Genomic DNA, 288,358 nt, shown 5'->3' on the forward strand with positions numbered 1-288,358 from the left:
TTGTTCCCGTTCACCACAATTTTGAGAATGGCAAATTTGGGAATAGTTTTTCAACCCAGAACAAAAACTGTGCTTTTACGGTCACTACAAATAACTTGACCAGCTAAAACAGTACTGATTTGGTTGAATAGAAATGTGAGGCCTATTATTTTTGCGCTGTGTGACAGGTATACGTTTAATCACAGAATTAGACTTGTATCTGCACGGTAGCGTGTGTGTTAAGTTTTTCTGAATGACACTATCAGCACCTTGAATCTAAGATATCCTTTTTGGGATAGATTTCAAGTTTGGAATAGTTTTTCAACCCAGAACAAAAACTGTGCTTTTACGGTCACTACAAATAATTTGACCAGCTAAAACAGTACAGATTTGGTTGAATAGAAATGTGAGGCCTATTTTTTTTGCGCTGTGTGACAGGTATACGTTTAATCACAGAATTAGACTTGTATCTGCACGGTAGCGTGTGTGTTAAGTTTTTTCTGAATCAATTGTTACATAGGTGTATACCCAGCGTACGTAGAGGCACTTATTATTATATTTTACATTTAGTCGTGAGACTATTGGTTGCCTGCTCTTGACGTACACTTTTTGATTTTTTGGTATTGTTTGTAGTAAACAATGGTGACTGTAGCTAAATTCAGCTGAATTTAGCTACAGTCACCATTGTTAAACGGCTGCCAGTTGATTAACTGATTAATATATTTAGAAAAGCACTGCTCAGATCCACCAGTGAAAGTTTTAAACTTATAATTTAAGTAGGCTAGTAATAAGTTTTTTCACAAATTATTAAATTTAATAAATAAAAGTTAATTTTTACTACAAACAATACCAAAAAATCAAAAAGTGTACGTCAAGAGCAGGCAACCAATAGTCTCACGACTAAATGTAAAATATAAGTTTTTCTGAATGACACTATCAGCACCTTGAATCTAAGATATCCTTTTTGGGATAGATTTCAAGTAGGCCTGATATATATAGCATAAACTACTTATTTTGAGAATTGCAAATTTTGGAATAGTTTTTCAACCCAGAACAAAAACTGTGCTTTTTCGGTCACTACAAATAATTTGACCAGCTAAAACAGTACAGATTTGGTTGAATAGAAATGTGAGGCCTATTTTTTTTGCGCTGTGTGACAGGTATACGTTTAATCACAGAATTAGACTTGTATCTGCACGGTAGCGTGTGTGTTAATTTTTTCTGAATGACACTATCAGCACCTTGAATGTAAGATATCCTTTTTGGGATAGATTTAAAGTAGGCCTGATATAGCATAAACTACTTATTTTGAGAATTGCAAATTTTGGAATAGTTTTTCAACCCAGAACAAAAACTGTGCTTTTACGGTCACTACAAATAACTTGACCAGCTAAAACAGTACAGATTTGGTTGAATAGAAATGTGAGGCCTATTTTTTTTGCGCTGTGTGACAGGTATACGTTTAATCACAGAATTAGACTTGTATCTGCATGGTAGCGTGTGTGTTAAGTTTTTCTGAATGACACTATCAGCACCTTGAATCTAAGATATCCTTTTTGGGATAGATTTCAAGTAGGCCTGATATAGCATAAACTACTTATTTTGAGAATGGCAAATTTGGGAATAGTTTTTCAACCCAGAACAAAAACTGTGCTTTTACAGTCACTACAAATAACTTGACCAGCTAAAACAGTACAGATTTGGTTGAATAGAAATGTCAGGTCTATTTTTTAGGCGCTGGGTGACAGGCTCAACTTGCCCCTGATGTAGTATATGGCCAAAAAATAACCACACTATTGATGGTTAAATGCACTTGGGTGACACAGGCTCAGCCTGCACCTGATGTAGTATATGGCCAAAAATTAACCACACTGTTGATGGTTAAATGGACTTGGGTGACACAGGCTCAGCCTGCACCTGATGTAGTATATTGGCAAAAATTAACCACACTGTTGATGGTTAAATGCACTTTGGTGACACAGGCTCAGCCTGCACCTGATGTAGTATATGGCCAAAAAATAACCACACTGTTGATGGTTAAATGCACTTGGGTGACACAGGCTCAGCCTGCACCTGATGTAGTACATGGCCAAAAAATAACCACACTGTTGATGGTTAAATGCACTTCGGTGACACAGGCTCAGCCTGCAGCTGATGTAGGATATAGCAAAAAATAACCACACTATTGATGGTTAAAAGCACTTGGTGGTAGCTTGTGCTGGCGCACCACAAGCCACAAAATGGCCGCCGATCACCCCAGAAAAAAGTGATATAAAAACGCTCTGGGCAGCCTAAAAAAAGTGAGCAAGTCGATATTAGCACTTCAATGATCCACAGCTGGAGATCGATCACAGAATGAAGTCTTTTGGAGGAGTTAATCTGCCTAATCTCGCCCTAACGTCGCTGCAGCAACCTCTCCCTATGCTTGAATCAGCAGAGTGACGTGCAGCGCTACGTGACCCAAGCTTATATAGAGGCTGGGTCACATGCTGCACTGGCCAATCACAGCCATGCCAATAGTAGGCAAGGCTGTGATGGCCTCTTGGGGCAAGTAGTATGACGCTTGTTGATTGGCTGCTTTGCAGCCTTTCAAAAAGCGCCAAGAAAGCGCCGAACACCGAACCCGAACCCAGACTTTTACGAAAATGTTCGGGTTCAGGTCCGTGTCACGGACACCCCAAAATTCGGTACGAACCCGAACTATACAGTTCGGGTTCGCTCATCCCTAGTAGCGAGCAATAAGAGACTGGAGCAGAAATTTACAGCACTGGACTGGAGTCTGAACTGGTGATGATGATGACACAGGTCAGGTCTGGAAAGGACCTTTCCAGACCTGACCTGTGTCATCATCATCACCAGTTCAGACTCCAGTCCAGTGCTGTAAATTTCTGCTCCAGTCTCTTATTGCTCGCTACTAGGGATGAGCGAACCCGAACTGTATAGTTCGGGTTCGTACCGAATTTTGGGGTGTCCGTGACACGGACCTGAACCCGAACATTTTCGTAAAAGTCTGACTGACCAAGTGCAATTTGTGCTGACAGGGGAACAGGGCCAGGATTTTGGTGCCCCAGGCAGATTAGGTAAATAGCACCTCCTTTGGTGATATTAGGAAAAACTAAATTACTTGCTACAGTATCTCACAGAAGTGAGTACACCCCTCACATTTTTATAAATATTTTATTATATCTTTTCATGGGACAACACTGAGGATATGACACTTTGATACATTGTAAAGTAGTCAGTGTACAGCTTGTATAACTGTGTAAATTTGGTTTGTCCTCAAAACAACACACAGCAATTAATGTCTAAACCGCTGGCAACAAAAGTGAGTACATGTAAAAGGAGAAAATGACAACTCCCAGGATGTCCAGACTTATTATGGGAAACCAGTGGACATTACAGCGAAGAGGTATAAGATGAGAGAACTAAAACTCCCAGCATGTCCAGACAGTTATTTTAGGGCATCAGTGGACATTACTGGGATAGAGGTATAAGAACAGGGAACTACAACTTTCAGCAAGACCAAACGGTTGTTATGGGACCTGCATGGACATTACAGTGATGGGGTATAAGAGGAGAGAACTACAAGTCTCAGCATGACCAAACTTTTATTATAGTGCATCAGTGGACATTACATGGAGAGGGCTACATTTCTAGAATGTTATTATGGGCTTTCACAAGACATTACAACTTATAGAAGTAGAGAAACCACTAATCTCTGTCGGGGATACAAAGCAAATGCTTTATATAAAAGAAAGGATCAAAGGAAAAATTTCAAAGGGAATTGATCCTGGAGGTTGACATATAAAACACCTCAAAAAGAGATCGTCGTTAATTTAATTATATTGTGCAATCAGTAAAACATGGTACAAGAGTCTATGCAAAAATATTAAGAATTTATTATACGATAACTTAAAATACAATCAAAGCTTAATCAATAGAAAAAACTTAATAATATGCAATAAGACAGTTATATACAGTACCCTAAATTCGCCACTAGATGGCTCTAGCACGACTACCAGCGCTCCATAACACCTCTCAAACATAAAAATGTAATACAAGCGTCCCGACGACAGTTATTAGATATACACAATAAACTTAATAAGTTAGATACGAACCCTTGCTCTGCTCAAAGTATGACTCCTGATCTCGGGTATTGGGTAGTATTGCTATACAACTTATAAATTATCAGGCCAGATATTGGCTATGGAATATAATATTCCAATCAGAGAGTTTCTCCGATATCAATATTAGATCTAATAATATTGATGTAGCAGTTAACAGTATACATCCGCACTAAAGCGAGGATTTTCCTAAATATCAAGCCAAATAATTCAATCAATACTACACATAATAAAGTTATACGCTACCCGAGAGTGTAGTTGATATGCAGAGTCTAAGGGAAGTCAGCTCTGAAGTACGTTCTGATCATTGGGATTTTTCACCTGGGGTCTCTCCTTTCTTTCTTTGTTTCTCTGTCTTCTGTTGCTCCCTGTTTTTCCCCTTCACGTGTGTGTGGTTTATGATCACAAACTTATCAGTTAGACACACCTTCTTAACTTGGAGTTTTCCAATCACTGTCAGTTCGGCGTGTGCATATGATAATGACTGTGATGTCACTGTATCACCCAGAATGCATTTCAGCTGTTGGCGCAATGTTACCTATTCATACCTAGGTGGCACTATTGCATAAGCTACTAGCATCATCACTATTAAGGGTTAACTATCTAGGTCTGATTTCTCTTACATTCTATACCAGTGGCGTTGCTAGGGCTGGTGTCACCCGGTGCGGTAGAAAATGGTGTCACCCCCCTCTCCGAAGCAATTTTTTTTTTTGCCATATATGGGGGCTATGGTGGTGCTACTGCCATAGGGGGCATCCGTTAGCTCAGCAGACCCCCCCTAGCAGTCAGAGCCTGGTCTCGGGAGGGGCACTTCCAGATTATTTTCTGTCCGCCACCACAAAACAATGGTGCTTATAGAACAGACTACACAGTGTAGCGGTATACTGTATATTGTGTGGCACAGTGTAGCGGTATACTGTATATTGTGTGGCACAGTGTATGCTATATGTGTATAACAAACATATTTCACATAAAAAGTTACAGTTACTTGGCTTGGCCCTTGGGGATCTCGGACGCCACTTCAACACTTTGGCCGGGGGCTCGGCGGAGCTGATGTGTTTTATCCTAATGGGAAAGATTTCATAATAAGGATTTGGAGAAGGGGCAGAGGAATAGCAGAGCAGGGAGAGGCTGGTGCTGCTACTAGGGGGTCATACCACGGGGGAGTAATAAAGCCCACCATAATGCCCCCCAGTAGTAATTCTTATAATGTGACAGTGCAAAAAATACCCCCTTGTAATGCCCCCAGTTGAGCTAATGTCCCCATAGTGCCCCCATAATGTCCCAGTATAAAATACCCCAGTAAATTCCCCCATAGTGCTCCTCTCCCCCCTTCCTGCTAGTGCCCCCCATAATGTACCAGTATAAAATGCCCCATATATAGTGCCCCAGTAGATGCCCTCAGTGTCTGGCCTCTGATAGGCTGCCGGTCTAGTGTCCCCCATAATTCCCCCCAATAATGTGCCAGTAAGTGTCCCCATAGATGCCCCCCATCATGTGCCAGTATCAAGTGCCTCTCTCCTCCCCCCCACATGTCACAGTATCATAGTGCCATCTACCCCCCCAATGTGCCAGTATCAAGTACCTCTCTCCTTCCCACCAGTATCAAGTGCCTCTCTCTCCCCCCCCCATGTCCCAGTATCATAGTGCCACCCCCCCCCCCAAAAAAAAGTGCCAGTATCAAGTGCCTCCCCCCCCCATGTGCCAGTATCGTAGTGCCAAACCCACCCATGTGCCAGTATCAAGTGCTAACCCCCCACATGCCAGTATCAAGTGCCTCCCCCCCATGTCCCAGTATCATAGTGCCATCTCCCCCCCCCCAAAAAGTGCCAGTATCAAGTGCCTCTCTCCTCCCCCCAAAAGTGCCAGTATCAAGTGCCTCTCTCCTCCCCCCCATGCCCAGTATCCTAGTGCCATGCCATCTCCCCCCCAAAAGTGCCAGTATCAAGTGCCTCTCCCCCCCATGTCCCAGTATCATAGTGCCATGCCATCTCCCCCCCCCAAAAGTGCCAGTATCAAGTGCCTCTCTCCTCCCCCACCCCCAAAAGTGCCAGTATCAAGTGCCTCTCCCCCCCATGTCCCAGTATCATAGTGCCATGCCATCTCCGCCCCCCATGTGCCAGTATCAGGTGCCAACCCCCCCCATGTGCCAGTATCAGGTGCCAACCCCCCTCCCCCATGTGTCAGTATCAAGTGCCTCCCGCTCCCCCCATGGCAGTAACAGTCGGGTATTAAAAAAAAAAAACACTTATACTTACCTCCATGTCAGCCTCTTCCTGTGTCCCGCCCTGTATGTCCATATATGGAGTCAGTGCTTGTGTATTCTAATTTAGCCTGTATTTCAGAAAAGTTTCTGTGGGGTTCGAACCCACGACCTTCTGTATCAGAGGCACTTAACCACACAGCCATAAGAGCTGCATTGCTACTGACTGAAAAAATATGAGACTTCTACTGTTATAGCTGGCTAAGTGTACATCTATACACATGACAGCTGCCCTAACACACCCAGCTCTGCTACATCTATACACATGACAGCTGACCCAGCACACTCAGCTCTGCTATATCTCTATATATGACAGCTGCCCCAGAAAACCCAGCTCTGCTACATCTATACACATGACAGCTGCTCCTGCACACTCAGCTCTGCTACATCTATACACATGACAGCTGCCCAAACACACCCAGCTCTGCTACATCTATATATCTCTAAGTATTGCTATACAGTAGATAGATATATAGAGATATAGCAGAGCTGAGTGTGCTGGGGCAGCTGTCATGTGTATAGATGTAGCAGAGCTGGGTGTGTTTGGGCAGCTGTCATGTGTATAGATGTAGCAGAGTTGGGTTTGCTGGGGCAGCTATCATATATAGAGATATAGTAGAGCTGAGTGTGCTGGTGCAGCTGTCTTGTATAGATGTAGCAGAGCTGAGTTTGCTGGGGCAGCTGTCATATATAGAGATATAGTATAGCTGAGTGTGCTGGTGCAGCTGTCATGTGTATTAGATGTAGCAGAGCTGTGTGTGCTGGGGCAGCTATCATATATAGAGATATAGCAGAGCTGAGTGTGCTGGGACAGCTGTCATATAGAGATTTTTTCAGTCAGTAGCAATTGCAAAGCCACTGTTCTATACACATAATATAAAGAATCCTAAATCAGAGCTAAGGGATTATTTTTGACACACAAACCAACTAAAACACAGACATTTGGGTACTACTGAGACATTTCCCAAGCTACTAAATTTATTGTACTGATATGAGTATAATGGACCTTGTATTATCACAGAAAGGTTTGTCGTCTCTGTTACTCCAATGTTGATTGATTGTTAATTAAAATAACACTATCTTACTAACAAAGTTTACACTTAAAATTATTTTCATCATATTTTAGGAGTGTATGCGTTCCTAGTGAGAAATATATAAGATAATAGATGCATTGACGTCCTTCATAATATTCAACATAGTACAATACATATGTCCTATTGATTATCTTATACTAAAACTTAATGTTCATTATACATATACATCACAGATTTTCTCCTTCATCAATAGACATTAAACCATGGGGATAATTAGTACCAGATTTGTCTAGAAAATATCCTTATCGCAGTCATAAATCTATAAGGAGACAAGAATAACTCTTCTCAGACTGGTACATCTACATAGAAGAAATTATATGAACTGTGTCCTCTCCATGAACCTCTTTCGGCCTACTTTAAAATACATACACAATGGTGAATATAACACAATATGGTCTATTCCAGTGATGGCTAACCTTGGCACTCCAGCTGTGGTGAAACTACGACTCCCAGCATGCTCCATTTATTTCTATAGAGTTTTGAGAGCAGCCAAGCAAGGGGGGCATCTTGGGAGTTGTAGTTTTACCACAGCTGGAGTGCCAAGGTTAGCCATCACTGGTCTATTCTATATAATCAATCACTATAATTATGCTATTTAGATATAAATGTTGTACACCTATGAAAAAGCCTCCAAACACAGCACAGAAGCGTCACCCCCTCACATCGTGACATCACACAGGTCCTTCACCAGTTCTACTGTGCACTGCTGAGTTCTGTCTCTTCCTGCACTGGTCACATGATGATGACATCACTCAGGTCCTTCTCCACCTGGTATCTTCTCCTGTTCACAACCAGCTTGCCAAGGGTAATTAGGGCGCAGGCCTTTCGTCCACAGTTGAGCCCTGTCCACCCATGGGCATCATAGCAGCTCGGACTGCCACCATTGGAGGTACACCACTGGTGGTGGAGCATGGGCATGGTCATTCCATTCAAAGTCTATGGAGCTGAGTGTGTGCGCTATTACTACTAGGATTTTAAATTTACTCATGTAAAAATGCTGTTTTATAGTATTTTAGTTGCATTGTTTTAAATAAATTGTTTACATCCTTTTTTGAGGCATTTTTAAGGTATGTCTACAAGGGTATTCAAACACTGTGGATTTGTGTGTGGCATATCTGCAATGCTTTAAAGTTACAAGAATGTGTATAAGATTTTAGGAAATTTCATTCATACACTCAGGGGTGGACTGGCCATAGACCCTACAGGGAAATTTCCCGGTGGGCCGATGCCCTAGGTACTGCCCAAGCCCTCTGCACATCTGCCGGCTGTTACATAATGATCTGATGCTCTAAGCATTAATTCATGCTGGGTGCATCAGATACTTATGCCCCTGGCCAACGGCCGCAGGTGCCCTCCTGAACTCAACTGTAGCACTGTCCTCAGGAGTGATTACAGTTGAATACTGCAGCGGTGGTGGCAGTATTTTGTGATGTACGTGGTGTTTGCTTCTGCTGAGACAGTATATTGTGCTGTACTACATTATTGCAGACCCCACCTATTTCTGTTGTCTCTGCCTGCTTGTGTTGGCGCTGAATAATTGTACCATATTCTGTCAATTTGGACCTGCCAACACCATGGGGCCAATTTTAGTTTTTTTCAAAGTCTGCACACACTGTAAAAGAAATTGACCTGGGTGCCTATTTTAAATCCACAGCATGTCAATTTATGATAAGGATCTCCCCATGGATTTCACTTTTTGCAATACACAGGATGAAGTCTGCGGCAAAATCCACAAATTACATCCCATGTAAACATACCCCTAGAGCTAAAGTGAGAGCCCATTGCTGAAAAAATTGCTGAAAACACCATAAAAATAGGCAAACCAAATAGTATTTAGTTCTTTTTGTAATTTTAGGCACTTTTACACGAGTGTTACGAATTGCCTCAGGATGTGTTCAGTGAAACTCACGTGATTTTGGGACCAAATTATTTCAGTGTTGTCTGCGACTGCGTTCAGTGGCTCCAATTTTTTTTTTTAACAAGGATGCTATCAGTTTTTTCAGCGTGAGTGCTATAAGCACTCCTAGCAACCCTCAGTAAAAAATGCTTTGCATCCGGATTGCATTTTTTATGGAAGCCCTATTAACGTATATGAGTCATGAAAAACAACGGTCATGTGCACAGACCCATACAAATGAATGGGTCAGGATTCTGTATGGGTGCAATGCGTTCAATTCACGCATTGCACCCGTACGGAAAACTCGCTTGTGTAAAAGGGGCCTTATATAGACTCCTAGCAAACAGCACTTTAGCTAAAAGAAAGGAGAAAAATAATTTGCCTTAAAGGCGCCTAAACATTGCCTGTGAACAGTGTTGACCTGGGGTGACTAGGGTGACCAGTGTGACATTCATTCTGGAGCCCGGTGTAGACTGTTTCTGTTCTGGGGGCCCTGTCTGGGGCCTGCTGACTGGCTCCTCCATTAAAGTATGGCCCTCTTAGCTGGTAGCAGTAGGTATGCTCCCCCAAACCGCCAGCATTACCTTAAAGTAGCCAGCAGTATGTTCCTAAAGATCCTTTTCTTCCTCCGGACAGATGCACCAAAATCTTGAAAAACGAACTTTAATCCCCTGCATCACGGATGCGGACCCATTCACTTCAATGGGTCCGCAAATCCGGAGATGCGGAATGGTGCGGAACGGAACCCTACGGAAGCACTACGGAGTGCTTCCGTGGGGTTTCGTCCAGTACTTCCATTCCGCAAAAAGATAGAGCATGTCCTGTCTTTTTGTGGAACGGCCGAATTGCGGACCCATTGAAGTGAATGGGTCCACGATCCACTGCGGCTGCCCCGCGGACTGTGCTCGTGCATTGTGGCCCACATTTTTCGGGCCACAGCACGACCACGGGGCGCACACGCCCGTTTGAAAGGGGCCTAAAGGGAACCTGTCACCTAAAAAACGCCTCCCAAACCGCGAGCATTACCTTAAAGTAGCCAGCAGTATGTTCCTAAAGATCCTTTCTTCCTTCAGCCAGATGCACCAAAATCTTGAAAAACAAACTTTAATCCCCTGCACGCGCTATGTAACAGCAGAGTTTGAAGTCAAGGGGGCAGCGGCCTCCTCGCTTCAAGTCAAGATAACCACGCCCCCTTTCCATGCCCCTTCGCTTTTGATTGACAGTCGATAGCTTTCAGCTGTTCAGCAAAGCCGGCCGAGAGTGAGTGCGCGTCAGACGTTCACGTGCGCGGCTGTCAATCAGAGGTGATGAGGCAGAGAAAGGGGGCGTGGTTATCTTGACTTGAAGCGAGGAGGCCGCTGCCCCCTTGTCTTCAAACTCTGCTGTTACATAGCGCGTTCAGAGGATTAAAGTTCATTTTTCAAGATTTTGGTGCATCTGGCCGGAGGAAGAAAAGGATCTTTAGGAACATACTGCTGGCTACTTTAAGGTAATGCTAGCAGTTTGGGAGGCGTTTTTTAGGTGACCGGTTCCCTTTAGGCCTCTTTCAAACGGGCGTGTGCGCCCCGTGGTCGTGCTGTGGCCCGAAAAATGCGGGCCGCAATGCACAAGCACAGTCCGTGGGGCAGCCGCAGTGGATCGTGGACCCATTCACTTTAATGGGTCCGCAATCCGGCCTTTCCACAAAGAGATAGGACATGCTCTATCTTTTTGCGGAACGGAAGTACTGGACGAAACCCCACGGAAGCACTCCGTAGGGTTCCGCTCCGTGCTTCCGTTCCGCACCATTCCGGATTTGCGGACCCATTGAAGTGAATGGGTCCGCATCCGTGATGCGGAATGCCCATGGAACCGCACCCGTGTATTGCCGATCCACAAATGCGGTCCGCAATACGGCAACAGGGCGCACACGCCAGTGTGAAAGAGGCCTTAATAGGACATTTTCTATCTTTGAATGGAATGGAAAAACTGAAATACGGAAACGGAATGCATACGGCGTACATTCCGTTTTTTTTTTGCGGACCCATTGAAATGAATGGTTCCGTATACGGAACGCAATAAAACGGGGGGAAAAAAACATTCCTGTGCAAGAGGCCTGTACCTGAATCTGACCTTATGAGGATTTGTTGTGAACATATCTGTGATTAAGTAGCCGGATTACTAACCATATAAACAGCTGAGCTCTTTTCTATGATTGCTTAAAAATACCAAAAATCTGAACATTGGATACTAAAACCCAAGGAGTTCTGAAAAAAGGCAATGGTCGTGAATAATGCTGAACTTTCAGTCGACCCCGTAGTGCAGTGTTCACATTGACCAGTAGGTGTCTCTAGTGGACACGTTCTTGTAATTCATAAAGCCCTGTTTTGGAGAAGTGAGTCAGTGAATCTGCTATGGAAGGAAGAACAAGTCCGCTCCAACCTGTCTGAAGTTTTCCACTTCCAAGCCTGTATGACACGAGGAAGAAGGCAGCCTCTGTGCTGAGGGCTCCGGATAGAGGCGATGACTGCTTTCCCTCACATCTGTCATCTCCATAGCTGAAGTGGACTGCCAGGTACAGAGCAGACAGGTGCCTGGCTCCTCACCTCACTCAGAAGGAAGCTGGTGTTGAGATGGTACCTCCAAGGCAGGAGCATCTTCAGTAGTCCTAGTGGGGTATCTGGGCACACAGCAGGGAGCATGCAGAGGTCACCCTCACCTTCCTCCTGGTCACTCTGGCTCTCCTGCTGCTCCCTCATGCTGCTGCCCCTGGCACAGGGGACATTGGTGGAAAGCAGCAGAAGAGCAAACATGGACAGTGGCTTCTTGTACAGGCGTCTGAAGAACCACGAGAAGAGGGAGATGCAGAAAGAGATCCTCTCCATCCTAGGTCTGCCCCATAGACCTAGACCCCTGCATGGACTCAGCTCTGCACAGCAGCCTGGGAGACTGAACTCTGCCCCCCTCTTCATGCTGGACCTGTATAATGCCATGTCTGGTCAGGAGCAAGCCATGGACATGAAGGGCTGGTCACACAGAAGCCCCCATAGTCATCAGGTGAAGAGTCTGCTGAGCAGCCCCCTGACCAGCCAGCAGGACAGTGCTTTCCTCAATGATGCTGACATGGTCATGAGCTTTGTCAACCTGGGTGAGTGTCCCAAGCCTTCACTTCCATGCGCCAAATGTGTTGCAATCTGCAGAGACCGTTGTGCTCCATGTACCATACGTGATACATATGGTAGAGATTTACTGCCCCTACTTTTCTTCTTCCTACACATGAATCTAATTGAGAAACATGTGGGAAACACATTAAATTGATCGCCTGGAAATCTGTTTAATTTCTGGAAGTTCGTTTTTTTTAATTCAAAGGATTGAATTATCTGTAATAGATTTGCACAGCTCAGTGTTTCCATGGTGGATAGCAGTGTGTGGGGGCGGATTAGTATGTACAGAATGTCCGTAATAAATCCAGGCAGGGTATGGGGATCCTACAAATGGTGACAATGAAAGCCTCATGTGACTGGATATGACAATGCATTTTTGGTGGCTGTGACACCATAAACATCAGATGGGGCGAGGACAAGATTAGTCAGGTTTTATGTGCACCGGAGCGCTAAAGTGCGTGAGCTCAGGTGGGATGGGGTCTCCTCACCCTGTTCACATGGAACAAGATATTTAGGGAATTCCTTTTTGTCTCTTGTTTAGAGGTTTATTATTTCCTTTTGTTCTTTAGATGTAGATGACTTTGCTTCACTTCATAGTATTGATCTGTAGTTTGTTGTGTCCAGTATGTCTCCAATCATGTTATTGGGGTTGGAGGCTGCTCCTGGTGGCTAGTTGACGGGAATGAGGCAAATAAATAATAACAATTAGTAAAAAAAATTTTATTATTATTGATCTTTTATGATGTTGTTATTATTAAGGCTGTTTATAAAACACCACCATAGAGTACTAAGAAATATGAGGGCACTGCCAATAAGAGGTGTAGATAGGGGGCAGATTGCGCTTTTCCTGATGAGGGGTATCTCTGCCAGACTTCAGAGGTCAGATTAGGTTTCTTTTAAAGGGGCGGATGGATTGTCACAGTAGATTCCAGAGAAGAGGAGTCCTTGTGAGGGGATTGGATTATTATGTGCAGAGAAGTAGTCAGCCTTGAGATGAAGGAGGATATGTATGGAGGAATCTGCTCATAGTAAGGATTGTAGGTTGAGATTTTGAGGTGATTGGCAGTCAGTTGAGTGGTAGGTAGAGGTACGCAGCGGAGTTTAGCATGGCTTGAAGTAGTGCCAGCTTGTTTGATGGTAGACCATAGTTATAGGATTGCAGTAGGCTCACCGGGTAGTAGTACATGGAATGAGCGGTAGACAATGGACTCACTTTTCTGAAGTTGTGCGGTGTAGCATGTAGATTGTTGTGCCAGCTTCTGCTCCCCCTCAGCTGATTGGCTGATTCTGGATAGCTCCAGTGGCAGAAGTGGGCACCAGAACTACACAGCTCTATGCATTGTGTAGTGGGAGCTGCACTGCTCTGTTCCCTACACGATGAATGGAGCTGTGTAGTTCCCCCGCCTGCTCCTGGCACTGGAGCTGCAAAGAAGCACCTGATCAGTTGGGGTGCGGAGTGTCGGCCTCCAGCTGATCTGATATTGATTGTCTATCCTGAGGATAGGCCGTTAGTAGAGATGAGCGAATTTCATATTTTGAAATTCGTTCACGCTTGGTTTACTGGTAAAAGGTGAATTACGTTATGGATTCTGTTACCACGGACCATAACACAATTCTATGACGGAATGCATAACGGACTGCCTTTAGAGGCTTTCCGTTATTCATTCCATCATAATAGAAGTCTATGGGCTGCAAAACGGATCCGTCCCGTTTTCGTTATGCAGGGGAGGACTCATGGAAATGGGATGGATCCGTTTTGCAGGCCATTGACTTCTGTTATGACGGAATGAATAACGGAAAGCCTCTAAAGGCATTCCGTTATGCATTCCGTCATAGAATTGTGTTATGGTCCGTGGTAACAGAATCCATAACGTAATTCAGCTTTTACCAGTAAACCAAGCGTGAATGAATTTCATAACCTGAAATTCGCTCATCTCTAGCCATTAGTATCAAGATCCTGATAACCCCATTAAAATCAGTACCTAAATCTGCAATGAAATACACATTTGTTACATTCAGATTTTGATGGAGATATAGCTATAGATTTCCCTCATGCAGTACAGTAAATGAAATATGTTACAACCCATTATCTTAAAAGGGTTTTCTGAGACTTAAATACTGATGGCTTATCCTCAGGATAGGTCATCAGTATCTGATCATGGGGGCCCCATACTCGGGACCCCCACTGATCAGCTGTTTGAGGAGGCATTGTCGCAACTGTAAGCACCATGGCCTTATCCTTGCTCACAAAGCATTGTTCTGCACTGTACATTGTATAGTAGCTGTGCTTGCTATTGCAACTCAGCCCCATTCACTTCTATGGGGCTGAGCTTCATCTAGGCCACGTATCGTCACTCAGCCTAGGAAAAGCTAAGAAAAGTCTGCTGTGCTACTGCGAGTACCGATGCCTTCTCAAACAGCTGATCAGTGGGGGTCCTGGGTGTCGGACCCCCAACGATCAGATACTGATGATCTATCCAGAGGATAGGCTATCAGTATTTATGTCTAGAGAAACCTCTTGAAATTGTATTATACATTAGTGTGGAATTTCGGTGCAGATTCTGCAACCGAGGGTCCACAATAAATATGTGATTGAAGAACCTACAGTAGCCTAAAGCTTGACTTACACCTTAAAAGAGCTGTCATCTACACCCTTCAACTAAGAGTCAGTGGTGTGCCTAGGATGTTTGGCAACCGGGGAGGGTCCTTTCTCTGGCACCTCCCACCCCAATACTTTAAAAAAATTGTACCCCCTCACAGTAGTATTGCCCTCATTGTACAACCTTCACAGTAGTTTTGTACAGATGTGTGCCCCCTCACAGTAGTTATGCCCACATTGTGCCCTCTCACAGTAGTTATGCCCTCTTTGTGCCCCTTTCACAGTTGTAATGACCTTTTTGTGCCCCCTTGGCAGTAATAATCCCCATTGTGCCCCTTCATAGTAATAATCCCCATTGTGTCCTCTTCATAGTAATGATCCCCATTGTGCCCCCTTTATAGTAATAATGCCCACTGTGCCCCTTCATAGTAATAATGCCCATTTTGCCCCCTTCACAGTAATAATGCCCATTGTGCCCCCTTAATAGTAGTAATGCCCACTGTGCTAGTAATGCCCTCTGTGCCCCCTCTATAGTAGAAATCCCTATTGTGCCCCCTTCACAGTAATTATGCCCACTGTGCCCCTTCACAGTAATAATGCTCTCTGTGCCCCTTCACAGTAATAATGCCCTCAGTGCCCCCTTAATTATAGTAATGACCTCAGGCTTTGTGCCCCCTCCATAGTAGAAATGCCCATTGTGCCCCCTTCACATTAGTAATTCCCTCTGTGCCCCCTCCATAGTATTAATGCTTTCTGTGCCCCCTCCATAGTAATAAAGTCCTCTGCGCCCCCTCCATAGTAATAAAGCCCTCTGTGCCCCCTCCATAGTAATAAAATCCTCTGTGCCCCCTCCATAGTAATAAAATCCTCTGTGCCCCCTCAATAGTAATAAACCCTCTGTGCCCCCGCCATAGTAATGAAGCCCTCTGTGCCCCCTCTGTATTAAAAACAAAACACAGTAACTACTCACCTTGTCCTGCTCCTGAAGCTCACATACCTCTCTGCCCTGCAGGCACAGATCGCTCTGCAGGACGGTGTGGGCGGAGCTTATGCAGATTTCCGGGCTGCAGGCTCCACCCACACAGGCCGGCAGCGCGATCCGTGCGTGCAGGCTGAATGGTGGAGTGGGGAGAAGTCTTCCTGCTTCACCATTCTGAGCGCCGCCAGCCTGAAGGAGTGGAGGAGTGTGGGGAGCTGAGCGGTGAGTGACAGGACCGCAGCTCCCAACGCTCCAGCAATGAGCACTTCCATCTGTATTGATGGAAGCGCTCATTGCTTCGGGCACCACCCTGAGAGCAGCACCTGGGGCGGACCGCCCCCCATGCCCCCCTCCCTTAGTACGCCACTGCTAAGAGTTATTCCTCCCAACCCCTATACACATACTGAGTGTACATGCATTCTCAGTCAGTAAAATGGAATAAGCCACTGCCAAACACCACTGGCAGCAGCATATCTTAAATTAAAATAAAGGTTCAGGCATGTTGAACTACAACATGTCCAACCTTTCTTTGCCCTAATATCTACCATCAAGAAGTGAGGCGGGATACCATCATGCAATGTTAAATGCACGGTCAGTCCGGCCGATATTGGCATATTCTGCCAACAGTTATCTAATGTGTTTTGCCAACTATTAGCGATGCCAATAAAATTCTGTGGTTTTCAAGAATTAGAAGATTGGATTGATGATTTATTTTAATCCTGATTCGAAATAAACTGAAAGAAAATTGTATGACGACTAAAAATGATTAAATATTATATATAAGTAATTGATATACAGTAGCTCGTCCTGTGAAATGATGGTTTATTAGACATGGGAGTATATTATGCATGCTGAGGAATCTGCCGATGTGAATGTGAACGTTCTAGCAAGTATCTGATGATGTTTTGCCGGTTTTGGGTGGATTCTTTCCACATTATTCAGGTTACATCTTACATATTCTATTGTTCTGCATAACAATAACAACTCATTCACATAACAGCTATAAATGTTCTGCAGTGTTAAATATACTGCTGTCAGCATTTTTACTCAGCATGTTACTTCCCAGGATGGGTGTTGGGGGAGTCCTAGAATATCATTTGCGGATTTCATATTTAAACAGCATTCCTATTCCATATAATGGCTAAATTGAAAAATAAATAGATGAAATAAAAGAAGGGCTGGTATGTGAGAGACGTTTTGCTCGAATTGTGAACATGGTGCAAGTCATCATTTTTTATTTCCTGTTTAAAATTATGGTTGCAAATGTCTGTACTTCCCAGCAAACAGCCTAAGTAAATCTACAAATCTTATTGTCTTATGGTTGGTGGATATGAGTTCCTATGAGCTGTTATAATTTTTATTATAGCAGTTTACATTTAAGCAGAAACAATCCTTTTGGTTCTTTGAATGTCAAGCCAGTTGGACCCATTACAACTATAGACAACAGTCCATAGACTTTATTTTCAGCAAATATGATATGTGAGGTAAATGTGGATCTTCTTCCCAACCCTGGCTTCCTGATATGTACCAATCACACAATTTTATAGTGTGATGTCAGTAGCAACAGTTGCTGACTGGATATCAGATCATTCCTTCTCTAGCTTTCTTTTTGCAAAACCAGTCTTTCTCCTTACTTCCTCATATGTGCCAATCCATTCCTGTCTTAAAGACTGCTTGATGATGGAGTGCAGAAGACACAGGCAAGAGACTAAGTCAAGGTCAAAGAACATGAACAGACATTTGGGTTAATTATCATGGACAGGCAATCAAGGACTGTTGCAGTCTAATGTCAAGGATTATGAGCAGATTATTAATGAGGCAAGCTGAAGTCCAGAGTTATGAACAGAAGACTGGGCAAGTTGAAGTTATCAGTTATGAGAAAGATTGAGGTCTGGGAAAGGCTTCTATGAAGGGTTACGAGCAGAATAGCAAGGTCTTGGACAAGTGAAATTAAAGTTTATAAGCAAACGATTAAGATCTGGGACAATCTGAAGTTAAGAGTTATGAACAGAAGATTGAGGTCTAGGAAAAAACTCAAACAATGGTTATAAGCAGGAGACGGAGGTCTGAGACAAGCTAAAGAGGTTGAGATAAGCTACAGTCAAGGATTATGATCAGAAGATTTAGGCCTGGGACAAGCTAAAGTCAGTGGTTATAAGCAAAACACTGCGGTAAGAAAAGTGAATTCAAAGGTTATGATGAGCAGAAGATTGAAGTCTGGGACCAGCTGAAGTCAAGGGTATAAACATAAGAAGCAGGTCATAGATAGGGTGCAGTCAAGTATTAGGCAATCAAGGGTTATTAGCAAGAGTTTAAGATCTGTGACACGCTGAAGTTAATGGTCACATACAAGATTAACAAGAAACATTAGTCTTTAGAAATATACATCTAATGGTTTTGAAACAATGTCAGCTCATCTAGAAGATCCAACTATAACCTTCTCACAAGAAGAAGGTTATAGAACTACTACAACAACTAGAAAAGGACAAAATCATTGTATCATCGCCTCTACCCTGGGGAAGCCCCTCCATGTATTTATGGACTTCCTAACATACATAAAGATGGGACCCCTCTCAGGCCAATTGTCAGCAGCATCAACTCTGTGACCTACAATGTGCAAAAAACTTAGCCAGAATCCTAGCGCCCTTGGTTGGAAAAACACAACATCACATACAGAACTCTCAGGATTTCACCACCAAAATCCAGAACTTGGTATTGGGCACAGAAGAAACAATGGTCTCCTATGATGTTACATCCCTCTTCACCTGCATACCCACTACAGAGGCAATTGAAGCAGTCAGGAAACAGTTGCTACTAGACAACACCTTAGGCTGCAGAACAGAACTTAGCCCAGACCAAGTGTGTGCCTTACTGGACCTTTGTCTGAGTACCACTTACTTCAAGTATAAGGACAAGTTCTACAAGCAAAAATATGGCTGTGCTATGGGATCGCCAGTCTCACCTATTGTAGCGAACCTGTATATGGAGGAAGTAGAAAGGAAAGCCCTGACCACTTTCATGGGAATTACACCGAGTCATTGGTTCAGATATGTGGATGACACTTGGGTTAAAATTCATAAACAAGAGTTACAGGTTTTCACCGACCACATCAACTCAGTGGATCATAACATAAATTTCACGCGGGAAGATATGCAGAACAAACTGGCATTTCTGGACTGTCTTATAACAGTGGAAGAGGGAAGGAAGCTGGGAATAGTGGTCTATCGAAAACCAACACACACAGACCAGTACCTGCTATTTGATTCCCACCATCCTCTAGACCACAAACTGGGAGTCATCCAGACTCTACACCACCGGACAGAGAAAATCCCCACAAGCACAGAGGCCAAGGCCAAGGAATTCAAACACCTCAGAGGGGCACTTAAAACTTGTGGGTTTCCAGATTGGGCCTTTGTCAAAACAGAAGGAAGGAGAAGAAAGAGCACCAAGACTACCAGTGAGGGTGAGAAGCATGACAGACGCAAGAATATGGTTATCCCATATGTAGCTGGGGTGTCTGAGAAACTCAAAAGGATTTTTAATAAACATCACATCCCTATCTGCTTTAAACCCAGCAACACACTGAGGCAACAACTGGTTCCCCCAAAAGACCCAACGCCTAAACACAAGATGGACAACATTGTGTACACAGTCCAGTGCAATGAGGAATGCTCAGAACTGTATATCGGCAAAACAAAACAACAACCACATCAGCGTATGGCTCAAAACCAAAACCTCTGGTCAAGATACAGCCGTGTACTTACATCTAAAAGAAACAGGTCACACCTTTGAAGACAGTCAAGTACGTGTTTTGGATAAGGAGGCCAATTGGTACAAACGAGGTGTAAAGGAGGCCATCTACGTAAAAATGGAGAAGCCAAGCTTGAATAGAGGTGTGTGTGTGTGGGGGGGGGGGGGGGGGGGGGGGTTAGACATCTATGGGTGAATGGGTCCACATATGTAATACGGAGTACACATGACCGGTGCCCGTATATTGCAGACCGGGCACAGACCGCCTACGCTTGTGTGCATGAGGCCTTAAACACTTGGAAAACCCCTTTAACGTGCACTTTCATTTTTAGGTCAAACATCTGATCAACAGTTTAAGGAAATTAATTTAATTTAGTACTTAAGTTACTATTTTGGCTTGGAGAATTGTGACCAAGATGTTCTTCACGCCAGTCTAGTCAAAGCCATGCCCATAATTACCTCAGAACCCCCATATTTGACAGGTCCACTTTGATAAGCGTGATGATAATTCAGAACGATCAGGCTATTGGCACTTGCTTGCTCAGATCCAATGCTACTATCTATTTCTTATTTCATTGTTTTAGTGCAGTTATCAGTTTTTTAGGATTGGTGATATTTTAGTGGTAGTGATGTCAAAACATGCAGCAGAAGCTTCACCATGGAAGTGATCTCATCAGGAGAACATGTAATAAGTGCAATGGTCCTAGCTCTATGTAAGTATATCCTGAGTCATTCTACCAATGTGATACAAATTAGGTTCACATTTGAACCTAGTGAACAGACATTTTTTTCAGCTCTCCAAGTCTGATAAGAAAACTGCTGAAAGGAAGACTGATGCTGACCTTCCTTTTCACCGGGCGTTTCTGATGGCGGCTGCCCTCTTGCCTTATATTTTATTATTGTGGTTTCCTGCTTTTCATATTAGATCTGGTTTCAGATTTTATCACTTATTGCTGACACGATAACCATGTTGTTTACATCTTTATGGAATGCTGAACCACGGCCCTCTATATAACAGCAGTTCCTTCTGGAGTATGTGACGGTCAAAGCTACAACTGTCCCAGGATTTAAGGGGTATCTCAATAAAAAAAAAGTATATTTGTTTATCCTTTGATTTTTTTATTATTTTTTTGCTTATTTTGAACTCATTTTATAACGATCAAATGCTCCTAAGGATTTAGGTTTTTTGGTTGCACACTAGATGTCAGTATAACCAGCGTTCCCATAGAATGAAGGACACGGTGCTTTTCAGCTGTGCTGTACAAAGTGAATGATGTCAAACATAGCACTATATAGCAGACAAATGATATCATACCCAAATATATCTACCGTATGTCAGGAGTGTGTGTTTCCTGCTAGTACACAAATAATAGCGCCATGCAACATTAAAGGGCGTCTGTCAGCAGATTTGTACCTATGAAGCTGGCTGACCTGTTACATGTGCGCTTGGCAGGTGAAGGCGTCTGTGTTGGTCCCATGTTCATATGTGCCCGCATTGCTGAGAAAAATCATGTTTTAATATATGCAAATGAGCCTCTAGGAGCAACGGGGGCATTGACATTACTCCTATAGACTCTGCTCTCTCTGTAACTGCACTGCCATCTCCACTTTGATTGACAGGATCAGGCATAATCACATTTACACTGCCTGGCCCTGCCAATCAAAGTGCAGAGGGCGCAGCAGTTGCAGAGATAGCAGAGCCTCTAGGACTAATGGCAACGCCCCCCTTGCTCCTAGAGGCTCATTTGCATATATTAAAACTTTATTTTTCTCAGCAATGCGGCCAGATATAAACATGGAGCCAACACAGATGCCTTCAGCTGCCAAGCGCACATGTAACAGGTCAGCCAGTGTCATAGGTACAAATCTGCTGACAGACGCTCCAGGGAACCTGTCACCGGGATTTTGTGTATAGCGCTGAGGACATGGGCTGCTAGATGGCCGCTAGCACATCCGCAATACCCAGTCCCCATAGCTCTGGGTGCTTTTATTGTGTAAAAAAAACGATTTGATACATATGCAAATTAACCTGAGATGAGTCCTGTCCCTGAGATGAATCCAGCGTGAAGGAGCCCAGCACCGCCCCGCATCCTCAGAATCTCCTCCTTGCTCCCCGACGTCAGAAAGCTAGAGCGCCGTAATCTCGCGATGCGCAGTTCCTTCCCTATTCGATATTTTTTTAAAGAATTTCAGTAACCAACATATATTGGGAGTCTTTCTTACTTATTATTCACTAGGGGCCATTTGAAGGAGATATTGTTGCACCTGACAAGCTGCCTCTCCTTATACCACTGCTGTCCGTGAAATGACAGATTCATTAGTGAATGGTCAGATGTGTGAGGAGGTGAAATATTTGGTGTGTTTCTTCTGCTGATGACGCCGAAGTTTCCTCTGTAATTATAAAAGAAACAGATCTGTCACATTGAATAACAGCAAGGAGATATGTCGTAGATATCCCTGGTGGGTAAGCATTTCCTTGTGATAAGCCAATCATACCACACCAGTGCCAGCTTCATGAGGGTATGCTGGCCGTACACATAAGGCCTCATGCACCGACTGTATGTATTTTGCGGTCCACAAATTGCGATTCTGTAAAATATGTATACCATCTGCATTGCATCCGCATTTTTTGTTGACCTGTTGACTTCAATGGGTCAGTGGTCTGCATTTTGCGGCCAAGTATAGGACATGTTCTATTTGCTGAATGGACATACGGATGTGGAAAGCACATGGTTCAACCCTCCGTATGTCCACGGAATGTGGACCACTGACCCATTGAAGTCAATGGGTCCACAAAAGAACCGCAGACAGTCGTGTGCATGAGCCTTAAAGATAGCTGCCTGTTTGGGTGGATGACAGATATCACTCCCAACCCCCCCCCCCCCCTTCCCCCATATACAGCTGAGCTGAGCTGAGCAGAGCATGCATGTGTTCGCAGTAGATGGAGGGGAGGAAGCCACTGCCAGACGCTTCTGCTGGAGAAGAATTGGGAAGTTGAAATCAAACTGTCTGATCAATATGGGGAAAGCCTGGAGGCCTCCATTCAACCTGCAGTAGATGGTCGGCCAGTCGTTGGCAAATCACCTGACGTCTAATACAGGGATCGGCAACCTTCAGCACTTCCGCTGTGGGGAAACTACGACTCCCAGCATGCACACTTGCTTGGCTGTTCACAGAAGTCCCATAGAACTTAAAGGAGCATGCTGGGAGTTGTAGTTTCACCACACCTGAAGTGCCGGAGGTTGCTGACCCCTCATCTAATATATATGGCCAGCTTTGGGCTGAATGATGGCTGTCCGACAGTTCTATTGAACGAACGCTAGATCACCATAGTACACTCTAGAGATAGTAGTGGTGGTGGCGTCACAGAATGGAATCTGAGTCTGTCCTATTTTGAACTATTCTAAACTAAGGCTACATGCACACGACCGGTCAGTTTTTTTTGCGGTCCACAAACCGCGGATCCGCAAAAAACGGAAGCCGCCCGTGTGCCTTCTGCAATTTGCGGAACGGAATGGGCGGCCCATTGTAGAAATGCCTATTCTTGTCCGCAAAACGTACAAGAATAGGACATGCTATATTTTTTTTGCAGGGCCACAGAACAGGGCAAAGGATGCGGACAGCACACAGAGTGCTGTCCTCATCTTTTGCGGCCCCATTGAAGTGAATGGGTCCGCACCCGAGCCGCCAAAACTGCGGCCCGGATGCGGACCCGAAAAGCGGTCGTGTGCATGAGGCCTAATCCTTAATATTTATATATTTCCAGTCATACTAAAGGAGTTGGTAAACTTGTGTGTTATACATTATTATCCCAAATGTCGATGTTTTTTCCACAGTGAGTAGTATTTCATTCACCCTGTGCCTGTTGTGCCTACTGCATATACAGTATATAGTTCTTTAATCGGATATGTTCCTCAAAAATTACAAGATCACTGTCGCTGCAAAGAATGTGAACACAAGGTGACGGCGGATTGCGGAGTTGTATGGAAAATATCAAAATGTCGCTTTATTTCTCCTAGCAGATACTTCATTATGTTCAGAAAAATAGGCTTAATGGTTACAGTGAATGTGCTGCCCGAGGTGTTTCATTCATCCAGTGCAGACGTTACATAGTTTAGCTTCATTGCTATACCACGAGCTCAGAGAAGCGACATGGAGAGTCCACTTTCTGCAAATGACGAGAATAGATCTGCAAAGTCTATCAAGGAGACTTATGACATCATAAATCCCAGCTCCTCATCTTCCATCCGTAGAATTTTGGCGATCATCTGTCTATTTTATGTCTTTGTGTGGGATTTGGGAAAGGACATTTTTCTGGTCCTACTTCTCAGTATTTTTGTAACCCTTTGGGCTCATGCACACGACAGTTGCAATACACGGGCACCGGCCGTGTGCATCACGGATCGCGGACCTATTCACTTCAATGGGTCCGCAATCCGGGACATGCGGAACGGAGGCGTGGAACCGAAGCCCACGGAAGCACTACGGTGTGCTTTCGTGGGTTTTCTGTCCGTGCCTCCGCACGCATGCGCTACTTTTTTCCGGTGCGGTCGGATCACAGACCCATTCAAGTTGAATGGGTCTGAATCTGCTGCGGTGCATTGGGGATCGCAAATTGCGGTCCCCAACTCGCGGAACGGCCAGCACACGGTCGTGTGCATGAGCCCTTTCGATGTGTAGATTACCATTATTATGAAGGTGAATAGTTATAGGCTTTTTAAATTAGGTTCGGTTTTAAAAAGTCAGCTTTGAAGCCATTCCTTTATAATACTAAGTAACATGTTACAGTGGTGAATCTTGAAGGTAACGTCCAGGTTTGTATGGGGCAGATGCTCAGTTCCATCCAACCTGTGAGAAAGTACGCACCCTCTAAGCCGTCAGCTTGATATAAATCTAGTAGAGCAATGAATGAGGAGATCTCTGGATCCATGTGAGGTACAAGGCTGGTTCTGGCTTTGTGAGAAAGAGGTGGTCATGTACGATTTGATTAATAATGGGATAACCCCTTTAAGAAATTTAAAGGCATAATCGGCTATGGTACTGTTTTTTTATATAATGGAAGTTAATTGGGCAGACAGATCCAAATCCATGCCAAAGGTTTATATCATGGGTGCACAATGCTTTATGGTCTGGGGGCTGCATTGTCAAGTTTCTGTATTTCAAGGAGTCGCAAAAAAAAAAATCAGTCTGTGCCCCTTTGCATTGGCCTATTACACAGGCTGATAAATGTATATCTGTGCTCTGAAGACTTTCCAAATATACTTTTCCAAATATACTATGTATACTGTACTTCTTTATGTACTGTACTTCTTTAACCCCTTAGTGACCACCCATATGCCTTTTTACGGCGGTCACTAAGGGGCCTTAGGCTGGGCTGCTGCTTTTTTACGGCGGCCCAGTCTAAGCTCTGCACGCCTGGACCGGCTGGAGTGCTGACCTGGGCCGTTTAACATTTTACATGCCGCAGGCAATGGCGCCCGCCGCATGTAAAGTGCTGACAGAGGGAGTGGACTCCCTCTTGTCTCCCATCGGCACCCCGTAAATGCAATCGATGTGTGTGAAGGCTGGCAGGGGTCTGATGTAGGCCCCAGACCAGCTTTGAGTAATTTCTAGCAGGCTGCCCCAAAGATGTCAGAATAGCACTTACATTAAAATGCAATGCACTATAGGGATAGTGCATTGCATTTTAAAATCAATCAAAAAGCTGTCTGTTATAGTCTTGTGGTAAAGACTATTAAGTGGTAAAAAAAAAAAGTCCCATGAAAAAAAAATTACAAATTTTTTCCAATGAAAATACGCTTTGCAAAAAAAATCTCCCCAATATGTTTGGTATTGCCGCGTCCGTAACGACCTGGACTACATAAATATCATGTAAATTATCCAGACAGAATTGCTAATTTATTCTTAGTTGCCACCAAAAAAACAAAATAACAAGCGATCAAAAAGCGTCATTTACTCCAAAATGATACCAATGAAAAATACAAGTCGTCCCACAAAAATCAAGCCCTCACACAACTCCATAGAAAGAAAAATTAAAAAAAGTTATGGGTCTTGGGAAAGTTATGGGTTTTATTGCAAAAAAGTAGTAAAACGTAAAAAAAGATATGTATTTGGTATCACTGTAATCGTACTGACCCAGAGAATAAAGATATTATGTTATTTATACCAGAAAATGAGCGCCGTAAAATTATTAACCTAAAAATACTGCAGTGGCAGTATTGCAGTTTTTCCCATCTCCCTCCCAGAAAGAGTTAATAAAAGTTAATCAGAAAGTTGTGTACCCCAAAATGGCACCATTAAAAGCTACAACTTGTCCCGCAAAAAACAAGCCCTGATAAAGCTATATAGACCGAAAAAAATTTAAGTTAAAAAAGTTATAGCTCTTGGAAGGCGGCGATGAAAAAAGGAAGAAAAACGCTTGGTCAGTAAGGCCCAAAACAGGCTGGTCACTAAGGGGTAAAAGATGTGTCGTGAACAGGGCTCTTTCACACGAGCAGATGCTGTGTGGGAAATCTGCTCCCTAAAAGAGAGCCAAGCCCCGTTCTGGACAGCAGAGACACGGAGCATTAACATGATTGATAATGCTCCTTGCCTCTTTGTGATCTTTTTACTACAAAATCACAGTGACAACTTTATCTCACTGTGATTTTGTAGTAAAAAGGTCACAGAGAGGCACGGAGCATTATCAATCATGTTAATGCTCCGTGTCTCTGCTGTCCAGGACGGGGCTTGGCTCTCTTTCACGCAGCGGATTACCCGCACGGCATCCGCTCGTGTGAAAGAGCCCTAAAGCGTTGCTCACACTAGTGCTGTGGCTTTCCTTCATAATGAGCCATGAAACTATGACATATCCATATTCAAAAGGACATGACAAATCCTGACGGACCACTGTATTTTTAATAGAAATACCAATATTGCAGACTGCACTATGCTTGTCATAAAATATGCCGACCTTGCAAAAAGAAAGTAACACTAGTGTAAAAATTGCTTAACTCCTGTGTGGCCTGATAGTGTCGCTAGTCCAGCCCAGCAGTTTTCCTAGGAACAGCTAGAACTTTGACTTTTGCCATGGTAAGAAATGATGTAAGAGGAAATGAGGGTATGTTAAAGCTGCATGGTTGACTGTGACTAATGGGTCTACGCTCCCCAGCATTCGTGTAGCTGTTTACCCCGATTATACTCTGTTTTCTTTTTATTATTTGTGCCGCTGACTAGAAATGATGTGCAATGATGTTTCCTTCTAACCTATTAGGCTACTTTCATACTTTTTGGTTTCCGTTTGTGAGATCCGTTCAGGGCTCGCACAAGAGGTCCAAAATGGATCAGTTTTGCCCTAATGCATTCTGAATGGAAAAGGATCCGCTCAGAATGCATCAGTTTGCCTCCGATCAGTCTCCGTTCCGCTCTGGAGGCAGACACCAAAACGCTGCTTGCAACATTTTGCTGTCCGCCTGACGATGCGGAGGCAAACGGATCCATTCTGACACACCATGTAAGTCAATGGGGACGGATCAGTTTTCTCTGACACAATATGGCACAATAGAAAACTGATCCGTCCACCATTGACTTTCAATGGTGTTCAAGACGGATCCGTTTTGGCTATGTTACAGATAATACAAACGGATCTGTTCTGAAAAGATGCATGCGGTTGTATTATCTGAACGGAAGCGTTTGTGCAGATCCATGACGGATCCGCACCAAACGCGAGTGTGAAAGTAGCCTAATTTGGTTTATATGATTCATGGCTGGGACATCATGGGAAGTAATGGGACATCATATGTGCATGTATTTGCATTTTGCTGTGCTTATATTTATGCACTTGTCTACCCTTGTATTATGCCTCATTCGCACATCAGTGTTTTGGTCAGTGATTTCCATCAGTGATTGTGAGCCAAAACCAGGACTGGAGCCTACACAGAGGTAAAGTGTAAGGGCTCATGCACATGACCGTATGTATTTTGTGCTCCACAAAACACGGATCCGCAAAAAATATGGATGACATCCGTGTGATATCCATATTGCATCCGTTTTACTTGCAGATCCACTGTAACAATGCCTATCCTTGTCCGCAAAATGGACAAGAATAGGACACGTTCTATCTTTTTTGCGGAATGGCCATGCGGACATACGGAATGCACACGGAGTCATTTCCTTTTTGTTTTTTTGCGGACCCATTGAAAAAAAAAAAAACGGACACGGAAAAGAAAACGTTTGTCTGCGTGAGCCCTAAGGGAAAGATCAGCACCTGTTCTTTGTTTAAAGGGTTTCTGTCAGCAGGAAAATGGTTATTAACCTGGTTTTTATTTTTAAAAAAATTGTAATTACACATTTATTTTTACAATTGCTAAAAAAAATATAAAATATATAAATCTAATTTAACCTCTATTTCTGAAAAAGTTTGTGACAGGATTTGAACTCACAGCTTCTTCTGTATAGGTCTCAGTAGAAGTACAGTACAGTACAGTACAGTAGAGGTAATTGGCTATGCAGCTATTATAGCTGATTGGTTAAGTGCCTTGCCTCTAATGCAGAAGATTGTGAGTTCAAATCCTGGCAGAAACTTTTTCTGAAATACAGGCTAAATTAGATTTAAATACACTGGGGTGTCCCCAAGTACTCACTCCATATATGGACATAGCTATATATGGAGTCAGAGCAGGGACTCCTAAGCCGCGGACCCACACTAAGGGATTCCTTCACTGTACAGCGATCTTATACATAGAAATAGAGGCTAAATTAGATTTAAATCCACTGACTCGAGCATCGCGCTCGAGCATATCGATGCTCGAGCCAAACTGGTGTTCGGCCGAGAATGCTTGCTCAACACCAGTTAATACCCATTTTCCTGCTGACAGAAACCCTTTAAAGTTTGGGTCCTTTATTTGCCTGGAAATAGAACCATAAGTACTGTTTTTGGTACTCTGGTGGTCCTGATAATGAAACCTTACTGGACAAAAAACAACAGAGCAGTAATACAGCTTTTTAAGACCCTCTTCTTCCCCCACAAGCTACTTGTAGAACAAGCTTGTGCTTCTTGTACTTCCTTGGTCCACTTGTCCCCTTTGATGCTTTTCATGCAAGCTCTGTACTGTACCTACGGAAATTTCTCTTTTAATATAGTATATTAATTTTTACTTTTTTTATAGCAATCTGTGTTTTTGGTAATGATTAGATCATATGTTACATCATACTTGGCATCAAGCACCAATGAAAATAAAGTTAGTCTACTACAGAAAGGCGCATGCATTTATGCTAGCAATGATCATAACTAGTGCAACTGCGAATTTATAAGGGCATGGTTGAAATAGGCTACTCATTCATGGGCTATGATTAGCTCAAAGTGAATTTTGGGTCGGGTCACACCTTAGTGCTTTACCACATGCGATGTTTGCGTTGTAGTTTGGAGTCAGTCTGTACCACGTTCTGTCCTTTATGTGTTATACTTGAACTCTTTGGGCCTCACCAGATCAAAGCCTGTGCAAAGTGCAAATAAATAACGCCATCAGTTTTTTTCCCACCCCAATTGCTACTTTCGGCCTCATATTAATTATTTGGTTCACTTGGCATGAACTCTTTTCCCTAATGACGTTAGTGAGAATTACTGTGTCTTCTCAAAAGGCTTCTTGATTCATGATGATGGAGTTCTATACGGTGTGGTCGTCTTTTCCTAAGCGACTAACAGCATTCGTAAGTAGATGCTTGTTAACTACATTGCTATGAGTGCAGGTTCTGACATGAGAAATGGTATATTCTAAGATAACTGGTATCCTATCTTCTATAAGTAAGTCCAGGTTTTCATAAAATGCTTGAAATGTACTTGAGTTTGAAAAACCAAGGGAGGGGGGGGGTGTATCTGGGAATTTTATATTGATGGCCTATCCTCGGAATAGGTCATGAATGCCAGATCGGTGGGGGTCTGACTCCTATGACCCATGCCAATCAGCTGTTCAGAGAGCCTGCAGCTCTCTGTGAGCACTTAGGCCTCTTCCTAGGACAGTGACGTCACCATACATTGGTCATGTGACCTAGGTGCAGCTCAGTCTCATTCAAGTGGGACTGTTCTTGATAAGCTGTGAAGAGACAGCAGAGCTCACTGGAGTGCAATGGTCTTTTCTAACAGCTGATTGGCAGGGGTGCTGAGAGTCGGACCTCCACTAATCTGATATTAGGATAGGCCATCAATATCAAATTCCTGGATAACCCCTTTAACCCCTTAAGGACTTAGGACGTACCGGTACGCACTATTTCCTGAGTCCTTAAGGACTCAGGATGTACCGGTACGTCCTAACTTTAAATAGCGATTGCGGCGCGGCGGAGGTTAATCACAACAGGATGAAATCATTCAGCGGGCATCCTGTTACAACATCGGGGGGTCCCGTGACCCCCCCGTGTCAGCAATCGCCGCAAACCGCAGGTCAATTCAGACCTGCCGTTTGCGGCTTTTACCTTATCCGGCGGGCAGCAGGCGGCGGTGCCATCGGGTCCCCATGCGGCTGTAGGGGGGACCCGATGGCATGGAAGGCAGCGCGATGTCTAAGGAAGGCATCGTGCTGCCTTCCAATGACGAACCTATCTCACAGGCCGGAAGCTGTATGAGTAATACACACAGTATTACTTATACAGCCAATGCATTCCAATACAGAAGTATTGGAATGCATTGTAAAAGGGATTAGACCCCCAAAAGTTGAAGTCCCAAAGTGGGACAAAAAATAAAGCAAAAAAAAGTTGAAAAAATAAAGTTTTCCCCCCCAAAAATTAAGTTTCAAGTAAAAATAAATAAAAACGTCATTTTCCCCAAATAAAGTTAATAAAAAAGAAAAGTATACATATTAGGTATCGCCGCGTCCGTATCGACCGGCTCTATAAACATATCACATGACCTAACCCCTCAGATGAACACCGTAAAAAATAAAAAATAAAAACTGTGCTAAATAAAAAAAAAATTGTCACCTTACACCACAAAAAGTACAACAGCAAGCGATCAAAAAGGCGTTTGCCAACCAAAATAGTACCAATCTAACCGTCACCTCATCCCGCAAAAAATGAGCCCCTACCTGAGACAATCGCTCAAAAAATTTAAAAACTATGGCTCAGAATATGGAGACACTAAAACATCATTTGTTTTGTTTCAAAAATGATGATATTGTCTAAAACTTACATAAATAAAAAAAAGTATACATATTAGGTATCGCCGCGTCCATATCGACCGGCTCTATAAAAATATCACATGACCTAACCCCTCAGATGAACACCGTAAAAATATAAAAACTGTGCTAAATAAACCATTTTTTGTCACCTTACATCACAAAAAGTGCTATAGCAAGCAATCAAAAAGTCATACGCACCCCAAAATAGTGCCAATAAAACCGTCATCTCATCCCGGAAAAATCATACCCTACCCAAAGTAATCGCCCAAAAACTGAAAAAATTATGGCTCTCAGACTATGGAAATACTAAAACATGATTTTTTTTTGCTTCAAAAATGAAATCATTGTGTAAAACTTACATAAATAAAAAAAAAAGTATACATATTGGGTATCGCAGCGTCCATAAAAACTTGCTCTATAAAAATATCACATGACCTAACCCTTCAGGTGAACACCGTAAAAAAAATAAAAAATAAAAACGCCATCAGAAATCATTGTGTAAAACTTACATAAATAAAAAAAAGTATACATATTAGGTATCGCCGCATCCGTGACAACCTGGTCTGTAAAAATATCACATGATCTAACCTATCAGATGAATGTTGTAAATAACAAAAAATAATAACGGTGCCAAAACAGCTATTTCTTGTTACCTTGCCTCACAAAATGTGTAATATAGAGCAACCAAAAATCATATGTACCCTAAACTAGTACCAACAAAACTGCCACCCTATCCCGTAGTTTCTAAAATGGGGTCACTTTTTTGGAGTTTCTACTCTAGGGGTGTATCAGGGGGGCTTTAAATGGGACATGGTGTCAAAAAAAACAGTCCAGCAAAATCTGCCTTCCAAAAACCGTATGGTATTCCTTTCCTTCTGTGCCCTGCCGTGTGCCCATACAGCGGTTTACGACCACATATGGGGTGTTTCTGTAAACTACAGAATTAGGGCCATAAATATTGAGTTTTGTTTGGCTGTTAACCCTTGCTTTGTTACTGGGAAAAATGGATTAAAATGGAAAATTTGCCAAAAAATTGAAATTCTGAAATTTCATCTCCATTTGCCAATAACTCTTGTGGAACACCTAAAGGGTTAACGACATTTGTAAAAATCTGTTTTGAATACCTTGAGGGGTGTAGTTTCTTAGATGGGGTCACTTTTATGGAGTTTTTACTCTAGGGGTGCATCAGGGGGGCTTCAAATGGGACATGGCGTAAAAAAAAACAGTCTAGCAAAACCTGCCTTCCAAAAACCGTATGGCATTCCTTTCCTTCTGCGCCCTGCCGTGTGCCCGTACAGCGGTTTACGGCCACATATGGGGTGTTTCTGTAAACTACAGAATCAGGGCCATAAATATTGAGTTTGGTTTGGCTGTTAACCCTTGCTTTGTAACTGGAAAAAAAATATTAAAATGTGAAAGTTTGAAATCTCTATTTTCCATTAATTCTTGTGGAACACCTAAAGGGTTAACAACGTTTGTAAAATCAGTTTTGAAATCCTTGAGGGGTGTAGTTTCTAGAATGGGGTCATTTTTGGGTGGTTTCTATTATGTAAGCCTCGCAAAGTGACTTCAGACCTGAACTGGTCCCTAAAAATTGGGTTTTTGAAAATTTCTGAAAAATTTCAAGATTTGCTTCTGAACTTCTAAGCCTTGTAACATCCCCAAAAAATACAATATCATTCCCAAAATGATCCAAACATGAAGTAGACATATGGGGAATGTAAAGTAATAACTATTTTTGGAGGTATTACTATGTAATATAAAAGTAGAGAAATTGAAACTTGGAAATTTGCAATTTTTTAAAAAATATTTGGTAAATTTGGTATTTTTTTATAAATAAAAATGAATTTTTTTTTACTTCATTTTACCAGTGTCATGAAGTACAATATGTGACGAAAAAACAGTCTCAGAATGGCCTGGATAAGTCAAAGCGTTTTAACGTTATCAGCACTTAAAGTGACACTGGTCAGATTTGCAAAAAAAAAAAAGTCCTTAAGGTGAAATAGGGCTGAGTCCTTAAGGGGTTAAATTGAATCTTTCAGCAGTTTTGACCCCTCAGAACTGTGGCAGTGTTAGACAAGTGAGGTATATAGCAGTGAAAACATACCTGGATGGTTTTATTAGTTGTACGAGCAAGAAAAATAATGTGCAATTAGCCTAGCACTGCAATGCGAAGTGTCTGCTGGGCAACTTTGAAGTGTCTTGGGCCCTCAGCTCTGAACATTTCCCAAACCTCTCCCCTGCTTTACATCTCATCCTTCTAGCCCTTCCAGCAGTATTGAGGAGTCAAAGCTGCTCACACACTCGTTTTAAATATGAAAGTTACCTTTTAATCAAAGTATATTAATAAGTATGTATGTTTTCAAAAGAGCAGCGACCTCCTATTTTCATGATGCTGGTGAAAAGCACGTTCCTAAACTGAGTATGTTAGGCCGGGTTCACATCATGGTTTCATTTTCCGTTCTTCTGATCCGTCAGAAGAGCAGAAAACAAAAAAAAAAATGGATCCTGTATTTTAAGCATTCGTGTTGCTTATTTATGTACATTTTGCATCCGTTTTAGCCAATTCAATCTGAGATCCGTTTAAGACTGAAAAAAATGTACTTTGTGTAGGACTTTTTTCTTTCTAAAATAATGGATCTCAGGCGGAAATGGATATAACGGATGCAAAATGTCCATAATTGAGCATAACGGATGCTTAAATACAGGATCTGATTTTTAAAAAAGTTGTTTTGTGTTCTTTTGACAGATCAGAAGAATGGAAAATGAAACCGTGATGTGAACCTGGCCTAAGCAGTTTGAGTGCTCAAATCTGCTAGCAGCACTCTATGGATGATGGAGAGAGGCTAACAGATATACCTAGAGTGATGGTCATGCAGGTTGAATAACCGAGATTCAATGTTTTCATCCTGTAAGAGCCCAGGAGGTGGTCCCTGAATATTTAGTGCACCTAAACTCAGCACCTTTCTCTGGCCAGCCTGTCCCTCCCTGCTTTTCCATCATCTGGCCACACAACAGAGTGGAGCTTGGGCGCAACAAGAGCAACAGTGACGCCCTCATTGCACCAAATGCCTACTTTGCATAATACTGGGGAACTTTGGAAAAACAGTTACATGGAGCGAGATAAACCGCAGCCGGCACTGCCGCATGTGTCTATACGATCACTGAGAAGCTTTTAACACTGGTATCCAGAACCTTCACGGTGGTGCTCTCTCGGTGATATAGTCGTAATGGTAATATGAATTGCATGAGAAAAAAGAACCGCGGCACTCACCACTGGTCACAAAATTGCTGTTGCAGTTTATTCCTCAGTTCAGTTACATAGTATCAGTGGACTCGGGCGGAACACAGGTGTATGGATCGGCTACAGCTGTTTTGCGCTGTGTTGCGCTTTGTCAAGCCTCCTGTGATGTAGAGGGGGAGGGGGTTATAAATACCTCCACCCCATGTACGTCACTGGTTACATTCAAGTGAAATACAAAACACATGTATTTAAAACCAAATCAAATGAAAACAGCCAAGTCATTCTTGTCATTTAACCCCAAAGGTCCCATGGCTTGCGTTCTAATTATCCATGCTGCTTCTCGCTGCAGGAGGATGCGTTTTCTGTCCCCCCCGCTTGTAGGGGTTTGGACTACTTCAATACCTGCACATTTTAAAACTTCACTTCTCCCTGCATGTTCATCATGTATATGTTCAATTAACCTGGTTGCTCCACTTCTGGTTGTCATTGATCTTTTATGCTCTCTGAAGCGCATATATAAACACCTGTGTGTCTTACCAATGTAAAACCTCCCGCATGGGCAAAAAATCGCATATACTACATATTGGGTCTTACAGTGTATAAATTGCTTCACCTACATGTCCTACGTTGCCCAACTGCAGGTATTTCTGTTTATATACATGTGCACACATTGAGCAATGTCCGCATGCAAAGTTTCCTTTAGGAGTATTTCTACCCAGCCAGTTATCAACTGGACGGGGAAGGTTACTCCTGACAATGGCATCCCCTATAGTTTTGCTTCTGCGAAAGCTGACAATAGGATAATTGTCTACTTTGGCTGCCAGAGAACCATCCCTCTGCAGAATTTGCCAGTTATTTAAAATCACTTTTTTGATGGTAGAAGCCACTGGGGAATAATCGAATGTGAACACCGCTCTATCTCCATCATCTTTGTCATATTGTCTCCTCGTTTTTTTTTTCGTGTTGATGTTTTTACCCAAAACCTGTCTTCTATGTATACTCTTCAGATACGCACTATCAACTATCTTCTCTGGGTAACCCCTTTGTAGAAATCGTCTCTTCATGTCTTTGCACTGCTCTCCAAATTCAACATCATCTTTTACAATTCTGGCGAGGCGCATAAATTGACCGTATGGGATTGCGGTTTTAATATGCGGCGGATGGTAACTTGTATAATGCAGTAGTGCATTTGTGGATGTTGTTTTTCTATAGATGGTAGAATTCAACTGGCCATCTTTAACCATTATTTTGACATCAAGGAAATCCAGTTCCTCCGCACTACAAGTGCTGGTGAACCGCATGTTCATATTATTTACCTCATTCAAATAATCCACAAATGCACTAAACATGTGTTGTTCACCGGTCCAGAGAATGAATATATCATCGATATATCTTAGGAAAACCTTGATATATCGTATGAATGGATTCTGGACAGTGTATATGTACCTCTCTTCGAAAATAGCCAAAAATTAATTTGACGAAGGTGCATGAGACCGGTGTCCCCATTGCTGTACCTGACAATTGTTTGAACCATTCTTGGTTAAAACTGAAAGCATTATGTGTCAGTATGAATGACAGAGACTCCGTGACAAAATCAATATACAAATTGCTTTTGTTTATCTTACGCAAGATATCCCAGATAGTCTCTATCCCCAGTTCTTGTAGAATCCTAGTGTATAGGCTCTCCACATCTACCGCGGCTAAGTAAAAGCCGTCTTGCCATTGTATATCTCCCAAAGCCTCCAAAAAGTCGGTGGTATCTTCCAAATATGAAGGGACCCCTTTCAACACTGGACACAGCATCCAATCCAAATGTTGGGACAGAGGTTCGGTCAACGAACTGTTCCCCGACACTGTGGGGCGTCCAGGTGGGTCTACCAACGACTTGTGGATCTTGGGTACTATGTACCACACTGGTTTGATGGGGAACTGGGGATAGAGTTTCTCGGCCATGCGTTTGGTCAAATAGCCTCTGTCTACATACTTCCACAGTAATGTTCTGAGTTGTAGCTGATACTTCATGGTGGGGTCTGAGGTAAGGGGAACATAGGTGTTAATGTCCCTGAGTTGTCTATTTGCCTCTTGCATATAACATGTCTTATACATCACTACCACATTGCCCCCCTTTTCGGCTGTTTTGATGATGATCTCCTTACAATTTCCAAGCCAATCCAAGGTTGGATTTAATCTGAGGGTATATCAAAGCCTTGGTTTCTTTCAAGACCTGTTTATGAAATAGATCCAAACTACCTCCAGCAGACAAGGGGGGAGTGAACGTGGATTTTATCCCTTGTGTAAAGGGTTTTAATTCCACTATTTTGTAGATCTAACAGCGTGAGAACTACCTGTCTATCCTGCGCCTCCACCTCATGTCCCAAATGAAAATCCAAAGGGCCTATGGATTGTGTTGTTTGAGCATGTTCTATTTTATCATATTCGTATGTCTGGAAATGTTTGTGCAAATTCAGTTTCCTTATAGCTCTAAACATGTCCACTTCAAAATTCACCACATTATATTCTGATACCAGTCCATAATTAAGACCTTTGGATAATAATGAGAGACAGTCACCGTCCAGAACAATGTCTGTTAAATTTACCACATTATGTCCCAATGGGAGATGATTTATCTCACCCACATCTAGTACCGTCTCCACGCCACTTGCTTCCTCTTGTATCCACCCTTGTGCGGTCTTGCGTCTTGTTCTCCCCCTTCGAGTGCCTCTCCTAAAGGGGACTGCTGTGTTGCTGCATCCTATCTTGCTGCTTGTTCTTCGTGCATATTCGCTCTGGCGCTGTTAAATTCCTTTAGAAGTACTCAAATCAGATTCAGAGGTCCAATAATCACGTGATCGCTTATTTCTCCTGCGTCGGCCTCTATCATTGTATCGTTGTCTGGTAGGTTTCCAATCAAAGATGTGGTTGCTATCAAAATAATTTTTGTCTTGCAAGAATTTGTCTTTCTTGCGCTCTTTTATGACTGCTTTTATGGGTATTAGATGTTTTTCCAACTTCTTCATGAATACTTTGTATTGGTTCTCTGTGCGTCTCATTTTCAAGTCGTTTTTAACTTTATTCAACTCCATGACCACTGTGTCATCTTACTTCTCATTACGAGACAACACCAGTCGCATTAAGTTAAAGGAGTATTCGAGGTGTATGGACTTCTATTGTTCCACAAAAACAGGATCGTCATTGAACTGGGACACTTCTTTGTACACCCGGAGCCCTCTGGGGACTCTATTTTGGGCAACATAGGATTGTAGGGAGTGGACAGTCCAAAACAGGCGCATTTCCCTTTCTGCCAAGTTAATGACCTTCGATTCCAGAGCTTTTATGCTCATGACTTGTGTGCTGTTTTCACTATCACACTGTGTAAAAAATATCCCCGCGTCCACTCTTCCTTCATTGATCGCTGCATCGTATGAATCCAGTGATGTTACATTTATGTCCATCGTGATCTCGACACTCATACTGTGTGACGTGCTCTGGCTGCCCGGAAGCAAGGTACTGATATGTTACAGGGAGCGAGATAAACCGCAGCCGGCACTGCCGCATGTGTCTATACGATCATTGAGAAGCTTTTAACACTGGTATCCAGAACCTTCACGGTGGTGCTCTCTCGGTGATATAGTCGTAATGGTAATATGAATTGCATGAGAAGAAGGCACCGCGGCACTCACCACTGGTCACGAGGTGTTTATATATGCGCTTCAGAGAGCATAAAAGATCAATCACAACCATAAGTGGAGCAACCAGGTTAATTGAACATATACATGATGAACATGCAGGGAGAAGTGAAGTTTTAAAATGTGCGGGTATTGAAGTAGTCCAAACTCCTACAAGAGGGGGGGACAGAAAACGTATCCTCCTGCAGCGAGAAGCAGCATGGATAATTAGAACGCAAGCCATGGGACCTTTGGGGTTAAATGACAAGAATGACTTAGCTGTTTTCATTTGATTTGGTTTTAAATACATGTGTTTTGTATTTCACTTGAATGTAACCAGTGACGTACATGGGGTGGAGGTATTTATCTCTACATCACAGGAGGCTTGACAAAGCGCAACACAGCGCGAAACAGCTGTAGCCGATCCATACACCTGTGTTCCGCCCGAGTCCACTGATACTATGTAACTGAGGAATAAACTGCAACAGCAATTTTGTGACCAGTGGTGAGTGCCGCGGTTCTTTTTTCTCATGCAATTTATAAAGAAAAACAGTGTTTTAATCAGGTGAACTACAGCTACAGATGTAGCAGAACTAAAAGGAGGCGAGATAACACGTGTCACAGTGTTATCTCGTTACAAAAGCTATTGAAAACCATTGACAAACTCAATATCTACATTTTCTTGACAGGGGGCTTAAAGGGGCTTTCTGCTGATCACCTGGGGAAAGGCCTCAGTGCTTGTAGTAGCATCGTTGTCTTTTCACAGTTTTGCCTAGCCCAGTGACGTCACATTCATTGGTCACATGGCCTAGGCATGGGGCTGAGCTGCACCTAGGCCATTTGACTGAGAACGTGACATCACATGGCCTAGGAAGAGGCCTAAGCACTCACTGAGGGCTGCAGTCTCTTCCTAGAGCTGATCGGCGGGGGTCCCAGGAGTCAGACCATTGCCGATAGGTCATCAATATGTAAATCCTGGACAATGCTCTTTTGCTTAGGCTGTGTGGCTGCAGAGGGGGGCGCTTCTAAGCAGGGTTGGACTGGCCCACCAGAGTACTAGAGCAGGGATGGCCAACCTGAGGCTCTCCAGATGTTGCAAAACTCCCAGCATGCCCAGACTGCCAACAGCTATCAGCCTACAGCAGGGCATGGTGGGAATTGTAGTTTTACAACAGCTGGAGAGCCACAGGTTGGCCATGCCTGTACTAGAGGATACTCTGGAGCCATATTAGTGGGCCCCAAAGGTACAGGAGGTGAATCACATTTGGAGCCAATCACTTGCCACTAGGGTCTATTTCTTTGAAATTAGACTTTACTGAAGATATAGAGGTTGGGCCCCGAGAATAATTTCTGGTGGGCTCAAGGAACCCCAGTTTGAAGCTGATTCTGAGAGCTCTTTTTCAGCGCTAGACTGCAGCTACAGCCACTATTATAGTTGCAATCTAGCCTGATTTAGAGCAGGTTGAAGTGAGGGCTGCATATATTGTACTTGCAGCTTTCACTTCAGCTTATGTGGAAGAGAGTGAGGGCGGGAGAGGGACAAGCTGGCAACGTACAAGGAGGACCGATCTTTCACCTGTCCCACCCTGCCACCTATCGGAAGTCAAACCCACACCGTTCTGATATTCATGACCTATTATGAGGGGTGAGAAGAAGAGCACCTGCTCATCTAATCACCCCTCTATGTCTAATTAGCTGTTCAACCCTCAGATGCTGCGAATTGCAGTTTTTTTGTTTTTTTCCGTTTTTTCTTTTATCTCTCCTACAAGTCGTCCCACAAAAAAGAGCCCTCACACAGTTACATCAATAGAAAAATAAAATGTTTTGGATCTCGGAGTGCAGTAGTGCAAAAACTAATTATTTAGTTAAGAAAGTGTGTTTTTAGTGTGAATGTAGTTGTACATAATGCAAACTATATAGATTTGGTATCATTTTAATTGTACCGACCCAAAGAATAAAGTTAGCATGTTGTTTATACCATACGGCAGATTTTATGGCAGAAAATTCTGCAACTGAAAATCATTTCCAGGTTAGGGTTATATTATTATTAGTTTTTGCGATATTTTGCAAATTTTGGGCCTAATATTCGCCATAAATTTGCAAATTCTAGAATTCGTGATCTCCAGTCATTATTTTCTTGATTGCGAAAATCGGCAATGTAATATGCGCATATTGTGTGTGCAATACAGGCTTGGGTCACTTTTGCTACATTTTTCAAGCTGCTTCAAGTTTCCTGAGACTGGAGAAAATGGTTGGCACGGCAGAACATTACAATAGCTTTTTATGCAGATAGAGTGCAAAATGAAAATACTTAAATATTACTTTATTATAAATGTATTCCCAAATACCTTTCATTATTTATAGTGGCTCATTTTCTCTGGGGAGCAATCATCAGGGGAAACAAATTGCCGCCATCCTATTAGTACACACAAAACCTGTCCTAAAGAACTGCCTCATCCTCCTCTGTACTCTGCCTGTCAGGAATTATGTTCTTGAATACAGGTGATAAGAGCTTTAGCTGAATATCTGTGGGAATGGAGTTCATGAGGAGACATGAAGTACAGAGAGGATGGACAGGACATACTTTGGTAATATAGCCGACTCCATACATGTGCTGCTGCTCATTAGTCACACCCCCCTCTCCTCTCTGTACTCCTCTCTATCTCCACATGAACTCCATTCCTACATAGATTCAGCTGAAGATCATATTAAACTACACTGCTCAAAAAAATAAAGGGAACACTTAAACAACACAATGTAACTCCAAGTCAATCACACTTCTGTGAAATCAAACTGTCCACTTAGGAAACAACACTGAGTGACAATCAATTTCACATGCTGTTGTGCAAATGGGATAGACAACAGGTGGAAATTATAGGCAATTAGCAAGACACCCCCAATAAAGGAGTGGTTCTGCAGGTGGTGACCTGACCACTTCTCAGTTCCTATGCTTCCTGGCTGATGTTTTGGTCACTTTTGAATGCTGGCGGTGCTTTCACTCTAGTGGTAGCGTGAGATGGAGTCTACAACCCACACAAGTGGCTCAGGTAGTGCAGCTTATCAAGGATGGCACATCAATGCGAGCTGTGGCAAGAAGGTTTGCTGTGTCTGTCAGCTTAGTGTCCAGAGCATGGAGGCGCTACCAGGAGACAGGTCAGTACATCAGGAGACGTGGAGGAGGCCATAGGAGGGCAACAAGCCAGCAGCAGGACCGCTATATCCGCCTTTGTGCAAGGAGGAACAGGAGGAGCACTGCCAGAGCCCTGTAAAATGACCTCCAGCAGGCCACATATGTGCATGTGTCTGCTCAAACGGTCAAAAACAGACTCCATGAGGGTGATATGAGGGCCCGACGTCCACAGGTGGGGGTTGTGCTTACAGTCCAACACCGTGCAGGACGTTTGGCATTTGCCAGAAAACACCAAGATTGGCAAATTTGCCACTGGCACCCTGTGCTCTTCACAGATGAAAGCAGGTTCACACTGAGCACATGTGACAGACGTAACAGAGTCTAAAGACGCCGTGGAGAACGTTCTGCTGCCTGCAACATCCTCCAGCATGACCGGTTTGGCATTGGGTCAGTAATGGTGTGGGGTGGCATTTCTTTGGAGGGCCGCACAGCCCTCCATGTGCTCGCCAGAGGTAGCCTGACTGCCATTAGGTACCGAGATGAGATCCTCAGACCCCTTGTGAGACCATATGCTGGTGCGGTTGGCCCTGGGTTCCTCCTAATGCAAGACAATGCTAGACCTCATGCGGCTGAAGTGTGTCAGCAGTTCCTGCAAGACGAAGGCATTGATGCTATGGACTGGCCCGTCCGTTCGCCAGACCTGAATCCAATTGAGCACATCTGGGACATCATGTCTCGCTCTATCCACCAACGTCACGTTGCACCACAGACTGTCCAGGAGTTGGCAGATGCTTTAGTCCAGGTCTGGGAGGAGATCCCTCAGGAGACCGTCCGCCACCTTATCAGGAGCATGCACAGGCGTTGTAGGGAGGGCATACAGGCACGTGGAGGCCACACACACTACTGAGCCTCATTTTGACTTGTTTTAAGGACATTACATCAAAGTTGGATCAGCCTGTAGTGTGTTTTTCCACTTTAATTTTGAGGGGGACTCCAAATCCAGACCTCCATGGGTTAAAAAATTTGATTTCCATTTTTTTTTTTGGTGTGATTTTGTTGTCAGCACATTCAACTATGTAAAGAACAAAGTATTTCAGAAGAATATTTAATTAATTCAGATCTAGGATGTGTTATTTGTATGTTCCCTTTATTTTTTTGAGCAGTGTATATTCAGGATCATAATCCCCGACAAGCAGAGTAGAGAGGAAGATGAGGCAGCTCTTTACCTCAGTGTTGTGAAGTAATTTGTCCTCCTGTGTTGGTCGGCGTCCTCCACGTGCTGCAGACACACCAGCCGTGCCGCTCACACCGCTGACTCAAACCAGGTGTTACATCAATCAAAATAACCTCTGACTTGATAAAGGGGTCAGAAGTACCCCGAAAAGGCGTTATCTACCAATAAACTGAATATTGCGAAATACCCAGTTATGTAAGTGCGCCTCCTGTTCACACATTAGACTGATAAAGTCAAGCATCCTTTCATTTGTACTTCACACCAAAGTGGTGGGGTGGCTCCCGTCCAAGGTGTTTGGACGAACCCGGGCTGTACCAACTGTGAACTATTTACGTTGAGCCTTCATTGTGGTTGCGCCCAATAGGTGCAACCAAAATAGGTGAGCAAACCAATTCTTCCTGTGGATTATCCACCTATTGAACATACTCACCCTATTATTTCCTGTGTGATTTAGAACAGGTTTTGTGTGTACAAACAGGACGGCAGCCATTTTATTTCTTCTAATGATTGATCCCCAGACAAAACAAGCCATTATAACTATTGAAAGGTATTTGGGAATATTTTTATAATAAAGTAATAATTCAGTATTTTAATTTCCTTAATTCCCAGATAAGCCCTTTAAGCAACTTTCATATAGATGTTCCTGCATTAGGCCACTTTCACATTGTCAGTGTTTGGTCAGTGATTTCCATCAGTGATTGTTAGCCAAACAACGAATAAAGGTATAATGGAAAGATTTGTACCCGTTTTTGGCCCGCAGCTGGTTTTGGCTTACATCACTGATCAAACGCTGACTGTATGAAAGCGGCCTTAGGCTCCATTCACACGTCCGCAAAATGGGTCCGCATCCTTTCCGCAATTTTGCGGAATGGGTGCGGACCCATTCATTCTCTATGGGGACGGAATGGATGCGGACAGCACACAGTGTGCTGTCTGCAGCCGCAATTGCGGAGCGCGGCCCCGATTTTGGGTCCGCAGCTCCGCAAAAAGATAGAGCATGTCCTATTCTTGTCCGCAGCTTGCGGACAAGAATAGGCATTTCTATGGGGGCGCCGGGCTGGTGTGTTGCAGACCCGCAATTTGCGGGTCCGCAACACACCACGGACGTGTGAATGCAGCCTTACTATAGGTTTCCCTCCTCCTGAATAGGAGCTATGGCCCACAAATGTAAGACTAATAGAAAGTAGCTTTCACAAGAAGATGTAAGTTTATTATGTGAGGTATTACAAGCAGAAACGCTTTTGTAATGTCGGTAATGTTTTCTGACCATTTTTATTTCACTTATTTAGATGCAATAGAAGTTGGGATTCATAATTATTGCTCGTCGCTCGTAAAACTAGCTGTATGAGGCCGGGAGGAGCAGCAAATAGGACACATCTTGTCCATGTAAACCCGTTTGAATAATTCTTCCTGCAGGTGCAAAATTGTGTACTTATCTTGTCATCATTTGCATTACGCTTGCCTGGCACAGGTTATTTAGGTGTTAGACATTATGTTTACTTGTGCCAAGGAGGTGACATAATGTCTATTGAAACTCAGTCACTGGTGACTGACAGGGAACATTAAAAACAGAAAACTACATCAAAGTTGTAAGAGGTCTAGATGCACTCAATTACTGTGCGGCAGCAGCAGCAGGGAGGCCGGGGGACCACAGTAAGTTATGTGAGTGAGAAATAAATAAGCCAATTTTAAATCATTTAATGACAAACCTGCTGAATATTACAGCCATGAAACACTTCCTGTCATTAGGTGTTACTATATTTTATAGCTTTTAAACATCAAATAACTCCCATATGAGGTTTACCTAGATATTATGTTATTTTGTGAGCTCAGTAAATAAAAATTCTTAAAGGTGTAATGCACATTATGCAATATATTTTCTATAGAAACCTACATGTCAGACTGGCTCTATGTAAAGTAACAGGGGACACACTGACTCGTAGAATAAATCAGTTTGTGTGCTTATTGTGGTCAGCTTTGTAAGTCGTAAGTGCTCACGCACACGACTGTGGGCCGGCTGGGCCAGTATTACGGCCCGCAAACAGCGGGTCCGCAAAATACGGACCCCGGGCTTTCTGGCAAGGCATTACAGATGCAGATCTATTCACTTGATTCCGGAAGTTTGGTGCGGAACGAAGGCATGCTACGGTTTTATCTCTGGCGAAAAAAACTGATGACTTGCCTGAATGCTGGATTTTTAAGACTGATCAGGACCCTGATCAGTCTTACTAATGCCATCAGTTGGCATACGTTTTGCCGGCGATGGAACTGCTTGCCGCATCTCTCGGCCGCAAGTGTGAAAGTAGCCTTATTTAACTTTTTTTGGGGGGCGGGCCTGCATGCAGGACTTTTTTTCCGTCTAAAATAACAGATCTCAGACGAAAATGGCTTGAACGGATGCCAAATTTGCATAACTGATGCTCAGGATCCGTTTGTTTTTACAGGATCTATTTTTTTCTTTATTTTTCATTCATCTAATGGATCAGAAGAATGGAAAAATAAACGGTGATGTGAACTCAGCCTTAGCAGGAAGCTTACCATGGCAGGCTTGGGAACCTCCAGTTGTCATGGTAACTGATTGGAGACCAGCAATTTCACTGTGGGGGCTCCGATTGGAAGGCAGAGGGATGCGACTAACCTCACAGATCCCACTAACGATTTTACATGCGGCATCTGAGCAGTTAAATGACGGTGTCGTTGCGGCCAGGTGCCTGCTGTAGCATACAGCCAGCATCAGCCACGTATGGAGCCGGCTCAGCGCAGCACCCTGATCCATACAATTTCCTGGGCATAATGCCATAAATGTACAGCATTATATGTTAAGGGGTTAAAAAGTCATTTAACATTCTTTAGTTCAACCTAGGGCTTTTCTAGGGGTTTTACATATAAAATAGTCCATAGGCATAAGGAACAAACAATTTCTCTTCAATTAGTTAAGCCATAGCCAAATCTTTTTGTTTTCTTGGCATTTAAAGGGGTTGTCCAGGAATAGAAAAACGTGACTGCTTTCTTTAAAAAAAAAAGCACTATCCCTGGGGGCGTAACTATAATTCATAGGGCCCCATAGCCAAATAAGATGGAGCCCCCACCACCTAGTTTAAGAAAATTAACAGTAGCATTAGTAGCAGTAATTAAAGGTATGTATACTAGTACTAGAGATGAGCGAATCGAATCAGGCGAAGTGGAATTCGATCCTAATTTCAGGAAAAATTTGATTTGCAACGAATGCGAATTTCCTCGCTCTTCGTGGTAACGAATCATAATTTTTCCTAAAATGGTGGCTACATGTGTGAGGACATGGAGCAAGGAACTCTGGGAAGGCGGGCTGACCCATAATGCCATGCATGCAGCCAATCAGCAGCCAGCGCTTTGATGTCACAGCCCTATAAATACGGCGGCCATCTTAGAGTCAGACATGTTCTGACTGCAGGGACAGATGTGAGAAGGTGCTAGGGATACCAATAGGAAAAACCTCATTGTAAAAAAAAAACTGAAAAAATGATTTATAAGTGCAGGGAAAGGATAGGGAGGAAATCATTTCACAGCATCTTAGTGCAGGGAGAGACGTCTGAAGTCGCTAGGGACAGTGCCAGAAAAACCTCATTGTGAAAAAAAAAAGCGATTTACAAGTGCAGGGAAACATTATTTGGGGATCCAAATAGCCAATTTACAGCTCTGGCATTCCAGCAATTTGTTCTTGTTATTGGGGTGCAAGTGCTATGTTGAAAAGACTTTAGTGGCTTATATCTGTGGAAAAAGAAAAATATATATGCATTTCACTTCTGCAGTTATTTGTGTTGAAAGAGTTCTGTGGCCTATTTCAGTACAAAAAGAAAAAAAATATACGCACTTCACTGTTGCATTTATTTGCGGTGAAAGACTTTAGTGGCCTATTTCAGAACAAAACGAAAAATATATACACATTTCACTTCTGCAGTTATATGTGGTGAAAGCGTTCAGTGTCCTATTTCATTACCAAAAGGAAAAAAATATACTCACTTCACTGTTGCATTTGTGGTGAAAGACTTTAGTGGCCAATTTCAGTACAGAAAGAAAAAAATATATGGACTTCACTGTTGCAGTTATTTGTGGCGAAAGCGTTTAGTGGCCTATTTCAGTACAGAAAGAAAAATATATTCCCAGTTCACTTCTGCGTTTATATGTCTTGAAAGAGTTTAGTGGCCTATTTCATTACAAAAAGAAAAATATATTCTCAGTTCACGTCGGCGGTTATATGTGTTATTTTGTATTTCAGTACATAAAGAAAAATATATTCTCAGTTCACTTCAGCAGTTATTTGTGTTGAAAGCATTTAGTGGCCTATTTCAGTACAAAAAGAAAAATACATTCTCAGTTCACGTCGGCGGTTATATGTGCTGAAAGCGTTTAGTGGCCTATTTCAGTACAAAAAGAAAAATACATTCTCGGTTCACATCGGCGGTTATATGTGTTGAAAGCATTTAGTGGCCTATTTCAGTTAAAAAAATATATATATATATTCTCAGTTCATGTCGGCGGTTATATGTGTTGAAAGCATGGCTGGATGTTAGCAGAGTGACAGCAGTGGGAGGTCGGGAGCCAAAAGTGCCCAGGGTAGACCACCTGCTTTGCAGCAGCCTACCTGCCCGGGAAGTAGTGGTGCAGGGGTTCATGGAAGTCGCAGCGGTAGCAGTCAGTCAGTGCGGCAGTTATATGTGTTATTTTGTATTTCAGTACAAAAAGAAAAATATATTCTCAGTTCACGTTGGCAGTTATATGTGTTGAAAGCATGGCTGGGAGTCAGCAGGATGGCAGCAGTGGGAGATCGGGAGCCAAACGTGCCTTGGGTAGACCACCTGCCCAGGAAGTTGTGGTGCAGGGGTTCACGGAAGCAGTCAGTCAGTGCGGACTGTAGGGGGGAAAATCACCTACTCGGCGGTGTGGCAGTTTTTTCTTAAGACGCCAGAGGCCATGTAGAATATGTGGGCAGAAGGTGAAGCGTGGCCAGCGTGCCAATTTTGGCACCACAGCCCTGTGTCAACATATGCAGCGTCACCATATGTGGTATCCTGATGCTGCTGCTACTGCAATCTCCACACTATGTCACCTTGCCACTCTCTGGTATCCTTATGCTGCTACTGCCATCTCCACACTTGGTCACCTTGCCACTCTGTGGTATTCTCCTTATGCTGCTGCTACTGCCATCTCCACACTATGTCACCTTGCCACTCTGTGGTATCCTCCTGATGCTGCTGCTGCTACGGCCATCTCCACACTATGTCACCTTGCCACTCTGTGATATCCTGATGATGCTGCTGCTGCTATGGCCATCTCCACACTTGGTCACCTTGCCACTCTGTGGTATTCTCCTTATGCTGCTGCTACTGCCATCTCCACACTATGTCACCTTGCCACTCTGTGGTATCCTCCTGATGCTGCTGCTGCTGCTACGGCCATCTCCACACTATGTCAACTTGCCACTCTGTGATATCCTGATGCTGCTGCTGCTATGGCCATCTCCACACTTGGTCACCTTGCCACTCTGTGGTATTCTCCTTATGCTGCTGCTACTGCCATCTCCACACTATGTCACCTTGCCACTCTGTGGTATCCTCCTGATGCTGCTGCTGCTACGGCCATCTCCACACTATGTCAACTTGCCACTCTGTGGTATCCTCCTTTTGCTGCTGCAGTCGCCACCTCCAGACTCGGTCATTGTGCCACTCTGTAGTCTCCTCATGCTGCCGCCAACTCCAGACTGTGTTCTTGTGCCACTCGATGGCCTCTTCATACTGCTGCTGCTGCTGCCGCCGCCTCCACGCTCTGTCATTGGGCCACTCTGTCGTCTCCTCATGCTGCTGCCAACTCCAGACTCTGTCATTGTGCCACTCAATGGCCTCCTCATGCTGCTGCCACCTCCACAATCTTTTGTCGTTGTGCTACTCTGGCCTCCTCATGCTGCTGACATCTCCACACTTTGTCTTCGTGACACTCTGTGGCCTCCTCATGCTGCTGCCACCTCCACAATATCTCATCGTCATGCTACTCTCTGGCCTCCTGATGCTGCCGCCACCTCCAGACTCGGTCATTGTGCCACTTAGTAACCTCCTTATACTGCTGCCAACTCCAGACTTGGTCATTGTACCACTTGGTGGCCTCCTCATACTGCTGGCAACTCTTGGTCATTGTGCCAATCAGTGGCCTCATCATGCTGCTGCCACCTCCACAATCTCTCATTGTCGTGCTACTCTGGCCTCCTCATGCTGCTGACACCTCCACACTTTGTCTTTGTGCCACTCTGTGGCCTTCTCATGCTGCTGCCACCTCCACAATCTTTCGTCGTCATGCCACTCTGTGGCCTCCTGATGCTGCCGCCACCTCCAGACTCTGTCATTAGGCCACTCTATGGTCTCCTCATGCTGCTTTCACCTCACCACTATGTCATAGGTCCACTTTGTGGACTTCTCATTCTGTTCCCACCCTCCCCACTTCATGACTGGGCCGCTATTTTGCCTTTCAGCCTGGCTAACATCATGATTTATTTTACCTTATTTCTTATCTGTCACAACGGATTCTGTCTGTGTAGCATCTGTAAGGCCTGTATGGTCCCATCAGAATTGCCTTATGATTTGGTAGCCAAAAGCAGGAGTGGATACAAAACACAGAAGACATACAAATATTTCATTCACGTGTCATCTCTGTTTTAGATCCACTCCTGTTTTTTTTTTTTGGGCATTAGCAATACTGATGGATTATTGAGCAAATGCTGACCGAGTGAAGGCTTATGGTCCACAGACAGGATCAGTTTTTTGTGGGTTATTGTTCTGACGGATCAGAGTAAGGGCAAATTAATTAGTGACGTCAACACAAATTTACTGCTGACACCCTCTTCACTCTGTCCAGGGGGCTCTCCTTGTATACACAATTATTAGAACAGGTTCTGTAGACATCTATGTGGAATCAGCTGGCAACGGTGTAAAAGGAGTGCGCTTCTTCTTGGCGCTAACATCGACCTGTAAGGCTGAGTTCATACTTGAGTTACAGTTGCAAGAAAAAGTATGTGAACCCTTTGGAATGATATGGATTTCTGCACAAATTGGTCATAAAATGTGATCTGATCTTCATCTATGTCACAATAGACAATCACAGTCTGCTTAAACTAATAAAACACAAAGAATTAAATGTTACCATGTTTTTATTGAACACACCATGTAAACATTCACAGTGCAGGTAGAAAAAGTATGTGAACCCTTGGATTTAATAACTGGTTGAACCTCCTTTGGCAGCAATAACTTCAACCAAACGTTTCCTGTAGTTGCAGATCAGAAGTGCACAACGGTCAGGAATAATTCTTGACCATTCCTCTTTACAGAACTGTTTCAGTTCAGTATCCGTTTAAGCCATTCTGTTGTTGATTTACTTCTATGCTTTGGGTCGTTGTCCTGTTGCAACACCCATCTTCTGTTGAGCTTCAGCTGGTGGACAGATGGCCTTAAGTTCTCCTGTAAAATATCTTGATAAACTTGGGAATTAATTTTTCCTTTGATGATAGCAATCCATCCAGGCCCTGACGGAGCAAAGCAGCCCCAAACCATGATGCCCCCACCACCATACTTCACAGTTGGGATGAGGTTTTGATGTTGGTGTGCTGTGCCTCTTTTTCTACATACATAGTGTTATGTGTTTCTTCCAAGCAACTCAACTTTCTGTTCACAGAATATGTTGCCAGTACTGCTGTGGAACATCCAGGTGCTCTTGTGCAATGAGATGTTAGCATATGCCAGAGACTTTTGTAAGTCTTTAGCTGACACTCTAGGATTCTTCACCTAATTAAGCAGTCTGTGCTGTGCTCTTGCAGTCATCTTTACACAACGGCCACTCCTAGGGAGAGTAGCAGCAGTGCTGAACTTTTCCATTTATAGACAATTTGTCTTACCGTGGACTGATGAACAGCAAGGCTTTTGGAGATACTTTAATAACCCTTTCCAGCTTTATGTAATTCAACAATTCTTAATCGTAGGTCTTCGGAGAGCTCTTTTGTGTGAGGCAACATTCACATCAGGCAATGCTTCTTGTAAAAAGCAAACCCAGAACTAGTGTGTATTTTTTATAGGGCAGGGCAGCTGTAACCAACACCTCCAATCTCATCTCATTGATTGGACTCCAGTTGGCTGACACCTCACTCCAATTAGCTCTTGGAGATGTCATTAGTCTAAGGGTTCACATACTTTTCCCACCTGTACTGTGAATGTTTACATGGTGTATTCAATAAAAACATGGTAACATTTAATTATTTTTGTGTTATTAGTTTAAGCAGACTGTGATTGTCTATTGTTGTGACTTAGATGAAGATCAGATCACATTTTATGACCAATTTGTGCAGAAATCCATATCATTCCAAAGGGTTCACATACTTTTTCTTGCAACTGTATTTGGTCAGTTTTGGACCCGTGACTGCCCTAAAAAGTGAAGTGTGCAGTGATTCTAAGAGCGACCCCTGTCATCTGCATGTCATACGGACTCTCAGTATTATATCCCTACCAAAGCAGACTCCCTATGCAAGGTACAGCAAGGCACATTGTTCTACGCCACTATAAAGCCTCTCAGCCGCCAGGAAATAGCCGTTTTTTAACGTAATTCGCTGCGAATATATTCGGATCGAACCAAAGGTTTCCCGAAAAATTTGGCGAACCGGCAAATCGAATTTTTTCAAAATTCGCTCATCTCTGATTAGTACCATATATCAGAAAACCCAAATTATAGCCCACTCAACCTCTGGGCCCCACAGCAAGCTCTATGGCTATAGTTCCCCCCTTGCCCCTGTCCATAGGTCTTGTGTGATATTGCAGCTCTGCCTCACTGATTCCAGTGGAGCTGAGCTGCAATACCAGGCACAACCCATGGACACTGGTGATGCTGTTTTTTTTACAAAAGTAGCCATGTTTTCTAATCCTGGACAACTCCTTTAACTAAATAGTCCTCATTAGTATGTAGAAAAAAAAGGAACACCAACAAAAACATGGAGATGGAAAATGAAGCAACACAATATACAGTGTGTGTGTGTGTATATATGTATATATATATATATATATATTTGTGGTCGTGGCTACAGATAGTGAATGAGGACGTGAGGTTAACTGCTTGCAACCATTAAGCAACCTGGTAGAACTGGCCTGAGTTGTGCCCGAAGCCATGTCCGTGGGTAGGCCTATAAGGGGGCAAAAGACACAGTTAGGTTGAATTTACATTTATTTCGCATGATTACAACACGAGATTACAGAAGGCGTCAGATCTCCTTATGTGGATTAGGAATATATCTGGTGTAGCAGGATGATTGCCAGTGACCCATCTTGCGGATGATATGGCATGGGACATTGTGTTTGGAGGCAGCCAAGGCAGCACCTATGCGGAAAGAGTGTCCAGATATTGTTCTGGGATCATGGCCCAACCCTTTGGCCAGGATACGAATATGGGAGATGAATTGGCAGTAGTAAGGCATTTTCCTTTGAACGGTAGTAGCGGTTCGTTAGCGGGGGAGTGAGCCAGTAGGGCCAACAGTTTATTAAGAACCTGGACTGGGCACCACTTATTGAAAGTTTGGAAGTATTTAATTTAAACAGGGGGCCCGGCTTGCGATGTTTTTGTAGATGGCAGATTTAATGCGTGATGATCGTGATTAAGGACTAGCTGGCTTCTGGTTAAACCTTTGACTTTGGATGAAACTACAGTGAATTCTCCTGGGCGCATAAAACCATAGAAGCCCAGATATATGGCAGCTTTAATGACCATGGAGGGAAGGAGGCCAAAAGAACTACCATCTAGTGAGTCTGAAAGCTTCCTGAACAGCTCCCCAGAGACGGGTAGCCTGCTGGGCGCACTGCTCTGGCTGTTCTTGAGAATGCCCCTAAGGGTGGCTTTGATTACTGGAGAAGTGAAAACTGACTTACTGCCTGGGTCCCTAAGCATGGAATAATGTTGTACCCCTGCCAGATACAGTTTAATGGAGTTATAGGAGAGCTTGAGATGCTTATGACAATATGCTAAAAAAAGCCATTAAATACGTAGTCTTATCTGTGTTGATTCTTAGATGAAGACAGGAAAATTTTTTGTAGATGTTCCAACCGGTCCTGTAATTCCTGGCCGTGTTGGCGGAAAGTGACCTATACACGAGGGACTTAGCTGTGGAAATGAAATGTCCTAATCCATGCGGAGGGTGTGGTAATCCGGAGGAGATAGACCCATTAATTCTGTTTCTGGCATGATCTGGAAGAAATTACGAAAGTTAAAGCGGGACAACGCGTCGGCTGCGGCATTTCGAATGCCCTGGATATGCCTGCATGAAATATGAAAATTGTGGTGTAAGGACAGCCATACTAACTTACGTACGAAAGACATGATGCGAGGAGATTCGGAGCGCCCTTTACTGAGGATATCCACCACTGTTTGATTATCCGTGATGAACGCAACTGGGGGATCTGCCCATTGATTACCCCAGACCTGAGCCGCTTCCACTATTGGATAGATTTCCAACAGGGGAGATGACCTGAGAGACTCGGGTAATGAAGAAATTTCAGTGGGCCACTGGGCGGCAAACCACTGCCTTTTATATATGGCCGCGAAACCTCTGGATGCCGCGGCATCTGACAAGACCATGGGGAAATCAGGACTCCACTGGGGGATAAACAAAGAAATTCCATTCCAATGAGCTAGGAAGGAATTCCACATAGACAAATCAGCCATTGCCTGGGCATCCAAGAACACTGGGGAGTCCTGCTCGGAGGCTGACGGCAGTAAATCTAGAAGTCTGGACATGAATGCTTTCCCTTGGGGCATGATCCTGGTTGTAAAATTGAGCATGCCTAGAAGTGACTGCAACTCCTGTTTTGTGAGAACCCGGGAACCTGTGAATTTAGCAATGATTTCCTTGATTTTAAGAAGCTTTTCGGCCGGCAGCCTAGCTTCCATCTTCTCTGTATCGAGCACTATGCCGAGGAATGTTACTACCGTGGCAGGTCCTTCGATTTTAGATGGAGCTACAGGAACCTGAAGATCTTTGAGAATGTGCAGGAAATTATCGAGTTTGCAAGGTTTAACACTGGGTTGTTCTATCAGTAGAAAATCATCGAGGTAATGTAGCGCCATTGGACATTTGCAGCGATTGACCAAGATCCAATGAAGGGCTTGGGCGAACCGATCAAATAACCAGGGGCTGCTTTTGGAACCGAATGTTAAACAGGTAGCAAAGTAATAATGATCCTGCCATTTGATCCCGTGGAATTTCCATAGCTGAGGGTCGATGGGCAACAGTTTAAACGCGTCTGCAATATCTGCTTTAGACAACCATGCTCCTTTGCCTGCTAACAAAATTAGAGAAATGGCCTCCTGGAGTGAAGAGTATTTCATGGCGAATTCTTCCGAGGGAATCAAAGAGTTTAGGCTGGGAACATGTGAACCATGAGGCGCTGACAGATCATAAATCAGGCGTTTTTTATTTGAGAATTTTTTGGTTACAATGCCGACGGGGTTGATCCTCCAGGAGTCAAAAGGATCGTATGGAAAGGGGCCGATAAGGAAACCCTTCTCCAATTCCGACTGAATTAGGGAATCCACCGCGTCAGCATCCTGAACCGCAGACAGTAGATTAGGGCCCTCCCAGGTGGACTGGGGAGGGCCACGAGACCCGTGTGAAAGCCTTGACTGAATCCTGCGAGCAGGAACTCAACCAGGTCGGGACTGTGGTGGTCCTGAAGCAGCCTTCCCAATAGCTCCACATTAACCCCGCCTAGTCATTTATGCTTGGCTGTTCTCTGCGGGCAGACTGAGATGGGGTGAGCCCGGAAGCAAGAGGAGCAGACATGTAGTGCCCTGCACTGATTGTAGTTACAGGAGGCTAGATTATAGTTGTTACAGATCTGACTGTTGCCTAAGAAAACTATGGGGCGACCCAATTTGTCAGTGTTGGTGTGCCTTTGCTGAGTGCCAGAGGGGCCAGCCGAAGGCCTGCTAAGAGACACCGGTTGACCAACGGAAGGACACCAATCAGTAGTGTGGAGAATTGACTGGCAGGTGCTGCAAGCTGGAGCTTTCAAACCGGCAAAATGCCGTCAGAAAAGTTCCATATCCAAACACGCCCAGTTGGTAACCCGATGGAACTGAGCTAGCGCTGCGGCTGCTTTGGCCGAGAAGGAGCGGTGATAATCGTAGAAGGCAAACCCCCGTACTTATACCCCAGATCGGTTACTCTGTACATGTATAAATCCAACTCCTCTCTTCTTTCTGGGTGGGCGGAGCAGACTATGTCCCTGAAGAGACTGAAAGTCAGGACGAACTCAGGAACTGTTAGTTTTTTGTTCAACCGAGCATCCCTGGATTTTAGGACGATGGAGACATTTTCACAAGCTATCGTCTTGTTTTCTACGGTGTCGTGGGTAGCTATCAAGATGGCGGCTAAATTTACATCTTTGCCCTCCAGAATGTCTTTCTTAATACTATCTGTGACGAAATGGGCCAGGGCTATCTCGGAGGAGTTGAACACCCTACCTGGGGAGGTTGGCTTGGGTGAGGGAGCTGAAACGGAAGGAAGCGCGGGTACGCCAGCTGCCGAGTGCCTGGATTTCACCGCCGACAACCTATTTTGAATGTCCGACACTGATGAAGACATGCTGTTGATGGTGGCATGCAACTGGGTCAATGACAATTGTATGGTAGACATTGACACATGATCCCTAGCTGGGGAGGAAGAGTCGGACATTAACAGTCTGAATAATTCTGCCTTCCTGGCAGAAGCCGGATAGGGTATCCCTCTTCTATTGAGCTCGGCAATCAGCTTAGGCACAGTCCAACTCCTAAGGGAAGTAGCGCTGGCGAGCTCTGAGGCTGAGATGAGACATGCTAGAATTGGAAGGAGTGACAGTTAATACCGGATTTAAAGATTCTGCCCATGAACCATGCTAGTGCTGCAGAGCTATTAATTGTGGAGAGGAAAACCGCCCGGAAAGAGAAGAAGAAGGTGTGATGGAGCTATATCACCACTTGTGCCCAGAGACTTAAGAGACTAACATACCTGATGGTTTTGATGCGCCTGGGATTTGAGGACCGACTCTGAAATTCCTGTTCTGTAGGAATGGACCGCAACCGAGCTTGAAGAAACCATGACAAGTAAATTGGCTGGACCAAAGGGTGGAGCAAAGTAAATAGGGTGAGAGCACCGTGCCCTGTTCGAGAAGCCTCCCCTAACAGCGTGAACAGGACAAACCTGTATCCTATGGAAATGAAGAAAGGAGGGACGCAGGGCCCGCGTGGCCATGAACAGGGTAGACCTGAACCGTGGCCCGGGTGACAAGGGTGGAGGTGAAAACCTGGACAAGGAGACCTGAGTGACAGAGACAGTGTGGAAAACATTGAAGAAAGAGGGGCCTGAGTAACGTAGACAGGCGTGAAACGAGGAAGACGGAGGGCCTGAATAACAAAAACAGGCGTGGAACATAAAAGACGAAGGGCCTCAGTGACGTACACAGGAGTGGACATGGAAGACGAGAGGCCTAGATAACGTAAACAGGCGTGGTACGTGGAACGGAGAGGCCTAAGTAACGTAAACAGGCGTGAAACTCAGAAAGACGAAGAAGCCTAAATAACGTAAACAGGCGTGGAATGTGGAAGACGAAGGGGCCTGAGTAACGCAAACAGGCGTGAAACATGGAATGAAAGAGGCCTGAATGACTTTAAACAGGCGTGAGATGATGTGAAACAAAGAGGCCTGGGTAATGTAGACAGGCGTGGGATATGGAAAACGAGAGGTCTGAGTGGCATGGACAGACGTGAGACATGAGAGACGTGGAGGCCTGAGTAACGTAAACAGGCGTGAAACGTGGGAGACAAAGAGGCCGACATAACATGGACAGGCGTGAAACATGGGAGATAAAGAGGCGTTACGCAAACAGGTGTGCAACATGGACATTAGACAAATCGACCATGTTGACCAATGACATACAGACCTGGGATGAAATGACAAATTACTGGACTTAAATGAGCTTGACCGAGATTTAGAAAGGATGAGAATTCAGGTAGGCGAATCGCATGACCAGCTACTGAATAACGAGAGGACATGAGAGGAAAATGAAGACAGACCCCGAAAAGTTTTTTTTTTCATTTTTTTTTGTTACTGCTTTATATTGCCATCTGGAGCCTCTGGCCCAGGTGAACCAACTGAAGCGCGGGACCTAGAGAGGATGGAAGAAGGAACCAGAGGGAAGGATGTGCCCCTGGATACTCCGGCAGACGCCGCCAGCAGCACCAGCTGAGACACTGAGGGGCGGGCACAACTGCTGAGCGGCCGCAGACCTTACCTTTTGACCGGAGCGCCGCTTGAAGAAACGCCGCTACCCGGCCAGCAGCAGCGCCATGCTGACACTTCTTCCCTGCTGCTGGCCTCCCGGACATGTATGGAAACCCCTGAAGGTAAGAACAGGCACAGCGGCAGCCACGTTTGCAAAGGGGAGCTCGGTAACTTGCAGCTAGGGCGGGAGAGACGCACGGAATGGAAACTTACCCAGGCAGACCCGGAAGTGACGCGGAGGAACGAACCTACCAGCACGGCAAGCGCCCGCAATGGAGGGGGGAGGCTTGTGAGAATTTAGAAGCCTCCGCCCCTCCCACAATTACAGGCTGTGAACAGCATTAACATACAGTCAGGTCCATAAATATTGGGACATCGAGACAATTCTAACATTTATGGCTCTATACGCCACCACAATGGATTTGAAATGAAACGAACAAGATATGCTATAACTGCAGACTGACAACTTTAATTTGAGGGTATTTACATCCAAATCAGGTGAACGGTGTAGGAATTACAACAGTTTGCATATGTGCCTCCCACTTGTTAAGGAACCAAAAGTAATGGGACAGAATAATAATCATAAATCAAACTTTCACTTTTTAATACTTGGTTGCAAATCCTTTGTAGTCAATTACAGCCTGAAGTTTGGAATGTATAGACATCACCAGACACTGGGTTTCATCCCTGGTGATGCTCTGCCAGGCCTCTACTGCAACTGTCTTCAGTTCCTGCTTGTTCTTGGGGCATTTTCCTTTCAGTTTTGTCTTCAGCAATTGAAATGCATGCTCAATCGGATTCAGGTCAGGTGATTGACTTGGCCATTGCATAACATTTCACTTCTTTCCCTTAAAAAACTCTTTGGTTGCTTTTGCAGTATGCTTTGGGTCATTGCCCATCTGCACTGTGAAGCACCGTCCAATGAGTTCTGAAGCATTTGGCTGAATATGAGCAGATAATATTGCCCGAAACACTTCAGAATTCATCCTGCTGCTTTTGTCAGCAGTCACATCATCAATAAATACAAGAGAACCAGTTCCATTGGCAGCCATACATGCCCACGCCATGACACTACCACCACCATGCTTCACTGATGAGGTGGTATGCTTAAGATCATGAGCAGTTCCTTTCCTTCTCCATACTCTTCTCTTCCCATCACTCTGGTACAAGTTGATCTTGGTCTCATCTGTCCATAGGATGTTGTTCCAGAACTGTGAAGGCTTTTTTAGATGTCGTTTGGCAAACTCTAATCTGTCCGTCCTGTTTTTGAGGCTCACCAATGGTTTACATCTTGTGGTGAACCCTCTGTATTCACTCTGGTGAAGTCTTCTCTTGATTGTTGACTTTGACACACATACACCTACCTCCTGGAGAGTGTTCTTGATCTGGCCAACTGTTGTGAAGGGTGTTTTCTTCACCAGGGAAAGAATTCTTCGGTCATCCACCACAGTTGTTTTCCGTGGTCTTCCGGGTATTTTGGTGTTGCTGAGCTCACCGGTGCGTTTTTCTTCTTTTTTAAGAATGTTCCAAACAGTTGTTTTGGCCACGACTAATGTTTTTGCTATCTCTCTGATGGGTTTGTTTTGTTTTTTCGGCCTAATGATGGCTTGCTTCACTGATAGTGACAGCTCTTTGGATCTCATCTTGAGAGTTGACAGCAACAGATTCCAAATGCAAATAGCACACTTGAAATGAACTCTGGACCTTTTATCTGCTCATTGTAATTGGGATAATGAGGGAATAACACATTCCTGGCCATGAAACAGCTGAGAAGCCAATTGTCCCATTACTTTTGATCCCTTAACAAGTGGGAGGCACATATGCAAACTGTTGTAATTCCTACACCATTCACTTGATTTGGATGTAAATACCCTCAAATTAAAGCTGACAGTCTGCAGTTAAAGCACACCTTGTTCGTTTCATTTCAAATCCATTGTGGTGGTGTATAGAGCCAAAAATGTTAGAATTGTGTTGATGTCCCAATATTTATGGACCTGACTGTGTGTATATGTATGTATGTATGTGTATATATATATACAGTGGGATGCGAAAGTTTGGGCAACCTTGTTAATCGTCATGATTTTCCCTTATAAATCGTTGGTTGTTACGATAAAAAATGTCAGTTAAATATATCATATAGGAGACACACACAGTGATATTTGAGAAGTGAAATGAAGTTTATTGGAATTACAGAAAGTGTGCTATAATTCTTTAAACAAAATTGGGCAGGTGCATAAATTTGGGCACCACAAAATTGAAATGAAATCAATATTTAGTAGATATTGTAGAAATTACAGCCTCTAAATGCTTCCTGTAGGTTCCAATGAGAGTCTGGATTCTGGTTGAAGGTATTTTGGACCATTCCTCTTCACAAAACATCTTTAGTTCATTCAGGTTTGATGGCTTTCGAGCATGGACAGCTCTCTTTAAGTCACACCACAGATTTTCAATTATATTCAGGTCTGGGAACTGAGATGGCCATTCCAGAACGTTGTACTTGTTCCTCTGCATAAATGCCTTAGTGGATTTTGAGCAGTGTTTAGGGTCGTTGTCTTGTTGAAAGACCCAGCCCCGGCACAGCTTCAGCTTTGTCACTGATTCTTGGACATTGGTCTCCAGAATCTGCTGATACTGAGTGGAATCCATGCGTCCCTGAACTTTGACAAGATTACCAGTCCCTGCACTGGCCACACAGCCCCACAGCATGATGGGACCACCACCATATTTTACTGTAGGTAGCAGGTGTTTTTCTTGGAATGCTATGTTCTTTTTCCTCCATGCATAACGCCCCTTGTTATGGCCAAATAATTCAATTTTAGTTTCATCAGTCCACAGCACCTTATTCCAAAATGAAGCTGGCTTGTCCAAATGTGCTTTAGCCCACCTCAAGCGGCACTTTTTGTGCTGTGGGCGGAGAAAAGGCTTCCTCTGCATCACTCTCGCATACAGCATCTCCTTGTGTAAAGTGTGCCGAATGGTTGAACGATGCACAGTGACTCCATCTGCAGCAAGATGATGTTGTAGGTCTTTGGTGCTGGTCTGTGGGTTGACTCTGACTGTTCTCACCATTCGTCGCTTCTGTCTATCCGAGATTTTTCTTGGTCTGCCACTTCGAGCCTTAACTTGAATTGAGCCTGTGGTCTTCCATTTCCTCAATAAGTTCCTAACTGTGGAAACAGACAGCTAAAATCTCTGAGACAGCTTTCTGTATCCTTCCCCTAAACCATGATGGTGAACAATCTTTGTCTTCAGGTCATTTGAGAGTTGTTTTGAGACCCCCATGTTGCTAATCTTCAGAGAAAATTAAAAGAGTAGGGAAACTTACAATTGACCCCCTTAAATACTCTTTCTCATAATTGGATTCACCTGTGTATGTAGGTCAGGGGTCACTGAGCTTACCAAGCCAATTTGAGTTCTAATAATTAGTTCTAAAGGTTTTGGAATCAATAAAATGACAACAGTGCCCAAATTTATGCACTTGCCTAATTTTGTTTAAACAATTATAGCACACTTTCTGCAAATCCAATAAACTTCATTTCACTTCTCAAATATCACTGTGTGTGTCTCCTATATGATATATTTAACTGACATTTTCTATCGTAACAACCAACGATTTATACACGAAAATCATGACGATTAACAAGGTTGCCCAAACTTTCGCATCCCACTGTATATATATATATATATATATATATATATATATATATAAGGAAATGGCAGCACCGTGTAGAAAAAAAGCAATCGTGGGCAACAGCCATAAAGGGGATAAGCAAACCCCAATATAGACAATCCAGAAAAACGGGCAGCACTCCAAAAAAATTAATGAAAAAAACTTTTATTCACCCATATGGAAAATGTGACGTTTCAGCTCAGCAATATCGCTTGAAGAAGGCTCTATTGCTGAGCCGAAACATCGCATTTTCCATATGGGTGAATAAAAGTTTTTTTTCATTAACTTTTTTGGAGTGCTGCCCGTTTTTCTGGATTATTTATACAGTATATATATATATATATATATATATATCAAACGAATGATGAGGCAGCACTTCCAGTATAGAGTGAACGGGTGAGGACCCCAAACTTTATTCAAGCGACGTTTCGGCCTGCTCAATGAGGCCTTTCTCAAGCTACATAACAGTGCATATGACAAGGTATATATACCCACAGTTCAATACAAATCAATTACAATCTGTGGTTAGGCGTGTCTCCAATCTAGTCACATGATCATTAACCATATCATCACATGACATGAGTGTATAGTAAACATTCTCATATTGAGAGCATACAAAAGTTACATAAGTGATCATAATAGTATCAAGGATAATATATAAAAAAAATAATTTCTGTGCCTCCATTACATTTAAATAGAATATATATCTCTCTATTTAATACGTGATTACACATAATAAACACTGTGCAGGAAGTGTTAAGTGCATAGGGGGTTAAAAACATCAGTTATTGGTACAGCTGTACCTTATCACAAGTTAAAAACAGCAGGACGGAGCTCACCACACATAGACACTTGGAACCGGCCAGCATTGGCGTCCCCTCGTCGGCGGTGCGCATGCGCCGAGCCAGACGTCACTGGACACGCCCCCGACACAGCCGCGCTCACACGTGACAGCTCCATGGACCGCAACGTCATCCATTGGAGCGCACCGTAAGAGAAACAGCTGTGAGGGGAGGAAGGCCAGGACATGTGACTCAGCGTCAGACGCACCGCACACGGGGGTGTGTTTAGTAACCTTGGTGATGTAAACAGTATGGAGACATGCGGACGTACGCTCTGACACCAGGGAGCATACATGTGCACACGATCCAAATAGCAGTGCACCTACAGGTGCATAAAACTGGCCCAATGGGAAGGCAATCAAACTATGCTAACACGCACAGAGCGATTGCTTAATCCACAATGGCCATCACTAGTACGCCCTGTTTGTGTGTGGTTACTCCACTCCACCAGCTCCCAAATGTGTGGCAAGTGAAATAACACACATCATCTATACAGATTAAACAACTGTCATACATCCATGAACACAGTGTGCATCATGCTACCAATCCAGGTCATCAGTCGCAGTCCTGCAAGTCTCCACACAATAGTCACTTTCATGCTCATGTATTCAAGGTCATTGGGCGGCTCCATCCAGTACATAGACAAAGGCTCATCAAGTTCATCCAAAGTCATCTAGAATAAATGAAATATACATCAATATACATTGGTTATCTTCTCAAAAACATTAGCTCTGTTATATGTCTCATACACCAGACTGAGTGGTCAAGGACCCCCACGTCGGCGAGCGCTGCACACATCTATCACCCACATAATTCCCATCTACATTCCGCATTGAGGCCATCAGGCTTCAATGTATGTAGCCTATGTATCCACATGATCTCACGTTGTTTAAGTAGTCTTTCCCTGTTTCCTCCCCCGTTTAAGTGGGGGAATGTGATCTATCACCCTAAATTTGAGATCCTTCTCTCCGTGTCCCGCCTCAACAAAGTGCTTAGGCACAGGGAGATCTCTCCTTTTTTGACGAATCGAATACCTGTGATAGTTCATTCTAGTCTTGACCTCACAAATGGTCTCCCCTACATAAAAGAGATTACAGGGGCAAGACAGAAGATAGATCACAAATGAACTATCACAGGTCAGGAAATGTCGTATTTCAAATTGCGTCTTCAATATCGGGTGTGTGAATTTCTCCCCTTTTAGCATGTAACTGCAGTTTACGCAACCTAAACACGGGTAGCATCCGTATTTCTTGCGACCTATATAGGTCTGAACTGGGGCCTTACCCCCAGCCACTTCAGCTTTAACTAGCTTATCCCTCAGACTAGGAGCTCGCCTATAGGACATAAGGGGAGGTACGGCAAATTCTTTGACCTTTTTGAAGTTGCTATGCAGTATTGGCCAGTGTTTTTTAATAGCATCTGCTACTTGATAGCTACCCTCAGTGAATGTAGAGATGAATGGCACCCTAATCTGTTTGTTAGTGTCCTTAGGGATCCTAGATTCCAGCTCATCCAGTTGTCTATGAACTAATCTTCTAGGGTACCCCCTATTGACAAACTTGTCAGCCATCTGCGACAGTCTCATGTCACATAACTTGGGATCTTTGACTATACGTTGCACGCGGAGGAACTGGCTCCGTGGCAAGGTTTTGACCATGGACCGTGGATGACAGCTCTCGAACTTCAAAAGCTTATTACAGTCAGTTGGTTTGGTGAATAAGTCGGTCACCAGTACCGTGCCTTGTTTGATCACCATGGTATCCAAAAATTGGACCTGCTTGGTGGAGCACGTAAGAGTAAACTGTATCTCTGGGTCTATTGCATTCAAAAAAATGTGAAAATTGGCCAACTCACTTTCAGTGCCGTCCCAGATGACAAAAACATCGTCTATGTATCTCCACCACCCCCGCACTAGGCCGAAGTGGTGGGACACATAGACGTGTTCAGCCTCCAGGCCCGACATGAAAATGTTGGCGTAAGTCGGCGCCATATTCGAACCCATTGCGGTTCCCCGCTGTTGTAGATAGTAGCCATCCTGAAAAGCAAAATAGTTGTACCTTAAAACTACACCGAGCAGGTCCAATATGAACTCCCTACATTCATCAGTGTATTGGGTGGAAGCCAGACATTTCCTGACTGCCTCTACACCCCTATATATATATAATTACAGTGGGTACAATATAGATGCATATTAATGTACTCTATGTAAAAAGAGTATTGGGACGCAGCTCTTGGTCATTGAATCTGGCTGGGTGTCTCATTCAGTCCCACCTAGTCATGCAGTCTGCCTTTACATACATTTTTGAAAGAATAGGTTGTTCTAACTGAATTCCAGCGAGGTACTTTAATAGAATGAGGCACATAGAGGTAGATTTATTAAAACTGGTGTATAGGAATACTGGCTTAGTTGCCCATAGCAACCAATCAGATTTCACTTTTCATTTTTCAGAGCTCATTTGGAAAATGAAAGGTGGAATATGATTGGTTGTTATGGACGACAAAGCCAGATTTCCTTTACACCACTTTGATAAATCTCTACCTATAGTACATACAAACTCTGTACTAACTCAACTTCAAAGTTCTAAGGAAGCCTCCCCCGCATTTGAGATCAACACAAAAACTGTGCGCTGGGAACTTTATGGCATTAGTTTCCATGACTGAGCAGCTACATGCAGGCCTTTCATCAACAAGCTCAATGGCAGGTGTCAGAGTGGTGTAAAGCATGCTGCCACTGGACTCTGGAGCAGTGGAAACGTGCTCTGTGGAGTGACTAATCATGCTCCTCTGTCTGACAGTCTGATGGATGAGACTGTGTTTTGGAAAATGCCAGGAGAACAATATCTGCTTGACTGCATTATGTCATCTGTAACATTTGGTGGAAGAGGGATAATGTCACGGCTTGTTTTTTAGTGGTCGCTCTAGCTCCCTTAGTTCCAGTAAAGGGACAATTGTACAAGTGCACAAAGCGAGGTACATAAGGGCACGGTTGAGTGAATTTGGTGTGGAAGAACTTGACTCTCCCACACAGACCCCTGACCTCAACTCCTTAGAACACCTTTCTAGAATGGAAGATTGAGGCATGATGTCGTGTCCAACATCAGTGTCTGACCTCACAAATGCTCTTCTGGATGAATGGGCAAACATTATCATAGACACACACCAAAATCTTATAGAAAGCCTCCATACAAGAGTGGAAACTGTTTAGCTGCAAAGTGGGGAACAACTCCATATTAATGTCTATGGAGAAAGAATGTGATGTTATAAAAGTTCCTGTAGATGCAATGTGGTAGCGTATATACTGCATTGCTTACATGTCCATGTTTATTCTCTTTCTCCTCCTATTTTGCTATATGCTAGTTTCATGAACAAAATACATTCTTCAAGTGGGATGTAGTTAAATTGTGTCATAAATGCAGGTCTTTCCAAAGTTTTGGCATTGTTTCTCAGCATTAAGTCTTTATTGCTAATGTTTTATAGCAAGATGTGTCTTCTCAGCCTTTCCATCACAGTTACAAAACGGGACCTCCCATTGTGAGGAGGTTGGTCCAGCTGGCAGCCCTTCAGCCACATAATGCCCTCAAGAGCATTGTAGCTCCTCAGGATGATGAGTCAAAACAGGCTGACAGAAGTAAGTGAGAATAGCTGTAATGTAATGCTAAGGAAATTTATGTAAACAGCAAAAAAGTCTAAGATTGGGTTTCCACGTTGAGTTTTTTTGGTGGAGTTTTTGAAACCAAAACCAAGAGTGAAGTTAAAGTGGTGAAGTAGCATCTGTCCTTTATACTTACTTTCCCATTATGATCTTCAGCTGGTTTTGCTTTCAAAAAATGCATCCAAAAACCGAAAACCCAGTCTGTTACAGCTGACAGATTTTTTTTCATATTTAAATGATTTAGGCTTTCCTGTTTCTAAAGTATAGTTCTCAGCAAACCATTGAAAGTAATGGACTGTTGAGCAGAAGAAATATGAAGAAAAAAATTCACTTCATTTAGTAAACCTCAAACACAATATCATTATGTGGAATAGAAGAACTACAAGTTTACTCTTTATATTAAAAGTAAAATAATGTATTGAATCACATCTATTATCTACATGGTACAATTTATTGTAGCAGATATTTGGCAAAACAAAAAAGTCCTACAGAACTCCAAAATGTTGCATGATGTAGGATAACCACAGCAATGTTCAGAAGAGATCACTATCAAAGGGAAATTACTTTGCCTCCCTAGCCTATTGGCATTAGGAACATATCCTGTCCCACCAATGAAAGGCAAGGAAACTCAACTCAAAGTGTCAAAAAACAATGGGGGTAATTTACGAACAGATATATGCCACTTTTGTGGCATATATCTGGCGCAGATTCTAAAACGCCGGTCTTAATAAATGTGCCCTAATTTTTCAAAGATGAGAAGCCATCAACTGAAATAATTGTAAACCAATTAAACAATTGAATTAAATCACATAATACTTATGTGTCTGGTATATTCTTGAGACAAGTGCTGTCCTACCTCCTCCAACCGTCCAATTGCATCTTCAGTTCCTGTAAATGACAGAAGTTGCTAACAAAGATCACTCTGGGAGTAGATACCTTACAATTCCTGGTGGGAAACTCTGTACCATCTTGCAGAGATTCTAGGATGAAGAATTCATAATGTTTTAGATTCAAATCTGTAGTAACCTAGTGGTTCTACACTATCTCCACTAAGGTTTGTCATGCCAACTATTTGGCTGCCATTTACTACAGTCTGCAGTTTGTGACTTGTGGTCAGTCCTAATGAGAGGTCATCAATATTACAATCCAAAACAATTCACAAGCAGTGATGGTCAGTTCGCAGTGTTCGCCAGCAAACACATGTGGGCTGCCATCTTTATGAAGGTAGACTCACCCGTCCGGCGATACACAAGTAAGCCCTTACCTGTGTAGGGAGCCGGTCTGAAATCAAATGCAGTCACTGGAAGCAGGCAGTTCCGAGAACAGCCACCGGGGGCTTTCATCGGGCTGTTCTCGGAACTGCCTGCTCCCCTTGACTGCATTTGATTTCAGACCGGCTCCCGGCACAGGCAAAGGCACAGGTAAGGGCTTACCTGTGCATCGCTGGACGGGTGAGTCTACCTTACTAAAGATGGCAGCCCGCATGTGTTCGCTGGTGAACACTGCGAACGGACCATCACTGCTTGTGAATTGTTTTGGATTGTAGTATTGATGACCTCTCATTAGGACTGACCATCAATATCAGATCAGTGGGGGGCTGGCTCCTGGCACCCACATTGATCAGCTGCTTGAATGCCCATGGCACTAGGGCACTAGTACTGTTGCCTCATCATTACCAGGTACGGTGCTGTACTTTAGGGGCTGTGCATGGTACTACACATAACTCTATCACATTCACTTAAATGGAATGGAGGTGCAGTACCAAGCAATGGTCCCTACAAAATATATGCCGCTATGTGAGGCTGCAGCATAGACAAACATAGGGTCTGGCTTAGCTATTGAAATGAGCCAGACAGCAATCCACAGCATAGGCTTCAGCAAATAATTGCGGTTTTTGTTATGCTAGAAAAAAACCATCCAGTGTTAAAGGGAACCTGTCACCTCAAAAATGCATCTACACCTGCCAGCAGTAGCAGGCAGCGTACTGCGCATGCGCTAGAAGAGCGCGAGCCCGGCAGCATGTCCATCTAATTGTAGAGGAGGGGTAAGGGCCGGGCTTAGCTTTACTTGAAGCAAGGAGGCCGCTGCCCCCTTGACTTCAAGCCTGACTCGGAGACAGCGCCAACCGACATTAAAACAACGTTTTTAACAAGAATGAAGTAACACAAAGTGGAAAGAAAAATATGATTAGCAACACATTGGGGGATACTGTAAGGTACTGTGGTCGGTTTAATATGCGTTTTGCAGGTGACAGGTTGCCTTTAAAGTGTGCCTCTGTATGTTACACACAGGTGTCTCCAGCGCTCAGTAGAATGCTGAAGACGGGTGCCCCTTAGCAGTACTCAGTTACATCATTGCTAATGAGACGCTTTGCAGCATTTTCTAATACAAAAAAGTATCTTTCACTAACAAAGTACAATACAAAAATAATTAAGGTCCCTGTCCCTACACAACATTAAAAATAAACTGAAATGACAGCTATATTTTAACTTAATTATTTGGATGCTAGCAGTTGTCCACATTTTACAAGTTCAATAGGAATCTTGCAGCACACTGTGGTAACCCGGTGCTTGGTGTTGGGTTCCCACCCCATCCATACAGGGAGTGCAGAATTATTAGGCAAGTTGTATTTTTGAGGATTAATTTTATTATTGAACAACAACCATGTTCTCAATGAACCCAAAAAACTCATTAATATCAAAGCTGAATATTTTTGGAAGTAGTTTTTAGTTTGTTTTTAGTTTTAGCTATTTTAGGGGGATATCTGTGTGTGCAGGTGACTATTACTGTGCATAATTATTAGGCAACTTAACAAAAAACAAATATATACCCATTTCAATTATTTATTTTTACCAGTGAAACCAATATAACATCTCAACATTCACAAATATACATTTCTGACATTCAAAAACAAAACAAAAACAAATCAGTGACCAATATAGCCACCTTTCTTTGCAAGGACACTCAAAAGCCTGCCATCCATGGATTCTGTCAGTGTTTTGATCTGTTCACCATCAACATTGCGTGCAGCAGCAACCACAGCCTCCCAGACACTGTTCAGAGAGGTGTACTGTTTTCCCTCCTTGTAAATCTCACATTTGATGATGGACCACAGGTTCTCAATGGGGTTCAGATCAGGTGAACAAGGAGGCCATGTCATTAGATTTTCTTCTTTTATACCCTTTCTTGCCAGCCACGCTGTGGAGTACTTGGACACGTGTGATGGAGCATTGTCCTGCATGAAAATCATGTTTTTCTTGAAGGATGCAGACTTCTTCCTGTACCACTGCTTGAAGAAGGTGTCTTCTAGAAACTGGCAGTAGGACTGGGAGTTGAGCTTGACTCCATCCTCAACCCGAAGAGGCCCCACAAGCTCATCTTTGATGATACCAGCCCAAACCAGTACTCCACCTCCACCTTGCTGGCGTCTGAGTCGGACTGGAGCTCTCTGCCCTTTACCAATCCAGCCACGGGCCCATCCATCTGGCCCATCAAGACTCACTCTCATTTCATCAGTCCATAAAACCTTAGAAAAATCAGTCTTGAGATATTTCTTGGCCCAGTCTTGACGTTTCAGCTTGTGTGTCTTGTTCAGTGGTGGTCGTCTTTCAGCCTTTCTTACCTTGGCCATGTCTCTGAGTATTGCACACCTTGTGCTTTTGGGCACTCCAGTGATGTTGCAGCTCGGAAATATGGCCAAACTGGTGGCAAGTGGCATCTTGGCAGCTGCACGCTTGACTTTTCTCAGTTCATGGGCAGTTATTTTGCGCCTTGGTTTTTCCACACGCTTCTTGCGACCCTGTTGACTATTTTGAATGAAACGCTTGATTGTTTGATGATCACGCTTCAGAAGCTTTGCAATTTTAAGAGTGCTGCATCCCTCTGCAAGATATCTCACTATTTTTGACTTTTCTGAGCCTGTCAAGTCCTTCTTTTGACCCATTTTGCCAAAGGAAAGGAAGTTGCCTAATAATTATGCACATCTAATATAGGGTGTTGATGTCATTAGACCACACCCCTTCTCATTACAGAGATGCACATCACCTAATATGCTTAATTGGTAGTAGGCTTTCGAGCCTATACAGCTTGGAGTAAGACAACATGCATAAAGAGGATGATGTGGTCAAAATACTCATTTGCCTAATAATTCTGCACGCAGTGTATAGTATAAGAGAAAACTCCAGGATCTTCAAGATCCAAAGCGTGAGTAAATTTACAGGTGGCTACACACGTGACGGTCAGTCAGTAAAGACCTTTTCAAACCACTGCCGCAAAGAAGAAAGGTTGCAGATAGAGCACTCAGTAAGGGTGTGTCACACAGGGGAGAGTGGTTTCGCATTGGGCACATTCTGTCCTCTACTGTACACCAGCATACTAAAAGCACCATTAAAAACTCAACAGCTGATAATACACATTATATGGGCTAAATTGCTTTAAAGGGCGTCTGTCAGCAGATTTGTACCTATAAAACTGGCTGACCTGTTACAGGTGCTCGTGGCAGCTGAAGACATCTGTGTTGGTCCCACGTTCATATGTGCCCACATTGCTGAGAAATATGATGTTTTTTTTTTTAATCAGATCATGTTTATTAGTTTTCAAAAATACATATTACAAAAAAAACTAAAAACATTGTACATTAAAGTTACATCAAGAAGTAAGTCTCAACATAATCAGTGTTACATGTAAACTTACATACATACAGTGGGGCAAAAAAGTATTTAGTCAGCCACCAATTGTGCAAGTTCTCCCACTTAAAAATATGAGAGAGGCCTGTAATTTTCATCATAGGTATACCTCAACTATGAGAGACATAATGAGAAAAAAAAATCTGATTTTTAAAGAATTTAATTGCAAATTATGGTGGAAAATAAGTATTTGGTCAATAACAAAAGTTCATCTCAATACTTTGTTATATACCCTTTGTTGCCAATGACCGAGGTCAAACGTTTTCTGTAAGTCTTCACAAGGTTTTCGCACACTGTTGCTGGTATTTTGGCCCATTCATCCATGCAGATCTCCTCTAGAGCAGTGATGTTTTGGGGCTGTCGCTTGGCAACACAGACTTTCAACTCCATCCAAAGGTTTTCTATGGGGTTGAGATCTGGAGACTGGCTAGGCCACTCCAGGACCTTGAAATGCTTCTTACGAAGCCACTCCTTCATTGCCCGGGTGGTGTGTTTGGGATCATTGTCATGCTAAAAGACCCAGCCACGTTTCATCTTCAATGCCCTTGCTGATGGAAGGAGGTTTTTACTCAAAATCTCACGATACATGGCCCCATTCATTCTTTCCTTTACACTGATCAGTCTTCCTTGTCCCTTTGCAGAAAAACAGCCCCAAAGCATGATGTTTCCACCCCCATGCTTCACAGTAGGTATGGTTTTCTTTGGATGCAACTCAGCATTCTTTATCCTCCAAACACAACGAGTTGAGATTTTACCAAAACTTTCTACTTTGGTTTCATCTGACCATATGACATTCTCCCAATCCTCTTCTGGATCATCCAAATGCTCTCTAGCAAACTTCAGACGGGCCTGGACATGTACTGGCTTAACCAGGGGGACACGTCTGGCACTGCAGGATTTGAGTCCCTGGTGGCGTAGTGTGTTACTGATGGTAGCCTTTATTACTCAGCTCTCTGCAGGTCATTCACTAGGTCCCCCAGTGTGGTTCTGGGATTTTTGCTCACCGTTCTTGTGATCATTTTGACCCCACGGGGTGAGATCTTGCGTGGAGCCTCAAATCGAGGGAGATTATCAGTGGTCTTGTATGTCTTCCATTTTCTAATAATTGCTCCCACAGTTGATTTCTTCACACCAAGCTGCTTGCCTATTGCAGATTTATTCTTCCCAGCCTGGTGCAGGTCTACAATTTTGTTTCTAAGTGTCCTTCGACAGCTCTTTGGTCTTGGCCATAGTGGAGTTTGGAGTGTGACTGTTTGAGGTCGTGGACAGGTGTCTTTTATACTGATAACAAGTTCAAACAGGTGCCATTAATACAGGTAACAAGTGGAGGACAGAGGAGCCTCTTAAACAAAAAGTTACAGGTCTGTGAGAGCCAGAAATCTTGCTTGTTTGTAGGTGAGAAAATACTTATTTTACCGAGGAATTTACCAATTCTTTAGAAATCCTACAATGTGATTTCCTGTATTCTTTCCCCCCATTCTGTCTCTCCTAGTTGAAGTGTACCTATGATGAAAATTACAGGCCTTTCTCATCTTTTTAAGTGGGAGAACTTGCACAATTGGTGGCTGAGGGTACTTTCACACTAGCGGCAGGACGGATCCGACAGGCTGTTCACCCTGTTGGATCCGTCCTGCCATTATTTTGTCGTGCCTCCGGACTGCCGCTCCGTCCCCATTGACTATAATGCGGACGGGGGCGGAGCTCCGGCGCAGCACGGCAGTGTGCGATGAGAGTCCGCCGGACTAAAAAGTCGGACATGCAGTACTTTTAACCCAGCGGCCTCTCGTCGTTCACTGCCATGCTGCGCTGGAGCTCCGCCCCATTATAGTCAATGGAGACGGAGCGGCAGTCCAGTGGCACGGCGAAATAGCGGCAGGACGGATCCGACAGGGTGAGCAGCCTGTCGGATCCGTCCTGCCGCTAGTGTTAAAGTAGCCTAAATAGACTAAATACTTTTTTGCCCCACTGTATTCTAATTACATGTAATACCCTTCCCTGAACCCATAAAGAAATATGATGTTTTAATATATGCAAATGAGCTTCTAGCAGCTCTGCTCTCTCTGCAACTGCCATGCCCCCTGCACTTTGATTGACAGGGCCAGGCAGTGAAAACATCATCACACCTGGCTCTGTCACTTAAAGTGCAGAAGGTGCGCCAGTTTCATAGATACAAATCTGCTGACAGATGCCCTTTAAAAAATGCTAATCAAGTCAGTCATTTTTTTGCCCTTGTTTTTTCTTGTAAAATCCACTGCAGTTTTCGATGCAGTTTTTTGAGCCAAAGCCTGAAGTGTATCTAGCAGGGAGGAGAAGAATGAGTCCTTTCTTCATATTTACAATTCCTTTTGAATCCACTTATGACTTTGGCTAAAAAGACTGCATGAAAAATTACCACAAAAACTTTAGCTTTTTTTCCCCAGAGAAACATATGTGAAACCTCCCTTAAGGTTATCCATTATTAGAAAAACATGTCTGCCCTCTGGCAAAAACAGCACCATCCCTGTTAACAGGTTGTGGCATGCAACTTAGGGTCCATTCACATGACCATAAGTGTTTTGTGGTCTGCAAATTGCGGATCCCCAAAACACGGGTTCCTGCCATGTGCATTCCGCATTGTGCACATGGCCAGCCCTATGATAGAAATGCCTATTCTTGTCAAGAATAGGACATGCTCTATCTTTTTTGCGGGACCGCAGAAGGGAAGTACGGATGTGAACAGCAACCTTAGGAGCTATTTAATAGTGCAATGTACAAAGGTAAGTAGATTATTAAAATGTGAACTCCAGCACAAGTTTTACATAAAAATTTGTTAGTGTACTTAAAAAAAATGTGGAAGAAAAACTTACTTGGCAAGTTACCAGTGACAAACATTATGGCCACCTACTTCTGCGAGTGTGTCAGTACTTCTAGTTCTTGCGGTTTATTTCCATCATAGGGAGTTTTTATGGATCTTTGCCTCCATCTACACCAGTTTCCACATCATAACTAACCTAAAAACGCACCTAACTTGGACATTAATGTTGATTTGAGATCACCAAACCTTCTGAGCACAAGGTAGGAAGACTCTCTCTCTCTCTCTCTCTTAAATGGCTTTTGCCAATAAAGGTGGGCCCCAGAATAAGGAATTTATTTTTGTCTTTACCTTTTTCTGTAGGACATGTGAGTAAATGTAGATGGTAGATATAGTTTCCTTTAAGATAATATAAACAGGTTGTCTTAAAAGAGCTGATTAGAACATAAGGGAACATAAAAGAAAATGAACAGAACTAGATGCCAGCAAGTGCTCATTAGAGTTTCTTCACATGTTTGCAAGCTGCTTCCCGATGGGCTGTGTCAGTGTAAGTTTCATAGAAAGTGGTGACACACATTGGAGTTATGTCAACCCAGCTGTGTTAATTGGGGAACAAAAGTATTACGCAATATTTCAGGGGAAAACTTGAGAGCATATTCTATAAAATATTGCGTAAATGTTAGCTGTTTATAGCTGCACATCAATTATTAAATCGACGTTGGTCCAAACAATCAGCTTGACTGTAGAAATAAAGAAATTGTTGTAGCACATACAGTATACAGCAGTATATCAGGTTACCAACTTCAGTACTAAAGGAGACTGATATTTGTAAAAACCGTAAAATGGTTGTGAGAGAACCTCTTTCGAAACGTGGCCACCAAAGTAATCAGCTGATCGCCCCAGCTCAGTTGGGGATTTCCTCTGCAGCGGCCACCGCAGGAGAAATGTAGTATTACATGGCAGCAATTCAGACAAATGATTGTACATGTAATACATGGATGGCTTGAAAGGGTTTTCCGAGACTTAAATACTGATGAACTATCCTCTGGATAGGTCATCAGTATCTGATTGGTGGGGGTACAACACCTGGGACCCCCACCGATCAGCTGTTTGACAAGACAGCGGCACTTGCATAGCGCGTCAGCCTTTTCTCAGCTTTCCCTAGGCCAAGTAACAACACGTTCATCGGCCACCAGGCCTAGGCACAGCTCAGCCCTATAGAAGTGAATGGGGCTGAGTTGCGATGCCAAGCACAGCTCCTGTACAATATACGGCGCTGTGCTTGGTGAGCAGGGAGAAGGCAGGAGCACCTGTGCCTTCTTAAACCGCTGATCGGCTAGGGACCTTGTGTCGGACCCCCACCGATCAGATACTGATGGCCTATTCAGAGGATATGTCATCAGTATATCAGTCTTGGAAAAACCTTTTATGTCCTCTCGAATGAGAGCAACTAGTACAGAGTTATAGGACAGGGGTGATCTTCATGGGATAATCCCTTTAAAGGTATTGCCTGTATTAGAAAAGCAAGTTTCAGATATTCTTGCTTGCAGATTTAAAGAGATTGGTTTAGCCAAAGTAGCTGCTAAGGGCCCTCATACACATTAGTGTTTTGTCACCTGAACCCGACAGTCTAATGAGTGTGGGGGGCTCCCAACTTACCCCCAACAGATGATGTTGAGGCAGAGAAGGATTGGGAATATTTTCGCCCAATCTTTTTGTTCTTCTGGGAGATAAGCCACTGCCAGAGGTGTCTGGCAACATCTTTCTCCCTTTTCCCCATTGAATACACATACACGTTTGGCCGAGCAGAATGTGGGGGAGTCAGGAGAGATAGCTGTTCATCCAAAGGCTACTGAATATGTATGGCTCCCTTAAGAGCTTCACTGTCTCTGAAGGGCCAGGCATATCCAATTAATACACAGACCAGTTCATTTTAATGTGAACTCTAATGCTACTTTTCCCCTATGGTGGTGCCGCAGGGACATGTAACATTCCCAGAAAGCGATTGTGTACAACCCCTTTTACATTACATTTTTCTAAAGTTTGTTTTGGGGGATTTTAGAGCTTTCTTCTTTTAATCTTATTATACTATAATTACGGTCTTTTCCCCATTAAAAGTTTCTGCTGTTCTTTTTTATTTTATGTTTGTCTACCTGTAGTAGTGTTAAAGGAGTTCTCCAAAATTTAACACTGGATTACCTATCCCTACTATAGATTAACACAGGTCAGTGGGGGTCCAAAACCCCATAGCTCAATTGTTTAGAAGTAGCTCCAGTGCCAAACAGCTCCATAGCTCCATCTACTATTGCTGCCGATATCTCTCCAAATCCAGGCCCTCCTCAGCAAATCCCCACTATCACGTCTACCTCCCACTACTGATCTCCTTCTACAAATTTCTGCGACCACTTAAACCTGAAAACCATTCCCTTGACCCCTGCTCCCTTGGTCCCTCTTGCAGGAGCATTATGGAACGCTCACTCTTTCTGCAACAAACTCTCCTACATTTATGACCTCTTCATCTCTCGCAAATTTTCCTTCCTGGGTCTAGCAGAAACATGGCTGACACCCTCTGACACTGCCTCCCCCACTGCACTCTCTTATAACAGATTTCATTTCACTCACACCCCCGGCCCGGCAGCAACCATAGTGGAGGAGTTGGTCTTCTCCTATCAGACAACTGCTCCTACAGCCCAACTCCACTGCCACCCTCTATTACATTCCCTTCATTTGAAGTACACTCTGTTCGCATCTATTCACCCTACAACCTCCAAGTAGATGTAATTTACCGCCCTTCTGGCCCAGCCACCATCTTCCTTGACCACTTCGACACCTGGCTCCTACACTTTCTTTCAGCTGACATCCCCACTATCATCATGGGTGACTTCAACATCCCCATTGACACTTGCCACTCAGCTGCCTCTAAACTTCTGGCATGCTCTTCCTCCTTCGGCCTCTCGCAGTGGTCCTCCACTACCACCCACAGAGATGGTCACAATCTGGATCTGATCTTTACCTGCCTCTGCTCCCTATCAAACTTTCTAACTCGCCTCTCCCCTATCCGATCACAACCTACTCACTTTCTCTTTACTGGTCTCTCCAGCTGCTCCCCCAGTCCACACACTAACACACCCCCGCAGGAACCTTAAACATCTTGACTTTCGCTTGCTTTCTGACTCTCTTCTGCCACTTTCTACCATATGTTCCCTCCAGGACACAAATTCTACCACCACTCTGTATAACAACACAACAACGACAGCCCTGGACTCTGTTGCCCCTCTCACATACAACAAATCCCTAAAAATCAACAGACAACTCTGGCACACTAGCCTGGCACCAAAAAACCGAGACAAGCTTTCAGGGCTGCTGAGCGGCGATGGAGGAAATCCCATTCTAAGGAGCACTTCACCGCATACAAACAACCCCTCCTTATTTTCAAATCCTCTTACTGCTGCAAAACTACTTCTCATCCCTCATATCTTCCCTGTCTCACAAACCTTAACAACTTTTTAACACTTTCAACTCTCTTCTCCGTACCTCCAGCACCCCACCCTCACCTCTCATTTCAGCTGAAGACTTTGCCACATACTTTATACAAAAGATCGTCAACATCAGAGAAAGCTTCAGTGCACAGTCCCCATAGCCCCTCTACACAACTACTCAGTCTTTTTCTCCCAAAACCTGCTTCTCCACCATTACAGAAGAAAAACTTTCTACCTTACTTTCCAGATCACATTTCACCACCTGTGTACTTGACCCAATCCCATCCCACTTCATCCCCAACCTCACCACGATGTTTATCCTAGCCCTAACCTATCTCATCAACCTATTAATATCACTGGTGTCTTCCCCTTTGGTTTTAAACATGATAGCATTACACCCATCCTCAAAAAGCCTTCCCTTGACCCATATTCTTTGTCCAGTTATCGCCCCATATCACTTCTCCCATGTGCCTCAAAGCTACTTGAACAACATGTCCACTCTGAACTGTCCTCCCACCTCTCTTCCTGCTCCCTCTTTGACTGGCTACAATCTGGCTTCCGACCCCACCACTCTACTGAAACTGCCCTTACTAAAGTCACCAACGACCTGCTGACAGCCAAAACCAAAAAACATTACTCTGTCCTCCTCCTCCTTGACCTGTCCTCTGCCTTTGACACTGTCGACCACTCTCTTCTATTACAAGCTCTCTCATCTCTTGGCATCATGGACCTGGCCCTCTCTTGGATCACATCATACACTCAGTGACCAGACATTTAGTGTCTCCTACTCTCACATCACCTCCTTGTCTCATTCCCTCTCTGTTGGTGTCCCACAAGGCTCTGTCCTAGGACCCTTTCTCTTCTCAATCTACACCTTTGGCCTGGGACAGCTCATAGAGTCCCATGGCTTTCAGTATCATTTTTATGCTGATGAAACAAAAATTTACCTCTCTGGACTCCAGACATCACCACCTTACTATCCAGAATCCCACAATGCCTATCTTCTATATCCTCCTTCTTCTCCTCTCACTTTCTAAAACTTAACATGAATAAAACAGTATTTTTCTTCTTGCTCAACAAATCTTTCTATTACGATCAATGGCTGCACACTGTCCCCGGTCAAGCAAGTCTTCTGCCTTGGAGTAATCCTGGATTCGGCCCTGTCCTTCAAATTGCACATCCAAGCCCTTTCCACCACCTGCCATCTCCAATTCAAAAATATCACCCACATCCGCACATTCCTTAACCAGGAGTATGCAAAAATGCTTGTACATGCCCTCATCATCTCCTGCATAGACTACTGTAACATCCTCATATGTGGCCTTCCATCTAGCACTCTCACAACCCTCCTATTCTATCCTAAACTCTGCTGTCTGACTAATTCACCTCTCTCCCCCCCCCCCCCCCCCCCCCGCCAATCCCTTCATTGGCTCCCCATTGCCCAGCGAATTCAGTTTAAAATACTAACAAATACATAAAAGGCCATCCGCAACCTGTCCCCTCCATACATCTCTGAGCTACTTTCCTGATACATCCCCACACGTAATCTCCAATCCTCACAAGACCTCCTTCTCTCCTCTCCTCTTATCACCACTTCCCACACTCTGTAATTGTCTACTCCAACATATCAGACTCTCACCTTCAGTGGAATCCTTCAACAGAAACCTGAAAACCCACCTCTTCAGACAAGCCTACAACCACCATGGCCAGCTTTACCCTTACCTACTGTTTCATTCCTCCATATCTTGTAGATTGTAAGCCCTCAAGGGCAGGGTCCTCTCTCCTTCTGTACCAGTTTGTAACTCATCTTGTTCATGCTTATTGCAATTGTCTGTATTATGTTTGTGCGCCCTTATCATATGTGCAGCGCAATGGAATGAATGGCACTTAAATTATAATACTATGCAGTGGACAGAGCTGGTTACTTCGGCGCTGCTGTCATTCACTTTAAACGAAGTAGCGCTGTAGTTACCAGCATAACAAAATAGATGGAGCTGTGTCATTCAAGTACCTGTACTATGGCAAAAATGCTGATCAGCGGGAGTGTGGAATTTCAAACTCCCATTAATCTGATATCGATGACCTATCCTATGGACCAGTGAAAATGGCATTACGCCTGGCATCAATCATTTTTCTTGGCATTTATTGCAGCATTTGTAAGCACCAACAGAGTATGAATGCAGGCTTACAGAAATACTTACTCTTTCACCCATCTTGTAGGTTGCAAAAACCAGCCAAGGAATCTAGGAGCAAATTTACAAACCATCTACTTAACTTCTGGGATTCGTCTACCGATTAAAGGAATACTGATACCTCTTAGTATTCAGTACATTGCCATTGTATTAATTAGTAGTGCTAGATTTTATTTTGTGATTTTGGGGAAGTGGTTGCAGCAACTGTGGGTCACGCTACAACGCCATTCAGTTCAATGGCTGCTGTGTCGCTACGGGTGTTCGGGTGTTACAGCCAAGATCACTGTGTAGCCCCAGCCTAATTAAATTGTGCTGAAGCTTATTATAGACAATAAAATCCAGCTGTTTTCTGGTCATCTTCAATAAATTAGGATTAGTTAATGATTATAACATAGCGCCACCTGCTGGTTATGCCTTGAAAGACACCAAATAGATGCATAAGCAGGACTACAAAGTTAAATTGGAGAAATGTTCCAATAGCCACAATACCTGTACTAACAGATAAAAGATGCTGGCCTCACTGTTTGGAGCTTGTTGGGAGCTTATTTGCATCCCTTTCTTCCCAGAATTCCAGAGAAGCATGTATGGCCTGTAAGTCTCCTCTTGCTGTCTCCCCAAGGAGAGATAGTACCCCCCAAATAATAAATATATAGAGTTGAGCGGACACCTGGACCTGAACCCCATTGAAGTCAATGGGGACCCGAACTTCAGAGCACTAAAATGGCTCTAAAAATGTCATAGAAAGGGCTAGAGGGCTGCAAATGGCAGCAAAATGTGGTTAAGAGCATGGCAAGTGCTCTGCAAACAAATGTGGATAGGGAAATGACTTCAAGTAACATAAAATACGTAAAAATATACATTTATAATCTTGATCTAGGGGGACATAGTCCATATGGAGTAGGAGGTTGAGAAGGCAGTGGATGTGGATGTGGCGGTGTAGGTGGAAGCAGCGGTGGAGGAGGAGGTAGCCTACACTGCTTTTTGGTTTTAATTTTTTATTTATTTTTTTAAATTAGGGTACACCCCAAAACATTGGGAAATATAACCTGTGATAACCCCCTCCAGCCGTGCTAAACAAACATTCAGACAATAGACTGGCTGCAGGGCAGGCCAGCACCTCCAAGGGGTAAAGGGCAAGCTCAGGCCATGTGCCCAATTTGGAGACCCAGAAGTTGAAGGGGGCAGACCCATCAGTCAGTATGTGTAGGCGTGTGCACACTTACTGCCCCACCATCTCGCACGTCCCCGTGATGTTCACAATCCAATTGGATATCTTCTCTATCAACTTTCGATGTTCTTTTCTGCGCCTACCATGTTGATCACGGTTAGCGGCGAATCAGGGTTCCACGCCGGAGAGGGAGCGTGAGAAAGGGATACAACATCCAAAGGAGGTTAATTGTTTGAAATTAAATGTGATCGAGCGGAAAAGTGGGACAAATTATTGAAGCGCAAATGTGGGACAAGTTGTTAAAGTTTAAGCATTGAATGAAAGGAGGGGGCGCGCGTCAATTAGTCACCTATGCAGAGCAGGGGTTTGTATACGGCAAAATTGGTAAAATGTCACCTGACAATGTAACAGACGATTTTTTAATTTATGTTCTTGTCACCTATGCAGAGCAGGGGTTTAATCACGGCAAAAAATGGTCAAATGTCACCCAAGAATGTAACAGACAAATTAGTGAAATGTTTTTACCTGTCTACTAGGTATAGCAGGGGTATATCACAGCCAAAAATTGGTGAATTTCACCCGAAAATGTAACAGACAAATTAGTAATTTTTTTTTTACCTGTCTACTAGGTAGAGCAGGGGTATATCACACCCAAAAATTGGTGAATTCCACCCGAATAGGTAACAGACAAATTTGTGAAATGTTTTTACCTGTCCACTAGGTAAATCAGGGGTATATCACACCCAAAATTTGGTGAATTTCACCCAAATATGTAACAGACAATTTAGTGATTTTTTTTTTACCTGTCTACTAGGTAGAGCAGGGGTATATCACACCCAAAAATTGGTGAATTTCACCCAAATATGTAACAGACAAATTAGTGATTTTTTTTTTACCTGTCTACTAGGTAAATCAGGGGTATATCACACCCAAAAATTGGTCAATATCACCCGAATATATAACAGACAAATTAGTGAAATGTTTTTACCTGTCTACTAGGTACAGCAGGGGTATATCACACCCAAAAATTGGTCAATTTCACCCGAATATGTAACAGACAAATTAGTGAATTTTCTTTACCTGTCTACTAGGTAAATCAGGGGTATATCACACCCAAAAATTGGTCAATTTCACCAGAATATATAACAGACAAATTAGTGATTTTTTTTTAGCTGTCTACTAGGTAGAGCAGGGGTATATCACACCCAAAAAATTGTGAATTTCATTAGAATATATAACCAACAAATTAGTGAAATGTTTTTTTTTTTTTACATGTCTACAAGGTAGAGCAGGGGTATATCACACCTAAAAATTGGTGAATTTCACCCGAATATGTAACAGACAAATTAGTGAATTTTTTTAACCTGTCTACTAGGTACAGCAGTGGTATATCACACCCAAAAATTGGTGAATTTCACCCGAAAATTTAACAGACAAATTAGTGAAATGACATAAAATAAAATACGTACAAATTAAAAAAATTAATCTTGATTTATGAGGTGGTGGTCCATATGGAGTAGGAGTTTGAGGAGGCGGTGGACGTAGCAGTGTAGGTGGAAGCAGCGGTGGAGGAGGACAAGGTAGCCAACACTGGTTTTTGGTTTTCATTTTTATTTTATTTTTTAATTAGGGTACACTGCAAAAGAGTGTGAAGTATCCAAAATACAAGAATGAGCAATTGCGCTATAGTATAACAATGGCTGGGTAAGGCCGGTATACATGTCTATTCTGCACAAGGTACGGACAAGTCCTGTGGGATCCATGCCTTGTTCATTTTAATGAACGTGAGCTTGTCCACATTGGCTGTGGACAGGCGGCTGCGCTTGTCTGTGATAACGCCCCCTGCAGTGCTAAACACATGTTCAGACAATACACTCGCTGCAGGGCAGGCCAGCACCTCCAAGGCGTAAAGGGCAAGCTCAGGCCATGTGCCCAATTTGGAGACCCAGAAGTTGAAGGGGGCAGACCCGTCATTCAGTACGTGTAGGCGTGTGCACACATACTGCTCATATAGCTGAAATGCTGCCTCCTGCTAAGACGTTCCATATCAGCTGGTGGTGCTGGTTGTTGTGGTGTGCTGACAAAGCTTTTCCACATTTCGGCCATGCTAACCCTGACGTTGGCGACCTCTTCCTCCTCCTCTGCCTTTGCCTTGTGCTTCCACTGTGCCCCGGCTGTCAGGTGGGAATGCCACCAGCAGCGCGTCTACCAGTGTGCGCTTATACTCGCGCATCTTACGATCACGATCCAGTGACGGAATTAAGGATGGTACGTTGTCCTTGTAACGGAGATCCAGTAGCATTGCCACCCAGTAATCAGCACAAGTTAGAATGTGGGCAACTCGGCGGTCGTTGCGGAGACACTGCAGCATGAAATCACTCATGTGTGCCAGGCTGCCCAGAGGCAACGACAAGCTGTCCTCTGTGGGAGGTGTATCGTCTGTGTCCTTTGTTTCCCCCCAGCCACGCACTAGTGATGGCCATGAGCTGGTTTGGGGGCCACCCTGCTATGAACACGGTTCCTCCTCCTCAATCTCCTCCTCCTCATCCTCCACCTCATCATCCTCCAGAACTGTGCCCTGGCTGCACAATTGTGTACCTGGCGTTTGTGGGTGCAGGAACCCACCCTCGGAGCTACTTGTGAATGACTGGCCGGAAACCCTATGAAATGATCCCTCTTCCTCCTCCTGTGCCACATCCTCTTCCATCATCGCTACCAGCGTTTTTTCAAGGAGGCATAGAAGTGGGATAGTAACGTTGAGAACGGCGTTATCTGCACTGGCCATGTTGGTGGAGTACTATGAAACAGTGCAACAAGGAACACAGGTCTCGCATGGAGGCCCAGTCATTGGTGGTGAAGTGGTGCTGTTCCACAGAGCGACTCACCCGTGCGTGCTGCAGCTGAAACTCCACTATCGCCTGCTTCTGCTTGCACAGTCTAGCCAGCATGTGTAAGGTGGAGTTCCACCTTGTGGGCACGTCGCATATGAGGCGGTGAGCTAGAAGGCCAAAGGTACGCTGCAGCGCTGACAGGCGATCAGCAGCAGGGTGAGAACGGCGAAAGCGTGCACAGACGGCCCGCACTTTATGCAGCAGCTCTGACATATCGGGGTCATGTGCCAGGCAAGGGATGTGCGTCAAACCGGCTAGTCCCAGAGCTGCTACGAGATTTCGCCCATTATCGCACAGCACCAGGCCGGGCTTGAGGCTGACTGGCACCAGCCACTCATCAGTCTGTTGTTCAAGGCCCGTCCACAGTTCCTGCACGGTGTGGGGTTTGTCCCCCAAACAGATAAGTTTTAAAACTGCCTGCTGTCGTTTACCCCTGGCTGTGCTGAAGTTGGTGGGGAAGGTGTTACGCTGACCGGATGAGGAGACGGTAGAGGATGAGGAAGCGGAGTAGGAGGAGGAAGCAACAGGGGGCAAACTGAAGGACATGCGCCAAACTGCCATCCGCCTCAGGCCCAGCCGCCACTGCATTTACCCAGTGTGCTGTTAAGGAGATATAACGTCCCTGACCGTCCTTACTGGTCCACGTATCCATAGTTAGCTGGACCTTGCCATAAATGGCGTTGCGCAGTGCACACCTGATTTTGTCCCTCACTTGGTTGTGCAGGGAAGGGATGGCACACCCTTTAAATACATAAAGGGAATCAACAAGGTAAAAGAGGAGAGAATATTTAAAAGAAGAAAAACTGCTACAAGAGGACATCGTTTTAAATTAGAGGGACAAAGGTTTAAAAGTATTATCAGGAAGTATTACTTTACTGAGAGAGTAGTGGATGCATGGAATAGCCTTCCTGCAGAAGTGGTAGCTGCAAATACAGTGGAGGAGTTTAAGCATGCATGGGATAGGCATAAGGCCATCCTTCATATAAGATAGGGCCAGGGGCTATCCATAGTATTTAGTATATTGGGCAGACTAGATGGGCCAAATGGTTCTTATCTGCCGACACATTCTATGTTTCTATGTTTCTAAGTAGTGGCGGCTGAAGAGGCCAAGACTGCAGCAGAAGGGGAATCAGATCTGATTGCACAGCGTGCAAACCACTCGTGTCAGCACATTGTCTGAAGAACTGCCAAGCCAGGGAACTCCTTGGAGCTGGCTTTGGTGTGCTCGGTCCCTTGGTGCGGTGGGCAGTAGCAGGCGTACTGTCTAGAGGACGGCCGCTCCGCTTTTGCACCCTGCTCCCTCTTCTGCTGTGCTGGTGGCTCTGTGTGACCACTGCTTCTTCCTCCAAACTACACAGGTCACTCGCATGACCTTGATTCCATGTGGGGTCGAGGACCTCATCATCCTCCACATCATCTTCCACCCAGTCTTCACCCCTGCCCTCCTTGTCAGTCTGCACACTTTCGAAAGCCACAGCAGTTGGCACCTGTGTTTCATCATCATCCGAGACGTGCTGCGGTGATCCTCCCATGTACTCATCCTGAAACATAAGTGGTTGGGTATCAATGCACTCAATCTCTTCTACTTCTGGGGCAGGGTTATGGATGGTCCTGGGAAACCCTGCTAGCAGAGTCATCAAAAACAGAAGAGACTGCTGCATGACTTGGGGCTCAGACTGCTTGGCTGATTTGCAAGGGGGTGAGGTGAAAGACTGATGGACATCGGCTGCAGGTGCTAACTCTGATCTTTCAGCAGGAGACTGGGGGGGAGACAATGTGAGGGAACTGGAGGCACTGTCAGCATCCCAATCTACTATCACCTGTACTTGTTCTGGGCTCACCATTCATAGAGCCGCATTAGGCCCGACCAAATAATGCTGAAGGTTCTGTCGCCTACTTGCACCTGAGGAAGGTGTTTCACTTGTGCGTGTAGCTGGCACAGATCGACCACGTCCTCTCCCTGCAACAGGAGCTCCACCAGCAGCACCACGACGGGGGCCACGTCCCTTATTTGACGCTCTCCTCATATTTCTAAAATTTAGGAACTTGCCCAAAATGAGTGTTTTTTTAATAACCGAATAGAACACCAATATCTAACGCGTGTATTTCACACTGACAGATGCAGCAAAGGCTGCAAATTTAGTTTTTTTGCCCAAAAAGAGTGTTTTTTTAATAACAAAATAGAACACCAGTATCTAATGTGTGTATCTCACATTGACAGGTGAAGCATAGGCCCCTGATGTAGGGTATTGCCAAAAATGGGTGTTTTATTAAACCCAGAATATTATTGCAGTATTTCAAGCTTGTATATCACACTAACAAATACAGCATAGCCCCCAGATGTAGGGGATTGTCAAAAATGGGCGTTTTTTTAAACCCAGAATATTATTGCAGTATTCAAGCTTGTATCTCACACTGACAGATGCAGCATAGGCTGCAAAATTAAGTATTTTGCCCAAAATGTTTTTTTTTTTTTAAATAACAAAATAGAACACCAGTATCTAACACGGGTATCTCACACTGACATATGCAGCAAAGGCTGCAAATTTAGTTTTTTCTCCAAAATGTGTGTTTTTTTAAACCCAGAAAATTATTGAAGTATTTCAAGCTTCTTTTTCACACTGACAAATGCTGCAAAGGCACCAGATGCAGGATATTGCCAAAAATTGGTGTTTTTTTTTTATCCCAGATTATTATTGCAGTATTTCAAGCTTGGATTTCAATGTCACAAATGCACATATGCTGTGCTGGTGCACTGAGCTTGCATAAAATTGCCGCCGCCACCCACCTAACTACTAGTTAAACACTAAGCACAGCAGAGTGACGTGCAGCGCTACGCGACTCCAGCTTATATAGAGGCTGGGTCACATGCTGCACTGGCCAATCACAGCCATGCCAATAGTAGGCATGGCTGTGATGGCTTCTAATGGCACAAGAGTTAAAAGCTTGTTGAATGGCTGCTCTGCAGCCTTTCAAAAAGCGCCAATAAATCACCGAACTTGAACCCAAACTTTTACTGAAAAGTTTGGGTTCGAATCCGGGGTCCAAAAGTTCGGTGCGAACCCTCAACCCTATAAACATACTTAATTTAGATGTTATAGTAATATATGTTCTGGCAATAACAATACCTATACCTTATCATTATAATACATCAAGTCTGAAATTTGCACAGTCAGGGGCACTTAAAGTGGCACTGGAAAAAAAATGTAAGTGGCCCCATGTTGTAGGTGGGACCAAATTGACAGAAGGTGGGGCAAAACAAGTAGGTAGGGCCAACACAAGTGGGTGGGAACAAAATAAGTAGGCAGGACCTGCAATACTGTAGTTCCTCCCTAGCAGAACAAAATGCCACAATGCAGTGCCAAATATTGCCGCCCTCATCACAGTATTCAACTGTATCACCGTCCTGAGGATGGTAGTACAGCGAATTTCAGGAGGGCACTTGCAGTCACTGGCCAGGTGTATAAGTACCTGATGCTCCTAGCAATAATTAATGCTGAAGGCATCAATTTGTCATGCACCTGGCTAGTGGTCGTGAGGAGGGCTCGAGCGGCTACCCGGGAATCGGCTCACTCGGAAATTCCCTGCAGGGTTTATCACAGTGCCATGAACTTGTGCTACTTACGACGATCCATAGACAATCAGGATGGGATAGGTTGACACTGGGTAACACCTTTGCCAGTATCAACTTTTATCTAAAGTGCAAGATCACAGAAACTGCTTATCCTGGAATCTTTATATAATGTACTGCATCCCGATGTAAATAATTTTGTAATTGCATGTAATTAAAAATTTATTAAATCAATAAAATGTATCTGTACATCGCCACCTGCTGTTTGATATTTTCCTTATTTATGTCTCTGTCCACCTTGCTGAGGTGGACGCACATGCTCAGTTCCATCCTTCAACTGCCTCCTGACCTGTGATAAGGAGGGAGCTGCAGCAGATATGACTTGCCTCCTGAGTTGCCAGATTGATATAAATCTAGCAGGGCAATTGGAGCAATGAATGGGTTATTCTCTGGATCCATGTGAGGAACCGGGTTGGTTCTAGATTTGCAAGAAAAAGACTGCCATCTACTATATGATGTCTGATTTTCATTTTTTACATCAGTCATGGGATAACCCCTTTAAAATGGTAAGCGTTGTAAATATATTTTCATGCCATGAACTGCAAATAAAAAATGTAAACAAACATTAAGGCCCTGTGCGACACAGGCCCTGCACTACCAAAGGAGGTATTTAGTTTATGATGAGGTGCAGGCCTCGTTATAAATTAAACCCCTCCTCTGGCAGTCCATGCACCAGACAAAAATCTACACCAGCTGATAGCTGGAGTAGATTTAAGTCATCATTTACGCCAGTTTCTTTAGTAAATGATGATAAATATGCCAGGGATGATGATGATCCAGTCCACACACTACCCTCGTCACGCCCCATGGATCCAGAGATCTGCCCTTTCATTGCTCTACTAGATTTATATCCAGCTGGCAGCTCAATGGGGAGTGTCTTTTCTGCTGCATTTCAGGAGGCGTGTCTCAGGTCTCCCTATCACAACTCAGGAGGCAGTTGAAGGACGAAACTGAGCATGTGCGGCCTTCTCTGTGAGCCGGACAAAAAAATAAGAAAAAAAAAAAAGCAGGTGGCACTATACAGATACATTTTATTGAATAAAATAAGTATAGGTTGATGTCGCACTAGAATGAGGTGGAGATCCAGCAGAGGTGCTCCCACTAACAGACAACACCCAGTCTGATAGAAATAAATATAATAAGAAATAGAAGTGGGGCACTCTCTATAAGTAAAGGGATCTTTTATTGAACATAACACGATTAACAATAAATTTGGCAATAAGTATCACAGTACGATTAATAATAAAATTGGCAATGAGTATCACAGTATTAATATATTAATATAAATCAGCAACAATGTAAAAATCAGCAGAGGATAAATGGTTAAATAGTTGATAGTAATGGTGAGAAATTCAATAGTAGATTAAAACCTAAAACAATAAAGTCAGCATAAATAAGATCCCTATATACGAATAGTTAAAAGAAAATAAGTTAGAATATTCGATAATAATCGAGAGAGGGTAGTCATAAGAATATTATTCACTGGTAGTAGTTCAATGCGTTTTTCCAATGCGAAATATTTAATGATGTAAATGGTCGCTTTCTGACGAATAAAATAATTGACTCGTGGCCAGTCCTTTAACACACATTAATTATATTAGCCGAAGTTCCAAGCGTATGCAGCCTAAATGGTTTATGCAAACAATGTTTCAACTGCTCATACGCACAGCGGCGTCCCGCTGTATTTGTTTAGAAAGCGATCGCTTAATTTCAAGTAGGATATGCGCAATCTTACCAGGAGGTCTTTTTTTCACTGGACTGTAAGCCCTCGACTCGGCGTACTTTCCTTTGGGATTCCGGTCTCAAGGGCTGTTTGTTCAAACTTGAATTTGGCGCCAATGGGATTGTTAGATACACGTGGTCCTGGTGCCTTTCGTGTAATAGTAATTTCTCAGTTTGGCAATTCGCTGTTCATACAGTGGTGTCCAGGCCTCCTCAGTCTGGCAATATCCTTTTTCTTAATGGGGGGATTAGTACCAGACGCATTTCGGGGATTTAAGACAATGACCCCTTCCTCCCCCCATTAAGAAAAAGGATATTGCCAGACTGAGGAGGCCTGAACACCACTGTATGAACAGCGAATTGCCAAAGTGAGAAATTACTATTACACGAAAGGCACCAGGACCACGTGTATCTAACAATCCCATTGGCGCCAAATTCAAGTTTGAACAAACAGCCCTATGGCAACCATCAGGGACCATGGTGATCACAGACTATTTCCATCCTGCCCCCACCAGGGGAACCAAAAGACAAATAAGCTCAGACGAGGACGGCGAGGAGGGAGAACAAGAAGAAACAAGAACACCAACGTCCCCGAAAACAGAGACACACAAGGTAAGCCCAAAGAGGAACAAGAGGACACACTAGTTAGAATCTTTAATCTCTCGTCACACGCACTTACTGAGGCGGAAACTAGCCTATTACAAAAAGGCCTATCATTCTGCCCCACCAGTAAATTCGACGAATTTGAACTGTTCGTTGACCTAAACACCTACATCCGCAAACTGACACTAACCCGACATTTCGAAATCCAAGCCTCAAGACCCAAGATTCCACCACAAATAACATCAGATAATGGAATCTCACAGTCTGATGTGAGCCCGGAAGCCATCAACACTGGGTTAAAACCCAAATCCACGTTCAACCCCACACACCACAGGGGGAGCCAAATAGAAGCATTTTCTGCCCTGGTCACAAAAGATCTCAGGACCATAAATAGAGACCTGAAAATTTACATCATTAAATATTTTGCATTGGAAAAACGCATTGAACTACTACCAGTGAATAATATTCTTATGACTACCCTCTCTCGATTATTATCGAATATTCTAACTTATTTTCTTTTAACTATTCGTATATTGGGATCTTATTTATGCTGACTTTATTGTTTTAGGTTTTAATCTACTATTGAATTTCTCACCATTACTATCAACCATTTAACCATTTATCCTCTGCTGATTTTTACATTGTTGCTGATTTATATTAATATATTAATACTGTGATACTCATTGCCAATTTTATTATTAATCGTACTGTGATACTTATTGCCAATTTTATTGTTAATCGTGTTATGTTCAATAAAAGATCCCTTTACTTATAGAGAGTGCCCCACTTCTATTTCTTATTTTATTGAATAACTCAGTGGCTATGTTAGATTTTTAATAACATGCATTTACAAAACTATTCAGATCCAGGTGCTGGTTTGAAAACTGTAGAATATTTTTGGTGGGACAACCCCTTTAATGTACTATTAGTATGGCTGTCATTTATGCTGAGCAACATTTCTAGAGAGCAGCAGTCACACTGCACAGATGTGCTGAGGGACTTGTTATTCCCTGTATTGGAGCTTATGAGTCAGATTTCTCTTGCGTTTAAGTGAAATCATTTCTGAGTCATATATTTGCATCATATACAACCTGTTTAACAATCAAAACAGTATGCGCTTCAGCCGTAGACTAATGATTAGATGATGTTTTCCATCAAAGTCTTCCAGTGTCACATGACTGCTCATACTCCTAGTTACCAAGAGCGGTATTTCTTCTTATGTTATGCTCATTACTCAGTGTTGTGATATAGAACGCTTTGGTGATGTCAGCTGCTAAACGGTGGAGTGTTACCACCTGTATTAGTGTTACATTTACTAGGAGAATTTTTTTTTTCATTATTAAGAGTACGTCCATACAGAATGTAAATTGCAGTTGAAAAACCCATGACGAGTACCTTAAAAGTTCTATGTTACCTCATGCCATATACTATATAAACATTTTTTTATGGAATTATTTTTAAAAATTCTTCTGTCTAGATATTGCTGATGCCTACTTGATATTGTGCCTTCTGGTGTTGTTTGAGTCCCTCTCAGAATCCTGTGACTAGTACTGGTGAGAAGAAACCACTTCTAGTGCGCTGATTCTTGTGGGCTGGCCTGCACAATAGCGGAATCACTTTGTCGTGAGACTGCACTATTGAGCATGTGCGACCATCTGCAATGGATTCATTATGTGGATTTTGATGAAATCAAATTAACACCAGGGGATTTAAAAAAAGGTTGCAACAGTAATATCAAGATGCAGTGTCACGGCTGAGGATGGGGGAAATCCTTAGCCGTGCGATGCCAGATGCTGTTGGCCTACTCGGCCAGGAGAACAGGATAGGGAGCAGGTCACCTCCTAACAGCGTCCCTACCCTGACCCTAACTCCTAACTGCATGGGCCGACCTTAAAGGTAGGAGGACCCATGCGCAGGAACCTCGGATCCCTAACTCACCCTCCGTCCGGTCCCTGCGCTAGGAGTCAGGGTAAGACGACCTACTCCTCCTAGACGCGGAGGAGCAGGAGTCTCACTGGCCAAGCTGTTGGGAAAAAGGGGAACACAAACAGCTTTACGGGTATGGCAGGCGAACTAGAAGTTCCACCAACCTGCCACAGCCTTGCTGACTGGATCCCTGTGCAACAGGAATCCAGAACCGTAAACTGCACAAAGTAACAAGGAAGGTCCCAACAGAACATCACATACAACATGACATACAAGAAGACATAAACATAACGACAATATTTTTATGACCACAGGGGTGGCTCTCACAGGCAGGAAGAAACACAGGAGGCTGCTCCAGCCAGCATGACTGAAGCAACCTCCTGAGCCATGTAAAAGTGAGAGGCTTTATAGGCCAAGTAGCCACACCCACAGTCAGACACACCCAGTGACACACACACTAGGAAGGAGGTTAACCCATCCAACACCAGGGAAGGGAAACATAAATTAAAAGGGAAAGTGTCCAACTCAGAAACACACTGTGGCTGTTGCCGCAGGCAACGACATGGATGGCAACCATGTCCTGGGAGTCAGCCCGAAGGCCGGGACACTGCCACCACATGTACACCATGCAACCAAACGTTGCCACGGGCAACCACAGTGAGGAGAAGATGTAAGTGTACACCACACAAAACAGAGAGTGCACACCGACATACAAAAGTGCATACATACACACAACTCCTAGGAAACCGCACACATAGCTGTTGTCCGCGGCAACCGCACCTGAGGCCAACTACATTATGCCTCAAGCTGCGGTTGAAACTACAACACAAAACCGCAGGCAACAGTATGCGGCTCCCAAGGAGTCAAGGCCAAAACCGTGGCCGTGACATGCAGGTACATTAATTTAAAAGGAGTCATTAAAAAAAATGATGGGGCACATTTATTAGGACCAGGGTATTAGACGCCAGCCTTAATAAAGCCCTGCACTGGTGGTAGATCCGTTGAAGTTATGAAGAGGCGCAGGCCTCTACAAAATGTGGCGGATCCACCAACGCTTCTAAATGTAAGACAGCTTCCTAGTTGTCTTACATTGAGACCATTTTGTACTCCTAAAACAGGCTGGCCCATCCTTTTCCCCACCCACACCACGCCCACTTTTTTAGACCTGCTGTTAGCGGGGATAAGTCGCAGATTGCGGGGCAAAGTACCTTTGCGCCGCAATATGCGCCAGAAATATGCTTAATTTAGGCGGATTTCTGTTTAATAAATGACCCCCTATGTTTTGTATGTTCGAGAGATATTAAGAGCTTCTAATATTGAATCCTGGGACAAACCCATTATCTTTTTCAGTAAACATAACAATTAGGGGTAGGTAGGGTGGTGCGTTGTGAAAGAGAGGGATAGCTGGCATAGATTTCAGCTTCTGGTACAGTCCTGTTATGCCAGAATTAGTAGGAGGTGTGCAGCTCTTAATAATTTTGATGCATGTTAAGCTGGTAGACTTTATGCTAACATTGGCATGTGACACACTAGTCTTAGTAAATTTTACCCATTGTTGTAACTAGTTATACAGTTGAAGGAACATTTTCCCTTCTTATTCCCTAACAATAAGCACAAACTATATTAACTTGAGTTCCAAACGCACAACAAATCTAGCTGGAAGAAAGCTTAGAGAAGTTCTTGGAGATCCAGAGAAATGTTGCAAACTTCCAGCAGTCCTAGAGTAGTTGCACTCTGACTTTAGGAAATTACCTATTACTTTTTCTGTATTGTAGATTACATTTAATTAAGATTTCCACATCCCTGTTTGTGAAATTTTATGCTGTTGTTTTCATAAAAATATTGATTTTTAAGCATCCCTCCATCCCTACTATACTCATAGACCTTAACTGAAAGGTTTTTTTTAAAGGGTTTCTGTCACCCCACTAAAGTGATTTTTTTTTTTTTTGGGCTAGTTAAATTAGTTATATAGCGATATCTGAAAATATAATAGTGTTCCTTACTTTGATCCAGCAGTTTAGTCAAAAAACGAAGTTTTATCATATGCAAATTCGGTCTCTACCAGCAAGTAGGGCGTCTACTTGCTGGTAGCTGCTGCAGAAATCCGCCCCCTCCTCTTGTTAATTGACAGGGCCAGCCGGGATCTCCTCCTCCGGCCAGCCCTGTCGGCATTTCAAAAATCGCGCGCCCGCGTTGAATCTGCGCAGGCGCTCTGAGATGAGGAGGCTCGTCTCCTCAGAACTCCCTCAGTGCGCCTGCGCCGATGACGTCTTCTATTTCGATGATGTCATCGGCGCAGGCGCACTGAGGGAGCTCTGAGGAGACGAGCCTCCTCATCTCAGAGCGCCTGCGCAGATTTAACACGGGCGCGCGATTTTTGAAATGCCGACAGGGCTGGCCGGAGGAGGAGATCACGGCTGGCCCTGTCAATCAACAAGAGGAGGGGGCGGATTTCTGCAGCAGCTACCAGCAAGTAGACACCCTACTTGCTGGTAGAGACCGAATTTGCATATGATAAAACTTCGTTTTTTGACTAAACTGCTGGATCAAAGTAAGGAACACTATTATATTTTCAGATATCGCTATATAACTAATTTAACTAGCCCAAAAAAAAAAAATCACTTTAGTGGGGTGACAGAAACCCTTTAAGTGATATTTGTCAAATGTTAGGTGTGTCTGCTAGATAATTAGGAGTTAAAGTAATTAGATCTTTATTTTTCCCACCGGTTCATCAAAGGGGTTTTCCGTCCTGTAGATATTGATGACCTATCCTCAGGATAGTCATCAATATCAGATTGGTGGGGTCCAGCACCTTATACCCCCATCAATCATCTGTTTTGGGAAGCTGGAAACAAAACGGTTAATGGAACTGGATGCAGAAAGTTCTGTCCGCTGTGTAGTGGCCTGCAGTTCAGTTCTTATTCAGTGGAAAACCACTTTAAAGCTTTCGACTACTATTATTTCTTCATTTTTTCATTTTGATGCATCTTAACTTGCTTATTACTGAGAAATATTTCACACTCCTTAAATTAAGAGTATTTCAGAATAAGATTTTCTTTCACCCCTTTCACATTACATTCAAAGGGGTTCATTATCATGGACTTCAAAAATAGTTTTGCACCACAAGGGAGGAAAGAAAACTTTCATTCTTTCTCCTAGAAACCTATTTCTAGAATATGCTGCTTATTGAGGATTTTCTATCATTATTCTGACATTATTCAGTATTGCTCAACCGTCATCCACAGTAATGGTGAATGCAACTGGTTTATTTCTCAGCCAGTTTGCTAATTTTTATCATTTGGGCGAGTCACTATTATCCCTGCTTCCCATCCTCTCTCTTTTTGGCTACCTAAATGGCATCATTTTTCTATGGGCAACTCTACTGTAAACAATTTAAAAACTAAAGGGAGGAACTAAACCATCACCCGGATGAAATCAAAGATATTGTAATGCAGATGTGTGCTGCTGCTGACCTACCCTAGGATATTGTCCGCTCTGATACAGCGATGGTGAAGAGGATGCCCTTAGTCTGACGGCCACCCTTCTTGTACCTTGGGTGGGTACTTCCTTGGGTGTTGTCCAATCTTTTAATGCTTTCTGTTGCTTATCTCTCCCTTTGTTTTTTGTCTACTTCTTTATACGTTCTCAATTCCAGTATTTTTTATGCTTAACCCTGTTTGTCTATTAAAGGGGTTATGCCATGATTTATGTAAAAAATGAAAATCAGACATCATATAGTAAATGACAGCCTCTTTCTAACCAAGCTAGAACCAGCTCTGCACCTCACATGGATCCAGAGATCTCCCCATTCATTGCTTCAATAGATCTGCTAGATTCTCTTCATCCTGGAAGCTCAGGAGGCATGTCATTTCTCCTGTAGCTCTTTCCCCGTAACTGCCGCAGCTTCTAACAGTAGATATGGCTAATGATTGAAACTGAGTGCGTGCGACCACGTCAGTGAGGTGGACAAGAAACAAGGAAAAGAACAAACAGAAGGAGAAGCTATACAGACACGTTTTATTGAATAGCTCAGTGGCTATATTAATTGTTTAATTACATGCAATTAAAAAAGTATTCAAATCCAGGTGGTGGTTTGAAACATTTCCCTTTAATATTTAGCCTCACGTACTCTTATTTCTTAAACTTGTAACGTAAGTACTGCGCTATCTAGACTGTGTATATATCCCATAGTAGTATGAGGTTAGCCAATATGTGCATATCAATTCTTGGACACCACAAATGGCAATTTTGTGATTCGGGGGCCATGGCTCTATATTTGAAATCAGGCTTTACTGTGCCAAGAAAGTCTCTGGAATCTCTCCATTAGTTCAGTGTTAATTGCAAAGCCTGTAAACAAACACAGCTGCTGAGTGCTGGAACTGGATTTCTTGTATTAAAAAAGCACAGTTAAAAGACTCTCAGAAGCAGAAGTGACATATGTGTGTGCATCATGGGCCCAAAGAAAATAGCAAAATCATTCCAGGAACAATTTCTAAACCACACGGTTCTTAAAAGGAAAAAGACTAGAAACAAGTGGATTAGATATAAGTGGTAACTAATGAAGTAAGCAGCACAATGGTATTGTAAAGTTATTGCTTGCTTCATTAGAGGCTCAAAATTTACATTAGCAGTTTTCCCAGTCCCCCGAAATTCCCATATAAAAAGAGACATAGAAACATAGAATGTGTCGGCAGATAAGAACCATTTGGCCCATCTAGTCTGCCCAATATACCGAGTACTATGGATAGCCCCTGGCCCTATATTATATGAAGGATGGCCTTATGTCTATCCCATGCATGCTTAAACTCCTTCACTGTATTTGCAGCTACCACTTCTGCAGGAAGGCTATTCCATGCATCCACTACTCTCTCAGTAAAGTAATACTTCCTGATATTACTTTTAAACCTTTGCCCCTCTAATATAAAACTATGTCCTCTTGTGGTAGTTTTTCTTCTATTAAATATTTTCTCCTCTTTTACCTTGTTGATTCCCTTTATGTATTTAAAAGTTTCTATCATATCCCCTCTGTCTCGTCTTTCTTCCAAGCTATACATGTTAAGGTCCTTTAATCTTTCCTGGTAAGTTTTATCCTGCAATCCATGTACCAGTTTAGTAGCTCTTCTCTGAACTCTCTCCAAAGTTTCAATATCCTTCTGGAGATATGGTCTCCAGTACTGCGCACAATACTCCAAATGAGGTCTCACTAGTGCTCTGTAGACCGGCATGAGCGCCTCCCTCTTTCTACTGGTAATGCCTCTCACTATACACCCAAGCATTCTGCTAGCATTTCCTGCTGCTCTATGACATTGTCTGCCTACCTTTAAGTCTTCAGTGTGCAAATTCTACTAATATTTGGAAGTTATACCATGCAGTGCTAAAACTGCTATGCAGTGTCGTTGGTGTCCTTTTCAAAATGTAAAGTAGTATTTAAAAAAAAGACAATGTCATGCACAATGACTATGGAAGTATTCATTTATTTTCTTACAGTATGCGGTTATACCAGAATTTTCCAAACACCTTCAATAGCCGTCTCCCAACTCCCCATACACGCTCAGCTGACACAATGGGGAAAGATGAGGACGCCTCTGCCAGACACTACTGGCAGTGGGCTTATCTGCTTGGAGAACAAAGGAATAGACCATTGAAATACATCATCTGTCTGGGGAGAGTCTGGAGCTGCCCATACAGATTATTGATGGCTGAGAATGGTGGGAGAGTACTGTATGAGGACCTTTAAAGACAACCTGTCACTATAAGGCTACTTGCACACTCGCGTTTTGGTTTTCCGTTTGTGAGATCCGTCATTGGCTCTCACAAGCGGTCCAAAACGGATCAGTTTTGCCCTAATGCATTCTGAATGGAAAAGGATCGGCTCAGAATGCATCAGTTTGCCTCCGTTCAGTCACCATTCTGCTCTGGAGGCAGACACCAAAACGCTGGCTGCTTGACGAAACTGAGCCAAACGGATCCGTCCTGGCACACAATGTAAGTCAATGGGGACGGATCCGTTTTCTCTGACACAATCTGGCACAATAGAAAACGGATCCGTCCCCCATTGACTTTCAATGGAGTTCATGACGGATCCATCTTGGCTATGTTACAGATAATACAAACGGATCCGTTCATGATGGATGCATGCGGTTGTATTAATGTAATGGATCCGTTTTTCAAATCCATGACGGATCCACCCAAAACGCGAGTGGAAAGTAGCCTAACAGAATTGTAATTGCAACCACTGGAAAGCAGTGTATATGGACTTTTATCATTTATTTCTGTTCTGACCATGAATGCTGAACAGAATATCTCTATTTTATTGCAGCAATTTCTGAAACTGAAAATTAGTTCCATTCATCTGAATGGGTTGCTTCTGCAGCATATGTATGTATTTCTGCAAGCTCTATTCAGATGAATAGAGCAATTGCAGACATCTCTGTAACAAATCTACTGCATTGTGTGAATATAACTCAAAGGGGTTCTTTGGGAATTAAGAAAATGAAAATACTTAGTTATAATGTCTCATTTTGTCTAAGGAGCAATCATTAGGAGAAATAAAATGTCCGCTGTCCTGTTAGTACACACCAAACCTGTCCTAATCACACAGCCGGATGAGTTACTTCACAACACTGAGGTAAAGAGCTTCCTCATCCTCCTCTCTGCTCTACTTGTCAGGGATTATGATCCTGAATAAAGCTGATAAGATCTTTAGCTGAATCTCTGTAGGAATGGAGTTCAAGAGGAGACATAAAGTGCAGAGAGGACGGGCAGGACAGACTGTGTAAATGTGGGTCTGTGGTAATGGAGACTGCATACAATTGCTGCAACTCATCACTACACCCCCACCCTCATTTCTGTACTTCATGTCTCCTCATGAACTCCATTCCTACAGAGATTTAGCTGAAGATCATATTAAACTGTATTCAGGATCATAATCCCCGACAAGCAGAGAGGAGGATGAGGCAGCTCTTTAGCTCAGTGCTGTGAAGTATCTTGTCCTCTGTGTGATTAGGACAGGTTTTATGTGTACTAATAGGATGGTGGCCATTTTATTTCTCCTAATGATTGCTCCCTAGACAAAAAGAGCCATTATGACTAATAAAAGGTATCTGGAAATATATTTAAAAATAAAAGAACATTTAAGAATTTTCAGTAATTTTATTTTCTTATTCCTGGAGAACCCCTTTAAGCCATGCACGTACCTTGATTAGGGAGAGTGGAGAAAGCTGCTGGCAAAAACCTCTGAAATCTAACTGCCCAATTCTCATCTCCCCTGACAAGTGGAGAGAGTCAGGAGGCCCCCTTACACATTAGATGGTCAGCCCACCAAAATCAGCATGTTCTGCAGAAATTTATCTAGTGTGTGGCTAGCTTAATGCTCACTGTTGTGTAGTAATCTGGTCTAGCCTAAAAACACATTGGAGACCTGTAGCTATTCATTATTTCTACAGCAGTAAGGTGAGCCATCATTTGAAGGACAGCCCTTAGCACTAGTAAGAAAACATCAATTTCAGTGCTCTTCAGAGTTTTTTGACCTTGACTAGTGACACTAAGGCAAGGCTGCTTATATTGGAGGGAGTGGCACATTAGTCTGTTTTTAAACACATTGTAGAATCTTCCCAAGGCGTATCTCTGAAATGCCCTACTGTTTCAGAAAAGAGAAACTATTATCTCTGGACATAAACCAAAAATGAAATCATTTTACGTAGAGTTGCTAATTTAAAGAGACCCGCACTGGACTTATAGTATTTCAAAATTTCTACTGTTAAAAATGTCCATGTAAGACCATTAATTAATTAATGGTCTTACATGGACATTTTTAACAGTAGAAATTTTGAAATACTATAAGTCCAGTGCGGGTCTCTTTAAATTAGCAACTCTACGTAAAATGATTTCATTGAAATGAATATTAATAGACAGTTATAATGAAAATTATTCAACCTCCCTTGCAAATTAGGTTTGTTAGCCAAATATACCAACTTTAAGCTGTTTGCAATAAAGAACAATTTTATCCCTTCAGTTTATGGACTGGGCAAATCTTATGTCTCACTTTATATGTTAATAACTTTGGAATGCTTACTGATAAAAAAAGGGACTGTTTTCTTGTGACAAATTGTACTTCATGTTAGTGGTAAATATGGGTCAATATGATTTTACCTTTATTTATAAAATAAATTCCTAATTTATAGAAAATGTCCAAAAGTTTACACAATTTGAAATTCTCTACTTTAAAGACAGAAAGTGAAAACTCACTAAATAGTTATATATTAACATTTAACATATGTCTACTTTCTGCTGGCATCTTTTTGCAGATGTCTTTTTTTTTATAGGACATTAGGCTTAGAATTTTAGAAGCAATTTTTAAAAATTTTAAGAAAATTTCAGAAAATCCACTTTTTAAATGACTAATTCAGTTTTAAACTGACTTTTAGGGGCTTAAATATTAGAAACCACCCATAAATTGGAAACTACAAATTATTCAGAACTAATTTTATAAACTTTGTTAATCCTTAGGTGTTCCACAGGAATTAAAGGTCATCTATCAACAGATTTGTAGCTATGAAACTAGCTGACCTGTTGCACATGTGCGTGGCAGCTGTGTTGGTCTCACGTTCATATGTGCCTACATTGCTGAGAAGAATGATATTTTAATATATGCAAATGAGCCTCTAGGAACAATCGGAGTGTTGCTGTTACACCTAGAAGCTCTGTTTTCTCTGCAACTACCACGTCCTCTCCACTTTAAGTGACAGGGCCAGGCAGTGTAAACATCATCACACCTGGTCCTGTCAATCAAAGTCGAGAGAGTACAGCAGTTGCAGAGAGAAGCAGAGCCTCTAAGTGTACTGGCAACAACCCTGTTGCTCCTAGAGGCTCATTTGCCTATATTAAAACATCATCAGTTCAGCCAGTTTCAAAGGGACAAATAAGCTGACATGCCCTTTATAGCAAAATGTAGGTGAAATTTAAAAATGTCATGTGCAGATTTTCCATTTTAAACCATGCTTTCCTGTGACACAACAAGAGTTAACAGTTAAACAAACCTCAATATTTATATCCTGATTTTGTGCATATGGGCACACGGCAGGGCTCAGGAGTGAAGGAGCACTATATGGTTTTTGGAAGTCAGAGTTTGCTGCATAGGTTTTTGGGCATCATGTCACATTTGAACAGACCCTGAAGTACCCCAAAAGTAGAAACAGCCCAAATTCACCCAATTTTGGAAACTGCACGCCCAAGGAATTTTTTATGTGTTGTAGTGAGCACTTTGACCCAACAGACATTTCATACAATTTAGAGACACTTGGCTGTGAAAAAGAAAATTTTCTTCCAATAAAATGTTGCTTTAGCCCAAAATTTTCCATTTTCATAAGGGATACCGCTCACAAAGCACAGAATAATTTAAGGATTTTTTCCTATACGGCAACACCCCATATGTGGTTGTAAACTGTTAGCAGCAACACAGCAGGGCTCAGAAGGCAAGGAGTGCCATTTGGCTTTTGGAGGAGAGATTTTGCTGGAATGTTTTTCGGGTGACATGTCGCATTTGAGGAGACCTTGAAGTATCTCTACAGTGGAAACCCAATTTTGTAAAATACACCCATCAAATAATTTATCATGGGGTGTAGTAAGTGTTTTGACCCCACAGGCATTTGAATTAAATTAAAAACACATGACTGTGAAAACTAAAAATTATATATTTTTTCCAATAAAATGTTGCATTAGCCCCACATTTTATATTTTCACAAGGGGTCACAGGAGAAAAAGCATCTCAAAATTGGTTGTTCATTTTCTCTTGAATACGGCAACACCACAAATGTGGTCATAGACTGCTGCATAAACACACCTCAGGGCCTAGAAAGGAAGGAGTGCCATTTGGCTTTTGGAGGGCAGATTTTAATGGAATGGTTCTTGGGTGACATGTGACATTTTAAGAGACTCTGTGGTACTCTGCCCCTCAAGGTATTATGGGGGAGAGTAAGCATTTTGACGCCACAGGTATTTTACAGAAATTAATGTGCAGCAGCCATGCAAAATGAAAATTGAAATTTTTCCACAGCTTACACCAGGTTCCAGTGGTTACGGAAATGCCATAAATGTAGACTGCTTTATGAAGGGAAGGAGTGCTGTTTGGCTTTTGGAGTACAGATTTTGCTGGGGATTTCCATAGTTATGGCATTTCAGTCCCCAATGTGTGGTGCCCAGCTTGTGCCATCTGAAATATACCACTCTTAAATTATTAGGCGGGCTCTACTGGGTACAGAAATGCCATAAATGTGGATGTACACTGCTGCCTGGGTATTCTGCCGGGTTCAGAAGGGAAAGACCACCTTTTGGCTTTTGCAGCATAGATTTTGATGGATTGGTTTACTGGCACCATGTTGCCTTCAAACAGCCTGTGGGGTCATTTTTTTTTTTTTTTGTCTTGACTGAGCTGTGTGAGGACTTTTCTTCGCAGGATGAGTTGATATTATTATAAGTAGGGATGAGCGAATCGACTTTGGATGAAACATCCAAAGTCGATTTGCATAAAACTTCGTTCTAATACTGTACGGAGCAGGAGCTCTGTACAGTATTAGAATTTATTGGCTCAGATGAGCTGAAGTTATTGCTTGAATTTTTGCAGTACAAATTTATTTCTGAAGTTATTGCACGGTCTCGGAGGACTTCGCAAAGCAATAACTTCGACTCATCGGAGCCAATACATTCTAATATTATACGTAGCTCCTGCTCCGTACAGTATTAGAACAAAGTTTTATGCGAATCGACTTTGGATGTTTCATCTGAAGTCGATTCGCTAATCCCTATTTATAAGTTCTATTTTGACATACATAGGACTTTATGTTTGCATTTTATTTTGGCTTTTGGGAAGCAGGAAAAAAGAAAAGGCAGCAAATCTGCTGTTGCTTTTGCGGTTTGTTATTGCACCGTACACCGTTCAGGACAGGAAAAATGACACATTATCTTTATTCTGCTGGTCAGTTTGATTACAGAGATTCCAATTTTATATGACATTTTTCGCTTTATAAGACGCACTTGATTATAAGATGCATATACGTTTTAGAGGAAGATCATGAGACCTTAGATCAGACCCCCAATCTTCATCAGATCTCAGATCAGACCGCACAATCTTCATAATACCCCCAGATCAGACCCCCAGTCTTCTTCAGACCTCAGTTCAGACTCCCTAAGCTTCATCAGATACCCAATCTTTATCAGACCTTAGATCAGCCCTCTTACTCCCCCCAATTTTTATTAGACCCCCCAATTATACTTCCAAACTTTATCAGGCATAAAATAAATAAATGAACTTACCTCTCTTGCTTCAAACGACGCACTCACTGCTCCTTGGTCTTCTTCCAGGCCCCACACTGCACTGTGACCTTACGATGCACAGCCTCAGGTCATATTGCACGCCTTCGTGAACTATTTCCTGACGCTATGTGCAGTTAGGACACAGTGCAGTGCGGGGCCTGAAAGAAGACCGGGAAACAGTGAGTAAAGTGCTCATTAACTTTTAAAAAAAAATATATAATTTTTTATAATTTTAAATCATTTCATGTTGCCATTTTCGGACAGCCAAGGCTCACCAAATGTTGCAAAACTTGCGACTTTTTAATGACACAAAACTGGCGTAGCAGACTTAATAAATGTCCCTATAAGATATATATATATATATATATATATATATATATATATATATATGAAGAGACTAGGAAAACATTGTCATATCTTTATAGTGCTGTTGAACAAACTAGTATGAGGCATGGGGTCCCAAAACTAAATTAATATCCCTATTTTACATTAGTCTACAATCTAAATTGCCTAATAGAAGAGAATAAAGCCTGCAGAGACTATAAGGTAAATTGTGTCTGACACCAATCTGTCCCACGCCATTGGTGATTTATTTGGACCCTTTCTATGAATAGAGCATGATAGCATTGACCAGTTATTTACACATAGAACAGGTTGGAGATCTTTTGTGTGTTTCCATTGAGTCCATAGATTCTTTTTTTTAGGACTTTCTACAGATAAGCATCCCACAATTTGACAGTGCATCAGTTATGCTTTAGGCTAGTGGGCTGTCAGTTCAGGTCACTGGACCCGTAGTCAGGACAGGATTTGGTTCTGGAAATATGGGCGTACAAATACACTCTATTATGCTCATGAGAAATTGGTCTTACAGTGAAAATGGTGAGTTTTTAGTGGAGTTCAGTCTTTTTTATGCCTTTTGGCAAACTGTAAAGCTATATATGTTTGTCTACAGTAAGCATGAAGGGGATACAGTGTTGTACTTGCTGCAGTTCCCTCAAGTTGGGTTGGCATGGAAAATCTAAACAGGTCCTCTTCAATTTCAGAATGGGGCTCCCTGACGCACACACAGCTTAAGGCCTCCTGCACACGACCGTTTTTTCCCTCCGTTTACTGGCCATTTTTTGCGTTCCGTAAACGGAACCATTAATTTCAATGGTTCCGGAAAAAAAACGGAATGTACTCCGTATGCATTCCGTTTCCGTATTTCCGTTTTTCCATTCCGTTTAAAGATAGAACATGTCCTATTATTGCCTGCAAATCACGTTCCGTGGCTCCATTCAAGTCAATGGATCCGCAAAAAAACGAAACACATACGGAAATGCATCCGTATGTCTTCCGTTTCTGTTCCGTTTTTTGCGGAACCATCTATTGAAAATGTTATGCCCAGCCCAATTTTATCTATGTAATTACTGTATACTGTATATGCCATATGGAAAAACGGAACAGAAACGGAAACACAACGGAAACAAAAAACGGAACAACGGATCCGTGAAAAACGGACCGCAAAACACTGAAAAAGCCATACGGTCGTGTGCAGAAGGCCTAAGTGTTCTATAAAGAAAACTATCCATATTTCTTCCGATTCTTTTTTCCAGTGGAGCAGACATTATTATGACTACACTTATCTTTTCTACAGGTAACTCCTTATGTTTCAGCAATCCCATAGTCTTGGGTATTTAATAGCTCCAGAATTAATCAGACTTCAGAAAGATTTGGGAGGTATAATTACAGGCTTAACAAAGACACATTTGTGTCTAACATTTACAAGATTGACTCAATTCTCTAATTCTTTACCTGTTTAAATGTCTCAGTCTGCTCAGCAGCATTTTGTCGTTGTGCAATGTAATGAGTTGGTCTAGAATATGGTTATTTACCATGTACATTTCCATCTTTCCAGTAAATTCCTTATTCTACCATAATGGGCCTCAAGGCACTTCATTAGGTTTACTATGTGGAGAAATCCCTACTTCCCCTCCACTTTGCCACAGATATCCATTACACTCCTGTGAGCTACTTTGTTGGATCTCAGTCTGTACTTTGTAGCTGTTCAGGTCCCAGTTCCCATATTTTATTCTTGGCCTCAAATCAGTTATCCCTGGCTTCATATCCTGTAGGTTGGATGGAGGAGGTTCATATCTTAATGAAGTCTCTGCACACAAAACTGTTTTAGGTGGCTTACAGTTGGCTTCCTGACTATACACCAATGATGGTAATATTACTTATAGCAAAGGAAAGAGATTTTTTTCATAGCACATCAATCAATTTAACATTTTATTTTGCTTTTTATTTTGTATATAATCTGTGCCCCCAGAGGAAGGTGTGCCAAAACGCATTGTCCTGAGGTGAACACTGACTATGGGTAAGGTTACATATGGTACTTGTCCTCATTCATCTTAACTGCAGTGCATTACTTTACCAGTGTGGGTAACTTTTGTCTATTATCTACCATCGGCCACTGTCTTGTTGGTTTTATTATAAGCCATTTGTATTATACCTTTGGCCATTACTTTTTTCTTAGACAATTTTTATAGCTGATTTATGATTATTTCATGTACAGTTACTCTAATATCCATTTCCCATACACCATATACTGATTGTTACCATCCCTCAAGAAAACCGCACTTTTTCTTTTGTAGTGATTCGTCTTTTTAAAGTTTTTATGTATTGTGTCTCAATAAAGTATTTCATTCATACTGTTTAAGACAAGGTAAGGTAGGCTCAAATAGCACTTTTTGGTAGACATCTGTCTTTTCTGGTTCAGGTAGTCCAAAATACAGCAAAGATAGGCAATATGGGATAGTCAGTGCTGTAACTTTGAAAGTGGAATGGCATAAACCATGAAATACTCAGCTGAAATAGGTTCTTGTGAAGATCAATACAGGATAGGCAGACTACACTTTAATAGAGATCATGTACAATCAGGTCCATAAATATTGGGACATCAACACAATTCTAACATTTTTGGCTCTATAAACCACCACAATGGATTTGAAATAAAACTAACAAGATGTGCTTTAACTGCAGACTGTCAGCTTTAATTTGAGGGTAATTACATCCAAATCAGGTGAATGGTGTAGGAATTACAACAGTTTGCATATGTGCCTCCCACTTGTTGAGGGACCAAAAGTAACGGGACAGAATAATAATCATACATCAAACTTTCACTTTTTAATACTTGGTTGCAAATCCTTTGCAGTCAATTACAGCCTGAAGTCTGGACCACATAGACATCACCAGACACTGGGTTTCATCCCTGGTGATGCTCTGCCAGGCCTCTACTGCAACTTCTTCAGTTCCTGCTTGTTCTTGGGGCATTTTCCCTTCAGTTTTGTCTTCAGCAAATGAAATGCATGCTCAATCGGATTCAGGTCAGGTGATTGACTTGGCCATTGCATAACACAGTGCTCCAGACTAAAAAAAATACCTAGTAGCCATTGGCTCCTGAACTGAAAAATTTAGGAGCCAAATTAAATTTTTAGTCGCCAAATCGAAACCGAATCAAAATTTTTGTATCGTGACAACGCTACGCTGATCAGATCGGCGTAGGGTTGTTTCAATACCAAAATTTTGATTCGCTTTCGTCACCATAAAAAAGTATTGCGATACTCAATACCACGAAAAAAATAAAATAAAAAAGCTGCGTGCATTTCGCATTTTATGAAACGTTCGGCCCATAATAGAACAGTCCTATCCTATTTTTTGGAGTGACAAGGTGACTAAAAGATGGCAAATCGCATGGTTTTTATTTATTTATGTCTGTTACGGCGCTCACCGCATAGGAGATATTTTTTAATAATTTAATAGTTTGGACTTTTCGGACGCAGCGCTATGTAATATGTTTATTTATTTATTGTTTATATATTTTATATGTAAAATTGGGAAAGGGGGGATTTAAACTTAATATTTTAAGGTACTTTCACACTAGCGTTTTTAATTTCCGGCATAGAGTTCCGTCACAGGGGCTCTATACCGGAAAAGAACTGATCAGGCATATCCCCATGCATTCTGAATGGAGAGTAATCAGTTCAGTTTGCATCAGGATGTCTTCAGTTTAGTTATTTTGACTGATCAGGCAAAAGATAAAACCGTAGCATGCTACGGTTTTTTATCTCCGGCGAATAAAAATGAAGACTTGTCTGAATAGGACTGTATTAGTGCCAGATCCGGCATTCAAAATACCGGAATGCCGGATCCGTCCTTCCGGTCTGCGCATGGTAAAAATGTGTAAAAAGATACAAGACGGATCCGTCTGTCCGCATGACAAGCGGAGAGATGGATCCGTCCTTGCAATGCATTTGTGAGATGCACAAATTCTTTCAGTCACATCCAGATCGGCGGATCCGGCAGGCAGTTCCGACAACGGAACTGCCCGCCGGATCACACTGCCGCAAGTGTGAAAGTACCCTTAGTGTTTGTGTTTTTTTACTTACTATTAGCCCCCTTAGGGGCTGGAACCCTTGTCCTATGCACCCTTAGGCCCCTTTCACACGGGCGAGATTTCTGCGCTGATTTCTGCACTGAATCCGGACCCATTCACTTCTATGGGGTTGTGCACATGAGCGGTGATTTTCACGCATCACTTGTGCGTTGCGTGAAAATCGCAGCATGCTCTATGTTGTGCGTTTTTCATGCAACGCAGGCCCCATAGAAGTTAATGGGGCTGCTTGAAAATCGCAAGCATCCGCAAGCAAGTGCGGATGCGGTGCGATTTTCACGGATGGTTACTAGGATGAAAGTCTATTCACTGTGTTATTTTCCATTATAACATGGTTATAAGGGAAAATTATAGCATTCTTTAATACAGAATGCTCAGTAGAAGGTCAATTGAGGGTTAAAAATTTTTAAAAAATTAACTAACCTCCTCCAATTGATCGCGTAGCTGCCGGTCTCCTGTTCTTTCTTCAGGACCTGTGTTCATCACATGGTACATCACATGATCCATCACCATGGTAATGGACCATGTGATGAGCTCAGTGACGTCACCACAGGTCCTTTGACAGGTCCTGAAGAAAGAACAGGAGACCGGCAGCTGCGCGATCAATTGGAGGAGGTGAGTTAATTTATTTTTTATTTTTTAACCCTCATTGGCACTGCTCCACCGATGTTTATTATACTGGGGAGTTAGGGGGGGGGGGCGCACTGCGCCACCAATGTTTATTATACTGGGGTGTTGGGGGGGAGCACTGCGCCACCAATGAAGATAACTGACCTGTTAATACAAATACAGGAGGCGGGTGCCGGAATCAAATAGCCGGCACCCGACCTCTATGACAGGGAGCGGCACCTGAGGGGGTAACTGCCGCTGATCGCAGCTCCCTGTCATAGAGGTCGGGTGCCGGATATTTGATTCCGGCACCCGCCTCCTGTATTTGTATTAACAGGTCAGTTATCTTGGTGGCGCAGTGGCCACAGCCCCTCCTCCTCCTCCTCCTCCTGTCTCTCTTCTTATTGGCGGAGACGGCTGCACAGGGGGGAGGGAGAGACTCCTCCACTGCGCTGCTAAGAAGAACATCGGCGGCGGGGCAGAGAACTATCATCTCCTGTGCCCGCCGCTGTATTCAGAGCTGCGGCGGCGGGTCTAGTCGCAAATGGCGACAAAACTAAAAAGTCTTGTCGCCATTTGTGAATTCTAAGTCGCATTGGCGACCATTTTGGTTGCCATCCGGAGCCCTGTAACATTCCACTTCTTTCCCTTAAAAAACTCTTTGGTTGCTTTTGCAGTATGCTTTGGGTCATTGTCCATCTGTACGGCATACATATTAGGACATCGTCAGACATCATCCACAACTCCATCATCCATCAGGCAAAACTCCCTTCTACCTCAGACTTTAGACAAAACTCCGTCCTCCCTCATCCAAAACTCCATAAGACCTCAGACAAAACTCCGTCCTCCCTCATCCAAAACTCCAAAACTCCGTCCTCCCTAATCCAAAACTCCGTCCTCTCTCAGACATCAGCCAAAACTCTGTCCTCCCTCATCCAAAACTCCATCAGACCTCAGACATCAGCCAAAACTCCATCCTCCCTCATCCAAAACTCCGTCCTCCCTCAGACATCAGACAAAAATCCATCCTCCCTCATCCAAAACTCCATCCTCCCTCAGACATCAGCCAAAACTCCGTCCTCCCTTATCCAAAACTCTGTCCTCCCTCATCCAAAACTCCATCAGACATCAGCCAAAATTCCGTCCTCCCTCATCCAAAACTCCGTCCTCCCTCATCCAAAACTCCGTCCTCCCTAGCTCAAAATACGCCCTACTACACACACTCTTCACCTGACGGAGCTGCTAGCTTCTGGAGAGGCAAAGGACCTGTGATGACGTCATGACCATGTGACGAGTCACGTGTGTGGGAGGGATCAGATGTGCACAGCAGCTGGTAGAGTGTACAGAACTGTAGCCATCAAATAGAGCTGTGTACTAGAGATGTGTGTGTAACCTGCATGTAGCAGTGCTGTGTACTGTGTAGCAGAGCTGTATGTGTAACCTGCATGTAGCAGAGCTGTATGTGTAACCTGCATGTAGCAGAGCTGTGTACTGTGTAGCAGAGCTGTATGTGTAAACTACATGTAGCAGAGCTGTGTACTGTGTAGCAGAGCTGTATGTGTAATCTGCATGTAGCAGTGCTGTGTACTGTGTAGCAGAGCTGTATGTGTAACCTGCATGTAGCAGAGCTGTGTACTGTGTAGTAGAGCTGTATGTGTAACCTGCATGTAGCAGTGCTGTGTACCATGTAGCAGAGCTGTATGTGTAACCTGCATGTAGCAGAGCTGTGTACTGTGTAGCAGCGCTGTATGTATAACCTGCATGTAGCAGTGCTGTGTACTGTGTAGCAGAGCTGTATGTGTAACCTGCATGTAGCAGTGCTGTGTACTGTGTAGCAGAGCTGTATGTGTAACCTGCATGTAGCAGAGCTGTATACTGTGTAGCAGGGCTGTATGCCTCTCCAGCAGCTAGCACCTCCGTCAGGTGAAGAGTGTGTGTAGTAGGGCGTAGGACGGAGTTTTGGATGAGGGAGGACGGAGTTTTGGATGAGGGAGGACGGAGTTTTGGATGAGGAAGGATGAAGTTTTGGCTGATGTCTGAGGGAGGATGGAGTTTTGGATGAGGGAGGACGGAATTTTGGCTGATGTCTGAGGGAGGACAGAGTTTTGGATGAGGGTGGACGGAGTTTTGGCTGATGTCTGAGGTCTGATGGAGTTTTGGATGAGGGAGGACGGAGTTTTGGCTGATGTCTGATGGAGGACGGAGTTTTGGATGAGGGAGGACGGAGTTTTGGCTGATGTCTGAGGGAGGACGGAGTTTTGGATGAGGGAGGACGGAGTTTTGGCTGATGTCTGAGGGAGGACGGAGTTTTGGCTGATGTCTGAGGGAGGACAGAGTTTTGGATAAGGGAGGACGGAGTTTTGGCTGATGTCTGACGGAGTTTTGGATGAGGGAGGACGGAGTTTTGACTGATGTCTGAAGGAGGACGGAGTTTTGGATGAGGGAGGACGGAGTTTTGGCTGATGTCTGAGGGAGGACGGAGTTTTGGATGAGGGAGGACGGAGTTTTGGCTGATGTCTGAGGGAGGACGGAGTTTTGGATGAGGGAGGACGGAGTTTTGGCTGATGTCTGAGGGAGGACGGAGTTTTGGATGAGGGAGGACGGAGTTTTGGCTGATGTCTGAGGGAGGACGGCGTTTTGGATGAGGGAGGACAGAGTTTTGGCTGATGTCTGAGGGAGGACGGAGTTTTGGATGAGGGAGGACGGGGTTTTGTCTGAGGTCTGATGGAGTTTTGGATGAGGGAGGACGGAGTTTTGTCTAAAGTCTGAGGTAGGAGGGAGTTTTGTCTGACGGAGGATGGAGTTGTGGATGATGTCTGACGATGTCCTAATATGTGTGCCGTACATCTGCACTGTGAAGCTCCGTCCAATGAGTTCTGAAGCATTTGGCTGATTATGAGCAGATAATATTGAACGAAACACATCATCAATAAATACAAGAGAACCAGTTCCATTGGCAGCCATACATGCCCACGCCATGACACTACCACCACCATGCTTCACTGATGAGGTGGTATGCTTAGGATCATGAGCAGTTCCTTTCCTTCTCCATACTCTTCTCTTCCCATGACTCTGGTACAAGTTGATCTTGGTCTCATCTGTCCATAGAATGTTTTTCCAGAACTGTGAAGGCTTTTTTAGATGTCGTTTGGCAAACTCTAATCTGGCCTTCCTGTTTTTGAGGCTCACCAATGGTTTACATCTTGTGGTGAACCCTCTGTATTCACTCTGGTGAAGTCTTCTCTTGATTGTTGACTTTGACACACATACACCTACCTCCTGGAGAGTGTTCTTAATCTGGCCAACTGTTGTGAAGGGTGTTTTCTTCACCAGGGAAAGAATTCTTCGGTCATCCACCACAGTTGTTTTCCGTGGTCTTCCGGGTCTTTTGGTGTTGCTGAGCTCACCCGTGCGTTCCTTCTTTTTAAGAATGTTCCAAACAGTTGTTTTGGCCACACCTAATGTTTTTGCTATCTCTCTGATGGGTTTGTTTTGTTTTTTCAACCTAATGATGGCTTGCTTCACTGATAGTGACAGCTCTTTGGATCTCATCTTGAGAGTTGACAGCAACAGATTCCAAATGCAAAAAGCACACTGGAAATGAACTTTGGACCTTTTATCTGCTCATTGTAATTGGGATAATGAGGGAATAACACACACCTGGCCAAGGAACAGCTGAGAAGCCAATTGTCCCATTACTTTTGGTCCCTTAACAAGTGGGAGGCACATATGCAAACTGTTGTAATTCCTACATCGTTCAGCTGATTTGGATGTAAATACCCTCAAATTAAAGCTGACAGTCTGCAGTTAAAGCACACCTTGTTCGTTTCATTTCAAATCCATTGTGGTGGTGAATAGAGCCAAAAATGTTAGAATTGTGTTGATGTCCCAATATTTATGGATCTGATTGTACATGGCAGAGGCCAATGCTGCAAGTCTGTATGGCAGTGCTTACAGATTGTATGGCTCTTTAGTATGATGATTTAAGAGTTGGACTGGAAAGTAAAGAGAAAGTTGCTTGCATATACTTTACATATATGGGAACCCCTTCAAAACAGGAGTTCGTACTCTCTGATGTCTCTGTAGCACACCCTCAGAGGCAGCAGTAGCATGGGAGACATTATACAGCAGTCCAGAACAGGTGTAACTGTGCACCCAGCACTGGGGTGAAATAGAACACTTACTAGAAGCAGCAGCATTTCTGTGTGTGTCACTCCTCTCTCTGCAGCTCCTTCCACTCCTCATCCCTCCATAAACTCCTATAGGCAGCAGCTGTAATCTTATCTCTCAGTGAACCAGCAGTGAATTGGGAGTGAGTGATCAGAGCAAAAGGCAGAGGAAGGATCAAATGGGATTTATAAACAGTGAAAAATACATTTTAATAAATGTATTTCAGTATTTTTTATTTTCCTTTGAATTATGCAACGCTTGTTCAAACAGCAGTGGCGTTTTAAAGGGATTGCCTCATCAGAGACAACCCCTTTCAACATGTGCTCCTGACGTCCCTGCCAAATGGCTGATTTTGCCAAGGGAATCTGTGGCCAGCTAGAGATTTCCCCTGCAGGTGCCTATTCAGATGATTGGCTGTCTACAGTATGTAATACAGGGGCAGCTCAATTTAACCAGAACTGGAGCAACATATATCAACTGCACTCCGTTTTGGCTCGTAGAGGGGGGTCTCGGACAGAGGAATCCCTCTGAGATGTACAGGGAGTGCAGAATTATTAGGCAAATGAGTATTTTGACCACATCATCCTCTTTATGCATGTTGTCTTACTCCAAGCTGTATAGGCTCGAAAGCCTACTACCAATTAAGCATATTAGGTGATGTGCATCTCTGTAATGAGAAGGGGTGTGGTCTAATGACATCAACACCCTATATTAGGTGTGCATAATTATTAGGCAACTTCCTTTCCTTTGGCAAAATGGGTCAAAAGAAGGACTTGACAGGCTCAGAAAAGTCAAAAATAGTGAGATATCTTGCAGAGGGATGCAGCACTCTTAAAATTGCAAAGCTTCTGAAGCGTGATCATCGAACAATCAAGCGTTTCATTCAAAAGAGTCAACAGGGTCGCAAGAAGCGTGTGGAAAAACCAAGGCACAAAATAACTGCCCATGAACTGAGAAAAGTCAAGCGTGCAGCTGCCAAGATGCCACTTGCCACCAGTTTGGCCATATTTCAGAGCTGCAACATCACTGGAGTGCCCAAAAGCACAAGGTGTGCAATACTCAGAGACATGGCCAAGGTAAGAAAGGCTGAAAGACGACCACCACTGAACAAGACACACAAGCTGAAACGTCAAGACTGGGCCAAGAAATATCTCAAGACTGATTTTTCTAAGGTTTTATGGACTGATGAAATGAGAGTGAGTCTTGATGGGCCAGATGGATGGGCCCGTGGCTGGATTGGTAAAGGGCAGGGAGCTCCAGTCCGACTCAGACGCCAGCAAGGTGGAGGTGGAGTACTGGTTTGGGCTGGTATCATCAAAGATGAGCTTGTGGGGCCTTTTCGGGTTGAGGATGGAGTCAAGCTCAACTCCCAGTCCTACTGCCAGTTTCTGGAAGACACCTTCTTCAAGCAGTGGTACAGGAAGAAGTCTGCATCCTTCAAGAAAAACATGATTTTCATGCAGGACAATGCTCCATCACACGCGTCCAAGTACTCCACAGCGTGGCTGGCAAGAAAGGGTATTAAAGAAGAAAATCTAATGACATGGCCTTCTTGTTCACCTGATCTGAACCCCATTGAGAACCTGTGGTCCATCATCAAATGTGAGATTTACAAGGAGGGAAAACAGTACACCTCTCTGAACAGTGTCTGGGAGGCTGTGGTTGCTGCTGCACGCAATGTTGATGGTGAACAGATCAAAACACTGACAGAATCCATGGATGGCAGGCTTTTGAGTGTCCTTGCAAAGAAAGGTGGCTATATTGGTCACTGATTTGTTTTTGTTTTGTTTTTGAATGTCAGAAATGTATATTTGTGAATGTTGAGATGTTATATTGGTTTCACTGGTAAAAATAAATAATTGAAATGGGTATATATTTGTTTTTTAAGTTGCCTAATAGTTATGCACAGTAATAGTCATCTGCACACAAAGATATCCCCCTAAAATAGCTAAAACTAAAAACAAACTAAAAACTACTTCCAAAAATATTCAGCTTTGATATTAATGAGTTTTTTGGGTTCATTGAGAACATGGTTGTTGTTCAATAATAAAATTAATCCTCAAAAATACAACTTGCCTAATAATTCTGCACTCCCTGTACATGTGTCCTAAAGCAGTAGATGTACAGGGGTTGTTGACATGAGACAACCCCTGTAATATCAATTCTACGTGATTTGTTTACCATGCAATTGCATTTACGTTATTGCATAGTTTAGATGGTCTCAGTACTCAGTACTGATCTTTGCAAAAATGGCAAGAATGAAATCTATAAAAGTAATTATATCCCTACATTTGAACAAGTAAACAATTAGCTTGCGCTGAAATATGAATTTTACAACCATATCCCACTGGACCTAAAGAAAATCTCACTTTCAGATTTGTCTAGATTTCAGTTGGTGTAGGTGGATGGTGGTTCATTACAGATGTTATTATGCTTTCCAAGCAGCTGCAGTTTGGATTTCTTATTACAGCGGTCTCGGAGGAACTCTTGAGCAACAGCCTAAGCTTCCTCTGTAATATTCAGTGTCTTACCAATGACACCTGTTGGCCTACAAGGTTATCAATTTAGCAAGTGAATATTTATTCATAGGGGTTATTTTATTATTTACAAGGTTTATACAATATTAAAGGGGTTGTGTCACAAAGCATATTCTACATTTTTTTTCAAACCAGCACCCGGATCTCAATACTTTTGTAATTGCATGTACTTAAACATTTAGAATGGCCAGTGAGCTGTTCAATAAAATGTATTTGTAGATCGCCACCTGCTGTTTGTTCTTTTCCTTATTTTTTTTTATCCATCTCACGGAGGTGGTCGCACATGCTCACTTGCATGCAAGCCTTACATCATGAAACACAATGCCAAGCATCGGATGGAGTGGTGTAAAGCAGGCTGCCACTGAATTCTGGAACAGTGGAAAGTATCCTGTGGAGTGACGAGTCACGTTTCTGTATTTGACTAGTCTGGGTTTGGCGAATCACTGGAGATCATTGCCTGCCTAACTGCATTCCCCAACTTTGGTGAAGGAGGCATAATGCTATGAGGTTATTTTTCAGGTGTTAGAAACACAGAAACATAGAATGTGTCGGCAGATAAGAACCATTTGGCCCATCTAGTCTGCCCAATTTAACCAGGTGTTGGTCTAGACCCCTTAATTCAAGTAGGAAGCCTTAGGGTTTCAGCATACCAATACATTTTGCGCAATTTTAGGCTTCCAACTTTGTGGGCACAGATTGGGGAAGCACTTTTCTGTTCCAGCCATAAAGCAAAAGGTCTGTAAGGGCATGATTGAATGAGTACAGTCCAACACAGTCCAGACACACTCCAAATTATTTTAGAAAGCCTCCTCAGAAAAGTGGAAGCTGTTTTAGCTGGAAAGAGGGCACTAACTCCATAGCAATGCCTATAGATTTAGAATAGAGTGTCATAAAAGTTCCTGTAGGTGTAATTTGTAGGTGTCCCAATACTTTTGTCCATATAGTGTATCTTCAGCATAACATGTAAAAGAACCACAATGACTTTATCTGCCGTGATGAATAGAACCAATCCTTAGGTGTTGTGTCATCCTGCACATAAAACCAACCATCATATATGTAGACATCCCAATCGAATAGTTTTTCCATGCATTGACTAGCCACTGGATGAAACAACACACATGTATCCCTAATGCCAGTTCATTTTGCGCAAGGAGGACCTATAAAGTTGAGCTTTCACATTTCTGGCTAGACGAACAAGTGCTGTTTCTAGCAGAAACTTAACTTTAACCCAAAAGCATCAGGAAAGAATGTACAGCATGAAAGATGTTTTTCTTTGTGGTCATGTGCAGGCGGAAAAAGGACGAAATGTGGTTTGAAAATTAAATGCAGACAACCACTGCTCCCCTTCGAGGTCAGAAAGACAAACATTAACCCCCACGCACAAATCTGCAGGTTCTACTTTACGTATGCATGGGGGTTAACGGTGGACTAGTATCTTTGGACTGTAAATCAGAACCTCTTCCATGTGGACGGAGCACAAAGACACTATCAAGAGCCTTGTCTGCACCTGTACATCGCTTTCACTCGCACTGTGATTAACAATCACGTATCCTGTGCTCTTCTGCACCTGTTCTCAAATATTGTGTAACCATTTTTTCCCATAACTATTTGACCCTAGATATCCCATGCTGCAGTATCAAACTGGATTCACATATATATCATCATATCTGTCTACAGAGGCTGAAGTTTTAACCATTTCCAATGAAAATATCTATCGACCTATCAATCTATTTGTCCATCTGTCCCTGTCTGTATATACAGTATCATAGTGATAAACTGGGAATAAGTTTTCTATGTGATGCTTGTAGGGAAAAGTTGTATGTGAATTTGCAGATACTGAAACTTTTGCCTTTTCATATTTCAATTCTAGAAAAAACAACAACATGTTTTTACAGAATAAATACCATCTGCTCTTCCAGAACTATAAATAAGTGGAGAGACGTCTAAATAATTTTTTTCACATCAGGAATGTCTCTATATTGTAGAGGTAAGGGTTATGCACACAGCCGTAGTATGGATCCGTAATACAGCCCACATTGCCTACTATGGGCCAATAATTCGGTCATGTAAGGACTTTGTATGCCCCAATGTCGTGAACTCTAATGCTAACCATAGGTTCTTCTAGGAATAACTTCTTAGTGACTATAGTAATCTATTGACTTCAAGTTTATTTTACCCAATACATGGCCATATTATAGATCTAGTAATATGCATTGTACCTCCATGTGCCTCTTATTTCACTCTGTGGCATACTGAGGGTTTTCTCACAGATACTTATAAAGTTATACCTAAAGATCTGCCATAGAAATTAAAATCATGTTTCAGTTATTTAGCTGTTACATGACTTTTGGAGTTAGTTATGAATTGTAATGAGAATTAAAGTATTTAATACTGGTGACCTATCCTCAGGATAGGTCATCAGTATATGATCGGTGAGAGTCCAATACACTGAACCCCTGCTGATCAGCTCTTTGAGAAGTTTTCAGCACTCCAGTAAGTGCCACGGCCTCCTCTCATCTTGCCAAGCACAGGGCCGTCCATTGTATGGCGTTTGTGCTTGATATTGCAGCTCAGCCCAATTCACTTGAATGGGACTGAGCTGTACCTAGGCCATAGGGTGCCTTGGTCTCTTCAAACAGCTGATCCACAGTGGTTCTGGGATTCAGACCTCCACCGAACAGATACTGATCCTGAGTATAGGTCATCCGTATTAAACACTTGGACAACCCCTTTAAATATAATAAACATAATGATTTCTATACAGTTTAGTGCTGCAAATCTTCTATAGGTACTTAGATGACCAGTCTGCAGCTTGCAAGTAAGATGTATCATAGTTCGAAAAAATCTAATATATAAAGCTGAGTGTATATGTGTTTGTGTATGTGTGTCCGCTAAAGGAATCCGCACAGTCGCATTTACAATCCCAAAATTTGCCACACAGGTACATCAGGTGTCCGGGGAGGTATTAGACCAGGTCTCAGCTCTCTAGGACGTACCGTTCCTGAGATATTTCCCAAAAAATGCATTAGCCAATAGAAGCCTGGTCACATGACCCTTATCAGCCAGTAAAAGCTCGCAGGCCGTTAGCCTCTACATACACAGTTTTACTCCAGGTTTCCATAACAACCCAGACATTTTTCTTCACTGCTGTAGGAGAGCATTAAAGGAAATCTGTCAGCAGGATAATCGCTATTTAAGTAAAGCCATGGCCTAATAGCACTTAGTACCTTATTTCAAGATGTGCCTTTGTTCCAGCAATAGATGTTTTTATCCTCAGAAAATCCAGTTTATTTGGTATGCAAATGAGCCAGTAAGGTGCCCAGAGGGGTGTCACTCTTGCAGGAAGGAGCCCAGACACGCCCCCTCCCACAATGTGTCTACCCTCAAAAGACGAACTTAAAACCCCGCTCCCAGGTCCCGCTAGGCCACGCCACTGATCTGGTTAGGCCACGCCCAGTCCCACTCCTCAGCCAACGGGGATTGAAAAAACGAAGGTAAAAATCAAATGTCAGCTGCAGGGGTGGGAGGGAGGGTGACTTTTTCCCTGCAACTCACGCTCAGACAGCACAGTGCTGTCAGCTGTAGTCAGCTGTTCAAAAGGACATGCCCCTGATCCGGTTAGGCCACGCCCCCTCCCACTCCTCAGCCGACAACGATTGAAAAAATGAAGTTAAAAATCAACGTCTAGGTCCCGCTAAGCCAGGCCCTATCTGGTTAGGCCACGCCCACTCCCGTCAGCCGACAGGGATTGAAAAAATGAAGTTGAAAATCAACTGTTAAAGGGGAAGACTGCTATAAAGGTCAACGTTAAGGGGGTGGGCTGCTGTGGAGGTCCAATTTTAAGGGATGGGGCACTGTGGGGAGGGGTCAGTGTTAAGGGGTGGGATGCTGTGAAGGTCACTGTTAAGGGGGCGGGGTTCTGTAGAGGTCACTGTTATAGTGGATAGTGTTGATATCTTTTAACGACACACACAAACATTAAATTAAATAGATTAAATATACCCGAGCAAAGCCAGGTCCTTTAGCTAGTCATATATAAAAATCATTTGACTCTTTACTTTCAGATAACAGACCAGTTCATAAGAGAAGATAATTTTAAGAATTATAATATTTCAAGTTACAAAGTTTATTACACTTTTAAAGTTCTTTGTTTAGTGATAAGAAAAAGTACAAGAAAATAGAAACAACAAGTACAGAAATCCAGTTCTGCAGGGAAAGTTTGTTGTATTTCTTAGTGAATTCTGTTTTTACTTTGCCAGATTTTTTTTATTCTTTTTTTCCCCATATTTCCACCTTTAATTTTCCTATTATTGAAGCATTACAATTATGGCTTTGTGTTCATTTAGACGCAACTACTAAATTGGCAAAAAACAAAACAAAACAAGAATGAACCCCCTGACTGACTAATGCGCTATTTTATAAATGATCTGTACACTGAGGTAGTATTGGAAGTAATTATTTTTGTTCGACTTTTTGCCATTTACCATTCATTTGACAGATTTAGAAGGTAGTACTTAGCACCTTTATTTTTACAGCTTTGAGAAGCTACACTATTCGGGACAAAAAATAAGTGTGTAAGTGTGTATACATTCAAATCTGAAGAATGAAAATGCATACGAAGTCTCTTTAAAAAACAAAACAGACCTGTCACAGGTTTTACAGAAAAACTATTGGCGTAATTTATCCAACTGGTGTAAAGTAAAACTGGCTTAGTTGCCCATAGCAACCAAACAGATTCCACCATTCATTTTCCAAAGGAGCTGTCAAAAATTAAAGGTGAAATCTGGTTGCTATGGGAAACTAAGCCAGTTCTGCATTACACCAGTTTGATAAATGACCCTATATATACAGTTGTGTTCAAAATAATAGCAGTCAGACAATCACAGTTTTTGGTATAAATTATATTTCTACATGGCAAATAATTTACTAGCAGGTGTAGTAGAGTAATATAAATCCAACAGACCCAACAGTCATGACATGCATGCTGCTGATTCTCTGTAATTCAATCACTTATTGAAAGGGGCATGTTCAAAATAATATCAGTGTGAGTTCAATGAGTGAGGTCATTCATTCTTTGAAAAACAGGTGGCAATTATTGCCCTTATTTAAGGAAGGAAGGCAGCAAATGTTGTACATGCTGGTTACAGTGCATTTCTCTCTTAAATTCTGAGGAACAGGGGTCGTTCCAGACATTGTTCAGAAGAACAGCGTACCTTGATTAAAAAGTTGATTGGAGAGGGGAAAACATATAAAGAAGGGCAGAAAATGATAGGCTGCTCAGCTAAAATGATTGCAGATGCTTTAAAATGGCAACCAAAACCTGAAAGACGTGGAAGAAAGTGAAAAACTACCATTCGAATGGATAGAAGAATAGCCAAAATGGCAAGGATTAAGCTAACAATCAGCTCCAGGAAGATCAAAGAAGATCTAAAGTTACCTGTGAGTACTGTTACAATTAGAAGACGCCTATGTGAAGCCAAGCTATCTGCAAGAAGCCCCCGCAAAGTCCCACTGTTGAAAAAAAAAGGCATGTGCTGAAGAGGTTACAATTTGCCAAAGAGCACATTGACTGGCCTAAAGAGACATTTTGTGGACTGATGAAAGTAAGATTGTTCTTTTGGGGTCTAGTGGCCGGAGACAGTTTGTCAGACGACCCCCAAACACTGAATTCAAGCCACAGTACACTGTGTAGACAATGAAGCATGGTGGCGCAAGCATCAAGATATGGGGATGTTTCTCATATGAAAACATTAGAATACTTGAAGAGGTCATGCTGCCTTATGCTGAAGAGGAAATGCCCTTGAAATGGGTGTTTCAACAAGACAACAATCCCAAACACACCAGTAAACGTGCAACATCTTGGTTCCAGACCAACAAGATTGACGGTATGGAGTGGTCAGCCCAATCCCCGGATCTTAATCCAATAGAAAACTTGTGGGGGGACATCAAAAATGCAGTTTCTGAGGCAAAACCAAGAAATAGAGAAGAACTGTGGAATGTAGTCCAATCATCCTGGGCTGGAATACCTATTCACAGGTGCCAGAAGTTGGTTGACTCCATGCAACACAGATGTACAGCAGTTCTCAGAAACAGTGGTTATACAACTAAATATTAGTTACGTGATTCAAAGGAAAGCAAAATCTTCAAACATTTTTCAGTTTATATAGTAAATGTTTGAGCTTGTAAAGAAGAATACAAACACTGCTATTTTTTTGAACAGTCTAATATTCACTTTTCTTCAATTTTTTTAGAGGAACAACACAAATATTATTTTAAACACAACTATATTTACTTTCTTTTTTTGTTGTATCTTTTTTTTTCATTTTATTTATATATATATATATATATATATATATATATATATACAGACCAAAAGTTTGGACACACCTTCTCATTCAAAGAGTTTTCTTTATTTTCATGACTATAAGGCATCAAAACTATGAATTAACACACGTGAAATTATATACATAACAAACAAGTGTGAAACAACTGAAAATATGTCATATTCTAGGTCCTTCAAAGTAGCCACCTTTTGCTTTGATTGCTGCTTTGCACACTCTTGGCATTCTCTTGATAAGCTTCAAGAGGTAGTCCCCTGAAATGGTCTTCCAACAGTCTTGAAGGAGTTCCCAGAGATGCTTAGCACTTGTTGGCCCTTTTGCCTTCACTCTGCGGTCCATCTCACCCCAAACCATCTCGATTGGGTTCAGGTCCGGTGACTGTGGAGGCCAGGTCATCTGGCGCAGCACCCCATCACTCTCCTTCATGGTCAAATAGCCCTTACTTTCAAAGTTTTCCCAATTTTTCGGCTGACTGACTAACCTTCATTTCTTAAAGTAATGATGGCCACTCGTTTTTCTTTACTTAGCTGCTTTTTCTTGCCATAATACAAATTCTAACAGTTTATTCAGTAGGACTATCAGCTGTGTATCCACCTGACTTCTCCTCAACGCAACTGATGGTCCCAACCCCATTTATAAGGAAATAAATCCCACTTATTAAACCTGACAGGGCACACCTGTGAAGTGAAAACCATTTCAGGGGACTACCTCTTGAAGCTCATCAAGAGAATGCCAAGAGTGTGCAAAGCAGTAATCAAAGCAAAAGGTGGCTACTTTGAAGAACCTAGAATATGACATATTTTCAGTTGTTTCACACTTGTTTGTTATGTATATAATTCCACATGTGTTAATTCATAGTTTTGATGCCTTCAGTGTGAATCTACAATTTTCATAGTCATTAAAATAAAGAAAACTCTTTGAATGAGAAGGTGTGTCCAAACTTTTGGTCTGCACTGTATATATTTGAATAATACAAATAGATACTTTATGGATTTGATCTTTGATGTCATCCATTTTAATTATCTTATAATTTGATAGAAGCTGCTAACAGAGTTATGATGAGTGTATTCAGTGTTATAAATGTAATATTAATAAAGTCTTGTAGACATACATATTTCTTTCTATAAAGTTGCCAGTACACCTTCAATAGCTTTTGGCTGAACACCGCTGATCTGGAGTCTGGGAAGACTATAGCATACTTTTCTTAGGTTATGTCATAGAAACTCTAATTTCTATTAAAGTTTCTCTAGCATACTTAGTTTTTCATTTCTCCTATTTTGTGCTTATTCATTTAATAATATATATGCCTAAAGCGAACACTAGGAGCAGCTTAGAAAGTTATTGAAGATAGGTTTATTACATATACATTAGGAGTTGTATAAATCCTTCTTCATGCTTTGTAGGCATCCAGTTTTTTTAAACTCTGTTGAAGGATAGCATGAAATAGGTTAAAGGGTTTATCCAATTTCAAGAAAACCCCCCCACATGTGACGGGCCCCTCATCGGTAATATACTTACCCCGCTCCCGGCGCTGCTCCTGGTCCCCGCACCGCCGCTGCTGCTTCTCCCTGTACAGAGATGAAAACATCCGGTGTCGGGGAAGAGCAGCCAATGGCAGGCAGGGACAGGGACGAGCATCCCTAGCATCGCGGGTGACGCTAGGAAGGCTCGTCCCCGTTCCTTGCCTGCCTTTGGCTGCTCCCTCCCTGACACCAGATTTTTTCATCCATGTACAGGGAGAAGCAGTAGCGGCGGGGCAGGGACCAGGAGCGGGGTAAGTATATTACCGTGAGGGGCCCGGCACATGCGGGGGGTTTCTTGAAATTGGATAACCCCTTTAAGACTATGGATGGACTATCTTTGGGATCTTGAGGATATCATCAATGTCAGATCAATGGCATATAACACCGCTAAAGGATCATAAGGGAGGGGATAACTCACAAATACAGTCACTAGTGAGAATATTACATTCACTACAGATTATATCATGTACCTTTCTAACAGGTCAGAGAATAAACATTTTTGTAGGAGTGCTACTTTAAATGAATAGATAAAGCAGAAAATAAAACATTATTTACTGTTGACAATGGAAATGTGTTTCAGAGCCCTATGGCAACTCACAATGTATACCTATCGGTATGTAGTAAACAGAGCTCAGACCACCATTTCAAAATAATTATTTGATAGCCATCATTCATATGAAATTGTGCCGTGGACTTTGGTTATTTCGTAAAAACGAGAGAGAATTTCTTACTTTAAAATATTTTTTTCTTCTTAACTATGTATTTGTATGTTTTGTCCCCTGGAAATATTGTGGTCAAGATTTGGACCTGCCATTAAAACTGTCTTACAGGGTATGTATGTTTCATATTACCCTTAACAAATAAGAAATCTACTGGCCAAAAATAATATGAATAAAGTGTAACTGAACAAGGTATCTCTTTCCTTGTTTTGCAAACCCTTGCAAATTCGTATATTCCAGACTCAATGTGGCAATGCAGTAGGAAGGATTATTGATATGTTTGCTTGGTACAGGAAGTTTACATCTGAATCTAAAGTCAATGATGTACATGAGACTGATAGCAATACAGACTTGGTATTTCTTTTCAAACTGGATGAATAAGCAGACATTGCATGTACTCAAGGTGCACTTGAATATGTTGTCCACTGGTCTACAGTAGACATGTGGCAGAGGCAGGAAATTGACAATCTTGTGGCAGGTGGGCACTTCTTCACCTGCAGGGACAGCCCCTGCATAAGTGAAGAAGTCCTGCTGATGAGACAAATCGATTCATTGCAATTGATTCACCCACAGAATTTGCCAAAAACTTCTAGGACCTATCTCCAGAACTTTTTGTAGGCTGTATTCAGTATTCCCATAGTAGTCAATAGGGAGATAGCATGTGTACCTTTTCATACACATTGATCACATCACCAGAATAAATGGGGATTGGATGACCCCCATACAAGAGATTGGTACAGGTTCCAGAGATGAGACCTACATCTATCAGACAGGCAGCGCAGTGGCTCAGTGGTCAGCACTGGAGTCCTAGTTTGCATCCGACCAAGGACAACATCTGGAGTTTGCCAACCCCCCTCCCCCCATTCTTGCAGAGCCTCTTTAAAACTAAGACTAATGGATATCTCTTTTGTGAATTAGTATTTGGACTTCAGCCAGAGGACTCTGTTGTGTTCTTCTCCCTTCTGGTGATACCATCTTTCTGTCACAGGAACAAGACTGATCTCCTTTCGTAACTGTGCGTTTGCATGCACATCATCCAGTCTCAAAATTCTGATACCTACTTCTGGCTTTCAGCATTCCTTTGCTGAGATTCAGCATATTTCAGTCCCACGCCCCAGTTCCAGCAGTCTCTTTTGCCCTGGAAATGATAGACCCAAATTCTTTCTGTGCAGCCCTTAACAACGGCCAAAGCCCCTGATGAACATGTGAAATGATGTGCAACATTTCGTTGTCAGGCAAAAATCCATACCTATCATAAAAACAAACATTTTTCAATTCGAAAATGTGCCACCTTATCTTGACATACAGCAAAAAGTGAACTATGACAGCAACTATGAATATGTGTGAACTGGTCCAGACTAGTTGTTGGTGTCTCTCATATACTGCACATGGAGACAGCAGGAGATTCTGCTCCCTAACTCACTGTCAGTCACTTGGAATCACTCAAAAGCATCATATAGGACATTTTTTTTAAAGTACTGAACAGTACTGATGCAGATAAAACACCAGAGGTGATGTATAACACGTATCCCTGTCTGTATCTCTCTGTTTCTTTTTCTAACCCTGCAGTTCTCTTCTCCTCTTCCACCCCTCTCAACAGACTGTTATGGTAGCTTGTAATCTGATCCTTCAGTGAGCTGACATCCTGTCTGTGTTTTGCAAGATGGAATTAGCAGAAAATTAAGAGAGAATATAAGTTTAGGAAGCCAGAAGAGGAGCAGGAAAGGAACTGATAAGAGAAGAAAGACTCATTCTTTTCCATTGATATACTGTATATTACAGTTTCTTATGTTCAATGTACTATTAATTTATGCAAAGTTGTTTGAAAAGTGACCATTTAAGGTTCTACCATAAATATTCTTGGTGCCACCAGATCATATTTTTATAGCAGGTTTTCTGATACAGCCATCTGACAGGCAATACAGAGTTTTTGGGTCACAGTGTAATATTTTATTTCACTCTGCAGGGAAGATGATCTTATAATTCAATTTTAAATTGTTTTGATCTTTAAATGTTGTATCGACATACATACGTATACACAATTCTGCCTTGAACTTTGTGATGAATGCTGTTTCAATCTTTACATATTTGCATACATTTTCAGAATATTAATGATCCAAATCATTTCAATAGAATACACAGCACAGCTTGAAATGTCACATCTAAGCAGGACCTTCTGTCATGTTTGGCTCACTCTAAATGTCCTGTGTATTAAAAAAAGATGTAGCAAAGAAAAAAATAAAGAGAGGAAGACAACAGTTTTCCCTATGCTGTATAGATTTATAAATAAGGACTTTTATGGTTTTTACTACAAGTAATCATAATCAGTGGAGGCCTTTGAAGTAATTTTCATGAAATCTAAAACAGGGGAGTAACTAAAGCCATAGTGGCTGCTACAGGGTCCGCACCAGCAGGTGAAGGACAAATCATTTACTTTCAGAGCCCGGCACGTATAAGCTACAGTGGCACTGGTACAATAGACAGACTGTGTCCATGGATGAGCGCATGGGAGCAGGGGGAAGGGGTGTGTGTGTGTGCAATTTTATTGGCAACATAGCTCCACACTGGAGAGATAAGTGATGGTGAAGGACCTGAGTGATATCATCATGTGACCGTGCAAGAAGAGAGACAGAGCTCAGCAGTGCAGAGGAGAAGTGCTGGAGGACCTGTGTGATGTCATTATCATGTGACCACGGCAGAGAAAGACAGAGCTCAGCAATGCAGAGAAGTGGTGATGGACCTGTGGGATGTCATGATGTGGAGAGCCTGTGTTGTGCTTGAAGGAGAAGTTAGTGGTTTCTCTTCCGCTATAAGTTGTTAAATACTAGGATTTGTAGTTCTTTCCTTATACTTTCTCCCTGTAATGTCCTCTGATAGCCCATAATAACAGTCTGGTCATTCTGAGAGTTGTAGTTCTCTGCTCTTATACCCCTCTTCTTAAAATGTCTACTGATGCCCTGTAATAACAGCATGGTCATACTGGGAGCTGTAGTTCTCTCCTGTTATATCCCTCTCCATGTGATGGCAACTGAAGGCCCATAATAACACTCTGGACATGCTGGGAGTTGTAGTGCTCTCATATCCCTATCTCTGTAATGTCCACTGATGCCATATAATAACAGTCTGGACGTTGTAGTTCTCTTCTCATATTCCTCTCCTGTAATGTCCACTGATTCCACATAACAGTCTGGACATGCTGGCAGTTGTGGTTATCTCCCCTTTACTCTTCTCCCAATAATGTCTACTGATGCTCTATGATACAGTCTGGACATGCTGAGAGTTGTAATTCTCTCCTCTTATACCTCTCTCTGTAATGTCCTATGATAGCCTATAATAACATCCTAGAAATGCTGGGAGTCACCTGTGTGGCACGTGACCCATCACTGCTGTTGCCAGTCAATGGCTGTAGAGAACACATTCCCCGAATCAAAATGGATGTCGGGAAACCCAGGATCTGCAGAGCCAGCAGTGGAGCCAGAACCCAGGTGGGGATCAGGTATGTTCACCACAGTGGGTGTAGAGATGAGGTAATCCCTTCACCATACGGCGGGTGCCTGCTGAAATTGCAGGGAAGTTTCTGAGGGGGAAGGAGACCCCCATTCAAAAATTTGCTTTGGGGCCCAGTTATTTCTAGTTACGCCCCTGCTGATGCAAACTGATCTAGTGCAAACGGGATGTTCAGAAATATGTTAAGAGAGGCTGTATAAGAAGTTCTGTAATGAACTGATGTGTGCTCGTGGCAGAGAAGTAACCACTCGTACTCAGGCAAACCCCATTGGTAAATCTTTACACGTAGCAGTTTTCATTTGCAAAAGGCTTCTACGGCAGACCGTTGTATATATGCCAATGGAGTTTGTAAAAATCACAGGCAACATACGTAATTCCATTCTGATGTAGCAGATGATAGGTTATCAATATTAGATTTGAATGGATGTGGTGGGATGCAGTTTTGTGAAGTATACCACCCATCTAAAAACAGCCTAGTCACAGCAATGTTGTTAGCACGCTTGGCTATTTTCAGAAGTGCTATTTTAAATGAATGGAGAGAGCCATACATGCACGGCCACCTCTTCATTCCCAACAGGGCACAATGGGCCCTGTTCTGTGGATATGCCATAAATGTCCCAGATAGAACAACCCCTTTAAGTATTCTAGATGTTAATTAATTTCATTCAAGTTGTTGATTTTTATTTGCTGTTGTACCCAATTCCCGGGTGCCTGTTCTAAATGAAAGGAGTTTAGGTTGAAAAGGGATATTATTTGTCTGCCAAACGATTAAATTAAAAACATATGTATGCGGATTATGGTTACAAAAGGAAATAAATTCACTATTTGAAATGAATAAATATAAAATGCTGAGATTTACTGAAGTACATGAAAAGTTTTATTATACTTAAAAAAGATTTAATGGGTTATAAATGTTTTCCTTTTACCGTTCTTGGACATGGGCTGTTTCTATATATGACCCATGAATATGAAACTATATATACCCACCAAGATTCTACAACAGGGATCAGCAACCTCCGGCACTCCAGCTGTTCAGAAACTACAACGCCCGGAATGCTTCATTCACTTGTATGGGAGTTAGAAGAGCAGCCGAGCATGTTTGCATGATGGGAGTTGTAGTTTCACAGCAGCTGGAGTGCCGAAGTTGTTGATCCCTGTTCTACAAGATATCTACATGACTTCTAAAGGTGTCCTGTGTTGTCTACCACTAAGATGTTGGCAGCAGATGCTTTAAAGGAGTTGTCCAGTGAATTTTATATTTTTGTAAACTGCTTGGGATCTGTCAGAATAACAAGCAAATTAACACGTACCTTTCCAGCCCCCTTCAATGCAGAGCTACCACTCGTTCCTCTCCCTGGGAGCAGTGAAGTGTTTTGGATGCAACGGAAACATCCCGTACACCACCGTTGCATATAACTGATCTCAGCGGTCTTGTGTCCTACACCAGTGATTGGTTGCAGTGCTGTTTGGGAAGTCACCACTACAGCTAACACAATACATCACCACTGGTTTCAGCTCAGGGAAAAAGAAGGATTGGTGGCCAGTCTTCCCTCCACAGCTTCTATAGTGCCACCATTCAGGGCCACTGTAGGCCTGCTCACTGTTGCAGGCCACAGTGCTCATAATGTTCTGATGCAGGCTGGCATCAGGATGTTCTGTGTGGGCTAAAATCTGGTGCCGCCTCTTCCCTTTTGCCACTCTGCTGCCATGTCCTCACCGGAAGGGGGGGAGGTCAAAGTAACAGCATGGCAAGAGAGAGGGAGTGGTGCCAGCTTTGTGCTCCACACATAGAACTGCAGCAGAAAAGTAGCACCTGATATTTCACCTAAGACCTTCTTACTGGCACAACAGTAAGAACACCCATTACTGGACCTGCTGATTTTCTCCACCAAGTAATATAGCAGGCTAGTTTTTTAAAATCTGTAACAAAACAGATGGGCGCACCATAGGGTAATTCTGTGAGTGTATAGTAATATACGGAGAAAGATGGTAAGGCTCACCTTGTGTGGTTGTGCAAATGTAGGCACAACACTATTGCAGGTATTTTCAAACAAGCCTGGACGTCTGGATATGGCGGTCTGCAGCCACGGGACCACAAGAAATCTTCAAAAGGAGAAGCCTGGAGCCCCCAAGAAGATGATGATGCAAAAGAACAAACCACGTCCCACGGCGCAAATTACCGTCAGCCAGTCACCAGGATCAAGAAGGAATCTTTTATTGCAGCGATACAACGCGTTTCGGGGAATCACTCCCCTTCATCAGGTACAAAAAAAGCTGCTTTTTTTGTACCTGATGAAGGGGAGTGATTCCCCGAAACGCGTTGTATCGCTGCAATAAAAGATTCCTTCTTGATCCTGGTGACTGGCTGACGGTAATTTGCGCCGTGGGACGTGGTTTGTTCTTTCTCCACCAAGGACATGGACAAGAAAAGTGAGGGCAGCACACAAGGTAAGTATGCTGCAGACAAGTACACCCTTCATGGGGGCTCAGTACTATGTGTAGCTGTAGGGCTATGGCCATTAGTGTGTGTGATAGACTGGCCCAGGAGGCATCAATTGGCATATACCAGTTCTCGGCTCCACATAGGCAGGCAGCCAGTCAGAGTGAGTGAGTTCACTTCTGCATGTAGAACTACAGTCCACTTATTAATGACACTGTAGTTTCTAGGACTGGTCAATAGATAGGATGTCCTCTTCATGTGCCTTCAGGGCACAATGCTGCACATAGTCATCATGGAAGAGCATAAGGCAATAGATTTGTTCATGATCAGAGAGTTATCACTGTGTTGTCTGAGGAGTTACATATGACTGCAGGTGACATCTACTATATTATCTATACTCAAAGAGTTATCCCTTTTTTTTTTATCTCTGGTGTTATATAGAACTGCAGGTGACATCTACTACATTATCAGTACTCAGAGAGTTATCATTGTGTTATCTGTGGTGTTATGTAGGACTGCAGGCATATCCACAGGAGTCCGATAGATGCAGGTCCCACCATGGGTCCCATTCTCCCATAGAAGAAAATGGAGAGAGCCACACATGTGGAGCCACCTGCATTAGAAAAATGAAGCTCTGTTTTTGAGATAGAGACTATCGGATAGAGTCTATTGGACTTTTACAGTATATCCACAGAAAAGTCAGAGAAGGGAATACCCCTTTAAACAATGGTCATGGTGATGGATTGGAGGAAGCTGGGAAGGTAAGCGTAAGTTTGCTTATTACTTTGACAGACCCCAAGTAGTTTATAAAAACCAAAAATACCTTGGACAACGTCTTTAAGAAGAGAGGTGGTAACTCCATGGATTAAACTTGGATTTGCAGCACCTCCCACAGATGCTCAATCAGATTAAAATCTGGGGAATTTAGAGGCCAAGTCAACACCTTGAACTCTTGGTCATCATGTTACTCAAACCATTTCTGAAACATTCATGCTCTAGACTTCATTATCCTGCTGGGATTGTTCACAGCCTTTAGGGAATATTGTTGGCATGAAGGGGTGTACTTTGTCTGAAACAATATTTAGGTATGTGCTATGTGTTAAAGTAACACCCACATGATTGCCAGGACTCAAGGTTTCCAAACAAAACATTTCCTAGAGCATTACACTGCTTCCATCTGCTTGTCATCTTCCCATATTGCATTCTGGTACAAGCTCTTTGAAGATTAGTGATGCACAAGCAACAGGCTATTTACATGATGTAAAAAAAAAAAAGATTCATCAGACCAGGGTACCGTAGTGTATTGCTTGGTGGTCCAGTTCCTGATCAGTCAGTGATTTGCTTATCCGTCATTTCATGATGAGAAGGACTGGAAAGTGGAGACTGGAGGGGGAGCTTCAACGATTGGAGCAGGAGCGGAAGAGGACTCGTTAGGTGAAAATTACTTTTTTTTTTTTTACAGTGTTCTGATGGTAATGTCTGTAAAGTGCTTCAGAATATAGAAGTGCTATATAAATGCATAAAATAAATAAATAATAAATAAATCTCAACCCATAAGGACATGGGATTAGGAGAGGCCTTACTCACTATGGCATGAATTCCCCCAAACCTATAACATTAGCAACAGGTGCAGAATTAGAAGACACACCTTGGAAGTGCACAGGCTAGTAAAACGTATCTTTTTATTGGGACCACACATGAATGAACATGCGTATGAGACATATACCATTTAATAGTCATTGTTTTGTTATGAGCATCCATTCCCCTCTTTCTAATTAAGATGCTGGAACAGAAAGTTTTGTAAGATAGGTAGAAATTGATTAACTATGTAAGCTATAGGCCCGTGCTATGTAAGATAGTCCTATGTGGTCTCATGTACATATTACCCAGATTTCAGTTGTTGAGTAGGATACATTCTGATCTTCTGTTGGCTAAACACAAATATATGGGTTCAACAACCGTAAATGTACCTAAGAAATAGGCACTAGTGGCATTACAGGGAATGTTTAATCAGAAAATGACCTAAGGTTTAAATCATGTTTTTAGAATTTATGGTTATTTTCTAACATTTTCCATGTCCCTATCTATATTAATTTTTTTTTTTTAAAACTACAATCATACAGTTTTTGCATTGGCCTGAAATATGTCAAGCCTTCCTGTTCTTTGCCTTCAAATATGTCAAGCCCATAGACACAATGGACAGAAGTTGACCTCATTGACCTCTATAGGAGATTTTTTTAGGCATGCATTGTGACCTACTGTATGCAGAGGTCAGAAGGGGGTAGATATGTGAATCCTGTGTTACCTATACAAATGTGATATCTGTTATTGTAATTCTGCCTGAGATGATAATGTGATAAGGCTACTGAAAAGTTACCTGTACAGAAAAGGTCTCAATATATTATTTTGCCAAGTGGCCAGTGCAAAAAGGTGCATCATTTTTATATATTTTTTTTAAATATAGATAGTGGCATGGAAACGGAAAAACAAAAAGTATCAAAAAACAATAGTTTAATAGGTCATCTTCTGATGGCACATTTATTTTAAAGAAATAAGTTAAATGTGTCACCTAGGAAAAAATTCAGACCTGCAATTCAGTACATGATGACTGAACTACAATTTTAATTATGACGAGGACATAACTAATGCAAGAGACAGGGATGAGAATACACATACAATGGCGGCAGCATGAACCATATCTTCAGAAGTCAAAGGTTCATTTCACTTTTCATCTCTGGTTTTGTGCTTCCGTAGGTCAGGTATTTTTACACAGAGACGGGAAATGCTATTTTGATAGAAAGGTAAAAGGAAACCAACATGGAATGACCAGTGATTAGAAACGTGTGCAGTAAATAAGCAGCAAGAGAAATAAGGCTCAATAGGAAAACTAGCCATGTTAATTTTATAGCTTAAACATAAGAAACCAAGATCTCCGGAGATTACATCCATGTACAATAGCATACTTTGCTTGAAGTGTAGCTACATTCCATGGCTGAAAAGCTCCTTCCTGATCATTTACCCAGCGATAAACTGCATTTCCCAGTGATCATGTGTTTCCTGAATGATTTGGCATGTCTGCAAGCAGTTCTATGACATACCTGGGGTAAGTGTAATTGAGTTTAGACTGCCCCAGGCATATGTATGATTATTTTTATGTGCTTATGTACTTCCTGTTTAGCAAATATAATCAAGCTCATGGTTGTAATTATCAGGGTAGCAGGCAAGGGACCGAGCAAAGAATTAGAGCCCCACTGTTACTTGTCATACTATTGAATGTTATTTTACTGTCATTGTATAAAATCTACTGTATAATCATGTCCATCAATTGTAGAAGTTAACTGTATGCAGAATAGGTCTTGACCATCTCCAGTTAAACTTCGCATTGTGATCATATCATAGTGGTAAATTAAAAGTTCCTGCATTTTACAGTAATTTAATTAGGAAGTTGCGTTATCATTTATTGCTGTGATGTTTATCAGAAAAATTAACTAGTGCAAGTGGAAGTGTTGCTTTGGCCAAGAAAATCTGGAAAATCAGCCGGTATTTAACTAGTTGCTGTGGACAACACTTCCATGTGCATTGCTTTCTTTTGTTTCTGCAGCTTCTGTGTTTTACATTACATAGCAAGCTGCAGGATGCTGTTCTGTTGAATTTTCATCTGATCATAAATTAGCTTAGAAGATTGTTAAGGCATAGAGACAGAGGGACTGGTTAACAAGCTGTTAGACAACCAGATTGACGCATTTCAATATGAACAGAATTCTGCAGCTCCTATGTACTATGAGCAACGGGAAATGTTTAATAATACTGTGCTTAAAAGAAACCTAAAATGATTCAAATCACTGGTTTTAACAAATAAAGGCTATTCATTGAAAAATAAATAGTTAAGGGTGAGTTCACATCACCGTTATGGATTCCGTCATTGTTTTCCGTTATAACTTGGTTATAAAGGAAAATAACGGAATCCATAAGATGGAAGTCAAAACGGAAGCCTTTAAGAGGCATTCCGTTTTCATCCGCCATAATACAAGTCTATCGGAAGCATAACGGATCCGTCTGGTTTCCGTTATGCAGGACTGGACTCCTGCATAACAGAAACCAGACGGATCCGTTATGATTGCCCATAGACTTCTATTATTACGGAAAGCAAAACGGAATGCCTCTTAAAGGCTTCCGTTTTGACTTCCGTCTTATGGATTCCGTTATTTTCCGTTGTAACCATGTTATAACGGAAAACAATAACGGAATCCATAACTGTCATTCTCCGGTTTACATTGTGCATCTATTCCTAACAATTTTCAAGATATACGCTTGTTGTCAATCAATAGGAATCTTCATGATTTACTTCCAGTAGGATAAAATCTGTCCTGGTCATGTGATGGACATCCAAGTGCAGTTATGACAGCCATGATTTGTTATGCACCTCTGTGACGATTATAACAGTGAGTTAGATTGAACCAAGAAACTCCAATTTTTCATGAAATAAAACACATAAAAACAATCAACAAAAGTACATAAGTCAACCTACAACACCCCCTCCCCACTTTCTAAAATGCCCCCAATCTCCAGAACGAGTCCTTGAAAAGTCCTAGTTGTGAAACCATCATTCTACAAATATTCCAAGTAAACAGTGAAGGTTCCTATTGGATGACAGCAAGCAGAGATCTTGAAAACTGTGAGGAATTGATTTGGAAACTATAACTGTTCATTATATAAGAGTAATCATTATTTGCAGAGTCCATAAAAGCCCTTCGACCCATATCCTTACATTTGCCATATGCATTGTATGTATTTTAACGCTTGTCTTTCATGTGTCCATCATATGCTTCATACGCTTATTGACATGTTTACCTAATTTTTTTTCAGTTGAGTATGACAAGGAGCTTTCACCTCGCCTAAGACATCATAAGGAATTCAAGTTTAATTTATCTCAGATTCCTGAGGGAGAAGCAGTGACAGCTGCAGAATTCCGAATATACAAGGACTGTGTTCTGGGCAGCTTTGAGAATCAGACTTTTTTAATCAGCATTTATCAAGTATTAACAGAGCACCGAAACAGGTATAGTCCATTTTCTATTTCTGTATACATGTCCATAACCATATTAATGCTCATTAATGCATGGTAGCATTCCATGCCCACTGCCATCCCACTATCTGGGGCGGGCACAGGCACTGCATCACAAATAGCCTGTGCGCCTTGGCCAGGCCCCGCTGGCCCTCCTCTGCCCTCCAGCAGCAGGGTGAGCACCAAAGTCCTGTGTCCCTCGGAGAGCGCAGCCTGCTCCAGGCTGCAAAGCCTCTTCCTCCCTCCCATAGGGGACCCGAGTGTTCCAGCTCTTAAAGGGCAAGTACACAATTACTCCAATCTCCACTAGCCAATGGCTGGACACCTGTGGGTACTTTAGGCATCTTTTTGAGAGGAGTGGTGCCTGAGCTTTAGGTATTTTAGCTTGCTAGTCCTAATGAAGGCATGCTTTTCTGTTTGTCTGTCTGTGTACCGTATTCTGCCTATTTACGGACTTTGACCTCTGTTGCCTGGCTTGGCTTCTGCCTGTTTATGGTATTGACCATCAGCTGCCTGCCTTGACTTTGGACCTGTTTTACGGATATGCATGAACTTTGCCTGCCCTGACCTTGGCCTGTTTCCTGACTACAGGTATTGCCTGTTCCCTCTGTCAGATGCTATTCCAAGAGGTAGCAGCATGGCTGCTCCACTGCAGTGAAGACCAGATCCCAGTATAGTGGTTAAAGGGTGAAAACCAGGGGACCACTAGGATAACTATGTTAGGTCTAGCCAGTTATACCAATTAGTTGGCACAGTGGTTTCACAACCATCTTTAAATTAGAGGGTCTACAGGATGCTGCTAATTACAGTCATGCATATGAGATATTCTCCTGAAGTCCTGATCAATTATGTCCTGCTATTGCCAGCCAGCCATCACCTTCATTTGCAGTGGTGTCATGAACGAGAAACCTGGACTGCTATTGACTAGACAAAGTAATAAATCCAGGTTCTGTTTGGGGTCTGACAATGGTCGATTTCGAGTATGGAGGTCTCGTGGTGAGTGCTTCAATCCTCCCTTTGCAGTGGAGCAACACACTGCCCTCAACTGCAGGTGTGATGATCTGGGGAACCATCGCATATGACAGTCTGTCACTTCTAGTAGTGATACGAGGAACACTCACAGCTCTGCGATATGTGCAGCACATCCTGAAGCCATGTTTTGCCCCTTATGGCACGGCTTCCAGCTGGCTTTTTCAGCAGTATAATGCTTGCCCACATACAGCAAAGGTTTCTCAAGAATGTCTCCACCAGATTGCAACACTCGGCCTGCCCGGTCTCCAGATTTATCACCAATCGAGCATTTATGGGAACAGCTGGCACACCAGCTTAAACAATATATAAGTGCGCAGGATCTACAGGCCTAGCTGCAATATCTGTGGGCAAATGTGCCGCAGGATCCATAGGAGACTTGTATGCCTCTATGCCAACTGTATCTCATTTTGTATCCAGACTAGAGGTGGCCCATCAGGGTACTAGAGCCTCCTTTCAGTTGTACAGTTTTCTCCAAATAAACATATCCTTTCACTCTAATATTGTAATCACTTAGATTTCTTTGGATTCCAACAACTCCTTCTTAGTGTGGTATTTTTTTGTCAATTAGTGTACAGCATTACTTGCTCTAACAATAAGAAACAGAGTAAAAAAAAAACTGGTGTATGTGGGTGACACGGGCATGCACAGGCTGCAGCTTACTGTGCAGTGGCAGAATATATTTACAAATAGCAGGCACAAATAATTATTCTGTAGTTTCTATAAATTTACTTTAAGTGGGAAGGATGTTATTTACTATATGGATGACTTGATTCAGCATTATTCTTTAAAGGGATTTCCAGATCAGGGGCCCCATAGTAAAACTTAGCATGCTTCTACACTGCTTCTGAAAAGCAGAGAAGCTCCTGTATGTCTGTAAGTGTGATTTATCCCTGCTTATCTGGTTTCTGAGCTCCCTAGAAGAAAATAAACATAGTGGGAAGTAAGAAACAAAAAATACAAAAGTCAGTCCTGTGTCCAAACACGGACAATAAATCGCGCTGCTGGTTCCGGTGTAGTGTGGTAGGCAATTCACACTGGATAGTCAGATAATAAGGATTTGGAAACCGCGCTGCTTGAGATTATACCATCCTGTTCACAGGTGAATGAAACTGGGCACCTGCCTCTATCCTCCTCACCCAAAGGATCCGATCCTCCACAGACCACCTCCTCTACAGGGTTAAGAAAAATCGGCAAATAGTGTAGCACCCTCTTAAAAGTTGGTATAAAAGGTTTTATTCTACTTACAAAACGGCAGTAGACAAAAGGCATATAACAAAGGTAAAACCATCACGTTCCTGCCCGACCCGGGTTTCGCTCACTGGCTTCCTCAGGGGCGACAATAGTGGGAAGTAAGGGCAGTGAGGTCACTGCATACAGTACTGGCCGATTCCACCCACTGTTTCTGAGAGAAATGCATCTAGCTGTGCAGCTGAAGAGACTTTAGGGAAGCCCAAACGTAACTGTTCCTTCACAGTTATGACTGTACAAAGAAGCACTGGCAATATACAAACTCATTTTGAAAACTCAAATATGATTTCTTTTTTTCAACTCTTTCTATAAATTTTACTCCATGGACAATGTTTAAAAATGCAGTAATAATTCAAAACCTTGCTGTGTGTTTACTCAGTTTTTTTAAATCTAGTATTACATTTTGTTTCCATTTCAATTACCATTCAGCCTAAGAAATATGCAATATTGGGGCTGCTTAAAAGGGGAGGGGGGGGAGAATATTTTTTCACACTACTATAATGTTGACTTCACACTTGCTGATGCTTTTTATTTGGTTGATTTAGGGAGCTGTTTGGGTTAGCCAACACCTTGTAAAATGCCCCATTAGGACTGTTACTTTTGTGGTTATAGCAAGGGAGACCCTAAACAGGACCCACCTCTGTTATCCAGAAATAACAGCAACATCAATTGACTTTGCCAACACAGTAATTCACGAAAGTCAGTACATGTGACATATTATTCAACATTTCATACAAACAGCAGAGATATTTTATCAAGATACTTGATGTTATAACATCTGCAGAAGCTGATGTGGATGCATATTTTAATTTCTCCCTGTGATTCATTAGGAATGTCATTTCAGGTCTGGTGGGAGCCCCGTGCTCATAATGTTCATAAAAGGAAGTATAGAGATAGAAGCAGCCAGCTTCATATTTGGAAGATTTACGTTATTTTCTAATCCGACACATGTAAGCCAACTAAGAGCAGCTGTTCTGCGCATACAAGGATACATTTCTTGATATGTCAAATTTCGTTAAGTACTTATACCATATTTCACTTTCTTTGATGCTCTTAGGAATTTTTCAGAAATTTAAAGATGTTGTTTGGCAAAATGGTTCTCCAAGAATGTCTGGTTTTAAACTGCAAAGCAGTTATCAAGATAAATGAGTATAAGATGGAAGATTGCTGTTTGGAGATGACCTTACACAATGGATCCACAATCACACAAATTGTCATCCAGGGACTTATTTATCAATGTTATTTTGGCTCAAGAAGACAAAGTTGATGCTAAGAAATTTCATCAGTCTTTTCAAAATGCGACTTCCATGAAAAATATTTCTTAAAGGCGTTTTCATTACTCATTATAAGAGATTCACAATCAGCCATTAGTTCAGGAGAAAGCACATAAATCACTGTGCTAAACGTTGACATATCATTGGAAAATATCACTTTACCTCTAAACTGTCAATTATAGCTTATGATACTGCTGAATAAAAGAAGAAAAAAAGCATCACACTTAAACTAACTGGGTGCAATATATTATGGGAAAACCCCTTTAAGTCTGCTTCTCAGACCCCCACCAATATAATATTAAAGGGATCGTCTCACTTCGGCATATGGCATTTATCATGTAGATTAAGTGAATACAAGGCACTTTCTGATGTATTGTGATTGTCCATATTGCCTGCTTTGCTGGCTGGATTCATTTTTCAATCGCATTGTACACTGCTCTTTTCCAGGGGTTATGACCACCTTGCAATCCAGCAGCAGTGGCCGTGCTTGCACACTAGGAAAAAGCACCAGCCTCTCTGGTGGCGGGTACTGTGAGAGTGCACATAGGCACGCATGCGCAGCAACTCCTGTCCCTGCCACCTTGTATCTCTACTACAGCGGTGGTCATAATCCCTGGATACGAGCAGTGTAAAATGCGATGGAAAAAATTAATGAAGCCAGTAAAGGAGGCAATATGGACAATCACATTACATTAGTAAGTGCCTTGTATTAACTTTGTCTAAGCAATAAATGGCCCAGAAAGCCCCTTTAACCCATTAAGTTCCATGCCTAGTTTAGCATTAGGGCCAACAGTATCTAATTCATTTTTGCATCACCGCCTTCTTAGAGCCATAACTTTATCTTTACTTTTTCATTGGAACTTGTTTTTGGGAGATGAGTTCTATTTTTTGGTGCTATTTTGGGGCATTGTCTTTATTAGGCGCCCAGCTGCCAAGGCAGTGCATTGACACCCTGCAACGACACCCTCATTCACGGGGGATAATAGGGACAGAGGGAGCTATTGACCATGACATCTAGGGCATTAAACAGTCAGAATTGGAGTTATCTACAATCCTCCCATTACAGCGGGAGTCCAGCCGTCAGTTAGTGCTGAACGTCCACTGTGATTATGCAGGCACAGCTCCTGTACCCGCATGATCTCCATGACATAAAGTAATAAACGCTCATCTTTGAGGTGCAGTTACCTCATGGTGGCTTAACAGGTTAATATGCTATTGCCATAATCATCTAAAAGCAATTTGAAAACAATGAAATGATGAGAGGAGCTCATGTCAAGCTAAGGGTCCATTCACACGGATTGATGATTGGTCCAACAATCACACTTTTGGATGCTTATTCCCAATCATTATCCCTTGGTAATGTCCTTTCATGTAGAGTGTTGTGTGTAGACATGTGTTCATACAGAACATTAGTGGCGCTCATTATGGAGGTGAAAGGGAATTACTAGTTGAGGTTTATCACAATAAGACCTCTTGCACACGACCGTGTGTCCCCCTTGGCCGTATTGTGGCCCGCAACTTGTCCTATCTTTTTGCGGAACGGACGGATCGCGGTCCCCATTCAAGTTAATGGGGTCGCGATCTGCATGCGGCTGGCCCACTGTCGGTGCCCGTGCATTGCGGACTGCAATTTAAGGTACGCTGCACGGGCAGCACACTGTTCAAATAAACTAGGCTTTTGTCTGGAACTTCACTGTAAAGTGAAGTTCCAGACAAAAGCCTAGTTTATTTGAACAGCAATAATCAGTGGTGTAAGCAAAATATTACCAGTGGCGTGTCAGTGGTTTGGGGGGGGTCCACCCCAGGTGCCAGCTTATGCAGGGGTGCCGGTCACCAGACCGTGGAGGGGGCAACAGTTCACTGTGCGACACAAGAGCCTATGGCTTCCATGCCCGCAGTTCAGAGTCTCGCGAGATAACGTGATGATGCGCTGCAGGAGAGCACAGTGATGTGTTCGCTACTGCTTTTGCGAGACGAAGGAACTCAGGAGATGCAGTGGAAGAGAGTGGAACCAGGTGAATATATATATATATTTTATATATCCATATATATATCCATGGTATATCCATTCTAATGCTGGCAGTACTGGGGGCACCACAGTAGGACTGTATACGCCTTATACAGTCCTGATTAAAAGTTTAAGACCACTTGAAAAATGGCAAAAAATCTTATTTTACATTGTTGGATCTTAACAAGGTTCCAAGTAGAGCTTCAACATGCAACAAGAAGAAATGAGAGTGAGACAAAATGTTTTTTGAGCATTAAATTCATTGAAAATAACGATTAAACTGAAACAGGCTGTTTTTCAGCTGATCCAAATTTTAGGACCACATGCCTTTAAAAAGCCAAATCTGTGCAAAGATGTGGATTCATTATCATTTTCTGTCAGGTAGTCACACGTTGTGATGGCAAGGGCAAAAAAACTCTCCCTTTTTGAACGTGGTCAGGTTGTTGAACTGCATAAGCAGGGTCTCTCACAGCGCGCCATCGCTGCTGAGGTGGGACGCAGTAAGACAGTCATTTGGAATTTCTTAAATAACCCTGAGGGTTATGGAACAAAAAAGTCAAGCCAGAGGATCCAATTGGCTGTCCGTCAAGACACTGAAATTAAGGCCCTTACTGGTGCTGACTGCACCCCATAACCATCAGACGGCATCTGAGATTGAAGGGCTTCAAAAACAAAAAACGTCTTCAAAGACCTCATCTCCTTGAACGCCACAGAACTGCTCGTTTGGACTTTGCAAGAGAGCACCAAACATGGGATATTCAAAGGTGGAAGAAAGTTTTATTCTCTGATGAGAAAAAATTTAACCTTGATGGTCCTGATGGTTTCCAACGTTACTTTCATGACAAGCAGATCCCACCTGAGATGTTTTCTACGCGCCACAGTGGAGGGGGCGCCATAATGGTCTGGGGTGCTTTTTCCTTCAGTGGAACAATGGAGCTTCAGGAAGTGCAGGGGCGTCAAACGGCCGCTAGCTATGTCCAGATGTTGCAGAGAGCATTCCTCATGACTGAGGGCCCTCGTCTGTGTGGTAACAACTGCGTTTTTCAACAGGACAACGCTACAGTACACAATGCCCGCAGGACAAGGGACTTCTTCCAGGAGAATAACATCACTCTTTTGGCCCATCCTGTGTGTTCCCCTGATCTAAATCCAATTGAGAACCTTTGGGGATGGATGGCAAGGGAAGTTTACAAAAATGGTTAACAGTTCCAGACAGTAGATGGCCTTCGTGCGACCGTCTTCACCACTTGGAGAAATGTTCCCACTCACCTCATGGAAACGCTTCCATTAAGCATGCCGAAACAAATTTTGGAAGTGATAAACAATAACGGCGGAGCTACTCATTACTGAGTTCATGTTTGGAAGTTGGATTTCTGTTTTGGGGGGGGTTTAGTTTTTTTTAGAGGTGTGGTCCTAAACTTTTGATCAGCTGAAAAACAGCCTGTTTCAGTTTATTTGTTGTTTTCATTAAATTGAATGCTCAAAAAATGTTTTGTGTTTGTTTCCTCTTGTTGCATGTTGAAGCTCTACTTGGAACCTTGTTAAGATTCAGCCATGCTAAATATGATTTTTTTGCCATTTTTCAAATGGTCTTAAACTTTTGATAAGGACTGTATATACCACAGAGGAGGAATGATATCTACTAATAACACGGGGAAGGGGGGCATTTTATATTATAATAATACAGAGGGGGCCATTATATATTATACTAATATAGAAGAGGCCATTATATATTATAATAATACAGAGGGGCCATTATATATTATAATAATACAGAGGAGGCCATTATACAGTCAGGTCCATAAATATTGGGACATCAATACAATTTTAACATTTTTGGCTCTATACACCACCACAATGGATTTGAAATGAACGAACAAGATGTGCTTTAACTGCAGACTGTCAGCTTTAATTTGAGGGTATTTACATCCAAATCAGGTGAACGGTGTAGGAATTACAACAGTGTGCATATGTGCCTCCCACTTGTTAAGGAACCAAAAATAAATGGGACAATTGGCTTCTCAGCTGTTCCATGGCCAGGTGTGTGTTATTCCCTCATTATCACAATTTACAATGAGCAGATAAAAGGTCCAGAGTTCATTTGAAGTGTGCCATTTGCATTTGGAATCTGTTGCTGTCAACTCTCAAGATGAGATACAAAGAGCTGTCACTATCAGTGAAGCAAGCCATCATTAGGCTGAAAAAACAAAACAAACCCATCAAATAGATAGCAAAAACATTAGTCGTGGCCAAAACAACTGTTTGGAACATTCTTAAAAAGAAGGAACGCACCGGTGAGCTCAGCAACACCAAAAGACCCGGAAGTCCACGGAAAACAACTGTGGTGGATGACCGAAGAATTCTTTCCCTGGTGAAGAAAACACCCTTCACAACAGTTGGCCAGATCAAGAACACTCACCAGGAGGTAGGTGTATGTGTGTCAAAGTCAACAATCAAGAGAAGACTTCACCAGAGTGAATACAGAGGGTTCACCACAAGATGTAAACCATTGGTGAGCCTCAAAAACAGGAAGGCCAGATTAGAGTTTGCCAAACGACATCTAAAAAAGCCTTCACAGTTCTGGAACAACATCCTATGGACAGATGAGACCAAGATCAACTTGTACCAGAGTGATGGGAAGAGAAGAGTATGGAGAAGGAAAGGAACTGCTCATGATCCTAAGCATACCACCTCATCAGTGAAGCATGGTGGTGGTAGTGTCATGGCGTGGGCATGTATGGCTGCCAATGGAACTGGTTCTCTTGTATTTATTGATGATGTGACTGCTGACAAAAGCAGGAGGATGAATTCTGAAGTGTTTCGGGCAATATTATCTGCTCATATTCAGCCAAATGCTTCAGAACTCATTGGACGGCGCTTCCCAGTGCAGATGGACAATGACCCAAAGCGTACTGCAAAAGCAACGAAAGAGTTTTTTAAGGGAAAGAAGTGGAATGTTATGCAATGGCCAAGTCAATCACCTGACCTGAATCCGATTGAGCATGCATTTCACTTGCTGAAGACAAAACTGAAGGGAAAATGCCCCAAGAACAAGCAGGAACTGAAGACAGTTGCAGTAGAGGCCTGGCAGAGCATCACCAGGGATGAAACCCAGCGTCTGGTGATGTCTATGCGTTCCAGACTTCAGGTTGTAATTGACTGCGAAGGATTTGCAACCAAGTATTAAAAAGTGAAAGTTTGATTTATGATTATTATTCTGTCCCATTACTTTTGGTTCCTTAACAAATGGGAGCCACATATGCGAACGGTGTAATTCCTACACCGTTCACCTGATTTGGATGTAAATACCCTCAAATTAAAGCTGACAGTCTGCAGTTAAAGCACATCTTGTTCGTTTCATTTCAAATCCATTGTGGTGGTGTATAGAGCCAAAAATGTTAGAATTGTGTTGATGTCCCAATATTTATGGACCTGACTGTATATAATACTAATACAGAGGGGCCATTATATATAATACTAATACAGAGGGGCCATTATATATTATAATAATACAGAGGGGACCATTATATATTTTAATAATACAGAAGGGGGCATTATATATTATACTAATACAGAGGAGGCCATTTTATGTATTATAATAATACAGAGGGGGCCATTATATATTATAATAATACAGAGGAGGCCATTTTATATTATAATAATACATAGGAGCCATTATATATTATAATAATACAGAGGGGGCCATTATATATTATAATAATACAGGGGGGCCATTATATATATATTATACTACTACAGAGGGGGCCATTATATATATTATACTACTACAGAGGGGGCCATTATATATATAATACTACTACAGAGGGGGCCATTATATATTATACTAATACAGAGGGGGCCATTATATATTATAATAATACAGAGGAGGCCATTATATATTATAATAATACAGAGGGGGCCATTATATATTATGATAATACAGAGGGGGCCATTATATATTATAATATTACAGGGGGGCCATTATATATTATAATAATGCAGAGGAGGCCATCATATATTATAATAATACAGAGGGGGCCATTATGTATTATAATTAAAGATGAGCGAATTTCTTGAAAATTCGATTCGGCTGATTCGCCGAATTTCACAAAAAGATTTGCTTTGTGACTTATTACTTCACCACGAAGAGCACGAAGATACGGTAATTGGCAGTGTGCCACTTGCAAGGGGGCCCTGTGGGCCCTCCTGGATTAGGGTCCTGGTCGCAATTGCGACCTCTAAGACCCCTATAGCTACGCCACTGGCAGGACCTCTGTGGTACGACTTATTAAGACCACCTCATACACACGATCGTATCCGTTTTGTGGTCTGAAAATCGTGAATCGCGAAACACAGATCTTGGCCGACTGCATGCCACAATTTTGCATGTCCTATCCTTGTCCACATAACAGACAAGAATAGGACATGTTCTATCTTTTTTGCACGGCTGTGGAGCGGACATACGAATGCGGACAACACATGGTGTGCTGTCTGCATCTTTTGCGGCCCCATTGTAATGAATCGGATTGTATGCAGAGGAAAAATACAGTGGCCTTAACAACATGTGGCCAGAAAATTAGTGCAAATTACATCAGAAATCTATTCCAGCTCTTGGCTGGAGTAGATTTCAGTTCTGGTGCGCGGGTGGCCCAACATGCACCACAAGTATTAGGAGGTATGCGCAGCAGTGTACACAACGTTGGTCTTAATAAATCTCCCACATTGTTCTGCTTCTACTCCAGATACTTGCAAGGTATTGACTATCTATGATCAAACAATTGTAAAAGATACTCAATTTTCTTGTCCTATTCAAAATTGTTAATGCAATGCAGTGTGACTAGCACTGATTACTTGTAACTGGTGATACAGTACATATACTTGGGCAACATCAGAACAAGTCTGATTTATTATACTCTTTACTGCAGTCTAAAGGCTTTTTTTTGGATTCAAACAAAATATCTGAATATTAAACAATACCCCAAGGCACCTACCAATGGTTTCTTACTCATTCTAAGAACAAATTAAATGAACTGTAATTAAAATGAGATTATAGAGGACCCGTCTCTGCTGCCTTTGAAGTAGTATAGATGGAAAGTTTTGGTGGATTATAATATTTTATTAACTACTTTGTTTAGCGTTTCACTGTAGTGTTGTTCATGCTCGCCAATTTAACACCTGCTTAATTGAAAGATTTAACATTCAGCCATTATTCAAAAAGATGTAATTGACATGGGGGTTTTATTCCGTTTCTGGTATCCTTCAAGAGTTTGACATTTATAGTCAATACGTAAGCGAGCTTTAAATTAGCATGAAAAAAGAGACGTGACAAGTTTGTTAATGTTATGTAGACTGCCTGTCAAAATAAAAAGTCACCACCCAAAAAAAAGGTCACACACTCTAATATTTCGTTAGACGGCCTTTAGCTTTGATTATGGCATGCATTCACTGTGGCATTGTTTCGATAAGCTTCTGCAATGTCACAAGGTTTATTTTCATCCAGTGTTGCATTAATTTTTCACCAAGATCTTGCTTTGATGATGGTAGAGTCTGACTGCTGCGCAAAGCCTTCTCCAGCACATCCCAAAGATTCTCAATGGGGTTAAGATCTGGACTCTGTGGTGGCCAATCCATGTGTGAAAATGATGTCTCATGCTCCCTGAAACACTCTTTCACAATTTTAGCCCGATGAATCCTGACAGGGGCGTAGGTATAGGGGGTGCAGAGGTAGCAGGTCGCTACCAGTCCCAGGAGCCTGAGGGGGCCCAAAGACCCTTGTGCCACAGAAGAAGACACTGGTATTATAGAAAGTGTATGCAAGTTACACCTCTGGCTGGACAGAAGGGGTTAGGTTAAGAATTTGGTATGGAGGAGGGGGGGTGCAGTTTCAATTTTTACCTCATGCAGCACAAAGATTTGAGGGAAGGGGGGCCCAAGCTGAACTCTTGCCCCAGGGCCCATGAGCCTTTAGCTATGCCCTTGAATCCTGACATTGTCATCTTGGAATATGCCCATGCCATCAGGGAAGAAAAAATCCATTGATGGAATAACCTGGTCATTCAGTATGTTCAGGTAGTCAGCTGACCTCATTCTTGGAGAAAATACTGTTGCTGAACCTAGACCTGACCAACTGCAGTAACCCCAGATCATAGCACTACCCCCACAGGCTTGTACAGTAGGCACTAGGCATGATGGGTGCATCACTTCATCCGCCTCTCTTCTTACCCTGATGCGCCCATCACTCCGGAACAGGGTAAATCTTGACTCATCAGACCACATGACCTTCTTCCATTGCTCCAGAGTCCAATCTTTATGGCAAATTGAAGCCTTTTTATCTGGTTTGCCTCACTAATTTGTGGTTTTCTTACGGCTACACAGCTGTTCAGTCCCAATCCCTTGAGTTGCCTTCACATTGTGCATGTGGAAATGCTCTTACTTTCACTATTAAGCATAGCCCTGAGTTATACTGTTGTTTTTCTTTGATTTGATTTCACCAAACGTTTAAATGATCGCTGATCACGATCATTCAGGATTTTTTTCCTGCCACATTTCTTCCTCGAATACGATGGGTCCCCACTATCCTTCCAGTTTTTAATAATGCGTTGGACAGTTCTTAACCCAATTTTAGTAGTTTCTGCAATCTCCTTAGATGTTTTCTCTGTTTGATGCATGCCAATGATTTGACCTTTCTCAAACAGACTAACATCTTTTCCATGACCACAAGATGTTTTTCAACATGGTTGTTTAAGAAATAAGAAGCAACTCATTGCACCAGTTGGGGTTAAATAACGTATTGCCAGCTGAAAGATAATTGCCCATGCAGTAATTGTCCAATAGGAGGCTCATAACTATTTGCTTAGTTAAATCCAGGTGGCAATTTTTTTTGGGGGACAGGCAGTGTATTTTGCTTGCAGTTTTAAAATTTTATTAAATCATCTATTGTTTGTATGGCAGATACCTCACATGTAAAGAAAATTTAAAGGGGCTATCCAAATATTAATGTAAAAAAATATAGTGTACAATCATATAGGACAACTTCTAACAAAACTTTAACTAGCCCTGTTCTGCACATGGGTCCAGAGCTGCCCCATTCATTGCTCCAATTGCTCTGCGAGATTTATTTAAAACTGGCAGCTCATGAGGGTGTCCTTTCTCGAGGAGGCATGTCCTTTCTACTGCAGCTGCCTTTTTCGCTGTAATTGTCACAGCTTCTAACAGTAGATAGGGCTGATGGCAACTGGAGGATGAAACTGTAAAGGTTGCTTCTACTGCAGCAAAGTGGACAGAGAAATGAAGAAAAGAACAAACAGGTGGTGCTATAGAGATAGATTTTATTGAATAGCTATGTGGCTCTTCTAAATTTTGAATAACATGAAATTACAAAGGTATTGAGATCCAGATGCTGGTTTGAAAAATGTAAAATATTTTGCTTGTGGGACAAAACCTTTAATTTCATGGCCTATTCATTTTGAATTATTTCGAATTTTCAAAAATAAACTGAAAACAGAGCAACTGGACTTTTTTAAAGACATTTTGCTGCTCATCCAACTGGCTTTTTCAATTAAAATGGGTTGTACGAGAAATCTCCAACATTAGATACTGGTGACTCATGCTTCACTAATGAAGGTAAGGCGTAAATTAAATTAGTATAACTGCAGCTATTAGGTGTGATTAAACTGCCTTGGGAGAGGTGTTAGAACAGCATTGTAAGTGCATTCTATTCAAGCTTAGTTTCTCCAATTTAACATAAATAGCTTCTTTCACACCTCTTTTGAACAAGTCTTCCTCTGTGTCTAAGACGCAAACCTTACTGTCAACAGATGTAGGTATACAACTGAGTCCTGACCGCAGGTGTTGACTCTTCTGTACTGGGCAATATGCTGGTATAGCTTCTTTGTTCACCCAATGTACAACTTCTGGCACTCCTCACTGGCACTACATCTATTGTCTGTCACTTACAAAGCTATTCTAACATCTCTCCCAAGGCAGTTTACTCAAACCTAATAGCTTTAGTCATACGAATGCAATTAACATCTCACCTCCATGACTGAAGCACCAGTATTTAATGACGGAGAATTCTCATACAAGCCATTTTAATTGAAATATCCAGTCGGGTGACTAGCGAAACATATCCAAGAAAAAAAAGATATACGTTCACTTGCTCGGACTTATTACTACTGATATACCATGACCTGGATGAATGAGAACCCTCACAATACAACATCATAGTAGAAGAACAGGGTTGCCAACCAGAATTTTTTCTAGACAACTTATCCCAAAATCAGCTAACATTTTTTTCTAGGGGTTAAAGGGTGAATACCAGGGGACTGCCAGAATAAGGTTCTTAGGATTAGCCCAAAGCCAAATCTGTTGGATAACAGAGTGATTCCATACCCACTGTCAGTCAGAGGGCGACTGCTCACATGATCAGCAATAAAAATTCCCACTGAAATATGCAAGCCATAACAGTGCCACAGCAGCTACACAAAAACCTACAAGCTGCATTGCGGCCACCCCTGTATATTTATTCTTAAAGGGGTTGTCCAGACTCCTATATTGATGACCTGTCCTAAGGACATCGAGCACTCCCGCCACCTCTTCAAGGAGCTGAGTCCAACTCTGAGGATAGGTCATCAAAATAGGTCATCAAAATATGAATCCCAGAAAACCCCTTGAATATTTGCAATACTAAACAATAATATTTTTTTTCTTCTTCGGTTGACAGGGAGACTGATGTTTTTCTCCTGGATACCCAGGCAGTGTGGGCTTCTGAAGAAGGATGGCTGGAGTTTGATATTACTGCAACCAGCAACTTATGGGTAATGAATCCTCGACACAATCTTGGACTGCAGCTTAGCGTGGAGACCAGAGATGGTAATTTATGATTAGATTTGTCATACTTTCCCTAGATGGAATATTAGTGTGCATGAACGAGATCAATGACGAAGGTTCTCTTCCTGGAACCTTAACACTTTCTTATAGAGTTTTTGCCAGCACAGAAAGTGATGTCATATCAACAAGATATGCTGTCACTTTTTATTGCCAGGACCCCAACCAATCCTGAGAATGTAGGGGCCACTCTACAATACAGTTTTGGGAACATTATAGTAGTTGGATGTAATTAGAAATGAGAGTCTGATGTTCTTCCAAAATTAGCATCAGTCATGACATTGCGCTATATCTGTTATGTTATGTTATGTTACTAAGTCCTTATATAGCGCTCTAGAGGAACTCAATCCGATCGAAGCGCTTGTGGACGGCTGTATTGGTGGGCCCCTACGTCATCCTACACAAATAGCCAGGTCTTAACCAGCTTCCTGAATTCCAGGTAATCTGGTATAGTTCTAATATGTTCTGGGAGGGAGTTCCAGATCTTGGGGGCTAATACTGAGAAACGTCTGTCCCCCCTTGTCTTGAGGCGGGTTCTTGGCACCGACAAAAGGGAGGCTGAGGTGGATCTCAGTTCTCTAGGAGGATGGTAACGTGTTATCTTTTTTTGCAGATAAATGGGGCCTGTTTTGTAGAGAGCTTTGTGTGTTAAGCAGCACAGCTTGAACTGCACTCTCTCTTTCACTGGGAGCCAGTGGAGTTCCCTGCGTGCTTTTGTAACAGAGTCTGTCCAATCTAGTTTCTTGATGAGCCGGATGGCTCTGTTTTGACAGAGTTGCAGAGCTCTCAGATCTTTCTCTGGTAGCCCCGCATACATTGCATTGCCATAGTCCAGGTGAGAGTTAACTAGCGCTCCCACCACGACCTGTCTGCATGTGTTGGGGAGAAACGGTGGGGCTTTTTTTAGAAGGAATAGGGCGAAGTTTGCTTTCCGTATTACTTCTTTAATCTGGGGACGGAGGCTCATTTCTTGATCCAAAATTATCCCCAGACTCTTTCCTTGTGTGGCTGCAGATACTGCAGAGTGAGGATGAGCCACATTACTAAGCACAGCCTATAGACACGAGGGGAGCAGTTTCTGTAAAAGCAGATCCTGTCTTCTAAATTCTTAGAACTCTTTAAGGCTTCCTTCACGCACAAATTTGCTGTGGTGCTTTTTTTAACCAAATCTTTAAAAATTCCATGGAATTTTGTATTTTTTTTCTTAGTGCCTTTTTTCCAAAACAAATTTGTGGATGGCATTTTTCTATCTGGAAAGATATGCTATAGTTTCTACATCCTTCATAAAAAAAAAAAAAGTGTCAGAGACACAAAAAGTATGGCACCAAATAAAAAAAAATGCTAGTAGCATAAAAACACTTAACTATCCTGCATTTATTATTTTCCATAGACTTTCAGGTAACAGCTTAAGCTGATGTATTTTTTCAGCAAAACACAGTGGGCGCCATAGCAATAACGCAGATCACAGACATTTAACCCTTTAGATCATGAGGTCAAATGTGACCACAGCATCTAAATGCTGAAAACCATGCAGTGATCAGTGGAGCCATTCCTTCGCAAAAACGAAAAATCCTCTGGGACTCAAGGAGTTAAATATCAAAGCAATTTTCCATTTTTGCATTTTAGTTTTTCACTCCCTGCCTTTCCAGAGCCATAACTTTTATATTTTTCAGTTTCCATTTGAGGGCTTATTTTTTGCAGGACAAATTGTACTTTCTAATGGCACCATTTAATTTTGCATATAATGTAGTGGCAAACTGGAAAACAATTTCAAATGGCGTGGAATTGAATAAAAAACCAAGTCTGACATTTTTAGGGGCTTTGTTTTTACGACGTTCCCTATGTAGTAAAACTGATCATTCTCTGGGTCAGTACGATTACGGTGACACCACATTTGATTAGTTTTTCTTGTGTTTTAATACCTAAAAATACATTTTCATCACCATATTCTGACTCCCTGTAACATTTTTTTATATTTACAATTATGGAGCTTTGTGAAGGCTAATTTTTTGCGGGGTGACCTGTAGTTTTCAGTGATGCCATTTTGGGGTGTGTATGACTTTGTGATCACTTTATATTAAAAAAATGTTCATGTCTTTTTCTGTTATGGCGTTCATCGTACAGGATAAATACGTTTATATTTTAATAGTTTGGGAATTTTGGGACATGGCAGTGCAAATGATCTTTATATTTTAATTGTTTATTTGTATTTGTATTATGGGAAAGGAGGTGATTAGAATTTTTATATTTTTTTATTTTGTTTATATTTTTTTAAACTTTTTTACTTCTTTTAAGCCACCCTAGGGGACCTCAACATGTGATCATTAGATCGCTTCTCCCATACACTACTGTGGTTTAATACAGTATTGTATGGGAAATTCATTATATTCCTTTGGAGCATTGCCATCTGCAGGTATTCATAGGAATATACCTGTAATAGGCCTGGTAGACTCACACAGGTTACAGCTTATCATCACCAAGGAATGACTTCCCCACAGCATCTGAGCGGTTAAACGTCTATGATTGGCAATATCACCAATCACAGACATTAGCCCTGTGTGTCTGCTGGGTGAAACACTAGAAACCCACCAGCTATGCACCTGCTCCACTCCAGAGCATGCGCCATCTTTAAAGTTCCAACATCTGCCATGCATAGCGGATGTCATGAAGGGGTCAAGACAGTTTCTGTTTTTTGTTTTGTTTTGTCCTTTGGCATTTTTTTTAAACAGTAGCATGCTCAGGGTGTGGCATTCAGGAAAAATAATGTAGAAGTAAAGCATGCCAAAAAAAAAACAATACCCCCAAAAAAGCTAGTAGAGTTTTAAATTAGTTTTCCTGTTTAAGGCTTTTTTGAAATGCCATTGTGTCGTCTGTGAAATGAAATCCATATAATGGCCTCATTTCATGGGCCGACCACGGCTGAACTCGCTGCATCATAGTCATTTGTAATGCTATAAGTTCTGGCTCAACCAGGGGTCTAATGTCCTGTACTCACAGCATTATTTGGGCATGGGACATTAAACCCGCAGTTGGTCTGGAACTCACGTCATTATAGATCACTATAATGCAGTGAGTTTGGCTCACATGAGCTGTATTTGGTCCGGGAAATGTGGCCATTACGCACCGCATTTCATTAAAGAAATACAGCCATGAGAAAGCAGTCTAATGTGAATCAGTATGTACCAGTGTGCAGGCTTTCAATTTAAATGAGTGTTTTCACTCACTGACAGCAAAGAATTATCTTGAAGACATTGAAATATCAAGTACATTAGAAAGTTGTAAAACTTTACCATCTGTACTGTGATTAGGTTATATTTAAATAAAACCGAAAAAAAAATCTTATTTAAATAAAACCAAAAAAGGCCTGGTTCACACAGCCCAGCTTTCTGACACATTTCAGTTCATTTTTTATTTTTTTGGTCAAAGCCAGCAGGGCATCCAGAGAGGTGACCTTGGGCCCTTTGTTATAGGATTTTATGAGCGGTCTAACAGACCAGTAATTCACCTATATTATGTTGGATCATAGCATACTAGAGTAGAGAAAGCCCTTATGGATATACAAGCCATAATTAAATCATAGATAAGAAGACCCATCACTGCCCAATGTCCCCATGAGATCATAACAGGAGCGCAACAGTAATACACTAGCTAGCTAGGAGTATAGATGCATTACAATGGCGGCTGAGGACCTAACAAAGGCCCCAGGTCTGCCATCAGTATCATCTGTGGGGCCCTAATAGGCTATACTGCTTTAGAATACTATGATTTCCAAAACATTATATATGGGATAAAGGATCACTGCTCTAAGTCCCCTTGTGGGCCTTCCCAAAATAAAGGAAAATTGTGTTCAATAACATTTAATAAAAATAAAAAGCCCCCCCCCCCATAAAAAAAAAATTATTAACCTTAAAAATATACACATTTGATATTGCCATAATGACTCTTAGGGCTCATGCACACAACGTATTTTTTGTCCATGTCCGTTCCATAATTTTTTTTTTGCAGCCCCTATGTGGAACCATTAATTTCAATGGGGCTGCAAATAAACGGAAATGATTCTGTGTGCATTCTGCCTCCGTATGTCCACATGTCCGATCCGCAAAAAAATAGAACATAGAACAGTCCTATTCTTGTTCGGTTTGCAGACAAGGACATCATTGTTACAATTGATCCGCCCAAAAAATGGATGTAACACGGACGTCACATGGATGTCATTGTTTTTTTTGCAGATCCGTATTTGCGGACTGAAAAATACACACAGGTGTGTGCATGAGCCCTTAGAATAGATATCTTATTAATTATGCTGCAGATTTTTTTTCCATTTCCTCAAAAAATTATAAAAAATAGTCTACAAATGATATGTACTCCAAAATGGTACCAATAAAAACTACAACTCGTCCCATGAAAGCCCTTATATGGCTTTCAGAATGTAGCACTCCAAAAATAACTTTTTTCCTTTAAAACTAAAATGTAAAAAATGCTATACATATTTTTACCACATGGTAAACAGCTGAAAAACACTAATAACATTAGGGTGGAGTTATTTTTAGGGTGGAGTTATTTTTTTTTTCTTTTTAATTCCTTCTGAAAGAATTCCGAAAAACATTTATGAAATCTAATCAATAAATTGTATGTATTGCCCAAAAAACACAAAAGGTGTAAAGTAGAACTGACTTAGTTGCCCATAGCAACCAATCAGATTACACCTTTCATTTTTTACAGCTCCTTTGGAAAATGAAAGGTGGAATCTGATTGGTTGCTATCAGCAACTAAGTCAGTTCTACTTTACACCAGTTTGATAAATCTCCCCTATTGAGCAGTGTAGTTCAGGTGCCTGGATCTTGCATCGGAACATACTGTATTAAAACACGACAGAAAATTAATGAATTTCCAGCAGTCTGCAGTAAGGGTACAGCAGGGGGGGTGTCCCTGCACAGTCTACCACTGGCAGCGCTGATTGGATAGAGTAAGACTATGCAGGGACACCCCCTAACTGGTAACACCCATCTATACCTTTACCTCAGACTGGTGGTAATTCATTCATGACGTCTAGAAGGAATAATAAAAGAATGGCACCTCATAGAGTCTTAAGAACAGATGTTCCAGAACGGGGGAATGTAAGTAGTTACTAAAACAGAAATGTCAGGAGAGGTGACAGGTCCTCTTGAAGTTGAAGTGAGACTATTCCTAAAAAATGGATTTCATACCTTAATTTTACTTTTCCTACCTCTATTTGCCTCCTGTATGCCTTTGCAGGGAAAACTATTTTTCAGTTATATTTGATCATGGTTATATGTAAGCAGACCACTCGTGTGGATATTTCCACGCATACATTCATATATACATATACCATATTTCAGTAATAACTTCTGTCATTTTGTTCCAGGTCAAAATGTAAACACAAAAGCCGCAGGTTTGGTTGGCAGAGATGGCCCATATGACAAGCAGCCATTCATGGTCGCTTTTTTTAAAGCAAGCGAGGTTCACCTGAGGACAGCTAGATCTGCAACAAGCAACCGCAAGAACCAGAATCGTAACCGCTACTCTCATTCTCAAGATGTATCCAGAGTTTCCAGTGTAACAGGTATAGTGCTTTTCTATCAATTTGTATTTAATGTCATGTATCTTTAACCGCCTCACGTCCGCCCATAGGATATAAACGTCCTATGGGTGGACGTCTATTTCTGACAGCACGTTTTAAAACGTCCTGTCAGAAATAGCAGCTGCACGCTAATCGTGCAGCTGCTGATCGGGTTGCCCGCTGTCAGTGACAGCAGGGCAACCCTAAGACAAGGCAGGGACAGTGCCCAGGTGTCCCTGCCTTCACGATCGCTGCAGACACAGCGCTCACCGAGCGCTGTGTCTGCAGAGCAGGAAGCGCTGTGCGCTTCCTGTTCCGGCCCGGCGGTCATGTGACCGCCGTGACCGGAGTGTGCAGGAGCTGTGTGAGGTCTCTCAGAGACCTCGATCAGCCCTGCTGTGAGGCTGTACAGCGCAGGATTTCTGCTGTACAGCCTCTCTAGGGGTGTATTTGTCCTGTAACTGGGGCTACTATGTCAGCCCCAGTTACAGGAAAAATCAACAGTGAAAAAAAAAAAAAAAAGTGAAGTAAATGTCCCCCAGAGGTCTTGTATGACCTTATGGGGGACGAAAAGTGTAAAATAAAATAAAAATAAAATAAAGGGTTGAAAAAATAAAATAAAAAAAAGTTTCACATGTAAAAAAAAAAAAATCCCAAGTAAGGAATAAAAAAAAAAATTTAAAATAGAAAAAATAAAATAAAATAGACATATTTAGTATTGCCGCGTCCGTAAAAACCAGCTCTATAACAATATCACATGACCTAACTGTGCAAGCAATTTTTGTCACCTTGCATCACAAAAGGTGCAACACCAAGTGATCAAAAACGCGTATGTCCCACAAAATGGTACCAATAAAACCGTCACCTCATCCCGCAAAAAATGAGCCCCTACATAAGAAATTCTCTCAAAAAATAAAAAAACTATAGCTCTTAGAACATGGAGACACTAAAACATCATTTTTTTGGTTTCAAAAATGCTATTATTGTGTTAAAGTGAAACAAATAAAAAAAAGTATACATATTAGGTATTGCCGCGTCCGTAAAAACCAGCTCTATAAAAATATCACATGACCTAACCCCTCGGGGTGAACACCGTAAAAAAAAAAAAAAAAAAAAAAAAAACTGTGTCAAAACAAGCAATTTTTGTCACCTTGCATCACAAAAGGTGCAACACCAAGTGATCAAAAACGCGTATGTCCCACAAAATAGTACCAATAAAACCGTCACCTCATCCCGCAAAAAATGAGCCCCTACATAAGAAAATCTCTCAAAAAATAAAAAAACTATAGCTCTCAGAACATGGACACATTAAAACATAATTTTTTGGTTTCAAAAATGCTATTATTGTGTAAAACTTTAATAAATGAGAAAAAGTATACATATTAGGTATCGCCACGTCCGTAACAATCTGCTCTATAAAAATGTCACTTGACTGAACCCCTCAGGTGAACGCTGTAAAAATAAATAAATAGAAACTGTGCTAAAACAACCAATTTTTTGCCCCATAAAGTGTTATAATGAATGATCAAAAAATCATATGTACCCAAAAATAGTACTAATTAAACTGGCACCTTATCCCCTAGTTTCCAAAATGGGGTCACTTCTTGGGAGTTTCTACTGTAAGGGTGCATCAGGGGGCTTCAAATGGGACATGGCATCTAAAAACCATGTGGAGTTCCTTTTCTTCTGTGCCCTGCCGTGTGCCCATACAGCAGTTTTCGACCACATGTGGGGTGTTTCTGTAAACCGCAGAATCTGAGTAATAAATATTGAGTTTTGTTTGGCTGTTAACCATCGATGTGTTAAAGAGAAAAATTGATTAAAATGGAAAATCTGCCAAAAAAGTGAAATTTAAAAATTTGATCTCCATTTTCCTTTAATTCTTGTGGAACGCCTAAAGGGTTAACAAAGTTTGTAAAATCGGTTTTGAATACCTTGAGGGGTGTAGTTTCTACAATGGGGTCATTTATGGGGGTATCCACTATGTAGGCCCCACAAAGTGACTTCAGACCTGAACTGGTCCTTATAAAGTGGGTTTTGGCAATTTTCTTAAAAATTTGAAGAATTGCTTCTAAACTTCTAAGCCTTCTAACGTCCTAAAAAAATAAAATGACATTTCCAAAATGATGCCAACATAAAGTAGACATATGGGGAATGTTAAATAATAAATATTTTATGAGGTATCACTTTCTGTTTTAAAAGCAGAGAAATTGAAATTTAGAAAATTGCGAATTTTTCAAATTTTTGGGTAAATTTGTGATTTTTTCATAAATAAAGGTGAAATATTTTGACTCAAATTTATGACTATCATGAAGTACAATGTGTCACGAGAAAACAATCTCTGAATGACTTGGATAAATAAAGGTGTTCCAAAGTTATTACCACATAAAGTGAGATATGTCAGTTTTGCAAAATTTGGCCTGGTCAGGAAGGGGGCAAAGGGCCCAGATGGGAAGTGGTTAAGAAAGCATTGACAGAGGAAGTTTCTGTAAATTGTGTATAATGTAGTCAGTGGTGGTACCAGTTCAGACCTTCTGAAGAGCGATACTGTATAAGATAGTTTTATAAAAATGTGTCAGTACAGAAAGTACAGGAAACAGAATAAGACTAGGAGAAATACTCTCTACGTTTTTCATTCCGAGCTGCAGTTATCTCACCGAGGACCCATACACTTTATTGAAATATTCATCTTATTCAGCCATATGCATTTGGCCCCCAAAAGATGTCAGCTATTCAGTAGTGTCCACCACAGCACAGTTACTGATGCAGCAGTGCCCATAAAAATGCCCCAGTGCCAAAAATAAAACTGAACTGTGATTGGGAGCTCTTGGCAATTAAACTAGATTTTCTGAAATTTTGATAAATAAGACCCAATGTCTCATCTATGGCTCTATGAAATGTTGCAGTTTCTTCCTATGTATCAGTCCCCATATTCAGAGATCAGCAAAGATGGGGTCAGATCCTACGCTGTTGGATCAGGGAAGCTGTTCCAAAAGCTTGCTCTGGGAAATGCTTTCCTGATCTCATAGGACAGGGTATTTTCCTTGGACTAAATATGGCTCCAGCCAGAGTAGTCTGCTACTCTGTTCTTCCCAGTATAAGAAAATGTAGATTTTCTTATATAACGTGTGCCATTGCCTACACTTAAGAGAAACGTCTGGAAATCTTGAATTACTTCTGATATATAAAGGAGGGGGGAAAAGTAATGTGGTTTCCATTAACGTAAAAAAAGCCAGGGACACCAGCAAAAGTTTCTCCTTGCCATCATCATTATTTTTAATTGAACCTTTTATATTGAGCTATTTCCAAAATATCAGGAGTTTCTTTAAGCCGCAAAGAGATTTCAATTATGGAGAACAGGATGTGAAGTGGAAGCAAATTTTTATGCGTTTTGTTGAAGGTCATCCAGGCAGATTCAGACATGTGAAAAAGTCAGTGGCGTGTGTTGAATCAATTAGTCATATATGTTCACTTTTAGGAAGAATCTTGTGATTTACTGTTCTATTTCATGCAACGTAAATATCAATACTATCAATACCAATGTCCCATCTTTGTTAATGCTGCAGACACGTGGTGATGAGGCACATACCCTGGGTACTAAGTAACAGGTCACTCTGCCTTGGCTAGGGTATTTTAATACAGGACCAGAATGGTAAAATGAATTTTGGATCAGGGCAGTAAAATTAATCTTTGCCTCGGGTGGAAGAAAGCCTGGCTATGATACTCACATTTTCCAGGTAGATGCATAAGGGGGGGGGGGGGGGGGGGGGGGGGGGGGGGGGGGGGGGGGGGGGGGGGGGGGGGGGGGGGGGGGGGGGGGGGGGGGGGGGGGGGGGGGGGGGGGGGGGGGGGGGGGGGGGCTGGGGCATTGTGCTCTTTTTGAGCTAAAATAATTTTTTCAATTGCTCTTTATTAAAAATTTTGAATCCCTGTCTCTGTGCAGCCTTGAGTTCCTCTAGTAGCCATTACATAATGCGGGCTCATGTGGACTCTGGGTGCCTCTGCACAGTGCCGTACACACTACATTGCTGTGTCCATGGGGCGTTTTCTCTTTCACAGCTTATTTTCAGAGAACATAGTCGTGGACTATGATGTCCTCTCTGGAAACGGATCAGGTACCTGTGCAGTTAAAAGTAATAAAGTAGGAAAAGAGCAGTTTATCAATGGTATGGGCTCTAAAATTGGGAAAATTTTTAAATAAAAATTCTCGTTTCTGACTTGATTTCCCTGAAATGTAAGCTATCCCTCTGGTCCATGTCTTAAACTGAAAAGCAGAGCTTCTGTTTTAAAATTACTTTTGTGATGAGAAGACTGTGTCCTTTGGTTGTTATGCAGCCAAAACTCGGAAACCTGATCTAAGCAGCAAGTCCTACGTTAAAGCAGATGTTTTTACACTCAGATGTGACTGCACTGGAAGAGGTTTTTGTCTTGTCTCCTGTACAGCGCACATTTTTGTGTCTATGTAAAAAGTAGGAGAAAGAATATTTGCGCCTCCTCTGAGAACGTTATTCCATCTCACCACAGAAAGTTGTAGAACTGGTGGTAGGGCATTTCCACTCATATATCTGTTACATTGTTCTCCAGTAATTTCGACTTTTAAAGACATTGGGGAATGTTTTTTTGAGAACAGTGATGTTGCTGCTTGCTGCCTTTATAAAGGCTGAACTAGTTCTTAAACTGGGTTCTTAAAGAGGACCTTGCACCACTCGTGACATGACTGTTTTAATAGCTTCATGTTAACATGTCATAACAATTCTGGAGCATTAATTCTTTTGGCTGTATGTTGTTCCATTCCTTAAATTTTTCTACTAGAAGTTATGAATTGCTAGCAGTCTGCAGTAAGGGTAAAGGTGGTAACAAGTTGGGGGTGTGTACCTGCACAGACTCACTCTATCCAATCAGTGATGCCATTTTCAGACTTTGCAGGTACACACCCCCAGCTTGTTACCTCCCCTCTGTACCCTTACTGCAGACTGCTAGCAGTTCATTGATAACTTCTAGTAGAAATAATAAAGGAATGGCACAATATACAGACATAAGAATAGATGCTCCAGAATTGTTATCACATGGGAATGCATGAACCTATTAAAACAGGCATGTCAGGAGAGGGGACAGGTCCTCTTTGAAGATTTGTCTATTTTAGTAAATGTGTGTATTATCTACAAAATTAGTCTGGAGACCCTTTTCTTATAATGACCTGTTGTGCCATTCCTCTGTTATTTCTCCTACAAATTTATGAATAAATTGACAACTAGACATTATCATTTCCCTTGTAAGGGCAGGTTCGCACCTGCACTAGGAATTCCGTTATAGAGTTATAACGGAATATAACAAAATTCTAGGACGGAATGCAAAACGGCAGGACGGCGACAGGACTTTTTTTTCCATCATATATAATAGAACAAAATGGAACCATTATTTGTGGCCATAGACATGTGTTAGGACGGAGCAAATCGGAATGCCTCTTAAAGGGTTCCATTTTGCATTCTGTCCTAAAATGTCATTATAACTCTGTTATAATGGAACCCTGTAACGGAATTTATAACGCAAATGTGAACACCCCCTTAAAGGCCCGCATCAATATATACTCTGCCACTGTCAGCCCTGATTGGACAATGTCAGACTGTGTAAGGACAGACCCCATTTGCTAATGCCCCTTTGTCAATGTATTCATACATTGTATGGAGGAAAGACAGAGGAACAGAAAAACATAATGTTTTTAAAAAAGACAATGCAAAATTGTTATCTCTCTGGAAATACAGGTATGTACTAAAAAGACATGTTGGGACAGGTCCTTTTTAACATGGAAATGGGTGAGTTCACTAACAATAATTAACTGCCAGGAAGAGCTGACAGACGGAGGCTGAAGAAGGGATTGTATGTTGGCTCTGGAACTGGACAGGGATAGTAGACCCAGGGGTCTAAGAGGAGGTAGCTTCTTTTTCTGTTTGTCAAGACATGACTGAAGCACAAGTAGCAGAATGTACACTTAAATGAATGCATACAGATTCTGCATATTCAGCGGAAGGTCACCTCTCCTCACATTTGTTTTATTAACTGTTCTCTGCATTCCCCATGTAATGACAATCCTGGAGCATCTTTTTTTCATATACCTCTATTGTGTTATTCACCTATTATTCATACTAGAAGTTACTGAATGAATTGCCAGCACTCTACAATAAATATATGACATTATCCAATCAGTGATGCTAATTTCAGACTGTGCTGGGACATCCTTGCTCCGACGCCCCCCCCCCCCTCCCCATTGGTAACACCCAGATGGACCTTTATTTCAGATTTTGGCAATTCATTCATAAACGTCAAGCAGGGATAATAACCATAAACCTCTAATAGGCATAATAGAGGAACGGTACAGCATAGAATGGTAAGAAAAGATGTTCCAGAACTATTGTTACTTAGGGAATGTGTCTTTAAGTTTGGGATTGCATTTAAAAAATGTGTATATATTACAGATACATAGAGGTTTATTTTATGCTTTAGGGATTTATTATCTGAATTCTTACTCTTAGTTTTTAAATCTCTCAATTATTTATTTAAAGGGAAACTGTCACGTTGAACATGATGTCTGAGCTGCAGGCTGCATGTTATAGAGCAGGAGGAGCTGAGCAGATTGATTTATAGTTTTATGGGAAAAGATTCTGTAAAACTTTAATTTTATTCATTTAAAATCCTGCTCATTTTGGGCTTTGAAGACAAGGAGACGGTCCTATCAGTGACTGACAGCCTTCCCCCTATGACTGTGTATACAGAGATAGCTGTCAACAGTGCCGGACTGGGGTGCCTAGGGCCCACCAGTAAAATTTATTTTGGGGGTCCACCGTACGGATACATTCAAATATAACCTGCTCACACAGCAGTAAGATGCTACCAGATGATTGAATATAGGGGTCCCTGCAGCAACTTTAAGAAGGTAGGTCCTTGGGGAGAAGAGGACACTGGTAGCTTTCCTCTATACCTAGAAGTCATCTCAACTCTGATCGTGTCTATAATAATAAACTGGGGAGTTTCTTTAATAATCTATCAGGTTTTTAATATGAACATAGGATGGTGGAGGTGCTGTACATTGAATATATGTAAGTAGTGCAGTAAGTCTACTGTATTATGTGCCATTTGTGCAGGGGGTGGGAGACTAGGGGCCCACCTTGCTCAGGGGCCCACCGGGGAATTCACTTGTACCCCTGTGGGCCAGTCCGAGCCTGGCTGTCAATCACTGATAGGACAGCCTCTTTGACTTCAAAACCCAGAACACGCAAGAATTTAAATGAATAAAATACAGGATATGCAGAATCTTTTCCCATAAAACTATAGATCAATTTGCTCAGCTTCTCCTGCTCTATGACATGATGCTTGCAGATTACATTGGATTTTTATAGCGTCAGGTTCCCTTTAAGGCTAAGGCTACAAGGCAACTTCTGGACATTTAATGTAAGATCGCAATGCTGCGCTACTACATGGCAACTAATGATAGTGAAGGTGTTAACACAAGAGTCTACAGAAATCCAAACCTGCTGGATTTCTGCATGAGCACATTTACTATAATTAGTTGCGATTGGCAGCACACAGTTTCCGCTCTTGATGTCACGCGGCCACAAGTCGCTGCGTAGCACTCATCTAAGGGCTGGTTCACATGAACGTATTTTGCTTTCCGTATACGGACCGTTTTCTGCGTTCCGCATATGGTCCGCATACGGAACCATTCATTTCAATGGGTCCGCAAAAGATGCGGACAGCACTCTGTGTGCTGTCCGCATCCATTGCTCCGTTTACGTGGCCCTGCAAAAATCATGAGTCCTGTCCTATTCTTGTCCGTTTTTCTAATAGGCCTCCTGTTCCGTTCCGCGAATTGCGGAAGGCACAGGGGCGGCATCCGTTTTTTGCAGATCTGCAATTTGTGGACGGCAAAAAACAGCACGGTCGTGTGAACGAGCCCTAAATGATACAAATCCTGCGCTCTTATGTCTACCACGCCGCTGCTTTTTTTTTACACAGAAATATCTGGATCAAAGGCTGCACTGAGCTTTGTTTTAATTGGAACACCACAGCACTGAAAAACGCTGATGAAATCAAGGAGGATAGAGGAACCATTAACATAACTGTTTAGTTTTCATTAGGAGATACAGAAGCCAGAGGGAACATAATGAAATGTAATGCAGTCAGTTATTCCAATGTCATAAATCATGGTGCAAATTAAAGATGGCTGCCAAGTAGAAAATTCTCCTTCTATATTTTTAGCAACCAAGGTATATACATGTATTAAAATTTTATTATAATAATGATTATTATATTTTTTTCCCTGTCAGATTACAACAGCAGTGACCTTAAAACAGCCTGTCGGAAACATGAGTTGTATGTCAGTTTTCAAGACTTGGGTTGGCAGGTGAGGACAACAGGCTGTATAGTCTGTATAGTAATGTCATCAAATTATAAGAATAATTATTATTTATTAAAGCGAATGTCGCACATGATGTGATTAAACTACTTGTTAAAAGTCTACATCACCAAAATCTTGCTTTTCTATGTTTCTGCACAAATGAGGTTAGAATGCCATAATAAATATGTCTTGTACTATGAGAAGGTCATGGTGTTCATATAAAGTACACTGTGATCATTCAGGGGCGTAAGGAATAAACATGGGACCCCACAGAAAAACTTGGAATGAGGCCCCACTCCATCATGACAACTTTCAGCAGCAAGTTCAGAAAAACTGGTTTCCCTAATGCACACTGTGATGTCACAGCACACGGAAAATGATATAGTGATAGGGGGATAATGCACACAGTGATGTAATTAGAGATGAGCGAAGCGAGCTTCGGATGTTACATCCGAAGACGCTTTGTTCATACCTTCGAATTAATACTGTACGGAGATCCGTCTCCGTACAGTATTAGAATGTATCGGCTTCAACGAAGTTAGTTATTTGCGAAGTCGCGCGTGACTTCGTTGAATAACTTCGGTTGCTTATTTTTAAAGTGGAAAACCACTTTGAAACTTGAAACCGAACTCGGGTTCGGTTCAGACTGGTACCTCAGAACCTAACCCAAATTCGGTTTCAAGTTTTAAAGTGGTTTTCAATTGCTGAAGTTATTCAACGAAGTCACGTGCAACTTTGCGAATAACAGACTTCGGCTCACCGCAGCCCATACATTCTAATATTGTACGGAGACGGATCTCCGTACAGTATTAATCCGAAGTTTTGAATGAAGCGACTTCAAATGTAACATCTAAAGCTTGCTTCGCTCATCACTAGATGTAATAATAGTGGGATAATGCACACAGTGATAATAATAGTGGGATAATGCACACAGTGATGTAATAAAAGTGGGACAATATACCCAGTAATGTAATAATAGTGGGATGATGTATACAATGATGTAATAACAGTGGGATAATGTACATAGTAATGTAATAATAGCGTAATAGCGGGAAAATGCACACAGTGATGTAATAATAGTGGGACAATATACCCAGTGATGTAATAATAGTGGGATGATGTATACAATGATGTAATAACAGTGGGATAATGTACATAGTGACGTAATAATAGCGGGGAAATGCACACAGTGATAATGATAGTGGGATAATGCACACAGTGATGTAATAATAGTGGGATGATGTATACAATGATGTAATAACAGTGGGATAATGTACATAGTGATGTAATAATAGCGGGAAAATGCACACAGTGATATCACCGTGTGATGATAATAAACAGTTATGTCACTGTATAGAGTTAATGAGCACAGTGATGTCACAGTGCAGAAATAATGACCACAATGATGTACAGTACAGGTATAATAGACAACCTGGACACAGCGTAATCATGCAGATTGATGTAATATTTAGAATGAGAGCCCATTTTGTTTTCTATACCAAATTACATACATTTTACCAATAACTGCACCCTTTTGAGGACCCCCTTAGTTCATCCTCATATCAGCTGCTATGTATGCTACCCTGGTAGTTCTGCCCATGCTAGGGCTACATAGAAACTTTGGTTGCCCTACATGAAGATTGGAATCTTGCATTGTGGCATTGCATCTAATGATCGTGTTGTAGTTTCACTGCAGCAGGCTCCATAATGTGCCCAGGGCACTGCTGTCATAACAGTCCACACCAAAATGTAACTGGCATGAGACTGGGATTTGCTTGGAAACTTTATAAAAAAAATTTAACAGCCAAATTGCAGCTCCATAATAATAGTGCAACAACAGTATGTCTTTTCTTGCGTGACTTGTCTGAGGGTTGATTTTGCATGGCCAAATTTGCTGTGTAACCCTGCGGGAAAAAAATATAAATAAAATGGCAATAAACTGTTACGTTTTGATGTTGAAAGCATCCATATGATTTGAGATGGCAGCAGTCATGTGATTCATCCACAGATTGGCTTTCTCAGCTGATCCAGGATGGCTCCACTTCTGCTCAGGTGCTGAACAGTAGCTGAATGCATCCAGCGGATACTCAGATACAGGCAGCAGAGTCTCCCATATCTGTACATGTCCTGTACAGAATTGAACAGTCTCTCCTACATGTTGACAACTGATTGGTCAAAGTTATTACTGAAGCTGCAGCATTCAGACTAATTTGCGACCCTAGCGGCTGGTTAGTTACTCAGCGTTCCGGGGATACAGAAGAATTATTCACTGTCAGCGCTGGCCACGCTGATCAGTGTCAATATAGCAGAGCAAATATATGTGCATAATTCAGATGTTAATTTCTAGAAATATAGAGGAGTCAGCAGGGAGAGAAAAAGAATTAACCCCAGCCGTCTGCACAGTGAGTGCCGCTCTGTACTGTGTAGATGGACATGTTAGCTGCTCATTTAGAGAGCGCTGCTAAGGGACAATCCAGGGCAAGTTTTCTACTATAAAAGTACACATTCTGTAAATAAAGTGTATTAGAAGAATGTTCCCTATAACTGTCCCTAAATATTAGATAAAATTTAAAAATGAATGGCAGTTACACTTGAAGAACACATTTTCACATGTATACATTTATAGCTATCTGAATAACTATATCTCTGTGTCTTCAAGGACTGGATAATAGCACCAAAAGGCTATGCTGCTAACTATTGTGGAGGAGAATGCTCATTTCCACTGAATGCTCACATGAATGCCACAAACCATGCTATTGTGCAAACCCTGGTGAGTGACATATGCTTCATGACAATATCTATAACCTTTTACATCCTGAGGGTCACAATAAATGGGAAGGATTCTTACCATCTGAGACACTGATGACATATTGAACATATATGCCCAAAATATCTCATAGGTAGGGATGAGCAAACTCAAACTGCAAAGTTCGGATTCGTACCGAACTTTGCGAGTTCGGGTACCCGGACCCGAACCCGGACTTTTTCCCTGAAGTCCGGTTTCGGGTGATTTATGAATTACACCTTTAGGCTGGGTTCACATCACCGTTATGGATTCCGTTATTACATGGTTATCCATAGGATGGAAGTCAAAACGGAAGCCTATAAGAGGCATTCTGTTTTGATCCTTCATAATAGAAGTCTATGGGCAGCATAACGGATCTGTCCTGGTTTCCATTATGCAGGAGTCCAGTCCTGTGTAATGGAAACCAGGATGGATCCATAATTATGCCCGTAGACTTGTATTATGATGTAATGCATAACGGAACTTGTTTAAAAGGCATTCTGTTTTGCTTTCCGTCATAATAGAAGTCTATGGGCAATCATAACGGATTTGTCTGGTTTCCGTTTTGCAGAACGGAAAAAAAGTCCTGTTGACAGGACTTTGTTTTCCGTCTTGCATAACGGAAACCAGACAGTTCCAATTGCCCATAGACTTCTATTATGACAGATCAAAACGGAATGCATTTTAAAGGCTTCTGTTTTGCATTCCGTCATATGGATTCCGTTATTTTCTGTTATAATAGAAAACAATAACGGAATCCATAACAGTGATGTAAACAAGCCCTTAGAGGCATTCCATTTTGCATTCCATCATAATAGAAGTCTATGGGCAGCATAACGGATCTGTCCTGGTTTCCATTATGAAGGAGTCCTGTCCTGCATGACTGACGGAAACTACACGGATCCGTTATGCTGCCCATAGACTTCTATTATGACGGAATGCAAAATGGAATGCCTCTAAAGGTGTCCTTTTTGCATTCCGTCTTACGTATTATGTTATTTTCCAATATAATAATGGTTTAACGGAAATGAATAAAGTAAAGTTCGGGTCCCCGTTAACTTAAATGGGGTTCGTGTCCCGAATCCGAACTTTGACCTGAAGTTTGGCCGAACCTGGCGAACCTGAACTTCCACGGGTTCGCTGATCACTACTTATAGGTGCTGGGTCTAAGTCCAGGACTACCACCTGTCAGTAGATTGTGGTCCCCTTCCCCCCCCCCCCCCCATTTATCTGGCTCAGTGCATTGTAATTTATGTAACTATTTTATGACTGTGTGCTAGAATGAAATCTACAGCATCCTTTTTTTTCTTTATTTTGAACAGAAAATGAAACCGTAATGTCAACTCCCACTTATTATGTTATTAGTAGAGTTTTTTATGCATTTTTCCAAAAGACTACAAGTATCTCATGAAAACAAACCCTGTCCATATTCCCGATTGGACAATATAAAGTTATCACAGTTTTCAGGGGTCTTGTCATTTTGCAGGTTTAAAGGGGTTGTCCACTTTTTTCTATTGAAGAACTATCCTCAGGAGAGATCATTAATATCAGATAGGCGAGGGGCCAACCCCCAGTGCCCCCCAATCAGCTGTTTGAAGCGACCGCAGTATTCCAATGAGCGCTGCGACCTCTTCCTAGGCCAGTGACATCACGTTCATTGGTTATATGGCCTAGGTGCCACTCAGTCCCATTCAAGTGAATGGGCCTGGGCTGCAATACCAAGCACACCTACTTAACAATTTATGGCACTGTGCTTGGTAAGCCGTGAGGGAGCCGCAGCATTAACCAGAGTACCATGGCCTCTTTAAACAGCTAATCATTGAGGGAGTTAGACCCTCACCATTCAGATATTGAAGACCTATCTTGAGGACAGGGTATCAATATCAAAATCTCGGATTTTAAAGGAAACAGTGTACTTAATCTGTTCAACTTCTTTATTACAGGATGCTAAATATTTGCTAAAGTGTTTTCAAAATGGCCTACTACTGCTTGACATTGGTCTTATTTTTCTTCACTGACCAGGTCCACCTTATGAATCCAGAGTATGTCCCAAAGCCATGCTGCGCCCCAACCAAGTTAAATGCCATATCAGTGCTTTATTTTGATGACAACTCCAATGTCATACTAAAGAAATACAGGAACATGGTCGTAAGAGCTTGTGGCTGCCATTAAAAACGGGATCTGGCCATTTCAAGGAGTCATCTAGTGAGAGAAGATCATCTAGTTATATCACTTTCATTTGATTGCATATTGCTGATAGTGACTGAATCATTCAGCAAGAGCATTATCGATGCTTATTTATAAAGATGCCAGTTATGTGTATTACTTGTACCCACAGGATGGTCATTTCACTTCAGAGTTGGACATATGGAATCTTCCAAAATGAAATTTTGCAAATTCATTATCGTTAGCTTGGATCAAGCTGTGTTTTCAATTTAAAATAAATAATATATGTATTAAGTGTAACCTCTTTGCATCGCTTTATTGTTCTAGAGTCTGTATTCTAGTAATGGATACACCACCAACAAAACTTCCAAACATCTGCTCATTCACACGACCGTATGGCCGTGGTGCCCGTATTCACTTATTTCACATTTTGTTATGTTGCGGCCTTGTGCTAAAATAAAAAAAAGTTCAGATTTTCCTCCATCGTTCTGCACTCAGTACCCCATCTTATCTTTGATAATTTATTGAAAAGGGAAAACTAAAATATTCCATTCAGACCCTTTACTTAGTACTTAGTTAAAGCACCTTTGGCAGTCATTACAGCCTCCAGTCTTCTTGGGTATGATGCCACAAGGTTTTGGGGATTTTCTACCATTCATCTCTGCAGATCCTCTCAAGCTTTCTCAGGTTGAATGGGGACCGTCAGTGGACAACTATTTTCAGGTCTCTCCAGAGATGTTTGATTGGCTTCAAGTCAGGGCTTGGTCTGACCCACTCAAGGACTTTCACCCTAAACCACTCCTGTGTTACCTTGGCTGTGTGCTTAGTGTCTTTGTCTTGTTGGAAGGTGAACCTTCAACCCAGTCTGAGGCCCACAGCATTCTGGATCAGATTTTCATTAAGAGATTAATATCTCTAGACTTTGCTTTATTTATTTTCCCCTCAACTGTTGACCAGTCTCCTTGTCCCAGTTGCTGAAAAACAGTTGGGAAGTGCCAGGTTTCCTCCAGACATGACACTTGGAATTGAGGCCAAAAAGTTGGAATTGGTTTTATCACACCAGAGAATCTTGTTCCTCACAGTCTGAATGCCCTTTAGGTGCTTTTTTTTTTTAAACTTTCACATCTTTTAGGGCTCATGCACACAAACGTATTTTTTGTCTACATCCAATTCTCATTTATTTGCAGGTTGGATGTGGACCCATTCGCTTCAATGGTGCCTAAAAAAAATGGAAATGACTCTGTGTGCATTCCTTGTCCGTATGTCCACATGGCTGAAAAAAAAATTATATTATTGTTCGCATTATGGGCAAGGGTAGGACTGTTCTATTAGGGGCTGGCTGGTATCCGTGTTTTGCGGATCCGCAATTTGCAAATAGCAAAACATCCAAAGGATGTGTGCATGAGCCTTTACTAGCACATGGCCATTCTGCCATAAAACCCAGATTGATGGAATGCTGCAGGGATTGTTGACCTTCTTGACGTTTCTTCAGTCTGCACGCAGGATCTTTGGAACTCAGCCAGGGTGACCATTCGATTCTTGGCCACCTTTCTTACCAAGGCCCTTTCCCCCCCGATTACTTAGATAGGTGGGGCAAGCTCAAGGAAGAGTCCTGGTTGTTTTAAGCTTTTTCCATTTAAAGGGGTTATTCAGTAATATATAACAGGATAGGTCATCATTATCAGATTGGCAGGGGTCTTCCGGCATCTCTCCCAGGTACAGAGGCTATGCTTAGTATTGCAACTCAGCCCCATTCACTTCAATGGGATTGAGCAGCAACTAGGCTATGTGACTGATGCACTGTGACGTCAAATGGCCTAAGAAGAGGCCACGGTGCCCACATAGAGCCCAACTATCAGGGAATAGGTTGTCAATATTTATTAACAAATAACGTCTTCAAGAATTATGGAGGTCACTGTGCTCTTGGGAACTTTTAGTGAAGATTTTTATTTTACTTTTTGTATCCTTCTCCAGATCTGTGCCTCCACAGTCCTGTCTCTGCGCTCTACAGGCAGTTCTTTCCCCCTCATGGCTTTGTTTTTGTTCTAATATGCATTATCAGCTGTGAGACTTTATAGGCAGCGGTGTGTCTTTCCAAATCATGTCCAATTAACTAAATTTACCACTAGTGGACTCCAATCAAGGTGTAAAAGAGAAATGAGAGGCTAAACTTCAAGTGCCGTAGCAAAGGGTCTGAATACTTATGTCCAGGCAAAATTTTAGTTTTACCTTTTTAATAAATTTGCAAACATTTCTAAAATTCTGTTTTTGCTTTCTCATTGTAGGAAAATGAGCGCAGATTGATGGGGAAACTTTTTTTTTAGCACAAGGTCGCAATATAATGTGAACTTTCCGAATGCACTGTAATACGCAGAACGGCCACACAGATCTGCAAAAAATACAGATGTGTGCATGGCTCCATAAAAACGAATGGGTCAGTGTGCGAGCTACAGAAAATGCACAGAGCATTGAAGGAAAATGCAGTCGTGTGCAAGAGTCCTAAAACTAAGTGGCATTCACATATATAACAGACAATTTGTCACATCTAGGTTTATAGAAATGATCTGCATTCTATCAAGAAAGGGGGCTCTTCAGCACAGCTAATGAGCCATGTTCTTTCAAAGGACTATGTGCTTCCCTAAGGGTACATGCACATGTTCAGGATTCATGTGCAGAGAATCCTCACTGAAATCCACAGGTGTTCGCAGGCAAATCTGTGCGGTCAATCCGCATCAATTGGTGCGGAATTTCCTAAGGCCTCATGCACGAGTGCGGAAAAAAATCTGCATCGTGTGCATTGAGAATTTCAAATTCTTATAAAATACAATGTACAGTACATGACCTACGGTGCAGATTTTCTGCGCGGAAAATCCGCATGCAATCCTGATAGTCTACATTAAGGCCTCATGCACACGACCGTTTTTTTTTGCGGTCCGCAAAACGGATTTCCGTTGTTCCGTGATCTGTGACCGTTTTTTCTTCCGTGGTCTTCCTTAATTTTTGGAGGATCCACGGACATGAAAAGTGAAAAAAAAAACTAAGTCAAGTTTGCATTGAAAATGATAGGAAAAACGAACACGGATCACGGACGCGGATGACTATCTTGTGTGCATCCGTGATTTTTCACGGACCCATTGACTTGAATGGGTCCGTGAACCGTTGTCCGTGAAAAAAATAGGACAGGTTCTATTTTTTTCACGGACTGGAAAAACGTATCACGGACGCGGAAGCCAAACAGTGCATTTTCCGATTTTTCCACAGACCCATTGAAAGTCAAAAAAAACTGAAAACGGAACGGCCGCGGATGCACACAACGGTCGTGTGCATGAGGCCTTAGCCTAAGTGCACAGCGACACATTCAAGTTTCATGATGTAGTTTTGGAAGTTATTGTAACGGAACGCCTAGCACCCCGACCGGGTACCTCCGTTGAATAGATGCTCCTAGTGCTTTCCGAGGACTCCAAGCACTCCACTTGACACCGTACGCACTGCAGACCCCACGAACCGCCGAAGCTTGGTTGAGGTCTCGCCGTCTCCTACCTACCCTGGACCTACGACAAGGCTCCAGGCTCCAGTGGGTGGACCTCTCCTAAAACCAGAGAGCAGGAACAGCTCTTAAAAGAGCTAGTAGTTATAGCCAGGGGAGTATAGCAAATCTCCCAGCGTATAGCAATCCCCAGCGTCGATCAGTTACCCAAACATCAGCCTCAACATGATAAAGGATAAAACAGGAACTCTTTATTGAGGGCTACCCGCCCGTATTTATGCAGGTTCCCATCTGGTGGACACGCCCCTAGGGGACCAGAATGAAGACTGTGACACAGGACAGATATGCAGCACTGCAGGATAGACAGACACAATACATCCCCACAATGCATCATGGTTTCCTCCTCTCTGCCCTGGAGACCCCCGAGGAGCAATTCAATTATCTCTCAGGACAAAGGGGAATGGCCAATACACACGTGGGGACAATGGAACAGACATCACTTACTCAAACATACAATGTCCCACCCTTTACAATACACATAGACATTTAACACATTCCCAGACAGCTCAAGTCTGAGTGCATATTATTAGGTGAATGGCACTCAGACAACATGAATACAATAAAATGAGCTAACTGGGTACCCTCACATAACATACAATACAATTACACAGACAGATGGTTCTGTCACACATCTCAAAACCCCACATGTCCCCATATGGCTTGGATCTGAGCGCTCAGATGCCGCAAACACAGTCAAATCGCCATGGGGTTTAACTTTTGCATGGGCTGATGAGAGGGCCCATAATCCTGGGGCAAGAGGCTGGTACCCAGGCCCCTCCAAAACCCAGTGGCGAGGTTGGTTTCGCCACAGTTATATCTGTCCATTTTCTCCTTTTATGATCCACTACTGATTTTGGATTCCAAAACTGCATCAAGCAATCTGAATGTGTGCTCATACCCTAAAGTTATGCTCAGAGATCGCAATGTCCTGTACAGTATAGCTGAAAAAAAACAAAAAAAAAACTTTACAGGTCTGCCTGGAATATACCAGCCAAGTTCTTAGAATTCTCTCAGTTATCTACTTGAATAAAATAATTTAATATCATTTGCAGCTGTAACGAGTTTTGGCAACATATCCTGTGGAAATACCATATTCATAAATTCATAAGTCTTCGTCACAAGTACACGTAAAAAGAGGAAGAAGTTGCAGCACTGTAAACAAGTACAATCAAAAGTGTAATTTACTCCTCCATGGCAGTGTGACATTTCAGCTCTATCGCAGTCTTTTTTGAGCAAGAGACCTATATCATGTTGAAGTGGGAGCTGTATATACCTGCAGCCCTCACTTAAGCTAGAGGGGAGGAGTGGAAGGAGGACAGCAGGGGACGTAGGGGCAGGCTGCAGTTACAGCAGTGATCCAAAGGGATGGGGTAACAAACATTAATACATACCATCACACACCCTTGCTGATTGTCACATATGGGAAGGGAGATTTTTGGTCATTTTTTTTTTCTAGAAAAGAATACTTGCTCATCTAATCGCTTCTGTGCACCTAATTAGTCCATGATTTAGCTACTTAAAAGGGGTTATCCGAGTTATTTTTCTGTTCTGTATGTTTCTGAAATGTAAAGGCTTAGGGTACTTTCACACTTGCGGCAGGACGGATGCGACAGGCTGTTCACCCTGTCGGATCCGTCCTTCCGCTATTTTCGCCGTGCCGCCGCTCCGTCCCCATTCACTATAATGGGAACGGGGGCAGAGCTCTGGCGCAGTACGGCAGTTCGCGGTGAGAGGCCGCCGGACTAAAAAGTCGGACATGCAGGACTTTTAGTACGGCGGCCTTTCGCCGTGCACTACTGTGCTGCGCCGGAGCTCCGCCCCCATCCCCATTATAGTCAATGGGGACGGACCAGTGGTCCGGCGGCACGGCGAAATAGCGGAAGGACGGATCCGACAGGGTGACCAGCCTGTCGGATCCGTCCTGCCGCAAGTGTGAAAGTACCCTTACAATGCACTTACTGCATCTACAGTTGCTACTTTCTCAGATTTCACTGAGGATCACATGACTTGTGATGTCAGCTTCTCTCCCTACTCTAATGACTTTTCGTGCACAAGCCTGAGAGAGCAGATATGTGTCTGTCATTGTGCTGGCCACGCCCCCCTGCCATCTGCTTCTTATTGCTCTCTCCCTGGCATTGCACAAGAACAGGTAGGGGGAAGATCCTGTGTGTATCAACAGTGAAATTGTACAGCTCGGACTTTGTACAGACATTTCACTCAGGGCAACACTTTTATTCACTCCCTTTGCAGAGCAGGAGAGGCACAAATATTCACGAGTAAAACCTCAGAGATTGTTGTTATTGCAGGTAAACAAAGGCCAGAAGAGAACCAGGGAAATGAGGAAATATAATTTTTTTTTGCCTAAAACTTGCTTAGCTAAAAGTTATATATTGCTGCCCATCAGATTTACAGTGCTATATTTTATTTTTCATAACTCAGACAACCCCTTAGATGCCACAGACAGTTGAAGTCCCAGAGTGGGACAAAAATAAAAAGTTTAAAAAAAAGTTTCAAGTAAAAAAAATAAAAAATAAAGTCAGAATACACTGCGTGCAGAATTATTAGGCAAATGAGTATTTTGACCACATCATCCTCTTTATGCATGTTGTCTTACTCCAAGCTGTATAGGCTCGAAAGCCTACTACCAATTAAGCATATTATGTGATGTGCATCTCTGTAATGAGAAGGGGTGTGGTCTAATGACATCAACACCCTATATTAGGTGTGCATAATTATTAGGCAACTTCCTTTCCTTTGGCAAAATGGGTCAAAAGAAGGACTTGACAGGCTCAGAAAAGTCAAAAATAGTGAGATATCTTGCAGAGGGATGCAGCACTCTTAAATTGCAAAGCTTCTGAAGCGTGATCATCGAACAATCAAGCGTTTCATTCAAAATAGTCAACAGGGTCACAAGAAGCGTGTGGAAAAACCAAGGCGCAAAATAACTGCCCATGAACTGAGAAAAGTCAAGCGTGCAGCTGCCAAGATGCCACTTGCCACCAGTTTGGCCATATTTCCGAGCTGCAACATCACTGGAGTGCCCAAAAGCACAAGGTGTGCAATACTCAGAGACATGGCCAAGGTAAGAAAGGCTGAAAGACGACCACCACTGAACAAGACACACAAGCTGAAACGTCAAGACTGGGCCAAGAAATATCTCAAGACTGATTTTTCTAAGGTTTTATGGACTGATGAAATGAGAGTGAGTCTTGATGGGCCAGATGGATGGGCCCGTGGCTGGATTGGTAAAGGGCAGAGAGCTCCAGTCCAACTCAGACGCCAGCAAGGTGGAGGTGGAGTACTGGTTTGGGCTGGTATCATCAAAGATGAGCTTGTGGGGCCTTTTCGGGTTGAGGATGGAGTCAAGCTCAACTCCCAGTCCTACTGCCAGTTTCTGGAAGACACCTTCTTCAAGCAGTGGTACAGGAAGAAGTCTGCATCCTTCAAGAAAAACATGATTTTCATGCAGGACAATGCTCCATCACACGCGTCCAAGTACTCCACAGCGTGGCTGGCAAGAAAGGGTATCAAAGAAGAAAATCTAATGACATGGCCTCCTTGTTCACCTGATCTGAACCCCATTGAGAACCTGTGGTCCATCATCAAATGTGAGATTTACAAGGAGGGAAAACAGTACACCTCTCTGAACAGTGTCTGGAAGGCTGTAGTTGCTGCTGCACGCAATGTTGATGGTGAACAGATCAAAACACTGACAGAATCCATGGATGGCAGGCTTTTGAGTGTCCTTGCAAAGAAAGGTGGCTATATTGGTCATTGATTTGTTTTTGTTTTGTTTTTGAATGTCAGAAATGTATATTTGTGAATGTTGAGATGTTATATTGGTTTCACTGGTAAAAATAAATAATTGAAATGGGTATATATTTGTTTTTTGTTAAGTTGCCTAATAATTATGCACAGTAATAGTCACCTGCACACACAGATATCCCCCTAAAATAGCTAAAACTAAAAACAAACTAAAAACTACTTCCAAAAATATTCAGCTTTGATATTAATGAGTTTTTTGGGTTCATTGAGAACATGGTTGTTGTTCAATAATAAAATTAATCCTCAAAAATACAACTTGCCTAATAATTCTGCACTCCCTGTATGGAGACACTAAAACATAATTTTTTTGTTTTGTTTTAAAAATGATATTTTGGCCAATGGCGCTGTGAGACATGTTTTCACCTAACTCCTGAACGACTACGGCTCATCTGCCTCAAACAGGACGCCATCGGACATCTTTTACCCATGAAGGGGCGCAGAAGAAAAACCTCTTCAACCCCTGCGCCTGTAAAGCGATCCTCGGGAGCCATTTCCCGATATTTCAGCCACCGCAGCCATTCGGGTGAGCACCAGGAAGAAGACGAGTTACCCAAGATGGTGACTTTGCACAGGGAAGCCGTATCTCCCACACAACGCCACACGTCAATTCCCCAGGAACCACTTACACCTCGGCATGCCGGGACTCCAGGTAGCGGTGAGTCTCCATCCTCTTATGCAGGGGCAGTCAGCCCGCGATTGCATGCCTCATCCTCCCCCGCCATGTCTGTTACGACTGCTGTGCCGCAAACCTCCTCTCCCTGTTTCACCGGCCCTTCAGATAAGCCTCCCAGGGCAGTGAAACTTTCTGATACACAGGAGAATATGGGGGACTGGGACTGGAAGGCGCACCTTAAATCTCTCCCTACTAAATTGGAGATTGACTCCCTATTTCTACGTCTTGAGGCGTCCCACAAGCAAGATATCGAGGCCTTACATCATGATATCAAACAAGTGGGTCAGAGGGTTGAGGACATTGAGACCTCTCAAGAGCATGTGTTTGCAGCGCTTGATTCCCATCAGCAAGTGCTTGTAGAACATTCTGATCAAATACAAAATATTCTCTCTCATTTGGACGATATGTAAAATCGTAATAGAAGAAACAATCTCCGTATACGGGGACTTCCGGAATCCGTCCTGCCACAAGATCTAGAGCCATTAGCCATTTTCTTTTTTGGTTTCCTACTATCCAGATCAGCTGATCAACCTATAGAAATTGACCGAATACACAGGGCCTTGAGCCCTAAATCCAGGGACCCCTCCCGTCGGCGAGATGTCATCTGTAGGATACATTTCTACAAAGATAAGGAAGCAATCTTGAAAGCATACAGGAATGCAGAACCAACTTTATTCGAGAATAATGAGATCCTAATTTTACCGGATTTGGCGAGGCGTACTTTGATGCTACGTGAAGCCCTGAAACCACTCCTAGAGGCGCTCAAGACCAATAACATTGTATACAGATGGGGCTATCCTTTCCAATTACTAGCTAAAAAAGACGGAAAGTCGGCAGTGTTCAAAACCTTGGTAGACCTACCACGTTTCCTGGCGACCTTTGATCTTCCTTACATTGAACTGCCGGACTGGCCACGTCCCAGAGAGACCTTCTCCATTCCACATAGGGGACAATGGCAGAAGAATCCACCTAAGCAGAAGAAGCCCTCCAGACGTACTCAAGGCACAGTTGAATGTTGATGCCGTTTTAAATATACAGTCAGGTCCATAAATATTGGGACATCTACACAATTCAAAATTTTTTGGCTCTATACACCACCACAATGGATTTGAAATTAAACGAACAAGATGTGCTTTAACTGCAGACTGTCAGCTTTAATTTGAGGGTATTGACATCCAAATCAGGTGAACGGTGTAGGAATTACAACAGTTTGCATATGTGCCTCCCACTTGTTAATGGAACCAAAAGTAATGGGACAGAATAATAATCATAAATTAAACTTTAACTTTTTAATACTTGGTTGCAAATCCTTTGCAGTCAATTAAAGCCTGAAGTCCGGAACGCATAGACATTACCAGACGCTGGGTTTCATCCCTGGTGATGCTCTGCCAGGCCTCTACTGCAACTGTCTTCAGTTCCTGCTTGTTCTTGGGGCATTTTCCCTTCAGTTTTGTCTTCAGCAAGTGAAATGCATGCTCAATAGGATTCAGGTCAGGTGATTGACTTGGCCATTGCATAACATTCTACTTCTTTCCCTTATAAAACTCTTTGGTTGCTTTTGCAGTATGCTTTAGGTCATTGTCCATCTGCACTGTGAAGGGCCGTCCAATGAGTTCTGAAGCATTTGGCTAAATATGAGCAGATAATATTAACAAGTGGAAGGCTCATATGCAAACTGTTGTAATTTCTACACCGTTCACCTGATTTGGATGCAAATACCCTCAAATTAAAGCTGACAGTCTGCAGTTAAAGCACATCTTGTTCGTTTAATTTCAAATCCATTGTGGTTGTGTATAAAGCCAAAAATGTTACAATTGTGTCGATGTCCCAATATTTATTGACCTGACTGTATATCCTCTCTTTTGTAGCAGGGGCCAATGTCCTATTATCTCATTGAAATTAGCCTTTTATTGATGTCCTCCTTTTATAGATATTACATGCCATGATTTTTCTATCACTGCCTTCTTTGTCCTGTTAAGTCTAATGTTAATTGTTACATGCCGTTGAGTTTAGTAAGGTGGCTGCTGCGCCTTTGTCCTCTTCTCCTCCACCTAGGGACGGCGACGTTAGATGTTGCTAGTGATTGAAGCCACTATTTAGGTTACCTCTGAGTTGACTTAGTCAACTCCTCTCTATACTCTTGAATTTCCTTTATATTCCCCCTTTTTTACGTTTCTGTGTGTCTGTTTTTCCTAGTGTTTTCTTCCCTTTCTACGAATTCTTTGCTTTTCTGGGTGTGAGCTCCCTTAATCATAGTTGGGTCCTTACACGTAATTCATGATGGTGCCCCTATCATTTTGTACTTATAATGTGCGTGGTGTTAAAAAACACGAGAAACTGAGTCAGGTGCTATACCACCTACATAAGAAAAGGGTTATGATATCTATGCTTCAGGAAACCCACTTTAAGGCGACTTCCATTCCGAAATGTGATAATAGGTACTATCAGACATGGTTCCATAGTCCCAATTCTACCAGCAAGGCTAGGGGTGTGTCTGTGGCGTTTCACAAGAATTTCCGATACTCGGTTTTATCTTCTGATATTGACCCTAATGGCAGATTCCTCTTTCTGAAACTCTTGGTTGATCAATCGGCTATTACGGTGGCTAATGTCTATTTCCCCAACCAGGGCCAAACATCATTTGGGTCCAGAATTCTGGCTTTCCAGATTCGCAGATGGGTCCTCAATCATTCTCAGAGGGGACTTCAACATGGTGATGGATCCAGTTGTAGATTCTTCCTCTGGTAAGTCTTCAGTCTCCTCGGTGTCTCTTCGCAAATTTAAAGCTGAACTATCGGCTCTCAGGCTGGTTGACCTCTGGCGTATACTGCATCGGGGTTCCAGGGATTATAGTTTTCACTCTCAAATTCATAACAGTTACGGGAGATTAGACCTTATTTTTGTGTCACAAAAGCTCCTAGATACAGGCCCCAAATGCTCCATAGATACGCGTATCTGGTCTGACCATGCCCCGGTCTTTGGCCTCTTTACAGCTCATACAACTCACCCACACTCCTTTTCGTTGTGGTTAAACGACAACCTACTAAACTATATTATTTGCTTAGCTGAAATCAAAAGGGCAGTCAAAGATTTCGGCATACATCATAAAGCTGATCCTACCTCTCCCCCGTTGAAATGGGAAGCCCTTAAGTGTGTGCTTCGAGGTATATTTATTTCTCATGGCGCCAGACTGAAAAGAGAGCGTACAAGTAAATTGTCGGCTCTCATTTCTGATCTTAATATAAAAGAGTCCCAGAATAAGATATCCCCTTCAGATATCCTCAAAGCAGATATCTCCTTCATACGACATAAAATCTTACAGATCTTAGACCAGAAATCGTTATGTGTTAGGGATAAAATTAAACACGGTTATTTTGAATATAGCAACAAAAGTGGGAAATGGTTAGCGGGAACGCTTCATTCTAGGATTCCCCTATCCCATGTAGCAGCCCTCAACACACCCTCAGGAGGGCTGATACATGCCCCGTCAGAGATATCTTCGGAGTTTAGGTCCTATTACTCGACCCTGTACAACCTCAAACCCGGGGGAGACATACACGTATCCCCTAATGGGAACGATATCCGACACTACCTGTCACAATATGCCCCTCCTCCCTATCTCCAATGATGCGGGGGCCTCTTTAGAGGAAGATTTTACCCATTCCGAGATTCGATGTGCCATTAGGGACTTGAAAAATGGAAAGTGCCCTGGCCCAGACGGGATGTCACCCCGCCTTTACAAAGTCCTAGAGGAGGACTTAGTTCCAATATTGGCTGACACATTTAACTCTATCTCCAAAGACTGTTCCTTCCCGTTTCAGACTTTACAAGCGCACATAACGGTTATTCTCAAACCAGGGCGAGATCCTAAGGCATGTTCGAACTATAGGCCTATATCGATTCTAAATTAGATCTTAAAGTTTATGCCAAGCTCCTGGCCTTGAGACTACATCCTCTTATCCCAGACTGTGTACATAGAGAACAGGTTGGGTTTGTGCCGGGACGGGAAGCCCGGGACAATACCCTCAAAACCATAGGTCTGATAGCTAGAGCGAAATTATATAAGTTGCCCGTGTACCTTCTCGCAGTGGATGCTGAGAAGGCATTTGATAGAGTAAATTGGCGGTTTTTGGAAGAAACACTGATCGATATTGGTCTGGGGGTTAAGATGCTACATAGAATTCTAGCGCTATACTCCTCCCCTTCGGCCTGTGTGCGGGTTAATGGATTGTTATCTACTCCCTTTATCATACAAAATAGAACACGCCAGGGTTGCCCCTTGTCACCCTTTATCTATATTTTAGTGATGGAATCCCTTGCGAATTCCATCAGAGCTAACCCTTCCATACAAAGATTTAAACTAGGTAAGTCCGAACATAAATTATCCCTATTTGCAGATGATTTGCTTATATACTTGACATCCCCTAGAATTGGTCTGCCATCTGTACCCAAAGAATTCGAGCTATTAGGCCGCCTTAGTAACTTTAAAATTAATATTCAGAAGTCAGAAATATTGAATATCACACTTCCACAATGGGAGATCGCTTCTCTTAAGGATTCATTTTCCTTCCAGTGGGCCACTCAGTCTATCAAACATCTGGGTGTTCATATCCCAGCAAATCTCTCTCTTTTTAAATTGAATTACCAACCCATGATAAGATCTATAGAAGCGGATCTTCAAAAGTGGTTGCCACCTTACATATCATGGTTTGGAAAAATCAATGCCATCCAGATGGACATTTTACCACATCTTTTATATGTATTTCAGACAATTCCTTGTGGGGTGCCCCTCAACTATTTCAGCCGACTTAAAAGTCTAATTTCACCCTTCATCTGGCAAAACTCCAGGGCTAGACTGAATTATAATTTACTGACACGTCTGTGGAAAAATCAGAAAATGCACCGTTTGGCAGCCGCATCAGTGATCCGTGTTTCCTGTCCGTCAAAAAAATATGACCTGTCCTATTTTTTTGACGGACAACGGTTCACGGACCCATTCAAGTCAATGGGTCCGTGAAAAAACACGGATGCACACAAGATTGTCATCCGCGTCCGTCATCCGTGTCCGTCGGCTACTTTCACACAGATGGATCCGCTGATCCGTCTGCATAAAAGCTTTTTAGATCTGAGTTTACACTTCGTGAAAACTCAGATCCGACAGTATATTCTAACACAGAGGCGTTCCCATAGTGATGGGGACGCTTCAAGTTAGAATATACTGAGAACTGTGTAATAACTGCCCCCTGCTGCCTGGCAGCACCCGATCTCTTACAGGGGGCTGTGATCCGCACAATTAACCCCTCAGGTGCCGCACCTAAGGGGTTAATTGTGCATATCATAGCCCCCTGTAAGAGATCAGGTGCTGCCAGGCAGGAGGGGACAGACCCCCTCCCTCCCCAGTTTTAAATTTATTGGTGGCCAGTGCGGCCCCCCCTCTCTCCCTCCCCAGTATTATATTCATTGGTGGCCAGTGCGGCCTCCCCTCTCCCCCCCCTAATTAAAATTACCATCCCCCATCATTGGTGGCCAGCGCGGCCTCCCCTCTCCCCCCCTAATTAAAATCACCTTCCCCCATCATTGGTGGCCAGTGCGGCCTCCCCTCTCCCCCCCCCCTAATTAAAATCACCTTCCCCCATCATTGGTGGCCAGTGCGGACTCACCTCTCCCCCCCCCTAATAAAAATCACCCCCCCCCATCATTGGTGGCCAGTGCGGCCTCCCCTCTCCCCCCCCCCCCTAATTAAAATCACCTTCCCCATCATTGGTGGCAGCGGAGAGTTCCGATCGGAGTCCCAGTTTAATCGGAGAGGGGAGGCAGCACTGGCCACCAATGAGTTAAATACAGGGGAGGGAGGGGGGCCACACTGGCCACCAATAAATTTAAAACTGGGGAGGGAGGGGGTCTGCCCCCTCCTGCCTGGCAGCACCTGATCTCTTACAGGGGGCTATGATACGCACAATTAACCCCTCAGGTGCAGCATCTAAGGGGTTAATTGTGCGGATCACACCCCCCTGTAAGAGATCGGGTGCTGCCAGGCAGCAGGGGGCAGTTATTACACAGTTCTCAGTATATTCTAACTTGAAGGGTCCCCATCACTATGGGAATGCCTCTGTGTTAGAATATACTGTCGGATCTGAGTTTCACGATCTAACTCAAATCCGATGGTATATTCTAACATAGAGGCGTTCCCGTGGTGATGGGGACGCTTCAAGTTAAAATATACCATCGGATTGGAGAAAACTCAGATCCGATGGTATAATAGGGACTCCTGACTTTACATTGAAAGTCTATGGGGGACGGATCCGTTTGCAATTGCACCATATTGTGTCAACGTCAAACTGATCCGTCCCCATTGACTTGCATTGTAAGTCAGGACGGATCCGTTTGGCTCCGCACGGCCAGTCATGTCCGTGGATCCTCCAAAAATCAAGGAAGACCCACGGACGAAAAAACAGTCACGGATCACGGAAATCCGTTTTGCGGACCGCAAAAAAAAACGGTCGTTTGCATGAGGCCTTACAAGAACTTAATTATAAGGTACTCACCAGATGGTATAGGACCCCGGTAAAGCTACACCAGTTTTATCCTTTAGTATTAGACACGTGCTGGAGGTGCTCTTACGATGTGGGTACAATGTCTCATATTTGGTGGGCCTGTCCGGGAGTCGCCCCCTCTGGCGTGAAGTCTTCTCTCTCCACAATCACATTTACAGATCTAATATACAGGCATCCCCTGCTATAATTCTTTTGTCAATTTTCCCTGGCCGAATTTTCCAGGTCAAAAAGGGTTCGTTGAGATTGTTTGTCCTAGCCATGAAACACATCATTCCCCGCAGATGAAGATCAACCGAGAGTTTACAGAGGGCTCATTGGGCCACAGCGCTTGACCTCCTGGTTCACATGGAGGAATTGGGTGCTACCGACCGTAATTTAACTCTGGCCATTTTGCGGGTTTCGGAACCTTGGTATCAGTTCCGCTCCTCAACAGCACTCTCGGGTTGGTTAACTACTGGCAATGTATCGTCAGGTGCCTTGTAATATTACCTGGTTGAAGCTCTAGCTTTTTCCTACTTCTTCCCCCCTTTTCCTTATGTTCCTGTCTGTCCACTCTCCTCACTTTTTAGGTAGCTTGATTGTTATATACGTTTTTTTTCCCTTAATTCATTTATACTATTGGTCTCTCAGGTTTTCTGCATTGACAATATAAGCCTAGAGACCACTTATGTAGATTTCTGAATATTTGTCTAGTTATTGTTGCATGCCTTGTAATTTGGTTATTTTGGAGGATTTATTCCTCATACCTAATGAAGCCATCATCCTCATGAAAACATTTTCTCGATTTATGCTAATAAGTACTTTGTACTTCAATAAAAAGATATTGAACCATAAAAAATTATATTGTGTAAAACTTAAAAAAGTAGACATTAGGTATCGCTGTGTCATATTTGGTATTGTCGCGTCTGTAACAACCTGCTTTATAAAAATAGCACATGATCTGACCTGTCAGATGAACATTGTAAAAAAACACAATAAAAACAGTGCCAAAACAGCTATTTTTTATCTAGCCTCACAAAAAGTGTAATTTAGAGCAACTAAAAATCATATGTACCCTAAAATAGTACCAACAAAACTGCCACCTTATCCCGTAGTTTCCAAAATGGGGTCACTTTTTTGGAGTTTCTACTCTAGGGGTGCATCAGGGGGTCTTCAAATGTGACATGGCAGCTTAAAATTATCCCAGTGAAATCTGCCTTCCAAAAACCACATGGCGTTCCTTTTCTTCTGTGCCCTGCCGTGTGCCCGTACAAAAGTTTATGAACACATACGGGGTGTTCCTGTAAACTACAGAATCAGGGTAATAAATATTGAGTTTTGTTTGGCTGTTAACCCTTGCTTTGTTAATGGAAAAAATTGATTAAAATGATGAATCTGCCAAAAAAGTGAAATTCTGAAATTTCATCTACATTTTCAGTTAATTCTTGTGGAACTAAAATATAGTTGGGCACTCTCTGTAGTCAGTAGAATTTAATAATAATACATAAAAGAAATAGGTAAAATCCGAGTGGTAGCTTATACAGTATTATGACAGCAACAATAATTATATATATTGGTGATTGTAAATCTCATACATAGTCCATCAAAAGAATCCAAAGAAAACTAGGTGGGATGATGATCAACCAAACCTGCAGTGATATAAATGTTCACAATAAAAAATCGTATCAAATTCGATAGATAATTGCCAAATGTCCTCTAAAATCCGAATCCCAATACCAGGCAGTCTCCAATCTTAAGTGCAATCAAGCGCTGACAATGAACAGAGCGGCGTCCCGCTCACTTGTCTACAACAGCGGCGTCCCGCTGTATCGCCCAAATAATGCGATCACTTATTTAGACAAACTGTAACAGTCTTACCGGGAGGACTTGCGTGGATTCTTTTCGCCCTCGACACGGTATACCTGTAGTTGTAGGTTCCGGTCTCAAGGGCTACCAGTCGTCAGGAAATCTTGCGCCAACGCTACTTGTACACGTGGCCCCACAATGGATGAGGATTTCCTCTATATGGCAAGTGTTACATGCACGACTTGATGTTTCTTTGAATAATGGATTCCACTCCTCCTCAGGTGATCGATCTGTACTTTGTCTTGATTCCAATGTTAGGGGATAGTACCAAACACGTTTCAGGGTTTAACAAATGACCCCTTCATCAGTGGTTAGCATCCCCTCTGTTAATGCCCCTCCTTTATAGGGGTCAGGAGTCGAAAGAAAAATCTGGCCTGGATTCAATCTCCCAAATTTCCATATATATATCTCTCTCTATCAGTGTGTATGTATCCTCATTATTGAGAATGGATAAAGTTAAGCATGATACAAAAGATAAAGGGACAATTATATTTGACATAAAAAGAACTAGACAAACACAATTCACTTACAATAAAATCTTTAAGCTAAAAATCATCCTGTTTGCAATTTCCCAGACTAAAAATCTTCCATACAGTTATTATTCATTATCTCAGGATTCATATTAGGTAAAAAAAAACGCATTGACACATCCGCGATTTTGGTGCGGTTTCAATGCGTTTTTTTCAAAAAAGTTAAAAATTAAAAAAAAAAAAAAATATATAGTTTAAATATAGATCATATAAAAAATTCTAATCATCAACTAGGCATATATTAGAAAAACACACTAAGTCTCTACAAATTCCAATTAAATAAATCCTCTAAAAACTTCCATATTCAGTTACAGTTTCTTTAGGGGGACCTCTTCTGATATACATGTATTAGTCAATGTGTAACGTAGATGGGGGCCTATTGTCGAGGAAAAACTGGGCAGATTGAAAAACTGGCCAGTTGATCATCGACAAACGGCGCCCACCTACAAGAAACCAAAGAGTTCAAACTCTACATTTAAGCCTAACGGTAGAAGTGTATTCAGTTCAAAGATTCGCTTTGTCTCTAATCGCGACATCTTTTCGATATGGTTTCCACCCCTCCAATCTCTATGCACTCTGTCAATGGCTGTAAATCTTAAGCAGGATGGATCTTGAATATGTGCCATTTTGAAGTGACTTGATAGTGAATGATTGTCAAAGCCCTTCTTAATGTTGGCAATATGCTCTGAGATACGTTTCCTGAGTGATCTCTTAGTCCTGCCTACATATTGATATTTGCATGGACACTCAATTACGTATATGACATCTTCAGAACTACAGGTAAGAAACTCTTTAATTTTGTGGCAATATCTATTAGTGGTTGAGACTAACTCCATTGTTCTTTTAGGAAAAGAGGTCACCTTGCAATTGCTACATTTACCACAACGGAAGAAGCCTTGAATACCTGCCCAATTCTGGACAGAAGAGACATTAGCTTTTCTTTTTTCAAGAAAGATTGTTAAATCAGTTTTGAATACCTTGAGAGGTGTATAGTGGCGTCGCTAGGGGGGGGTGAGGGGGGGCAATCTATGTTGTTCTTTGCCCCCCGCTGATTCCCCCAGGTGAATACTAATGAGTGCTTCCATTATGGAAGCGCTCATTAGAACCGAGGTACCAGGAAGTGGTGAACGCTCTGTACTTACCACTTCCTGGTCCTCGGCTGTGCAGGGCTGCGCACAGCGTGAGGGCGCTCTGTGACCTCACGCTGTGCGCGCCAGTTCAGAGCACAGTCGACTGAGGAGAGGCAGGCGGCGTCCAGGAGCAGGAGAGGTAAGTGTTTTTTTATTTTATAAAAAATGTGGCTGCTGGGGGCATAAGGGGGCTAATGATGAGAGGCATATGGGGGCTAATGATGAGAGGCATAAGGGGGCTAATGATGAGAGGCAGCATATGGGGGCTAATGATGAGAGGCAGCATATGGGGGCTAATGATGAGAGGCAGCATATGGGGGCGAATGATGAGAGGCAGCATATAGGGGCTAATAATGAGAGGCAGCATATGGGGGCTAATGATGAGAGGCAGCATATGGGGGCTAATGATGAGAGGCAGCATATGGGGGCTAATGATGAGAGGCAGCATATGGGGGCTAATGATGAGAGGCAGCAAATGGGGGCTAATGAGAGGCATAATAAGTGTCATCCACAGATGCCCCCATAACAGTGTGTCTTCCACAGATCCACCATAACAGTACGCCTGTGCACTGACGAGAGACAGAAAGAAGGGGAAAGAATCCGCGGAAGCAAGCAGAGGACGGCACAGCAGACGACTGAATTGCTTCTTTTGTAAGTAAATTGTTTTATTATAAATGTATCCCTGCATACCGCAATTCTCTCGTATTTTGTAATCTTATTTATATATACTTATTTTGTTTTTGCCCCCCCATTTTTGACTGTGGTATCTTTGTGCCCCCCCCCCCCCCCTATATATTGTTCCTAGAGTCGCCACTGGAGGTGTACAGGGAGTGCAGAATTATTAGGCAAGTTGTATTTTTGAGGATTAATTTTATTATTGAACAACAACCATGTTCTCAATGAACCCAAAAAACTCATTAATATCAAAGCTGAATATTTTTGGAAGTAGTTTTTAGTTTGTTTTTAGTTTTAGCTATTTTAGGGGGATATCTGTGTGTGCAGGTGACTATTACTGTGCATAATTATTAGGCAACTTAACAAAAAACAAATATATACCCATTTCAATTATTTATTTTTACCAGTGAAACCAATATAACATCTCAACATTCACAAATATACATTTCTGACATTCAAAAACAAAACAAAAACAAATCAGTGACCAATATAGCCACCTTTCTTTGCAAGGACACTCAAAAGCCTGCCATCCATGGATTCTGTCAGTGTTTTGATCTGTTCACCATCAACATTGCGTGCAGCAGCAACCACAGCCTCCCAGACACTGTTCAGAGAGGTGTACTGTTTTCCCTCCTTGTAAATCTCACATTTGATGATGGACCACAGGTTCTCAATGGGGTTCAGATCAGGTGAACAAGGAGGCCATGTCATTAGATTTTTTTCTTTGATACCCTTTCTTGCCAGCCACGCTGTGGAGTACTTGGACGCGTGTGATGGAGCATTGTCCTGCATGAAAATCATGTTTTTCTTGAAGGATGCAGACTTCTTCCTGTACCACTGCTTAAAGAAGGTGTCTTCCAGAAACTGGCAGTAGGACTGGGAGTTGAGCTTGACTCCATCCTCAACCCGAAAAGGCCCCACAAGCTCATCTTTGATGATACCAGCCCAAACCAGTACTCCACCTCCACCTTGCTGGCGTCTGAGTCGGACTGAAGCTCTCTGCCCTTTACCAATCCAGCCACGGGCCCATCCATCTGGCCCATCAAGACTCACTCTCATTTCATCAGTCCATAAAACCTTAGAAAAATCAGTCTTCAGATATTTCTTGGCCCAGTCTTGACATTTCAGCTTGTGTGTCTTGTTCAGTGGTGGTCGTCTTTCAGCCTTTCTTACCTTGGCCATGTCTGTGAGTATTGCACACCTTGTGCTTTTGGGCACTCCAGTGATGTTGCAGCTCGGAAATATGGCCAAACTGGTGGCAAGTGGCATCTTGGCAGCTGCACGTTTGACTTTTCTCAGTTCATGGGCAGTTATTTTGCGCCTTGGTTTTTCCACACGCTTCTTGCGACCCTGTTGACTATTTTGAATGAAACACTTGATTGTTCGATGATCACGCTTCAGAAGCTTTGCAATTTTAAGAGTGCTGCATCCCTCTGCAAGATATCTCACTATTTTTGACTTTTCTGAGCCTGTCAAGTCCTTCTTTTGACCCATTTTGCCAAAGGAAATAATAATTATGCACACCTAATATAGGGTGTTGATGTCATTAGACCACACCCCTTCTCATTACAGAGATGCACATCACCTAATATGTTTAATTGGTAGTAGGCTTTCGAGCATATACAGCTTGGAGTAAGACAACATGCATAAAGAGGATGATGTGGTCAAAATACTCATTTGCCTAATAATTCTGCACGCAGTGTAGTTTCTAAAATGGGGCCATTTATGGGTGGTTTCTATTATGTAAGCCCCACAAAGTGACTTCAGACCTGAACTGGTCCTTAAAAATTGGGTTTTGGAACTTTTCTTTAAGATTTGCTTCTAAACCTTCTAATGTCCCGAAAAAAGAAAATGTAATTTTACAAAATGATCAAAACATGAAGTAGACATATGGGAAATGTAAAGTAATAACTATTTTAGGAGGTATCACTATCCGTTTTAAAAGCAGAGACATTTTTTCTAAATTTTTGGTAAATTAGGGCTTTTTTTTTATAAATAAAAATGAAATATTTTGACTCAAATTTACCACTGTCATAAAGTACAATATGTGGAGAGAAAAACTAAGAATGGCTTGGATAAGTAAAAGCGTTTTAAAGTTATCACCACATATAGTGACATGTCAGATTTGCAAAAAATGGCCTGGTCCTTAAAGTATAACTGTCATATATTTTTTTTTTTGGAGTATTGGATTGTGGTGATTAATATCTCCTTGGTGGCCCTATTTAAACTTTTCACTGTGTTTTCAATTACCCCTTAATTCCACATTTTTGTCCCCTGTACTGCCTACTTTTACCTGTGCTTAAAATAGGGTTGCTAGGCATGTTCCGTCTATCTGTTGAAGGTGAAAAATGGCAGGGTCCTGAAGGGGTTAAAGGGGCTGTCCGAATTATTTTTTTGATCTTTTTAGGTTTCTAATTAACCAAATGTAAGGTGTTTACAATTCACTTACATGATCTGCAGTGGCTCCTTTCTCATATTTCACTTAGGATCACATGACCTGTGATGTCAGCTTCGCTCCCGGCTCTGACGATGATGTTTGGTACACAAGCCTAAGGAGCAGGTCTGTGTACTAGACATAACTGTGCTGGCCACGCCTCCTGCACTGGTCCAGCTGCTGCTGTTTGCCCTGCGTCTCCCTCCCACTGGATTCTTCAGGAAACTTTAACCCCCTTCTGCAGCACAGACTTAGGGCTGGAGGCTTTGCTGAGCAGCTGCAGGCAGTGAAGAGACACAGGATCTGCCCTCCTCATCCTGCAGACACAGCTGATAGACTGGAGGAGTTCTGCAAAGCATTGCACAAGAAAAGTGTTGAGAGAATTTGTGTTTTAAGTTTGGCGTCTTAAATTCGGGTTATCGAAGAATCGCTTTATAGATTCCGCTACCACGAACCATAACGCGATTCTTCGATAACCCAAACCCGAACTTTAATCGCTGAACTTAAAACACAAGTTCGCTCAACACTACACAAGAACAGGTAGGCAGAAGATCCTGTGTGTATCAGCAGTGTCGTTGTACAGCTGGGGCTTGTAGTCCTGCACATACAAGCGGTTGCTGAATATCCCGGCAGTCAGACATCTCACTTACGCCAGCACTTTTATTCACTCCCTTTGCAGAGCAGGAGGAGGGGCAGTCTTTTTTGACACCCACAAATATTCATGAGGAAAACCTCAGAGATTGTGGTTATTGCAGGTAAAGGGCCAGAAGTAGTGTTGCCACCTTTCCCAACAAAAAATACTGGCTAAGTTAAACACCCCGAAGGGGTTGTGGGGTGTAGCTTAACAAAGGGTGTTAAGTTGCTGTCATACTGTGGCTCCCTATAAAACATTAATGCCCCCCAGTAATATTAATGCCCTCATTAGACTTGACAGCCCCGAATCAATGGATGTCGTATATCTGGACTTCTCCAAAGCATTTGACACTGTACCACATAAAAGGTTAGTATATAAAATGAGAATGCTCGGACTGGGAGAAAACGTCTGTATGTGGGTAAGTAACTGGCTCAATGATAGAAAACAGAGGGTGGTTATTAACGGTACACACTCAGATTGGGTCACTGTCACTAGTGGGGTACCTCAGGGGTCAGTATTGGGCCCTATTCTCTTCAACATATTTATTAATGATCCTGTAGAAGGCTCGCATAGTAAAGTATCAATTTTCGCAGATGTGTAAACTGTGTAAAGTAATTAACACTGAAGAGGACAGTATACCACTACAGAGGGATCTGGATAGATTGGAGGCTTGGGCAGATAAGTGGCAGATGAGGTTTAACACTGACAAATGTAAAGTTATGCACATGGGAAGGAATAATGCAAGTCACCTGTACATACTAAATGATAAAACACTCGGTAACACTGACATGGAAAAGGATCTAGGAATTTTAATAAACAGCAAACTAAGCTGCAATAACCAGTGTCAGGCAGCTGCTGCCAAGGCCAATAAGATAATGGGTTGCATCAGAAGGGGCATAGATGCCCGTGATAAGAACATAGTCCTACCACTTTACAAATCGCTAGTCAGACCACACATGGAGTACTGTGTACAGTTCTGGGCTCCTGTAAACAAGGCAGACATAGCAGAGCTGGAGAAGGTCCAGAGGAGGGCAACTAAAGTAATAACTGGAATGGGGCAACTACAGTACCCTGAAAGATTATCAAAATTAGGGTTATTCACTTTAGAAAAAAAGACGACTGAGGGGAGATCTAATTAATATGTATAAATATCAGGGGTCAGTACAGAGATCTATCCCATTATCTATTTATCCCCAGGACTGTGACGAGGGGACATCCTCTGCTTCTGGAGGAAAGAAGGTTTGTACACAAACATAGAAAAGGATTCTTTATGGTAAGAGCAGTGAGACTATGGAACTCTCTGCCTGAGGAGGTGGTGATGGTGAGTGCAATAAAGGAATTCAAGAGGGGCCTGGATGTATTTCTGGAGCGTAATATTATTACAGGCTATAGCTACTAGAGAGGGGTCGTTGATCCAGGGGGTTATTCTGATTGCCTGATTGGAGTCGGGAAGTAATTTTTTATTCCCCTAAAGTGGGGAAAATTAGCTTCTACCTCTCAGGGTTTTTTTTTTGTTTTTTTTTGCCTTCCTCTGGATCAACTTGCAGAATAGGCCGAACTGGATGGACAAATGTCTTTTTTCGGCCTTATGTACTATGTTACTATTAGTGCCCCCCAGCATTATTATTGCTCCCATTAGCACCCCCAGAAATAGCCCCATTGGTGCCCCCCAGAATACTGCCCCATGTAATATTAAAGCCCCCATTAGTGCACCCCAGAATGAATAATGCCTCCAAGAATTAAAAATGCCCCCCCATTAGTGCACCACAGTAAGAATAACTCACCTACTCCATTTATTGCTGACTGACAAAGCTGAGGACAGGACATGCGCTCCAGCATGATGACTTCTCGCAGGTCCTGTACTCCAGTCAGCAGGTCCACTAAAATATCGGCCTTGCTGGCGAGATACTGGCCGGGTGGCAACCCTAGCCATTAGAGAACTAGGGAAATGAGGAAAGACTTTTTTTTGCCTAAAACCTGCTTAGCTTATGTATATATATTGCTGACTATCAGATTTACAGTGGTATATATTTTTTTTTTCGTTTTTACATAACCTCGGACAACCCCAAATGGCTCCTATAAAAGCCTACAACTTGTCCTTCAAAGCTCTCACATGATCTATTTACATGATCCTCTACAACTAGAGGAAAGGTTTCTACATTAACTTAGAAGAGGGTTCTTTACAGTAAGAGCAGTGAGACTATGGACCTCTCTGCCAGAGGAGGTAGTGATGGTGAGCTCATTAAAAATTCAAGAGGATCCTGGATGTATTTGTTGAGTGTAGTAATATTCGTGCCAACACACGTTCAGGCTTTTTGATGCAGTTTGTGTGGATCATAAGATAAGTATTAAGGAAAGATACACCTTCTCCACTCTTGGTTTTGGCTTCAAAAACCACAAAAAAAAAAACTGAAGGCGTGTCAGCATCCTTATAGCTACTAGAATTCTGGAGAAGAGTCGTTGATCCAGGGAGTTAATTCTGATTGCCCGATTGGAGTCGGGAAGGAGTTTTTTTCCCATAAATTAGGGAAAATTGGCTTCTAGCTCAGTTTTGTTTTGCGTTCCTCTAGATAACTGCCTTTTTTTCAGCCATACAAACCATGTTACTACTTAAGGCCCCACGCTGTCATAGCAGTCGATCGGAGCCCTGCAATTTCGACACAGGGGGCTTCGATCAAAGGGAGCCCCCTCCCTGTTTAAACCTCACAGATGCTGTTGTGGCTATTGACAGTAGCATTCAAGAAAGTAAACGTCAGGGATTGGCATCATTATTCAGCGTGGTCACGGTTGGCGGGTGTCAGCTTTATTATGCAGCCAATACCCATCATGTATGGATGCTCCATATATCCCATGTACATATATGGCAGTATGCGTAAACTGGTTAAAAGAACCAGTCACCATATTTACAGTATATAAACAGTTTATACGAGCTAAATAATTGTTGCCTCCCTGTGTATGTTTTTTTTTTTTTTTTAATCTGCCTGCCACCTCTAATCTCTTGAGATATGTCCCTCTAAACTTTCAATGGAGGTGGCAGGTTTCTACCCTGCACTCTCAAATTATCATGGACAGTATCAGAGTGGCCGGATAGAAATTGATCTTCCAAGATATAGCAAGTCTTGCAAGACCACACTGTATACCAACTATAGATAGGTCGTCTTCTCATTCAGGCTCCTCTGTGTGGCAGTGGTGAAGTCTTACTCCAGTTTGAATGCGATGTCCCTGCTGACGTTAATATACAATGTGGTCTTGCAAGATTTGCTATACCCTGCAGAAAAAACAAACAAAAAACGCAATTAGACTTACCGGTAATTCCGTTTCCTTGAATCCACCATGACGGCCCACATTGAGATTGACCCTTGACCTCTGTAGGGGCAGGAACACAGAGAGTTTAAGAACCCCCCACCCCTCCACCTCCTCAGTGCTTTACAATTACTCGAAAGGTGGAACAAAAGGTAAAAGGATATTGATTCATACCCTTAAACTCCTATTAATCATATATATATATATATATATATATATATATATATATATATATATATATATATATATATATATATATATATATATATATATTTTTTTTTTTTTTTTGGGAAGGGGAATAGTATGGGCCGTCATGGTGGATTCAAGGAAACGGAATTACCGGTAAGTCTAATTGCGGTTTTTCCATTTCATCCACCATGATGGCCCACATTGAGACATATCAGATAACTAAGTGGGTGGGGATATCGCCTGTAAAACCCTCCGGCCGAAAAGAGCTTCATTCGAGTCCGGAAGATTAAGACGATAATGTCTTACAAAAGTATTAGCGCTTGACCAGGTTGCGGCTTTACAGATCTGGTCCAGCGAGACCCCTCCTTTCTCGGCCCAAGAGGAGGCAGTGGCCCTAGTAGAGTAGGCCTTAACATTACCAGGACTGGGCTTGTTCTGAATCCTGTAACAGCATTCAATGGTGGATCTGATCCATCTGGCTATGGAAGACCTGGCTAACTTCTTTCCCTTATTTCTTCCTGAAAACTGAATAAGGAGATTGTTATCAACCCTGAAATCCCTGGTAGAATCCAGGTAATGGATAACTATGTTCCTAACATCTAGGAGATGTAACTTATCGCTAGACCCTGTATGCTCGGATTTAGGGATAGAGGGTAGGAAGATCTCCTGTTCTCGATGAAAAGATCAGACTACTTTAGGGAGAAAACCTGGATCGAGAGTTAGACGGATGTGATCTTTGCTGATCTGGAGGTAGGGCTCTCTACAAGAAAGGGCCTGGATCTCTCCAATACGTCTGGCTGAGGTGATTGCAATCAAAAAGGCAGTCTTTAGGGAAAGGTGTTTTAAAGAGATATCCGACAATGGTACAAATGGAGGTTTTGTTAGGCCTTTTAGGACGATGTTAAGATCCCAAGTAGGAGCTCTGGATCTCAGAGAGGGTCTCAATCTTGAAACCGCTCTGAAGAACCTCCTGATCCATCTGTGATTGGCTAGGCTGCAGTCGTAGAAGGAGCTGAGGGCAGAAATTTGTACCTTCAGAGTACTAGGTCTCAGGCCTAACTCCAGGCCGCACTGTAGAAAGTCTAAAATACTATTGATGGGAGGAAGGGAGGTGTCTGGGCGCTCAACTCCTAACCAAGAACAGTATTTCTTCCAGATCTTAAGGTAGATGGAGGAAGTCACCCTTTTCCTACTAGCCCTCAGAGTAAGTATCACCTTTTCCGAAAGACCCCTGCTTCTTAACGTCTCGCTCTCAGGATCCAGGCTGACAGCTTGAATATACCTGGGTCTGGATGAAGAAGAGGGCCCTGGACTAGAATGTCCCTCTGGAAGGGTATCTCCCACGGATCCTCTAGCGATAGCTGTTTTAGAGTGGAGAACCAACTCCTCTTTGGCCATAGAGGGGCTATTAGGATGAGAGTAGTTGGTTCCCCTAGGAGCTTCTGGACAACCCGAGGTAGTAGAGGTATTGGGGGAAAGGCGTAGGCTAGTTTCCATTTCCACTGAATGGACAGGGCATCGATTGCCCATAGTCTGTCTCCTGGGTTTAGGGAGCAGAAGCATTCTACCTGCGTATTTCTTCTGGAGGCGAATAAGTCTACCTCCGGACGGCCCCATCTTTCTGAGATCTTCTGGAAGATATTCCTGTTCAGAGACCATTCTCCTGGATCTATTATCTCTGCTCCTGTATTTTCGCAGCCCCTTAGGTGGCTGGCAGAAAGAGATAAAGCGTTCTCTTCTGCCCAGGAGAAGATTCTTCTTGCTATCGCACCCAGAGGCCGTGACCTTGTCCCTCCTTGGTGTCGCAGATAAGCCACCGTTGTGGTATTGTCGGACATTATTCTTAGGTGCCGCCCTTTTAAAAGACACTCTCCTTTTAATGCTTCCAGGACTGCGTACAGCTCTCTGTAGTTGGAGGATCTGTCTCTTATCTCGGTTGGCCAGGTACCCTGCAGAAGATGATCTCCTATCTTTGCTCCCCAGCCTCCGAGGCTTGCGTCCGTGATTACTTGAACGGCCGGATGGTTCTGCCACTGTAGGCCTCCGAGCAGTCTTCTTTTTACTTTCCACCAATCCAAATCTGTTTTCACGGCCTGTGGGATCCGGGAAATCTTGTCTGAACTCACTTGCTTTCCGTCCCAAATACTTAAGATCCAACTCTGGATCACCCTTGTGTGGCTTTGGCACCATGCAACCGAGGGAATGCAGGCGGTTAGGCTTCCGAGGAGACTCATGGCCTTTCTGATGGAGCAATTGCGGGCCCTCTGGAACGTTCAGATTTTTCCTGTCAGCGCAGTAGCCTTGTCCTGAGGGAGGAAGGTCTTCAACAGGGGATGAGTCCAATTCCACACCCAGGAACCTTATTCTCCTGGATGGGATTAGGGTGGATTTTTTTACATTTATGATCCAGCCGAGATTTTTTAAGAATTCCGAGAATCTTTGGGTTGCCAGAAGGTTTTCGGATTCTGTCTTGCCCAGAATTAAGTCGTCGAGATATGGGATGATTTTAATTCCTTCCTGACGAAGGTAGGCCACCATCTCTACCACGACTTTTGTGAAGACCCTGGGAGCCGAGAAAATACCGAAAGGGAGGGCGACATATTGGAAGTGATGGATCAACCTGTCCGGTCCCCTTAGAGCGAATCTTAGATATTTCTGGGAGAGACGATGGATAGGGACATGGTAGTAAGCGTCCTTTAGATCGATTGACGACATAAACGCCCCTTTCTGGATCAGAGGGATTGTGAATGGGATGGTTTCCATTCTGAACCTCCTGTATAGAATAGACCTGTTTAGGGGTTTTAGGTTTATTATAGTGCGAAAGGATTGGTCTAGTTTTTTTTTTACTAAGAGGCTTGAATAAAACCCTCTCCTTTCCTCTGGGATAGGGACCTTTTGAATTACCCCTAGATCTAAGAGGTCCTGGACGCCCTGCCAAATTTTCGGAAGTTCTGATTTGCGCTGAGTTGAGATGCAGAATCTTCTTGGGGGGACTGATGTGAATTCTATCTTGTAACCCTGAGAGATTACATTTAGAACCCAGGGATTTGAGGTTACCCGTTTCCAGGAAGATAGAAAACCCATCAGTCGCCCCCCTACCCTGGCGTCATTGCTGTTTATTTTGTCTATTCTGGGGATTGAGGATGAAGCCAAAAATGCTGTGGCGGAGCGGAGAAGAGGGAGAGAATCCCTGATCTCTTCTCTTGGAGTCTTGTTTTTTAGATGTTCGTCCAGTTCTCCTAGCCATATATACACATCGCCCTGGCGACGGAGGTAGCAGCAATATTAGTTTTTACCCCGGACATAGCCGACTCCCAGGAGCCCACACCCGATTTTTTAGGAGCCCACACCCGATAAAAACTACTTAAGTTAAATCCTTATTAGAATGTCTGGCTGGGTAACTTGGCTGTACCCCCTCTGTGCTCAGAGTGGAACACCATGCTTCTTCATATTTTTGGATACTTGAATATACAAACCAGATCAGATATTCTAGTATATAAAAAGCCTGACCTACTGACAGAAAACCAAATTATACCCAGCACTAGTGCTAGGAGATTGTCGCTTCATGCACAAAGAACCAAAACAGTGAATTTTGTCCATTATAGCCACGTTTATTGGTGCAGCTGTCGGGATGAACAGTACACAAGACATTATTTAATCCGCCCCCATCCCCCTGCTGGAAATCAGAAAACAGTTTATCACATTTGTATATAATGGAAACATACTGCATTTGCTACACAATTAAGGAGACAAGAGGAGGGAATAACATACCCAGTATCCCTCACCCACCTAGGAAGTAAGGCACTTCACATCTGATTTAACAATGGGAAGAAATATTATCATAATGGTAAAAAAACTGGTGCACAAAAAGGTGTATAAACCAACAACTAGTGGTAAAACGTCCATCCTGAGGTGTCTTTGTGGAACTTCTGAAAGACAAGTTATAAAGGGCCTCCTTCTTCAGGATAGGGCCTGTTGCACACAACACTGAGAAGACAAACTGTCAATACAGGCATAGGGCTACATGGTGTCACGTGTCACAAAGTTCACACATGTTGGGAGTTGCAGGCCATCTTATCCACTATGGAGCCCTAGCCATATAGTACTGCATGTAAATAATTCAGTAATCATTTGGCCCATACAAGTAGCACAAACCCATAGGGTTTAGGACAGATTTATAGTTCATCTCTGGAGTGGCGCAGAACAAAGCTTTGTAATGTGTCCAGGTCTCTGGCTCCTTCATGTTCACCAATTTTTTCCCCAGCACGGAAAAGCAATAAAGATGGATATCCACGTACCTGTTAAAGAAAGAAAATCAAGTACAATTAAAGGAGGTATTCCCATCTTAATGATCATATTTTATTTAATTATATAACCCCCAGGGAACATTTGGCTAAATATATTGCTTTAAAAAAACCCAAAAATAAATAAAAAAATACTGTTCGCTTTATATTTGAAGTCTCCAATTCGATTGTTTATTTTCGCTGCCCATGGATTCGGCCACTGCTCGCCTGCCGCATCCAGGGGCCGCGCTTGTGCAGAAGAACTCCAGGGATCCAGTGGCCGGCCTCCCTTGCAAGCACAAACGAGCACGGCTCTGGGTGACCGCGCATGCGCAGATCTACATTCCTTTGTGCCGCGCATTCCATTCTAAACGTGGCACAAATAATTATAGATCAGCGCATCGGCCGCCCGAACAGTTCAGGAGCTGTCCGGGCTTTTCAGAGTTTCAGTGAATGGTGGGGAGATCAGGGCTGTGCTGCTGTGTATAACTCTGCCGGCCTCCCCACCCCCTTCAATTTCAGGATGGTCAGCAATACCATACTGTGTGGCACATTATACCACCCCAATAGAGCCAAATACCACAGTCTATTACAAAACACTGCCAGCAGCACAAAATACAACCCTAAAAACCTTCCACTGGCCGGCCATAAAAAGGTCTATAGCCAATCCGTGCCTGGCGGCTACTTCAGTTCCTTTGTCTTTGAAGCGGCAAATAAAGTCCCCAGGCCTGCCTGCAGTGTATCCCCATCAGGATGCGCTCCTCTGGCGCAGCCTGCTGGACAACTGTCAGTATAGTGCTAACAGTAGAATACAGGGTACAGAGTATTAAAGCAGCAGGGGGGGGGGGGGGGGGGAGAATAAAAACACACACACACACAGCGATCAAAAAGGGTTATGGGTTTTCTGTGATATAGCAGAGGTCCGACAACCAGGACCTCCACTGATCCACTGAGAAGGCACCGGCCGCGGCCTTCTCAGCTCACCAAGCACCGCCCCATTCACTTCAATGAGTTGCACCTAGGCCATGTGACTGATGAATGTGACGTCGCATGGCCTAGTGAAAGCTGAGAGAAGGCCGCGACACTACTGTGAGCGCCAGTTTCTTCACAAACAGCTGATCGGCGGGGGTCCCAAGTGTCAGACCCCCTATCAATAAAGATATTGATGACCTATCCAGATGATTGGTCATCACTAAAAATTTGGGAAATCTCTTAACAAAAGTTAATCAGCAAGTTGTGTACCCCAAAATGGTGCCATTAAAACTTCACTGACAAAAAAATTAAATAAAAAAAAAGTTAAAAGATGTCCCAAAACAGGGATGAATGGAGCAGCTATGCACATCATTGACCAATCACTACATTCACGTCAAGAGCACAGAGCTCTAGCTCGAACCCTGGTGGCCTATTTGAATAAGGAAAAATTGCATCTACCAGAACAATCTTAAAGGGATTCTGTCACCAGGTTTGACCCCTGTCAGCTAAACATATGCTGATGTTCAGGTAGTCTTCACGATTCCTAATGTGGGCTTATAAATGTCATCTGTGGGCTTATTTAGCTAAAAAACAGCTATTACCAACCTGTCAAACAAATAAGGTGCCCAAGGGGATGTTAATGGATGCAAGGTGCCGGCCGCACACGCCGCCGTTCGTGCCCAGTGCCGCCTTTCCAGACTTCTGCGCCGCCTCCTAATCCTCTGTGCCGCCTCTCGCTCTCCCTTCCTCCCCCCTCCTTCTGCTATAAAATCTCGCGCTTGCGCACAGGGCTCTGCCTGATGCGCCCGCGCGGACTTCTCCATTTGGCTTCTTACAGCAAAGTGCGCATGCGCTTCGCTCAACCCCTGTATGCGCGAGATCTTACAGCAGGAGGGGGAGGGAGAGCGAGAGGCGGCACAGAGGATTAGGAGGCGGCGCAGAAGTCTGGAAAGGCGGCGCTGGGCACGAACGGCGGCGGGTATGGCTGGCACCTTGCATCCATTAACATCCCCTTGGGCACCTTATTTGTTTGACTGACAGGTTAGTAGGTTAGTAATAGCCGTTTTTTAGCTAAATAAGCCCACAGATGACATTTATAAGGCCACATTAGGAATCGTGAAGACGCCCTGAACATCAGCATATGTTTAGCTGACAGGGGTAAAACTTGGTGACAGAATCCCTTTAACTCTTGATAGTCCTTTGTGAGTAAACAGGCTGAACTCCTAGCTGACCGAGTTTGTGTATTAGGGAAGGTAAAATGTATATCAGTATTCTCTACTAACATCACTAAGAGTTCACACTTCAGTTATGAGCCAAATCCAGGTGCGGATCAAAAACACAGAATAGGTGCAAATCTTTACATAACACCTGATCTCAGAGTAGGCTTCACAATAACCAAAGGGTGAACTTGGACTAGCAGAGGAATGGCTGCACTGGATGTTCAACTCAAAATGAAGAGGGCTGTAAGGGTTTTCTACCTGCGCATGTAAATAAGATCTTAACCACCTATAAGTCCCCTTTCACACGGGCGAGTATTCCGTGCGGGTGCAATGCGTGATGTGAACGCATTGCACCCGCACTGAATCCTGACCCATTCATTTCTATGGGGCTGTGCAGACGAGCGGTGATTTTCACGCATCACTTGTACGTTGCGTGAAAATCGCAGCACGCTCCTCTTTGTGCGTTTTTCACGTAACGCAAGCCCCATAGAAATTAATGGGGTTGCATGAAAATCGCAAGCAAGTGCAGATGCGGTGCGATTTTCACGCACGGTTGCTAGGTGACGATCGGGATGGGGACCCGATCATTATTATTTCCCCTTATAACATGGCTATAAGGGAAAATAATAGCATTCTGAATACAGAATGCATGGTAAAATAGGGCTGGAGGGGTTAATTTTTTTTTAAACTCACCTTAATCCACTTGTTCGCACAGCCGGCATCTCTTCTGTCTTCATCTGTGAGCAATAGGACCTTTGATGACGTCATGTGATGGTGGTGATGGACCATGTGATGAACGCAGTGACGTCTTCAAAAGGTCCTATTGCTCACAGATGAAGATAGAAAAGAAGCCGCGCTGCGCGAACAAGTGGATTAAGGTGAGTAAATTTATTTTTGATTTTTTTTTTAACCCCTCCAGCCCTATTTTACCATGCATTCTGTATTCAGAATGCTATTATTTTCCCTTATAACCATGTTATAAGGGGAAATAATACAATCTACACTACAACTAACCTAAACCTGAACTTCTGTGAAGTTCGGGTCTGGGTACCACAGTCAATTTTTTATCACGCACGTGCAAAACACATTGCACCCGCGCGATAAAAACTGAACATCGGAACGCAATCGCAGTCAAAACTGACTGCAATTGCGTTCCTACTCGCGCGGGTTTGCCGCAATGCACCGGGACGCATCCGGACACGCTCGTCTGCAAGGGGCCTAACTGTTTTTCCTGAGTCCAGCTCGGGTAGTGGGAAAAGTAGCCAACTGTGGCAGGGGGAGGGCTGCTTTAGATGCGGATGTCTCCTGAATGGTAGCAGCTAGAAACCTGCAACTGGTCTTGTTTTAAACATGGCATTCTAGCTCACACAAGACCAAAATGACAGCTAAAGGCCAAGCAACAGAGGAGAAATCACTGTTAAAAAACGAGTGGGGAATAATTGCGGGCAAAACCTGCATTTACTTTCAGCTGCTTTCACAGCATCCCGATTTCTATTAGTGATATCTTCCCCTGTTTGAAGATATTGCTGTCATTCTGGTATTTACTGTCTGAAAGCTGGAAATGACAGCTTTCGAACAATACAAAGTTCATATCGCTAGCTGGTACCAATATATACCCCAAAATGGTTCCTAAAAAGCCTACAACTAAGGCTACTTTTACACTTGCGTTTCGGGCTGGTCAGTCATGGATCTGCAAAAACGGATCCGTTACAATACAACCGCATGCATCCGGCATGAACGGATCTGTTTGTATTATCTGTAACATAGCCAAGACGGATCCGTCTTGAACTCCATTGAAAGTCAATGGGAGACCGATCCGTTTTCCATTGTGCCAGAGAAAACGGCTCAGGATCGTCAAGCGGGCAGCAAAACGCTACAAGCAGCGTTTTGGTGTCCGCCTCCAGAGCGGAATGGAGACTGATCGGAGGCAAACTGATGCATTCTGAGTGGATCCTTTTCTATTCAGAATGCATTAGGGCAAAACTGATCCGTTTTGGACGGCTTGTGAGAGCCCATGATGGATCTCAAACGGAAAGCCAAAACGCGAGTGTGAAAGTAGCCTGATCCCGCAAAATAAAAAAAAAATTGAAGTAAAAAAGTTATGACTGCTAGAACACAAAAGGGGGAAAATATTATTGGTTCTTGAGGCTAAAATTAATGAAGTCACTAAAGGGTTAAAAAAAAAAAATGCAATAGTGTCCCCTGAGTTGTGCGCCAACAAGATTTACTTCAGACCCACAAATTTTTTTGGGGGCTTTTCCCAATTTTAACGCGACTTAAAATGAGGTTAATGGAGTTATCCAAGACTATAAAAAATGTCCCCCATATGCCCTGGCCACTCACACTACATATACTTACCCAGCACACTGCTCCTAGTCCCCACACTGCCACTGCTGCTTCTCCCCATGTGCGGATGAAAACAGTGGCAGTGCGGAGAGCCAGGTAAGTACAGTTACAAGAAAAAGTATGTGAACCCTTTGGAATGATATGGATTTCTGCACAAATTGGTCATAAAATGTGATCTGATGTTCATCTAAGTCACAACAATAGACAATCACAGTCTGCTTAAACTAATAAACACACAAAGAATTAAATGTTACCTTGTTTTTATTGAACACACCATGTAAACATTCACAGTGCAGGTGGAAAGAGTATGTGAACCCTTGGATTTAATAACTGGTTAAACCTCCTTTGGCAGTAATAACTTCAACCAAACGTTTCCTGTAGTTGCAGATCAGACGTGCACAACAGTCAGGAGTAATTCTTGACCATTCCTCTTTACAGAACAGTTTCAGTTCAGCAATATTCTTGGGATGTCTGGTGTGAATCGCTTTCTTGAGGTCATGCCACAGCATCTCAATCGGGTTGAGGTCAGGACTCTGACTTGGCCACTCCAGAAGGCGTATTTTCTTCTGTTTAAGCCATTCTGTTGTTGATTTACTTCTATGCTTTGGGTCGTTGTCCTGTTGCAACACCCATCTTCTGTTGAGCTTCAGCTGGTGGACAGATGGCCTTAAGTTCTCCTGCAAAATATCTTGATAAACTTGGGAATTAATTTTTCCTTCGATGATAGCAATCCATCCAGGCCCTGATGCAGCAAAGCAGCCCCAAACCATGATGCCCCCACCACCATACTTCACAGTTGGGATGAGGTTTTGATGTTGGTGTGCTGTGCCTCTTTCTCCACACATAGTGTTGTGCGTTTCTTCCAAACAACTCAACTTTGGTTTCATCTGTCCACAGAATATTTTGCCAGTACTGCTGTGGAACATCCAGGTGCTCTTGTGCAAACTGTAAACGTGCAGCAATGTTTTTTTTGGACAGCAGTGGCTTTCTCTGTGGTATCCTCCCATGAAATCCATTCTTGTTTAGTGTTTTATGTATCGTAGATTCGCTAACAGGGATGTTAGCATATGCCAGAGACTTTTGTAAGTCTTTAGCTGACACTCTAGGATTCTTCTTCACCTCATTGAGCAGTCTGCGCTGTGCTCTTGCAGTCATCTTTACAGGACAGCCACTCCTAGGGAGAGTAGCAGCAGTGCTTTCTCCATTTATAGACAATTTGTCTTACCGTGGACTGATGAACAGCAAGGCTTTTGGAGATACTTTTATAACCCTTTCCAGCTTTATGCACATCAACAATTCTTAATCGTAGGTCTTCTGAGAGCTCTTTTGTGCGAGGCATCATTCACATCAGGCAATGCTTCTTGTGAAAAGCAAACCCAGAACTGGTGTGTGTTTTTTATAGGGCAGCTGTAACCAACACCTCCAATCTCATTGATTGGACACCAGTTGGCTGACACCTCACTCCAATTAGCCCTTGGAGAGGTCATTAGTCTAGGGGTTCACATACTTTTTCCGCCTGCACTGTTAATGTTTACATGGTGTGTTCAATAAAAACATGGTAACAGTTAATTCTTTGTGTGTTATTAGTTTAAGCAGCCTGTGATTGTCTATTGTTGTGACTTAGATGAAGATCAGATCACATTTCATGACCAATTTGTGCAGAAATCCATATCATTCCAAAGGGTTCACATACTTTTTCTTTCAACTGTATATTCACTGAATGGCCCGGGCATATGAGAGAGATTTTTACAGTCTTGGATAATCCCTTTAAGAATTGTAAAATTTTAAAGAACTAAAGTTGAAGCTGCACAAAATTGTATTACTCAAATAACAATTGCTAGTATTAAAGAGAGTAGTGTTGCAACTTCATGATTTTCTAACATTGATGGGATGCGACTAATGTGCTGACTGTCAATTCATTTCCATGAGAGATCTGAGCAACTTTTCAATATTTTTAATGATCTCTGAGGAGGTGATGGCTTGCAGAGAGGCTTCTCAGAACACTGTTCAAGATGCTTAAAGGATATGAATAATAACGCGAGACCAGATATTAGCATCTTCTCCCCACAATGCTGCCAACAGCAGAAAAATCAGAGAGACCTCCAGTAATTGGAGGTGTGGGAATCTTAAAACATAACTTTTACTAATAGTCGTTAAAATATTTCAACACCATAGAGACATGCAACAATTATAGAACACTTGTGTGCTGTGCGCCAATTGGCTACAACATTACTGAATACGTCACCAGGCAGGTTGGGACCATGGGATACAACCTGGGGGAGGAAAAAAAATAAGTAAAAAAAAATAAAAAAATTGAACAATCTCACTAATCCAGACGCGATGGGTGGTTGCTTCGGATGTAGATCGTACAAAGGCCCCTAGGTTGCCATCAGTACCAGCTCCGATGCGTGATCAATGTACCGCCAAGCAGAAGATAGGAGTTCTCCAATGCATCATATATGCGAGGCAGGGTAGCTCTTGAATTTCTATGCAGAGGTGGCAGCAGGAACAGCTCTCCCTAAATTACCGGGGAAGGGTGCTGAGACAACCCTACCTACTTATGCAGAGCACCCGCCCCAAAAGGGGCGACCCCGCCCGGATACCTGTCTCTAGACTCGGGCAGAATCCCTAGTGCACCCTAGAAAGAAGTTCCCGACGTGTTACGTTTCGTTGCAGTAACTCATCAGGGGATACGTCTAGGTTAGAAAAGTCGAGTACACTACCCCCTTCGCAGTCGGGCTCCACCCCCACAGAGTTAATCTCGGGCCCCCAGGTTGTCAATCTGTCAGCCCGTCCATTGAGCAAGATTGAAACCCAGGTTCTCGAGCTGGGTCTCTTTGTGCCTACACCGAATTTTGATAGGTTCAACCTGATGAAGGATTTGAACCTATTCATTCGTAAGCTTCGGTGGCACAAACATTTTCAGCACCAGGAGAGAAAACAGTGTCGTGAACTAGGGATACCAATAGAGATTTAACCGGATATTCGTCTCTTGTATGCCCTTGAATAAGAAACACATTGTAGTGAGGGAACAGGACCATTCACTGGCCTAAAAGTAAAAAGTAGCAGGATGCCACCCCAGACAGGAGAGGTCTCATATAGTGATGTCTTTTTAGACCTGGTAACTAAACAGATCGAGGGGATGTGACTCCAACCCTCTGTACCCAATTGTGATCCTGCCATGAAGGCCGCTATTGCAGACTTGGAGAACGACAAGTCATTGGTGATCAAACCGTCGGATAAGGGCGGCATTACGGTCATCATGTATTTGGATTAATACCGTACTATGTGCGAGTCCCTACTGAGGGATGGTGACACATATCAGGTACTTAGTCAAGATTCTAGTCAAAGATTTAGGAGTGAACTTAAGGGTATTTTGGAAGAGGCCAAACTATCCGAGGTCATCACACAAGATGAATTTGACTTCCTCCTACAGATACATCCACGTATGTCGACATTTTACAGTCTTCCGAAACTACACAATGGTGTCTTGCCTCTTAAGGGCAGACCCATTGTGATAATCTATGTCAGAATCTGGGCGTCTGTTAATCGGATACTGGCCCCTTTCGTGTCGGCCTTACCCTCTTATATGCGGGACACGACTGATTTGTTGAGATGTATTGAGGGGGTACATGTGGATGAGGGTAGCTGGCTCTGCTCGATTGATGTGGAAGCATTGTATTAGTTTACCCTAACTCACAACATCTTCTCCTTCAACAACAAATTGTACCACCAGCTCAGGGGCACCACGATGGGGAGTCCATGTGCCCCATCGTATGCCAATTTGTTCCTGGGCTGGTGGGAGGAGTCTTTGGTGTTTACGGAGGACAGGGGGCATGTCAGTCACCCTATAGGGCTATGGGCACTGTATATTGATGACATTTTTATCATCTGGAACGGACCTAAACCAGCTTTTGAGTCCTTTGTTCAGGGGTTGAATCATAATCAGATTAATCTACGCTTCACCTATGAATATGACAGGCAGTCACTATTATTCTTGGATGTTCTCATCACTAGGAATATGAGGGGGCTGGGGGGACTTTATACCACTGTTTACCGAAAGCCCAGCTCTAACAACTCTCTTCTGAGATGGGAAAGTAGCCACCCAGTACCACTCAGAAGAGGAATTCCGAAGGGGCAGTATCTGCGCAGGAACTGCTCCACCAAGCGGGAGTTTATACGTCAGGCCTCGGACCTGAGAGCCAGATTTCAACAACGGGGCTACCCTGATAAGGTCCTTAGATCCACCTTTCGGTCAGCCCTGCAGGAGGAAAAGGTCTAACCTACTTTCCCCTAAACCGACACAGGAGCAGGACACAGGTCTGATTAGCCTAGTCACTACACTTGATAGTGCTTCACCACAGATATGGCAGATGGTGACCCAACACTGGGGAATTCTCACTATGGATCCGGATCTGCAACCCGTGGTGGGGGTATATTCACATATTACCTACTGTCGGGGGCGGAGTTTGCGTGACAGGTTGATCCATAGTGAATTCATTCCACCAACTCCCCTGGGTTGCTCATGGCTAAATCAGCAGACACGTACAAGGGTCTGCTTCAAGTGTAGCGGGTGTGTGGCCTGCAGATATATCTATACAGGTTCACAGTTCACAAGCCATAACACGGGAAAAACGTACTCCATTCAACATTACATTAATTGTAAAACCAGAGGAGTGATTTATCTCCTCACTTGCGAGTGTGGCTTGGAGTAAGTTGGCAAAACCATTCGTGAATTTCTGCGAAGAATAAGAGAACATTTGAATAATATTGCCAAGGAGTGTGGCTTGGAGTACGTTGGCAAAACCATTCGTGAATTTCGAAGAAGAATAAGAGAACATTTGAATAATATTGCCAATGGAAGTGATACACCAGTAGCCCAACATGTTATATGCCTTCATTAGGGCAGGGCAAAGGTATCATTCATGGGTATTGATAAGGTCATTAACCAACCCCCCCCCCCCCCCCCCCCCCAAAGAGGTGGTAACTGGGATCGCATAATTCTCCAGAAAGAAGCCCGCTGGATTTACTATCTGAAGACTATGGCCCCGCTTGGTCTGAATGAGCAACTAAATTACAGCGGTTTCCTCTAAAGGCTTTTGTGAATGTATAGTGTATCATTGGTTCCAGCATCACTAAAGCATTGATCTTCTATAACTACAGTAATAGTTGTATCTTAGCTACAGGAATATGTTTCTGCAACGTTAATTCTGTATTGTTGTTATGTTAATATGTCTTTACCCAATGTGCAGTAGAATGTACTTTGGGGGGGGGGGGGGGGGGGGCATTAAATGCCCTTTTCTTTGAACTTTTCTTGTATACCAACTGACATCAGTCATCGATGCCTTGTCTCCTCAGCTGGAATATCCACTCCTTTGATCGGGCATTTCCAACTGCAGGGCGGCACTGCCGCTGTCCCCACTGTTCTACTTCCGCATCATGTGATTGCCGCCTGCGTTCCATGGAGCGCATGACGTGACATGTCGGCGAGCCTGGGGGCGCGGTTCCGGCATCACATGATCGAGTCACCTGACTCACACAGATTTTGCATTTGACGCGAAGCAGCGCCTTTTACCGAGATACCGAGCGTCAGAATACGCGTTGTCATGCAGCCCTGCCCACTGGTAGTTAGGCTACTGTAGTTTTTAATTACCTTGAAGTCCCTTATCACTATAGGGCACCTTAGGGATTCTTCCCGATCACTTGCATTTTCAGTACGGGACATCTTTTTACATTGGTGGTAATCCCTGTCTCCTGATTCATAGTTGGAGTTATCCACTTTGAATATTCAGAGTTTAGCTATTATGTAATCAGCCAATGTGTATTTAGCTACCTCTATATTCAGCAACTAGCATATGTTTATCCAGCAAGTTATGTACCCAGCTTATTTACCCAGATAATTGTGTATGCAGCTATTAGTGTACTCAGCTTTTCTAACCTAGACGGCATATCCCCTGATGAGTTACTGCAACGAAACGTGGCACGTCGGGAACTTCTTTCTAGGGTGCACTAGGGATTCTTCCCGGGCCTAGGGACAGGTATCCGGGCAGGGGTCGCCCCTTTCGTGGGCGGGTGCTCTGCATAGGTAGGTAGGGTTGTCTCAGCCCCCTTCCCCTCCTAGGGCAATTTAGGGAGAGCTGTTCCTGCTGTCACTTCTGCATAGAAATTCAAGAGCTACCCTGCCTCGCATATATGACGCATTGGAGAACTCCTATCTTCCGCTTGGTGGTACATTAATCACGCACCTGGTACTTATGGCAACCTAGGGGCCTTTGTACGATCTACATCCGAAGCAACAATCCAGACGTGATGGGTGGGTGAGATTGTTAAATTTTTCCCTCCCCAGGTTGTATCCCATTGTCCCAACCTGCCTAGTGACGAAGTCAGTAATGTTGTAGCCAATTGGCGCACAGCACACAAGTGTTCTATAATTGTTGCATGTCTCTATGGTGTTAAAATATTTTAACGACTATTAGTAAAAGTTATGTTTTAAAGGATAACTGTCATATTTTATTTTATTTTTTGCTAAAGTGTAGGGCAAGTGATGGGTAACAATTTTGCAATAGACTTGCTCTGTTACATTCACTGAGCTGCGATAATTCATGAAGCAGCCGCCGGAAGTAGAAGCACTGTGCGCAGTGAGCCGGCTGCTGCTTCATGAATTATCACAGGGAACGCAGGTCAGTAAATGTTACGGAGCATTAGATTGCACAGAAAGGGGGGAGAGAATATAAATGTAATTTTAACTCCTAAGACTCCTGTGCCCAGCCTTCTGTCTCCCAGAGAAGCACGGGAGGCAGAAAGGCAGAAGCACAGGCAATTTTTCCATTCAATTAGGACTATTTAAGGGGATCAATAATTTACCATTATGTCAAACAGAAGTTAGGCCTCTTTCACACTACCGTTTTTTTTTTCCGTTTTGCAGGCCGTTTTTTGCATTCCGTATACGGAACCATTCATTTCAATGGGTGCGGAAAAAAAAAAAAAAAAAACGGAATGTACTCCGTATGCATTCCGTTTCCGTATCTCCGTTCCGTGCAAAGATAGAACAGGTCCTATATTTGGCCGCAAATCACGTTCCGTGGCTCCATTAACCCCTTAAGGACACATGACGTACCGGTACGGCATGTTTCCCGAGTCCTTAAGGACACATGACGTACCGGTACGTCATGGCTTTAAATAGCGATGCCGGCGCCGCGGGGGTTAATCGGAACGGGATGCCGGCTGAAATCATTCAGCCGGCATCCTGTAACAATGCAGGGGGGGGTCATTTGACCCCCCCGCATCGACGATCGCAGAAAACCGCAGGTCAATTCAGACCTGCGGTTTTCTGCGTTTCCGGTCCATTCGGGTGTCCTGTGACCCGATGAACCGGAAAAAGACTGCGATCGGTGGCGTAATTATACACCACCTATCGCAGTCCGAGGATTTGGAGAGGCGGTGCTGGCCCTGGTGCTGAATGCCGCTGTCCAGGGTGCTGATTGGTGCAGGGGAGAGAGGCGCGAGATTCAAACTTCCTGCGCTCCTCTCTCCCCTCCTCTTCCTGTCCAGCACCCTGACCGTGCAGCATCGTCCAGCACCAGCTCCTGTGTCCCCCTAATCGCCATCCATCACCCTCCTGCACCCATCGCCACCCAGGTAGGTTAGGGTCAGTGAGGGAGAGGCACCGTTAGGCAGGGAAAGAAGGGAAAAGTTAGAAAAAAAAAAAAAAAAAAAGCACATTTATTCTAAACTTTTTTGTTTCAGCTTTCAGACCCCAGACCCCCCCTGCCACTTGCCCCCCCGCATCCCCCCCACCACCAGCCCCCCCCCCCACCAGCCCCCCCAATCCACCCACCAACCCCCCCCCCCCCCCACCAGACCCTTCCCCCACCACCACTTTTTTTTTTTTCTGCGCGCGCTGACTGTCCGGCACTCTTAGCGTCCGGCCACTGTTAGCGCATCGCCCGCCCCACCACCCCACCGACCGCTGATCAGCGTTGAACCGCTGATCAGCAAGTTTGAACTTTTTTTTTTTTTTCTAACATTTGCCCATTTTTTTTGCCTGGACTTTTTAGTACGTGAACACCCGTGCCCCCACACACACGCACATAGAATAAAGGTTTACACGCACGCACATACACACGCACACACACACACCCATGGCCCGCCGGATGTTCTCGGTGGAGGAGGCATACGCCCAGATTGCCTCCGACTCAGAGAGCCCCAGTGAGGATGAGGATGACCCCACGTTCCTTTTGTCATCCGCATCCTCCTCATCATCATCGGATGACGATGAGCCACCAAGGCAGCGGAGACGCCGCCAGGCGGAGCCAGGGGCCCCACATGCTAGGGATCCTGTGGCCCACCCTAGTACGAGCCGCCCTGGGGTTCGTACTGGTTTCCCGGCCCACCAAATAAGCCCATCGGAGCCCCCTGCCGATGAACTTAGCTGGTGTCCCCCAGTGGACTTTGAGCCCGAGATTCCGGATTTTGCTGGCAATCCAGGAATCCAGATTCCCACAGTGGGGTTTACTGAAATGGACTTTTTTAGTTTTTTTTTCAGTAACCCACTGGTGAATCTGATGGTGGAGCAGACGAATCTGTACGCCCAACAGTTCGTCGCTCAAAACCCGGGCTCATTTTTGGCTAGACCCGGTGGCTGGACGCCGGTCAGTGCAGCCGAGATGAGGACATTTTGGGGCCTCGTGCTGCATATGGGTCTAGTGCAAAAACCCAGTGTCAGGCAATACTGGAGTGGGGACATACTCTACCAGACCCCACTGTACAGTACGGCCATGACACGCTCCCGGTTTGAGGCCATCCGGAAATGTCTGCATTATTCCGATAATGCAGCATGTCCCCCCCGAAGTGATCCTGCCTATGACCGGCTGTACAAGATACGGCCGGTCATCAATCACTTTGGGGCCAAATTCATGGAGGCCTACGTACCTGGAAGGGAGGTCGCGGTTGATGAGTCTCTCGTTGCGTTCAAGGGGAGACTCAGTTTCCGCCAATACATTCCCACAAAGCGGGCGAGGTATGGCGTGAAGCTATACAAAATTTGTGAGAGTACCTCAGGGTACACTTACAAATTTCGTGTGTACGAGGGGCGAGATTCCCGGATTCAACCACCAGAATGTCCCCCCACTCTGGGTGTTACCGGGAAACTCGTGTGGGACCTTATGTACCCACTGCTGGATAAGGGTTACCACTTGTACGTGGACAACTTTTATACCAGCATTCCCTTGTTCAGGTCCCTTGCCGCCAGATCCACGTTCGCTTGTGGGACCGTGCGGAAAAATCAACGCGGCCTCCCTGCCCACCCCCTCCAGGTACCCATCCCCAGGGGTGAGACCCGTGCCCTTACCAGTGGAAGCCTGTTGCTGGTCAGGTATAAGGACAAGAGGGATGTCCTTATGCTGTCCACAATCCACGGTAACAGCACCACCCCCGTCTCTGTGCGAGGTACCGCGGCAACGGTCCTCAAGCCCGATTGTATCGTCGCCTACAATCGGTATATGGGAGGAGTTGATCTCTCTGATCAAGTCCTCAAGCCATATAATGCCATGCGCAAAACCCGGGCATGGTACAAAAAAGTTGCGGTCTACTTGGTACAGGTTGCCATGTACAACTCTTTTGTACTATCCCGAAGCGCTGGCAGCACAGGGACATTCCTCCAGTTCTATGAGGCAGTCCTCAAAGACCTGATCTTTTCGGACCGGGAAAGAGCAGGCCGGAGTACCTCGGGAACTGGAGGCGCCCGGATCGTCCCTGGCCAACACTTTCCAGGTGTGGTCCCCCATACTGGAAAGAAGGGACGAACCCAAAAAAGATGCAGAGTGTGTCACAAGAGGGGGATACGGAAGGACACCACCACTCAGTGTGACACGTGCCCCGATCATCCGGGCCTCTGCATTATCGATTGCTTCAGGGAGTATCACACTTCCATGGAGTACTAAATTTTTATAATCCCCAACAGTCCACTAGAGAACATAAAACACTATGGCTCTCAGACTTTGGAGACACGGAAACAATTTTTCTTTCCCCAAAAAATATTAGTTTTAGTGCAGGCATCCTCAAACTGCGGCCCTCCAGATGTTGTAAAACTATAACTCCCAGCATGCCCAGACAACCTACAGCCATCAGCAGGGCATGGTGGGAATTGTAGTTTTACAACATCTGGAGGGCCGCAGTTTTAGAATGCCTGCTTAGTGTCTCCAAAGTCTGAGAGCCATACATATTGGGCATCGTCGCGTGCGTAAAAGTCGTCGCTATAAAAATTACTTTTGACCAAACGCCTCGGATGAACGGTGTTAAAAATATAAAATAAAAACGGTGCCAAAACACCTATTTTTGGGCAAAATTTCAATTTGAATCCATTTTGCCGGTAATAAAGCAACGGTTAACAGCCAAACAAAACTAAATATTTATTGCCCCGATTCTGTAGTTTGCAGAAACACCCCATATGTGGTCGTAAATGGCTATATAGCCGCACGGCAGGGCATAGAACGAAGGGAACTCCATATGGTTTCTGGAAGGCAGATTTTGATGGACAGTTTTTTTTTTGACACCATGTCCCATTAGAAGCCCCCCCTGATGTAGCCTAGACTAGAAACTCCAAAAAAGTGACCCCATCTAAGAAACTACACCCCTCAAGGTATTCAAAAGTTACTTTACAAACTATGTTAACCCTTTAGGTGTTCCACAAAACTAAATAGCGAATGTAGAAACAATTTTAGAATTTAATTTTTTTGTTACATTGCCTCAAAAAGAGTAATATAGAGCAACCAAAAATCAAATTTACCCCTAAAATAGTCCCAAAACAACAACCACCTTATCCCGTAGTTTCCTAGATGGGGTCACTTTTATGGAGTTTCTACTCTAGGGGTGCATCAGGGGGCTTGAAAGGGTACATGGTGTAAATAAACCAGTCCAGCAAAATCTGCCTTCCAAAAACCATATGGCGTTCCCCTTCTTCTATGTCCTGCCGTTTAGCCAAATAGTAGTTTACGACCACATATGGGGTGTTTCTGCAAACTACAGAATCAGGGCAACCCATTTTGAGTGTTGTTTGGCAGTTAACCCTTGTTTTACTCCTGGAAAAAATTGATTATATTGGAAAATTTTCCAAAAAATAGAAATTTCAAAATTGTTTCTCCATCTGCCATTAACTCTTGTGGAACACCTAAAGGGTTAACAAAGTTTGTAAACCCAGTTTTGAATACCTTGAGGGGTGTACTTTCTTAGATGGAGTCACTTTTTTGAAATTTCTATTCTAGGGGTGCAACAGGGGGCTTCAAATGGGACATGGTATAAACAAAACCAGTCCTGCCAAATCTGCCTTCCAAAACCCATATGGTGTTCCCCTCCTTCTATGTGCTACCGTTCGGCCAAACAGTAGTTTACGACCACATATGGGGTGTTTTTGCAAACTACGGAATCAGGGCAACCCATTTTGAGTGTTGTTTGGCAGTTAACCCTTGTTTTACTCCTGGAAAAAATTGATTATATTGGAAAATTTTCCAAAAAATAGAAATTTCAAAATTGTTTCTCCATCTGCCATTAACTCTTGTGGAACACCTAAAGGGTTAACAAAGTTTGTAAACCCAGTTTTGAATACCTTGAGGGGTGTACTTTCTTAGATGGAGTCACTTTTTTGAAATTTCTATTCTAGGGGTGCAACAGGGGGCTTCAAATGGGACATGGTATAAACAAAACCAGTCCTGCCAAATCTGCCTTCCAAAACCCATATGGTGTTCCCCTCCTTCTATGTGCTACCGTTCGGCCAAACAGTAGTTTACGACCACATATGGGGTGTTTTTGCAAACTACAGAATCAGGGCAACCCATTTTGAGTGTTGTTTGGCAGTTAACCCTTGTTTTACTCCTGGAAAAAATTGATTATATTGGAAAATTTTCCAAAAAATAGAAATTTCAAAATTGTTTCTCCATCTGCCATTAACTCTTGTGGAACACCTAAAGGGTTAACAAAGTTTGTAAACCCAGTTTTGAATACCTTGAGGGGTGTACTTTCTTAGATGGAGTCACTTTTTTGAAATTTCTATTCTAGGGGTGCAACAGGGGGCTTCAAATGGGACATGGTATAAACAAAACCAGTCCTGCCAAATCTGCCTTCCAAAACCCATATGGTGTTCCCCTCCTTCTATGTGCTACCGTTCGGCCAAACAGTAGTTTACGACCACATATGGGGTGTTTTTGCAAACTACAGAATCAGGGCAACCCATTTTGAGTGTTGTTTGGCAGTTAACCCTTGTTTTACTCCTGGAAAAAATTGATTATATTGGAAAATTTTCCAAAAAAAAGAAATTTCAAAATTGTTTCTCCATCTGCCATGAAGTCTTGTGGAAGACCTAAAGGGTTAATAAAGTTTGAAAAAACAGTTTTGAATACCTTGAGGGGTGTAGTTTCTAGAATGGGGTCATTTTTGGGAGGTTTCTATTATCTAAGCCTCACAAAGTGACTTCAAACCTGAACTGGTCCATATAAAGTGGGATTTTGAAGATTTCTGAAAATTTCAAAATTTGCTTCTAAACTTCTAAGCCTTGTAACATCCCCAAAAAATAAAATATCATTCCCAAAATGCTACAAACATAAAGTAGACATATGGGGAATGTAAAGTCATCACAATTTTTGGGGGTATTACTATGTATTACAGAAGTAGAGAAACTGAAAGTTTGAAATTTGCTAATTTTTCAAAATTTTTGGTAAAAATTGTATTTTTTTATGCAAAAAAATTAACTTTTTTGACCCAATTTTAGCAGTGACATGAAGTACAATATGTGACGAAAAAACAATCTCAGAACGGCCTGGGTAAGTCAAAGCGTTTAAAAGTTATGAGCACTTAAAGTGACACTGGTCAGATTTGCAAAAAATGGCCTGGTCCTTAAGGTGAAATAGGGCTGTGTCCTTAAGGGGTTAAAGTCAATGGGTCCGCAAAAAAAAAAAAAAAAAAAAAAAGGAATGCATTCATATATGTCTTCCATATCCGTTTTTTGCGGAACCATCTATTGAAAATGTTATGCCCAGCCCAATTTGTTCTATGTAATTACTGTATATGCCATACGGAAAAACGGAACCAAAACAAAAGACGGAACAACGCATCCATGAAAAACGGACCGCAAAACACTAAAATAGCCACAAGGTAGTGTGAAAGAGGCCTTAAGCTGTATGATTTTAGCCAGGACATTTTAATATAGCATTGGCGCACACACACACACACTATGAAATGTAGGCATAAGTCTTCATGCAGTTCACATTTTAGGTTAAAAAGGGTTCTACACGATTTAAAAATAGATAACCTATACTTTGAAAAGGTCATCAATATCAGATCAGTGCCGGTCCAACACCATGCGCACCTCCTCCAGTCAGCTGCATTGGAACTACAGACCTCTGTCCACTGGACAGAGCCGATTATTGTAGCACAACTCCTATTAAAGTCAAAGGCAGCAGCTCTGTCCACTACACCGTGGATGAGCTGTGTAGTTCTGGCACCTGAGCTAGATCACAAACAGCTGATCAATAGGGGGGGTGGGTTGTCGGCCATGCCCATCTTCAATTGGTGACTTATCCAAGGAATAGGTCAAATTGTTAAATCCTGGAGAACTCCTTTAATACTGAGCTGTACTTACTGAGAATCTGTTACACAGGGATCTTTCTGCAGTGCAGTCAACTTTGGCGATCTTCACATCACTCAAACCCGGAAAGTCCTTTTTAGAAAGATCCTCCCATGTAGGGGCAAGATGTTTACAGTGTCCGCACCTTGATGTGAAGAGAAAAAATAAAATAAAAATTAAAATCACTTTATATAAAACCTTAATGAAAAGAAAGTATAGACCCAGACAATCTGGGGAACCTACTTTCAACACCCCACAATCCACAGCCAAAATACTCACCATGGTGCATAGAATTTAATGAAAGTAACGCCTGTGGCGACCGTCTGGTCAAAGTCACTTTCAGTAAGAGACAGGACTTTGGACTGGAAGAGACAAAAACAAAATGTTTTTCATGAGCACCTACGTGGATTTACACTTCATGTCTTAATGAGCCGTGTCAGGTATTCCCTCCATTACACAAACTAAATGTACCCTGCTTCAGTCACTGCGGTGTAAAGTTGCTGTGTATTTACTAAAACTGCCAAAGAACTGTAAAGTTTCATCAGTTTTCACTCTTCAACTCCTGTGAATTTAATTGGCTGCACTTATAAAGCGCCAATAGATTTATATGGCTGTCAGCAGATTAGTAATAGCAGTAGCTGAGAACTAAACGTGGCATGAAGACTACAACAATAATAACCAATATTAGAGAAGTTAGAGCTTTGACACCTATTGGTTTCCATCCAATAATTAGCCAAACATTCATCATATCTAGCAAAGCTTTTCAGCCAGGTCAGAGGATGGCACGAGTATCCTTCAATCACAACGGGCACATTGTTTGCTGTAGGGAAACCCAGGGATCTCTGTCCTCACGTACACACCTCTGCGGCTGCTGGCTCTTCAGTCTGTGCTGGGATATCAGCTTCCTTTCCGTCCACAGTTTTCAGTTGACTTTCGGCATATTCTTTCATGGAATCCAAGTCTCTCTTTCCCTTGTATTGATCCACCTATAACAGAAGTGTGTGGTAAACATAGTCCTCATCACGTGACATATCAAGGAAACGGATTTGCTGAAATTGCCCTCTTAAAGGGCTATGACTGATGTAAAAAATGAAAAATGAGACATCATAGTACATGACAAACCCCTCCTAAAAAGCTAGAAGCAGCCAGTACCTCCCATGTATCCAGAGATCTCTCAGATCAGTGCTCCAATTGCTCTGCTAGATCTCTTAATGTGGCAGCTCAGAGAGCATGTCCATTCTGCTGCAGCTCTCTCCCAGCAGTGCTACCCCCACCGATCTGACCTATCCTTAGTGTAGGTCATTGATACCATGAGGCCGGACAAGACCTTTAATTGTTAACCTCTTAATGCCCAGCTCCGTACATGTACGGCGCGCTGATCGGGCAGGTGCAGGAGCTGTGCCTGCCCGATCCGCGGCAGGGGTCTGGCAGTCAGATAGCCGGACCCCTGCTGTATGCGCTGGCATCGGTGAAATCACCAATGCCGGCGCATTAACCCCTGCACGGCCGCGGTCAGCGCTGACCGCGGCACATGCAGACTTCAGACGTGTGCAGGGTGGCCATCGGGTCCCTGAGCTGCTGTGACCAAGACCTGGTGGCGGGGAAGGCAGCCTGATGCCTTCCTTAGGCATCGTGGCTGCATTCTGGGAGAGCCTGTGAGATCCAGCTCCCTGGATCTCACAGGCATGAAGCTGTAAGTGTATTACAGTGGTAATACACTTACAGCCAATGCATCCCAATACAGAAGTATTGTAATGCATTGTAAAGGGGATCAGACCGCCAAAAGTTGAAGTCCCAGAATGGGACAAAAAAAATTAAAATTTGATAGATTACACATTATATATCTATCGCATGACCTAACACCTCAAGTAGCAACTATTTTTAGAGTCATTACTATCCATTATAAAATTTGAGACATTGAAATTTGGAAATTTTTGGTAAACTTGGTATTTTTTGTAAATAAAATGAAATTTGACTCAATTTTACCACTGCCATGAAGTACAATATGTGACGAGAAAATCTCAGAATGGTCTGGATAAGTAAAAGCGTTTTAAAGTTTTTACCACATAAAGTGACACTGGTCAGATTTGCCAAAAATGGCCTGGGCAGAAAAGGTAAAAAAAATGGCTTGGTCCTGAAAGGGTTAAAGGGAGTCTTTCACCACAGCAGTGACATTATACACCGCTTACATAACTATACACGAGTCAAATGGTACCTTTGTTGTGTTAGGCCTCATGCACACGACCGTTGTGTGCATCCATGGCCATTGTTCAGTTTTCCGTGATTTTCTGCGGACCCATTGACTTTCAATGGGTCCGTTGAAAACTCGAAAAAGATTGTCATCCGCGTCTGCAATCCGTGGCCGTTGGCAACTTTTACACAGATGGATCACAGATCTGTCTGCATAAAAGCTTTTTCAGATATGAGTTTTCACTTTGTGAAAACTCATATCAGACAGTATATTCTAACACAGAGGCGTTCCCATAGTGATGGGGACGCTTCTAGTTAGAATATACTACGAACTGTGTACATCACTGCCCCCTGCTGCCTGGCAGCACCCGATCTCTTACAGGGGGCTGTGATCCGCACAATTAACCCCTCAGGTGCCGCACCTAAAGGGAGAGGGATGTGAGGCCGCACTGGCCACCAATAAATATAATATTGGGGAGGGAGGGGGTCTGCCCCCTCCTGCCTGGCAGCAGTTGATATCTTACAGGGGGCTATGATACGCACAATTAACCATTTAGGTGCGGCACCTGAGGGGTTAATTGTGCGGATCACAGCCCCCTTAAAAGATCGGGTGCTGCCAGGCAGCAGTCATGTACACAGTTCGCAGGATATTCTAACTTGAAGCGTCCCCATCACTATGGGAACGCCTCTGTGTTAGAAAATACTGTCGGATATGAGTTTCACGATCTAACTCAAATCCGATGGTATATTCTAACAGAGGCGTTCCCATGGTGATGGGGACGCTTCAAGTTAAAATATACCATCGAATTGGAGAAAACTCAGATCCTATTGTATATTAACTCCTGACTTTACATTGAAAGTCAATGGGGGACGGATCCGTTTGCAATTGCACCATATTGTGTCAACGTCAAACGGATCCGTCCACATTGACTTGCATTGTAAGTCAGGACGGATCCGTTTGGCTCCGCACGGCCAGGCGGACACCAAAACGTCATTTTTTTCATGTCCGTGGATCCTCCAAAAATCAAGGAAGACCCACGGACGAAAAAACGGTCACGGACCAACGGAACCCTGTTTTGCGGACCGTGAAAAAATACTGTCGTGTGAATGAGGCCTTAGTCTGAAGTTCACCAGAGGCAAAAACGCTGTTTTATTCATATGTAAATGAGGGCTCGCAAGTGCCATGGGGTAGTGTTCGGGCTGTAAGTGCCCAGGCCTGTCTCTTCTCACATAATTCCTCCCCAGCCTGTTACTTGGCCCGCCCTCTAAGCATCTGGCTGAGATCCTGCCGGCGCATGCGTATTGCATGGGGCGATGCTGCTGCCCAAAATGGTCCCCACAGTGCACATGCCCGGTCGGCGAACTGCGCACTCGTGGGATCTCAGCAATTATACTGGGTGACGCAAGGGACTTACAGGGCGAGTCAAGTAACAGGCTGGGGAGGAGTTATACGAGAAGAGACAGGCCTGGGAACTTACAGCCCGAACACTACCCCATGGCACTTGTGAGCCATCATTTACATATAAATAAAACAGCATTTTTGCCTCTGGTGAACTTCAGAACACCACAACAAAAGGTACCATTTGGCTCATGTATAGTAATGCTGCAGTGCTATGTAAGCGGTGTATAATGTCACGGTAGTGGTGACAGACTCCCTTTAAACTTTTTTTTAATAACCTGCCTCAAGCTACTTTCACACTTGCGTTCGGAGCGGATCCGTCTGGTGTCTGCACAGACGGATCCGCTCCTATAATGCAAATGCTTGTATCAGTTCAGAACGGATCCATCTGCATTATATTTCACAAAAAAAATCTAAGTGTAAAAGTTAGTCAGACGGATCCGTCCAGACTTTGCATTGAAAGTAAATAGGGGACGGATCAGTTTGAAAATGGCACCATATTGTGTCAACTTCCAACGGATCCGTCCCCATTGACTTACATTGGAAGTCTGGACGGATACGTTTGGCTCCGCACGGCCAGGCCACGGAGGAATGGAGGCCAAGCAGGGCCAGACTGAGGCATTCTGAGCGGATCCGCATCCACTCAGAATGCATTGGGGCTGGACGGATGCGTTTGGGGCCGCTTGTGAGAGCCTTCAAACGGAGCTCACAAGCGGAACCCCGAACGCAAGTGTGAAAGTAGCCTCAACCCTCAGAATGCATGGGGCTTCCCAGGTGACAACCTTCATCACAAAAATTTGTCTATTTCATATTATCATCATCAATCAGGGGAATGTTCTTTATGCTGCAGCTCTCTACCTGTAACTGTCAAATACACTAACAGATATGGCTGATGACAGTTGAAAGATGGAACTGAGCATGTGCAACCACCTCATTAGTTGGACATGCACATTAATATCCAGATTAAACATCAAGAGGCGGCACAATAATGAAGTAAAAAAAAAATATATATATTCTAATGGAGCATTTTTGTATCTGGAAGGAAATTACAATAGTAAGGGTACTTTCACTAGCGTTTTTCTTTTCCGGTATTGAGTTCTGTCCTAGGGGCTCAATACCAGGAAAAAAACAGATCAGTTTTATCCTAATGCATTCTGAATGGAGAGCAATCCGTTCAGGATGCATCAGTTCAGTCCCTCTTGTGTTTTTTGGCCAGAGAAAATACCGCAGCATGCAGTTTTCTCTCCGGCCAAAAATCCTGAACACTTGCCGGAATCGGCATTAATTTCTATTGAAATGCATTAATGCTGGATCCAGCCCCAAGTGTTCCGGCAAAACGGATCCGTTCTTCTGGTCCGCGCATGTGCAGACCTTTAAATCTGTGAAAAAAATAAATACCAGATCAGCTTTTCCGGATGACACCGGAGAGACGGAGCCAGTATTTCAGTGCATTTGTCAGATTGATCCACATCCGTTGGCGTCCAGATTGCCAGATCCGGCAGGCAGTTTCGGCTACGGAACTGCCTGCTGGAAACCTCTGTGAAAGTAGCCTAACCAGTTTTTCTTGCTGAATTACAGTATATTAAAACATCATTTAATGGTGTAAGAACCCCTTTACTGCCTCTGTACACTGATGGTATTACTTTTTTTATTTTTATTAAACTATTTCTTCACATGTACAGTGCCCTGGAATTAGGCTACATGCACACGACCGTATGTGTTTTGCAGTCCGCAAAAAAAAAAAAAAACTAATGACGTCCATATAGCTTTTTTTGGGCAGATCTATTGTAATAATGCCTATAGGACATGAACTATTTTTTGGGGCGGAGCTACGGAACGGACATACTGATGCGGACAGCACACGGTGTGCTGTCCGCATTTTTTGCGGACCCATTGAAATGAATGGGTCCACATCCTATCCGCAAAAAAAAAAAAAAACGTAACGGACACGGAAACAAACAACGTTCCTGTGCATGAGGCCTTAACAGAACTTTAGAATAAATAAAATGCTTTCAGTTGTTACGCACTTTTTCCCCATTTCTAAACCACAGCAAAGTTGGATAGCCGCGGACTTGATTGTCAGAGCACAGGTCATTATGCTGGGTACAGTCCACCTACGCAGAGTGAAGAAAAACAAGATACCAAATAACACCACACAAGTAAATGTTAATTTAAACAAAGATAATTCATGTGGAACAATTTTTATAACTAGACCGTTTACCCCCCTTTATTAAGGAGCCTACTCTGGAGTTTTTACATTGCTGCATTTAGAGAATATAAACAGCACACAGCATTGGTTTTTTACATCACTCATATTGCGGATCAGATAACGGCCTTATTAAACATTTTTATTACCACAAGACTTCAAAATATGATCTGCCAGTCACAGTTCTAATGCTATACTCTGTAGTCAGTGACAAACTGAAAAGCTATTTGTCCGTACCCTGGCCTAACAGACACAGTAAGCACCGGCTGCCTTGGCAAATCAATGTTCCACGATAGTGTCATGGGGCACCGATGGGGTGAAGGCAGTAGTGCTCTTTTCTATTCTCCTGCAAAGTAACAGGGCCCTGCAGCACCCTTGGGTTCCCAGCTTCTATATAACAACGTCTATAGACATAGTTAAGAGCTACCAAAGTAATATATCGTTGTTCAGCAGTAGGCAAGTGACTTTCTGTAACTTTTATGCTAAATCTACAGAACGGGGATGGGTTTGAAGGAAACTAAAAAAGCAGAATGGGATGATAGTATCTTTACATATGTTAAAGAACATCTGGCGGGGATGATGGTGCGGTCTGAACTGGAGAGCGGCCTTAATAGAAAATATGACACTATGGAAACTGAATGAGAAGCTCCTTCCTGTGTCATGCATATTCATGGACTCATGTAGTTGTAGGGCCAACGTAGTGCTCTTCTGCCCCACATCTCCACATGTACGTGACAAATGGCTGGTGAGCAGCCGGAGAATGGCCGAGACAGAGCCACTGTGCTCCAGTGATGACAAGGATTGAAGAGAACAGGGTTCACATACGTTGAACTTAAGACAAAAAGTATATCACCAGACTAGACTCTGCAGGATGGAGGAGGAAAAAAAAAAAAAAGCTGTGTACTATTTTTTTTTTACCAACTGTCTAATGTTAAACATACAGCAAAATCTTGTGAGCTCAGCTTTAAACTGCCAGTGAATAGTGGTCACGGCTCCAGCATGTGCCAGGGCTGCCAATCAGAACGCAGGCCCACATGTTTGTCCAGTGATCGATCCTACCTGCCACAAGACTGCCTTCTAATTACATATGGACAGTAATTAAAGGGGGTCGTCTGTTCTCAAAATATTGATTACCCTTCCTCAGGACAGGTCATTGATATCAGATAAGTGGGGGTCAGCCTTTTGACGAGGCGATGAGTTTCGTGCTGCATCTTCTTCACCGTTTACCAGCATGTTGTCTAGATTGTAGCGGCAGTGCAGTGCAATTACAATGGAGGCCATTTTGGCCCCAAAAATGACAGAAATTCAGGCGGATCCAGCATGCATGTGGAACCTGCACTTTCTGAATTATATGGTAGCCGTCATGGCACATAACAGGTATATTTAGTGTTAGGAACCCGTCTAACTAGAGATCGCCTTGACGTGCGGCAGACGGGCTCAAATAATTTTGTACAAAACGATTTGCCAAGCATCTCTAACTTATTAGTTCAGCATTTGCAATTATGATGCAATTTTGTACTTTATTTGGTTTGCAGTGAGCTGTTGCATTGCATGTTTTGTTTAACAGTCTTGTTCTCAGCCATAGCAACGTGCTCCTGCGCTTTGGGATGTGCTGACTGACCCCCTTTTTCAGTGCAATTACAGTGGTTCGTCCCAATGACTTGAATGGAAGATTAAGCAGTACTTAGCACACACCGCCGCTACAACCTAGACATTGTGCACATAGATACTGAAAACAATGCAGCGCTATCCTCACCAATCTGAGGGTTGGTCATTGATATCAGGAAAACAGACAACTCCTTGAATTGTTAAAAGGGAACCTGTCACCGGGATTTTGGGTATAGAGCTGAGGACATGGTTGCTAGATGGCCACTAGCACATCCACAATACCCAGTCCCCATAGCTCTCTGTGCTTTTATTGAGTACATATGCAAATTAACATAAAAGTCATATCTTACTTGTGTGACCAGAGAAGAGTCATATTTTCAAGCTCTGACTCATCTCAGGTTAATTTGCATATGTATCAAATCGAATTTTTTAAACAATAAAAGCACACAGAGCTATGGGGACTGGGTATTGCGGATGTGCTAGCGGCCATCTAGCAATCCATGTCCTCAGCTCTATGCCCCAAATCCCGGTGACAGGTTCCCTTTAAGGTTTTAAATTTTATTTATTTTTTTCTTCCATGCAGCCTGAGGGTTGAGTCGGGTTATTTGATCTTCCCTGGTGACAACCTTCAACACAAAAATGAGTCTATTTCAAGATATTTTGTAGGGAAATTGTATATTGAATAATCTTAATAAAGCAAGGACACGTCTGCAGGAACTCTGAGTGCAGGATATGAACGCTCACGAGTAGTCATAATAAATGGTGACTAATTTGTTGGTTGGCATTTAGCACATACTCCAAAGTAATGTACGGCATTGTACTGTACAATACGTGCCCGAGATCTGATATGTGTTCATTTAAACCACATCTAAAATAAGGGTTTTCCCTGAGCCATTTAGACCAGCAGTGAGGACCAGAGCGTGGGCCTGGAAGGAGCAGAGGATTAAACTGGTACGTATGGCCATTTTTGTTATTTCATCACAATTTCTATTAGTGGGAAAATGTGTAAATAACTCAAAGTACCCCCTTTAAATTTGACAGAGTTATGATCTAAAATACATAATCAAGATCAAAATGCTTCTGGAGGCAGAGGATCAAGCCAATACAAGACCAACAGGCTGCATATGTGACAAGCCTGTCAGTGGCATATTCTCCGTTCTAGGCCTCCACGGATAAATCACGACACCTCTGTACGTACCTTAGCAATCTTGACAGCATCAGAATCCGGATAGGATGATGCCAGCTGTTCCCATGCAGGGGCCAAGGATTTGCAGTGTCCACACCAAGGAGCAAAGAATTTGATGAAATGGTTTCCTACAAAGTAAAGTTACACATTAAGACAAGTAAATTCACAAAAGGCCACATTAACAGCATGCCATACACGGGTATGTGAAAAATGAAGGCTATGTAGTGAAGATATTGTAAACTTATGTCGACATGTATAAAAAACAAAAAAAAACAGTTCTCTAACAGTATGCCGTTTTTATGTAGAGTTTTGTACATGCATTATGTATATGGTTAAACCAAGACTTATACAAAAAAAACTTTGTACCTTGTGCTACATGATCCTTAAAGTTAGAGGAGGCAAGCTCATAAAGGCCCTGCTTAGCTTCTGGAGGTTTGGGAGCTTCTTGTTCAACTTTTGGTTCCTTTATTTAAAAAAAAAAATAAAGCTTAGAATTAGTTCAAATCAAACGTCGAAACACCAGATAATTGTAGTAAAACTTAAATTGTAAGAACAAACGCTGGTCATGATTATGGTTTCCCTAAAACACTGCCATACAACCAATGTGAACTGCTGTACAAGCACAGTCACACTCCTAGGAGCAATGCATTATGGGAGAAGAGCTGCATACATACAAAGTTGGATGAACCATGCCACAATTTTTTTTCTGTCAAAAAGTGTAGAAGACTATAACAAAAAAAATAAAAAATAGACCTTTATATGAAATTGGAAGCACAAATAGTGTTCACACACCTTTATTTGGAGGGGTGTCAGTGCGTCTTATGGGGCGAATAGCACAGCAAACGGCAGCAAGAAGAATGCTGGAGGTGAGGAGCGGAGGCCGGAGCAGGAGAGGCAAGTGTATTTTTTACTTTATGTGATATGAGGCATGGAGGCTGATCTGATGTCTGAATGAAAGGTGGGGGGGGGGGGGTACTTATATTTGGGCTCTTATCTGAGGTCTGATTGGGGGACAATATTTTTTTCTTATGGTCATCCTCTAAAACCTAGGTGTGTCTTATAGGGTGAAAAATACGGTAAATCCCAAATCCTACTATTAGAGCACGATCTTGAAGATCGGTCTAATCCAATCCAGAAATGCAACATGTGAATAAGTGTAATTGTCTTTTACTTCAAGGAGGATTGCAAATTATTGAATTCTGTTTTTAGTTACATCATATTTTACACAGCGTCTTTTGGGGTTGCATTACGAGCCGTGTGTATCTAATACGTTGGTCTGATCTTCCTCCAGCGGGCTTCTCAATAAGACTGGCATGTGTAACACCAGTCTTTAGTAAATGAGCCCCAAAGCTTTGTATGAGATGATGCAGAATTGTTACTGCATGGGAGATGCATTTAGTTACTAAGACTTTAAAAGGCGCCCCCCTAAACATAAGCAAGACGTTTATACAGGTGTAAGACGCAGATAGGAATACTGAAGTAATTCACTAAAGTCTTGCACAACTTTGGGCGATACAAAGTTTGGCTCCACTGAGCCAATACATTTTAATGCTGTACGGAAACCACATTAAAAATGAATCTATGATCCAAAGCTCGATTGGCTCAAGTCTACTCTTAAAGGGGTTGTCCAGGATTGGGGACATTGGTGTAATAGTACTAGAGTGACATACATATTACATACATGCATGTCCTACCTTTACCACATATTTTTGAAGCCCCGTTTTCATAGGAAATTCTTAGCCGGAAGTGACCGTTTTCTTATACTCTGACGTACCGGGTCTCTTGCAGGCGAGCCGAAGCCTCTTCTTCCGGCTGCTCAGGGAGCCCAGTGACGTCACCAGCACTGATGGGCGGTCCGTAGCGCTGCTCTAGCGAGCAAAAAAGCTAGGGCAGCGCTAAAGCCCGTCTATCAGAGCCGGTTAAGTCACCGAACACACTGCCGGGCGGAAGCCTCCGCCGAGCAGTGTGCTATTGTAAACAAAAGAGCCTTTCGTGCAGGGCAAAGGAGAGCATCGGAGCATGAACTTCTCCGATGCTCAAGTCAAGGGGGCTGCCTGGGTGAAAATGGGGATATGTCCGGGTTCAGCTCTGAACCCAGACAACCCCTTTAACCATGTTTTTGTTTTTATGGTGTTCACTGTGTCATAAAATGAAATGCCAAAAGTAATCTGCAGATCTTCATGATTATGAGGATATAAAAATGTATACAGATCTGCATAAAAAAAATATTGCATCCTTAAACTGTCTGCAGGGCATTACGAGGGCTTGGTTTTGCATTAAGCTGTACTTTTTATTGGTAACATTTTGGGAGTGCATAAGACGCACTAACAAAAAAGTAAAAAATAAAATCCAAATTGCCTAGTGATCAAAGAAACTTTTTGTAACGTACTTCATTAATGCATTTTCAATTTTTTATAATAGAGATCTCCTCCCTAGGCTCTTTCACACTTGCGTTCTTTTCTTCCGGCATAGAGTTCCGTCGCCGGGGCTCTATGCCGGAAGAATCCTGATCAGGATTATCCCCATGCATTCTGAATGGAGAGAAATCCGTTCAGGATGTCTTCAGTTCCGGAACGGAACGTTTTTTGGCCGGAGAAAATACCGCAGCATGCTGCGCTTTTTGCTCTGGTCAAAAATCCTGAACACTTGCCGCAAGGCCGGATCCGGAATTAATGCCCATTGAAAGGCATTAATCCGGATCCGGCCTTAAGCTAAACGTCGTTTCGGCGCATTATCGGATCCGACGTTTAGCTTTTTCTGAATGGTTACCATGGCTGCCAGGACGCTAAAGTCCTGGTTGCCATGGTAAAGTGTAGTGGGGAGCGGGGGAGCAGTATACTTACCGTCCGTGCGGCTCCCGGGGCGCTTCAGAGTGACGCCAGGGCGCCCCACGCGCATGGATGACGTGTCGCATGGATCACGTCATCCATGCGCATGGGGCGCTCTGACGTCATTCTGGAGCGCCCCGGAAGCCGCACGGACGGTAAGTATACTGCTCCCCCGCTCCCCACTACTACTATGGCAGCCAGGACGTGTCCTGGGTGCCATAGTAACACTGAACGCATTTTGAAGACGGATCAGTCTTCAAATGCTTTCAGTTCACTTGCGTTGTTACGGATTCGGCAGGCACCACCGGCAAATGGAGTACACGCCGGATCAGGACAACGCAAGTGTGAAAGAGGCCTAAAGCGCACTTTTCCCTGTGCACTTAAAATTCACTTTTTTGTACACAGCTTACTTCTCAGTGGTGTAAGGGCTGTACAGTTTATGAATGTGACCACAGAGTATGGAGTACGGGCAGGAGCGCACATTGCTGCTCCTGCCTGTGCCCCCCTCCCCCCCCCCCCCCCCCCACAGGTTTACCAAATCCTGGCATAGCACATGGGTACCCTGTAACCATGCGCTATCCCAGGATTAGTTAAGCAGTGTGGGTTCATGCCTGTGCCTGCTTCACCAAGCCAAAAGTCCTGCATCTCAACTCCATGTGCTATGCCAGGAGTTAGTGAAACTCCAGGGGGCACATGCAGGAGCAGCAATATGCACTCCTGCCTGTACTCCGTGCCCTGCAGCGCCATTCATAAAGTGTACAGAAAAGCGCATTTTAATGTGCGCTCTAGGAAGGGGGGGGGGGGGGGGGAATCTCTCAAAAATTCAAAATGCATTAAAAAGGGTCTCTCCAGGGATAAAAAAAAAAAACAAAAAAAACACTTAAAATATATTTTATAATAAATATATTCACAAATACCTTTTATTACTTAGAATGGCTTGTTTTGTCTGGGGAACAATCATTAGGAGAAATAAAATGGCTGCCGTCCTATCAGTACACACAAAGTCTGTCCTAATCACACAGGAGGACTGTTACTTCACCACACAGTGCTGCCTCATCCTCCTCTCTGCTTGTCAGGAATCATGATCCTGAATATAGGTGAATCTCTGAGAATTAGGATGAGGAGACATGAGAAGAGGGTGAGGTGTGGCTAATGAGCAGCAGCTCTTGCTTACAGTCTTCATTACCACAGTCTGTCCTGTCCGTCCTCTCGGTCTCCTGATGAACTAAATTCCCCAGAGATTGCGTGTGAACTAATGGGACAGCGGCCATTTTGTTTCTCCTAATCATTGCTCCCCAGAGAAAAACAAGCCATTATAAATAATGAAAAGGTATTTGAGAATATATTTATAATAAAGTAATAAGTATTTTCATTTTCTTAATTCCCAGAGAACCCCTTTAATAAAGAACATTACAAAAAGTATTAGGACACTTTACCAAAACGTTAATTAAAAGTTTAGTTACTTTTTAAATTGGGAAATTTGAACATTTAAAGGGGTTTTCTGGGAGCAGAATACGGACGACCTAGCCTCAGGTTAGGTTGTCAATATCTGATCAGTGGGGTCTGACTTTAAAGACACAGCAGGACTATAGGGACTGCTGGAGCCTCTTAGTCCAGTGATGTTACACTCATTGGTCACAAAACCTATGTGCAGCTCAGTCCCACTCAAGTGAATGGTGATAGAGCATCAGTAAGAAAGAGCTGCAGAAGGCCATTAACATCTAAAATGCACTCAGTATTAAGGGAGTTAAAGCTCTATGTACAAAGAACAAAAAAAAAAAAAGAAGTAAGGGTCCTCCTGACAGGTGCCCTTGGGCGTATCTATAACACAGGAGAGATGTGACGACTTTAGCCTCATCAGGAAGGATGTGCTTCCTGAACACTCACTTCTTCTGGCTCCTCATTTACAGTCTGGAGCATCCAGTTCTCCAGAGTCTGGAAATCTCTTGCTCCCTGGTACTTCACAGCTTCTTGACCCGGTTTAAACAGTTTTAGACTGGGGAGAACAATGAGAGGAAGCATTACTAGTCACTGCACGGTAATTACTTAAGACAGGATAGGACATGGTGGGAGAATCAGAAGAGCTAGCAGAAAGTGAAAAACTCTGGAGGGGGCGCTATGGTCTACCATTATTGCCGTCTCTAAATAACATTCTAGGTCCTTCAAGAAAGCAACTGTAAGACGCCTCAGATGCTGCTCATCTCTTGGGAAGGAGGAATGTCAGACTGAATAATACAAATTCTGCCCTCTGGACCCTCGTAGCCCACAGCTGATGATCTGCCAGACCAGCAGACACTGGATCGTATCTCCCAGTGTGAACCTGCACTTCTGCTGCCTCCCTTTACCACTGCTGCTGGATAGGACACAATATAGAGCGGACACCGTAAACTATACTTACCATGAAAGTTTGTTAAGGGCCCTTTCACACTTGCGTTCTTTTCTTCCGGCATAGAGTTCCGTCGTCGGGGCTCTATGCCGGAAGAATCCTGATCAGTTTTATCCTAATGCATTCTGAATGGAGAGAAATCCGTTCAGGATGCATCAGGATGTCTTCAGTTCCGGACCGGAACGTTTTTTGGCCGGAGAAAATACCGCAGTATGCTGCGCTTTTTGCTCCGGCCAAAAATCCTGAACACTTGCCGCAAGGCCGGATCCGGAATTAATGCCCATTGAAAGGCATTAATCCGGATCCGGCCTTAAAGGGGTTATCCGAGTTAACTTAACCTTATCTTTATGGCTTTATTTCTCCTATACCTTAGTTTTCCTAAATCACTTACTGTACCTATCTTGTGCCGTTTCTCTGCTACACTAAACAGTCATGTGACCGCCCACGTCATCAGCCTTGGCCACGCCCCCACCTCTCTGCATTACAGTCCGTGCGGCTGTGAGTTGATCGCGCATGCGCGATCCTCACTTGTGCCACGGCTACCTCCAACTTTCTAACTGCGGCTAATAGCTCAACCCCTCCCACAAATATAACAGATCAACCCCTCCCACAAATATTCATGAGGGAGAGATGAGTCATTGTTGTTACTGCTGCATGTAAACACAGCAATAACAGAACCTGGAAAAGGTGTAAGGATCGTTCTTTTTTTCAAAAAAATCAAGCTTGACTAATGTATATCCTGATTAATTTTGTTAGGTTTTATTTTTTTTCCCATAACTCGGATAACCCTTATAAGCTAAACCTCGTTTCGGCACATTGCCGGATCCGACGTTTAGCTTTTTCTGAATGGTTACCATGGCTGCCAGGACGCTAAAGTCCTGGTTGCCATGGTAAAGTGTAGTGGGGAGCGGGGGGAGCAGTATACTTACCGTCCGTGCGGCTCCCCGGGCGCTCCAGAGTGACGTCAGGGCGCCCCACGCGCATGGATGACGTGATCACATGGACACGTCATCCATGCGCATGGGGGCGCTCTGACGTCATTCTGGAGTGCCCCGGGAGCCGCACGGACTGTAAGTATACTGCTCCCCCGCTCCCCACTACTACTATGGCAACCAGAACTTTAATAGCGTCCTGGCTGCCATAGTAACACTGAACGCATTTTGAAGACGGATCCGTCTTCAAATGCTTTCAGTTCACTTGCGTTTTTCCGGATTCGGCGGGCACCTCCGGCAAATGGAGTGCACGCCAGATCCGGACAACGCAAGTGTGAAAGAGCCCTAAATGGAAGCCATCAGCAAGTTCATGAGGCTTGAAGCACAGGCAATCCTCACAGGGGCCCCGATCAGAGAGATTTTACTCTGAAATGATGTAGTATTTCACAGAAAACAGGAGGTGGGAATGAGGAGAGGAGTTTGCGGTGCCACTTCTCGCTGTCCTACAGGGCGGGTAGAAGCCGCAGCGCGCTCATCTCCATGTGCCCTGCTCAATTTGTTTGCTCAAAAAAGCTGCAGCATTTCAGAGGAAATCATAACCCTCCGTCATGAGGAGCGCCGCTGGGATTTCATACAGTCTCTGGGTCAGGCAGCACGAACCAGATGACAGGGTCCCCAGAGCTTACGTTAAAGCTGTGGATGCAGTTCTCATCTGTAAAACTCAGCTTACAGTTTAAGGGTCCATTCACACGTCCGTAGTGTATTGCAGATCCGCAATACAACCGGCTGGCACCCCCATAGAAATGTCTATTCTTGCCCGCAATTGCGGACATGTTCTATTTTTTTTTTCCCGGAGCTGCGAACCAGAAGATGATCGGGGGCACACTCCGGAAAAGCGGATGCAGAGAGTACATAGTGTGCTCTCCGCATCCATTCTGTCCCCATAGAGAATGAACGGGTCCGCACCCGTTCTGCAAAATTGCGGAACGGATGCAGACGTGTGAATGGACCCTTAAATTATAGGAATACCTTATACATGGAAAATACTCTGCTTCAAAATCTGTACATTGCCATTTCTGTAGAGTTCTATCATTTTGGTCGTTTAAGGAAGTACACTACTTACGTGGGATAGCCACGGACACCGTTATCTGAGCAGATCTTGTTTTCCACGGTACAGTCCACCTTGGCAACATAAAGCGGAGTCTTCGCCATGTTGTTGTACTTATCTCCCAGTTCATTCCAGGTTGGCTGCAGACGCTGGCAGTGCCCACACCTACAATCAGGAATGGGATTTCATAAAGAGTCACTTCTATACTTCCATAAAGAGAAAGAGAAAAATCTACAACCATTATAAAGAGGCAAAGTGCCCGATATTACACAATGATCCCCACCAGCTGTATCAACGACAAGTATATGACCAGGGCATCGTAAAAAGTACATTTAAGGGGATGTCCCATGAAAAATATTCTACAGTTTTCAAACAGTCTCCTGGATCTGAAAACTTTTGTAATTGCATCTCATTAAAGGGTTATCCCCATCTTAGACAATGGGGGCAGATCGCTAGGATATGCCCCCTTTGTCTGATGGTCCCAGCGGTGGGACCCACACCTATATCGAGTATGGAGCGGGGAGCACTGTGGCTGGAGGACCCCAGATTTCCCAGGGTCCGTCCACCACCAAGCGCTAATCCCCGCCTCTCCTATAGAAGTGAATGGGAGCGTGCCACACATCCGCGGCCCATAATCCCATTCATTTCTATGGGGCATATGGCAATATCCGAGCCAGTGCTCGGCTATTTTCGGCTGCCCTATAGAAATGAATGGAGGGCGGCTGTGCACTCTCCTTCACTTTCGGGGCTCCGTTCTTTATATAGGTGCATATCCTAGCGATATGCCCCCATTGTCTGAGATGAGAAAACGCCTTTAAACATTTAGTGTATCTGTATAGCGCCACCTGCTGTTCTTTATTTCTTTGTCCGGCTCACTGAGATGGCAGCACTTACAGAACGGCCGCACAGCGCTGAATGGTGGTACAGATTCCAAAGTGTGAATAGGCACCTGAACTTGCCGATTTCGCATGAAAATGTGTGACAAGATAGGTGCCGCATCTGTCCTAGTGATATGCCCACATTGTCTGAGATGACACAACCACAAGAAAAAAAAAAACAAAAACAAAAAAAAAAAAAAACACACAAACGATAGGCAAGAATCTCTACATCACAGGGAGCCCAATTAGTTACTGAAACGAGGAGTGACGACAGCTCCTCTTTCACATCCCTGTTCAGACAGTGGATGATGCACAGGCAAAAGCCGCTGCACATTCCACAGCAGAAACCCCTCTCGTTTTAAGCGCCACTAAATGGGGCCAAAAGTGTCGGCCCATCGCGGTATTCAGCATAGCCCGTCTGGACACCACACCTAGAAATCACAGGTCCTTTCCTGGTGCTGTCCTGGCTATAAACCGCAGCAGTCTCCGCTATGTGGGCAGACGTAACCCTGATCTGTGGCGTGGAATCCGCACCAATCTTTAGCAGTAAAAACGCTGTACAAACAGCAAAATTGCGTTCTGTATAAAAACACTGCGTTCTGCCGCACGAAAAGCCACAATGTTTCAATCCTATGTGCACGTCACCTAACAAGACATAAGGTGGATTTGGCTACTTTCACACTCACGTTTTGGTTTCCGTTTGGGAGATCCGTCATGGGCTCTCACAAGCCGTCCAAAACGGATCAGTTTTGCCCTAATGCATTCTGAATGGAAAAGGATCCGCTCAGAATTCATCAGCTTGCCTCCGATCAGTCTCCATTCCGTTCTGGAGGCCGACACCAAAACGCTGCCTGCAGCGTTTTTCTGTCCGCCACGTTGTGCGCGGAGCAAGACGGTCCTGACACACAATGTAAGTGAATGGAGACGGATCCGTTTTCTCTGACACAATAGAAAACTGATCCGTCCCCCATTGACTTTCAGTGGTGTTCATGAGGGATCCGTCATGGCTATAGAAGACATAATACAAACAGATCTGTTCATGACGGATGCACGCGGGTGTATTATGGTAACGGAAGCGTTTTTTGCAGATCCATGACGGATCCGCAAAATAAACGCTAGTGTGAAAGTAGCCTTAGTTTAAAAAAAAAAATAATAATAATAATTATTGTTGCAAAGCAGTAAATGTGGATTAAAAAAAAATAAATAAATAAATAAATAAATAAAAAAACAGACTACAGTAGCACAGTATGCAAGTCCAGTCTGACCTATGAAATGCATCAGAAACCTGACGGAAAACAGCAAACACAAGTGTGAACAGCGCCGACTAACACGTGACCGGATCAGGATGTAATGAGGACTACAACTTTTTGTATGTTTTTTTTTTAAAACATAAAAAAAAAAAAAAAAAAAACACACGCCATGAACCCAGCACATGTTCCCGCTCCTCAGGCACAGCGTACTACTGAATCATCATCCCATCCGACTAGTACAACCCCCTGAGCACAGGAATCTGAAGCCACGTCAGCAGATCCACACTCCCACTAGTGATGTCCAGACCCACAGACACGAAGGCCCCAGTGACCCGACTACACGTATGTGGGCCATACACACATTTACATACATGAAGACTGGATAGTAACTACAGGGGAGCGGCTGATAACGGGTTAAGTGGAGGGAAAGTCACCACCTGGCAGGGAGCCCTCAGAGGGGCACAATCACTGCCTCCTGTTTACTGACCGATAAGAAATACCAGCAGATTAGGCTTATGTGTACACTGCCTGACAGGAACGGCAGAGGGTTTCCTCAGGGACAAAGACCACCACGCTGAGGGTTTCCCCTGAAATAAGGGCGGCCATGACAGAAGCAGCAGGCACAGGTATAGCATTACCAGGGAGCGAAGAACATGATGAAGTGCGGCGCCTGGCTGATAGCATGGCTGAACATCTCGGCGGAATAGAGGTGCTTGCTGTGGGGGTCGTCCTCCTCCTCCTGCTGCTGCAGTTCCCCCATCTCCCCGGACACGCTGACCAGCAGCACCCATGACAGCACCACGAACCGGCTCGGCATCATCTTTCCGGGCGAGGAGACTGCAGTCTGCGGCCTGGTCCCGTACGAGAAGAGGAGGAGACACCAGACAGAGGGGGAGGAAGATGGCTTATCAGGGCGGGAAAAGAAGGAGGGGGCACAGCGGGCCAGGTGTATTGCCACAGCCACGTCTCTAGTCACAGCCTGCATTACCAAAGGGTTAAGCAAATATGTGTGAGAGGAAGTGTCGTCCCCTCACGAAGGAGATGTCATGTCTTCACCTCATGAAGGAAGTGTCATGTCTTCACCTCATGAAGGAAGTGTCATGTCTTCACCTCACGAAGGAAGTGGTGGCTGTTATCTAGCCCTTCAGTAATGATCTTGCCCAATTGTCCTGAAAGTTACATCTGCACAGTATGACAGACATGTAGTGAATGCTCAGCTGTCTGCCATGTTTTCTGGCTAGTTTACCCCGCGTGTGTCATACATGACCACTTCAGTCAGGCAAAACACACTGGGGCACATTTACTAAGACTGGCTTTATATGTCTGCGCTGCCGTTAGATTAGCGTGAATTATGACGAGGTGTGCGGCTCATCGTAAATTAGGCGTATCTGTGGCGGTTCAAGCGCCTGGCGTAAAAACACTACACCAGCCAGGGGTTTCCAGGCATAACTGTTAGTAAATTTGCTGGGGCTGGAGTCCCTGCCACCACACAACTGGCAGACATGGCGTAACACCTGGCCATGCGATTATTATTGCATGGTTAGTTAAAAAAGGGGACTTGTGACTTTTTTACACCTAAAATAGTCGCAAGTCCGTTAGTTAATGGGCCCCACTGAAGAGCTGCCTTGCGCTTGGTCAAATTCCCGTTATGCACAAGATGCCAGCTGCAGTACCAGACAAAGCCCATGGGCAAGAATGGCATTTGGGTGAAAAGCAGACTTTTTTTTTTTCCTAACTCCTTTAGGGTTCATTAAACAACCTTATTTATGTATCCACAAGATTGTGGAACGGATGCGTACCCATTCGTATCAACGGGGCCGCAAAAGATGCGTTCCGCACACCGTGTGCTGTCTGCATCGGTACTTTGGCTCCGCAGCCGTGCAAAAAAGATAGAGCATATCCATCATAGGGCATATCTATCATAGGGCTGCCCTTGGCCTTCCGCTAAATGCGGAACGTACACGGCCGGATCCGTGTTTTGCGGAACCTCAACTTGCGGACTGCAAAACACATATGGTCGTCTGAATGAGCCCTTAGGGTACAGCTAGGTTGAAGGAAAAATATAAAAAGTTATGGCCACAGAAAACGACGTAATAAAGTCCCCAGAATAACGAGGTACACTCCCGGCTCCTCCACTGGTCAGCTGTTTGAAGGGGTGGTGGCGCTTCGGTGAGCGCTGTGTCCTCTTCAATGTACAAACTGCACGCCTTCTCCTTTGTGGAGGCTGCGCGGTGTAATTACTACTGCTTGTGCCATTCAAGTGAACTGGAGAGGAAATTACGCTGCCCCACCGCTACGGAGGAAACGGCATACAGGTAAACATTGAAGAGGATGCAGCGCTCACACAAGTGCAGCGACCCCTTCAATCAGCAGATTGGTGGGGGGTTCAGGTGCCTGTTGCGCTTTTACAATTCGCACTCCTGTACACTGCTGGGGGTACAGATTCCCCTGCGGCCGTACTGAGCGCTGTACAGGAAGGAGCTCGCTCCTCTCTGCTAATAGCGTGTACGGATGTGGCATGCAGGCTATTAGCGGAGCAAGCGCAGGAGCTCACATAAGGCAGTGTTTTACTGCTTGTGCCCGCTCTGCTAAAGCCTGACATAGCCCGTCCATACCAGGCTTTGGTAGTGCAGCACTCGGTCAGGCAGGAGAGCGATGTGCCATGGAGCTCCTACCTGTACAGCGCTCAGTGCAGCCACTGGGGAATCTGTACTCCCATACACAGCAGTGGACGGAACTACGGATTCAGGTGCCTGTTTCGCAAGGAAAATAAAAATTAGAAAAACCTTTTCAGCACATTTAGCACAGGTTTAAATACATTTTATTCTGAATGTTTAGGTACACTTTAATCATGCTAATGGACATGCAGATTGGCTGGTAAAACTGTGGTATTACTGGAAATTTGGGTGACCGATTAACACACAGTACGGGGCCACTGCAGCAGAGGTGTCCCACCAAAGAAAGCATTTTTTGACATTTTTTTTTTGTTACATATTTTTAGTTCCATTGGGAGACTTCTGTGTTGCAGTGTATTATATCTGTTAGTAATACAGGCAGCCTAGAAGACCCTGCCATTGGAAGACACTGTTGGGCCTCCAACCACCATCATAACTCATTTGCACCCCGCATTCATGTTGCGGAGGGTCAGTCACTGTGTCTCTCCCGTTACACGGGTCAGAAGATCTTAGAGACTGGCTGCACGTGACGTGATCTTACAGCCTCTTTTGGTTTCACTTGTTTCTGTGTTGTTGCTGGTTATGTCCACACCCCTTGTCTCAGGTGTAGCTTAAGTGGTCATTCCAACTCCTCCATTTAGTCTGGTCTCACCCATCATGCTATGTGGTTGATAGCTCCTTTCTGGTTGTGGAAGTGCTGGTGTTTGGTTCTCCACTGAGTTCCTTCTCATCCGCGTACTTCGGAGTTAAGTGTCTTTTCCTATTTCTAGTTTGTTGTATTCCCCTATCTTTTGGTATGAGGCCTGAGGAAGTCTCCTGTTCCTTCAGCTGGGAAGGAACAGGTCATCTTTTGTCCTGACACAATTTCCAGGGCCCTTTAGGGTCAGATAGGGCTCTAGGTTCCATCGTATGAATGAACATTCCTACTATCGAGGTCTGTTCATACTGATAGTAGTCAGGGCTCGGTTTAGGGATTCACTAGGTGGTGACCTTCCCCCTTTCCCTAGTTTTCAGGCCTAGTAGCTTTTCCCTTCCCTCCTGTGTTTGGTGTGGCGTTTACTACCCACACTGCGAGTGACACCCATCTGTAAAGCATGTTAAGTTTGCCTCCGCATGCCTCCAATTTCATATGGGGGTCTTCTCATGTTATGTTCCATCATATGCTTTAGAGCGGAGGTATACTCCTGTTAAAGCATTGCTTCTAGAGGAAAGTATCACTGCACATACCGCACTGGATGGAGCCTGTATGGCAATACAGTGTATCACTTGCTCGGAAGTGTAGGATGTTTCATCGCTATCCCTTGTAAGGGATCGTCTCTTTTCAGGGTGTCACACTCACAGATATCTCACTAGACAACGGATTTTCATGTCCAAACTGTGCATTTATTTTGACAGTCTTCTTATAAAGGATAGTCCAGTTATACATCACTGGGTGGAGTGAGGTTCCCGCACTGCCAACACTTAAAACACAAATAAACTCCTGCCCGTCTAGGCGCTACCTAAACAAAATACGTCCCTACCTCACTCATAGAGCTCAGTTCACACATGGACATTATATGCGGCTTTCCTCAGCCAACATCAATACTGCAGGCTCCAGGCTGTGGCAACTCCAGTACCTTTTGGGGGAGTGTGGCCCAGTAGTCCTCCAGACGCTAGGCGTGCAACCCTCGTTCTCTAGGTGTCGCTAGGTCCTCCAAACCTCAGGCTATTCAAAGCCTTGTGGCCCCTCAGTCCTCCTGACTGAGATCACACACAGAGCCTCTGCTTCACAAAACAGTCTCGCTCTCCCTCCTCAGACTGACCTACTCTGAGGCGCTTTATGCCAGCCTGATTACAGCAGGCCTCACCTGCGATCACCTCAGGTAGAAAGGAAAACCCGTACTGGAAGGGTGTGGACTGGGAACTCCCTCTACCAAGCCTAGCCACCAGTCCAAGTAAAATCCAGCCCAGAAAATGTATACAGAAATGTCTCAGCAAACTATGCTTTGCTGAGACTACTGCCACTCTCTGGATTTTATCTGTCTCACCCATCTGAGGTACCTGAAGTGGGACAACACACCTTCCAGCACTGTTCACATTACCACACCCTTTATATATTTGTTGAGTAGCTGCTTGATCTCCACTGTAGTGGCAGAAATAACACCCTTTCTCTGTAGTGTTTAGTCCCCTAGACACCGTGTAGGTATCGCCATGTGTTGCTGCTCTCTGGAAAGGATGGTAAGGTGTGGTGCACCCCAGTGGGAAATAAGTCCAGAGAGTCAGGGTCTGCAGTTAACCAGGGTGCTTCTTTCCCGGAGAAACTCAAGTGCAAAACAATAAGGCGAGGCATAGGGCTGGCTTCTCCAGTCTCCCCTCTGTTTTTATGCTGAGGAAAGGCCTGAGCTATCTGTCCCTCTCGCTCTCAGATGTCTAGTGCACTAGTCAAAGGCTGGTGGCCAGGGTCTGTGGCTCAGCGTCGTCTTCTGCTGACTCATGCAGTCTGACAAAGCCTCTTCTTCTAAGCACTGATCCCTAATTGCAGACAATTAGGGGCTCTGACTGCTCTCCTTATATACAGTTTCCAGCTGAATTAGAACCTTCTAGTGGGAGGAGTGGAGTGGAGAAACACAACCCAAACAGATACAATGTTACAATTAGGCTTGACCTAGAGGGGTCAGGAAAAGGCTAGTGTCCTTTCCAGCCGAGGTCACACATGAAACCACTGTCTTGCAATATACATCAAAGAAATAAGTGGACAAATCCATATTTGAGCCACGTGCTTCCTCCTGAGAACTCAGGCCATGTATATGCAAAGTCAATTCGATCCCAGCTTAGTAACAGTGAGCAATTAGATTACTCCAGCCATCCTGCCATTACCTCTGCCATGTTTGTTACGCATGTGTGCAGGACATTAGGACGAAGTGGATGGAGGTAATATGAAATTGCTAAGGTGAATACCCGAAAAGATATTTCAATACCAAGATTTTGAGGCAGACTATAGTAAAGGTCATTACTATACTCCTGGGCCTCCTGTGACATCACAGGTGATGGGGGGATGATATTGCCCCTTTTTAACACATGCAGGGAGAAAAGCAAACTGTCATTTCTTTGGGGATCACTAGCTTGATGGACTGACCGATATTTCTGCTTCCCCAGGCAAACGGACTTAACCGGCGAATAACGCGTTAAGGCTACTTTCACACTTGCGGCAGAGTGATCCGTCAATCCGTTTCATACCATAGACACTTCATACCGTAGACACTTTTTGACAGATCCGTCTGCAGGATCCGTCGCAATAGCGGATCCGTCTGTTCCATTTTCTTCCGTTTTTAAACGGAAAGACGGATCCGGTATTCAAATTTTTTAGATAAAAAGATGCAATCTGTAAGCAAATACTACAGTGGCTATAAAAGACAACCGAAGGTCACTTACCACTCAGAAGTTCCTTCTGTAGATTGCAAAGATGATGCCGGACCATATTAGTTTTGGATTTCAGGCTCTAATTCTGGTTTCACTCTGGAGAAGACGTCTTCGAGCCAGACGGCGTCGTAAGCGTCGCTATTGGGTGCATCCAATAACCTCTGCAAGAATAAGAAGGGGAGTTTTTGAAACTCTGTTTCTTGAATTGAAGGATAATACTGAAAAATTCCTGTACAAAGTGCATAATTTTGGCCACAATTGATGCTCAGCATTATTATTTTTACTTCTACATCTTGTATGTTAAAGTTTTAATCCATATAATGGTCATTAACGATGTAGAATGAACTGTGATCAATATTGGTCACCATGGAGAAGAAACCTTTATCGTTGTTTTTTCCCAAAAATTATATTGGCCACATAAAAAATCTTGACCAAATAAAAATATGGAAATAAGGTCCCATAGAATTGCATCCGATTGACTTACCTTGTATATTATGTTTTTTTTTAAATCTTTTTAATATCCTAATTTATTTTTATTTTTTAGGTTTCTGGCAAGTGGCGAAAGTTTCAGCTCACTCTATTTTCAATTTCGCCTTGGCATATCAACTGTCTCCATAATTGTGAAGGAGACATGCCGTGTTTTGTGGGAACAACTGCATGATGAATTTATTCCACATCCAACTAGACAGCATTGGACAGAAATAGCTGAAAATTTTTTGGACGTTTGTCAGTTTCCCAACTGCATAGGTGCGGTAGACAGGAAACATATTCGGATTATCAGTCCCCAAGTAACAGGATCAGAGTTTTACAACTACAAGAAATATTTTTCGATAATACTAATGGCCATCGCAGATGCACAATATCGTTTTGTTGCAGTGGACGTAGGGGCCTATGGACGCACCAACGATTCAATGGTATTTAATAATTCTTATATGGGCCGTAGTCTATGTAACAGACAATTTGATTTTCCTCTGCCTCAACCACTGCCAGGTACTGATGCCCCACCCATGCCGTTTGTATTGGTTGGTGATGAGGCCTTCCAAATGTGTGGAAATCTTCTGAAACCGTATTCAAGCCGCGGATTAGATTTAAAAAAACGCACATACAACTACCGCTTGACCAGGGCTTGAAGAATGGTTGAATGCACATTTGGAATTTTGGTAGCAAAATGATTTTCACTAAACCAATTCATATGAAGGTTGAATCAGTCGACGAGGTTGTAAAGTCTGCTGTGGTGTTACACAACTACCGCTTTAATAAAGAACCACTCAATTTGGAACAGATACCGGAGGACAGCAATATGGCAAGCATTCAACGTGTAGCAGTTTCACGGATACTGTTTTGCGGATTATTTCTGCTCTGAAGCAGGAAGGGTCCACTGGCAGGACCGATTTGTATAAACATTATGTGATTAATTTTCAAATAACCATTAATTTCTGTTTGTTTGCCTGTTTGTTGGTGGTTACAATGTGTTGTATTTGTTTTCAGTTAGATTTTTGGTTCAATAAATATTGTTTTTAACGTACTTGAAAGTTTTTTTTTAAATATATTTATGTTCCCACGCTAGAGGAGCGACACATACTTGTGTCGCTCCACTGTCACTGGTAGATTTTATCAGGCCTGTTATGGACAGTGAGGTAAAATCTGCCCACGCTAGAGGAGCGACACATACTTGTGTCGCTCCACTGGCGCTGGTAGATTTTATCAGGCCTGTTATAGAGAGTGAGGTTAAATCTGCCCATGCTAGAGGAGCGACACATACTTGTGTCACTCCACTGGCGATTGGACATTTTTAAAGGCCTGTTCTACATACACTAAAGTTATCTCCCATCGCTGGTGGAGCAAACCGAGTATAGGTTGCTTCAAAAGTGATGTGACATGTTAAATTTTATTAAACACTTAAAAAAAGAAAATACAAAACAAATACAATTTTTCAAACAAAAAATATTTTATTGTATAACCTAAATATTTTTAAATAATATCAATATTTTTTTTTTATAAAAAAAAAAAAAAAGGCTACAAATGCCTGTAGGTAGGCCCTGTGGGAGTAGAAGGTTGGGTGGTGGAGGGCCGAACACTGGTTGGTCCCAGGGGCGTACCTAGAGCATTTGGCACCCGGGGCGAACCCTTTGTTTGGCACCCCCCCCCAAGAAAGTTAAGAAAACATGCACAAACTTTTTTCAATGTTTTCAATAATATTTATAAATAAAAATAAAACCCCTTAATAAAATAATAAACCTCTGCACACCCCCTTAACGAAATAAACCCATTAACCCCCCTTAATAAAACCCATTAACCACCCCTTAATAGACCCCTTAACCCTTCCTTAATAAAATAAAAACCTGCACCCCCTTAAACCCCAGTATAATAAACATTGGTGGCGCAGTGCGCCCCCCCTCCCTAGTATAATAAACATATAAACATTGGTGTGGTGGTGCAGTGCGCCCCCCCCCCAACACCCTAGTATAATAAACATTGGTGGCGCAGTGTGCCCCCCCAACATAATAAACATTGGTGGCGCAGTGCGCCCCCCTCCCTAGTATAATAAACATTGGTGGTGCAGTGCGCCCCCCCCCAACACCCCAGTATAATAAACATTGATGGCGCAGTGTGCCCCCCCAACATAATAAACATTGGTGGGCAGTGCGCCCCCCCTCCCTAGCATAATAAACATATAAACATTGGTGGGCAGTGCGCCCCCCCTCCCTAGCATAATAAACATATAAACATTGGTGGTGCAGTGCACCCCCCCCAACACCCCAGTATAATAAACATTGGTGGCACAGTGCGCCCCCCCCCCCAACATAATAAACATTGGTGGGCAGTGCCAATGAGGGTTAAAAAAAATAAATAAAAATTAACTCACCACCTCCAATTGATCGCGTAGCAGCCGGTCTCATGTACTTTTTCTTCAGGACGCAGGACCTGTGGTGATGTCACTGAGCTCATCACATGATACATCACATGATACATCACCATGGTAATGTACCATGTGATAGAGGCTGGAGCTCAGTGACGTCACCACAGGTCCTGAAGAAATTACAAGGAGACCGGCAGCAGCTACGCGATCAATTGGAGGAGGTGAGTTAATTTTTTATTTTTTAACCCTCATTGGCCTGCCCACTGCCCACCAATGTTTATTATACTGGGGGGGGGGGGGGGCGCACTCAATGTTTATTATACTGGGGGGGGGGGCGCCACAATCAATGTTTATTATACTGGGGGGGGGCCACTCTGAAGATAACTGAGCTGTTAATACAAATACAGGAGGCGGGTGCCGGAATCAAATAGCGGCACCCGACCTCTGTGACAGGGAGCGGCACCTAAGTGGTTAACTGCAGCTGATCGCAGCTCCCTGTCATAGAGGTCGGGTGCCGGCTATTTGATTCCGGCACCCGCCTCCTGTATTTGTATTAACAGCTCAGTTATCTTTATTGGTGGCGCAGTGGCCACAGCCCCTCCCCCGGCCCTGTCCCTCTTCTTATTCGCCGCGGCGGCAGCAGCACAGGGGGAGGGAGAGACCATCTGGAGCCCTGCCCCTATCACAGTGCCACGCCTGGGCCGGCCCACTCGCCACATATTTTTTTTTTATTTATTTTTTTTTTTTTATCCTCAGTCGCGGCTGGCACCCCCCTTGTGAGTGGCACCCGGGGCGGGGCGGGGCGGGGCGGGGCGGGCCGCCCCCCCCCGCCCCCCCCTTGGTACGCCACTGGTTGGTCCCACTCGTTCCTGTTCCTGTGCCCCTATGGACATATAAGTGTGTGTTGGGGCAAGCACAACAGAGGGAGTATGCAATCTTGATGGGGGAGCAGGAGAAGAAGTTGACCGAGCATGAGTAGAAGGAGTGTTGAAACTGGTAGCAGGAAAGTAATGAAAAGAAAGTGTTGAGTAAAGTGCTCGGTGGATTGAGGATGGGGAGGCTGGGGTGGGGACTGAGGAGGTTGGAAAGGGGGGTAGGTAGTTAGGGAAGGGGGTTGTTGAGGTTTTGATGGGGGATAGGGCATGGATGGGGGATAGGGCATGGACGGGGGATAGGATATGGGGCGGTGCTGTACTTGCCACAAGACACTGTCCACCTGTCTTTGGGCCTCAAACAGCTGGTCGGGCGTAAATCGTTCCATCACGGGGAGCAACGATAACCAATAGTGATGCATCGGACCCAACTGCGACGTATGCACCGCCCCCTCCTGCAGACGTCGCACTGTGTCCTCCAAAGCGGCAACTCTATTGGTGAATCCCATCAAGGACTCGTAAACGAGCCTTGTGAGATCCTCGTAGTCCGCCTGACGGCTCCTACCGGTCCTCTGGCGACGCATCAATGCCTCAAAAAGTGGTGCCATTGTGGCCATTGTTGAGTCGCCAGAGGGCACAGGTAGGGGAACATTGAGGTCCTGACCAGCTGTTGGAGTGGGACGAGAGCGACCCGCAGTGGGCGGCTCTTCAGGGACCGACTCTGGTGCTCCAGCCTCTGGAAGGACTTCACGAGGAGGTTCGTGCGCACCTAAGATGGCGCTGAAGCGACAGGGTAGCATTTCCAGCTCTGCTGCGGCAACTAGATAAATTTGGATATATATCCAACTTCAAAATAAATTTTGCCAAATGTGTAGCCCTAGGAATTAATACTCCTCAGAAGACTATAGCCCATCTTAAAGAGAACTATCCCTTTCAGTGGGAGAGCGACCACATCAAATATTTAGGGGTCCAAATCACCAGAGACCCAGACAAACTTTTCTCCCAGAACTACCCTAAACTATTGGCCGACATTAGACTCCAACTGAAAGAACTGAAAATACCATTCTTAACCTGGTTAGGGAGGAAGAACGTTTTAAAAACTTACATACTTCCCAAATTGCTTTACTTGATGCAGACATTACCAGTGCAAATACCCCATCACTTTTTAACACAAGTTCGGAAAACCTTTTCTGCATTTATTTGGAACCAAGCTCGATCTAGACTAGCCTACAAGAGATTGATATTGCCCAGATCTAAAGGGGGCATTGGTCTACCCGATATAAGTAGCTATTATAAGGCTACACAAATGAGACTGCACTCGGAAATAATAAATCCCAAAGTGAGCAAATTGGGGTGCCAAATCGCTAGGAGGGTTCTGGGGTCAAAAGCCTTAGCAATACTATGTGATTTAAGTGGGTCTTCTTGGCACAACTGTAGAATACCTGCATCATTGAAGGGAGTAATGGATTGTTGGCATAAGTTATCAGGTCATTTTAACGCCTCCAAATCTATATCGCCTCTCACTCCTATTAGACATTTGCCCTATTTATTCAATGCAGACTTTCAGGATGATATGGGTCTGTGGGTAGCACTGGGCGATGAGGCAATTGGAGATTTCCTTACTAATCGTCTAGTCCTAGAGGTGTCGGCTTTGAAGACTCGTTTTAGGCATATCCCCTGGACTATACCACAATATACTCAACTTAATTGGTATTGCAAGCTATACTTATCGTCTACACCAAGTAATTACACCCCCACTTGGTATGATGCAGTATGGAGCCAATCCGTGGGCAAAAAAGGAACGATATCCCATTTGTACAAGAAAATTTTAGAGATTGATTCAGATGCTAAACCTTGGTTTATTGAACAGTGGGAGAAGGAGATCGGGCAGCCTTTGGATGATGAAGTCACAAGTAGGATACTGTCCCATTCACATGGCCACTCGAGATGTATTAAACTACAAGAAAATTCCTACAAGATAATTACCAGATGGTACAAAACTCCTGAAAAATTGCACACTATCACCCCCTGCATATTCCGCGAAATGTTGGAGGTGTGGTAGGAGCAAGGGAACCATGTACCAGATATGGTGGTCTTGCCCTCTTATCACAGAATATTGGGATATGATATCTAAAATGGTACAAGAAATTTGCTTAGTTAGTTCCCCTATCTCCCCAACGGTAGCTCTCCTGAATCTACCAGATTGCAATTATAAACTTGCCAAGCATTCTCTGTCGACACAGCTTATAGCTGCAGCGAAATTGCTCATATCAAAGTATTGGTTATCCAAAGATATTCCCAACCTTCGTGAGTGGATCCACAAAGTCCAGGAGATATATCAACTCGAAGAGCTGACAAGCTGGGAATCATTGTCTCACGACAAGTTTTTACTGACCTGGGACAAATGGATAAATTGGTATAAGAAACGCAATGAATAAAGGAATATGATGTAAACGCCCCTGGGATTTGTCACTATAGGTTCAGCATATGCTTGGAAAGAACAATTTAGTAATAATTGTGCTGCTCATTCGATTCCATCGGCCTGATTAAGTAGTAGATGTAGAACAAAATGTGCGATACCAGCATAACTAACTGTGTACACCATGTATACCTGGTACATTATAATTTATTATGCTAACATTCTGCATTCAATATTGTAAAACATACTTTGATGACCATTGTTTGAGTATGGAGTATTATGGTTTTCTGTTCTTTACTATTGTAAATCTGCTTGTCAAAACAATAAAATAAAGATTTGACAAAAAAAATAAAATAAAAATAAGAGCCTTCTTGTGTTCTAATGATTCCATGACCTTAGGGAGCATTCACACGACCGTGTTTTTCTTCCGCGTCCGGTCCGCAACTTTTGCGGACAATGCACGGACCCATTCATTTCTATGGGTCCGCAAAAATTGCGGAATGCCTTTCATTGTCATCCGTGTGCTGTCCGTTCCGTGTGTCTGTTCCTTTTATTTTAGAACATGTCCTATACTTGGCTGCAAATTGCGGTCCGTTGCCCCATAGAAAGTCAATGGGTCCGTAAAAAACGGATAGCACACGGAAATGCATCCGTATGTCATCCGTTTTTTGCGGACCCCTGGACTGAAAACATTCTAGGAAACCCCATTTCAGTCACATGTGGCTGCACCTAGGACCAGGAAGAAGAGAAAGGAGGCTGCAAGAGAATTATGGCCATCATCAATGTTGATAAGCTCATCATTCTTGTAGAAGAACGGGCCATATTACGGGACACCAGGTCAGAACTATACCATGACCGTGTCCGAAAAGATGCGGCATGGGAGGAACTAACAAAGGAGCTGCATCCCGAGGAGTGGGAGAAAGCAAGCAAGGTCCAGTGAAAGAACATGGGTATGTGTAGACCTGTGATGTTACCATGTGCACCCTAAAGTATGTGACAACACTAAGTGCACCCCAAAGTATGTTACAACACCAAGTGCACCCCAAAGTACGTGCCCCCAAAGTGCACCCCACAGTATGATACGCCCCCCAATGTACCGCAAAGTATGTGACGCCCCCCAGTGCACCGCAAAGTATATGACAACATCAAGTGCACCCCAAAGTACGTTACAACACCAAGTGCACCTCAAAGAATGTGACAACCCCTAATGCACCGCAAAAATAGAATCTAAATATATATTTTTTAAAATTACAGTAAAAATAGCAAAGACAAGGTGGAACAGCACCCATGATCAGTTTAGAAGGGAGTTGTCGGAAACTTCACGTAGCGGTGACGCGGGTGCAGAGAAACGTCCCTACATATACACCAAGCAGCTGCGGTTCTTAATAGATATCATGGAGTTGCGGCCGTAAGTAAATATATATTATTGCACTTTTATTTTTACTGACAAGTGACGTACTATTATTACACTGGTGGCGAACCTATGGCACGGTTGCCAGAGGCGACACTCGGAGCCCTCTCTGTGTGCACCTGCACACTAGAAAAAGTCTATGGTGTACCAATATGACTTGCAATTTCCTTGCCATTCATCATCAAGGCCCTTGCTGGGTTTCCTAGGCAACCTGTTAGCAGGGATAGGCAAAATGCGGCTCGCCAGCTGTAGCAAAATTACAACTCTCAGCATGCAAAGGCTGTCTACAGTTAACAGCCTACAGCAGGGCATGACCTGACTATCCCTGTGTTAGTGGATTAGGCAATGCATTACAATACAGAAGTTTAGTAATGCATTGAAAAGGGGTTCAGACCCCCAAAAGTTAAAGTTCCAAAGTTCCAATTGTGGGACAGAAATAAATGTTTAAAAAAAGGCCAATAAATATTTTTTAATTAAACAAACTAAAATTTGTAAAAAAAAAAAATATATATATATATATATATATATATTTACCACATACATTGTATTACCACATACATTGTGGTAATATATATTACCACATACATTGTGGTAATATAAAACCTGATCTAAAAAAATATCACATCACCTTACCCCTTGGGTTAAAACATTAATATATAAAAACGGAGACAAAACAAAAGAATCTTTTTTCACCTTGCCCAATGATGTCTAATAATGAATGCGCCAAAAACGGTAGCAAAAAAAACCTCTACTCTTTCAGCAAAGAGACCCTGCAAAAACCAATTGGTGATGAAACCAAACAAAAGGTGTATAGAAAATTTTGACAAAAACAGTAATTTTTTTATTTTTATTACAGCACTGTTGATAATCTGGAGGAGCAAACTGGGTCGGTAGATTCGGATGAGACCCAAATAGAGACTCCGAAATCACCGGATGACGCCACAACAAACCAACCAGAGATGTCACAGCAAATTCAGACATCAAGTGGTCCAGAGGAAACACCAGCAGAGATCCGTCCAGCACCAAGATGCCGGGCCGGAATCCTCCTGTGCAAGCACCAACAGATAATCGTGCTGTCATAGATAGTCGAGTACTAGACTATCTAAATAGAAATCAATCAGAGAGCCCTGAGGAATTAATGCTCCGATCTCTGGCTCCATTCCTCTCTCGTGTGCCAGAAGTGCGTCGGCCCCTGTTCATGTCTACCATGAACACGATCCTTGATATCTTCTCATGGCCCCAAGACCCTGCAGAATTGGTACATATAATAGAGCAATACAAATGGAGAGTAATTGGAACACCATGGGTTCCAGTAAGCACCCCTGGGCCTCGTCCATCTGTGTCCAGCCATGATTGGCCAGCATCTCTTATACTGGCCAGATACACCAACGTGAACATGAAGAGGGACGGGCCACCTCCACAAGGCCTGCAGGCCAATTTACTAGAGAATTATTTGACTTGTAAAATTCTATTTTTGTTTTATATATGCCTATCTTCAGACATAAAGTTTATTTTGGTTCTAACGTATTTGTGCAATGTATTTTTTAAAAAGGGATGTGAAACCTCTCATTTTGCAGTACAGTTAGGAGCCTCTATTAAGGCTCTCTCGCACAAGTTGTTGCCATGCGAGTAATCCGCTGTGTGAAAGAGTGCGATACCTTGTTCCGTGTGGTAAGCACCGTGATGTCACCGCGGGTCCTGCAGAATGAATATAGAGAAACCTATCTCTGTACATCCAAATAGTATATTTTAGCTTCCCATTACATCAACCTCATAGGTGACATAGTACCCGGATATGGTCCCAGTGTATGATAGGTATGTATCCACCGGGTGACACCAATACCTATCACATACTGGGACCATATCATGAAGATATGCCCCCATCTCATACATGAGCTGAAGTACTGATTTTTATTAGAATCATTTCATGGCAATGGTTGATAGTAATGAGGTATTAGAGGGTATCTAATGGCAAAATCAAATTTTTGTTTTTAAAATGTAGACGAAATAGTTTTTAAAATTTAGATTAGAAAAAAATATATATATATTTCAGTAGAGAATTTAATTTGAATTTGGCATCAAAGATACCCCAGCCCGCAAGCCCGTGTCAAGGGTCCTCATTCTCTTGCGAGTCCCTACTCTAACAATACCAACTTGGAAACAAACTAAACTAAATGATCAATATTGTTCTGAGTCAATATTTATTTAGTGCCTGCCATGAATTGCTTCTAACTGCCATGACAATGCGCCCTCTGGGCTGATAAAATAGTCAGCATATAAATCACGAATATGCAGACCTGATGATCCTGGTCTTCCATGCAGCGTCTGGTCCAGGCCAAACGATGAAGAGGTCATGTATTGGTCCAGGTCTGCATCGAAGGAAGCATCGTACATCCTGATGAAATTGTGAAGAAGAACACACACTTGAATCACCAGGGTAGCATTCTCAGGATCCATTTGTATAGCTGACATAAAGACCCTCCACTTATTGGAAAGTAGTCCAAAAGCGCACTCAACATAACGACGTGCACGAGTCAGCCTGTAGTTGAAGACAGACCTCCTTTCATCTAAATCACGTCTTGGGAAGGGCCGCATCACATGTGGTGTCAGTGCAAAACCTTTGTCAGCCACAATGACAAAAGGAGCCGTACGTCCAGCTGATCCAGACAGTCTTCTTGGCTGTGGCAGGTCGAGTTGGTTGGACTGAAGCCGTTCACGCATTCTGGAAGCACGAAATATTCGTGGATCAGAAGTGCTCCCATAGGCCCCGATGTCGACAATTATAAACTTGTAGTCACTGTCAACCAAGGCCAACAGGACCACAGAAAAATATTGCTTATAATTGAAGAATCGGGACCCTGAGTGAGCCGGCTTCTTCACACGTATGTGCTTTCCATCCAGCGCCCCAATACAGTTTGGAAACTAGGCACATTGTTCAAATCCCTGAGCAATACGTAGCCAATCTTTCACTCTGGGCTCCGGCATCACCATCTCTCGAAGTCGCTCCCAGATTACTTTACAAGTGTGTGTAACGATCGTAGAAATGGTAGAAATCCCCAGCAAGAACTCAAAGTGCAGTGAGGCAAAAGAGTTGCCTGTTGCCAGGAATCTGGTTAAAAAAAAGGTTTAAATTAACTCATACATATATGAGGAGGCGGAAAAAAATAAAAGTGTACATACTTTAAAATATTGGTATTTACCTCAAGGTGACGATTAGCCTTTCTTCAGGTGATATGCTGCGCCTCATATTAGTGTTCTGGAAGATGAGACCAGGGCGAAGAGACTCCAGCAGACGGTCAAAAGTGGACGCCGACATCCGGCAAAATAGATGAAATTTCTACGGGTGTTGCCTCAAGTCGGTGTACAAAGTATGAAAGTGGCCCTTTCTGCACCGTTGTGAGACAATGGGGTGAACCCAAAGGCGCTTCCTACTCGGTTCCTCGTCCAACATTGGTGACTGCTGTCCGTATCGCCGAGAGAGAAGCCAGTACAGGAGAACTGTATTTGCACGTGTTTTGGGCATGCTGAACCAACAAAAATCGCCAGAAAGCTATGCAAGCAAAACTGAGGATTCTAAGGCCTCCTGCACACGGCCGTTTTTTTTTCCATTTACTGAACGTTTTTTGCGTTCCGTATACGGTCCGTATATGGAACCATTCATTTCAATGGTTCTGCAAAAAAAACGGAATGTACTCCGTATGCATTCCGTTTCCGTATTTCCATTTTTACGTTCCGTTCTAACATAGAACATGTCCTATTATTGCCCGCAAATCACGTTCCGTGGCTCCATTCAAGTCGATGGGTCCGCAAAAAAAAGGGAATACATACGGAAATGCATCCATATGTCTTCCGTTTCCGTTCCGTTTTTTGCTGAAACATCTATTGAAAATGTTATGCCCAGCCCAATTTTATCTATGTAATTACTGTACACTGTATATGCCATACGGAACGGAAAAACGGAACAGAAACGGAAACACAACGAAAACAAAAAACGGAACAACGGATACGTGAAAAACGGACCGCAAAACACTGAAAAAGCCATACGGTCGTGTGCAATAGGCCTAACAAAGCACACTACGCTCTAAAAGCAGTAGAAAATGGCACCTGAGCGATCATGTGACCTTGTTATGTGAGTTTGAAAGGGGTTGGACATTTAAATTTGTCAATTTTAACCCTTCCGTTTTTTTTGCGGACCGTGAAAAACGGATGACACACGGAAGCACCACGTCCGTATTATACGGACTTACGGAACGGAAACGGAAAGATAACTGAAGACATACGGAACACACAGATCCGTGATTTGCGGACCGCAAAACCAACACGGTCGTATGAATGCTCCCTTAGAAGAAGCGTAACCTAGATTCATTTATTAACCCTGTGAATGCTAGTGATTTCAGCGGTGTGTCACTCATGAGCTAATAGTAAGTGGTTGCTGAGTGTGCAAGGATTGTGATGTTGGTTCTCAGCAACCACTTACTTTTAAATGACAGACCCCTGAAATCAACTCACCTGTCTCTAATTTATGCCGCCGTTAGTATGGGTAGCATAAAGTTGATGACAGGATCCCTTTAAATTGTATTGGATCCAAACTTCATCTGGCCTGAAGTCGTGTACTACGGTATTCCCTGTCTGCGTTTTTAAAAACATTTTAAAATTGGAATCTGAAGAACTTATTTGCAGAGGTAGGAATCTTTGAATATGAGTTAAAGAGGTTGGACACCCTCACAGCGATATGCCAGCATTGTCTGATAGGTGCGGGTCTCACCTCTGGGATTCGCACCTATCTCTAGATCAGAGCCCCCGAAGTAAAGGAGAGTGGACCGCACATTCACGGCCACCCTCCATTCATTTCTATGGGACTGACGGAAATAGCTGAGTGCTGGCTTGGCTATTTCAGTCAGCCCCATAGAAGTGAATGGAGTGGTGGCTGCTCACTCCCACTCGGCTATTTTCAGCAGCCCAATAGAAATGAATGGAGTCTGCTCTCCTTTATTTTGTGGGCTCCCTCCTAGAGATAGGTGCAGGTCCTAGAGGTAAGACCCGCACCTCAGACATTGGTGGCATATCATTTGAGATGGCCCAACCCATGTAAGTAAATATTGAACAGGGATGTCAAACTCGTGGCCCTCCAGCTGTTGCAAAACTACAAGTCCCATCATGCCAGGACATCCTACAGCTATCAGGGCATGCTGGGAGTTATAGTTTTGTAACCGTTGGAGGGCCATGAGATCTAGAATTTTCATGAGCAAAGCTAACTCACTAGACAACATGAAGTATTCAAACCCCTCTTTCAATCCGTATTGCCTCTTTCACACGGGCAATACAGATTGCGTTAGGATCTGTTCTGGGAAAAACCAATGATTTGCACGCAAGTTCAATCCGTTTTTTCCTGTGTTCAGTGTGTGCGCTTTGTCTGTCTTAATTGCATTTTTTTTTTACGCATGTGAAGAAAAACTGAATGAAAACACTCAATTATCAACCATCAGTGAAAAACGCATTGCATGCTTCCGTTTTTCCAGCAAGACCCATTCACTTCTATGGCGGCAGAGCTGTGTGAAAAACGCACAATATAGAACATGCTGCGATTTTTTCTGTACATAAGGTGGGATTCATGACCAGCCACTAGAGGCTGAAGGGGTTTTTTAGGCTGCAGGAGTGGAGCAATCAGTTCCTCTCAGTGGCTTACCTCAGCCTGGGACTTGTCAAGAGGAGCAGTACACACAACCACTCATCTCTCTTTCCTTAGTTGCACGCATTTATTAGTTTGGGGGGGGGGGGGGAGTTGTCACCCAATAATTGGGGGGATGAGCTGGTTTGAAGATAGCTGTTAAAGGCTTAAGTAAGATTGCTGAGCTTATTTTATGCAAAGGTGTCTCGTCAGCCTGATATGACGAGTGGTGGCAGCTGAGATTGATTAGTTTCAGGAAGGAGTGCTGACAGAGGGAGGTCCAGTGTGGCCCTGCAGGCTCCTCTCCTAAATCTAAGTCCCTGATCCTGACACGAACCAAGCTTCGGATCATAGATCCGAAGTAGATTTGTTCAAAAACTTCGGTGGTAATATTTCCATGCAGCAATAAAATGTATTGGCTCTGTGGAGCCAAACTTCCCCCGCCAGACTTTGGTGAATTGCTACTGTATTCCCATCTGTGTCTTTAAAAACATTTTAAAATAGTAAATCAAAGTGGTCTTTGGTACTGGCGGATACGTTGGTACCAAAGTGTCACCGCCAGTTCTGTGAGAAGGTCTGTTAGACGTTCTTCTCTACCTCTTGCATGACGTTCTTTGTTTTGGTTTCACTTTGTCATCTCCTTTCCTTCTCCCAGCTGTCACCTATTTACACTAATTGTCTCCCTTTATATTCCCTCCCATACTGCCTCACTTTTCGGTTTATACTTCTTCCTGGATGAGTTGTTCACTGCTGGAGGCTGCTACTGCTGATTCCTCAGATAAGTCTTTTTCCTTTATTTGTGTTTCCTTGCTGTCTTGATTCTAGGTGACCCTGACTCTGTCCGTATTAAGTGCAGGGAGCCGGTGGTCGTGTCCCCTCACTATTATAGGGTTTTCAGGTGTCACATAGTATTAGGTACGTGGGCATGCAATCGTCTACCATAAAGACCTTTGCATGGGCATAGCAGTCAGGGAGAGCTCTAGGGGTTTTATAGGGCTCACCCATATGCTCCTTAGTTTGTGATCAAGCCAGTCGGATGTTTATTTATAAGTTCCAGCTTTCTGCAACACCATCCGTGACACAAAGACCACTTCAGATTCCTATTTTAAAATGTTTTTAAAAACGCAGACAGGGAATACCGTAGTACACGACTTCAGGCCAGATGAAGTTTGGATCCAATACAATTTAAAGGGATCCTGTCATCAACTTTATGCTACCCATACTAACGGCAGCATAAATTAGAGACAGGTGAGTTGATTTCAGGGGTCTGTCATTTAAAAGTAAGTGGTTGCTGAGAACCAACATCACAATCCTTGCACACTCAGCAACCACTTACTATTAGCTCATGAGTGACACACCGCTGAAATCAGCATTTGGCTACATGCACACGACCGTATGTGTTTTGCGATCCGCAAATTGCGGATCCGCAACAAAAAAAAAAGGATGACCCGTATGCCATCTGTTTTTCGTTTTTGCGGATCCATCGTAACAATGCCTAAAACGGACAAGAAATGACGAGTGGTGGCAGCTGAGATTGATTAGTTTCAGGAAGGAGTGCTGACAGAGGGAGGTCCAGTGTGGCCCTGCAGGCTCCTCTCCTAAATCTAAGTCCCTGATCCTGACACGAACCAAGCTTCGGATCATAGATCCGAAGTAGATTTGTTCAAAAACTTCGGTGGTAATATTTCCATGCAGCAATAAAATGTATTGGCTCTGTGGAGCCAAACTTCCCCCGCCAGACTTTGGTGAATTGCTACTGTATTCCCATCTGTGTCTTTAAAAACATTTTAAAATAGTAAATCAAAGTGGTCTTTGGTACTGGCGGATACGTTGGTACCAAAGTGTCACCGCCAGTTCTGTGAGAAGGTCTGTTAGACGTTCTTCTCTACCTCTTGCATGACGTTCTTTGTTTTGGTTTCACTTTGTCATCTCCTTTCCTTCTCCCAGCTGTCACCTATTTACACTAATTGTCTCCCTTTATATTCCCTCCCATACTGCCTCACTTTTCGGTTTATACTTCTTCCTGGATGAGTTGTTCACTGCTGGAGACTGCTACTGCTGATTCCTCAGATAAGTCTTTTTCCTTTATTTGTGTTTCCTTGCTGTCTTGATTCTAGGTGACCCTGACTCTGTCCGTATTAAGTGCAGGGAGCCGGTGGTCGTGTCCCCTCACTATTATAGGGTTTTCAGGTGTCACATAGTATTAGGTACGTGGGCATGCAATCGTCTACCATAAAGACCTTTGCATGGGCATAGCAGTCAGGGAGAGCTCTAGGGGTTTTATAGGGCTCACCCATATGCTCCTTAGTTTGTGATCAAGCCAGTCGGATGTTTATTTATAAGTTCCAGCTTTCTGCAACACCATCCGTGACACAAAGACCACTTCAGATTCCTATTTTAAAATGTTTTTAAAAACGCAGACAGGGAATACCGTAGTACACGACTTCAGGCCAGATGAAGTTTGGATCCAATACAATTTAAAGGGATCCTGTCATCAACTTTATGCTACCCATACTAACGGCAGCATAAATTAGAGACAGGTGAGTTGATTTCAGGGGTCTGTCATTTAAAAGTAAGTGGTTGCTGAGAACCAACATCACAATCCTTGCACATTCAGCAACCACTTACTATTAGCTCATGAGTGACACACCGCTGAAATCAGCATTTGGCTACATGCACACGACCGTATGTGTTTTGCGGTCCGCAAATTGCGGATCCGCAACAAAAAAAAAAGGATGACCCGTATGCCATCTGTTTTTCATTTTTGCGGATCCATCGTAACAATGCCTAAAACGGACAAGAAAAGGACATGTTCTATTTTTTTTGCGGGGCTATGGAATAGACATACTGATGCAGACAGCATCCTATCTGCAAAAAAACCGGAACAGACACGGAAACAAACAACGTTTGTGTGCATGAGGCCTTTCTGTCACTATTTTATACTGCCCTTAGTGAGGTCAGCATAAAGTTGATCACAGGTTCCCTTTAATGCTGTATGGAAAAAGCATTAAAACAGTTTTTGAACGAATTGGCTTCTAACCAAATTAGAATGATTATTATCATAAGCAAAGAATAAGCTCAGCAATCTTACTTAAGCCTTTAACAGCTATCTTCAAACCAGCTCATCCCCCCAATTATTGGGTGACAACTCCCCCCCCCCCCCCCCCCCCCCCCAACTAATAAATGCGTGCAACTAAGGAAAGAGAGATGAGTGGTTGTGTGTACTGCTCCTCTTGACAAGTCCCAGGCTGAGGTAAGCCACTGAGAGGAACTGATTGCTCCACTCCTGCAGCCTAAAAAAACCCTTCAGCCTCTAGTGGCTGGTCATGAATCCCACCTTATGTACAGAAAAAATCGCAGCATGTTCTATATTGTGCGTTTTTCACACAGCTCTGCCGCCATAGAAGTGAATGGGTCTTGCTGGAAAAACGGAAGCATGCAATGCGTTTTTCACTGATGGTTGATAATTGAGTGTTTTCATTCAGTTTTTCTTCACATGCGTAAAAAAAAATAATGCAATAAAGACAGACAAAGCGCACACACTGAACACAGGAAAAAACGGATTGAACTTGCGTGCAAATCATTGGTTTTTCCCAGAACAGATCCTAACGCAATCTGTATTGCCCGTGTGAAAGAGGCAATACGGATTGAAAGAGGGGTTTGAATACTTCATGTTGTCTAGTGAGTTAGCTTTGCTCATGAAAATTCTAGATCTCATGGCCCTCCAACGGTTACAAAACTATAACTCCCAGCATGCCCTGATAGCTGTAGGATGTCCTGGCATGATGGGACTTGTAGTTTTGCAACAGCTGGAGGGCCACGAGTTTGACATCCCTGTTCAATATTTACTTACATGGGTTGGGCCATCTCAAATGATATGCCACCAATGTCTGAGGTGCGGGTCTTACCTCTAGGACCTGCACCTATCTCTAGGAGGGAGCCCACAAAATAAAGGAGAGCAGACTCCATTCATTTCTATTGGGCTGCTGAAAATAGCCGAGTGGGAGTGAGCAGCCACCACTCCATTCACTTCTATGGGGCTGACTGAAATAGCCAAGCCAGCACTCAGCTATTTCCGTCAGTCCCATAGAAATGAATGGAGGGTGGCCGTGAATGTGCGGTCCACTCTCCTTTACTTCGGGGGCTCTGATCTAGAGATAGGTGCGAGTCCCAGAGGTGAGACCCGCACCTATCAGACAATGCTGGCATATCGCTGTGAGGGTGTCCAACCTCTTTAACTCATATTCAAAGATTCCTACCTCTGCAAATAAGTTCTTCCTCTGCAAACCTGTCAACCTTGGACAAAATATTAAAAAAGAGGTTCTGTTCATATCTGAACTTAAAGGGAACCTGTCACCAGTTTTATGGTGTCCTAACTAAGTGAAACATAAATAAGTGACTGATTCTCTTAGCAAAATGCTGGGTCACTTTCTTTAATTGACCCAGTCAATCTGCCAACATCTTGTATTGAAAAGCTCCAGCTGATAATGATGAGTCCTGAATATTCATGAGCTCCTGACTCTCCCCGCCCACCTGCTGCTGAATGACAGTTATTTTCCATATAAATCAGCAGCAGGTAGGCAGGGGAGTGGCTTTAGCTCTAAATTAAATAAATGCTGGACTCAATAAGATCACGCTGGACTCAAATCAGCTCATTAGCATGCGGCATCTTTGTGTGTATATTATGAGGTAACCATCTGTCACACCAGTAAGTGAATACATCTAAGGCACTTTTTAGTAGTTAATGATTGTATATAATTAGTTAGATTATAATCAAATATCCACATGACAGGTTCCCTTTAACTTTCACTACAGAATGTTATAATTAACATCCACAGCATATTGTACATGTTTTAGGCGTTCAGTATAGATCTTTGATCAGTGTGTTACTTTTAGGAAGAGGAGTTGGGTGGAAAATAGAAATTCTATTATGTAAAAATAGATTTTGTGTCTAAGATGGCTGATGGAAAACGTACTAAATTCTGAGAATTGTAAATCTCATTTACCTAAAATAAAAAAAATTAAAATGAACTTAGCATAAAGCAACAGCCAGGAACAGCAAATATCCCTGATTTACAGATCGTAAAACAGGTCAGTACATAATGCAACTGCCAGAAGGAACAAGAAGTCTTAGCTTACAAATAATAAAACTGGACAGCATGAAACACAATATTTGATAATTCCATGTGACAGCTTCATAAATAGATGATTATTTAACCAAACTGCACAGCAGAGGAGAGGAGACTTCTGAAGTACACAATCAGGAGATAATCTCAGCCAGGCGAGAAAACTTGTTCTGGCAAAACTGGCCTCTCTCCAGTCAGACAGTACCTGAGCTGAATCCTGTAGATATTCCGTAAATGCCTAAGGGGGCGGGGGTTCACATGTCAGGATGCCAGACTTCGGATTCCGGATGTGTGTCCTGGACTGATTGCCGGTTTAATGGCTCAAACTTAGAGCTCTATGACGCTGAGAGTCCAGGTCATTAAACCTGTGGTTGGTCAGGGACACACATTCGGAATCTAGACATGTGGATCCAGCCTTATACAGGAATACCCCATTAGAATTGGTAAAATCCTCCGCAAAATATCACTTTTTAATTGTAGATTTTGAAATTAGGTTTCAAATGAATATAGTTGGTGCACATCTCAGGTGTCTTAAGTGTATTCTAACCCTTAAGGACATAACTAAATAAATAAAATAATAAATTTGGTGATCGTATTGCATGATGCTTCAAATCCGACTCTCGTATTCATTTTTTTTCTTTGAATTACATTTTTTTTTACGAAACTCCAATATACAAGCATGGCCGCTTTACATCACATTTTTTTGTTTACACGTACGCTGGCGACTTAGGCTGCATTCACACGACCGTAGTGTTTTGTGGATCCGCAAAACACAGATACCGGCCCGTGTGCGTGCCGCAATTTTCGGACCACACATGGCTGGCACAATAATGGAAAATGCATATTCTTGTCCGCATCTGCGGACATGCTCTATCTTTTTTTAGGGCAACGGAACGAAACTATGGATGCGAACAGAACACGCTGTGTTGTCCGCATCTTTTGCGGCCCCATTGAAATGAATAGTCCGCACCTGTTCTTCAAAATTGCATACTGACAGTCTTCCATTGCCAGATGGAGGCCATAAGGGTCAATTCACACAGAGTTTCTTGGCACTGATTTTGGAGCGTTTCTGTCTCAAAATCAGTTCCAAATATGCTCCAAAAACGCCTCATAACAGCCTCCCATTCATTTCAATAGGAAGCAACACGTGTAAAAAATAAGCAGCATGCCCTATCTTGGGGCAGAATCAGTGAAGATTTTCCCATTCAAATTAATGGGAAGCAAAAAAAAACACACCATTTGAGATGTGCACATACGTAGAACAGTACTGAAAAACGCTTTTTTGAGACGTAAGAATCTGCTTGGATTCAGCGCTGATTTTTTACACGTGTATTTTGAAAATCAGCCATGTGAACTGATCTTAAGCGGGTCCTTTTAGCTTCCGATGGTATATGTCAATACACCACAAAAGAGGTATGGTATAGCATAGTAGACAATGCTATTCCATCCAGTGAAGTCCAGTGTAAAACATTTTTAACATAGTTAAATAGGTAGTTATGGGTGACAGATTGGTTATATGTCAAAACCTTTTAATTTGTTTTCATGATGCATCCAGATGCCATTATAGCCTGGGTGATGGATGCAGTGAACACATGCCTAGTGGTGGCAACTGTCACCCATAGGCTACATCATAGGCTATTAAATAGGTTATAACATATCATCCATTAAACTGCCACTATTAGGCAGCGGTTCTCTGGTATTCGTCCTTTTACCCCTGTACAAGGATCTGGACTTCATTGCAGGGAACCAACCAGGCCACTACCTCCTGGAGTAGTCCTGGTGTAGATGGCAGCTGACCCACAGGAGTCAGAGACACCAGTGTGAAGCATAGAGGGACAGGCAAAAGGTGTAGTCCAAGGTCAGTTTAGAGTCAGTTTGGGTTACGTTGCAGCTTGATAATCATAAGGTAACTTGTGTAAGTGTGATATATAGACCACCTGGCCAAGTCAAAGAATTAGATGATCTACTAGTTGAGGAAATAGCTAAAATGACATTGAAAGGTGAAGTTATCATTATGGGAGACTTTAATCTTCCTGATGTAAACTGGAAAACCAAAATAGCTAGTTCTGCCAGGAGTACAGATATTCTAAATTCCCTACTGGGATTATCTCTACAGCAAGTAGTTCAGAAGCCAACCCGGAAGGAGGCCATTTTAGATTTAGTATTCACAAATGGGAATTTGGTATGTGATATTACTGTAGGGGAAAGCTTGGGATCTAGTGATCACCAGTCAGTGTGGTTTACTATAAGTACAGTGACTGAGTCACACCACACAAAAACAAAAGTTTTAGATTTTAGAAAAACGGACTTTTCTAATTTTAGATTAGTGGTATACGAGTCCCTATCAGACTGGAACAGTTTCAATGGAGTCCAGGAGAAATGGGACTACTTAAAAGTGGCACTATTGAAGGCAACAGATAATTGCATTAGGCTTGTCAGTAAAAACAAAAAAAGGAAGAGACCACTGTGGTACTCAGCAGAAGTGGCCAAAATAATTAAAAACAAAAAGATACCATTTAGTAATTATAAAAAAAAGAAAAAACGAGGATGACAGGGAAATTTATAAGATTAGGCAGAGAGAGGCCAAGCAAGTTATAAGAGCTTCTAAAGCATACGCAGAAGATAAATTAGCTCAGTCAGTGAAAAAAGGCGATAAGACATTCTTCAGATACAGAAATGAAAAAAGGACTCTGCAATGGACCAGGTGGTGTCTAGATCTTTTTCCCAATCACCCAGGTAACCTCTAGTGCATGGATATTTAATTTGTTGTAAGATGTTATAAATCTGTGATAGCAAGTGTTTAGGAGGATTGGAGGAGGCCGCTAATTTTTCAAATTGTGTAAGTTCTCTGGAACTCGTGGCTTGGTTAAGATATGGTTTTATTAGTGAGCGAACATGCGCTTTATGTAGTGTATGCATTGGGATGTGATTGAGTGGATCATCTAACTGTTCCGGATTAAGAAAGAAGTGTAGCGTTATGGATCTGACATCTTCAAACCTTAGGCCTGTGTCCTTATATTTCTCCTGATGTAGTTCTGTAATATCTGTAATCATCATTAAGGGGGACAGTATGGGACTAAGGGATTCCATATACTGGTACCACAATGAAAGGGTGGTTTGTGTGATCTCATTTAGTGCGAGTTGGGAGATGGGTTTATCTTTTTTTTTCCAAAGCAATGTTCTGAGGGGAGTTATCAAATCTCATGGTATTTCTAGATGTACCCGACTTCAAGAAAACTCATATAAGATAGTTACTAGATGGTACCGTACGCCCGTGAGACTTAAGCAGATGACCTGTCTAAACTCAGACACATGCTGGAAATGTAAAAGCTCAAGAGGCACATATATTCACATGTGGTGGGAATGTCCAGTAATTAAACCATTTTGGACCCAGGTACTCAGCTACATCAAAAAGATATGCACCTTATCACAAGACCCAACTCCGGCCTCCATATTCCTCAACATCCGACTAGGTAACATACCACTTGAGAACAGAATACTTTTCCAGCACCTCACCGCTGCAGCCAAATTATTGATTCCTCAACATTGGAACCAACCAAATTCTCCCACCCTTTCACAGTGGTTACATAAAGTAAATCATATTTTCCACATGGAAGAGCTCTCGGCATGGGAACTAAGAACTCACACCAGATTTCTTAAGATTTGGGATGGTTGGGTTAAATGCCGTGCTTCCACTCCGGTTTTACAATTATTATCAGATTCAAATTAAATAACACCATAGGTGCTCACAATCCACACCATTCGATTGAGGTCCTCCCTATTCCACCCCCCCTACCCCCCTTTCTATCCTCCCCCCCTCCCCTTTGTTATATCTTCCTTTACCAGTCTCACTCATCTTTCCATCAATGACGGAATAAAGAATAATTCAATTTGGAAATTATGCATTTACACCTCCTTCCATCACTCACTTTGTTTATGACTTATATTTCAACCTTATAAGACTAGAACTGTTCAATTGTACTATTTGTCTTTTTGCTGTGCATTGTCATAACATCTATTGTAAAACTGATGATACTCTTCATTATGTATACAATGTACATCTACTGTTATTTCTTATACTTTTAAAAATCAATAAAAAGAAAATTGAAAAGAAATGAAAAAAGGAAATAAAAAACAAGGAATTACCAAATTAAAAACAAAAGAAGCAAGGTATATGGAAGAAGATAAAGAACTAGCTGACTGCCTCAATGAATACTTATGTTCCGTTTTCACAAAGGAAAATGAAGGAAAATTACCTCAGTTAGGGAGGAAGACTAATGAATCTTTTGATGCATGTGTCTTTACAGAGGAAGAGGTTCTAAGTCAGCTGTCTAAAATTAATACAAATGAGTCACAGGGGCCTGATGGGATCAGTGGCGTATCCAAGCTATGGAGAGGAGGAGAGAAAAAAAGGAGGGGGGTTAATCTCTATTCTTCCCAAGGGAAGTTTTGAGAGTTTCCAGCAGGGCGCCAGAGGAGGGATTTGAAAACTGTATTTGTATTTGCCAAAGGCAAAAAAAATTTGATATGTTTTTTCGTATTTTTGATATTGGAGGGATCTTTAGGCTGCCAGGGGTAAACACACCATCAGGGGGGATCCCCTAATGGAGAGGATATAAGCACAGAAGATAGAGCAAAACGTTTTTTACCCCTATACACGGCGCCAGTATCCCTTAGATCAGCAATATATACGGAAGATGAAAGCAGTTTGTTTTTTCAGATAAATTCAGAGTTTTTTGTGTATTTAAAATTCAAATTTCAATTTACTGGCATGTATATTCCCACCAGTTAAGGTAGTGGCTGTGATGTCATATTAGAAAATATATTGGATATACTATATATATAAAAATATTAAAAACAATTTTCACTCACTTCACCCAGGAGGCACCGGATGGGATAATCACAAAACACCCACCGGATAACCTCCTGCGCCTGGGTCGCCTATAAGATCCCACGGAATGACAGCAGTCCAGTCGAGCTTCTTGTCAATCGACTTTTATTCAAACCACAGGGTAGGGTGAAGGAATCTTGCTCTACGCGTTTCGGGGTATAGAGGACCCCTTCATCAGGAGCATATGACATCATACATCTTTTGGGGGGTATAAATACACAAGCTGTTTGTGGAAAATGCGCCAAAAAGCGCTGGAAAACGTCACTTCCGGTTTGCGTTCCAGCATGGAACGCACCGGGAGCGGCGTTCCCTCATATATGCATATATAGTTCTATACAGATCGCAATATGTAGGTAATAAAATACAATTTCAGTAGTAGTAGAATGCAATTTTTGGTTATTTTAACATGGAATTTGTCTTGCCGTCTGTACAGGGTCCTTTGTGTTACTTCCGGTTTGTGTTCCACTAGGAACAAGCCGTATTGGATCTCAGCTGTTACCTGATATCGGAACGTCACTTCCGGTATGCGTTCCACCATGGAACGCACCGGAAGTGACGATCCACTCATGCAAAGGACTCGACTCGGGCGATGTAAAGAGACTATTTCTTCATATATATATATATATATATATAAATCTCTATTTTTGTTTTGTTTAGATTGCTAGGATCCTGCGACCAGGCCTCTTATTGTTTTTTATTTATTATCGACTTGGAACATTTTCTCCATATATATTTTCGTTCTTAAGTAACTTCCGGTCTGCGGTTCACCCTGGAACGCATCGGCAATTTCTATTTTCCTGTAATAGGAGACATGATTCTTTGTGTCTATCTTCCTCCATATATATATATATATGTAAGGGGTATGGTCGGAGGGAAGTGATTGTGTGCCCCGGATGACCATATATATGTCTGTGTGTACATGAGGCCACAAGGGTGTCAACAAACATATACACATGTACACATACATATACGGAAGTAAGCGATACATTACAAAAAATTGAATTTCATCAGAATAAAACTTCCTAACGGTATAAAAAATGTTATTACATCGTTGTTTTTAAAATTATTAATAAAATTATTAGTATTGATTAATAGATATCTTAGATTGCAAAATGACCGTATAAAAAATATAAATAATATATGATGTAAAATACACACATAAAATATATATATATAATATGCATATAAATATGATTAATCTGGATCCTTTTATAAGAAGTGGTGTGTTGATATGTATAGCATTATATTCTATTGATTGAGATATTCGAAGAAGCATAATTGTTGATGCGCTAGTTTTGTTGATTTCTTATATATATATATAAATATATAGATATATAAATAAATAAATAAATAAGATGTAGCAGAAATTTAATAGTTCGAATATTCAAGGGTCTCATTCAGTCCAAAAGGGGCAAGGGTATTGAGTTTGTAAATCCAGTGCATCTCTTTGCGACAAAGTTGCTGGTAGGTGTGTGTCTGTTCTAACGGTGACACCCTCAGACTTGATGGGTCACTGTTATGAGTCTCTGCATAGTGTCGCGAGACGCTGTGGGTAAGAATACTCCGTCTGATGTTTGAGCGGTGCTCGTTCATCCGCTCTCTAACTGTCTGTGTGGTCCTTCCAATGTATTTTAGACCACACGGACAGTAGAGGAGATAGATTATGTTTCTCGACCCACAGTTTAATTCCTGTTTGATGGTCCAAACGGACTCATCTTTAATTTTTTTGGTGGTTTCTTTAGGATTAGGGATGTTGACTGTTTTGACCCCGTGGGTAATCATAGGGCAACAGAGACATTTTCTTGAGGTACATTTTTGTATTCCTGTCTTATCTATAGGGTCGATTGGGCTAGCTTCAGAGGGCCGATCCTACACGGGGTGCAGTGGGTGCCCGGGCCCCGCACCCCAGCGCTGCGGCCCTGGTGACAAGTGGGGGGCGGCCGCGGCCGGCGGCAGGGCAGAGCAGGAGATGAGCGCCTCCATTGCGGAAGCGCTCATCTCCATAGTCATCTGTATTGCCGTCCTCAGGACGGCAATACAGATGCCTGTCTGTGCTGCGGCAGAGGAGGGAGAGGTGTGTCCCCTCCTGTTCCTCTGATAGGCTGCCGGCTTAGTGCTGGCAGCCTATCAGAGGCCGGTGATGGCGCGATGACGTCATCGCGTCGCCTGAGCCGTATAGCGAGGGACACACAGACGGAAGAGGTGGCCTGCATCGCATCGCATTGCTGGAGGTAAGTATAAGTGTATTATTTTTTTTTATTTTTTTATATAGGTACAATACTGGGCTGGCACATGATAAGGGGGGCTACTGGGCTGGCACATAAGGGGGGCTACTGGGCTGGCACATAAGGGGGGACTACTGGGCTGGGCTGGCACATGATAAGGGGGGCTACTGGGCTGGCACATGATAAGGGGGGACTACTGGGCTGGCACATGATAAGGGGGGACTACTGGGCTGGCACATGATAAGGGGGGACTACTGGGCTGGCACATGATAAGGGGGGCTACTGGCACATGATATGGGGGGCTACTGGCACATGATATGGGGGCACTCTGGCTACTGGCACATGATATGGGGGCACTCTGGCTACTGACACATGATATGGGGGGGCTCTGGCTACTGACACATGATATGGGGGGGCTCTGGCTACTGGCACATGATGGTGGGGGGGGGGGCTCTGGCTACTGGCACATGATATGGGGGGGGCTCTGGCTACTGGCACATGATATGGGGGGCTACTGGCACATGATAAGGAGGCTACTGGCACATGATAAGGGGGGCTACTGGCACATGATAAGGAGGGCTACTGGCACATAGGGGGGCTACTGGCACATAAGGGGGGCTACTGGCACATGATATGGGGGGGCTCTGGCTACTGGCATATGATATGGGGGGCTCTGGCTACTGGCACATGATGGTGGGGGGGCTCTTATTTCTGGCACATGATTGGGGGCACTCTGGCTACTGGCACATGATATGGGGGGCTCTGGCTACTGACACATGATATGGGGGGGCTCTGGCTACTGACATGATATGGGGGGGCTCTGGCTACTGGCACATGATGGTGGGGGGGCTCTTATTACTGGCACATGATTGGGGGCATCTATGGGGGCACATCTTACTGCAGATTATTGGGGGGCACTATAGGGGCATCTACTGAGGCTAAAAAAGAAGATATTTTATATGGGGGCTCTGTATAGGGGCATTTTATACTGGGACACATTATGGTGGGTACTATGGGGAAGGGGGGGCACTATGGGGGTCATCTACGGGGGCACTGAGAAGGGGTATTTTATATTGGCACATTATGGGAACATTAGCTCAACTGGGGGCATTACAAATGTTTTGCATATTATAAGGAGAATTATTACTACTGGGGGGGCATTATGGTGGGCTTTATTACTCCCCCATGGTATGACCCCCTAGTAGCAGCACCAGCCTCTCCCTGCTCTGCTATCCCTCTGCCCTTTCTCCAAATCCTTATTATGAAATCTTTCTTATTAGGTTAAAGCACAACATCAGCTCCGCCGAGCCCCCGGCCAAAGTGTTGAAGTGGCGTCCGAGATCCCCAAGGGCCAAGTCAAGTAACTGTAAGTTTTTATGGGGGTTCTACAAAAGAGCTATCGTGTTTTTTTTTTTGTTAAGGTTATCTGAAAGATGGGTTTAAAATATTTTGACAGGGGCGCAGTTTCAGTGCTTGCCATAGGCGCCATTTTCACTAGATACGCCTCTGGATGGGATACACCCAAAGCTATTAAAAGAGCTCAACGGTGAACTAACAAAACCATTAACAGATTTATTTAACCAATCACTGGCAACAGGAGTCGTCCCAGAAGATTGGAAATTAGCAAATGTTGTGCCCATTCACAAGAAAGGTAGTAGGGAGTAATCGGGCAACTATAGGCCAGTAAGCCTGACATCAATAGAGGGGAAATTAATGGAAACCATACTAAATTAATGGAAACCATATACTAATCTTATAGATTTTTTTGATTGGGTGACTAAAATCATAGATGGCGGAGGTGGAGTAGACATCATATATCTAGACTTTAGTAAGGCTTTTGATACTGTCCCACATAGAAGGCTTATCAATAAATTGCAGTCTTTGTGCTTGGACTCCCATATTGCTGAATGGATTAGGCAGTGGCTGAGGGACAGACAACAGAGGGTTGTACTCAAGGGAGTATATTCAGACCATGGTCTTGTTACCAGTGCGGTACCTCAGGGATCTGTTCTGGGACCCATATTGTTTAATATCTTTATCAGCGAAATTGCAGAAGGCCTCGATGGTAAGGTGTGTCTTTTTGCTTATGACACAAAGATTTGTAACAGGGTTGATGTTCCTGGAGGGATACACCAAATTGAAAAGGATTTAGGAAAACTAGAGGAATAGTCAAAAATCTGGCAACTAAAATTTAATGTTGATAAGTGCAAGATAATGCACCTGGGGCGTAAAAACCCAAGAGTAGAATATAAAATCTGTGATACAGTCCTAACCTCAGTATCTGAGGAAATGGATTTAAGGGTCATTATTTCTGAAGACTTAAAGGTAGGCAGACAATGTCATAGAGCAGCAGGAAATGCTAGCAGAATGCTTGGGTGTATAGGGAGAGGCATTACCAGTAGAAAGAGGGAGGTGCTCATGCCGCTCTACAGAGCACTAGTGAGACCTCATTTGGAGTATTGTGCGCAGTACTGGAGACCATATCTCCAGAAGGATATTGATACTTTGGAGAGAGTTCAGAGAAGAGCTACTAAACTAGTACATGGATTGCAGGATAAAACTTACCAGGAAAGATTAAAGGACCTTAACAAGTATAGCTTGGAAGAAAGACGAGACAGAGGGGATATGATAGAAACTTTTAAATACATAAAGGGAATCAACAAGGTAAAAGAGGAGAGAATATTTAAAGGAAGAAAAACTGCTACAAGAGGACATAGTTTTATATTAGAGGGGCAAAGGTTTAAAAGTAATATCAGGAAGTATTACTTTACTGAGAGAGTAGTGGATGCATGGAATAGCCTTCCTGCAGAAGTGGTAGCTGCAAATACAGTGAAGGAGTTTAAGCATGCATGGGATAGGCATAAGGCCATCCTTCATATAAGATAGGGCCAAGGGCTATTCATAGTATTCAGTATAATGGGCAGACTAGATGGGCCAAATGGTTCTTATCTGCCAATACATTCTATGTTTCTATGTCAGGACAGGTGGAGCATATGTGTGTTCCAGATAGCAATTCCAAGGTCGGGGCAGGTGGCAAGGAGCAAAATCAGTATTCAGATTACACCTTCACTGGTTACTAGACACTAGAAAAGCCAGAACTCAGGCAAGAAGGTGGATCCATAGCCCAGTTAAATAAGGAGACTGATCAACACCTTAGTCAGCAGCTGGACAGGGAACAAGAGGAAAGGATTAACTCTCGCAGTGCTGAAATTCACTGAGCACTGGTTCCATGGAAAGGAGCAACACCTACGTCTGGCCAGGACAGTGGCAGGCACAGACCGCCGACATGACAAGGATATTTATCCTGCACGGTAAGGCCACATGTACATGGCGGTACGCAAACTGCGAATCTGCAAAATGGCCATGTACATCCTGCAGTTTTCGCAGGTCCCACTGTCAAAATGCCTATTCTTGTCTACAGAATGGATGTTGTATCATTTGTGGAATGCCCACGTGGAGAGCACATGGATGACATCTGTGTGCTGTCCGCATTTTTTGGGCCCCATAGAAATGAATGGGTCCACGTGTGATCTGCAAGAAAGGCGGATTGGACGAGGACTGAAAATACGGTCGAGTGAATAAGGCCTAAATGGCGTAAAAAAAATGTAATGCCAGAATTGCCGTCTCCCACCAAAAAATTATAAAAAAAAGCTGCCTTATAACAAAACTGCAGGTAACCCCACAAAGAATTTTTTTTTTTTGAAAAAAGTTATAAATTTTTTAAAACAATGTAAATATTTAATAATAAAATAATACTAATTTGGTATAGCTGTAATCGTATTGACCTGCAGAATCTAGTGTATGGATCTCCTCCAGAGTATAGGGAGGAGCCATCGCTAATGCCATCGCTCTTCCTCATACTGTCTCGTTGTTTCCTGGCAGCAGATCATGTTTACACAGCACGATCTGGGAATTTGTTCTGTACAAAAAATATAATTACACGATGAACGAGCATTTTGCTTGATCATCGGGTAATCGGCAGTGCATTTACATCGCAAGACCATATGTTCAATTGTCAGCCCATGTAAAGGGTCCTTTAGTAATAAATTGCCAGCAGTCTGCAGTAAAGGTACTGCTGGGTGTTACAAGTAGCAAGTATGCCTGACTGTCCAATCAGTGCTGCTGGGGCCAGACTGTACTGGGACATCCCCTTCCCCCCAACTGGTAACGCCTATCTATACCTTTACTACAAGCTGCTGGCAATTCATTAATAACTTCTAATATAAATAATAAAGGAACAGAACAACATAAAGTCATAAGAAAAGATGCTCCAGAATTGTTACCACATGGGGAATGGAAGTAGTTACTAAAAATCACATGTCAGGAGAAGTAACAGGTCCTCTTTAAAGGGGACATTAAATGGTGCCAACGTGAGTCTTCATATGGCTTTATCAACGTAAAAATGTAAAACATGTTGCGGAAATTGACCTGTCCTTAATGGGTTAATAGATCCTGTGATAAATGGCATACAGTGGCATCTGTCACCCATAGAGTACCATCTTAAAGAAGCATAGGGAGAGACTTATCAAACTGGTGTAAAGGAAAACTGGCTTAGTTGCTGTCACAGTCTCTCCCGTGACAGGGGTCAGAAGATCTAAGAGACTGGCTGCATGTGATGTGATCTGACAGCCTCTTTGGTTTCACTTGTTTCTGTGTTGTTGCTGGTTATGACCTCACCTCTTGTCTCAGGTGTAGCTTAATTGGTCATTTCAACTCCTCCATTTAGTCTGGTCTCACCCATTATGCTATGCGGTTGATAGCTCATTTTTGGTTGTGGAAGTGCTGGTGTTTGGTTCTCCACGGAGTTCCTGCTCGTCCGCATACTTCGGAGTTAAAGAGGACCTTTCACCTGTATAAACGATGTTAACTGAGTATGCTGCCATATAGAGCGGCGCCCGGGGATCTCACTGCACTTACTATTATCCCCGGGCGCCGATCCGTTCTCCCGTTATAGGCTCCGGTACCTTTGCTTCTTAAGTTATAGTAGGCGGGTCTTCTCTTGTCCTGTGGGCGTCTCCTTCTCCTAGGCTGCAGCGCTGGCCAATCGCAGCGCACAGCTCACAGCCTGGGAGGTTTTTTTCTCCCAGGCTGTGAGATCTATTGCTCTGAATTTAGGAGATGGGCTACGGATACGGAGTGGAATGATCCAGCTCTCCATAGCCAATTCTGTCTGGGATTATCAGAGAGGTTAAAGGACGTGTTGGCCTTTCACGAAAATCCTGAGTCATTGGAAGGGGCTATGTCCCTTGCTGTGTACGTATGGATAGACGCCTGAGAGAGAGATCTAAGGTCCCTCACTTTCGGGACGAACTATCATATAATGTGGCGACTTCCTCTGACACCTTGGATGGAGAGACTCCTAAGTTTATGTGGTTAGGTGGAGCTACCCCTGGGCCCGCTTGCAAGAGTTTTAGTCATAAGAAGGGAGTACCGTATTTTTCGCCCTATAAGACACACCTGCCCAAAAAAAATTGAACCAAAAGGTGTGCTTTTAGTGGGTTTTGAACTAATGGTGGTCTGTGGATGACACTATTATGGGGGATCTGTGGATGACACGGTTATGCGGATCTGTGGATGGCACTGTTATGGGGATCTGTGGATGACGGACTGTTATGGGGGATATGTGGATGGCATGGTTATGGAGGGGATCTGTTGATGGCACTGTTATGGGGGATCTGTGGATGGCACTGTTATGGGGATCTGTGGATGGCACTGTTATGGGGGATCTGTGGATGGCACTGTTATGGGGGATCTGTGGATGGCACTGTTATGGGGGCATCTGTGGATGACACTGTTACGGGGGAATCTGTGAATGACACTGTTATGGGGGGGATCTGTGGATGACACTGTTATTGGGGGGATCTGTGGATGACACTGTTATTGGGGGGATCTGTGACCCCCCCAATACAGGGGGTGAAGGCCGGCAACTGTTATTGAAATCGCGGCGGGGCCCGATGCAATCACTGTACTCTATTACACCGGGCCCCACTCACAGCAGTATTCATATGTAAAGTGTTAGGCATGGGAGCTTTGTTAAAAAATAGCAATCCTCTGCAGTAGCGCAATCCACGTAGTACTCACTATGAAACTCCCGTAGCAGGCAGGATGGCCGGCAGCATAACGTCACTCACATCGTCACGTGCCTGCTCCGCCTGCTTCATTAATAAAGTGGGAGGAGCATGCACGTGACGAAGTGAGTGACCAGCCAGCCTGCCTGCTATGGGAGTTTCATAGTGAGTACTAAGTGGATTGCGCTTCTGCTGCAGAGAATTGCTATACCATAACAAAGCTTTACCCATGATCTCACTTTACATATGAATACTGCTGTGAGCGGAATAGAGTACAGTGACTGCACCGGACCCTGCCGCGATTTCAACACCAGTTGCCGGCCTCCAGCTCCTCCTCCCTCCCGCTGATACATCGCAGGACGTGCTGTGCAGCATCGTGGCCGGCGATGTATCAGTGTTAGTAGCGTAAAAATGGCAGCATTCACCCCATAAGAAGCACTGCCATTTCCCAGGGGAAAAAAGGGCGAAAAATACAGTAATTTTTTTTGTGCAAAAGGAGGAGATTTTGTTAATGTTTGTCCTTACGACCAGCATCAAGGTGAAAACAAAAATAAAAAACTTTTAATTCCAATCTTACTCTTGGTGGTGTGGGTGTGGAGTCAGAGAACTTATTTTTGTCATTTACTGGTAGTACAAGATTTCTCCTGTCTACGGAGGTGGCGCTAGAGTCCAAAACTGTGGGAATTGAGGTGTTTATTGACAGTGGGGCAGGGGTTAACCTAGTTGATGGTCAGTTTGTACGTTTGCATTGGTTGACAAGTGCATTAGAGAAAAAAAAATTCGGTGTTTGCAATAGACTCCGCACCACTTACTCAGAAATGTTTGTCACAGATGGTGCAGGACATCCGTTTAAGAGTGGGTGATTTTCATCAGGAATCCATTTCGTGTTTTATGCCGGAAGGTCTGCCTGCTCCGATGGTTCTGGGTTTACCATGGTTGAGCAAACATAATCCTACCATTGACTGGCAAGCAAGACAGATTCTCGATTGGAGTGATTATTGCATGGACAACTGTCTTAATACATCTCTTTCTGTCTTCACCACTAAAGCTGTTCCCTCTTTTATTTCTGATTTATCTGATGCATTTTCTGAGAGTGGTTGCCAGGGTTTACCCCCACACCGGGAATATGATTGTCCTATCAATCTTATTCCTGGAGTGGAGTTGCCAAAATCTGAACCCGAAAGAGCAGCCATGCGAAAGTATATTGTCGAGAGTTTTGCTAAGGGACATATTAGACCTTCCAAGTCCCCAGTAGCAGCAGGGTTTTTCTTTGTAAAGAAGAAAGACGGAACTCTCAGGCCATGTCTGGACTTCCGTGAGCTCAATCAGATTACAGTCCATGATCCGTACCCCCTTCCTTTGATTCCTGACTTTTTTAACCAGATTGTTGGTGCCAAGGTGTTCTCCAAGTTGGACCTAAGTGGGGCATATAATCTGGTCAGGATCAAGGAAGGGGATGAATGGAAGATGGCGTTTAATACCCCAGAGGGTCATTTTGAGATTTAGTCTGTCTCACCCATCATGCTATGCGGTTGATAGCTCCTTTTTGGTTGTGGAAGTGCTGGTGTTTGGTTATTCCACGGAGTTCCTGCTCGTCCGCGTACTTCGGAGTTAAGTGTCTTTTTCCTATTTCTAGTTTGCTGTATTCCCCTATCTTTTGGTATTAGGCCTGAGGGAGTCTCCTGTTCTTTCAGCTGGGAAGGAATAGGTCATCTTTTGTCCTGGCACTATTTCCAGGACCCTTTAGGGTCAGATAGGGCTCTAGGTTCCTGTATATGAACATTCCTACCATTGAAGTCTGTTCATACTGATAGTAGTCAGGGCTCGGTTTAGGGATTCACTAGGTGGTGACCTTTCCCTAGTTTCCAGGCTAGTACCTTTTTCCTTCCCTCCTGTGTTCGGTGTGGAGTTTACCTCTCACACCGCGACAAAATCAGATTCCACCTTTCATTTTCCATGGCTTCCGTCTGACTAAGCAGTCATCACAGTCGTATTGCAGTTGCAATGTGGCCACATTGCGTTCGGGTACTGCGAGGCCTTACGGGCCGTAGTGGCCTTAATTAAACTAATGAGACCACACTGTTTAGTCGGTCTGCATTGTTAACGGCTACACGGCACCCACAATACCACAGTGCCGTTAACAATGCAGACTGACTATACAGCGTGGTCTCATTAGTTTAATAAGGGCCCATGTGGCCAAATCACAACCACGAAATAACCTTCCCGCGGGGTCGCACCCTAATACATTTAGCGTGTACATCAAAAGTTTTCCCAACATGTATGCTAAATGGAAACAAAAAAGGCATTGCAACCCCAACCTTAGATATGCTCTGGCGCAAAACTACAACGACTATTTTACATTAACAAGATAAACTTTGTTCTGATGCAATGACTATATTAAAAATGAGCATTAAATTTATTCAGAATTGTACAGTTTGCTGAGAACATTACATTTATTTTTTTTGAAACATTTCTAGAAAGAAGAGGCCATTGCCAGGGTGAACTATCATATTCTGTGGGGCAGAGTAACAGAAGGGTATGCAGAGAAAAACATACATAGTAGCCAAAAATAACAATAGCTTCAGTGGGCAAGTGAAGTGCGCCTGGCAGCCGGCCTGGTAAAACTAACTTAGTAATAGTAAACTAAATGACTCAGCAAAATGTATGCACCATGCCAAACATTGATAACCTGCAGGTTGGTGGATACCGTTCAAGTGATCCATTTCTATAAGATATATGCAGACGTGTAAGGCTACTTTCACATATGTGTTTTAGCATTCCGGTTTTAAGATCCGGCAGAAGATCTCAAAACCGTTTACGTTTGGCCCCATGCATCCCTAATGGAAAGAGATACGGATGCCTTCAGTTACATCAGCTGCAGTTTTGTGTCCAGTCGTCGAAACGGAACAAACCAGATTTTTCACTAAAAACAATGGAAGTCGATGGTTATGGATCCAGTTTTTTATTATCCTAAAAAAAAACGTATCCGTCAACCATTGGCTTTCAAAGGAACAACCACATCCTAATGGAACGAATGCATCCTGATGTGTAATCAAAACGGAAACGTTTTGGCCAGGTTTTGAGATCCTCTGCCTTGTGAAAATAGCCTAACAAACATGTTCATAATCATATTAACTAATTAAAACCCAAATGTAGAAACTCTTCATTTACACGAATGTAAGGACTCCATGGCCATATTGCGGACCGCAAATGGCTTTGCGGAGTGGAGCCAGGGTTCGGAAACCCACAGAAACACTCAGAAGTGCTTCCGTTGGCTTTCAGGTCCATGCTTTCGCACCACAAAAGATAGGACATTGCCGTATCTTGCGGATGGCGGACCCATTCAAGTCAATGGGTCCGCATCCACAGCATGGAGTGCACACAGCAAGTGCCTGTATATTGCGGACCGCTATTTGCGGTCTGAGGCATGGGCATGGAACCCTTACACTTGTGTGAATGAGCCCTAAGGCCTCATGCACACAACTGTATTTTGCATCCGTGTCTGATCCGCATTTTTTATTTATAACACACGGACCGATTCATTTCCGTGGGTCCGCAAAAAAAACAAAAAAACAAGATACAGATGTTAGCCATATGCTGTCCGCATCCGTATGTCCGATCTGCAAATTATAGAACATGTGCTATTCTGGTCTGCAATGAGGACAAGAATAGTCATTTCTATTGATGGGAGAGAGAAAAATGTGAAAAGCACACGGAACGTATCTGTGGTTTGTAGATCCGTGGTTTGCCGACCGAAAGACAGATACAGTCGTGTCCAAGAGGCCTAAAGCTCGGATTGGATTGCTTAGTTAGTTTATGTACTCGGTAGAAAGCTTCTTGCTATACTGCACCTACTGGAATCAATGGTCTGTTGGATTCCCTCTTGGAGACTGAAGCAGACCATGCACTCGAAATCTGATTGATTCCCCCTAAAAATATGTAGAGATGAATCAGGAAAACAAAGGTATTGCACTTAACCCCTTCCCAACCCACATGCACACAGCTTACAGATGTTCCACTCAGATTTTGGTGCTTCTGTGATTTATCCGCTGCATATTCTGTTGTGTTAGGGTACTTTCACACTAGCGTTATTCTTTTCCGGCATAGAGTTCCGTTACAGGGGCTCTATACCGGAAAAGAACTGATCAGGCCTGTCTCATTCCCCCTTTTCTATGCTTCTTTTACGCGTAAAAAATGGTCTAAATGTAAGACAGCTTGGAAGCCTGCACAACCATTTGAGGTGAGCACCCCACCTGTCTTCAAAACCCCTTTTTCCTCTAGCAATCTTCTCTTTTACTTTCAGTAAAATAATGATCGTAGGGATGAGCGAACCCGTGGAAGTTCCCCGTTAAAGTCAATGGGGACCCGAACTTCACTTCATTATTTTCCGTCATAACATGGTTATAACGGAAGATAATAGCATTCTTAAGACAGAATGCTAAATAAAATGGCCATGGAGGGGTTAAAAATTATTTTAAAAAAGCTCACCTCATCCACTTGATTGCGCAGCCTTGATCGCGCGGGTCTTCTTTCTTCAGGACCTGCGATGACGTTACCTCGCTCACCACCTGACGTCATCGCAGGTCCTGAAGAAAGAAGACCTGCGCGATCAAGGCTGCGCAATCAAGTGGATGAGGTGAGTTTTTTTTAAATTATTTTTAACCCCTCCATGGCCATTTTATTTAGCATTCTGTCTTAAGAATGCTATTATTTTCCGTTATAACCATGTTATAACGGAAAATAATAAAATCACCCGAACACCGAACCCGAACTTCAGTGAAAAAGTCTGGGTTCGGGTCCGGGTACCCGAACTCGCAAAGTTCGGTACAAACCCGAACTTCGCAGTTCGGGTTCGCTCAACCCTAGTCGTAAAGAAACTGCAGAAGGTAAACTGGAGTGTTTTAAGAAGAAACATTTAAATGTCTTTGAATTTTTTTCTTCTTAATTATTGTTTGTGCCACAGTAAAAAATATCTTGCACCTTTTGGGGGTTGTTTACTCCCTGGTGCCTTTCGTGCAGACCACCCAGCGTCTAATTTAGACCAGATTTAGACCCGCATGTCTAATTTAAATATCAAAACACAGGCTGAATCTCAGCCCTCTAACAAGGTTTGTACCAAATAATTTACAAAATTATGCTGTAGATCTCTGGTCTTCCCACATTAACATCCAGTTTGATGCTGGTCATGTGGTCGCTGCAGCCAATGACAGGTGTCTGCTTTGATCTTTAAATTGGACACATGATTTGGAGTAAAGGTTCTATTAGACGAAAATACACTGCTCAAAAAAATAAAGGGAACACAAAAATAACACATCCTAGATCTGAATTAATTAAATATTCTTCTGAAATACTTTGTTCTTTACATAGTTGAATGTGCTGACAACAAAATCACACAAAAATAAAAAAATGGAAATCAAATTTTTCAACCCATGGAGGTCTGGATTTGGAGTCACACTCGAAATTAAAGTGGAAAAACACACTACAGGCTGATCCAACTTTGATGTAATGTCCTTAAAACAAGTCAAAATGAGGCTCAGTAGTGTGTGTGGCCTCCACGTGCCTGTATGACCTCCCTACAACGCCTGTGCATGCTCCTGATGAGGTGGCGGACGGTCTCCTGAGGGATCTCCTCCCAGACCTGGACTAAAGCATCTGCCAACTCCTGGACAGTCTGTGGTGCAACGTGACGTTAGTGGATAGGGCGAGACATGATGTCCCAGATGTGCTCAATTGGATTCAGGTCTGGGGAACGGGCAGACCAGTCCATAGCATCAATGCCTTCGTCTTGCAGGAACTGCTGACACACTCCAGCCACATGAGGTCTAGCATTGTCTTGCATTAGGAGGAAACCAAGGACAACCGCACCAGCATATGGTCTCACAAGGGGTCTGAGGATCTCATCTCAGCACCTAATGGCAGGCTACCTCTGGCGAGCACATGGAGGGCTTTGCGGCCCTCCAAAGAAAAAGCCACCCCACACCATTACTGACCCAATGCCAAACCGGTCATGCTGGAGGATGTTGCAGGCAGCAGAACGTTCTCCACAGCGTCTCAAGACTCTGTCATGTCTGTCACATGTGCTCAGTGTGAACCTGCTTTCATCTGTGAAGAGCACAGGGCACCAGTGGCGAATTTGCCAATCTTGGTGTTCTCTGGCAAATTCCAAACGTCCTGCACGGTGTTGGGCTGTAAGCACAACCCCCACCTGTGGACGTCGGGCCCTCATATCACCCTCATGGAGTCTGTTTCTGACCGTTTGAGCAGACACATGCACATTTGTGGCCTGCTGGAGGTAATTTTGCAGGGCTCTGGCAGTGCTCCTCCTGTTCCTCCTTGCACAAAGGCGGAGGTAGTGGTCCTGCTGCTGAGTTGTTGCCCTCCTATGGCCTCCTCCACGTCTCCTGATGTACTGGCCTGTCTCCTGGTAGCGCCTCCATGCTCTGGACACTACGCTGACAGACACAGCAAACCTTCTTGCCACAGCTCGCATTGATGTGCCATCCTGGATAAGCTGCACTACCTGAGCCACTTGTGTGGGTTGTAGACTCCGTCTCATGCTACCACTATAGTGAAAGCACTGCCAGCATTCAAAAGTGACCAAAACATCAGCCAGGAAGCATAGGAACTGAGAAGTGGTCCGTGTTCACCACTGCAGAACCACTCCTTTATTGGGGGTGTCTTGCTAATTGCCTATAATTTCCACCTGTTGTCTATCCCATTTGCACAACAGCAGAAATTGATTGTCACTCAGTGTTGCTTCCTAAGTGGAGAGTTTGATTTCACAGAAGTGTGATTGACTTGGAGTTACATTGTGTTGTTTAAGTGTTCCCTTTATTTTTTTGAGCAGTGTATATTTTTTCATAAGCAATCAGTAATTGATGATTTAGTGAGTTGTTTGCTCATTATTTTTATAATTTCTAATTTGCCCCTATGGCATTTGCACTGATAATGACTGGCAGATTACTCAAGGAGATTTGGCGTTGACTAATGATAATCTTTCAGTCAGGCAAATTTGTCCGACCCCGCAAAACAAACAATTTGTCATTTTTAGAAATGTGATCACTTAATATTACTTCTTGCTATGATAATTTCTGAAGTTTGAATGATTAAACAAGAATTCAAGCGATAATCTCTCCATCCAATAGGCTCTTCAATCAAGTCTGCCATGTGGTTTCATAGTCATCACCTATCCCCCTGCCTGTGCTTACATCACAGGCACAAGGGGTTCTGGGTAGACAGATGCAACTGTAGTAGCAATGCATCTGGGTGCCTGCCTCTCTGTCTTTTGCCTTCTGCCCTCATGCTTCCTTCTCTCTCTGGTTCAAGATGGAGGAGAGAGGACCATATCACGTCAAGTATAATTTGTCTATATGGATTGTCAGACTATAAGGCCTGTATTACACCAACAGATTTTCTGACCAATCATTGATTTTCTAACCAACAGATGTCTGTTTACACACACAGATCTTTTGTTATACACACATCAACTATTGGTCTGATTGGACAGATATTGGTCAGATAATCTATTGGTGTAATATAGCCCTAAATCAGATACACAAGTAAAGATGCGGACAGCACTCTGTGTGCAAAAAAAATATAACATGTCCTATTCTTGTCCGTTTTACGGACAAGAATAGGCCTTTCTACAATGGGCCGCCCGTTCCGTTCTGCAAATTGCGGAAGGCACACGGGCAGCTTCCGTTTTTTTGCGGATCCGTGGTTTGCGGACCGCAAAAAACAGAACGTCGTGTGCATAAGGCCTAATTGTAAGCATTTGGAACCAAATTCAATGCTTGTACTTGTTGCTTACTGTGCTTCTTGATTCCATGCCTTTTTTATATGCAGTGTAATATATTTTTCCTGGTAATATCAAGGTTAGCTGTATTGTAACTGGGGTATAGATGCAGATTGTTCCACCAGCTAGGAGGTTAAAGGGGTGATACTCCATAAAAAACACACTCCTCTGACCCCGGTCCTGCCATGATCCTGTTCCCTGCAGCTTTTATTTTATGGGGCACTGGGGAACAGAGGCTGAGTCATAGAACAGACAAACTCTTGCTATTAATATTTCTCTTATTACATTGGTGAATCGTCCAGCAGATATTAATCTTCGATATTTATATTGCTTATCAATCAAACTTTCCATTTAAAAACTCCCCCCAAAAAAATCAGGAAGCAGGACTCCTAGATCCTACTACCTCTCCAGCAGTGCTTAACAGCCCTGTCATTTTTATCATGTCTTACACATTTTCAATTGATAATTGAAACTTCTGCACACTCCTAAATAGTGAACATTACTCTGAAAATGGAAAAATTAAATGTAAAACAAAAATTGTGAGTAATACGTTTTTAGTGATTTTTCATCTTTTTAGCAGCAAATAAAATTATACATGAGGAAAGCATGGCAATGTAATCGCTGCAGAAGGCCACTGCCATAACTATAAATTACAAAGTATATACACTGCCTGTTCCAAAAAAAAGTCGCCACCAAAAAAAAAAAGGTCACACACTCTAATATTTCGTTGGACCGCCTTTAGCTTTGATTACGGCACGCATTCGCTGTGGAATTGTTTCAATAATCTTCTGCAATGTCACAAGATTTATTACCATCCAGTGCATTAATTTTTCACCAAGATCTTGCATTGATGATGGTAAAGTCTGACTGGTGCGCAAAGCCTTCTCTAGCACATCCCAAAGATTCTCAATGGGGTTAAGGTCTGGACTCTGTGGTGGCCAATCCATGTGTGAAAATGATGTCTCATGCTCCCTGAACCACTGCTTCACAATTTGAGCCCGATGAATCCTGGCATTGTCATCTTGGAATATGCCCGTGCCATCAGGCAAGAAAAAATCCATTGATGGAATAACCTGGCCATTCAGTATGTTCAGGTAGTCAGCTGACCTCATTCTTGGAGCACATACTGTTGCTGAACCTAGACCTGACCAACTGCAGCAACCCCACAGGCATGTACAGGAGGCACTAGGCTTGATGGGTGCATCACTTTATCTGCCTCTCTTCTTACCCTGATGCTCCCATCACTCTGGAACAGGGTAAATCTGGACTCAGAGCACATGACCTTCTTCCTTCTACCAAGTATAATCTTTATGCTCCTTAGCAAATTTTAGCCTTTTCTTCTGGTTTGCCTCACTGATTAGTGGTTTTCTTACGGCTACACAGCTGTTCAGTCCCAATCCATTGAGTTCCCTTCGCATTGTGCGTGTGGAAATGCTCTTACTTTCACTATTAAACATAGCCCTGAGTTCTACTGTTGTTTTTCTTTGATTTGATTTCACCAAACGTTTAAGTGATCGCCGATCACGATCATTCAGGATTTTTTTCCTGCCACATTTCTTCCTCGAATACGATAGGTCCCCACTATACTTCCAGTTTTTAATAAAGCGTTGGACAGTTCTTAACCCAATTTTAGTAGTTTCTGCAATCTCCTTAGATGTTTTCTTTGCTTGATGCATGCCAATAATTTGACCCTTCTCAAGCAGACTAACATCTTTTCCACGACCACGAGATGTGTCTTTCGACAAGGTTGTTTAAGAAATGAGAGGCAACTCATTGCACCAGTTAGGGTTAAATAACTTTTTGCCAGCTGAAAGATAATCGCCCATGCAGTAATTATCAAATAGGAGGCTCATAACTATTTGCTCAGTTAAATCCAGGTGGCAACTTTTTTTTTGGACAGGCAGTGAATTTTAGGGATGATTGAATCGATTTGTATGAATCAATTCATTCATCTGAATGAACTTTAAACCTACACCTGTAGGACTGGACACCTCTCCTGGCTCTGACAATATTGCGCCTGTGTCGGTTACTGCACAAATTTATTGCTCCACTAAGTGAAGAGCACGCAAGATTGTCAGGGCCACATGAGATATCTGGCCTTGTCAATCTATCGCCAGGGTGGAGATTGTATGAATCAATTCGCTCATCCTTACTGTATTACAAAGGTTCTTAAATTAGTCTATAAAATTGAACAATAGTAATACCTATTTAGTTAGAACAGGATGCCCCAGACTTCAATCCTCTGTGTAGGCATCAAAACTTCCACTAGCATTCCAACGGTAGAATAAACATTTGTGACATGAATGGAAGATGTTAGTTATCTCCAACATGGCATTAATCAGCCTAGTTGCAAACACACATTGACAAAAGAATAACGCACAAAGAAAGCAAGACCTTTGATGACGTCACTACGCTCATCACATGATCCATAACCATGGTGATGGATCATGTGATGGACCATGTGATGAACGCAGTGAACAAGTGGATTAAGGTGAGTTAAATTATTTTTTTTTTTTTTTTAACCCCTCCAGCCCTATTTTACTATGCATTCTGTATTCAGAATGCTATTATTTTCCCTTATAACCATGTTATAAGGGGAAATAATACAATCTACACTACAACTAACCCAAACCTGAACTTCTGTCAAGAAGTTCGGGTCTGGGTACCACAGTCGGTTTTTTATCACGCGCGTGCAAAACACATTGCACCCGCACAATAAAAACTGAACATCGGAATGCAATCGCAGTCAAAACTGACTGCAATTATGTTCCTACTTGCGCGGGTTTGCCGCAATGCACCGGGACGCATCCGGACCTAATCTGGACACGCCCGTGTGAAAGAGGCCTTAGTGTCCCTTCTATCACTACTAGTGGTGACCAATTGTCGTGTGTGATGGCTCCCCAGATCATCACACCAGCACCTGGGGCAGTGTGTTGCTCCACAGAAAACGCAGGACTGAAACGCTCACCACGAAGCCTCCATGCTCAGATTTGGGATCCCAAACAGCAGCTGTATTTGTTGCTAAAGATATGGTTCCATTCCACAGCAGTCCAGGTTTCTCATTCATGACACCACTGCAAGAGAAGGTGACAGTGGCTGGCTGTCAATAGCAGGATACATAATGCGCACCGTGACACCAAATTTCCTTCTGCTATGTGCCTGGAAATAGTCTGGGCAGAAATAGAGGTGTGTGCGATGGTGGACAATGAAATTGTGGGAGCTGCTTGTGCTTGTTGGTGGATCAAACAATCCTCTCTACTGGTAGTCTGTCTGGGCCACCCAGAGCCTGTTCACCGCATGTACATGACCTCACGTAACCGCTGCTCCCAACACTTCCAAACAACTAGGTCAGAACAGCCTAGAGGGTGGGCAGTTTGCCGAAACTACCATTCTTCTGTCAGTCCTATGATGTGCCCCCTCTCAAAGTTTGTCAACTGGGCAAAATGTCTTTGAGTACGTCTTATAGGTATGTCCAGCAGTCAACAGTCTCTAACCAAGAGGTACACTACCCACAAAAGTAGCCTCTGAGTGCCATTTTATAGGACACCAGGGGAAACAGTTTTATGCTGTCTTGTGGCAAGGCCCAGCATCTATTCGACCACATCTGTAATCAGAAATATAACTGCATGCCAAGTTTTGCAGCTATCTGACATTATTATCGGGGTGCATTATTTCTTTTTATTCAATGAGTATATATGGAGAGTGAGAAACAACAAAGTAAGGAATTGAGCCAATACTGTTATCTTGCTGGCTAAAGGGCCAGGAACTGAGGGTTGAAACCATGCGTCTGGTTCATGCTTAGGAGGTGAGCAAATAAAGGGCGCCTTGCCAAGATAGGCCTGCAGAGTAAATGGTGATACAAAAGCTGGACGTCTGGTGCACAGAACAGGAAGTTATAATGTCTTACCTTCATTCAAAACACCTCATGTGGATTGTTTTTTTCCGGATTCCTGGGAAGTCTGCGGAATTTAAGAAGAATATCAGGAACTGATTTCTAACACATTTACTGGGCAGATTATGACTTTCCAAATCCACTTATTCAGGAAATGATGTGACTATATCATTGTTAGATGATTGAGACAGCAGCCGCAGGGTTAGAATGAAACATACATATGTATTGTAGGTAAAGAAATGAAATAAGAATTTAAGTATTGGCTGCAATGTCTAGACAGATTTCTGGCAAGGAGTAAATTACATAGAAATTGGAAGTGATAGCCACTTCCCCAGTGGAGAAAATGATGTCGCTGTGCTGCCCTTTGCAGATTGAGATACAGATTTAGAGCTGTTGAATCAGGATGTGAAATGTCATTATTTCACAATATGGATTACAGGCAAAGAAATGTTTCCTTCCAAGTGCAGTGTGTGAACTGTACATGCTTAGGCCTCTTGCACACTAACGTGTGCTGGCCGTGCCCATGCTGCGAACCTCTAATTGCGGTCCTCAATGCACACGCACCGACCGTGAGGATGCCGCATGCGGATCGCGACCCCATTAACTTGAATAGGTGCCGCGATCCATCCATCCCGCAAAAAGATAGGACGATTGCTATCTTTTTGCGGAACGAAACCCCACGAAAGCACTCCGTAGTACTTCCGTAGTGTTCCGTTACGTGCTTCCGTTACGCATCTCTGGATTTGCGGACCCAATCAAGTGAATGGGTCCGCATCCGTGATGCGGAAGGCACACGGCCGGTTCCCTGTGTATTGCGGACCCGCCGTATGCGGGCCGCAATACGGCCACGGAGGGCACACGGTCGTGTGCAAGAGGCCTTAATCAATCTGAAATAGTACAATGAAATATGACCACAGTGATATCTGTATGCCGCTACCCAATTTAGTAGAAGCACAAGTTTTGGAGATGTGGGGACCTGTAGAATTAGGACTTAGAGCAAAATATCTACTCAATTCCAAGGGAATTTACTAGCCTCCTAAAAGGAGTGTCCAGGATTTTATGAGGGTTTATCCTGAGGATAGGCCATCAATATAAAAATCCTGGAAAACCTCTTTAAAGAATAACTAAACCTTTGCATCAACTTTTAATATGATGTCCCTAATAAAACTATTTCTAATGTACTTAATTTTAGTTTCTTCCCTACCTAAAGCGCAACCATTCACTGTGTGCTTAAAACTAAGTTCACTGTACACAGCTGACTGCTCATCAGTGTATAGAGTATAGAGTGTGAAAAAAAATGGCAGAGCAGTGAGTACGGGCAGGAGCGCATATTGATGCTCCTGCCCGTGCCCCCCGGAGGATTACTAACTCCTGGCATAGCACATGGGTAAGAGCTGACATGCAGTTCTCTTAGCTTAGCGAAGCAGGAGACCGCTCCGCTCAGCTAATCCTCCAGGGGGCACGGGCAGGAGCAACAATATGTGCTCCTGCCCGTACTCACTGCGATGCTGCCCATTCATGTATTTCACACTCGGTACTCCATACACTGCTGAGCAGTCAGCGGCGTACAGAGAACTGAGTTTTAAGTGCACAGTTAATGGTGTGCTTTAGGTAGGGAAAAAACTAAAGTATATTAGAAAAAGTTTTTTTTAGGGCATTAGGGACATCGTATTAAAAATTGATGAAAAGGTTTAGTTACTCTTTAAGGACGCAACTCTTTTGACCTTAAAGAAAACTTGTCAACTATTGCTCATTCGTGGTAAGGCGCCACTTGACTTAGATTCAAACGGGTTGTCCCTTGGGCATTGGCCCACTGAGAAATTTATCTGTATGGTCTATGGCCAGTCTGCCCCTTCTCACCACTAAAGTAACTGGCTGACCCGTTACATGTGCGCTTGGCAGCTGAATGCATATGTGTTGGTCCCATGTTCATATGTGCCCGCATTGCTTAGAAAAATGATGTTTTAATTAGCAAATTAGCCTCTAGGAGCAACAGGAGCATTGCTGTTACACCTAGAGGCCCAGCTCTCTTTGCAACTGCCGCGCCCTCTGCACGTTGATTGACAGGACCAGGTAAGTGATGATGTTTTCACTGCCTGGCCCTGTCAATCAAAGTGGAGGGGGCACGGCAGTCAAGTTTTTTTTGGGAATAAATAACTTTTCACTGGTGCCCGCAGCCTGCCTCCGCTATGGAAAGATTCATACTTACCTGCTATCCACAGCTCAGGTCCTGCACACTGGCTCCTGTGTGTCTACTGCAGTTTGTTTACTTCCTCTCTGGCATGTACATGATCATCTGCTCTGCTGTAGCCAATTACTGTATTCATCGTTGACGTGTCCAAAAGACACATCACGGCTGAAGCCAGTTATTGGCTGCAGTAGAGCAGAAGATCATGCCTGTGCCATGGACAAATTAAACAAGCTGCAGACCAGATAATGGACACTGCATGGAAGACCAGGGCAGTAGGCAAGTATGATGCTTTTCATAGCAGAAGTAATTAGCAGGAACCTGTGAAAAGTGACTTACTCCTGCACAACCCCTTTTATGCTGTCTTTCTGTTCTGTCTAGCAGTTCTGAGATGACTCCAGGCATTGTAGCTGGCCAGCTAAGACCTGTCCTAGGTTGCTAATATAGCTTATATGTTTATACAGCTAGACCTGCCAATAACCTTAATACAGTTCCTATGTTTATAAGTTAAAGACAAAAGCAAAGTTATTTACTGTGACTTCATGTTTGGATGTCATATAACTGTTATATATATTGTGTTCACAGAAGCAGAAAAGATAACATGCCTTTAAGATTCATTATATAATGTAAGGTAAGCTCAATGACAAAGCAGAAACAACAGAAAGCATAGAGTTAAACTGTTGTTGCTGGGCAGGAGTCTTGAGCAATCCTAGCCATCCTCACACAGCCCAGGAGTTCTGACCAATTACAGCCAGCCTCACACACAGCTTGTGTGGGAAATTCCCCTAGCAGGAGCTGCTGGAATCATTATTCACCAGAGAGAGGACCTGAACAGACACACACTCCACTAAGAGCTATGTTTTATGGAGGCCACAATAGGCCAAAATAGGTATTTTAAACAGTTACTATCACGGTCGGCGTGGCTATCACATACGTGACACAGAGGGAGGGAACGAGGAAGGCCCTGCCCAAGTGAGAGGGAAGATGGTGACCCCTGACTCACCTGGCGGCTGGCACCTGGCTGCCCTGACGTCCCTAGACGGGTTCCTCACCCGTACGCCGATCACGTGCCTAAAGCCCTGGCTTTCCCTGAGCTGAGCCCTAGGTAGTGAACAGGGCGATGGGAACACTAGTCCGCACCACTAACTCTAAGGGAAAACACCAAGGGGAGGACAGACAACACAGACTCAACATATATTCCCAGGTGGGAGACAACAGGAGACAACAATAAGCCAAACAGGGATCCGGAGGGTAGCACACAGGAACAACAACCAGGATTAACCACTCCAGTGGGTCAGTATAGATGTCCAGGCAGGAAGCTCTATAACTGGCAACTAGAGAAGTGTGAGGGGAGAATATAAGGAGGTAGGGAGTGGCAGACATGAAACAGCTGAGGAGGAGAAGCTACGGATCCCTGAGAGAGACAAAAAGGATAGCAAGGCAAACACAGAAAACAATAACTAAGAAACACCATGATCTTTAGATATAGAGCGCGCAGCCACCCGCTGCGACTTCCTGACCCCGGGTATAACGGAGTCAGACGTGGCTCTTGATACCCTCGTGACAGTACCCCCCCTTTCACGAGGGGCCTCCGGACACTCAGGACCAGGTCTCTCCGGATGAGAGGCATGGAAAGTCTGAATTAACCTGTTGGCGTTTACCTCTGACGCTGGAACCCACATTCTTTCCTCGGGACCGTAACCCTTCCAATGCACAAGATACTGAAGAGAGCGGCGGACCCGACGAGAATCAACAATTCTGGCTATTTGAAACTCCAGATTACCAGCCACAATAACAGGAGGAGGTGGCAGCGGCGATGGTTCTAGAGGTGGAACATACTTCTTGAGTAACGATTTATGGAAGACGTTATGGATCTTAAAAGTCTGAGGTAGCTCCGGGCGAAAAGCCACAGGGTTAATGACGGCTACTATTTTATAGGGACCAATGAACCTAGGACCCAGTTTCCAAGAAGGAACCTTCAACTTAATATTCCTAGTAGACAACCACACATAGTCATTCACTCCTAGGTCCGGACCTGGCGACCGTTTCTTATCGGCCATGCATTTATATTTACCACTCATCTTTTTCAAGTTAACTTGCACCTTCTGCCATACCGATGAAAGAGATGAAGAAAACCTTTCCTCTTCGGGAACCCCAGAAGACCCCCCCTCTTTGAAAGTACAAAATTGGGGATGAAAACCGTATGCACCAAGGAATGGTGACTTGCCAGTGGACTCCTGATAATGATTATTTATGCCAAACTCAGCTAACGGTAAGTATGATAACCACAACTCTTGGTTTTCAGACACAAAACACCTTAAATATGTTTCTAGGTTTTGGTTGGTACGCTCAGTCTGTCCATTCGACTGAGGATGGAAAGCTGAGGAAAAGGACAAGTGAACCCCCAAACGGGAACAAAAAGCTTTCCAAAACTTAGAAATAAACTGGGTTCCCCGATCCGAAACCACATCGGAAGGGACCCCGTGAAGCTTCACGATTTCACTGATAAACACCTGAGCGAGAGTTTTAGCATTAGGAAGTGCGGGTAGCGCAATAAAGTGTACCATTTTGCTAAACCTGTCTACTACTACCAAGATAACTGTTTTACCCGCCGACAACGGTAAGTCAGTGATGAAATCCATAGACAGATGTGTCCATGGCCTATTGGGAATGAAAAGTGGCAATAAAGACCCTGCTGGACGTGTATGAGAGACTTTCGCGCGTGCACAAGTAGAACAAGTAGACACAAAATCCATTACATCCTGACGCAACCTTGGCCACCAAAAACGACGAGATAAAAGCTCCAAGGTTGCTTTACTACCCGGGTGTCCAGCAAGTGCCGAATTATGATGTTCTTTTAATAATTCAAGACGCAGGTTTAACGGTACAAACAATTTCTCTGAGGGGCAAGAGGCCGGGGCGTCCCCCTGAGCCTCTAACACCTTTCCCTCTAGAACAGAGTGTACAGCAGAGACAACCACTCCTCTTTGTAAAATAGGTACCGGATCACAAACATTACCCCCTCCAGGGAAACTACGAGATAATGCGTCTGCCTTGGTATTTTTTGCCCCAGGACGATAGGTGATTACAAAGTTAAATCTGGTAAAGAATAGCGACCACCTAGCTTGTCTAGGGGTGAGACGTTTAGCCGATTCTAGGTACAGAAGGTTCTTGTGATCCGTAATCACCGTGACGGGGTGGATTGCTCCCTCTAAGAAGTGACGCCACTCTTCAAGCGCCAGTTTAATCGCCAACAGTTCCCTATTTCCAATATCATAATTCTTCTCTGCAGAAGATAATTTTTTGGAAAAGAAAGCGCAAGGACGCCATTTGCCAGGAGACGGACCCTGAGACAATACAGCTCCCACTCCCACCTCTGACGCATCTACCTCGACAATAAAAGGCTGGGAGACATCAGGTTGAATTAGAACAGGTGCCGAGGTAAACCTCTCCTTTAGAGAGGAAAATGCATCTTTAGCGGCGTCAGACCATTTGGAAAAATCCGTCCCCTTCCTAGTCATGTCGGTAAGGGGTTTAACGATCACTGAATAATTTTTAATGAACTTTCTATAGAAATTAGCGAAACCCAAAAACCGTTGTAGGGCTTTAAGGTTCTCAGGAAGATCCCAATCTAAAATTGCCTGGACCTTCCCAGGATCCATGCGGAAACCTGAAGCAGATAATAGATATCCCAGGAACTGTAATTCCTGAACAGCGAAGACACTTTTTTCAATTTTCGCATATAATTTATTCGTCCGTAGGACCTGCAGTACTTGCCTGACATGCACCTCATGTGTTTTCAGATCAGCCGAATAAATTAAGATATCATCTAGGTATATGACTACAAACCTGCCGATGAGATGACTAAAAATATCATTAACGAAATGTTGGAAGACAGCAGGGGCATTGGTCAGACCGAAAGGCATAACAAGATTTTCATAATGCCCCTCAGGGGTGTTAAAAGCTGTCTTCCACTCATCCCCTTCCCTGATACGAATCAGATTGTAGGCCCCCCTAAGATCAAGTTTGGAGAACCACTTAGCACCCGCAATCTGATTAAAAAGGTCAGGAATGAGAGGAAGAGGGTATGGGTCACGGATGGTTATCTGGTTTAACTCACGGAAATCTAAGCAAGGACGCAGGCCCCCATCTTTCTTTTTAACAAAGAAAAACCCTGCAGCCACGGGTGAAGAAGAGGGTCTGATGTGTCCCTTAGCCAGACTCTCGGAGATATAATCTTTCATGGCTTGTCTCTCGGGACCCGAAAGATTATACAACCTGGACTTGGGTAATTTTGCCCCGGGAATCAGGTTAACCGGGCAATCATAAGGACGATGAGGTGGTAGTTTCTGACAACCATTTTCAGAAAAAACGTCCTCAAAGTCCGAAATAAATGTAGGTAGGGAAGCTATGGAGGCGATTAAGCAATTGTTATTTAAGCAATTCTCTCTGCAATGCTCACTCCACTCCAATATCTCCCTGGCCTGCCAATCCACCACTGGATTGTGCGCTACCAACCAGGGAAGACCCAATACCACCGGAGAGGGAAGGCCCTCCAGAACGTAACATGAAAGACACTCATTATGGTGGTCCCCTACCCGAAGGTGTAAATTACGAACAATGTGGGTGAGGTTTCTCTGAGACAGAGGAGCAGAATCTATAGCGAATACGGGAATAGGTCTCTGCAGCGTACAGAGAGACAAACCCATAGTGCGGGCAAAATGGGCATCAATCAAGTTTACCCCTGCTCCACTGTCTAGAAAAACAGAAATAGACTCCGTCTTAACACCAAAAACAATGACCGCTGGTAACACAAATTGAGATGTTCGTATGGAGGAAACGTATACCCCCCGGCTGACATCCTCCGCACAGCCCGGGGTTAGTAGTTTTCCGACGGTCTTTTGTTTTTGAGAAAGGAGGGACAGACATTAATGAAATGACCCCACCCCCACAGAAAAAACAAGCCCCCCCCCACGGCGAATCTCGGGAGGACGGACCTGACGAGAAGTTCCGCCTAGCTGCATAGGCTCATCTAAGTCAGTACAGGCTGACTGTTGCTTGGGAGAGGTAACCAATTGCTCCGGAATTTTCGATCTCTCCCTAAGACGTCTATCTATTCTGATAGAGAGGGACATAACAGCATCAAGGGAAAGGGGGGTCTCATACAGCGCCAGTGCATCCTTAACCCTTTCAGATAACCCAGAGCAGAACTGACTCCTGAGAGCCGGGTCGTTCCACTGAGTATCCGTAGCCCACCTATGGAACTCTGAGCAATATTCCT

At 43.2% G+C, this 288,358-nt stretch overlaps 2 protein-coding genes across 2 annotated transcripts; one reads left to right on the plus strand and one right to left on the minus strand.

The window, feature by feature from the left end:
- The first annotated feature begins 11,755 nt into the window (after positions 1-11,755).
- BMP6 (bone morphogenetic protein 6) lies at positions 11,756-166,137 on the plus strand. The gene is made up of 7 exons (XM_040432107.1): positions 11,756-12,484; positions 132,272-132,464; positions 146,755-146,903; positions 152,305-152,502; positions 160,821-160,897; positions 163,551-163,661; positions 165,699-166,137. The coding sequence occupies exons 1-7, from the start codon at positions 12,037-12,039 to the stop codon at positions 165,846-165,848; spliced, it is 1,326 nt and encodes a 441-aa protein (XP_040288041.1). The 5' UTR covers positions 11,756-12,036; the 3' UTR covers positions 165,849-166,137.
- A 28,634-nt stretch (positions 166,138-194,771) lies between these two features.
- TXNDC5 (thioredoxin domain containing 5) lies at positions 194,772-232,479 on the minus strand. Its single transcript, XM_040432106.1, has 10 exons — positions 232,227-232,479; positions 229,476-229,625; positions 226,922-227,030; positions 222,573-222,669; positions 222,219-222,334; positions 219,234-219,320; positions 214,478-214,603; positions 213,897-213,979; positions 213,633-213,762; positions 194,772-195,479 (listed from the first exon to the last, which is right to left on the minus strand). The coding sequence occupies exons 1-10, from the start codon at positions 232,406-232,408 to the stop codon at positions 195,357-195,359; spliced, it is 1,203 nt and encodes a 400-aa protein (XP_040288040.1). The 5' UTR covers positions 232,409-232,479; the 3' UTR covers positions 194,772-195,356.
- Positions 232,480-288,358: the final 55,879 nt, after the last annotated feature.

Source organism: Bufo bufo, chromosome 5 (assembly GCF_905171765.1).
Source record: "Bufo bufo chromosome 5, aBufBuf1.1, whole genome shotgun sequence".
NCBI classification, from domain to species: Eukaryota; Metazoa; Chordata; class Amphibia; order Anura; family Bufonidae; genus Bufo; species Bufo bufo.

What these genes read in the sequence shown, in the direction of transcription:
- BMP6 (XM_040432107.1), top strand. Translation starts at nt 12,037, where the DNA reads ATGCAGAGGTCACCCTCACCTTCCTCCTGGTCACTCTGGCTCTCCTGC. An exon ending in TTAACAGAGCACCGAAACAG is followed by an intron (nt 132,465 to 146,754) that starts GTATAGTCCATT and finishes TTCGGTTGACAG; the next exon opens with GGAGACTGATGTTTTTCTCC. An exon ending in CAGAGTTTCCAGTGTAACAG is followed by an intron (nt 152,503 to 160,820) that starts GTATAGTGCTTT and finishes TTTCCCTGTCAG; the next exon opens with ATTACAACAGCAGTGACCTT.
- TXNDC5 (XM_040432106.1), bottom strand. Translation starts at nt 232,408, where the DNA reads ATGATGCCGAGCCGGTTCGTGGTGCTGTCATGGGTGCTGCTGGTCAGC. An exon ending in TAAATGAGGAGCCAGAAGAA is followed by an intron (nt 222,670 to 226,921) that starts GTGAGTGTTCAG and finishes TTTTAAATAAAG; the next exon opens with GAACCAAAAGTTGAACAAGA. An exon ending in ATGCTGTCAAGATTGCTAAG is followed by an intron (nt 219,321 to 222,218) that starts GTACGTACAGAG and finishes CACTCTGCGTAG; the next exon opens with GTGGACTGTACCCAGCATAA.